Here is a 228314-nt window from a genome sequence, read left to right on the forward strand (position 1 = left end):
TTTATTTTCAAAGGAAAACCTAAATAAGGATCGCTGGAATTTTACACCTGTTGGTTTGCAATAATCCTAGTTTAATCAAGATAGCATAAGTACTGTATATACTCGAGTATAAGCCTAGTTTTTCAGCCCACTTTTTGGGCTGAAAAAAGCCGCCTCGGCTTATACTCGAGTCAGTGAAAAATTTGCCTGAAATGGAGGAGAAAAAGGGGCGGGGCCATGCCGCTGGGTGACACTCGTGAATGGCCCAGTGCCCCTGTGAGTTTCCCCTCCCTCTGTGTCAGTTTGCCGCGCAGCGCGCACCGCACCATCCCCCCTCCTCACGTTCTAATGTAATGCAGGGCTGTCTTACGATTCCCCTTCCTCCCCCTCCTGCCGCTCTGCAACGATGTCCCACCTCCTCCTTGTTATGGCAAGCAGCCACATAGCGATGTCCCACCTCCTCTGGTACAGTGATCCAATGATAGGAATCACTGTGCCGTGTGTCATAGGAGGCGGGACATCGCTCCCGCGGCTGCACGGGACATCATCATCACAGCGGGACATCAGCATCATGAGGTGAGTGAAGTATTTCATTGAATACACCGCTAGTTTACTGTTTTTCTTTGAAATAAATATTCAAAAACATTATTGGTATCTATTTTTATTTTTGAAATTTACCGGTAGCTGCTGCATTTCCCACCCTAGGCTTATACTCGAGTCAATAACTTTTCCAGTTTTTTGTGGTAAAATTAGGTGCCTCGGCTTATATTCGGGTCGGCCTATACTCGAGTATATACGGTATGCTTTTGAAGCTAATTTATGGAGACTCTTTTTAGTTCCCCTTTATATATATAAAGGGGAGGAAGGATCCCATATTTGGGGATACCAGGGGTTGTAACTCTAAATACATACCTATCTCCCTGGCTCAGCTGATAAGGAGTAGAACCCTGTGGTTTAGTGGTTGACACATCTGCCTAAGATGCAATACAGCACAGGTTCTAATCCCAGTAAGGGTATGGCTAGCTGATGAGAGCTAAATAGCTTGAAATAGATCTATAGATCTATACTAGTCTCCCTTTATTTATTTATCAGCACAAATACAACACAAATGTAACAAAGGCAACAGTAAAAATATTGGGTTTCTGTCGTGATGGTCTCTTGTGACGAGCCGATAGAGAGAGAATGGAAGCAATAAACTTCCTCCCATATTTGGGGATACCAGGGGTTGTAACTCTAAATACATACATACATACATACATACATACATATATGTATATTATGTATATGTATGTATGTATATATAACACATAAATCTGGAATCAATTTAAAGATGATCAATTTAAAAATGATCAATTTAAAGATGATCAATTTAAAGATGATCAATTTAAAGATGATCAATTTAAAGATGATCAATTTAAAGATGATTGTTGTTTTTTTTGCTTACTCTTACTATAATATCAGCTTACTCGCCAATTAAGAACCTCTTCCTTACTTCTTCCGAAGCCTGCTGTGATCCAACTCCTCCTAGGCTACCTTTAAAAGTTCAAGGTCCAATAACGCTAAAACTGCAGTGGTTGGATCAGAATTGAAGACTGTCCCAATTCTGATTTTGGTGAGGGTTGTAATGACCATTTAATCAAAGTTATGGGTTTGAAACATTGATCAATGGAAATATTTGTCTTCTTCCCCCTTCCTGTCCAACAGTAGATGGCTGGCCTGAAGATATTGGATAACCCCACCTTAACAAGGTGTGTGTGTGTATTTGCCTCTCTACCCCCTGATGTTCTTCTTCCAGATTTGCTGGACTTCAACCCCATAACCCCCAGCCTCCAAAGCATATTACATAGGGATTATGCAGGTAAAATTCAACAGAAACGGGAAGCACCCACTTAAGGATGGGAGGAAAGACGATATAAGCCGTCAGAACAATTTTGGAAATCACAAATATCTTAAGTCACGCCTAATAAGATTTGAATGTAGAATGATATTTACTCATTAGGTCACCTGGTAGTAGCTCTCTCCTTTCCTTTGTGATGGGCGTAGTGCAGACCCCACTGAAGTCAAGAGAATTATCGAGCATGGCGTTTATTCGTCGAAAAATGTCAGCATTGCTGCATGTGGTAAGCGCTGGAACGTCGGAATTATTCCAGCAATCCTTAGTGATCCTTGCAACACCTTCCTTCTATGGAGGAAAAGAAAAATAAGATTTAAGCCACAAACTTTTAAAGCTTGCTTGAAAGCACCTGAAGTACAAAGGGTTGCATCCAACTTGAATCAATTTAAGATTTTTAAATTGGTACAAATGGCTGCAAAACAAGAATAAAATTAATTAAGCCAAAAAACAATATATATATATATATATATATATATATATATATATATATATATATAAATATATATATAGAACTTTGTATAAAGGTGTGTAAATATAAAAGCGAAGTATTATATACATGTACAGGTATGATGACATAACAATGTTGATGTAATGACTGTAAGGTGTTGTAGAAGGGAAAAAATAATAAAAAAAAAAATCTGCCAATAAAAGAAAAAGATTTTTAACAGTGTTGTATGCCACTCAAAGTCAATTGTGAGATGGGAAGCTATATAAAATTAGATATAAAGTTCTGTTCTGAGGCTACAATTAGATGAATTAAAATTAATTAATGTCCTAGGGCTAACATTATGCTATCCTAGGTCTAAAAATTCTTTCTCCAAAGTCATTCCTATAGAACCCAATCACACCTTCCTTCCTTCCTTTTGTTCCGTAAACTTCTAATTTCTCTTTTTTTTTTCAGGATCTCATCAACTCCATCCAATCACAAACTTCCTTGGTCTTTGATTCATGAATGCTCACATCCATGGCTACATCATATAATCCGCCCAACATGTGCTGCAAAATCACTCACGTTCTCAGTTAAAACTACAGCACCATCTGCTGCTCGCTGTTAAGGTTTTATGGTACTAGTAAAATTGCAGTGAAATTAAGTTAACGGTACGCTTACTACCAATATAATAAATGTTAGTTTATTGTAATGTATATGTACTGGATGTTATGCCTTAAGCCAGTGTTTCTCAACCTTGGCTACTTGAAGATGTCTGGACTTCAACTCCCAGAATTCCCCAGCCAGTGAATACTGGCTGGAGAATTCTGGGAGTTGAAGTCCAGACATCTTCAAGTGGCCAAGGTTGAGAAACACTGCCTTAAGCCACAAAGTCCTATGACTAATAACATGGAAACTTTTGCAATAAATAAATTAGCAACCTGCAACCAGCTCCACAACCAACAAGTCTCCAACCTCACAAGTGCTCCTTATACATTTATTAATAATTCCATTAAGCAACTGAGGGGACCCCCTCCATTCACTAAGCTGTCCATTTAATCTCACAGGTTTAAGGTCCACCATGTAACACTTTCAACGCATTAAGCAGGCAACCTTGCAATTCCAATATTCATGCAGCTTATTCCATAATTCCTGATTACTTTCATGTGCATTATCTAAATCAATTAATGTACAGTGAACTTTCTTCCTATTCACTGATTTCTCAATGGCCTGCTGGACAGTAAAAATTTGCACCACCCTTCCCAAATTCTGCGGACTGTTGTCTATTGTAGTTTTCAGTTTGTGTTCTTTTCAGCAGAATTATGGCAAATAGTGTCCCAGACACACTTAATAAATCCATTCTCTAGTTGGCGCATTCCCTATTGCTCCCTTCCCTGACATTATCTTCACGCAGAAGTTGCATTAAGCAACAAACTTAATTATCTGCTATGCTCTTAGCTAGTTTTAGCCTAGTAGTTAAAGCATTAGGTCAGAAACTGGGAGAGTGGGAGTTCTAGTCCTGCCTCTTAGGCACAAGGCCAACTGGTGACCTTGGGCCAGCCCCTCTCTCTCAGCCCTAGGAAGGAGGCAATAGCAAACTTTGCCAAGAAAACTGCAGGGACCTACCTGTTCAGACAGTTGCCAGTGACCACACTAAATCAAAACCACCCAAAATAATAACTTAGCTAGCACTGCCAGGTCTTTATTATCAGCAGTAATTAAGAATTACACATTGACTTCTAATCATCCTATAACAGTGTAGCTCAACCTCGGCAACTTTTAAAATGTGTGGATTTCAACTCCCAGAATTCCCCAGCCAGCCATGCTGGTTGTGCTTTTGAAGTCCAAGAATCTTAACTTTGCCAAGATTGAAAAATACCGTCTGGAATAACTGCAAATGTTACCACTTGGAGTAGAAACTGAATTAACACTATCAGTGCAGTGTTTTCCTATCCATGCCCAAATTATCTTGGCATCCACTGCTCAAACCAGCAAGGTTGCGTTCTCTCCATCCCCACTTTAACAAGAGAGTGTACAAAGACTGATGCTAGATTGGAAAAAAAAAATCTGAATTGGTGCAGCTGTTTAGTATACTGCATTTCAAGGTTTTGGAGTATGGAAATCTTACAACTGAGTTATTATTTTCTGTCTTTGGGAAGCTAGATTACATAGCAAGAGGAAAGAGCAGGAAGTTATTACAGCAATGGAAAAGGAAATACTTTCCCTTTTATAAGAAGACACCAATTACACTCCATGCAACTGCTGAATCATCACTAATGTCTCTGCTACTAATAACATAATGATGAGGAGGAAAAAAAATGTGGCCAAGCCGTTTAGTCTTATGTAGTAGACCAGTGTTTCTCAACCTTGGCAACTTGAAGCCGTCTGGACTTCAACTCCCAGAATTCCCCAGCCAGCGAATGCTGGCTGGGGAATTCTGGGAGTTGAAGTCCAGACGTCTTCAAGTTGCCAAGGTTGAGAAACACTTAACTAGACAGTTGAGATTTTGGAATCCAAAAATCCTCTCCAATTCTGGATTTTTATTTTTTATAACGACAAAAGGCTTTATGCTACACTCATAGAACAAGTTTGCTCTCCGACACATACATACATACAGGCAATCCCCATTTAGTTTACAACAGGGATCGGCCCTTTTTGTTGCTAAGTGAAGCAGTCACTAAGTGGAACCACGGCTTGGTTCCAATCCAATTTCAGCTTCCTTTCGCTGTGCAGATCTGCAAAGGTGATAAATGCCAGGATTGATCAGGGAAATATTTTTTTTCCATCCTTGTAATTGCAAATGGTTACTAAAAGGGGCAGTCAGTGAATGAGGATTACTTGCATATATGAAATCTGACTCTGTAATAAATTTATAGCCCTTACTCACTAATAAGAATGTCAAAGCTGCATATGGTATTTCCCTGAAAGTCCCCTATGTACTGATCTGTTTTAAAAATGGATCCCCCCTCCCTCTAGTTTTCTTTTAAAGCTGTAAGTAGGGGCTCACGGAATTTCTCACGCTGCTATTAAAATTTACTCAAGCAGGGAAAGTAAAATAGATGGCAAAATCTGAGAGAGGCTTGAGGTTTCACCAAAACAAATGTTAACATTGCTGCAGATATGCATTTTCCCATATGGCTCAGTTGCAACCTATCACGAGGCACACAAATCCGACGCCAGATTCTGCTCCTCCGACATCCACACTTAAAAAGCAGCAGCTGTCCTCATAATCCGGCAACTCCCTCAGCTCTCCTTGTCTTCAGGATCTCGTAATGGCCCTTTCAAGGATATTTTGGGAGTAAGGATTGTTCCTGGGACAGCTCCCACTTTTAAGGCTATCTCAACCTCACATAGGCAAGGGAGGGTAAAACGCAAGAGGCCATTTGAAAGGAAAACTGTTCATCTTTCATGCTCTTTATTTTTTTTAAAATTAAATTACAAAAGGCCCAGATTAACGGAGAGGGAATTAAATTGCAAGAATAAAGTGTGAGGCAAGGCAGCTTGCACTGCTGGCAAAAATCAGCCTTGGCTTCACATCTGGAACCAATGATAGCTCATTTGGAGTCAATGGTAGTTAAAGTTGGGAGCTGACATGTTGGTTCTCCTGGACGCAGCAGAGAGAGAAAAACTCCCAACTCAATTGTTAATATTGTTTGGTTAGCAGTGGGGAGGAATACGTTCACGCCATTTTAGAAAAGAAAAAAAACCTCTTAAAGCAGGAGGGTCCAACTTTGGCAACTTTTTAAGACTTGTGGACTTCAATTCCCAGAATTCCCCAGTCAGCCATGCTCCCCCACATGAAGGAATTCTGGGAAGTGAAGTCCACAAGCCTTAAAGTTACCCTCCTGCTTTAAGAGGTTTTTTTTTTTTCAAAATGGTGTGAACGTATCCCTCCCCACTGCTAACCAAGCAACATTAACAATCGACTTGGAAGTTTTCTCTCTGCCACCTTGTCAGCTGCCATCTTCATCTACCATTGGTTCCAAATGAACTTTCATTGGTTCTGGGAGTTGAGCTTCACAAGGCTTAAAAATTGCCAAGGTCAGACCCACTTGCTGTAAAAGCAAAGGACACATACCCACTTACCCGCTCCAAGCTTTCTGCTACTCAACACAACCAACGCTTTAAACCAGAGGTCTTCAAAACTTGGCAACTTTGAAGACTGGTGGACTTCAACTCCCAGAATTCTCCAGCCAGCATAACATGGCTGGCTGGAGAATTCTGGGAGTTGAAATCCACCAGTCTTTAAAGTGGCCAAGTTTGGGGACCCCCCATGTTCAACCTATGTTTTAAAATGGAGGCTATTCCCTCTAGCCCAAGATTAGCACCCAGAAATTCCAGCTGGGAGCTTTAAACCAGAGGAGGAGGTCTTCAAAACTTGGCAACTTTTAAGACTTGTGGACTTCAACTCCCAGAATTCTCCAGCCAGCCTAACATGGCTGGCTGGGGAATTCTGGGAGTTGAAGTCCACCAGTCTTTAAAGTGGCCAAGTTTGGGGACCCCCATGTTCAACCTATGTTTTAAAATGGAGGCTATTCCCTCTAGCCCAAGATTAGCACCCAGAAATTCCAGCTGGGAGCTTTAAACCAGAGGAGGAGGTCTTCAAAACTTGGCAACTTTTAAGACTTGTGGACTTCAACTCCCAGAATTCTCCAGCCAGCCTAACATGGCTGGCTGGGGAATTCTGGGAGTTGAAGTCCACCAGTCTTTAAAGTGGCCAAGTTTGGGGACCCCCATGTTCAACCTATGTTTTAAAATGGAGGCTATTCCCTCTAGCCCAAGGTTAACACCCAGAAATTCCAGCTGGGAGTCCTTGGGGAGGGGGAGGCACCCCACAAGGGCAGCTTTGGAAGGCCTCTGGCACCCCCCAAAATAACTTGGGAGGAAGACAAATGGTGGACTCCCAAGGGAAGTTCTAGAACAGGCCCTCTTCTTTTGCTGAGGCTAAAGCAAAGGAAAAAAACAAAACCCCAAACTCAAATGTGTCCTTCAAGAAATAGAAAGAAAATGGCAGGGAAAATATTATGGGTAAAGTGGGGAGGAAAGCAGCCGCCATGTGGAAACCCAGATATATTGGGGGAGGGACAGAACCATATAGGAACATATATATTTTAAGCATATATAGGAACATATATATTTTAAGCATATATAGGAACATATATATTTTAAGCATATATAGGAACATATATATTTTAAGCATATATAGGAACATATATATTTTAAGCATATATAGGAACATATATATTTTAAGCATATATAGGAACACATATATTTTAAGCATATATAGGAACATATATATTTTAAGCATGTGGCTCCCCATGAATGCATTTTAACAAACTAATGGGCGCACAGAAAGCCCAGCATCCCCGAAGGGGAAACCAAACCCTGCTTGAAGCGAACACGGGTCCCTTCGTTCAAACCATTAAAAACAACAACAACCGGGTTTAGTCAATGAGGCAACCGTTTAACAGGAGTTGGAAAGGGACCCTTAGAGGTCTTCTAGTCCAACCCCAGACCAGGAGCTTCCAAGCGCAGGCGCGGAAAACGGGCAGCCGAAAGGCGAGCCGGGGCGCGTTCCTGACACGTGTCGCGGGAGGGAAACAACCAACCCGTGAAGGGCCTTTGCAAGGAGCTTCCTCTCATGCAATGGAATAGAATGCACTAGAATTACAGAGTTGGAAAGGGAGCCTTGGAGGTCGTCTAGTCCAACCCCTTGCTTAGGCAGGGAGGCCCCAGACCAGGGGCTTCCAAGGGCAGGCGGGGAAAACGGGCAGCAGAAAGGAGAGCCGGGGCGCGTTACTGACACGTGTCGGGGGAGGGAAGGAAACAGCCAACCAACCAACCCGTGAAGGGCCTTTGCAAGGAGCTTCCTCTCATGCAATAGAATTACGGAGTTGGAAAGGGACCCTTCAGAGGTCTTCTAGTCCAACCCCCCTGCTCAGGCAGGAAACCCTCCACCACTTCAGACAAACTTCTTCTTAAAAACCTTCTCTTGCTCCACCGCCGACTCTTTCCCGGGCAAACGCTTCCGTGCAAACAGCAAGAAAGGGTGGGGGGGGAGGGAGAGGGAAGGAGAGAAGACGCGTGTCTGCTAAGAGACGTGAGAAACCACCCCGCAAAGGAAGCGGGGAGGGGGGGGAAGAAGCTTCTTCAGCCTGCAAGCGAGCCTCGGGCAGAGGCACCAGCCTTCCCACGTGCGCCCTGGCCGTGCCCTGGCCTCGACTCACCGGGGGCGGGAAAGCCATGTTCGAGTCAACGCTGCGGAAAAATCCCGCACGAGGGCCGGGCGCGGGAGACTTATAGCCTGGGGAGGGGCGGGCGGAGCTCCAGGTGCAAAAGGCACCACGCCCGCGCGCGACCCAACGAGGAGCCTCCGGCTGCGGCGCGCGCGCAGGGCTTTTGCAAACGCTCCCTGGGGCGGTTTCCTTCTCTTTGCAACCCACCCAGCTGCCTCCCCTCCCCGGGCCCCAGGAGAGAGAGGGAGAGGGTGGGCTTCGCAGCACGTGCACGCGGGGGAGGGGAAGGGGCGGCTTGGAACCCCGAACGCGTGTCTTGCAGCGAGCAAAAGGGGAGAGACAGTTGCGGGCTTGCAAAACGGGGAGCGGGAGGGATCGACCCCGACGTTTTCATATATATATGAAAAAAAATTGTTTGCTTGCTTTTTAAAAGTTTGCTGGGCAAATATATATATATATATATATATATATATATATATATATATATATATACTTAAAGTCCCTTTATTTATTTATCAGCATAAATATAACAAATATATATATATATGTGTGTGTGTGTGTGTGTGTGTGTGTGTGTGTGTGTGTTTTTATTTGTGCTGATAAATAAATAAAGGAAGACTAGTATAGATCTATTTCAAGCTATTTAGCTCTCATCAGCTAGCCATATCTTTACTGGGATTCGAACCTGTGCTCTATTGCCTCCCAGGCATATGTTTTTTTTTATATATGTTTTTTTTTTATTTGTGCTGATAAATAAATAAAGGGAGACTAATGGCTAAGATCTCTGCCTAGTATGCCTAGTGTGCAATATAGCCCAGGTTCAAATCCCAGTAAGGGTATGGCTAGCTGATGAGAGCTAAATAGCTTGAAATAGATCTATACTAGTCTCCCTTTATTTATTTATCAGCACAAATTTAAAAAAAAAACACAAATATAACAAAGGCAACAGTAAAAATATTGGGTTTCTGTCGTGATGGACTCTTGTGACGAGCCGAAGGACAGATGATGGAAGCAGTTAGCTTCCTCCCATAATTGGGGCTTACCAGGGGTTGTAAAAAATCTAATTATATATATATATATACACATATATATATATACATACATACATACATACATACATACATACATACATACATACACATATACATATACATATACATATACATATACATATATATATATATTTTGCCCAGCAAACTTTTAAAAAGCATGCAAACAATTTTTTTAAAAAAAAGTCGGGAAGTTTAAGACTTGCCTCCAGAAGTTGTGAATGCTCCAACACTGGACATATTTCAGAAGAGGCTGGATCACCATCTGTCTGAAGTGGTGGAGGGTTTCCTGCCTGAGCAGGGGGTTGGACTAGAAGACCTCCGAGGCCCCTTCCAAGTCTGCTCTTTCATTCTAAAAGTATACATGTATCCATTAAGGTCTGGTCCCGGGTTTTCAACCGTCGGGGGGTTAAAAAAAGAAGTAACCCTGCAAAAGTTTACTTTGGGAAGCGACGATTTGCACAGGAAGGAGATGTGTTTTTGCGTTTTAAACAAAATGCTGGCGATTTAGGGACTTAAAAAATAAAATAACGGTTTTTTGGTGTCTGTTTTATAAAGAGTTTCTGGAAGAAACAGGAGGAAGGTACGGTCTATTTTAAAAGTCGTGGTTTGATGAAATCCTGGTTTGATGAATAAACCATGGGTAGGAATGTGCTATCTTGGGACATGGTGGCTCAGTGGCTAAGGTTGATCAGAATGGTTGGCAGTTCGGCAGTTCGAATCCCTGGCGCCACATAACAGAGTGAACTCCCGTTACTTTTCCCAGCTTCTCCCAACCTAAGTTCGAAAGCTCATAAGAAACGCAAGTAGACAAATAGGAACCACCTTTGGTGGGAAGGTAACAGCGTTTCCATGCGCCTTCGGTGTTGAGTCATGCCGGCTACATGACCACGGAGACGCCTTCGGAAAGTGCTGGGTCTTCGGCTTTGAAACGGAGATGAGCACTGCTCCCTAGAGTTGAGAACGACTGGCACATATGTGCAAGGGGAACCTTCACCTTTATGAATGTACTGCTGCCCATGTACAGGTAAAGATACCCAAATAAATCCCACGGTCGTTTAGTGCAATGCACCAAGCAAAAATTGCAGGCCAGGGGTGATTAGGAGGGGTATCTTATCATAGCCCACCTCCCAACCTGTTATCTGACATTTACTTGCTAGATAACTGCAAGGCGTTTAACCTCAGCCAAATACTAATTGAAGGAAAATTGCATTGATAGGCAGATGCTGAACTAACAATTACTATGGTTGTGGATTTTTACCGGTTTTACTACCAGTTCACTTGTGTGTGCTTGCGTGACGCTTCTGCACATGCACAGAAGTGTCCACGTGGGTGGACAGAGCCTCCCGCCGTCACCGCCACTACAAATTGTACCTCTGAACTACAAAGGTAAAGATGTCCCTCACACATGTGCTAGTCGTTCCTGACTCTAGGGGGCGGTGCTCATCTCCGTTTCTAAGCCGAAGAGCCAGCGCTGTCTGAAGACGTCTCTGTGGTCATGTGGCCGGCATGATTCAACACGGAAGGCGCACGGAGCGCTGTTACCTCCCCACCAAAGGTGATTCCTATTTTTCTACTTGCATTTTTACATGCTTTCAAACTGCCAGGTTGGCAGAAGCTGGGACAAGTAACGGGAGCTCACTCCGTTACAAGGCGCCAGGGATTCGAACCGCCGAACTGCCGACTTTTCTGATCGATAAGTTCAGTGTCTTAGTCCCTGAGCCACTGCATCCCACATTACTAGATAATGACAATAATACATAACCACTACTAGATAATGGCAAATTAAACTGGGAAATGGGAAACTTTAGTAAACAAAGGGTTTACTCTCGAGTTACAGGGAGTAAGTCTGATCTTGGAAATGTGGCATTATTAGAACAACTCTGGTAACCCAACACCTGAAGCAGGAGGAGTTGCAGAATTTCAATTAATTTCTTCCATTTTTACTTTCCTTGAGGTGAACTCAAAAGCTTTAGACTGCCCGGCTTTTAGCAGGTTTTGGCATTTGCGATCTGCAGGCCTTTTTGAGGCTGGAAATCAAGTTGCCTTGGTGAGCCTGGAGTGCCCAGTGGTTACAGCTCATTTGTTAAATAAAATAGAATGGCTAGAGGCAATAACGGGTGTCAAAATAGAATGGAAACCTGAAGTTTTTTATTAGGAATAATGACTGCGAAATACCAAAAAAATAAATCCAGTATTTAATATTACATATAATTACGGCAGCGAGGATTGCCTTTGCCCAGAAATGAAAAAACAAATTAATTCCAAGGGAAGATGAAATGATAAGAAAGGTTATGGACTGTGCTGAAATGGACAAATTAACTAAAGAAATGCAGGGGAAAGAAGAAACAGAATACAGATATGGGATAAATGGTGTAGGTGGATGGAGGAAAGAAACAAGAATCAATGAAGGAAGATAACAAAGCCCAAAAATAGTAGTTAAGGAGAATTAACACATATATATGTATCCAAGTGGTTTAAACGTACTAGAGGTAATTGGCCAATATAGCAGACACAGGAGTAAGATAAGAGGGTTAAGAATGGTGAAATGCAAATTAAATATAATAGAAGGGGAAATAATATAAGGTGAGCAATATCGATTGGCAATTGCTGTGAGAAAGAACGGGAAGCTCCTGTTCGTATTGTATTGTGCAAATGTGGTGTACGTCTTAAGTTTTGTGTGTATTTTACATGTTTGTCAATACAAAATTAATTTTAAAAAACGAATTAAGCCTCAAGGATGAAGGCGAATAAATGTGTCCCAGGATCCAATATATTTGAAGGCAAGATCCAATCTGGGTCGGTCACCGGGACAAGAGGTTTAATCTTCTTGGGTTTTTGGACTTGCACTGTGGGGGGGAGGGGGAGGATATCTCTGTACTGGAATGGATAATTATTGAAGCCTTGGAAACAGGTCGCCTGTCAGTCAACAGGAGTGCTGATTTATAACCAGCTTATCAGGCGCTGTAGGAGTCAAGGACTTGGCAGCTCAAGGAAACAACAGCCACAAACCCTGAATCTGGTCTGAAGATTTGTCTAGCTGCCCTTCATTCCCCAAATTTGCTCATTTCTTTTCCTCCAGAATTCCCAGGGAGGGGAAAAAAACTTCTCAAAGTCTACAAATTAAATCCCTGTAGTTTTAGCACTTGGGAGTTGTTATAGCTCTATCAATACTGTCACCACGATGTAGAAAAGATGTGGAGACTCTAGAAAGAGTGCAGAGAAGAGCAACAAAGAGGATTAAGGGACTGGAGGCTACAACATAAGAAGAACGGTTGCAGGAACTGGGTATGTCTAGTTTAATGAAAAGAAGGACCAGGGGAGACATGATAGCAGTCTTCCAATATCTCAGGGGCTGCCACAAAGAAGAGGGAGTCAAGCTATTCTCCAAAGCACCTGAAGGCAGGACAAGAAGCAATGGGTGGAAACTAATCAAGGAGAGAAGCAACTTAGAACTAAGGAGGAATTTCCTGACAGTGAGAACAATTAATCAGTGGAACAGAAGTTGCCTCCAGAAGTTGTGAATGCTCCAACACTGGAAGGCTTTAAGAAGATGTTGGATAGCCATTTGTCTGAAACGGTATAGGGTTTCCTGCCTAGGCAGGGGGTTGGACTAGAAGACCTCCAAGGTCCCTTCCAGCTCTGCTATTGCATTGATATGTACTCTTCTCATGTTAAATAAACAGTGCATACTTCCCCCCACCACCACCCCTACAGAAGTTAGAAAAATGAATCACGGAGTAAAAAGAAGGTGTCTTAAATCCTGTCCTCCTAAGTAATTTTATTTTTTGCTACTACCCCAAAGAGCCAGTAAACAGAAGCCAAATCCAAGAAGCCGTTTTATTGAAGAGTCTCTGCTCGTAATAAATAGAGCTGTAGAACAGAAGAATGGAGAGGGGAGGGAGGGCAATACACCACAAAGGGAGTGGAGTCACAGGAATCTCCCCTGTGTTCTAAATACAGACACACACACACACACACAGGCACACAGCTTCACTCTCCTTCCAAGCATTGCTTTCCACGTGGACCACAACCGCAACCAACAAGAAACATTGGAGCGCAGGCCTCAGCCAACAGAAGCATTGGCTAAGATGATGGATGTTGAACTCCCATCTCCATCACTCTTGGGTCAAGGAATGGATGATGTCTTTCACCAGCATGGTACCAATCAGCATCTTCTCACTGTTGATGGTAAGCTGTGCCGAGTTGTCCGGCTTCTTCTCCAGCGTGATCAAGATGAGACATTCTCCGCTCACTGTTTTAGCAGCAAACCTGGCCAGGAGAAAACACCGAAGGAAAAAAATGGCAACGGAAAAAAAAAAAAGAATAGTAGTTGCAAATAAGGGAATAACGTTCCTAACCAGTAACTTTCTGGATGTATTGAATGTGAATGTCCCATAATCTCCAAGGTAGAAACCAGCAAGATTAAAAAGGCAGAAGATGGTTGGAGGAAGGAAATCGGCAGTTTCCAAGCGAGGTCAGAATACTCAGGGGTCGCCAACCTTTCGGACCCAGGGATCACTAAATTCATAATTTTAAATCCCGCGGACTACTAATATGATCTGCCTAATGACCAGTCATAACTCAGTATCACTCAGTCCTCGCCAGCCTGCCCAGGCTCCTTAAGGCACCAACAGAAAGTAGCTGTTAGAGCTAAGAAGCCACCACGAGAAAGTTGGCAAAACAGCTCAGTTCAAATTGGATCTGAATGAGAAGGAGGCTCAGCAGAAGCACCTCACTGAGGACTAGGAGCATAGGCTTTCCAAGCAGAGGGAAGACCTGTGGAGTGTAAGGCCAGGTAGAGGCGCCTGGAGGCTCAGCAGGTTGAGATGGTCAGCCAGTTCCAGGCCATGATGGAGTCCCACTGGAACGAGGACCTCCGGCTCTTCGCCACCAGCAACTCTTCCCTCCAGCCTTCACCCAAAGCCCCACACCAGGAGGCCAAAGCAGACCCCAAGTTGGAATTTCTGCCCCCCCTCTGACCTGCACAAAAAGACCCCCAAAAGGGAGACACGCTGCAGCAACACAAACATTCATTGCATTGCAAGGTGGCGCAGTGGTTAGGGTGCAGTACTGCAGGCCAATTCAGCTGACTGTTATCTGCAGTTCAGCGGTTCAAATCTCACCGGCTCAAGGTTGACTCAGCCGTCCATCCTTTCGAGGTGGGTGAAATTAGGACCCAGACTGTGGGGGGCGATATGCTGACTCTGTAAACTGCTTAGAGAGGGCTGAAAGCCCTATGAAGCGGTATATAAGTCTAACTGCTATTGCTATTGCTATGTATCCAATCCAGGGTCCGTAATTTGAGGACCCCTGATTTAATGCAATATAACAAATACAAATAATTTTTCTGCAGACCACCAAAATTTTCTCGCGGGCCACCAATTGGTGACCGCTGCTCTAACTCAGTATTTCTCAGCCTTGGCTGGGCTGGGGAATTCTGGGAGTTGAAGTCCACGCGTGATTGAGAAACACTGAGCATTCATTGGCCTAAAATCATCCAGTTGGTTTTCATGCCTAAGACAGGACTAGAAATTTTCCTAGCCCTAATTGGCCCAGTCACCCAGCTGGCTTCTATGCCCAAAGTGGCACTAGAATTTTACAAGAGCCGAGGTGGCGCAGTGGTTAGGGTGCAGTACTGCAGGCCACTTCAGCTGACTGTTATCTGCAGTTCAGCGGTTCAAATCTCACCGGCTCAGGGCTGACTCAGCTTTTCATCCTTCCGAGGTGGGTGAAATGAGGACCCAGACTGTGGGGGCGATATGCTGACTCTGTAAACCGCTTAGAGAGGGCTGAAAGCCCTATGAAGCGGTATATAAGACTAACTGCTATTGCTATTGCTAGAATTCAGTCTCCTGGTGGATTGGCTAAAAGTCACCCAACTCTTCTGTCATGCTTGAGGTGGGATTAGAACTCGCAGTCCCTTGCTTTCTACCCTTGTGCCTTAAAGACTGGACCAAACTGGCTCTGTTCGGCTCAACATCTTTAGCAAAATAGCGAGATGTCCAGACGTCCTTCCAAAGGGAGGATCTGCAATGGATCCAAGGAATCTCTCTTTTCAAGAGAGGATCCCGTAAAGACGGCCAGGACTAGGGGAAAAAAAAACAGTAACCATTTCTTCACCTGAACTCTTTGTCCGAACCGCAGGGCACCCGGCTGACATTGGCAGCCGCTGTCACCTTTTGGACAATCACGTGGTCACTCTGGCAGGAGTCTGGGAGAGTCAGCTTCTCTGTGATTTCACTCATCCCGGTTAGCTTCCCTGGAGGTTAGGAAAAGACAAAAACAATTCAGGCATTTCTTTCAGCATCATCGTAACTCGAACTGCCACTAAGTGAAGCTGTGGACTTACCTGTACTGGGCCCTGTGAAATGACCCTCCCACCCCCCCTTCGTGGACTAATGTGTTTCAAAATGGATGCCGTCTTGGGCAGGGATGGGTAGCTAGACCATTTTTACCATCTGCGGACTTCAACTCCCAGAATTCCTGATTTGGCATGGCTGGCTCAGGAATTCTGGGAGTTGAAGTCAGTGGTGGGATTCAGTCAGTTCGCACCTATTCGGGAGAACCGGTTGGTAACTTTCTAAGTAGTTCAGAGAACCGGTTGTTGGAAGAAATCTCCTTTTGTTTTTTCCCGCTTTACAGGGCTAATCCTGTAAGGAAGGCAGGGGGGAAACATTCTGGTGTTGTTTCTAGCCTCATCTTTATTGCCCTGCTTACAGAAACTGCCTCTCCGGTTAATCCTTAATACATTGTCACAGCTAAGGTGAAGCGCCCCTCAACCCCGCCTACCCAGATGGTCATTAGGGAAGAGAACTGGTTGTTAAATTATTTGCATCCCACCACTGGTTGAAGTCCATAGGTTGTAAAGTTGCCATTAGATTGTGTCTAGGTCAAACTAGGACTTGGAGATCTGGGTTGAAATCCATCCTTAGGTACGGAAAAGTCACTTTGGGTCAATCACTGTCCTTCAACCCAACCTTTCTCACAAGGGTGTCATATGATTGGAAGAAGTCAACCACCTGTCTTACGTTTCAGAAGGAAAGACAGGTGTAAGCCAAGCACGCCAACAATTCTACCTTACTCCTTGCTATGTTATGTACAGAATCCAACTTGGTGCTTCCCTGCGGTTTGGCTAAATGAAAAATACCGATTAAAGCTCTCCAAATTCCGTCCACCAGCCAATGCCATCTGGCTACTACCCGGGGGAGGGCCTTCTCTGTAGCAGCTCCGGCCCTTTGGAATGAACTCCCCGCGGAGATCCGGACCCTCACCTCTCTCCAGGCCTTCCGGAAAGCCGTCAAAACCTGGCTGTGCCGGCAGGCCTGGGGTTGATGAGTTCCCCTCCCCTCTCGACTGGTATGGCTGTGTGATTTTCGTGTATTTTAATTATGTGTACTGTTGTTTATGTTCCCTTTCCCCTTTGAGTTGTTCGCCGCCCTGAGTCCCTCCTGGAGAAGGGCGGCATACAAATAAACCAAAACTGAAACTGAAACTGAAACAAAGTGAGGTGGGAGCAAGTCAAAAATCGTGGGTGAACATGCAAACTCTTGTGGGATATGTTGCACTCACATTTTGAACACTTAAGCAAAGACCCTCAAAAGTCAGCAATCTTTTTAAGATCAAGCACCATTCCAGAATTAGTGTTTTTTTTTTTAATTAGCCATGGGAACGGGCAATTTAGTAAGTTAATTACTGGAGCCAGCTTTGCAAGAACTAGAGGACTCCCCTGTGATTTGGGTCTGAAGAGTTCTCGTGTCAACAAGCGCTTCGTTGGGGGCATGCAGAAGGTTCTGGTGCTCAACAGCAGCCCAAGGAAATGCCAAGGAGCCTGTGCCAAACACAGGGGGCAGGAAGAGTGACCAGGATGGAAGCAAGAGCAAGGGGCTCAAAACCCCCTCTGACCAAGACATCTGCCTGATGTTGTTTGTGGTGAGAAGCAGGGTACGAAAGACATGCAGAGGTAGGTGGAGAGAAGCTAAGGGACAACAATGCTGGAAGCCTTAGACTGGATTTACACAGTCCACTAGGCCAGGGGTTTCCAAACCCATTTGCGCTCTACATGGGGCTGCCCTTGAAGAGTGTTCGAAGACTTCAGTTAGTCCAGAACGCAGCCGCGCGAGCAATTGTGGGTGCACCTAGGTACACCCACGTTACACCTATCCTCCGCGAGCTGCACTGGCTGCCTATTGGTCTCCGGACACGCTTCAAGGTGCTAGTCGTTACTTTTAAAGCCCTACATGGTATTGGATCTGGGTACGTGAGAGACCGCCTCCTGCCAGTTACCTCCCAAAGACCTATTAGATCCCACAGATTAGGCCTCCTCCGGATTCCATCAACTAGCCCATGTCGACTGTCGGCCACCCGGAGAAGGGCCTTCTCTGTGGCTGCTCCGGTCCTCTGGAACGATCTCCCCGTGGAGATCCGGACCCTTACTACCCTCCTGGCCTTCCGCAAAGCAGTTAAGACCTGGCTGTTCCGGCAGGCCTGGGGCTGCTAAACTATCCAGCCCCATTCGAGGTTACGGCTGTTGTAGAATTTTAAATTGTTGTTTTAGTTTATTTTTTGTATCCCTTCCCTTTTTATTGTGAGCCGCCCTGAGTCTCTCGGGAATAGGGCGGCATACAAACTTAATCAAATCAAATCAATCAAATCAATCAAATCAAGATGTGTGGACTTCCAACTCCCAGCATGGGAAATTCCAGGCATTGAAGTCCCCAGGTCTTAAAATTACCAAGGTTGAACGCCCCTGCACTAGGCCGTGTTACCTGATTAAACCAGAACTGGCTGGATTCAGACAACACATTAAATCCACCCCCAGCCCCAAACAAGCAAGCATATTATGGCCTGGTATCCTCGGTGTGCAGTCCCACAATCAAATTTTGGGCGCTTGGGAAAACAACCACACTTACAGTTGTTTTCTGCATCCCACAGCCATGGGAGTGGGTTTTACGACAGTTTTGCCCCAAACCCTGAAGTTACTTCCAGGGTTTGGCAAAACTGCAACCCATGATGAACCGTTGGTTTGCTAACGACCGCATCTAGGTCATGGTTGTCCCAAGGGTGCTTTTTCAAAAGGGAGACGGACTTTGTTTTTCCTAGAAGATGTTTCGCTTCTCATCCAAGAAGCTTCTTTAGTTCTTGGGAAAACGATAGCATCCCCTCTGATGGAATGGGGATTTTTTTTTAAAAAAAATGGTGTTAGAATGTGTGGAGATGGATAGGCTAACAGTGGAAATAAAAGAAGGAGGAGAAACGGAATACTATTTCATTTGGGACACATGGTAGAATTGGTTGGCGAATAGAAGTAAAGCTCAAGAAGGTTAAAGTAAATTAAGAGGTGACAAAAATGTTTATACACACACACACACACACACACATTACATATATGTTGTATTTGTGCTGATAAATAAATAAAGGGAGACTAGTATAGATCTATTTCAAGCTATTTAGCTCTCATCAGCTAGCCATACCCTTACTGGGATTTGAACCTGGGCTATATTACATATTAGGCAGACATCTTAGCCATTAGGCCGCAGGCTCTTATCCGTTATCATCCAAGCCAGGGTGAAAGGTATCTATTAGATTTTACAACCCCCGGTATGCCCAAATATGGGAGGAAAATCACTACTTCCATTCTCGTCCTTCGGCTCGTCACAATACACACACACACACACACACACACACACACACACACACGTATGTTATTCAGAAGTGGGTTGCCAATTTTTTCACTACTGGTTTGGGCATGCTCCTGCGCATGCTCAACGCTTTTGCGCATGTGCAGAAGTGTCTGGGCGGGTGGGTGGAGCCTCCTGCCACCGCTACTACCGGTTCGGCCAATCCGGGCTGAACCAGCAGCAACCCACCTCTGATGTTATTATAATAATGGTATACTGTATAAAATAGATACACAAGTAACAGAAAAGGAAAAATAATGTAAGTAACTTGTATGTACATATTAGATATACCAATACCGGAGCGTCGTAAAGATTGAAATTTCATTACAAAATGAAGACAATTGTTCAATTAAAACAACTGATGAAGCTTCTTGGATGACAAGCGAAACGTCTTCAAGGAAAAAGAAAGTCCCGTTGCCTTTTGAAAAAAAGCACCTCTGGGACTCATGAATGCAGTGTTCGTTTAACAACCGCACAGCGCCTTTACGACCGCTGCAAAAAGAAAAAGATTGTGAAATTGTGAAATGTGACCATCATGTCTTATGACTGTGATGGGCAGGCTCCATGACGGTGATAAGTCGAGGACTCCTTGTATTGATCTTGAATTAGGAGGCCAGGGGAAGCGGAGGATAGGGTTCCGGTCTACAGGAAGAGGCAAGAAGGGTGTCCAAGGCAGAAGCCATCCTAGCATTAGGAAGAGGGAAAGGGTGGGATCAGCCGGTTTGGAAAGCAGTGTCTGTGCTTAGGGCCAGCCAGACAGGAAGGGAGGCAGGAGAACGGCAGAGCCATTCGGACAGCAAGAAGAAAGAAAAGAAAGAAAGAAAGAAAGAGAAGGAAGGAAGGAAGGAAGGAAAGAAAGAAAGAAAGAAAGGAGGAAGGAAGAGTGGAAGGAAGGAAGGAAGGAAGGAAGGAAGGAAGGAAGGAAAGAAAGAAAGAAGACAGAAAGAAAAAGAGAGAAAGAAAAAGAAAGAAAAAGAAAGAGTGAAAGAGAGAGAAAAAAAGAAAGAGAAAAAGAGAGAAAGAAAAAGAGAGAGAAAGAAAAAGAAAGGGAGAAAGAGAGAAAGAAAGAGACAGAAAGAAAAAGAAAGAGAAAGAGACAGAAAGAAAGAGACAGAAAGAGAAAGAAAAAGAAAGAGAGAAAGAAAGAAAGAAAAAGAAAGAAAGAGAGAGGGAAGAGAGAGAGAAAGAAAAAGAAAGAGAAAGAAAAACAGAGAAAGAAAGAAAAGAAAGAAAAAGTAAGATGGAAGGAAGTAAGGAAAGAAAGAAAAAGAAAAGAAAGAAAAAAAAGAGAGAAAAGAGAGAAAGAAAAGAAAGGAAAGAAAGGAAAGAAAGAAAAGAAAAATTAAGATGGAAGGAAAGAAGGAAAGAAAAAGAAAAGAAAGAGAAAAAAGAAAAAGAGAGAAAGAAAGAAAGAAAAAGAAAGATAGAAAAGGAAAAGAGAAGAGAAATCATTTGGGGAAGTGCGGCTGGCACTGTGACCGAAGGAGCAGAAGAGGTGTAGCATCTGAGGCTGGCACTTACCCACGACCGTCCTTAACAGATGCTCTACGGAAAAAAAAATACGGGAGAACGCACGAGGCAGCGGAAGAGAACAGAGCACAACAATTAGCACCAGCAGAGTCCAGGGATGCTGTCCCTACAGCCAAGCAGGGCAGGAGGAGAACACGAGGGGACTGGAAGGATATCCCCCTTTGGGGGCAGGAGACTCCTCTCCCACGTCTCTACTGACCAAGGAAGGGCGATGCCCACAGTAAATTCACAAGCTTAGGAGAAAAAGAAGGTGGCACAGGCAAGCGGAGGACAGACGGACAGGCCTCAACAAAGAAAGGCAATCGATCTATTGGGGAGAGGGGTTTGCAGAATACGGTTTTAAAACATCGGAAAGGCGCATAAAAAGCAGGCGGAGTTTGGAAGTGGCCAGCATCTTGATGTCTTTGACTACAACCTCTAAAGACCTCTACCCCAGCTACATGGTTCTTCAGAGGTATATTGTCCCTGAGATTGTCTCCCAAGGACGTCCGTGCAACTTTGGAAGTAGTGGGAGATGGTCAGCCCCATTTCAAGATGGCTGGGGTCTGCCTGGCCCATGGTCCTGGGTTGGCTGCCCACTGGAGGAGTTCATACGAGGCTGGAGGAAACCATGAAGAAGTCAACATGGATCTCCTTTAGCAGAGGTCTGTGCATTTGTTTATGAAATGAAATACCTGGCCCTTCCCCGGTTTCTCCTACCCCCAAACTCACTCACCTTGCTCCTTCTTGAATTCGTTTTCGCTCATGAACACTGGAGCCATAAGCTCCCCAACGGGTGATTGGATGGACAGGTAGAACTGGCGGGTGTGTGTGCTGGAGACAGAAAAACACAGCAGCCAAACTGAGCCAAACATTTGCAGGGTCTTAAGAGAAATTGAATTAGTTGCCAAATCAACACTAAAACTCTGCAATTCGTCTCTTACGCCAGCTGTTTTTCCCTTCCTATTCTCGTAGGCCCTTTCGTCCCTCTGCTGCGGCTCCCTGCCGCAGGTTGGCTCCACAATTGATAGGGCTTTCAGTTAGGACAGGTGGAGGAAAAAGGATGCCACGCTAGGAGGAGACTCTATGGTGGGGGACCTGGACTTCTGGTCAGCAGAGGAAAAAGGACGCCATGCTAGGAAGAGACTCTATGGTGGGGGAACCGGATTTCCAGTCGGCTCCAGAATTGAATGCGGGGCTTCGGTTTAGGACCTTTGGGACTCTTTGAGTGTTTAAGGTTGCCAACCTTGGTTTAGGGTTAAATAGGGCTTTCAGTTAGGAAAGGTAGAGAAAAAGGATGCCACGCTGAGAGGAGACTCTATGGTGGGGGGAATCGGACTTCTGGTCAACAGAGGAAAAAGGATGCCATGCTAAGAGGAGACTCTATGGTGGGGGGAACCGGACTTCTGGTCAGCAGAGGAAAAAGGACACCACGCTAGGAGGAGACTCTATGGTGGGGGAACCGGACTTCTGGTCAGCAGAGGAAAAAGGACACCACGCTAGGAGGAGACTCTATGGTGGGGGAACCGGACTTCTGGTCAGCAGAGGAAAAAGGACACCATGCTAGGAGGAGACTCTATGGTGGGGGAACCGGACTTCTGGTCAGCAGAGGAAAAAGGACACCATGCTAGGAGGAGACTCTATGGTGGGGGAACCGGACTTCTGGTCAGCAGAGGAAAAAGGACGCCACGCTAGGAGGAGGGAGACTCTATGGTGGGGGAACGAGACTTCCGGTCGGTTCCAGAATTGAATGGCGGGGGTGGGGCTTCTGGTTAGGACCTTTATGGCTCTTTGAGTGTTTTAAGGTTGCCAATCCCTGGGCTAGACAAATCCTCGTGGATGCCTTCAATGGACCAACCACTGACCTTCAATGGACTCTACAGACTTGCAGTCTGATGATTTGGTTGCTATCTCCAGAATGAGAATAAATCGATGGAGGGCAGCCCTGGAAAACAGTCACCTTTCCCCTCCCCTTACAAACTTCCAGTTGGCATCTACCCGAAACAGAAAGTAGGACTAGATAAGTTCTTGATCTCTTGCAGCAGGACTCATCCTTGGGTTCTTCAATCCCGTTCTGTCCGTTGTGTAGGAAGTTGGGGAAAAGCACAACGAACCACAGCAAGTACTCACCACAATTGGAAACTGGCCACCTGGGTAGAGTCACAGAAGTCTATGCCCATCACCACGTTGACCGTTTCCCCAGGAGCCAGAGACTCTGCGAGCGGAGGGGAAAAAAGGGAGGGAAGGATGTTAGGAGAGCCACTGTCTACACCTCCACTAGACCAGGACAACAAAGAGATTTCCTCCACTCTCAAACAGCCTGCAGCGAAACATGTCAAGTGGCCAGGAGCGATCCTAACTACATTGGGTAGTTGCATTTTTGGACCACAAATTAAACACATCACTAGCACTGATGGTGTTACCTAGTTGGGTGTAATGAAACCTCTACAAGGAAAGAAGGAAGCGCAGAGAACACCAAGGAGCCCTTAAGCACATTGACTATAATGCTGCATTCTCCAATGTGGGGTTTTCCATGTAGACTGAATTATGATTCCACCCGAAGCAGAAATGCTGGGAGCCGTGCTTTCCACGCACCAGGGAGCAAGAGATTATGGAAGAGTCCCTTTCACTAGCTGGGGCCAAATGATCACTCTCGATCGAACAGAATATGTGTAGCTCAGATTGAATGGTGGGATCCGTGGTGCATTCAGAGCTTGGTTATTTTCTTCCATTACCAAAGGATGATGTCATCTACCCTGTTTCCCCCCAAAATAAGACCTCCCCGATAATAAGCCCAATCGGTCTTTTGAGCACTTGTGCTAAAATAAGCCCTCCCCTGAAAATAAGCCCCCCTAAAAATATTTAAACATATGTGCAGCCAGTCCCCATCATTTCCTGGGGGGGGAAGGGGGAAACATGCCCCAGGTGCCCCCACATGTACCTGCCATCCACGCGGAACAGCCTCACGGAGGCCGATCCTGAAAACCTTAACTACCGGGCTCCTTCTCTTAGTGGCGGCCGCAAAGAAAAAACTGCAATGCTCGGGCTGGCAAGAGTGGGCCAGAAACAGAGACAGAACTTCGGTCTGTCTCTGGGTTGGCTGATCTGTGGACTGCGGCCCGAGGTTAAGGGGCCTCCTACACCTCAAAAATAATAAGACCTCCCTGAAAATAAGGCCAAGCGCTTAATTTTTCGGGGGAGGGAGTCAAAAGAAAATAAGACCCTGTCTTATTTTTGGGGAAACGCAGTAATTCCATCATGAAATTGTCTGCAAGAAAACCATCAAGCTCCAGAGAGTTCTCCTCCTTCTCTTCCTCCGCTCCTTTTCCCGTCTCCTCCACTCTGCCAACCCCACTCCCTATAGCACTGATGATGCTACCTAGTTGAGTCATACAATGCCTGCAAGAAAACAACCCCGTGTCGATTCGCTGAGCTTTCCTGACCTGCTCCCGAGTTGCCATAGGCAGGGGGATGGGAAATTGCACCCCGCAGCTGTACCGAGGAATTCACACCTCCGTCAAAACAAAGACACAGCTTAGCCAGTCGAAGTCAAGGCCATCTCCAGGGAGACCCTTCCATGGCTGGAGGGAGTGACTTCTACGACCAGCGAAATTGCTGTGTTGAGGAATGGGACTGGTGACACACTCTGGGGAGGGAAGGGGGACACAGGGCCAGAGACTAAGGTGCAAACTGAGCTGGCTTCATCTAGATAGTGCCGACATGGCGCTCCTAATAGACAACTGGATTTTTCTTGATAACGGCTTGAGAGTCTTAATTTTATTAGGGCTTTGGTCGGAATCCTGACACCATGCTCAGAGAGCACTAAGGATGCCATAGTCCTCCTCCTCCTCCTCCACTCTGCAAACCCTCCTCCATTCTAGCACTGATGATGTCACCTAGAAAGGGTCAAGAAAACAATGAAGCTCAGACAGCACCAAGGGCCCCACATCTCAACCCTAAGTTACAAATATTCTCTTCTATCGGTGATCGGTATCTTCTGGGCTCACCTGAAGATGCCTCCTTCCCAACACTCCTCACCACTCACCATCCCAGAAAGCGTTATGCCCCTGTGCTCCCCGTACCGATCTCCTTGAACTCCTGGATGCGCATGCCGGAGAGAAGTTTGGGCTCAGCCACACGGATGTTTTTCATTTCAGTTGCCATGTTATTGTAGATCTGGATCTGCACCGCTACCATGCGGGGGTCAGGAGCAAAAGGTTGCCGGCTGAAATAGTACTCCACTGAGAGGCCTTCCCCGGTCATGCGGTGCAGCAGCTCGTATTTCTTCACTGCCCCAAAGACAGGACTGATCATCTACAGATGGGAGAGCAGAAGAAGGACAAAACCACAAGGCGGCGCAATCAAATGGGTGCCAGGCCTGGAAGCCATTCTTTTGCAATTGGGACTCCAGGACTCCTGCCACATTCAATGCCACATGTGGGGAAATGGGAGGTGGGATTATATGGAGTATGGGAGCTATAGGCAGTCACAACATTCCTTTCTTAGAGAGTCAAGGGCATCTTGCCCTGCGCCTGGAGGGGTGTGACTGGGAGGCATCTCCAGTTTTGGACGGTGCCCTGTTTGGGCCGTGGGATGGACACATGGGTGCTAGGCAGGGATTTGGACTTTCATTTGGGTGGGGAAAACCTGGAAGCTTTCAGATTCGGGTTTTTCCAGATGTGCCAATATGACATCTCTAATCAAATGGAACTTTGAGGAACTTTAAGCCTTGGAGTCTTCTATCGTTGGGGGGGGGTATTACTTGGAACCCTGAACACAAAATTAAAAATATCTCTCTTTAGAAATTATTACATTTCTAAGGATAAAAAGAACAGTCTCCATGCCCGGTTGGTTTGGGAAGAAGTCTATCTCCTTTTAGAGATGTACTTATACCTAGTTACAAATCAGGAGCTAGAAGCCAAGCCACCAGAATGGCCGTCAGTATCTCAGTAGGGTTTCAAACAGACGTTCTTCCCAGTCTTATTTGCTATGGATTGAACCTGGGATGAGCAAGGTCTTAATGCTGAGACCTCTCTCTCTTCCTTGGCCCATTTCAAGTCATAGACTCCACACCCAAGAATCAATTTTCCTACAAGCACAGCCAGAAAAACGCATCGTACCTTTAACACCCAGGCATAGAATTTATCCTAACTTGGGTTGTCTTAACGGCTGCCTTGCAGCCCTGTCAACAAAAGAAGAGCAATGCATAGTTATTAGTACAGGGGTTTGCAACCCTGTGGCTCTTCTATACCTCTGCTGAGGCTCCCTGTCGCTTAAAATGTGTGTCACAGCCGTCAATGTGTGACATCTGCCGGCACATGATTTATTGAGGTTTTTCAAACCATCTTTTTTTTTTTTGGAGTTCAAAATAGCAATATAGCAAGAGCAGTTAGACTTATATACCGCTTCATAGGGCTTTCAGCCCTCTCTAAGCGGTTTACAGAGTCAGCATATCGCCCCCACAATCTGGGTCCTCATTTTACCCACCTCGGAAGGATGGAAGGCTGAGTCAACCTTGAGCCGGTGAGATTTGAACCGCCGAACTGCAACTAGCAGTCAGCTGAAGTGGCTGCAGTACTGCACTCTAACCACTGCGCCACCTCGGCTCTTCTTTTTGCTGCGTGCAGAAAATAAAAACTTGCTTTCTCTGTAGCAGTTCATTGATTTCATAAATGCAACACGCTATAGTTTTTTTTATACGTAGTATAAAAGTTTTAAAAAAAACAATATATGCAGTGCTATCTTCATTTTAGATGTCAAAAGGGTTTTGTAGCTCCCGGTGTTTTCTTTTCTGTGGGAGATGGGTCCAAATGGCTCTTGGAGTGTTTAAGGTTGCCAACCCCTGGATACATTGGGGTAAATCTTGTGAAGTTCAAATTCTAAGGTCCAATCTCAACTCAATCCAGCTCAACTCTCGTCCCCGTTTTAAAAGCGTCTTCTATCTCACAAGTATATTGAGGGGGCTGTAAATGGATGAAGGCTACATTTGCTGCTTTGAGTTTAATAGCCTTTAATTTCTACCTTTCCAAACCAGAATCACGGAGGTCACTCACTGCTGTGGTTAGAGAAGTGTCATTCAAGGTAAGTCCTTCCAGGTCGGTCACGAGGCTAGTGGAGAGAACTGGGCTGCTGGTGATCGGCTGCAAAGATGGGGGCGTGACTGTGGGTTGAAGAAACAGAAAACCAAGAATCAGTATTGCATCCCACAAGGCTGATTCAAAGTTGAGGGAGAAAATAATGGAAATTAGACAAGACATCGCTGAGAATGAAAACGGCTTAGAATAGTCACTCAATGCAAGCTAGATAGACTTCAGCACCATGGACAGATCTCATAATTTAGATAGCGATGGACAGTCATTGCTAAATTGCTACTGAGGTATTGATGTGCCTCCAAGGCATGTTGAGTAGATAACAGTCAGCCATGGATATGGCATGTTGTTGGTACATATGAAGGCGTAGGGGATAGGACTGCGTAATTAAATGCTTCTCCATCCTGAGTGGTTTATCCACTAAGATAAAGGTCTCCAAACTTGACAACGTTAAGACTTATGGATTTCAACTCCCAGAATTCCTCGCCGAGGAATTTGGGGAGTTGAAGTCCACTTGTCTTAAAGTTGCCAAGTTTGGAGACCCCTGTACTAAACTTAGGAGCCCCTGGAGGAGGAAGTCTCCCATCATTCATGGAAACAAGACAAGTTTCCTTCAAGGGAAGGAACACAACGAGGGGGAAAAAATAGGTACAGAAGAACAAGAAAAAAAGGCACATTTATGGCTCTTGGACATATTGTGAAACAACAACCTGGAACCTCATTTAAAGTAGTCTTCTCCAAGCTCACACTTTCTGCCAAAATATTCATGACTGGGAGAGACATGGGAACAAGGTCAGCCAATGAATAGGCATAGCAACTAAGTCAGCCAATGGAAGCTTAAACAGATCTGAGTCTGTGCAGAGAATTGAAACAGAAACTTAAGCAGGCTGCTGCTCTGAGAAGTAAACTAGCAGTCTGTCTGGGCCTGGGTGCTGAAATGAAACTAACTGCTTGTGTTTGCCTGTAACTCTCCTGCCTCGTGTTTACTTGGAGGAACCACCTGTTGGTATTGTACATTTATTCATCTATTCTTATGTATATAAAGAAGTTAATGAATCCAGCTGAATCAGTTATCTGTGTGTGCTTTCTGGATTTGAATTTATGCAACAAACACTGATACTTTCCAAATGTACGGACTTCAAATCCTTAGAAGTTTCCAGCCCACACAGCCATTGTTAAAGATTTGAGAAGTTTAAATCCATACATCTACCAAGCGCCCAGACTAGGGGAAGCTTGATTAAAAAGTAATTAAAAGGTACCCCAGGGGAATAGTCCTAGAGAAGGATGAAGAGGAAGAGGGAAAGGTTAAGGAGGAGGCTCAGAAGGAGGGTTGGGTGAGGGATGCTTACAGTCATCCAGATCAAGCAGAGAGATTTCCTTTGATCCTTTCTTGGGTGTTTTCGGAGGTGGTTTCCTGCTGGAAAGCTGAAAGAGAAAAGATGAAAGGAAACGGAAGTCAGAGATGGAACTATGACTCCAGGCAGGCCTGATGGGGTTGGGGATTATAGAGGCTCCAAACAGCAAATGAAGTTAGATTACACTGGAGACGTGCTTAATCAGAGAGTTAAATAATATGTTTTTAAATGGCTACGATGGGACTAGAACTCACAGTCACTTGGTGATTGGCTCAAGGCTCCTCCATCTGATTTTCATGCCTAAGGTGGGGCTAGAACTCACAGTCTCCTGGTGATTCGCTCAAGGCCCCCCATCTGACTTTGATGCCTAAGGTGGGACTAGAACTCACAGTCTCCTGGTGATTAGCTAAAAGTCATCCAGCTGGCTTTCATCCCTAAGGTGGGACTAGAACTCACAGTCACTTGGTGATTGGCTCAAGGCCCCACATCTGACTTTCATCCCTAAGGCGGGGCTAGAACTCACAGTCTCCTGGTGATTGGCTAAAAGTCATCCAGCTGGCTTTCATGCCTAAGGTGGGACTAGAACTTACAGTCTCCTGGTGATTGGCCCAAGGCCACCTGTCTGACTGTCATGCCTAAGGTGGGACTAGAACTCACAGTCTCCTGGTGATTGGCTAAAAGTCATCCAGCTGGCTTTCATGCCTAAGGTTGGACTAGAGCTCACAATCTCCTGGTGATTGGCCCAAGGCCCCCTATCAGACTTTCATCCCTAAGGTGGGACTAGAACTCACAGTCTCCTGGTGATTGGCTAAAAGTCATCCAGCTGGCTTTTATGCCTAAGGCAGGACTAGAACTCACTCTCTTCTGGTTTTCAGCTTAATGTCTTCCCCACCAGACCAAACTGCTCTTGCATGAACCTGGTGCCCACGTTTTTCATCCATGCCCCACCCCTCTCGCCCCTTACCACCTTCTTCTTCTTGGGCTCCTCCGCATGAGGTTTCTCCGGTTCGGACTCGGATTCTGATTCGGATGAGCTACTTTCAGACAAGCTGTCCTCTTCAGATGAGGAGGAGGTCGAGTCTTCCTTTGCTCCCTGGGGGGACAGTTTCTTCTTGCTCCTTTCCTTTCCTCCCCCTCTTCCTCCTTCCTCTTCCTCCTCCTCCTCACTAGCATTTAGAGGGAAGAAATGAGAGTACTGAAACGTGGGTCGTCTCCTTATTTCTTGTTGAGAAGATGGTCGAGCCGAGGTGGCGCAGTGGTTAAATGCAGCACTGCAGGCTACTTCAGCTGACTGCAGTTCTGCAGTTCAGCTGTTCAAATCTCACCGGCTCAGGGTTGACTCAGCCTTCCATCCTTCCGAGGTGGGTAAAATGAGGACCCGGATTGTTGTTGGGGGCAATATGCTGACTCTGTAAACCGCTTAGAGAGGGCTGAAAGCCCTATGAAGCGGTATATAAGTCTAACTGCTATTGCTATTGCTACATCTTTTCCAAGTCCCCCTTACCCTGTCATTGGCTCCGAACTCCATTTAGAATAGAGCTTGGAGGGACCTTGGAGGTCTTCTAGTCCAGCCCCCTGCTCAAGCAGGAGAACCTATGTTAGTTCAGATAAGTGGCTGTCTAGTTTCTTCTTAGAAACCTCCAGTGATGGAATGCCCACAATTCCTGAAGCCTAGCTATTATACAATGCAATAGCAGAGTTGGAAGGGACCTTGGAGGTCTTCTAGTCCAGCCCCCTGCCTAGGCAGGATACCGCATACCGTTTCAGACAAATGGCTATCCAAGATCTTCTTAAAGACTTCCAGTGTTGGAGCATTCACAACTTCTGGAGGCAACTTCTGTTCCACTGTTTTGTTTATTGTTGTGCACCATCCAGAGTCCCTTTTGCGGGGAAGATGGGCAACTATATAAATTTGATTAATAAATAAATTTGCAGGCAGAAAATGGGCTTAATATGTGAAATCTACAAAGAGCTCTTTTTTTTAAACTGGTATTTCTGCAAAGCTGCAAAAGTTGTGCAGTTATTGAAGTCTTAAATCTAACTAGATTTCCCCGCAGCCAAGATACGACAATGCAAAACACAATTACAACAGAATGCATTAGCCTTGCCTGTGTTCCTACACAATAAACACTGCCCTGTTTTTGACATTTGATCTTAACCAAAGGCCGAGCGTTATGTATTGATCGGACAGCACGAAGAGGGCAGCAATTTGGTTTGAGAAAAAGATATAGACTGATGCCACAGAAATAAAAGATATTCCCCTCGGGGTCCTTTCAAATTATTATCACAAGCCAAGTCTAAACAACCAGATCATTTTCATGCTCAGGGTACGGTGCTCTGCTTAGCTATAAAGCCAAGTTGTATTTAATTTACCCCCAAATCAAAGATACCTAAAATAAAAACCAAAGGTTATATTTAGTTCATTCAAATCTGAAAGGTGCATTAAACGCTCTAATTGGAATGCTGAAATAACAGGTGAGCAGATTATTTACTTATAATTTAGGTATTTTTTTTGTTTTATGGCCAGATTTGGGCACCACTTTGAGTAGCTTACAAGCATGAAAAATATTACCAGTAATCCCCGACTTACAAGTTTCTTTAGTGACCAAAGTTACAACAGCACTGAAAAACGTGACTAGGTTTTTTTTCCCGTGATGGCTTTTCCAACATTCCCATGAAAGACTTGTATGACAATGCAAAACACAATTAACAACAGAATGCATTAGCCTTTCCTGTGTTCCTACACAATAAACACTGCCCTGTTTTTTGACATTTGATCTTAACAGCACTGGTTGGAACGGGATCCGGGACCCACCAAGTGCCGTTGCCATTCTTCTGGTTTTCGGCACACGCATGCATGCCAGCCAGCTGGTCTTTGTGAGTGCCAGAGCACCAGAAAACAGCCTGAAAATGCCCCAAAAAACAGGCCGTTTTTCGGGCCATTTTCAGGTCAAAAAACACCCTGGAAAATGGCCTGGAAAATGTTGAATGTTGAATGTTTATTTTATTTATATGCCACCCTTTTCCCCCGAAGGGGACTCAGGGCAGCTCACAACTCAAACCAGGGAAGGGGTGATACAGACAAAATTAAAAACGACACAAAACAATGCTTAATTTAAAACACACGACAGTCATACCATTCGAGACCGGGGCAACAGCTCTTTACACCCAGGCCTGTCAGAACAGCCAGGTTTTAAGGGCTTTGCGGAAGGCCTGGAGGGTGGTGAGGGTTCGACTCTCCACAGGGAGTTCGTTCCAGAGGGTCGGAGCAGCCACAGAGAAGGCTCTTCTCCGGGTAGTCGCCAGTCGACACTGGCCGGCGGATGGAATTCGGAGGAGGCCTAGTCTGTGGGATCTGATCGGTCTATTGGAGGTAACTATCAAAACTGGCCAAAAAACAGGGATGCGTGGACCGACCAGATGGTCTTTGGGTTTTCGGTGCTCCGGCACAAGCGAAGACCAGCTGATTGGCGCACCTGCGCATGCTGGAAACCCAGCGCTCCAGCATTCATGTATGCATGGTCCGGTTTGGGCACAATGCCAGCCTCGCCCAGTGACTCTACCTGCCCGCGCTCTCCAGCCGACCTTTCCGGGAAGCTTCCCCCTTCTTCTTCTTTTTCTTCTTCTCCTCCTCCTGCTCCTCCTCCTCCTCTTCCGACTGGTCTTCACTCTCTTCCTCCTCCTCTTCTTCACTGCCGGATCCCGATCCACTCTCACTTCCGCTTTCGGATCCACTCATGGTCTCGGGCTCTGCAAGAGATGACCTAATTAATTTACAAGCCTCGAGGCAAAGTTTAAAAAAACCCCATTCATTTATTAGGATCAACATCTTGGCATGTTCTTCTGTGGAGCCGAAACTGATTTCCACTTAATGGCATCTGAACTTTACCCGTGTCCGCTCCCTTCTGCCTGTGTCATAAATCACATTCACCAACAAGGTGAAGGTTATGGACATGAGCATTCATGTGCCAGCTGCAAGAATATGACACCAGACTCTGGCCAAAAGTATGCAGGGAATTCTCCTCCCTTCTCTATGCCAACTTGATAGCAGTCATGGAAACGCTTTACAAGTTGACACTGTGGTCATAAGTCAAGTTTATAAGTTTAATAACATTTATAAGTTTATAAGTTTAATAGCATTTATATGCCGCCCAATCCCGTAGGACTCCGGGCGGCTTACAGTAAATCAAGAAAATAAATCAAGAAAAAAATAAAATAGAAGAAAAGAAAAGATAGATTTAAAAAACACACCATGCACTCCGTTCTAAAAGGGGCTGGACCGTATTTTGGGGTCAACAGCCCCAGGCCTGCCAGAACAGCCAGGTTTTAATGGCTTTCCGGAAGGCCGAGAGGGTGGGAAGGGTCCGGATCTCTGCGGGTAGATCATTCCACAGGGCCGGGGCAGAGAAAGACCTCCCCCGAGTAGTCGCCAACCGGCATTGCCCGGTCGACGGTACCCGAAGGAGGCCCAGCCTGTGAGATCTTATGGGTCATTGGGAGGTATATGGCAGGAGGCGGTCCCGCAGATATCCAGGTACTAAGCCATGTAGGGCTTTAAAGGTAACGGACTAGTTATACTTCAAAAAGTTGCTAAGTGAACAGTCGTGCTCAACTGAAGCCCTCCTCCGCCATTCTCACCACTGTCAGCAGATTCCGTGGCTCCCGATTCTCCCTCTGAATCCGAATAGAAGGGCTTCTCCACCTTCTCCTTCCTCTTCTCGCGGCTGGTGCACTTGGTCCATTCCGGGACCTGGATGGAGCCATGATGTAGGAAACATCATTGCAAAGGCGGAACTGAGTACGTCAAAAAAACCTACTATAACAAAGGAGCAAAGGAAACGAGATTCGAAGACCAGACCGAGACTGGGCTCGGTTTCACGCAGTGGTTTCCCTGCACGGATATTACCTTGGTGCGAAACAACCAAACGCCTCCACATGCGGGAGAGGAACATTCAGTGGCATCTCTTCGGTTGCAGCTGGTAGTGAATGTACACTGTATGCCCACGAGAGGGGAGAGGCATGCACCCTTATCAGGGGGGGGGAGGGGGGGTTCTAGAAGATGTTGATGGGATGCAGCCCTCAAGAGGGTCAGCTAAGGTGAGAATCTGAATAATGAAGGCAGAGAAGATTGCGTATTTCTGCAGTTCGGCATGACGGCCATGCACTAATAGCTGCGCAGCGGGAGCTCCGAACAGCCACGATTCGGTGAGATTTCAATTTTTAGTGGCCTGTGGGTACGGTAAGACACGGCATGCAAGGGACCAAATTTCCACAACAAAACTTGCAAAAACTCAAGTAAACAAACGTGATTCAATCCATCCTGCCTTTAATGAAGATCTGGAGGCCTCCTCCCTCCGCCCCGTCCTTTAAAATGAGATTTCATTGCACCTGAAAAGCAGGCCTGTTCAGAGTCCAGTTTAAATTATGCCCCCAGGAGGAAAACCCTAGGAAGTTCTCCTGATCCTGCTGGATAGAAATCTCCACAATGGCCATATTGGCAGGGCTGTTGCGTGACCCATCAAAACCACGCTCGACTAAACCGTGCCCGACTAAACCACGTTGCTGACGTCATCAACAGGGCGACAACAGCCAGCGCGGAGAAAGAAGGGCGCTTTAAATAGCGCTTTGAAAGCAAGCCGATTCAACTTAAGGTAAGGGTTAGGGTTAGGGTTAGGGTTAGGGTTAGGTTTAGGGTTAGGTTTAGGGTTAGGATTAGGGTTAGGTTAAGGGTTAGGGTTAGGGTTAGGTTAAGGGTTAGGATTAGGTTAGGGTTAGGTTAGGGATTAGGTTTAGCGTTAGGTTAGGGTTAGGTTTAGGGTTAGGTTTAGGGTTAGGTTTAGGGGGGTTAGGTTTAGGTTTAGGGGTTAATTTTAGGTTTAGGGTTTACAGCGTGCTTCTGTCTCTGCGCTGTTGTCGCCCTGTTGATGACATCAGCGACGCGGTTTAGTTGGGCGCGGTTTAGTCAAGTGTGGTTTTGTCGGTGAACCGGGCTGTTGGATGCTGTAGTTCTGGAGGGTTATAGGTTCCTCACCCTTCCTACATTTTTATTGCGCCCGGCATCCCTTCCAAAACCCCAAATCTCCTCCCATCATCTCCTAGCCTAGTCCTTTTAACTCAAGGGCTCGCCAAACTTGGCAACTTTAAAACTTGTGGACTTCAACTCCCAGAATTCCACGCAGGCTGGAGAATTCTGGGAGTTGAAGTCCGCAAGTCTTAAAATGGTCAAGTTTGGAAACTCCTGTTTTAACTGTCCGGGATAGATTTTTTTTTTTTTGGACCTGCAGCCACTGTTGAAAGATTTTCTTGGGCTGATGTGTCATAATTTAGATCAAATATGTCCAATCTTGGCGACTTTAAGATTTTGTGGACTTCAGCTCCCAGAATTCTGACACTCAACTGAAGAAGCTTCTTGGATGAGAAGCAAGGGGAAAAAACAAAGCGAAGGAGCAGTTCAGTTGCCTTTTGAAAAAGCACCTTTGTGATAATCATAACCTGGATGACTGAGAATTTCTATCGATATCCCTTTCTGATCTGCTATGAGAAGGGAAATGTGGAACGCCTTCCCTAAGAGAGGTCCTATATAGCTTTTCATAATCATATTCTCAAAATAAACCAGAGGTGGATTCCTACCAGTTCACACCTATTCAGTAGAACCGGTTCGTCAAATCTACCGAACCGGTTAGAAGAGGTTCCGCCAGTGGACCCGGAAAGCAGGCCACACTTAAAGAAGAGGTTCCAAAATTTTTTGAAACCCACCACTGGCAAGGATCTTGTAACTTGACAGCTTTAAGACTTGCATGCTTCAATGCCAGAGTTCCTGAGCCAACGTGACTGAAGGAGGAATTCTGGGAGTTGAAGTCCACAAGTCTTAAAGTTGTCAACTTTGAACACCCTTGGGATTTTTTTTCTAAAGGGTTAGGGGTGCAAGGGTCTTGTAACTTGACAGCTTTAAGACTTGCATGCTTCAATGCCAGAGTTCCTGAGCCAACGTGACTGGAGGAGGAATTCTGGGAATTGAAGTCCACAAGTCTTAAAGTTGTCAACTTTGAACACCCTTGGGATTTTTTTTCTAAAGGGTTAGGGGTGCAAGGGTCTTGTAACTTGACAGCTTTAAGACTTGCCTGCTTCAAATGCCAGAGTTTCTGAATAGCTACTTGGACCGACCTAAGTACTAATTCATAATTTCATATCCGCTCACATGGGCGGCAAGCCACTCCCATCTGGTCACATGGGTGGCAAGCCACTCCCACAAAGGAGGCCACACCCACAGAGTAGGTTCCAACAATTTTGGAAACCCACCACCCCTGAAATAAACCCACGAGCCCTTTTTTCAGTCCATCAAAAATTATTTTCAATCTTTAGGATTGAAAGTCCTAACTAGCACACAGTCAAGAGATGCACAGCACAAGGGAGAGAAGCTGGAAGAGGAGGAGGAAGAGGAGGAGGAGAATGGAAAAAGCATAAACTGCACACACAAGATCCACCTCTTTGGGTCCACCCAGTAGCCCAATGTAGCTTCCTCTAGGATCAATGGAGTCTTCCTAAAAAAATAAGCACGGGGTGTAGGAACCAACCTTTCATTAAAAAAACAACAACAGAATAATACATACCACTGGATAATGCAAGCACAAGTGATCTGCAGAAGGTATGGTGGCCTCATCTGCCACAACAAGAAATGGCTCTTGTACAAGCCAAAGACTGGATCATTGACATGTTGACACTCAATAATTTCAGACTATCAAGGAGTAGAACCAGCTTCAAGAGTCCCCCACATCCCATCCTCAATAAAGAGAAGGCTGGTCCTACCTCCACGTTGCGCACAGAAGGATCCGGAGCTTCACTTGGCCAATCGGGAAGCTCCTGGTAGCCCACCGCTTTGGCATTGAGGAGGTGTGAAAGAGAGCCCAGCTGGAAGTGGTCACGATCTGGAAGGAAGGAAGCAACCGGCAAAGTCCTCTCCATTGTGAAGGCCATGCCACCAACTCCTTACCCTCAAAACAATGCTGTATAGCACTGCACACCAGAACAACTAGAACACAAGAACAGTTTTTTCTTCCTGAACGCCATCACTCTGCTAAACAAATAATTCCCCCAACACTGTCAAACTATTTACCAAGTCTGCATTACTACTACTATTAATCTTCTCGTTGTTCCTATCACCCATCTCCTCCCATTTATGACTGTAACTGTGTTGCTTGTATCCTTACAATTTATATTGTTTGTTTCCTAGTATGATTTGATTGCTTATTTGTATCCTATGACTATCATTAAGTGTTGTACCTTATGATTCATGACGAATGTATCTTTTCTTTTATGTACACTATGCACTATGCACCATAGACAAATTCCTTGTGTGTCCAATCATACTTGGCCAATAAAGAATTCTCTTCTCTTCTCTCTTCTATTCTCTCTTCTTCTCTTCCCTCTTCTCTTTTCACTTCTCTTCTCTCTTCTCTTCTACTCTCTAGTCTTCTCTCTTCTCTTTTCACTTCTCTCTTCTACTCTCTATTCTTCTCTTCCCTCTTCTCTTTTCACTTCTCTTCTCTCTATTCTTCTCTTCTCTCTTCTCTTTTCACTTCTCTCTTCTCTTCTACTCTCTATTCTTCTCTTCTCTCTTCTCTTTTCATTTCTCTCTTCTCTTCTACTCTCTATTCTTCTCTTCTCTCTTCTTCTCGTCTCTTCTACTCTCTATTCTTCTCTTCCCTCTTCTCTTTTCACCTCTCTTCTACTCTATTCTTCTCTTCTCTTCTCTCTTCTCTTCTACTCTCTATTCTTCTCTTTCCTCTTCTCTTTTCACTTCTCTTCTCTCTTCTCTTCTACTCTCTCTTCTTCTCTTCTCTCTTCTCTTCTACTCTCTATTCTTCTCTCTTCTTCTCCTCTTCTCTATTCTTCTCTTCCCTCTTCTCTTTTCATTTCTCTCTTCTCTTCTACTCTCTATTCTTCTCTTCTCTCTTCTCTTTTCACTTCCCTCTTCTCTTCTACTCTCTCTTCTTCTCTTCTCTCTTCTTCTCGTCTCTTCTACTCTCTATTCTTCTCTTCCCTCTTCTCTTTTCACCTCTCTTCTCTTCTACTCTATTCTTCTCTTCTCTTCTCTCTTCTCTTCTACTCTCTATTCTTCTCTTTCCTCTTCTCTTTTCACTTCTCTTCTCTCTTCTCTTCTACTCTCTCTTCTTCTCTTCCCTCTTCTCTTTTCACCTCTCTTCTCTTCTACTCTATTCTTCTCTTCTCTTCTCTCTTCTCTTCTACTCTCTATTCTTCTCTTTCCTCTTCTCTTTTCACTTCTCTTCTCTCTTCTCTTCTACTCTATTCTTCTCTTCTCTTCTCTCTTCTCTTCTACTCTCTATTCTTCTCTTTCCTCTTCTCTTTTCACTTCTCTCTTCTCTTCTACTCTCTAGTCTTCTCTCTTCTTCTCTTCTCTCTTCTCTCTTCTACTCTCTATTCTTCTTTTCTCTCTTCTCTATTTGTCTCTTCTCTTCCCTATTCCCTATTCCCTATTCTTCTCTCTTCTCTTGTCTTCTCTTCTATTCTATGGTCCTCCAACCGTTCCCGTACCTTTGCTCCGTTGCCAAGCCTTACCTTTGAAAGAGGACTCCAAAATGGGAGCAGGCTTTTGTGCCAGGAAAAGCTTCTTGGCGTACTTGCTGAGGGCACCGCTCTTCTCCGTGGGTACGATGAGCTGGCGGATGAAACGGGCACGATCCCGAATGTCATAGTTCTGGTCGTACTTGGCCAAATTCAGCACGTACTGGGTCAGCAGCTTACTCTGCAGGTGCCATAGCAACGTGGCAGAGAAGAAAAAAGATGGAAGCGATGGGTCAGTCTCAAATTACTAGCTGGGCACTTTGGGGGCAATTCCTGGCAAGGTCTTACACCAAAGGCTTGATATCTAGAGGTTTCAATTACGTGCATAAATATAATAAATAAAGTTAAATGTTACGTCATAAATAAAAAATTAAAATGATGAAATGTAATAAAGTTAGATCATCTTCCAACTGTAAAACATATTAATTTAGTCTCTGCCGTGAATATACACATCGCTCTGAATATTGCAAGGGGATTATTTTAGATCATTGGAATCTGGAATTGATTGGCTTCTTCCAGCTCTTAATAGCTGAACTCTCCATCTGAAATTTTGACTTTATTTTAAAAAATATATGCCTCCCCCTTGCAAGGATCTCTGGCTTTGTTCAGATAAAACTGTTTCTATTTCCTCCCCCCTTTCTTTCCATCTGCTAAAACATGAAGATGTTCACCATTAAGGGTGGAAATGGATTTAAGTCGCAGCTGGACTTTCAAATTGAGTGAATCAACTCTTTATTTATTAGATTAAATATATGGTAGCCGGCCTATCCAATGGTTTCTGGACTTCGTTTTTTTCCCCCAAACCTTTCTGGATACCAGGGATACCATCTGAAATTTGAACCCTCGATTGGAAAGTTGTTGCATATTAAGAGGGCCCTTTTTGAAATGTTTAACTATCATCCTAAGATGTGCAATAGTTCCAGTATAAAACATGTCTACCTATGTTTTGTTTTACTTTGGAAGTTAAGAGGCATTTGATATGTATCTCCTTGACCAGTCTATGACAAAATGAGGACCCGGATTGTTGTTGGGGGCAATATGCTGACTCTGTAAACCGCTTAGAGAGGGCTGAAAGCCCTATGAAGCGGTATATAAGTCTAACTGCTATTGCTATTGCTAAAACCTTTAGGTACCAACCTACACTACACTGGTCATTTTTAGAAATGGCCTTTGTCAGGATAATGATTTAAAATCTGACCAGCTGCTGTGATGATGTAATGCTGGGAATGAGTAAGCAAGGTTTTTGGGCTGATATCACTTTAAGAGCCTGTAATAAAAAGAGGCCCTGTTGGCACGTATCTATCTCTCTGTATGTGCTTCCCTGCTGTAATTGCTGTTGTCTAAGGTTTGACTAAAATCCATGTATGTATATAGTCTTTGTCTCATCTAGTCACACTGTGCACACTCTGACAATCTTACCTGCTTAGAGTTGGTCAGATAAAGTTTGGCTGCAAGATTGATGACCTGCAGCTTCACAATGTCCTCCTCGCTGGTGAAGGACTTGGCCATTTTGCGCAGAACGTCTGGGGCAATCTTGGGCACATGTTCACAGTATTCACCTATCAGCCATAAGATACTGGCCCGGGCCATGGGAACCTATACACAAAAGAAAGTGACATTTGGGCTTTCCTCATCCTCTCATGGTCCACCGCATGCTACCCAAGTAGAGGCTCTTCCTCAGCTCTTGTTCAAACCTGGATGTTATCGGTCAGCTTGGCCATATGCTTGATGATCTCACTGTGTTGAGATGGCTGCATCTGTAGAAGCTTCTTAATGACAACCACCGACTCGGCCACCACCAGTTCTAAGTAGGATGATGGAGAAAATAGAAAGGTAAGACATAAACCAGACCAGCTCAACTCTTAAGAGAAAAATGAGATAAAAGTCTCAGGAGATCTGAAAAAAGACATCACAGGCAACTTCACAACAGTTGCTCTGAAGAACATAGCAATGGGCCACATACTGGCCTCCCTTTCTTAACCCTTAAATTAATCAGCGGAACAGCTTGCCTCCAGAAGTTGTGAATGCCCCAACACTGGAAGTCTTTAAGAAGATGTTGGATAGCCATTTGTCGGAAACGGTATAGGGTTTCCTGCCTAGGCAGGGGGTTGGACTAGAAGACCTCCAAGGTCCCTTCCAACTCTGCTATTATATTATATTGTGTGTATACATGTATGGATATAAAGGGAAAAATTGAGGTATAACGGATGTACGTATACCAATGCAGAAATGTTGCAAAGATGACAGTTGTGTTACAAAACTGGGTGGTGGTGGTGGTAAACCTGTTAAATAAAAATTACTTTAAAAAAAAATTGCCTGCATCACTGTTCTATCCATTTTTTGACCTGGTTCCATCATCTTTGGAGCATTATCCAACAAACATGTCGTTTCTAAGCACATGACCTCACCATCTCGGTTGGAGAGCAGCTGAACAAGTCCGTTGAGACAGGTGTCCCGGACTCGGCCGATGTTAGTGGCGCAACGGCCAATGGCCTGAATTGTGGCTGCCACAAAGTCTTTATCCATGCTGCGGATGTAAGTCTGGAGGAAGAGAAGAAACCAACATTTGAAAGCAAAATGTATCAAAACAAAGAGAAATAATGGCTTCGGATAGAAAAGTTCATTATCATGTACATTATACCCCGAGGTGGGGGGGGGGGGAAACACCCTGGGCTAAATTATTTTCTATATATTACCTGAAATTCCCGCAAAATGGTAGAAATGTTGGTTTCATTAGCCAGGTTGGTCAAAACTTCCAGCTGGCAGGATAGGGGGAAAAAGCAGAAGAGGTAATGTTTGAATGTCTTTTAATATCAAGGCTTCCTTGAGCAGGCAGAAAAGCAAGGATGATAGTTTGAAAAGAAAAGAAAATGAACTGTTTGGAAACCGATATATTTTGGGGGTTTGGGGTCTCCAAACTAATATATAGTACCTTGAGGATCTTAATCTGGGTGGGATCAGTTGATCGGATGTAGAAGCTTTTGAGGTAGGGCTCAAACATTCCCTGGTAGAGCGAGGCGGGGGGTGGGGAGGAAAAGGAGGAAGAGAGAGAAACAGATTCAGTTTTATAAATTCTGTAAGATTCTCTGGTTTTCTAGGAATCAAAGAAAGATTCTCTTCGGGGATTTATAATTGCTCCCTCTCTGACCAATGGAATAAGTAGGGCGTGGGAGCCCTCCAACAAAACCTGGACCCACATTATGTCAACAATTCCCAGTTAGACAAGGAAAGAGGGACTCACCCTACGCTTGATGGACATGGTGGCCACGTTCTGAAGCACTACATATTGAACCTCACTGCAAGACAGACAGACGGACAGTCGTTAATCAGGTTGGACTGTCCTGAGATCCCCTATCATCAAAAATGGGATTATTCTTAGTTTGTACAAGAATGTTAGTGAATATCTGCTTTCCTCAATCAATCGTTCTCCAGAAGTGATGGAATTACAATCCCCATTTCTAGCCAGCAGACAGGACTTGGGATACCTGTGTACTACAGTACGACTTTGAGAAAAAAGCTTGTTAAACTGATGGATGTGACCGGGGAGGGGGGAGTGGGCTGCTATGGGTTTGCCCGGGTTTAGGACAGGGGTGGGTTCCTGCCAGATCCAACCTCTTCTATAGAAGAGGTTCCACAAATCTACAGTGCCGTTTAGAACCGGTTCCAGATCCCTCCCCCCGCCCATCCGCACATCATCAAGGTGAAGAGCGAGAGGAGGAATTCTGGGAGTTGAAGTCCACACGTCTTAAAGCTGTCAAGTTTGAACACCACTGGGGTTTTTTTTCTAAAGGGTTAGGGGTGAAAGGGTTAGCTTTAAGACTTGCCTGCTTCGAATTCCAGAGTTTCTGAGCCAACATTTGGGTTGCTAAGCAAGAGCGTTGTTACGTGAGTTTCACACATTTTACAAGTTGGCCACGCCCACCCAGTCACATGACTGCCAAACCACTCCCACTCGGTCTCATGGCTGGCAAGCCACTCCCACAAAGCAGGCCACACCTACAGAAGAGGTTCTAAAAAATTTTGAAACCCACCACTGGTTTGGGAGAACCCATAGCTAACATTATGGCCGATTCGCAGAAGCTCCAAATCCTACCCCTGGCTGGCCCTGCCCATCCCACACCGCCGCCCCCTTCCAGGAGTCTCCATGCGGCCCGTTTTGGGTGCGAGGGAAGTGCAGAGGCTCCGGGAGGGGGCAAAACGGACCTCCTGGTATTTTCTCTCTTTCTAAGGGACCGTCCATTGTGACAAAATAAGATGCAGTCCAGAGTTGCTGGAAACCGGCAGAAATGCCCTGATTTGGTCACTTTGCTGAAAGGACACACCAGAAAAAGGGAAGCGAGATTCTGGGGTTGTAGAAAGTGGGAAGGAAACATCTGCAGACCTGTGGCTTCTGAGGAGACGGACCAGGGCCTTAGCAATGACCCCAACTTCAGCCTTGGGAGCAAGGTGGAAGTAGAGCTGAGCAACTGACATCACCACCTGGAAAACAGAGGTGGTCATTGTTGTTGTGGCCCACCAACGCTAACCGATTAGCAAACAAATTGTCTCCTGCAAACTCCACTCCCCTTTTGCTCCTCTTTTATTTATTCTGGGAGGGGCCATTCACCGTCCACCTGTGGCCTTACTCCCAAGTCGCCCTCTGTACTTTAGCTGTTCCCTTCATCTGCAACTCTGCACATGCGCACACTGGGAACAGGCTCCAGCTGTTCCTCTGCCTCACTGATGTCTGACTCTGAAGGCAGCTGATAACTGGCATACGGTCCTGGCCCCCTCTCTGCCTCCAACACAGAGCCCTCATCAGAGCCTTCCCCAGACTCCAGGACTGGCCCATCTTCCTCCCCAACCTCCTCCCTGTCTGAATTTGCTGCCAGCTCTGCTGGTTGCTGGTGGGCCACAATAGCAATAGCAGTTCGACTTATATACCGCTTCATAGGGCTTTCAGCCCTCTCTAAGCGGTTTACAGAGTCAGCATATCGCCCCCACAGTCTGGGTCCTCATTTCACCCACCTCGGAAGGATGGAAAGCTGAGTCAACCTTTGAGCCGGTGAGATTTGAACCGCCGAACTGCAGTTAGCAGTCAGCTGAAGTGGCCTGCAGTACTGCACTCTAACCACTGCACCACCTTGGCTCAACACTTAAGAGAGGGCTGTAAAGCACTGTGAAGCGGTCTATAAGTCTAAGTGCTGTTGCTATTTTCACTTGGGTCCAGCTAGCTCCACCCATTTCCTATTGGCCCTGCCCCCTTTTCTGAGGGCAGCCACAAAATGGCATGTCCCATCAATTTCAATTGGCATGACTATGGCAAACACCCTTCCGTAGGGTCTACCTCCCTTTCTCCTTTTCTTTTTCACCCATTTTGATGACCCCTCCCCCAAGACAGGGGAGGGGGCTTCTTAATTTTCAAGGCGAGCTTCCCCCCCCCCCCAACCCCAAGAAAAGGGCTCACAGCAGCATTGCGGCTTTGCAACAGGGGTTTGGTGTTGCGCAGTAGTAGCCGATGGTCGGGGTCCATCACGTAAAGCTTGCGCTTGGCCAAGGGTGTTGATTTGGCCTTGTCGTCTTTGGCATCTTCTTCTTCGGACCCGTAGAAGGTTTTCTCGGCGCTCTCTTCTAGGAGAGATTCCTGTACCTCAGAAAAACAACAAAAGGTATTTGAGGTTGAGTGTGGTGGGGTCCTTTCTCCCCCCAATCTGCAAGCAACTTCTAAAACTGCTCTACCCTGTTTCCCTGAAAATAAGACCTCCCCGGATAATAAGCCCCATCGAGCTTTTGAGCGCATGCGCTAAAATAAGCCCTCCCCTAAAATATTGCAACACAGCAGCAGCCATGAGGTGACCACGCTCACCACCTCCTGCACCTTAAAAATAATAAGACCTCCCTGAAAATAAGGCCAAGCGCTTATTTTGTGGGTCAAATTTTCAGGGAAACGCAGTACATCACTCCTTTAGCTGGGCTCACTGAGCCATCAACCTGATCGTCCGATTTAGTCCCCATTGTTATGTGAAATCAAATGGCTTATTATGTATAATATGCTGTATGTCAGGTTTCCAAATAACATCCAAAATTAAATCAGAATTCAAGGCTATGTATTGCTCAAAGTTCCAATTTATTAGGAGAGCCATGTTGGCACATCTGGGAAAACCTGAATCTGAAGGCTTCCCCGGTTTTCCCCACCCAATTGAAAGTTCAAAATCTTGCCCCCACACACCCACAAGTCCATCACATGGTCCAATCTTCCACTGCCACGCTGGCAGCTTCCACCCATCCAGTTCTGGTCAGGTGCAAAGACAAAGAATGACCTTGGCTTTCTAGAAAGAATTTTGTTATGGCTACCTGTTCTGACCCCCCTCCCTTCTCTGTTCAGGAACGAAAGCCAAACAGACATACGAAAGAATGTTTTAATCAGTCCCGGCTCTTGCTGGCTGTAAGCCCAAAAGAAACAAAGATAAGCTCTCTGGCAGCAAGTAAACAAGCTTCTCACAGCAAACCACTTATCCAAGTTGGTTTCTCTGAATCATGAACGTGAACGAGAACGTTGACTCCTGCAACCAGGGCGTGGCACAAACAGTCTCTTTTATACTCAGGAGAGGATCTTAATCAGCATCAGCTAAGCACAATCATCTCCTACAATTACGCAAGTGTTCCTTCCGTTGAGTAGCCCTTCGCCTGCATGCATCCTGAAACAACTCCCAAATGTTTTCTGAAACATTCCCTTTGATCCAATGCTCTGCCGCCACCTGGTGGCCAACCAGTCTCTCCTCACCCTGCTCAGAGTCGACATCCTGTCCAGGGTCCTCCACCTCCTCCAAGGCCAACTTATAAGTCCCCTCGCTATCGGAGTCTGGCGGCAGCTCCAACGGCACCTGCCAGGCCACAACAGCTACCTATCATCTAACTCCGTACAATCCTCCCCTCCCAATTTCCCCCAATAGAAAATACGTAGTAGAATCATAGTATAAAGTGTGGCAGGCCAAAGTCCCAAAAGAAAAGATGGTGACAGGCCTGGGACTATATACTCCAAGAACAAATCAATCACATGTTGGTTCAGTAGGGATGGCCTGACTCACCAAGTCTACAAAGACAACTGTGCTTCTTGCAATCACAAGCTATTCGGCTCTGTTCTATTCAAGTCGAAGATGCATTGTGAATTGGGACATCCTGTTCTAAGAACATAACAAGGCCTTGGGGACAGGGGGGACAGGTTTGCGCAAAAGCAGGTAAGCTGCCCTTGAAATGTGGACGGTCCAAGTTCTCACAGCTAATAACTCTGACCCCGGTCACCCTGAGAATATTACGGATGTTGGATGTTTTAACTGAGAAAGATTCAGGGAATGTAAACAACCGGTTTGTTGAGATCTCCTTTTCTCCAATGCACCATTAAGTCTCTGAAAAAGAGATTCGGAACATTTCCGTTCTAATGTCCCTCTGAGGTATATCGATTCCAAGTCGAAAATACGTGGGATTCTTGTCCCTGACAGGATTTCTGTCAGGCCCCAAGAACCAAGAAAGACTTGGGAAGTGACTTCTGAGAAATGTCCTTTATTGTTCTCCTCACCTACAGACAGAAATCGCGCCAGACCAAAGCAATTGTTGGCGTTCACTGTACATATACGCTGAGAATGGCTTCTTGACTCTTTTTTTTCCTTCCCAACCAGACTTCGCCATCTCTTACTCTTCTGGAATGCGGCTCCTCCCTTCAGGGAATCCAGACTACATTCCACCACACTAACCCTTCCCATCTCAATTGCATCGTGTCAGAAGCACTGACGTGTTTCCAGGTTGAAAGGATTAGCTGGCGACATCACCGTTGCCTGTGGGGAGGGGGTCCTTTCATATCCCCAGCCGGGGTGAAATTCAGCAGATTCTGACAGGTTCTGGAGAACCAGGAGTGGAAATTTTGAGCAGTTCGGAGAACCGGCAAATACCACCTCTGGCGGATCCCAGAGTGGAGTGGGAATGGGGATTTTGCAGCATCCTTCCCCTGCCACGCCCACCAAGTCACGCCCATAGAACCAGTAGTAAAAAAAAGTTGAATTTCACCATTGTCCCCTGGAGGAGCTGGAACAAAGGATGGGAACTCACCCCGCCCCATGGCAGCACTTGGGTCTCGAACATGGGCTTTCTAACCTCCAACCCACCTCAATACATCTTGCTAAAAAGAAGCTTCTGATAATCGTGCTTGGATAAAGCAGAGGTCACCAACCAGTGGTCCATGGAGAAAATGTTGGTGGTCCACAGAAAAATTATTTGCATTTTTTACATTGCACTAAATGCTATTTATCCTTTTTAAAAATTCACATTAGTGGTCTGCAGGATTCAAAATGATGAATTTAGTGGTCCCTGAGATCGGAAAGGTTGGTGACTCCTGGGATAAAGCACCACATCCTATTCAGGGAGCTAGTAACTAAAGGATCTGATAAGGCAGGGGTGTCAAACTCAAGGCCAGGGGTGGCCGGATCCGGCCCATGGGGCCGCCTGCAAAGAGCGAAGGACCGGCCCACGGTGCCTCTTCGCGGCCCTCCTGAGCTCTGTTTTCGGCCACGAAGGCCTCCTACAACCCTCTGCCAGAGAAAAGAGAGTCCAGGCAGGCCACGCACCCCGAGCTCCGCCTTTGCTGGCAGAGAGCTGGGGGCTATCGTGGCCAAAAACGGAGCCTCAACGAGTGACATCGAGCTGGCCACGCCCAACCCAGCCATGCCGACCTCCAGGCCCCCAAGACAACCCTGATGCGGCCCTCAATGAAATCGAGTTTGACACCCCTGTGATAGAGGGACCCCTATGCCACCCGCTCCTTGACTCACGTTCAGGTTGGGGCTGAGGAACTGGGTGCGGGCATAGCGGGTCAACATGTTAATGATGACCACCTGGCCCCATTCCTCCACGTCGATCAGCAGGTTGCACAACTTGCGGTAATTCTTGTGAATCAGGTCGATGCGTTCAGGGCAGACTTCCTCGAATGCCATCACCACGCTGCCAGCCACCAACTGGACAAGAAGACAGAGAACACAATTCACACATTAAGAGCCTGTGTAGGTTCAGAGCAGAGAAACAAGGGTCTTTTGTAGATGTTTTCAACAATTGTGAGAAGGCTCTTCCTTGGTCCTGTTAAAGGAGACAAAGGGACTATAAGTCTCTTTTTAAAACAGGGGTTTTTTTTTGTCTTCCCCATCAGTTCATCCTTCTTTAAATTCTTGTAGCAGCCTGAACACAAAAACAAAGCATGAGATTTTATGATTATCCAGCGCCTGATAATAGAACTTAGACTTATATATCACTTCGCAGGGCTTTCCAGCCCTCTCTAAGCGGTTTACAGAGTCAGCATGTTTGCCCCCCAACAATCTGGGTCCTTCTTTTACCCACCTCAGAAGGATGGGAGGCTGAATCAACCTTCAACCTGGTGAGATTCGAACTGCGAAATTGCAGGCAGCCAGCCGGAAGCAGAAGTAGCCTGCAGTACTGCTCTCTAACCACAGCGTCACCATGGCTCATCTATCTATCTATCTATCTATCTATCTATCTATCTATCCCTATCTATCTATCCTTATCTATCTATCTATCATCTATCTATCTATCTACCTACCTACCTACATCTATCTATCTATCTATCTATCTATCTATCTATCTATCGATCTATCTATCTATCTATCTATCTATATCTATCATCTTATCTATCTATCTTATCTATCTATCTATCTATCTATCATCTATCTATCTATCTATCTAATCTATCAATCTATCTATTTATCTATCTATCATCTATCCACCTACCTACCTACCTACCTACCTACCTACCTACCTACCTACCTACCTACCTACATCTATCTATCTATCTATCTATCTATCTATCTATCTATCTATCTATCTATCTATCTATCATCTATCTATCTATCTATCTATCTATCTATCTATCGCAATAGCATCTTTTTTTTGCAATAGCCCTTGGACTTATATACTGCTTCACAGTCCTTTCCAGCCCTCTCTAAACGGTTTACAGAGTCAGCCTATTGTCCCCCAACAATCTGGGTCCTCATTTTACCCACCTCGGAAGGATGGAAGGCTGAGTCAACCCTGAGCCAGTGGGACTGAAACTGCCAAACTGCCGGCAGTCAGCAGAAGTAGCCTGCAGCCCTGCATTCTAACTAACTGTGCCACCGCAGCGCATAATCCAAACAGTATCACTTGGGGCAACCTGTCAATCTACAACAGTCGTGCTCAACTTTATGAATGTTAAAAGTGCATGGACTTCAACTCCCAGAATGCCTTCCTCAGCATGCTGTGGAATTCTGGGAGTTGAAGACCATGCTTAATCTTAAAGTCCACCAGGGTTGAGAAATGCTATCTCAAGATGCCATTGGTATAGCGTTTTGCAAATCCATTTTTTCTTTCTTTCTCAATGTTCTTCTCTTATCTCCACCCGCTCCCGAGACAGTCTTACTCACCGTGGTCTTATCGGCCAGCAGCTTCTCAATGACCTCAATTAACTGGTCTTTCTGGTCTGAATCAAGGCTGCAAGGAACAGACAAAGCCATTGGGTGCATAAACCTTTCCCTAAAAGCTGAGTCAACATACTGTGTCCTACCACGATATGAATTATTTCACGTTGAGAGGCATTTAAACATAATTCACTGTTTGAAATTCCCACGCCCGCCTCATCCCTGCATTCACACAGAAACATATATCTGTATATTTGCTCTCTCTGTGTGTGTGTTTAAGGCACAAAAACCCACAGTAGGACCACATCAGGAGTGAAATCCAGCAGGTTCTAACAGGTTCTGGAGCACTGGTAGCGGAAATTTTGAGTAGTTCAGAGAACCGGCAAGCACCATCTCTGACTAGTCCCCGAGTGGGGTAGGAATGAAGATTTTGCAGTATCTTTCCCCTGCCCCGCCACCCACCAAGCCAGGCCCACAGAACTGGTAGTAAAAAAAAATTTGAATTTCACCACTGGACCACATTACACCCTCAAAAGCTTTGGCAGTTACCCCCCAATTCCTTACCACAAAACACATTATCTTTAAACACCCTAGAGAAATCGTATTGACTGTCTTCAATGAACATGAATGTATTTATTCAACCCATATTTATTTAGCTTTTAACCTGCCTTCTCATGTATTTGCCCTCGCTCTGTTATGCTGTGGGACGCCACCTCCCTTCATACTTTTGAAAGAACAAACGTGGCCCTCATCCAGAAATTTTGCACACCCCTGTGCAAACAGGCAGGCATAAGGATGTGAGCCAAGCACACCGAAATACAGTATTTAACACCTAGGCTCTTGGCTAGGCTCTTGATCATTTGCTTTAGCACTTATATCTACCTGATTAGATTTAGATTTTTTTTAAACCTTGCATTTATGATGTTTATAAAAAACCCAAGGCAGCAAATATATAGCAATAGCAATAGCAGTTAGACTTATATACCGCTTCATAGGGCTTTCAGCCCTCTCTAAGCGGTTTACAGAGTCAGCATATCGCCCCCAACAACAATCCGGGTCCTCATTTCACCCACCTCGGAAGGATGGAAGGCTGAGTCAACCCTGAGCCGGTGAGATTTGAACAGCCGAACTGCAGAACTGCAGTCAGCTGAAGTAGCCTGCAGTGCTGCATTTAACCACTGCGCCACCTCGGCTCTCTAATACTCTCTTCTCCTATTTTCTCCACAACAATAACCTTGTGAGGTGGATTGGATTGAGAAAGAGAGGGACTGGACCAGAGTTACCCGGCCAGCTTTCAATACCTAAGGTAGGACTAGAACTCACCATTTCCTGGTGATTGGCCCAAAATCAACCCCCTGGATTTTGTGCTTCAAGTGAGACTAGAATTCACAGCCTCCTGGTGATTGACCCAAAGTCAACCAACTGGCTTTCAGGCCTAAAGCGGGATTAGAATTTACCATCACCTAGGGACTGGCCCAAAATTAACCTTCTGGGTTTTATGCCTAAAGTGAAACTAGAATTCACAGCCTCCTGGTGATTGACCCAAAGTCAACCAACTGGCTTTCAGACCTAAGGCGGGACTAGAACGCACCATCTCCTGGCGATTGGCCCAAAATCAACCTGCTGGATGTTATGCCTAAAGTGGGACTAGAATTGCCAGTCTCCTGATGATTGGCCCAATCAATCCATTGGCTTTCAGGCCTAAGGAGATACTAGAACTCACCATCTCCTGGTTTCTAGTCTGATGCCTTTGCCTCTAGACCAAGGAACCTCAAAAGACCTTGGCATTTGCACCCTGGCTGCTGCCCAAATCTCTCAACAGGAACCAGTTGCAATGGGCCCAGCCAAACCGTGGTTCTGAAGAGATCCCCCTTACCTGTACAGCTTAGGAATGGCGTGAGCTGCGGTTTTGCGCACATACGGAGACATGTCCGAGGCTGCCTCCTTGATGGCCAACATCATGATGGGGACAATGATGGGGACACGGATGCTGGAGAGGACCCGTAGGGCGCTGGCTCGAATCAGCTGATTGGGATCCTGGAATTTCCAAGAAGAAATTGGGAAGAGACTTTCCAGGCAACGGTTCTCCCCAGCTGGAAGATTTCAAGCTAACCCCACTTTCATAAGGACACGGGTAAACCTGTTGGAAGTCGGAGGAAATCACCTCCAGTGCTCAATGCATTCGGACATCCCATTCCACCCCCTCCCCATTACAATTAGTCCTTGACTTACAACCAGGGGTGGTATACACTTCCCTTCCCTACCGGTTCGCAAATGTGCGTGCATGCACATTTGAGATCCTTCCGCGCATGCACTTTTTGGTGAAAAAAAGGGGCTTAAATGGGATTCCATAGAGCCGGGCGCTGGTGGGTGGAGTCACTCACAATTTCCGCTACCAATTCAGGTGATCCAATCCAAACCGGTAGAATACCACCTGTGGACCAGTTCTTAGTGATAGTTCGAAATTACAACAGGTATCCCAAGAGCTACTTACAACCAGGTTTCCCAACATCGGGGGCTCCCCCATAGTTATGTGACCATATTTTGAGTGCTGAGCAACCGGCTCTCATTTACAATCATTTACAGAGTTGTGTGACCCCTATTTATGATGGTTTTGCTGGCCCCTAGTGAATAATGGGCTTGCTTAATGACGGACTGCTGCGTTTGCCACAAATAAAAGGTCACAAAATCGGGTCTGGTCGGATCCCTTTATGACCATCATGACTGTAGTGGCGATTACAGTCATAATTCGAAGACCTTCTGTATAGGCAAATGCACTACAAGAGGGATTGTCCGATGAGCATCTCAATGACCAACCTTGAGTCCTCGCTGGAAAGTTGAGATCGATAATAAGGCCAAATCTTGCTGTTCTTCTGCATATCGGACAAGGTAGACGTAGACCAGCTTCTTCACCTGGCAGGAAAATAGCAGAAAGATCAGGCAGGAACCAAGAACTTCTGTTCTTTTTCAGCTATCAACCCTTTTCCTTGGTGAAGAGTAGAACACGCCATAGAATAGAGTAGAGTAGAATTCTTGATTGGCCAAGTGTGAGTAGAGCAGGGCAGAGTTGACTAGAGTAGGGAGTAGAGTAGAATAGAATAGGGAATTGGGAGTAGAGTAGAGTTGACTAGAGTAGGGAATAGAGTAGAATAGAATAGGGAATTGGGAGTAGAGTAGAGTTGACTAGAGTAGGGAGTAGAGTAGAATAGAATAGAGAATTGGAAGTAGAGTAGAGTTGACTAGAGTAGGGAGTAGAGTAGAATAGAATAGGGAATTGGGAGTAGAGTAGAGTTGAATAGAGTAGGGAATAGAATTGAATAGAGTAGGGAATAGAGTAGAATAGAGTAGAATAGAATAGAACAGAACAGAACAGAATAGGCAAGAGTCCTCAAACTTTTTAAACAAGGAGCCAAATCACAGCCCCTCAGACAATTGGGGTGGGGGCAGACCAGCTGCGTGGGCGTGGCTAGGTGGTCATATGGCTGGTTGGGCATGGCCAATTTAGCAGTCCAAATAATACACACAAATTAAACTTTAATTTGTTATGCTCCTGGAAGTGGAAAGCAGGTTAGTGAAGGGATGTGGCTGTCTTAGAGTGTGTATGAGGGTCTCTCTCTCTCTCTCTCTCTGTGTCTCTCTCTCCATCTCTCTCTCTCTCTCTCTCTCTCTCTCTCTCTCTCTTTCTCTCTGTCTTTTTTTCTCTTCTCTGTCTCTCTCTCCCTTCCTCTCTCTCCCTCACTCTCTCTTGGCTGGGGAGGCAAGGCCTCCGCACTTCCCATTTTTGGCCTCCAGAAGGTAGGCAAAGGCCAGCAGGTAGGTGGGGCAATGTGGGTGGGGCAGCCTCATGGTCCCACACGGGCCAGATTAATTATTTTGGCGGGCCGTACCCACCCTGTGGGCCGTGGTTTGAGGATCCCTGTTCTAAGAAGTTCTCCACCTTGCTGAAACATATCAAAAAATTAGAAGCATCTTCAGCAGAGAAACCCCCGCAGCTGCCTCTCCTTGGCTAAGTGTGTATGTTGCACTAGCCACAAGCCACAGTTGCCTAACCACACGCCACAGAGTCACAGAATATCATCTGTTCCAAACAAACTTCTGCTTTTTCGGTTTAGGGCAGTGTTTCTCAACCTTGGCAAATTGAAGATGTCTGGACTTCAACTCCCAGCATTCGCTGGCTGGGGAATTCTGGGAGTTGAAGTCCGGACATCTTCAAGTTGCCAAGGTTGAGAAACACTGGTTTAGGGCAATGTGTAGACACAGGTAATGCATGCACAAGATGACTTACCTCGATGTTTTTGCAAGCCACATTTTTGACCACAGCTGGGAAGAGGTCTGATGCGTTCTTGCCTCGAGCGATCATCTGGGGGGCAGGACAAACAGCCACGGGATTAGTGAGAGGAGAATGCGGTGTAGGAAACTTCCATCATCAAATGTTGTGGTCCCTTTGGACTCTTCCCGAGATAGCATCCTACCTCTCTCAATACTTTAAATCTATGTTTCTCAACCTTGGCAATTTTAAGATGAGTGGACTTCAACTCCCAGAATTCCCCAGCCAGCCAGGGGTTCTGGGAGATGAAGTCCACTCATCTTACAGTGGTTAAGGTTGAGAAATACTGCTTTAGATATAAGGTTTTGAGATGTCACACTCTCATAAACATGTTTGGCCTCAAGATCCTGTTCATAAAACCTCGATGGATTGTATTTTTTTTCCCCAAGAATCAATCCCAAAAAGTTGACATTAAGTGGAGAGGAGAAGAGAGAAAGGATAACCTTCATGCAAGTCCAGAGGGGAAGGGATGCTGGATCTTGATCTCCTTAAACAGAAGGATGTTCTGACCGAGGCTTCCCAACAGCATGAAGCAAACTCTTTGTCCTGACAAAAAACCCTTTTATTGATTTCCTGTGAATTCTGCTCATTCCCGTCCAGTCTTTCAAGGGAGGATTTACAGTCACAGACCTTATCAAGCTTGGAAAGCTGCCAGGCCGAGCTCTGCAAAACTTGGCAAGGAGTCTTGGAGAGTCACGAACCAATTAAGCGAACTAATTGTCTCCTGCAAACTCCACTCCCCTTTCGCTCCTCTTTTCTTTCCTCTGGGAGGGGCCATTCATTGTCCACCTGTGGTCTTACTCCCAAGTCAACCCCTGTTCTTTAGCTGTTCCCTTCGTCTGGCAACTCTGCACATGCGCACACTGGGAACAGGCTTCAGCTGTTCGTCTGCCTCACTGATGTCTGACTCTGAAGGCAGTTGATAACTGGCATACGGCTCTGGCCCCTCTCTGCCTCCAACACAGAGCCCTCATCAGAGCCTTCCCCAGACTCCAGGACTGGCCCATGTTCCTCCCCAACCTCCTCACTGTCCGAAAGTGCTGCCAGCTCCACTGGCCCCTGGCAGGCCACAACAAAGGAGAGCGCTGGGTCTTGGCCATCATCTCACAATCAAAGGGTCTGTTAAACAGACGTGACAGCACTGAAGAGATACTCACCGCCACAATCCTCTTCATCGCTTCCAGTTTTAAGGAATCCTTGTTGCTGTCCAGCATCTCTTTGAGATCATCATGTCTAGAAAGAAACACAGAGAGGGTTGCAGGAACTCGAAACAATGGGAGTCCCAGTGTATTTGACGCGGATTCTGATGAACTTGTTAGGGGACTGAATTCTCACCACCTCGGTTGAGCTGGGAACTATGTCCAACTCAGTGGAGGAAGGCAGAGAAAAGAAAGGCAGATGGAAGGGGAGGAGGAGGAGCAATTAAGTTCCCAATTCTAAACTAAAGAAAACCTGGGGGAAAGGAAACCAACATTTTTCAACCTCCATCAATTTAAGCATGCTGGTTGGGGCAATTCTGGGAATTGAAGGCACAGCTTAAAGTTGGAAAGGTTGAGGAACACTGGCCAAAAGTGACTGGCCAACTGCTGTACAACTTCCAAAGATGAAAGATATTTTTTCACCTGATGAAAAAAGAAAGATACTCACAACATGCCAACATATATAGGCTTAATGAACATAACAAAGGATAACTCTATGAATATTCTGTCCAAAACAGAATTCAACTCTCTTCTTCCCAACAGAAAAGACAAATCTAATCAACTGGGCATATAAGCCATCATGGGGTTAGCTCAGATTTTAGCTGAGGGTTACATGGATCCAACTAATCATGGTTTAATCAACAAATCCTTGCTGAGTTCATTCATGAACACAACAATGGCCAGGATTCAATCATGAAGACCCATGCTTTGGTCAATAGGCCAGAATGCTGAGCTACAATACAAGCTTTGACTCATAAAACAGGATGTCTGGATTCATGTACTTTCCTCAATCCCTACTCACCCAGATAGTGGCTTTCTGCCTTGTGTGAACCCAACAATTGTTTCTTCAATCTGTGCTTGCTACGAGACTCCAAAACATGGCAGAGAGAAGATGGAGAAATACAGGTAAACTTTGACTTATGATCGGTTGCATAATGGCAATTTAGACTCTCCCACAGTGGGACGCGGTGACTCAGTGGCTAAGACGCTGAGCTTGTCAATCAGAAAGGTTCACACTTCGGCGGTTTGAATCCCTAGCGCCACATAACGGAGTGAGCTCCCGTGACTTGTCCCAGTTTCTACCAACCTAGCAGTTCGAAAGCACGTAAAAAATGCAAGTAGAAAAATAGGAGCCACCTTTGGTGGGAAGGTAACAGCGTTCCATGCGCCTTCAGAGTTTAGTCATGCCGGATACATGACCACGGAGACGTCTTCGGACAGCGCTGGCTCTTCAGCTTTGAAACAGAGATGAGCACCGTCCCTTAGAGTCGGGAACGACTAGCTCATATGTGTGAGGGGAACCTTTACCTAGACCCCCCCAAAAGGTACTTATGATCCACATTCAAACCTGGCCCATGGTCAGGTGAACATATTCCAGCCCAGATTGATAGTCATTTGCAGCATTTTGCATCCACATGACCACAATTTACAATGTACTTTGCCAGAAATTGTGGTTTACTTCCAGTTTCCCCAGCAAAAAAAAACCCCACCCCGAGGTGGCACAGTGGTTAGGGTGCAGTACTGCAGGCCACTTCAGCTGACTGTTATCTGCAGTTCGGCGGTTCAAATCTCACCGGCTCAAGGTTGACTCAGCCTTCCATCCTTCCGAGGTGGGTGAAATGAGGACCCAGACTGTGGGGGCGATATGCTGACTCTGTAAACCGCTTAGAGAGGGCTGAAAGCCCTATGAAGCAGTATATAAGTCTAACTGCTAACTAACTAACAGCGAACCATAGGTTCCCTTAATGATCACAGTGTTCACTACATGGCCGCTGCAAAACAGGTCATAAAATTGGGTGCGATCACATGTGACATGCTTAATGGCCATCACGACTCAGGACCAAAATATCAGGCTTCATTATGGTCATAAGTCAAGGGCTACCTGTAGAAGGTAGCTTATCGGTCATGCCACCTGGAGAGGAATCTGATCTCGGGGGCTTGTTTATACCCAAGCAATCCAATCCCCACCGAAGGCTGTGAAATATTTATCACACGGTGAACTCATCCGGAACAACAGGAAAGTGAGAAGGCGGAAACAGTGGGGGGGGGAAAAAGTAGCACAAAGAAAATGGCTTGTTTCACTGTGACTGAGCAAGCTGCGGGAACCTGGCTTGTTCCACAGCTCAGCAGAACTGGCAAACAAGAGCTTGATCCAACAAGTCACACTTAAAACCATGTTGGTCACACCTGGCTCCAAGCTGAAAGTAAAACCCGAGCCTCTCAAGGAATCCTTTGCGCGTCTGAATGCACTCGAGAGACATTGGGATGAAGCTGCTGCCCAGAGACCCCACTATAAGATGGTGTAAAGCAGTAGAAAGAGGGGTAATTCAACAGTAAAGGCGAGGGTGCGTGTATGAAATAATACTATGGAACTGTAATTTAGAAGAGACTGTCCGGGGTCTGGAAATGCAGACAACCAATTATACGCCAATGTTCTTTTCCTTGATACGATTAATCAACAGAATAATTGGACACAATTGCCCTCACATGAAACGCACCCAAAATATCTGCAACATTGACAACACTCCCTGGAGTGACTAAGTCCTAGCCCTTATTTTATAAGCCACAATGGCTCAGCTCACCCGGTGTGTTATGACAGAAAGAGACCATGATTAAACAAGCCATGAGTGATCGCAGGGGAGAACCCAACTGATGAAGGAAGTAAAATAGGCCATCCTCTGAACTGATTTTGGGAGGCGGGGACTTCAGAATAGAACAGAATAGAATAGAATAGAATAGAATAGGGAGTAGAGTACAGTAAATAGAATAGAATAAGGAATAGCACAGAATAGAGTAGAATAAAGAGTAGAGTAGAATAGAATACAATAAGGAGTAGAGTAGAATAGAATAAAGAGTAGAGTAGAATAGAATAGAATACCATAAGGAGTAGAGTAGAGTAGACTTAGAACAAGGAATAACATAGAAAAGTAGAGTAGAGTAGAATAAGGAGTAGAGTAGAATAGAATAAAGAGTAGAATAGAATAGAATACAATAAGGAATAGAGTAGACTAGAACAAGGAATAGCATAGAAGAGTAGAGTAGAGTAGAATAAGGAGTAGAGTAGAGTAGAATAGAATAGAATACAATAAGGAGTAGAGTAGACAAGAACAAGGAATAACATAGAAGAGTAGAGTAGAGTAGAATAAAGAGTAGAGTAGAGTAGATTTTTAGATTTAGATTTTATTGGAAATTTATATGCCGCCCTTTTCCCTGAGGGGACTCAGGGCGGCTTACAACAGTGAAGGGAAGGGAGTGCAAGACAAGACTTAAAAAGAAAGGAATCGTGATTAAAAGAAAATTGATCATAAAAACACAACATTCACTCAACATTCGGGCGGGGTGAGAGTAATCCTATCCCCAGGCCTGACGGGATAGCCAGTTCTTAAGGGCTGTGCGGAAGGCCTGGACTGTGGTGAGGGTACGGATCTCCACGGGGAGGTTGTTCCATAATGTCGGAGCAGCAACCGAGAAGGCTCTCCTCCGCGTAGTCGCCAGTCGGCACTGACTGGCGGATGGAATTCGGAGGAGGCCTACTCTGTGCGATCTGATGGGACGCAGGGAGGTGATTGGCAGGAGGCGGTCTCTCAAATAGTCAGATCCACTACCATGGAGCGCTTTATAGGTGGTAAGTAAGACCTTGAAGTGCACCCGACGATCAACAGGTAGCCAGCGCAGCTCACGGAGGATTGGTGTTATATGGGCGAACCGTGGTGCGCCCATGATCACTCGCGCGGCCGCATTCTGGACTAGCTGAAGTCGCCGGATGCTCTTCAAGGGCAGCCCCATGTAGAGCACATTGCAGTATTCCAGCCTAGAGATCACAAGGGCTCGAGTGACTGTTGTGAGAGCCTCCCGGTTCAGGTAGGGCCGCAACTGGCGCACCAGGCGAACCTGGGCAAATGCCCCCCTGGTCACAGCCGACAAGTGGTGGTCAAAACTCAGCTGTGGATCCAGGAGGACTCCCAAGTTGCGGACCCTATCTGAGGGGGATAAGTTTTGCCCCCCCCAGCCTGATTGGTGGAACGTTAGCCAAATTTTTGGGAGGAAAGCACAACAGCCACTCGGTCTTTTCCGGGTTGAGTACCAGTTTGTTAGCTCTCATCCAGTCTTTAACAGCCTCAAGGCCCCGGTTCATCACGTCCACCGCTTCATTGAGTTGGCACGGGGCGGACAGATACAACTGAGTATCGTCCGCATACTGGTGGTATTTTATCCCGTGCCTTCGAATGATCTCGCCCAGCGGTTTCATGTATATGTTAAATAGCAGGGGGGACAGAACCGAACCCTGCGGCACCCCATAGGTTAGGGGCCTCGGGGACGATCTCTCCCTCCCCACCAACACCGACTGCGACCTGTCCGAGAGGTAGGAGGAGAACCACTGTAAAACAGTGCCGCCCACCCCCACCTCCCGCAGTCGTCGCAGAAGGATACCATGGTCGATGGTATCGAAAGCCGCTGAGAGGTCGAGGAGAACCAGGATGGACGCATAGCCTCCATCTCTGGCTCTCCAGAGATCATCGGTCAATGCGACCAAAGCGGTTTCAGTGCTGTAACCGGGCCTGAAGCCAGACTGGAAGGGGTCAAGGTAGTTAGCTTCCTCCAAGGTACGCTGAAGCTGTAAGGCCACCACCTTCTCAACAACCTTCCCCAGAAAGGGGAGGTTGGAGACTGGACGATAGTTGTTAAGAACTGCTGGATCCAAGGACGGTTTCTTCAGGAGGGGCCTCACCACCGCCGCCTTAAGCGCGGTGGGGAGGTATCCCTCCCGAAGAGAGGCGGTAACAACCGCCTGGATCCAGCCTCGTGTCACCTCTCTGCTGTTGGCAGTCAGCCAAGAGGGACACGGGTCCAGTATGCAGGTGGAGGAACTCACAGCTCGCATAGCCTTGTCCACATCCCCGGAGGCAACATCCTGAAACTCAACCCAGAGATGGTCTACCAAGTTATTCCCCTGTGTCCCGGCTGGATCTGCAGGGGTGGAGTCCAGTTCCGATCGAAACCGAGCAATTTTGTCCGCCAAGAACTGACTATATTCCTCAGCCTTACCCTGCAGGGGGTTCCCCGTCTCCCTCCTAGAATAGAATAGAATACAATAAGGAGTAGAGTAGACTAGAACAAGGAATAGCATAGAAGAGTAGAGTAGAATAAGGAGTAGAGTAGAGTAGAATAGAATAGAATACAATAAGGAGTAGAGTAGACTAGAACAAGGAATAACATAGAAGAGTAGAGTAGAATAAGGAGTAGAGTAGAATAGAATAGAATACAATAAGGAGTAGAGTAGACTAGAACAAGGAATAGCATAGAATAGAGTAGAGTAGAACAGAACAGAACAGCTTTATTGTGTGTGATTGGACACACAAGGAATTTGTCTTTGGTGCATAAACTCTAAGTGTACATAAAAAGACAAGATACATCCGTATACATTCAGTAAGGAATTGCAGCAATACTTTGCATTATCCAGTCTAGGGATTCCCTCTACGAATGTGTGATTTCCATCTAATCAAATTATCCTGCTTCTCTTGGGTCCTACATTAAAATACCAACCCAGGCGGGCACATTTTGCGTTTCTCGCCTCTCCCCTCGTGCAGAAGGGGTTAAGCTGAAGAAACACACTTCCAAATTCACCCCAAACCTTCTCGCGCCTTTGGTGTTGATCACATCAACGGTTCTTTTCCCACTAACTGCATTATAATCAGTTGTCAAGATTTCAGCAATGCAACCCTGAGCTGTGATCTCACTGAGTCAGGGGGGGGAGGAGAACTCAGCTTTGGGGGACCAACGCAGCTGCTAGGTCTTCCCCTGGGTTGAGAGTGTTGTGTGAACCCAACCTCCCCACTGCCTTGGCATGACACTCCTTAACCCTTTCCTTCCCCAAAGGACCTGAATCTCCCCCAAAGGGCAACTTTCACAAAAGACCCTAGCTGGGGTGGGGATGGGGGAGGGGGCGCAGCTGAACTGAAGTTCCCCGTTGTGAAGCTACCTGTTGCACACCCAACCGCCTTAACAGAGAGCACCAGTATCACTTCTCACAAGTTAAAGCCTGACACGAGAGTGGCTGGGCAGACCAGGATCTACTTGGTCTTGAGAATGCAACCCAGACCTCAGCCGGCTGACCTTCCCCTTGATGGGCAGGATGGGGGTGGGGGTGGGGGGTATCCCCTGAGCCAAGCCCCTCCTTCCTTGCCTCCCCCCCTCCTCCCCGCCCTACCGGAGCGGCTGCGCCACGCTGCCCTCCAAACTGCGCTCCTGCTGCTGGGCGGCGGGGGCGGCCTCCGGGTCGGGCCCCTTCAGCAGCCTCAGCTCGTCGCCTTCCAACGTGCGGTACCAGCTCTGCGGCGCTCCGTCGGGCACCAGCACGGGGCTCTTGGCCTCCTCGGTGCCCGCCGGCGGCGCCTTGACCAAGTGGGCTGCGCCGACGGGCAGTTGCTGCAACAGCTTTTGCATGGTCCCGGGGAGGAGGTGATGGAGGAGGAGGAAGAGGAGGCTGCTGGGGTCCCCGGAGCGGCTCTCCCCAGCCAGACGCCCGCAAAGCCCCGGCTCAGCCGCCCAGCCACGTTAGCAGCTCCGCTGCCTGGCTGGCTGGCTGGCCCCGGCGCGGGAGGGGCTTCGGGGAGCCGCCAGCCACTCTCCGCCCCTCCCACCCGCCTGCCTGCCTGCCTACCGGCTGCTCGGCTGAAACCAGACACCGCCGTCTCCAGCAGCAGCCGCCGCGAAGGCGTTGGGCGCAGCGCCACCTGGCGGCCACAAGGAGCAGCTGCCCCGGTCTGCGAACCCCAGTTGGGTTCTGTGAAGGGGCGCTGGGTTTGGGGGTGGATGGCGGACCGGGAGGAGGAATTCCTGGCATGCCGGGAGGGGGGAAGAGAAGAGACGGCCGGTGGCTCCCGTAGGAGGCTTCCCGGTGCCGCTGGAAATAATTCGGAATGCCCTAGTAAGATCACACCTGGAATACTACATCCAGCTTTGGCCACCAAAGATGTTGAGACTCTAGAAAGAGTGCAGAGAAGAGCAAGCAGGATGATTAGGGGACTGAAGGCTAAAACATGTGAAGACCGGTTGCAGGAACTGGGCCTGGCTAGTCTAGGGAAGAGAAGGACCAGGGGAGACAGGATAGCAGTCTTCCAATATTTGAGGGGCTGCCACAGAGAGGAGGAAGGGGATCAAGCTATTTCCCAAAGCCCCCAAAGGCCATACAAGGAATAATTGATGGAAACTGACCAAGGAGAGATTCAACCTAGAAATAAGGAGGAACTTTCTGACAGTGAGAACAATCAACCCATGGAACAGAAGTTGCCTTCGGAAGTTGTAGCAGCTTCAACACTGAAGGCTTTCAAGAAGAGATTGGATTGCCATTTGTCAGAAATGGTGTAGGGTCACCTGCTTGAGTGGGGGGTTGGACTAGATGACCCACAAGGTTCCTTCCAACTCTGTTAATCTATTTCCTCCACACACATCCCTCCCCTTGTTAACTTCTTACAACCACACTGTGTCTATGGAGATTCTCAGTCATCCAGGTGATGGTTCGTCCAAAGGTGCTTTTTTTCCAAGAGGCAACTGGACTTTCTGGTTTTTCTTTGAAGACAAGAAGCTTCTTCGGTTCTCTACAGACTGTGCAGTTATAGAGATTCTGAACTTAATAACGGCAGCAAGACTGTTGGTGGCGCAGTACTGGAAGAAGGAAGAATTGCCTACTATTCAAGAATGGACGTTAAAAGTAGTAAACTTAGCAGAAATGGCCAAAATCTCAGCATATTTGAAGGACTATTCAGATGAGAAATACAAGCTGGAATGGAGAAGATGGATTGACTACATTCAAAATAAATATTGGACTAAGAAATTTCAATTAGTTTATGAATGAACAAGGAATGTTATAATCTATTTAAATGTAGTTTAATAAAAGGGGAGTTAAAGTACAAGAGGGAGATAGGATGCTATAGTTCAGTGTTTCTCAACCTTGGCCACTTGAAGATGTCTGGACTTCAACTCCCAGAATTCCCCAGCCAGCAAATGCTGGCTGGGGAATTCTGGGAGTTGAAGTCCAGACATCTTCAAGTGACCAAGGTTGAGAAACACTGCTATAGTTAGTTAGCCTATGCTAGTGTTATGATTGTTAAATGTTTATACCCTGTATTTTGCTCTGGGAAGTTGGGGGGGGAGCGTTGGGGAGGGGAAGGGGAAATATTTGTAAATTTTATTAAAATTCTTCAATAAAAAAGAAGAAGAAGCTTCTTCGGTTCTGAGCTCAGAACCGAAGAAGCTTCTTGGATAAGAAGGGAAACGTCTTCAAAGAAAAACAAGGAAGTATAAATCCTTCCATTCCTCCACCATCCAGCCAGAGCCGAAGAAGCTTCTTGGATGAGAAGCAAAACCTCTTTCAAAGAAAAGTCCAGTTGCCTCTTGAAAAAGCACCTTCGGGACAACCACCCTGTGAGGTAGGCTAGGAGGAGTGATCCAAAGCCACCCCAAATTAACACCTGAGTTTACTGGCCATGAACCTGACAACTTAGGTACATAGTGTGTCCCAAGACATTTTTGTGCAGGTACACAAAACCAAGTAAGAAGCTCTGAGCACACACACACACACACACCCATTGAATATTAATTGCAGATCGATTCAGGGCCAGCAAGCCGTTTTTGACTGCTAGCAGCTAAATAGATAGATCCCTACCCCCAAATGTGTTACTTTTGTAAGGTAAAGATTGTGCTGGCTGGGGATTATGGGTGGTAACTCCCTGGCAAAGCATTTGAGAGGGTCAAAAAGGGCGGAGAGATGAAAATAGCAATAGCAGATTTTTATATACCGCTTCATAGGGCTTTCAGCCCTCTCTAAGTGGTTTACAGAGTCAGCATATTGCCCCCAACAACAATCTGGGTCCTCATTTTACCCACCTCGGAAGGATGGAAGGCTGAGTCAACCCTGAGCCGGTGAGATTTGAACCGCTGAACTGCTGATCTAGCAGTCAGCCTGCAGTGCTGCATTTAACCACTGCGCCACCTTAAGTATCAAGTATCAAGATGGGAGCTACAACTGTACAATCCTTTTTAATGGGCATTATTGTTGCACAACTGCAGCTGCCAGATGGAGTCTTTTAGCTCTGGATGCAATTCTTAAAAAATGCACACCCAATGTAAAACCACCCCACCCCCAGAAAAAAACCCATTGAGTTAATTGGGACTTCTAAGAAGAGCCGAGGTGGCACAGTGGTTAGGGTGCAGTACTGCAGGCCACTTCAGCTGACTGTTATCTGCAGTTCAGCGGTTCAAATCTCACCGGCTCAAGGTTGACTCAGCCTTCCATCCTTCCAAGGTGGGTGAAATGAGAACGCAGACTGTGGGGGCGATATGCTGACTCTGTAAACCGCTTAGAGAGGGCTGAAAGCCTTATGAAGTGGTATATAAGTCTAACTGCTATTGCTATTGCTACTTCTGATGTAGGTTGGGGTGCAGAGCCATGGGGGATGACCTCTAATGGGAATTTTGAGATCCCTTAAGTCCAGGGGAGGAGACAGTACAAGCAGACCTCGATTAAAGACTATAATTGGGGCCAGAATTCCCTTTGTTAAGCAAAGCAGATGTTAAATAACCCATGCCCGATTTTACAATCTTTTTTTGTCATGGTTGTTAAGTGAATCGGGCTTCCCTCCCATTGACTTGGCTCATCAGAAGATTGCAAATGGTGATCACGTGACCCCCAGAACACTGCAATCATCATTAACTACATAGAGTAGAGTAGAGTAGAGTAGAGTAGAGTAGAATAGGGAATAAAGTAGAGTAGAATAGAATAGGGAATAGAGTAGAGTAGAGTATAATACAATAGGGAATAGAGTAGAGTAGAGTAGAGTAGAGTAGAATAGAATAGAATAGGGAGTAGAGTAGAGTAAAATAGAATAGGGAGTAGAATAGCACAGAACAGAACAGAACAGCTTTATTGGCCAAGTGTGATTGGAAACACAAGGAATTCTCATAGCCTGAATTTTGATCATGTGGCTGTGGGGATGCTACAACAGCCATAAATGGGAGGACCGGTTGTAAGTCATTTTTTCCAGTGCTGTTGTAACTTTGAATGGTCACTAAACAGATAGTTGGGAGTCTTGTATCCTAAAGCTGTTGAACCTGAGAAACGCGGTTAAAGCCCTTCCCAATAAAGTTTTAATTTTACTCTTCCTATGAAGCCAATTTCCTCATCTGGTCTGACATGTAAAGAGGATGTTTGTTATTTGGTAGCAACTCCAAGTAGAAGGCCTCAATTTATTCCCCATCATCTCTCCCGCACTTCTAGGCACTTCTTTTATCTTCCCCGCTAATCTAATCTTTCAGGGGTCCACGCTGCATCTGGCAGCTTGAGCGAAGGGGCTGTATTGGCTGAACAACGAAGCAAAGTCCTTATCTACACAACTCTATAATCCATAATGTGGTTTGATTTTCTGTGAGTTTTCCTCCTGAAGTTAACCAACTCTAATCAAGAAACCATAATCAAGCCAGCCACAGCCAAAGGCCTGTAATACGAAGAGCCGAGGTGGCGCAGTGGTTAAATGCAGCACTGCAGGCTACTTCAGCTGACTGCAGTTCTGCAGTTCGGCTGTTCAAATCTCACCGGCTCAGGGTTGACTCAGCCTTCCATCTTTCCGAGGTGGGTGAAATGAGGACCCGGATTGTTGTTGGGGGCAATATGCTGACTCTGTAAACCGCTTAGAGAGCGCTGAAAGCCCTAGGAAGCGGTATATAAGTCTAACTGCTAACTGTAATACTATTTTTTGCCCACAGGCTGGAACTTCTATTTCTTTTTCTACACTGCCTTTTGTTGTCTTGCTTTTAAAGCTACCTCAAGCTTCCTTTAAAAGGCAGGACTTTCTGTTTTTTTTTCCTTGCATCAAAACAGCAAGAAATTGCTCAGCTGACTTGATTTTTAGCCTGCAGCAAATAATAATAATACTACATATAAAAGGTTCAGCACCATGGACAGATCCGGAGTTTTGTGAGGCTTCCTGGTGCCCCGAAATGGGAGTTATAGGGAGAGAAAAAATGAGATTGGAGGAATGGTTTTCAACTAAAAAACCCAAAACTAGAAAGGGGCTGCAGATGCCCCCTCCCTGAAAGAGGGGATCAGAAGTTCATCCCAATAATGAATTCCTTCCCTCTTGCAAGCAAGAGAAGGAAGCGGAGAGAAAGGGAAGATTTGTGCATTCATCCAAGGAGGGTGTGAGCTGTCCAATGTACCACACAGAATTGGGGAAAACTATATTTATAATCTTGCTCCTAAGGGAGGAGTGTTTCTCAACCTGGACCCTGGATTTTAATCTGCCAGTGCTTCCCCTAAAACAAACACACACACACACACACACACACTCACACACACACACACACACACACACACACCAGCATGTATCGTTTCGTGACGCAGGTGATCAGGAGCAGAAAAGCCAACACATTTAGCAAATGCCCAATTGGGCAAAACTCACCTTGACACAAATTACAGAATTATTGAGCGGCTGAGTTTTTCCGCTGATCAACACAGCCAGGCACTATGCCGTTAACGGGCCCAGCCAAGCAGGCACCCATGCAAATCGACAATGCAATGATTACATGCTGTGTGTCTCGACAGTGTAACAAGAACTTTCCTACTTTTAACACATGCTACCCGGAGAAAAAAAACCCCACAAGGTTTGAACTGGCAGAAGAATTCAGTATCCTTAGAAACCCCCCCAAATTTCATGTAAAAGTGCTCACAGGTTTCTTGTCCTTCTGGGCCCAAAAACAAATCAAAACATTGCAACGCGCATAGGTTATTGCTAACCAACTCATGGGGAAAACGTTGCTTCTCATTCAGGAGAACCCCAGCAAAGGAAAAAAACATCAGAAAGCACAAAATGGGGAAAGCTCATTTCTGCATGGAACTTTTAAGGAGCTGCTTTCAACAGGCAGTGATAATATGATCTATTTTTTTTTTTCCTCATATCCATCCATCCATCCATCCATCCATCCATCCATTTCCTTCATTCTGGAAGAAAAATTCAAAAGCATTTTTAAGGACAGTAAAAATAGCCCGCCTTGATCCAAATATCATCCCAATTATTAGGCTGAATTGGGTACCAAGGGAGAACCAATTGGCTTCTATATCCAGGGGCACACAGCCTGTTCATGTGTAAAGAGCCGAGGTGGCGCAGTGGTTAGGGTGCAGTACTGCAGGCCACTTCAGCTGACTGCTAACTGCAGTTCGGCAATTCAAATCTCACCGGCTCAGGGTTGACTCAGCCTTCCATCCTTCTGAGGTGGGTGAAATGAGGACCCGGATTGTTGGGGGCAATATGCTGACTCTGTAAACTGCTTAGAGAGGGCTGAAAGCCCTATGAAGTGGTATATAAGTCTAACTGCTATTGCTATTTCTATTGCTATTGCTACTGGAAAAAGGGCCTGCCCTTGGAGACTGTCCCTGCTGTCACAGCCATACTTCCATCTTCCTGTTCATTCTGCTATGTTTTCCCTGTCCTGCCAAGCCTTAGCGCTCTTCATGGTATGGCAAATCACCCAGATGTGGCATATAGGGTGAGTCCCCACATGGGACTAGGGCACGGTTCACTGAACAAGCCAACACACACTGAATTCTTACAACATGCTAAGCCGTAAAACATACTTTAAATCTTGATGCATCTTCATACACTACCTGAGGTTAAAACAACACTGATTTACACAATCTGCCCAGTCAGCTTAAAGATGATATATTTGTGATCGCCCCCCCCCAAACAATGGAATCAAAGTCTGATTTTTTTTTATTCCAGGATACTTTGAACCAAAGAGCTGAAAAAAGTAGTGTTATTTTATCGGTGCTAAAACTGTTTCGAGCGATACCGCCCGTACCGAAAGGCTGTTCTCCCATCGGTATCCTATGCAGAAAATATCTCTCAAATTCTACTCACAAAAAAATGAGTAACGGACCAGTGCAGAAACTAATGCCGACTCGATTTTATAAATACAAAGCTGTGATGCAGAACCAGAATAAAAATTATGCTTCTCCAAAGGAAATCCAAATATCGCTCATAAGTTCTTGTGGGATGGCCTTAACCATTGCATCCAACAGAGAACTGCAGTTCTCCTTCTCGTCCGCAAAGCTCAGACCTCCCTCAACCTGGTGCCTTGCAAAGGCAGTAGGACTACACCACCCAGAATCCCCAACAGCAGAGAAACAGTACAAACCAATGGCAAGATGGGAATTTTAGCCTCAAACCCAGGGTTAGCCAAATATCTCATTCAGAAATGTTAGGATGATTTTTCTTATTCTTCCCCATCCATCCGTCAGGATGACTGGGGATATTATTGGGGGTGGGGGGGTGGGGGGGGGAGAAGCACTCCAGGAATCGACTTCAACAATTTGCAGAAAAGGGAAATAAAAATGCAACAAAAGCAAGCCAGACCTTGGTGGCTCCCATACAGAAGGGGATGGGAATTGCAAGTTCCTGTCCAGGGAGAAGGGGGAAAAATGGCCCAGATGGAACATGAAAAAGAAAAGTAAAGATGTTTTTCAGGTGAAAGGAGGGGAGGAGAAAAAGTAGATAGATAGATAGATAGATAGATAGATAGATAGATAGATAGATAGATAGATAGATAAGATAGATAGATAGATAGATATGGATGGATGGATGGATGGAAGGAAGGAAGGAAGGAAGGAAGGTGGGTGGGTGGATGGATGGATGGATGGACGGTGGGTGGGTGGGTGGGTGGGTGGGTGGATGGATGGATAGATAGATAGATAAATAGATAGATGATAGGTAGGAAGGTAGGTAGGTAGATAGATAGAAAGATAGATAGATATGGATGGATGGAAGGAAGGAAGGTAGGTAGGTAGGTAGGTAGGTAGGTAGGTAGGTAGGTAGGTAGGTAGGTAGGTAGGTAGGTAGAAAGAAGGATGGATGGATGGATGGATGGATGGATGGATGGATGGATGGAGGGTGGGTGGGTGGGTGGATGGATGGATAGATGATAGGTAGATAGGTAGATAGATAGATGATATAGATAGATAGATAGATAGATAGATAGATAGATAGATAGATAGATAGATAGATAGATGATAGATAGATAGATAGATAGATAGATAGATAGATAGATAGATAGATAGATAGATGGATGGATGGATGATAGGTAGATAGGTAGGTAGGTAGGTAGGTAGGTAGGTAGGAAGGAAGGCAGTCAGGCAGATTTATTAAACTTCTGGACTGCCCAGAATCTCTGTCTACCCAGGATAAAAATCAGATCAAATATATATTAATCTTTCAATAAGTCAACATCCTTTGACTCGACAAGGCAGGTCACACAGAGCCAGCTCCGAAGCTTCGGGACCGGTGTCTCCTCCCCCCTGACTCCTTTCCAAAATGCTTTTCTTGACTTCCCAGCCTTTTCTTGACTTCCTGGTGGTCTTCCATCCCAGCCCTAACAAGCTCCGACCATTCTCCTCGGCCAAGGACGTCCCATCCAGGAAGGGCGTAACCACACACAAAAAAAGACCACCCCCACCCCTCTCCGCCGTTCCCCGCCCGGGATTTTTTTTTTTAGCCGGAGGGGAGGGGGGCGGGAGGCAGCCCCCCTTTCCTGGCTGTCGTCCCACTTTCCTGACCCAGATCGGCTGGGGGGGGGGACGACGACTCCTGGCGTCATTCCCCAAATGGAGGGGAGGGGGGGTTCTAAGAAGCAGCCAAAAAATCTGGGCCATCCTTTGCAAAGCAAGGACCCCCTAGCCGGATTTGGGGGGGGGGGGCAGAGGAAAGCAAACCCACCCACCCACCCTCCCCTCCCACCGCTGCTCCGAGGCAAGGGGAGGCCTGGGTTTGCAACGCTGCGCCCCCTCCCCGAGCTCAGAGCTGCGCTCCCTCCTCCCTCCTCCCAAGGAGAGCCGCACCTTTTGTAATCCGACGAGAAGATCCCCCCGCTGGCCGGATCGTGCCCGTACTCCGGCTCCCCCAGGCTGGACGAGCCGCCCTTCTCCTCGTTGTAGGCTTGGCCGGAGGACATGGCTGCGGGCGAGCGGGCGGAGGAGGGACGGCTGGCCTGGCCTGGCTTCCAACGGGGGACGCGGCGCGCCCCGGCAGCAGGAGCAGCGGCGGCGGCTCTGGATGCGGCTGATGTCAGCGGCGCGGGGGAGCGGCTGCTGCAGCCGGGTTGGGAAGCGCCTCCCCGCCCCTTAAAGGGGCAGAGCGGCTGGAAGGGCTGCCCCCCGCAATCCAACCGGTGAAGCGCTGCCCCTCTTCGGAGCTTTGGTTTGCAAAGAGGACAGGGCTCAGCCTTGGGGCATGTAAACGGGGTTGGAAGGCTGGGAGCGGGGTGGTGGTGGTGGGCATGGTGGGTTATTTGGCAAGCCAGGATGGGCATCTTGGTGGCTCAGTGGTTAGAATGGAGTATTCTTTGCTTCCTTCCTTCCATCCATCCTTCCTTCCTTCCTTCCCTCCTTCCCAGGGGTTAGAATAGAGTATTCCTTCCTTCCTTGCTTCCATCTTTCCTTCCATCCTTCCTTCCTTCCCTCCTTCCCAGGGGTTAGAATAGAGTATTCCTTCCTTGCTTCCATCCCTCCTTCCTTCCTTCCTTCCTTCCTTCCTTCCTTCCTTCCTTCCCAGGGTTAGAATGGAATATTCCTTCCTTGCTTCCATCCTTTCTTTCTTTCTTCCTTCCTTCCTTCCTTCCTTCCCAGGGGTTAGAATGGAGTATTCCTTCCTTGCTTCCATCCTTCCATCCTTCCTTCCCTCCTTCCAAGGGGTTAGAATAGAGTATTCCTTCCTTGCTTCCTTCCTTCCATCCTTCCTTCCTTCCTTCCTTCCTTCCTTCCCTTCTTCCTAGGGGTTAGAATAGAGTATTCCTTCCTTCCTTGCTTCCATCTTTCCTTCCATCCTTCCTTCCTTCCCTCCTTCCCAGGGGTTAGAATAGAGTATTCCTTCCTTGCTTCCATCCTTCCTTCCTTCCTTCCTTCCTTCCCAGGGTTAGAATGGAGTATTCCTTCCTTGCTTCCTTGCTTCCATCCTTCCTTCCTTCCTTCCTTCCTTCCATCTTTCCTTCCCAGGAGTTAGAATGGAGTATTCCTTCCTTGCTTCCATCCATCCTTCCATCCTCCCTTCCTAGGGGTTAGAATGGAGTATTCCTTCCATCCTTCTTTCCTTCCATTCTTTCTTCCTTCCTTCCATCCATCCATCCTTCCTTCTATTCTTCCTCCCTCCCTCCCTCCCTCCCTCCCTCCCTCCCTTCCTTCCCTCCCAGGGGTTAGAATGCAGTATTGCAGGTTAACCACTGGCTGCCAGCAGTTCGATCCTGATGGGCTCAAGGTTGATTCAGCCTTCCGAGGTTGGTAAAATGAGGATCCAGATTGTTGGAGGCAAGAGGCTGAGACTCTGTAAACTGCTTAGAGGGGACTGTACAGCACTGTGAAGCGGTATATAAGTCTAAGAGCTATTGCTATTTCTATCTTCCAGGCATAAAGCGATCGGCCGGGGCGCTCTGCAGAGCTCTTTGGGGACGACAGGCGAGAGCTGAGCTGGTCCTCGTTTTGGAGGAAAAGGAGAAGGTTGCATGCCAGGCGTGCAGGATAATCTAAGGGGTTTTCATGGAAAATTGCCCTCCTTTCTCAAACATTTGCTTTGATTGATGGATCCCTTCAACGGAAAGTCCCGTCATTCACTCCAACTCCAGAAATGCAGAACTGGTTTTGCGATTCCCCTAAATGGCCTTTCAGATACAAACCCCGCTTTCTCTTACTCATAGAAGGAAGGGAACGTGGGCTGATTTCCAGGACACCATTAAAAGTAGATTCTGAGTAGAACGGACAATCAGCTGTTGGTGTTCACTTGGGAAGTTGGCAAGAGCCGAGGTGTCGCAGTGGTTAGAGTGCTGTACTACAGCCACTTCCGCTGACTGTTATCTGCAGTTCGGCTGTTCAAATCTCACTGGCTCAAGGTTGACTCAGCCTTCCATCCTTCCGAGGTGGGTGAAATGAGGACCCAGACTGTGGGGGCGATATGCTGACTCTGTAAACTGCTTAGAGAGGGCTGAAAGCCCTATGAAGCGGTATATAAGTCTAGCTGCTATTGCTATTGCTAAGTTGGCCTGCACTCAATGAGACAACCACCTTGGCCTTTTAAAATGTGTTTTGGGGTGTCCATTGCTTAAAAAAAAAAAAAAAAGTTACGTTGTCCAAGGCCAATTCAGCCATGCTTGCTGACGGCTGTTTCTATGATTTTATTGCTGATTTCAAGCTGCTCCTTTTGTTGTTTTGATGGATGCAATCTTTAGCCTTCACAATCTGAAACACAAATACTTCAACATCAGCATTAATTATTGTACTGGACATGGCATGACATGATTGAATGTACTTTTGAGCTAGCAACCAAACCAAAATAATAAGGAGAGCTCAGGCTGCATTTTCTTGCTAAGTTGATCCCAATGTACCGTACATTTTGCTCTCAGAAATTGGTGATTAGAAAGCATATGCAATGCAAATCCAATAGCTGTGGAAATTCCAAATTGAAACAGCAGAGGGAGCCATACACCATTACTGGTATTCTTACCAAGACCTTTTGGCTAATCCTTCCATGCCAATAAACCAGTGTTTCTCAACCTTGGCAACTTGAAGATGTCCGGACTTCAACTCCCAGAATTCCCCAGCCAGCGAATGCTGGCTGGGGAATTCTGGGAGTTGAAGTCCGGACATCTTCAAGTTGCCAAGGTTGAGAAACACTGATCTAACATAACTAAATACCTCGATTTCATTGTACAACATATATTCAATTGTGATGAATATTTTTTCCCAATAAACCTAATTCCCTTACAGAGCAATTTTTATTGTCCTGCGCATGCGCGCACGCAAAGCCCAGGCACGGCCATGAGTGAACCGGCAATAGCGACTGCCGGAACCCATCCCTGAGCATGACCAAGCATGAGAAATCAAGAGACCTCACCAACATTGGATGGGTTGAAGTTGTCCTACCTGCATGTCACAGTCTCCTGGTAGAAATTGTTTGCTTTCTCACAACTACAGCAGACCACGGGTGTCCTACTAGGCTCAGCTGGGGAGTTGAAAGATAGTGGCAGAAAGGATGGCCTTTACTTTCAGAAAGTTGGTCACGCCTGGGATTGCAGGGAATGAGATCCACACCTTGCTTGAAGGCATCACAAGAGCTTTGTCTTTGGCTGCCAATGATCTCAGAAGGCCAGCAGACAGTCCCCACCATCATCCTTTTTTGGGGGGGCTACCAACCATGGAAAGGAGGATGCCCCACTGAAAATGACTTGAAAGCCAAACTTTGTTGCAGAGCATGGAAACAGGAGCCAGGCTCTACGTTATTCAGGTGGAGGTCATTGAGGGCGTATGTGAAGATGTTGTGACTACTATGAGACTTGATTCTCCCCTCCCCCCAAGATATCATTGGCAATCTTCAACCAGGGTTGGACGGTGAGCTTGAGCAGACCCTGATGCAACCATGCTTGGGGGGAATTGATTATTTATTCTACTAAAAGGGCACATGGAGGAGAGAAAGAGAGAGAGACAGACAGACACAGAGACACACAGGGAGAGAGAGAGAGAGAAAGACAGAGAGCGACTGAGAGAAACAGAGAGAGACACAGAGAGAGACAGATACAGAGACACAAAGAGAGACACAGAGAGAAAGACAGAGAAAGAGAGAGACTGAGAGAAACAGAAAGAGAGAGGCACACACACAGAGAGACAGATACAGAGAGAAAGACAGAGACAGAGAGAGACAGAGAGAAAGACAGAGAAAAAGAGAGAGACTGAGAGAAACAGAGAGACACACTGAGAGACAGACACAGAGATACAGAGAGAAAGACAGAGACAGAGAGAGACACAGAGAGAAAGACAGAGAAAGAGAAAGAGAGAAAAAGAGAGAGAGTCTGAGAGAGACACAGAGAGACACAGAGAGACAGACACAGAGACACAGAAAGAGAGAGACAGAGAGAGACAGAGAGAAAGACAGAGACAGGGAGAGAGACTGAGAGAAACAGAGAGAGACACAGAGAGAGAGACACACAGAGACACAGAAAGACAGAGGCACACACAGAGAGAAAGACAGAGACACAGAGAGAGACTGAGAGAAACAGAGAAAGACAGAGAGAGAGAGAGAGAAAGACAGAGAGAGAGAAAGACAGAGAGAGAGACTGAGAGAAACAGAGAGACACAGAGAGAGAGACACAGAGACACAGAAAGACAGAGGCACACAGAGAGAGAAAGACAGAGACACAGAGAGAGACTGAGAGAAACAGAGAGAGACACACAGAGAGACAGAGACAGAGAGACACACAGAGACAGAGAGAGAGAGAAAGAGACAGAGAAACAGAGAGAGATACACACAGAGAGAGATACACACAGAGAGAGAGAAAGACAGAGAGAGAGACTGAGAGAAACAGAGAGACACAGAGAGAGAGACACAGAGACACAGAAAGAGAGACAGACACAGAGAGAGACTGAGAGAAACAGAGAAAGACACAGAAAGAGAGACGGAGACAGAGAGAGAGACACAGAGAGACAGAGAGATATGCTATGTGCAGTCCAGGCTTTTGACTTTCCCATTGCTCTGCTTGCATTCCCCCCCCCCACTTGCCAGATGACTTCGCTTTAAGTCTCTCTGCTTAATGGGGTTAACTACATGATTTTGGAGGGGCAAAGAATGGCCTTATTCTTTAAATACTTCAATGACAATTGGATTGGCTTCGGGCAGTGATTATTGGCCTAATGACAGATGGTGGGCCAAGATAATCCACCGTCTCTCTCCCCCCTCCCCAAATCCCCACTGGACTGAGTGGACACAAAACTAAGGTGCAAATGCAGCATCCGAGTCAGCCTTCTTCTCAAGGGAGGACTCGGGCATGCGCTGCTGCTTAACAGTTTTCACATATAGTATATATCTAGGTTTCACTGCCTCATTCCTCTCTTTAAAGGTAAAGTTTCTCTTACACATGCGTGCTAATCATTTCCGCCTCTAGGGGGCAGTGCTCATCTTCGTTTCAAAGCCGAAGAGCCAGCGCTGTCCGAAGACGTCTCCGTGGTCATGACTAAAAGCTGAAGGTGCACAGAACGCTGTTCCCTTCCCACCAAAGGTGGTCCCTATTTTTCTACTTGCATTTGTTACCTGCTTTCGAACTGCTTGGGTTGGCAGAAGCTGGGACAAGTCACAGGAGCTCACTCCGTTACGCAGCGCTAGGGATTCGAACCCCTGAACTGCCAACCTTTCTGATCTTAGTGTCTTAGCCACCTGAGCCACCACGTCCACTTATTCAGTCAAGAGTCGTCCCTAAAATCTCTCTCTCTCTCTCTCTCTCTCTCTTTGAAGAGTATTCGGCGACTTCAGCTTGTCCAGAATGCAGCCGCGCGAGCGATCGTGGGTGCGCCTCGATTCACCCACGTAACACCTATCCTCCGCGAGCTGCACTGGCTGCCTGTTGATCTCCGGGTACGCTTCAAGGTGCTAGTCGTCACCTACAAAGCCCTTCATGGTATTGGATCTGGGTACTTGAGAGACCACCTACTGCCAATTACCTCCACTAGACCAATAAGATCCCACAGACTAGGCCTCCTCCGAATTCCATCAGCTGGCCAGTGTCGACTGGCGACTACCCGGAGGAGAGCCTTCTCTGTGGCTGCTCCGACCCTCTGGAACGAACTCCCCGTGGAGATTCGAACCCTCACCACCCTCCAGGCCTTCCGCAAAGCCCTTAAAACCTGGCTGTTCCGACAGGCCTGGGGCTAAAGACTTGCAGCCCCACTTCGAATGGTATGATTGTTGTGCTTTTTAATTGTGTATGGTTTTTATGTTTTGTAACGTGTCTGTTTTTCCCCTCCCTTGAGTTGTGAGCCGCCCTGAGTCCCTTTCAGGGAAAAGGGCGGCATACAAATAAAGCAAAATGAAATGAACCACTTTTTAAAAAAAGGAAGTTTAATGATCAGAAAAAAACACGCTTCTCGGGTTGGAAGGTGGATGGGAGGCCGCAATTGCATTATACAGGTGATCGTTTTTTCATCTCAATCAAGAGCCACAGATCTCCTGGAATTAAGCTGGAGCATTAAATAGAGAAGCCCTTCCTTCTTCATCTCCAATGTGCTGACACCAGCATTTAATTCGGAGCTGATGCCCGTCCTTCTCCTTTCCACTCTGGCGTCTTTTCTCGGTGTCAGTGACAGTTACGTAACAGGTTATGACAGTAACCCTCCACCTGACAGCCCAGCACATTTTGAGATTTGGCAGCTTTGGCTTTTGGAAATAAACACTAATGCCGTTTGCAAGCAGGTGGAGCTCAGGGCTGCGAGAGATTAAGCATCGGAATTCCTTGGCTTTGAGTTGCCTTGGCCAACGCTCTTGAGTTGGCAGCTCGCCGCATTTGAATGCATCTGATAAAGGGAGCTACGGCTCACAAAACTTGAATAAAATGCGCCAAATCAAAAATGGTGCCACCAGACTCCTGAAGAGTTTTGATAATATGTAAGGGAAAAAAAATAGGGACGCAATGGCTCAGCGGCTAAGACGCTGAGCTTGTCGATCAGAATGGTCGGCAGTTCAGCGGTTCGAATTCCTAGCGCCGCATAACGGAGTGAGCTCCCGTGACTTGTCCCAGCTTCTGCCAACCTAGCAGTTCGAAAGCATGTAAAAATAGGAACCACCTTTGGTAGGAAGGTAATAGTGTTCCATGCACCTTCGGCATTGTGTCATGCCAACCACATGACCACAGAGACGTCTTCGGATAGCGCTGGCTCTTCGGCTTTGAAATTGAGATGAGCACCGCCCCCTAGAGTCAGGAAGGTGTAGCACATATGTACGAGGGGAACCTTTACCTTTAAGGAAAAAAGTTCAGTGAATCTCACCCCTTCCTTCCAGTCCGACTGCATCTTTTGTAAATTGCTAGCGAATCACTAAACTTTCAAGAGGAACAGATGATTGAAACACTGTTCCTTGATATAGAATGATGAAGTTATGAATACAAAACTGAATGAATAAATAATCTCCACTATTTGCAAGTATCTACAAATACAATCTCAAGAACTTCCCGTTGTTTGAGGGTCATCTCATACTACATGAGGTCTTGTGAACCTTGGGCCTTCCCATTTTAGATCGCAGAGAGAGAATGTTGGCTTTTAATGTGGTGCGGAAGCCAAGTCCTATGAGAGACAGTTGCAATAGTGAGATATATTCCGTTCTGAGGGAGATGGGTGGTTCAGAAATGTGGGAAAGAAGAAAGAAAGAAAGAAAGAAAGAAAGAAGTGAAAGAAGAGAAAGAAAGAGAAAAAAGAAAAGGACAGGAAGAAAGAAAGAAAGGAAGGAAGGAAGGAAGGAAGGAAGAAGGAAAAAAGAAAGGAATGAAGGACAAAGACAGGAAAGAAAGACAAAGGAAGGAAGGGAAAAAAAAGAAAGGAAGGTTGGCTAAAAAGTTGACTTTTCCAGCAAGCCAGCCTGGCCTGAATAGAATAAAATATAGGATTAATTTGGTTGTTAATTTTAATTTAATTTTAAATTTTTATTGTAAATATCAATTGCAGTTTTTTGGGGGATACTTTATTTAATGTCCCTTTTAATTTTTGTAATATATGTGTTTTCTTTTATGTTGTACGCCGCCCTGAGTCCTTGGGAGAAGGGCGGCATATAAATCCAATAAACCTGAAAACCTGAAGGAAGGAAAGATGGAAAGAAAGAGAAAGAGAAAATCCAGCTATTCAGTTTGGAGGACAAGAACATCAAGGAAAGACAAAATGACCATTTGGAAAACCTCACCCAGAAGGTGGACTAGAAAGAGCAGAGTGCCCAGTCCTAAAATTGTATTCCATCCAAGTTCAAACTGACGGCCTCCCTCTCATTACCTTGGATAACATCCAAAGAAAGGTGATCAGATGTCAGGGCTTAGTCAAATGGGGCCATCAAAAGTACCGTAAACCAAGAACGGAGAGGTAAAACCCGGGACAGGGAATTAGATCCAAGGAAAGCAAAGATGAGTCTCCCCCAGTGAGATCCCAGCCCAAACGTGACCTCCTCCACAGGTCAACCTGAGGGGACAAGCAGTCAGGGGGTCAAAGCAGGTTGATGGGTCACAGCAGGAGAAACGGCCTTCCTTGGAAATGTTTAGCCTTGCGGGTCATGATTTCTTTGCTCCGTTGACTCAGATGGAAACTTGGAATCTGCATCAGACAAGCAGAGGAACAACAAAAAAAGGAGGAAGAGGAGGAGGAGGAGAGGAAGAGGAAGAAGAGGAGGAGGAGGAGAAGAGAAAGAAGAAGAAGAGGAAGAGGAGAAAAAGAAGAGAATGAAGAAGAGGAGGAGGAGAGGAAGAAGAAGAAGAGGAGGAGAAAAGAAGAGGAAGAGAAGAAAAAGAAGAAGAGGAAGAAAAAGAAGAGGAGGAGGAGGAGGAGAGGAAGAGGAAGAAGAGGAAGAGAAAGAAGAAGAAAAAGAAGAGGAAGAAGAAGAGGAGGAGGAAGAGAAAAGGAGAAGAAGAAGAGGAAGAAGAAAAAGGGGGAGGAGGAGGAAGAGGAGGAGAAGGAGAGGAAGAGGAAGAAGAGGAAGAGGAGAAAAGAAGAAGAGAATGAAGAGGAGGAGGAGAAGAGGAAGAAGAAGAGGAGAAAAAGAAGAAGAAGAGAAGAAGAAGAAGAAGAAGAAGAAGAGAGGATGAGGAGGAGGAGGAAAGAAAGAAAGACAGAATCTGAAGGAGGCTTCTTGTTTCTAAAGATTTATTTTAAAAAAAAGCTCTGGGATGTACAACAGTGTTAATTTGGGGGGGGAGGGAGGGAGCTACAGTAGCCGGGTACATCTGGCCGTCTTCCTGGTCAGAAAGAGACAGAGAGATCAGGGCTGTAGATTAAGGACCTTAGTCCTAATGTCTGATCAAGCATCCATCAGCACCATCTGTCTCTGGTCAGCACTGACTCACTCAGAGCTGCTCTCTCAATCCTAAATCTAATTGTGTGTGTATGTGTGTGTGTTTTTGTTTAACTAGCAGATTCTTTGCAGCCTGCTTGCCTGTCTTCCTCCCCTCACCCACCCACCCCCTTCGCCTGTCCAGGGTAAAAGGGATTAGCTGAGGGATTGGTTTTGCACCCATCGAAATCTGCTCAAACCTAACTTGCTTTAAAAGGAGGCTGCTTGGAGAATTGGGACCTCCACCCACCCACCTACCCATTTTGCCACCTCCATTCTTTGCAAAGCTTTGAGAAAGCAGCTGGCTATAAAAAGGAACCCTTTCTAAAATGAAAAATGAAATAAAATGTTTCGTGATGCCTTGACTGTTGCCTTGGGATTCGCGAAAAGCAGAGTGGCAGATCCGTTCACAACAACCAAAATAGTCAAATAACAGAAGGCGTGTCAGCCTCGCTGGAAATCAGAGAGTTTGCTACAAAGCCTGAATGAATCAAACTATATGTGGTAGGTTCTGTCTCCCCCACTGTGCATAGGGGAAGACGGCTGACGTCCTTCTCTTCCTTTTCAGTGCTGGGGCTGTGAATAGCCCTGCTTATGTTGTTAAAATAGCAGGAAGGGAAGGCAATGGCCAGCTTGGAAGGACTCAGAGCTTTGTTAAAATTCAATAAATCTTCACAGGAATGAAGATTTGAATGAACCTAAATGAAGCAGTATCGCATAATGGCCCAATGATGAGTAAACTAGAATGATGATTTCCTTGCAGAGGGAAGGATGAAATGGAATCTCCTTGAATTGGGGCATAATGGGATGAATTCTGGCCATAAGCATCTCGGCGACATTTGCTCGCCACGATGTAGAAAAGATATTGAGACTCTGAAAGAAGTGCAGAGAAGAGCAACAAAGATGATTAGGGGACTGGAGGCTAAAACATATGAAGAACGGTTGCAGGAACTGGGTAGGTCTAGTTTGATGAAAAGAAGGACCAGGGGAGACATAATATTTTGTCTCTTTGTCAGCACATTCCTACTGCCACTCTTAAACATCCTTGTTAAGGCCACACTTGGAATACTGCATCCAGTTTTGGTCGCCACGATGTAAAAAAGATGTGGAGACTCTAGAAAGAGTGCAGAGAAGAGCAACAAAGATGAGGCTAAAACATATGAAGCACAATTGCAGGAACTGGGTATGTCTAGTTTAATGAAAAGAAGGACTAGGGGAGACATGATGGAAGTCTTCCAATATCTCAGGGGCTGCCACAAAGAAGAGGGAGTCAAGCTATTCTCCAAAGCACCTGAGGGCAGGACAAGAAGCAATGGGTGGAAACTAATCAAGGAGAGAAGCAACTTAGAACTGAGGACGAATTTACTGACAGTGAGAACAATTAATCAGTGGAACAATTTGTCTCCAGAAGTTGCGAATGCCCCAACACTGGAAGTCTTTAAGAAGATGTTGGATAGTCATTTGTCTGAAATGGTATAGGGTTTCCTGCCTAGGCAGGGGGTTGGACTAGAAGACCTCCAAGGTCCCTCCCAACTCTGCTACTGTATTGTATTGTATTGCAACTTTTTCCTATGTATATAAATGGGGTAAGGCAGATAATAAGTTCCAGAAAATATCTCCCTCCTAGTTTGAGGATCCCTCCTGCCAGTTGCCTTCCAAATGTGTGAGCTACCATCCTTATCAGCTCCAGCCAAGATGGCATCACTCAGATATTCAGAGAAAAACAGGTTGGCTGTTTGTGGGCTGCAATTCTTGACATACAAGCATAATTGGAACCCTAAACGATGGGGTTGTTAAAAGAGCCGAGGTGGCGCAGTGGTTAGGGTGCAGTACTGCAGGCCACTTCAGCTGACTGCTATCTGCAGTTCAAATCTCACCGGCTCAGGGTTGACTCAGCCTTCCATCCTTCCGAGGTGGGTAAAATGAGGACCCGGATTGTTGTTGGGGGCAATAAATGCTGACTCTGTAAACCGCTTAGAGAGGGCTGAAAGCCCTATGAAGCGGTATATAAGTCTAACTGCTATTGCTATTGCTAAGACATTGTGTGAATCGGTCTGGTTTAACAACCAGGGTTACCACGGTTCTTCAGGCTTCCCCAATTGTCTTGGCTTGTCGGAAGTCATCTGGGAACGCCACAAATCCCGTTTGTGTGACTGCGAGGACATTGCAAAGCCGATTGACCAGGTGCCCGAACTGTGACAAATATGACCACAGGGATGATATGACGGTCATAACTTTGATGGAGCACAAGTCACTTTTTCCGAAGCTTTCATAACTTCTAACCGTTGTTAAACAAATGGCCGTAAGTCGGGGACTACCTGCATTCAGCCTCAGCCCATCCTTTTTTGCCATGTCATCTGAGATTGCAGAACCTTGGCATAGAGCGGGGAGACGAGGAATGGTGTGGGTTACATCCCCCCAAGGAGATATAGCTGGCGGGACCCAGAAGAAGGACCTTCTCCATGGTGGCTCCATCTCTCTGGAATATCCATCCCTCCGGAAATTAGACTGGCCCCCACTCTAACACTTTTTTGGAAGGCCTTGAAGATGTCGTTCTGCCAGTGGGCCTGGGGAACCCAGAGTGGGATGGAGCCCATTAAATGGCTGGGGTGGAAGCAGTGGTAGGATTCAAATTATTTAACAACCGGTTCTCTGCCCTAATGACCAGCTGGGTGGGTGTGGCTCGGTGGTCAAGTGACTGGGTGGGCGTGGTCAACTCAACGTCACTCAGGTCAATGGGCGCTTCACAGCTGTTACAATGTGATAAGGGTTAACCGGAGAGGTAGTTTCTGTAAGCAGGGCAATCAAGATGAGGTTAGAAGCAACACCAGAATGTTTCCTTCCTGCCTTTCTTACAGGATTAGCCCTGTAAAGTGGGGAAAAAGCAAAATGAGATTTCTTTCAACAACCGGTTCTCCCAACTGCTTAGAAAGTTAACAACTGGTTCTCCCGGATTGGTGCGAACCGGCTGAATCCCACCACTGTGTGTGTGTGTGGGGGGGGGAGTGTTTCTTATTTTCCTTCTTATTTCTTTTATATTGTTCTTTTATGTCTTTTGTAAGCCGCCTTGAGTCGCCATGTGCGAGCAGGCGGCAATATGAAATCTCTAAATAAATAAATACGAGCCGTATATCCTGACTTCTGTGTCGCAATTGCTTCTGCCTCACCTTTCCCTTCATCAATAATACAGAACCTGCTCGCTGAGGTGGTACGTTCTTCTTGCTGGAAAAAAAAAAAACCTGCCTTCCTTATGAAATATTCAGTTGGGATCAGCAGCTGTGCTTGTAGGTGGAGTGGATTTTTTCAAACCCTTCTCTCCTGGGGAGGAACCAGAGACAAGGACAACGTGGTAGAATCAGAGCAGAAGAAGATCTAACGTCTTGGGAACTTGAGCGGCCCTCACCCTGCCTATTTGGCGAGCCAATAAATTAATCTTCCAAAAAGGAATCTCCAAGGACACAAGTTAGTGGCAGTTGTGTGAAGCCGGAGGGCGTAGAAATGGTTGCGGCCAGAGTCCCTGTCAAGATGGGGGGTGTGTGTCTTATCATTCTGCTGTCCTCCTGAGCTCGCTGACAGAAATCTTCAGAAATCTTTCTCGTTGTTTGATTATGAAGCTCATGGTCCCACCTTCGAAAACTAAAGATTAAGAGGATGACGGACAGGCAACTGCTTACACAGCATTAATGACTAATCTTTCCTGCTACATTACCGGAGACCCGAAGAGGAAGGACTCGCACATTGAGCATAGCACACACCAAGCACACATGAAGCATCCACACAAGGTTGTGATGGTCTGGAGAGCGATCCGTTAAGAGGTTTGGAGCAGACTTGAGTGAGTCTACACCGAAGGCCGTTCTTCTAGTAATTTATCCCAGCCTCGTCTGAGGAAAAACCCAGAGAGTTTCCTGCATTTGGGCCTCCAATTCAAAACCGAAGAAGTCAGAACTCCACTCGTGAGCCCAATTCCCTTGTCCCACGGATCATCAGCCACTGTTATGACTGCCTCCCCAGTGAAGTCGTTGGTGAACAGAGGGATGGAGGCCAACCAGTTGGGTAAGTGATGGTGTCACAATTCTTCAGACCACGTTTTTCCCCCCTTTCATTTGGGGCCAAAAGCAGCTCACCCAAGCGCAGGAATTGGCAGGCAGTTCTGCCAATCCTTCTGGGAAGTTCAGCGATATCCTTAAGCGTGGTGGCAAAGTTACTTCCCGTGGCCTCAAATCGTCTTTCTTCCCTGTTGCTCAGATAGCGATAGGCAATCTGTGGAGCAGAGACCATGCTGGGGGTTCCCGTGCAATATTTTTATTTATCCATTTCTTTATTTCGTCAGGCATGTATTAACAGATATATGTTTAAAAACATGATTATGAATACATGAAATGGATACGAATAAATTGGGTTGTTAGGACAGGGACGGTAGGCACGTTGGTGGGCTTATGCACGCCCCCATTACGGACCTCTTAGGAATGGGGTGAGGTCCACGCTAGACAGTTTGAGGTTGAAGCTGTGGGGGGGGGGTTTGAGGATGCAACAACAGAGTCAGGTAGAGCATTCCAGGCGTTGACCACTCGGCTGCTGAAGTCGCATTTTCTACATTTGAGTTTCGAGCGGTTTTCCTTGAGTTTGTATCGATTATTTGCCCGTGTATTATTGTGGTTGGAGTTGAAGAAACCGTTGACGGTTTTTTATTTATTTATTTATTTATTTATTTATTTATTTATTTATTTATTATTTGACATAGTGTCTTGTTGTTCAACTGGGTTATTATTCATCAACTCGTTTGGGGATTTAATTAGGAGTTGGTCAAGTTCAGACGATGGCTCTGTTATTGTAGATGCTGAACGTTGTAGGGTGCCATTTCTTCTTTAGTTGCTAAGAGAGTATCAGAGCACCTGGGAGAATCTTCAGGCCAGTACAATTAAGATGGGGATGGATGGATTTCCAAAATTGTGCATAAGTTATTCTTGTGGCCACAATTATATGTAGGCTCAAATGCCATATTGAATTGCTCATGTTTTCTGGTTTAATGCTTAGTAGAAGGTTCTCGGGTCTCCATTCCATGCTTGCCCCGGTAAATTTTGGAAATCCACTACCATACCGTCGGAAGATGCTATAATTAAAAAGATCTATGAATGTGCAGAAATGGACAGAATGACGGGTTGGCTGAGGGACAAAGGAGAAACGGAACATTACCTTAGCTGGAACTTATGGTATATGTGCGGGACAAGGAGAACAGCAGGGACTTAAAACGGGGAAAGTTAAAAGTGAACATGGGTATTGTAATAGATCCCTGAATTTTGTAATGAGAAGATGTGGCTTAGAGACCTAACAATGAGGAAGGGGAAAAAAAGTTGGGCTCTGAATGACTGTCACTGCGGGGGGGGAGGGGAGGGTGGGTTGTATGTTTAAAATTGTATTTGTATTTGTACGTTTTACTCTTTAAAAAATGTATAACTAATAAAGATTTTAAAAAAAGATGGGGATGGATGGACCACCTACTTTGAAATGTGGGGAAGGAAATGGCTGAACCATGAAAAGTTCTCCCCCGTCTTCGCTGGATGGATAGAAGATAGGAATTTGCTTTTTTTTGTCTACATCTGTCCATTATTACAAACTGAACCTGGAAAATAAGTCATTAACTATAAAACAAATCAAGGTAAAAAAATAATAAGAGCAGCAGGACAAGCATAAGCTCCTGCAATGTAGAGAGGAACTATCAACTGAAGGTTCCGTCTACATTTTCTGCTGAAAATCTGTTGGCTTCGTCTCCTTTGTTGGGTGCTGCATTTGTCCGGCTGTTAACTGTCCTCTTCTCCCTTCTGTGTAGAGCTTAGTCTGGCACCTGGCAAAGCAGGGAGCCCCGTATTGCTCTGCAAAGTATGCGGTGACACCAGCAGCGGGAAGCATTACGGCATCTACGCTTGCAACGGCTGCAGCGGTTTCTTCAAACGCAGCGTCCGACGGAAGCTGGTTTACAGGTAAATGGACACAGTTGTTGGGAGTAGAGGGAGGGTAAACGATCTATAATCGTGCACTCTTCACCGGGGGGGTCAAGGTGTGAGAAGGTGAAGGGGGCTTCGGGAGACGCTGCCTGGCAGAGGGAAAGACTGCGATCGGCTTCTGTCCATTGTCATTTTTTTTTAATTCTGAAGAACCACAAGGGTCCAGATGTGGTGTCGCTAAACCCAACCACCGCACTACATTGTGTCCTGTTCAGACTCATCTTCAGGCTGCGGGGGGAAAGACATTTAGGATATAAAGCACGGCAATCAGCCTGCAATGTTTTGACATTTAGGGGAGAAGAGAAGGAAAGGAAGTCCAGTTCTTCTCATTGGGAGCAACGGATACAGCAGTTGTAGGGAAGTCTGTTGTAGGGCTTTCCCAATGCGAGTCCCTCTGGTACAGATGGGTCATTGTTCAGGTGAAGAGCCAATAAGGGATGGAGGGTCCATCCTTGGTCAATTTAATTTTGTTTCTAGTTTTAGGGGAAGCCCCAAAAGAAATCCTTTCTGGGCTTTGGAGAATTGGAGCATACAATTCAGTGCTAAATGGACCACTAGTCCTGAGGGTTTCATCATTTGTCCTACATCAGTTTACCTCCTGTTTGTACTACTCTAGTATTGCATGGAGAAAGGGCGTTCACTCAGTGCAATGTGCCGAATTTGGGGGACGAGGTGAAGGGACCTCCTGAGTTTTGCGTTCTTGTCTCTGACCCCACTTCTAGGAGCCTGTGAGTTGTGACCACCAGTTGTGTGATACATCTTAATCTCCTCTGCCCCTCTAAGGTATAGGTACAGGTTCCCCTCGCACATATGTGCTAGCCCTTCCTGACTCTAGGGGGCGGTGCTCATCTCCGTTTCAAAACCGAAGGGCCAGCGCTGTCCAAAGACATCTCCGTGGTCATGTGGCCAGCATGACTAAACACCAAAGGCGCACGGAACGCTGTTACCTTCCCACCAAAGGTGGTCCCTGTTTTTCCACTCTCATTTTTTACGTTCTTTCGAACTGCTAGGTTGGCAGAAGCTGGGACAAGTAACGGGAGCTCACCCTGTTACGCGGCACTAGGGATTCGAACCGCCGACCTTTCTGATCGACAAGCTCAGCGTCTTAACCACTGAGTCCCTTCTCCTGCCCCTCTAGTCATGCAATTTTTTTAGTTTTCAGGTGTCAATGGGACATTTCCTGCCCTAATCTCAAATCCAAGGCACCAATTTACCTCTCAGCGCTGAAACGTCAATGCTTGGTGTGCCTCTTGGCTTCCAGAGGACCAATTTCAACATTAAAGAAGTCGATGTAGACGAAGTGATTCTAGAAACATTTCGTTGCTCTGTGGCAGCAACTTTCAGGGAACTCACAGGATTGCTGTGGCTCTGGATCTAGATTTTCTTTCAGTTTTTACTTTTCTTGGAACATACATTTGTTTTCCATAGCACATGATTGATTGATTGATTGATTGATTACATTTATATGCCGCCCTTTTCCCCGAAGGGGACTCAGGGCAGCTCACAATTCAATCAGGGAAGGAGGTACAGACAGGGGGATAAAAAAGACGAGACATAACAATACAAAATTTAAAAACACACAACAACCATACCATTCGAGAAGGGGGGCAAAAACTCTTTAGCCCCAGGCCTGTTGGAACAGCCAGGTTTTAAGGGCTTTGCGGAAGGCCTGGAGGGTGGTGAGGGTTCGAATCTCCACGGGGAGCTCGTTCCAGAGGGTCGGAGCAGCCACAGAGAAGGCTCTCCTCCGGGTAGTCGCCAGTTGGCATTGGCCGGCGGATGGAATTCGGAGGAGGCCTAATCTGTGGGATCTGATCGGTCTATTGGAGGTAATTGGCATGACATGACCCCCACCGCCCCCCAAAATCTTGAATTCTGGCAGGTGCATCTAATAGAATCTTATCTTGTCCTCTTGACAGGTGCCAGGTTGGCAGTGCAATGTGCCCCGTGGACAAAGCGCACCGAAACCAGTGCCAAGCTTGTCGCTTGAAGAAATGTCTCCAGGCGGGAATGAACAAAGATGGTAAACCTGGATCTGGGGGAAAGGGCTGATTCTCGGTTGATCTTTCACCTGGAAGTCTTTTGCAAGCAGATCTTACAGGCAAACTTTCCCCACCTGGTGCCTTGAAGATGTGTGAATTCATTAATGATATATTTATATCCCACTTTGTTTTGTACAAGGGACTAAGAGGCTGAGCTTGTCCATCAGAAAGGTCGGCAGTTCAGCGGTTCGAATCCCTAGCACCGTGTAACGAAGTGAGCTCCCGTTCCTTGTCCCAGCTTCTGCCAACCTAGGGTTTGAAAGCATGTAAAAAATGCAAGTAGAAAAATAGGAACCACCTTTGGTGCAAAGGTAACAGTGTTCCGTGCGCCTTCGGCGTTTAGCCATGCCGGCCACGTGACCATGGAGACGTCTTCGGACAGCGCTGGTTCTTCGGCTTTGAAACGGAGATGAGCAGCACCCCCTAGAGTCGGGAACGACTAGCACATATGTGCGAGGGGAACCTTTACCTTTACCTTATTTTGTATGGAATGCCCCTTCTTCCTGTTTTTCCCACCATGCCAATCTTGTGAGGTGGCTTGAGCTGAGAGTGACCAGCCAAAGGTCCTCCATCTGGCTTCCGTGTCTAAGGAAGGTCCAGAATTCGGAGTCTCTCTGGAGCTCCAAGAACCAGTGATGGGTTCAAATTAGGAGGGGGAAGACGCAGGTCCTAGTCCCTCCCCAACCATGAGAATTCTCTGGGGGGACTTTGGACCTGGAATGCTTTCTCTTTCAGCCCAACAGTCAAGATGGAATAGCGGTGAAATAGCCAGATTAGAGGTTGGAAATCCACCATAGACCTTGGGCCACCTGTGGTTTTGGAAACCAGGAGCACAAGGGCTTGAAACTACTGGGGACCCAATCATCTCAATCGCTTCTGTTAGCTGAACACACTCAAGGGGAGGAAATGAAACCTTCTCTGCCCACTTTGGTGCTTATCCTGACCTTCCTCTGCTTCCAGCGGTTCAGAACGAACGCCAGCCGCGCAGCACGGCTCACGTCCACCTGGACTCCACGGACCTGCATTCGGAACAGCAGCCGGAACATGTGGCCGCCACCCAGGGGGCTCCGACACCACCTCACCCTTCCCTGCAGAGCCACAGGGTTCCCCCCGGCTGCTCTGCAAGTGGGGTTTTGCGGAGCCAAGCGTTAATTCCCCCCAACAACCACCGTTTCATGGCCAGCCTGATGACGGCAGAGACCTGTGCCAAGCTGGAGCCAGAGGATGGTAGGTGGCTGGTGCTTGAGTGAGGGACAAGGGAGAAGGTCTGCCTGAAGGGACTCTTAACAAGGCGGTGGGTGGGGGGATGAAGCTACTCCGCAGAATTGAAGATCTGGTAGCAACAGCGCCCCCTGCTGGTGCAGTCCTAGCTCTCCGGGAGAAGCTTAAGATTTAGGATGAATTCAGAGACCTGCCCTGGCTCTAGTCTATGGCATCCCATTTAGGCCCTTTTTTTTTGTTGTTGCCAAAAGTGCATGTACGGAAAGCTGAGTGCATGCACTCACATTTGCAAACTGTAGGGAAGGTAAGTGAATACCAACCCTGGTACTGCCTCTAAATATCACAGTATGTGGTATTTCCTTCCCCCAAATAGAAGTCCAGGTGGGATAGCAAAAGAGATGTTGGCACAGCCGATACAATAGTCCCAACAGGAAATGGCACATCAAGAGATACTTGGGGCTTAAATAGTGACAGTTCTGCTTCAACCTCTTCTGAATCGCGCCTACTTGCCAACCCTACTATCTGCCCAGTGGTGGGTTCCAGATCCTGTTGCAACTGGTACGGTGCAATGGGGCCCGGTGTCTCCCACATGCACAGCACACATATGTGTCCTTACCTCTGTGACGCCTCCGTGATGCTCCAGCTGCTCAGTGGAGCATCACGCAGGCACCTTACATGCACGCAGTGCACGGAAGCGCCGAAGAGCTCAAATACAGGTAAGGCACTTGGGCGGGCGGGCGGGCCCTCCGGAGTACGGTACCAGAACGGTACCCAGTGCTCTCGACAGGCACCGGTATGCCTGTACTGGGGCGTACCGCCTGCAACTCACCACTGTAACTGCTAAAGACAATACTGATGGGCCGTTTGTCTTCGCAGCAGAGGAAAACATCGACGTGACCACTAATGAACCGGAACATGGGGGGACGGAAGCTCCCCGGTCCCCGCATCCAGCTGCCGGTCCTGAAAGTGTGTATGAAATCTCTGCCCGACTCCTCTTCATGGCTGTGAAATGGGCAAAAAACCTTCCTGTGTTCTCAAACTTACCTTTTCGAGATCAGGTAAGAGCCCCCTGAGGAATCAATAGCTTTAGCCAGGATGAGTTGAGTGGCAGTTGAGCCAGCGAGAAAGCAAGTCTCCAAGAAAGGCAGGTTACTGAGACGGAATTAACACAATGGTCTTTATACTTGCAAATTTGTCTATATACTGGTTGAAGGGTAAACGATCTGTCATCGTGCACTCTTCACTGGGGGGGTCAAGGTGTGAGAAGGCGAAGGGGCTTCGGGAGACGCTGCCTGGCAGAGAGAAAGACTGTGATTGGTTTCTGTTCATTTTTATTTTTAATTCTGAAGAATCACAAGGGTCCAGATGTGGTGTTGCTAAACTCAACCACCGCACTACATTGTGTCCTGTTCAGACTCATCTTCAGACTGCGGGGGAAAGAAATTTAGGATATAATGCACGCCTATCAGCCTGCAACCTTTTGATATTTAGGGGAGAAGAAAAGGAAGTCCAGTTCTTCTCATTGAGAGCAACTGATATAGCCGTTGGGATTCCTGATAAATCTTTATTTGCAAGGGGAAGTCTTTATACTTGCAAATTTTCTATATACCGGTTGAATTCGGAGCTTGGGATGCTTAAATAGAACGGCACGTTTAAAAGAGATTCACTGGAAACAGATCAAGAGAAACCATCACGGGGAATATTAAAGGAATCTTGCAGCTGTGACTGGCATGTGTGATGGAACGCAGTGTGGAGATGGGTGGAACGTGGTAGGAAGCAGATTCCGGGGTGGGGGCGGGGGGATAATGCATTTAGAAGAGGCAACTCAGCTCAGATATTTTCTGTGAGAGAAAGGAGGTAGAGACAGCTCCTCCTCAATAGTTCCCAGAGTATACCGTAGATGTAGGTAGCAGAGGCTTCAAACTGGCAAGATTTTGTCTACAGGCGTGAAACGGGAAAGAACTCAGTTGAAAGTCTCTGTTTTGGGCCCGACACACGTATGGCAGTGGTGGAATTCAATTTTTTTTACTACCGGTTCTGTGGGTGTGGCTTGGTGGGCGTGGTGTTGCTTTGTGGGTGTGGCTTGATTGGCATGGCAGGAGAAGGATACTGCAAAATCTCCATTTCCACCCCACTCTGGGGCCCGCCAGAGGTGGCATTTGTCGGTTCTCCGAACTACTCAAAATTTCCGCTACCGGTTCTCCAAACTACTCAAAATTTCCACTACCGGTTCTCCAAACTACTCAAAATTTCCATTACCAGTTCTCCAGAACCTGCTGGATTTCACCCCTGATGCAATGGTCAGGGGAGATTGGAGTTATGGGTTTGGTGAAAACTGCTCACAGTTGGGACTATTGTTTTATGAATGAAATACCAACAGGAGGATTATAGAAGGGGAAAAAAATCTGGATGTTTTAGCTGAAATACCTACAAGGTTTATTCAGGAACAGAAATGACTGCAGCACACCTGTCCCAAAGATTTTTAAGGACTCAACTCCCGTGTCCTGTTGCTTGCAGGTGATTTTACTGGAAGAAGCTTGGAGTGAATTGTTCCTGCTTTGTGCTATCCAGTGGTCCTTGCCGCTGGAAACCTGCCCCCTCCTCTCTTTGTCAGAGCTGACCTCCACCTTCCACCCCAAGGTGGTGTCTGGAGGAACGGACATCTGTGCGATGCAAGAAATAATTGCACGCTTCAAAACCCTGGCGGTGGATCCCACTGAATTTGCCTGCATGAAGGCCATTGTTCTCTTTAAACCAGGTGAGCGGAGTGGTGGCGATGGGGGAGGGGGGGAGAAGCACATCTGGATTATAGGCAAAGTTAAAGAAATGTTAAGGGAACCAAAATGCCAATCTTCATGGAGAACTACACAATTTTACAGTCTAGACCAGTGTTTCTCAACCTTGGCAACTTGAAGATGTCCGGACTTCAACTCCCAGAATTCCCCAGCCAACGCTGGCTGGGGAATTCTGGGAGTTGAAGTCCGGACATCTTCCAAGTTGCCAAGGTTGAGAAACACTGGTCTAGACTTTACACCGATTAGAACGATGATTAGCCTTTCTTTCTTTCGTTTTGCTTATCTCGTGATTTTGTCTAGATTACATTTCTTGCTCTGCTTAATCTCTTATTTGAAAATTCAATCGATGTTGCATATAACACACACACACACTGTATGTGTGAGCACATTTGTGCATGACTTTGTGTATTCTGAAATTTAGAGAATAGAACCTATACTAATTAGTAACGATTTTATATAACTATCTCAGACCTGGAGAATGTAAGACTTTGCACCAAGGATAAAGATCTGTTTGTCAAAGTAGCACTACTTGAATTTCAAGTTTTTCTTTCTTTTTTTCTTTTAAGAAACAAGAGGACTGAAGGATCCAGACCAGGTAGAAAATTTGCAGGATCAGTCACAGGTGATGCTGGGACAACACACTCATATACATTATCCTAGTCAGCCAGTCAGGTACCTAGAGATACGAGTTATTTTCTGTGCTCTCTCCATTTTTGTCCCAAAATCTATTTTAATTTTGTTTTTTTTTGTGTGCCTTCAACCCAGTTTTTGACCACTGGTGATAGCCTCGAGTAGTCCCTGCAGTTATCTTGACAAGACTTTCCAGAAATGGTTTCACATTGCCTCCTATAAGATTGCAAAAAGAGTGACTGGACGAAAAGTTGGCTTTGTGCCTAAAGCAGCACTAGAACTCCCAGTCTCCTGGTTGCTAATGCCTTAATCATTACATCACAATAAGTTCTCTTAATATTATTATGTCCTCTCAGAATTTTGTTTAAAAAAGCAAAAACCTCCTTTTTATATACTGTATTTTTCGGAGTATAAAACACACCGGAGTATAAGACGCACCAAGGTTTTGAAGAGGCAAATTAAAAAAAAAAAAGTTTTTGCACTCTGCAAAACTCCCCAAAACGGCCCCGTTTTTTGGTTTTTTTTTTTTTTTGCAAAAAAAGGGGGCATGGATAGCCTTTAGGCGGTTTGTAGAGTGCTCCTGGGGAGGGGGGGCAAAAACAAGCAAAAAACAGCCTGTTTTTCACAAAAACGGGCTCATTTTTTGTCAAAAAAAAAAGAGAGCATGGATAACAGCCTGTTATTTGCTCATTTCTGCCCTCCCCAGCCCCCAGGAACACTCTGAAAGCCTCCTAAAGACTATGCATGGCCATTTTGGTGAAGGGGCAGGGTTTCAGGAGGCAAAAATGCTGTATTCAGTATATAAGATGCACCCAGATTTTCACCCTCTTTTTTGAGGGGGAAAAAGGTGCGTCTTATACTCCGAAAAATACGGTATATTCTTTCAGCAAAAGTAAGATGATAGAAATTTTTGAGAGATTCTGAGCAGAGGCTTTATTATTCAGAGCTTCAGCGGCATCCTGGTTAAATTTGGGGTATCGGATTACAAATTTTCAGTTTTGACTTTTGGGTATTCTCCTGACTCTTTGGTACAATTCTAGTTTTGCACGATTGGTGAAATAGCTACGTCTTTCTGTGTCACTACCTAGGTTTGGAAAATTACTACTGTTGCTGCCTTCGCTGAAATTTATTACTTCGGAACGAATCGAGGTTCTCTTTTTCCGCAGAACCATTGGGAACACCCCTATGGAGAAGCTGCTGTGTGACATGTTCAAAAATTAAACAGGCAAAGTTTTGGGGGAGTGGTTGAAATTCCTAAGCGGGTTCCTCTGTTTGAAAGCCTGGATCCCGAAATGCAAGCAGGAGGAGAGACAGGGTAAGCCGTCCAGATGTTTTGGGATTTGGGCTGGAAGCCTTTAAGTGATAACAGACAGTGCTAGTATCCGGAACAGAGCTGGAAGGGACCTTGGAGGTCTTCTAGTCCAAGTCGTTCAACTGTAAAAGGCATCCGACAGCATAAGAACTGCTTCCGATTCACTAGTGCGAGAGACAACAGTACGGGAATGATACCGTTGAACTGTAGCGTTGAACTATTGAATTGACTCCGGAACCCGTCAGTTACTCGACATTCGATTAAAGCAATAGTATGGTTACATTCAGATAGTCTTTGACGTACAACCTTTCATTCAGTGACCGTTTGAACATACCACTACACTGAAAAAAGTGACTTATGACTGTCCTTCACACTTTTGGTTGTTGCCACATCCCCATTGTCACGTCATCAAAATTCAGCCGCTTGGGCAACTGACTCGTATTTATAACGGTTGCAGCGTCCTGGGGTCATGGGATCACCTTTTGCGACCTTCTGACAAGCAAAGTCAACGGGGAAGCCAGATTCCCTGAACAGCCGTGTTACTCACTTAGCAAGTGCTGTGATTCAATTGCCAACTGTGGCAAGAAAGAGTGTAGAGTGGGGGGCGAAACTCACTTCACAACAGTCTCGCTTAGCAACAGAAATGTTGGGCTCAATTGTGGCCGTAAGTCGAGGACTACCAAGCTCAAGTTTTCTGTCAGAAAACAGCGGAAGTGCCTCTTGGTAAGAAAATCATGTTCCATGTTCCTGACTGAGGCATTTTGTTAGCTTGGATATGGAACGCAAGAGTAGTTAATCTTTATTTTATTCAACTATGCCCATAGGCCACCTTTCCATATCATATTCTGGCAATAAAAACTGGACAGGTAAAAATGAGCTAAAAATAAAACTCCCGTCTAGCTTGAGAGAAACAGATCTGATCCTCTTCTTAGGCTGATGGCTATCGGCAGAGAAGACTTCGTTAGCCATCTTGTATAAATGTTAATAAACGAGTAGCTTGTATTATTGCTTGGGATTGGAACTCCTGTAAAACAGGGGTCTCCAACCTTGGCAACTTTAAGACTCCCAGAATTCCTCAGCCAGCTTTGCTCTGGAAGTTGAAGTCCACAAGTCTTAAAAGTTGCCAAGGTTGGAGACCCCTGCCTTAGAACACACAATTTTGTTTGCTGACCAAGTTTATGTTTAGGCTTCGAGCTGCCCTGTTCCGTTTCCATGACGTTCGGGAGATAACACGGTCATCTTCCCACTAAGCTTCTTGTGTAGCTCATGCATCAAAATTTCTCTTCGGTAAGAGTGGAGTTTTAATGGGCCTGGAGGCTCTTTTCTCCCATCTGGAAGAAGCATGTTGGCTTATGGGCTTTGTTGCCTATTTTCCATGGACCACAATCAGCAGCGGTGAAATCAACCACACGAAAGAGTCTTTGGCTGGATGGGAAAGCGGAACGATGCTCTCTCCATTACACTGTATAGAGTGGATTTAGGTTTCCAGATCAAATCCAGACAACCCACACTAATATTCAGCGTTTGAGGAAGAAATTGGTCCCTTGGAATGCACTCTTTCGAATCTGTATCCACTTCTTAATGAAAAGCAGCAAGGGTATTCATTGATAGTGTAGCAGGCATTTCACAGGACTTCAGAAACCAACCAAATTTTCTAAGCAATTATTGGTGCCTGGAGACCAGAGAAGCAGCAGAAACACTGAAATAGCATTCTTCTAGGAACATGTCTAGGGATGCATAGCTCAGGGGCTAAGACACCGAGCTTGATGATCAGAAGGCCAGCAGTTCGAGTCCCTAGCGCTGCATAACGGAGTGAGCTCCCGTTACTTGTCCCAGCTTCTGCAAACCTAGCAGTTTGAAAGAACATAAAAATGCAAGTAGAAAAATAGGAACCACCTTTGGTGGGAAGGTAACAGCGTTCTGTGTGCCTTCGGCATTTAATCATGCTGGCCACATGACCACGGAGACGACGTTGGACAGCGCTGGCTGTTCGGCTTAGAAACAGAAATGAGCACCACCCCCTTAGAGTCGGAAACGACTAGCACATAGGTGAGAGGGCAAACTTCACCTTAGGAACATAGCAATAAAATATATTTGCTGGGCGTCTACAAACATCAACAGTTAGGAAACACATCTGCCACTATCACTTTATTTTCCATTCTTTTGTTCTTTAATAAGCTGGGGGGGGGATGGGCGGGTGGGTTATTTGTTCATAAAGTTGCTTTTGTACAGCCATAGAATAGTATTGCATTTATGAAATATTACACAAATTGCACTTCAAATATGACGGCCTTGTTTCGGGGGGGGGAGTAACAAAATAACATTAACAAGGGGAGAAAACAAACCTTTTGGATGCGAAATGAAACAAGTGTGCTGGCTGACCCCAGTTAACTGCACGTCATGAGCAAAATAAAAGCATTTATAGAATTCTTCTCTCACAGGTAAAATTTATAGAATGTGACACAGGACAGTATATCCTTTTACAATACAATAGTCTGCTTTTAAAATGTACACTCAGTATACTTATAAATTACTTTTAGAAATTTCTGTTAAAAATAATTATATGCAGCCAATGTCCTTCCGAGGGGGGGGGGAGTACATTCACTTTAATATCGTGGGGGGGGGGACAGAGCTGGGTCCACAAACTTTACAGGTGATTTCGGGGGTGGAGATGCTAAAGAAAAGATGGAGAACTGGAAGACAGCAAGCAGGTAGAAACCCAAGCAGGGATTTCTTGCTGCCTGAAATTCAGAAAAAAAAGTCAAACTAAAGTCTCTCTCTTGGGTATCGATTGCTCCCCCTCCAAAGCTCCCGGACCAATCCTAAGGACAGAGCTTGACACTGGAAGAAAAGGGGGAAATTAGCTCCCCTGGATCGGAGGAGGCAAAGACCGGAATTTCTCAGCACAAAAATCAACTGACATTTGGAGGGCGAGAGTGGAAGGAGGAAGAATCTGGGCAGGGAAAGGTCTTGGTGCACATACTTGGAGGAAGAGTAAGGCTTGCATGGTAAATGTGATATATGTGGGAAGGAATTGGAACAGTGGTGGGTTCCGGACGCCAACGCAGCCAGTACGCTGTGCATGGGGCCGGGCGTCCTAGATGGGCACGCGCGCTGTGCACACATGCGCATACCACTGCCCTGCAACACCCAGCTGCTCGGCGGAGGTCACACAGGCGCTGCACGCTGTGCGTGCATGTGCAATGGACTGGTCGCGTTATAAACAGCCATGGAACGCGGGCGGGCAGGTGGGCCAAACGAGTCATCATACCAGTACGGTAGCCGCTGCTCCTGGCTACTATCGGTACGGCCGCCCGGAATCCACCCCTGGATTGGAGTGTGTGTGTGAGGGGGGGGGGGGGAGAGGAAGTGCTTTTTTTGGTAAAGAGGCAGCTTTAGGATCCATTCGCTTAACAATCTCCTGCTTAAAAAAATCTTGACCTTTCCTTTTCTAGTTTATTAGGAGTCCTTGGAATTACGCTATGCCCTGCACAGAATTTATAAGAAAAAACCAACTTTCAGGTATCAGAGCACTGCTTCTCAAGCTCCGGATGTTTTAAGATGTGTCGACTTGGGAGTTCTTGGAATTGAAGTCCACACATCTTAAAACTTCCAGAGGTTGAGAAACATTGAACTAGACTAGAGGCTTACTGGGTGCCTCACGGCAGGTTCTAAGACTCCAAGGAAAAATAAGAAAAATGATAATCTTCACCAGGTCTGCAAAAGCATCTTCGTGATTCTTCTGGAATGGAGACACTGGAACGAAGACGGACGCTCAGTTTTACACTTGCTAACAATTTCAAGAGGTTGCTGTCAAATGCCTCTCGTATGCGAAATCCCCCAAAACCCTCAAAATGGAACTCGATCGATTGGACATTCTCTCTGCACAAACTGCCCATCGGGAAAATGTACTCCGCTCAGGAAAACCAAACAAACTCAAAACAACTAAACCTCAAGAGCAAACGAGGGACCCAACATCAAGATTTGAAGGGGAAAGTTTTGCCTTTCTTAAGTAGGAAAAACACAAGGAGATTCTTCAGCCATCAGCTGAACAAAACAGGGTCAACCTAACAAACGCCATCTTCAGTCATCGAAAAGAATCGTTTTGAAATCTCGAATAAGGCCTCTTTATAGTAACACAAACTGTTTATAAACATGGGGATTTCTTAATGGGAGTGACATTGCCGTTAAGTCAGAGTGCCAATTCCAACTTATTCAACTTGGATCTTTAAAACAACGTTTGACGAGTCACAACGCTGCCTGCCTTTATTCTTTGATTAGGTCGAGAGCTTTATGTGGTGCCAGATTAAAATAACTTGTCCATTTTTGAGAGACGCAACTGTGATTCAGCAGACCTAAAAGGCTCCGAGATAAATGGGTAGCTTCCTTCTACTTTTAAAAATGGGGTGGTGGGTTTTAAACCATTCACAGCTGCAACGCTCAAAGTCAATCAAACCTCTTAGGTAGGAAATGAGAAACGTATCAGGATCGGCTTGTCCTTCAAATAATACAGCTGCGCGTGGTTTGTAAAGAGAAGCAATGATCTCAAGTCTCTGCAGACGATCACAAAAACGCTGTCCTTTTTGACAAGGGCGAAAAAAGCGTTGGGCTTTGCAGTCTAACTTGTCTGCTGTACAATCAAAACAAATCAGCGATGGGTTTAACTGAAAAACAGGGCTTCCCAAAGACCATTAAATAGACCCCTCAAGGAGGGGGCTCTTCTTCTATATTTGTAACAGCAATTTTTTTTTCACAACATACAGGTGGAATGATCTATTGTCATACCGGTGGAAACCATGGCGGCCGTTTTATTGTTCCACACCGAAAAGATCCCAGAATTGCTTCTAGTAACTCATGCCTCCTGCTCCTGCTGCTCCTCCTTATACTTTTCTGGCTTAAATGTCCCACATTAATAAAGTCCCACATTGTGGAAAAAGAAAACAAACATAAAAAGTTATATTTACATTGAACTTCAGTAACCATAATACTAACAAAGAGCTTCAAGTAGTCTCTCACTTTAAAAAATAAAATAAAATAAAAAATTGCGCCACGGTTTAATACTGATGTGTAGCAAAGAAAGCGACGTTAAATCATTTTGTTAAACTGACTGATTTCAACAGCAGCTTTCCTTATGCTTTTGTTTTGCTTGAGTGCCGTTTTCACAGCTGGTCAAGAAACTTAAAAGAGCCTGCTCAGCTCCCAGCATGGAATTGGGCCAGAGACACAGTCAGAAAAGTAAACGCTTCTGTTCCCTAATACTTTCTTTTAGTCTTAAAAAGACTCTGATTTTCTGCCCCAAAGGGACAGGACCTATGTTGTGATTATGGCTACTGGAAATTCGGCACAAATATTTGGCTTTGACCTACCTGGAATCAAACTGGCATTGGTTATTCTGACACCATCAACCCAAAAGTTTAAACCAAGAAAACTAGATTAGATAAATAACTCTTGTTCACAACGGAGGTGCACCTGATGTATCTAAGAAGTGCTTGAGTGAAAATGAGCATTTCCCACCACATCTGACAATGCCATGGAGTGCATTATAAACAGCCCCAAACAAAGGCCTCAGTCTCCTCTTCTTGCCACCGTTTCTTCTAGGAAGTCCATTGCTCCTCAATCCCAGTGCAAAAACCTAACCCCAAAGTCAAGAGCTTTGACACTCAAGGACCAAGAACACCTCTTGAACTCCGGCTGCCCTCCTGATGTTCTCAGCTGGCCGGCACGGATTCCCCGGCCCATTAAAAAGGGGGAAGGCCAAACCTGGTTCACCAGCCATCATTCCCTCCAGCTCTGCTGGTTTCACTGCAAATTCCCAGCCTGACTCGTGGAGAAATCGCGGAGTTCCAAAGGGCTAAAGGTCAGCTAATGCCACAGCTGAAATTTTCCTCCGCTGCTCGTTCTAGATGGAAGGAGGAGGATCCCCCGCTTCTCCACTGGCAATGCGATGCTAGGATTCCAAGCAACGAATAGGGAGGAGATGCTGACTTGGGGGACAGCAGTTGTCCTACAATGGAGTGGCAGCAGATGGCACTGAAGTGGAGGGAAGGTGCGATGGAGGAGGAGATGCTTGCCGCGGCAGCCAAATCATACCATGAACTCGTTATTTCCTAGCAGCACCAGTTGCTGGGGGCTCATGTAATCAGCAGCCTCGGGGTGACGCTTCCGTCCCATCCCGGCAGACCCCTCCGGGAGTTCTTTGGCTTTAGGGGAGGAGATTTTCACATTCTTCAGCTTCTGCTTGCCTTTCTCCGGATTGAATGTCCCGCGGGTGGTGAACTGTGGCCGGTCGTCCAGGACCTTGGTGTGACTTGGCGATCGCTCCGGTGCCCCGGCGTCCCCAGAGGGAGCCGCTCGATAAAAAGGCGATTTGGAATAGATTTGGAATCGTTTCCTTGTCACGTGAGGCAGGCAGGATGAGGAGGAAGAAGGTGAGAGGGATGGAGATGAAACCAAGGAATCCACCGAGTCCACAGACTCCTGCTGCTTGCGCAGTTGCCTTCGGGACCGAGAGGGACCAACCACGTCTGCCTTGCCGGGTCTTGCCGGGTTGAAGGTTAAAGTTCTGCCTGGTAGGGAAGAGATACAAGGGATAGGATAGAATAGAATAGAATAGAATAGCACAGTTGGAAGGGACCTTGGAGGTCTTCTAGTCCAACCTCCTGCCTAGGCAGGAAACCTTACACACTTCAGACAAATGGTTATCCAACATTTTCTTAAAAACTTCCAGTGTTGGAGCATTCTCAACTTCTGGAGGGAAGCTGTTCCACTGATCAATCGTTCTAACTGTCAGGAAATTTGTCCTTAGTTCTAAGTTGTTTCACTCCTTGATTAGTTTCCACCCATTGCTCCTTCTCCTGCCTTCTGGTGCCTTGGAGCATAGCTTGACTCCCTCTTCTTTGGGGCAGCCCCTGAGATATCGGGAAACTGCTATCATGTCTCCCCTAGTCCTTCTTTTCATTAAACTAGACCTACCCAGTTCCTGCAATCGTTCTTCATATGTTTTAGCCTCATCTTTGTTGCTCTTCTCTGCACTCTTTCTAGAGTCTCCACATCTTTTTTACATCCTGGCGACCAAAAGTGGATGCAGTATCCCAAGTGTGGCCTTAACAAGGATGTTTAAGAGTGGCAGTAAGAATGTGCTGACAAAGAGACAAAATTTCCTGGTATAAGTCCAAAGAAACTCTTCTGGTTCCCATCAAACATTGTGGCTTATTTGTAGACTGTCTAGAGCAGTGTTTCTCAACCTTGGCAACTTGAAGTTGTCTGGACTTCAACTCCCAGAATTCCCCAGCCAGCGAATGCTGGCTGGGGAATTCTGGGAGTTGAAGTCCAGACAACTTCAAGTTGCCAAGGTTGAGAAACACTGGTCTAGAGGGAACATTTTCAGTAAGTGTTTTCAGAATATAGCTTGTTTTCTTCAAATCTTCCTCAGATTTGATCAAACAAGTGTAAAGTTTTAACGGAATACTATGATACCTATACTACTGAATGATAAACTTCATGTACTAATGATGACTCCTTTAGGGCACCTTCTCCAACAAATTTTACTTACCTGATTTGTCAGAAATAGCTCCTTCGGAATCAAAATTCAAGTTTTCAGAACTGTCGGCAGTGCCAATCGAAGCCTCAGACTCTAAGGTTTCATCATCAGAGGCTCTGGGCTCCAGTGCCAGCATCTCAAAAGTTAGTTCTTCCCTGCAGGGAGAAATAAACACAAAATAAACAGAAAGAACTGGATAGAGAAAAAAAAAAAAAACAGCGGCAGAAGCTAGGAAATAAAGGACGATTAAGGTCCTGAGTTTGGTTGTATTCTTGAAGACGTTTCATTGCCCCAACTAGGTAATATCATCAAGCTATAACAGCACTGATGATGTCACCTAGTTTGGGTAATGAGATGTCCGCAAGAAAACAAGCAAGCTCAGAGAGCACCAAGGACCCCTCATTTCAACACTGAATATTCTCCTTGCTGGAATTAAGATAATGCCCGCAATATTCAATCTGCACCCAACTTTATTGATAAGGGCCAAGCATTTCCTGAAATATAGCAGATGTGGACACGCCCATCTGATTGGCCCAGCTACTTAGGCTTCATTGATCCCGTTACTTAAGACTCACTTCTCCTTCTGCAGGCTCTCTATTTGCTCTGCCAGCACCTTCTCTTCCTGCTGCATGGCTACTTGCTGCTGTTCGGTGACCTCCATCTCCATGGCCTCCTCGCTGCTCAGGGCCTCTTCGGGAGCATCCCCCATAGAGGGCAACCGGACTCCCGCTGGGGATGTAGGGCTTGAATAGGTGCCTCGGCGTAGACGCCCTTTGCCCTATGCATAAAGTAAAGCTAATGAGGAATGCGGTCTTCTATCAGCTTTGAGATTAGAAGAACTCATCCCCAGTCGATGTATGAGACAACCAGCAAGCAAACAATTCCTTCAGAGACAGAATAGGACAGGAAGCAAGTGTAAATCCAAGGGACTATTTTTGGAAGTCATCAAAAAAGATCTTTGATCTATAAGCCAGAAGTTATTTCTATGGATTTACTTTATAATAGAGTATTTCAGGTTGCCAGCATCAAAAAGTGGTGCAAGGAAGGAAACTGGATTAAAGTATTTTTTTTAAAAAAAAACTTGTTTATACCATTTTATAGATCACTCCCTTTTAGGACATTGGAAATGTTGAAATGTACTGAATGCTATTTTAATTAAAGAATCCCTCTAGGCGGGGGGAAGCGGGGGGAGAGAACAAAGGAAGCCACCAGAAAAATACAGATAATCCTGATGCTTGTATTTTCCAATGAAACACTGTGTGAATAGCAATAGCAATAGCAGTTAGACTTATATACCGCTTCATAGGGCTTTCAGCCCTCTCTAAGCGGTTTACAGAGTCAGCATATTGCCCCCAACAACAATCCGGGTCCTCATTTTACCCACCTCGGAAGGATGGAAGGCTGAGTCAACCCTGAGCCGGTGAGATTTGAACAGCCGAACTGCAGAACTGCAGTCAGCTGAAGTAGCCTGCAGTGCTGCATTTAACCACTGCGCCACCTCGGCTCTTTTTAATAATAAACTAACAGAAGTGGATCACTGTGAATATAAGGAGGAGAATTTATTTTTCTGGACACAGAGCCAAGAAATAAGCCCATTTGTTTCATCCAGATTCTCAAAGACCAATGATTCATATATCTGTCCTGGGGTATTTTGCAAAACAAATAAATAAAAACTTTTAGCTCCTTCATACTTTCAGCAGCATGTTGTTCTTATGTAAATCAGGGGTCTCCAAACATGGCAACTTTATGACTTGGGGACCTTAACTCCCCAAATTCCCCAGACAGCATGGAATTCCTCAGACTTCCAACCTCCTTTGGGAATAGAAGTCCACAAGTTGTAAAGCTGACAAGATTGGAGACCTCTGATGTAAATGCGTGCAAGAATTGTTAAATCAATTTTGAGATTTCCCTTTCTGGATGAATAATAATATATTTTGGGATGGATGGTTTTGTTTTTTTAAATCACAACTAAAATAATATTCAGATTTTCCTCTGAGAAGTTGAGGCTCTGATTAGATATTAGCAAAGTTGCTTTATGTTAATCTTAGGCAGGGCTTCTATGCTGTCTGACTCTAAAAAGGAATCTTCCTTCTACGCTTTGTTTTGAAAATGGAAGCAAAGGCAGTGCCAGAGGATGGTGTGTTTGCTGAAAATTGGAAATGTTAGAAGGGAAAAAAAAACATATACTGAATTCCTGTTTTGCTTCAAAGGATTGTCTGTGGTCTTAATATATGAAATTGATCTAGGCCAGAGGAAAGAATGAAGAGAAAGATAAAAGAATTTGGGAAAATAAAAGATACAGAAAACAGCTCAATACAACAGTTCAAGAATTCAAGGGAACAAATTCATGCCAAATTTCCATTAGCTTTTCAATTTCTATTTAGACCCTGCCTCATTCTCTTCTTTACTATAAAAAGTAAAGGTTCCCCTCCCACATATGTGCTAGTTGTTCCTGACTCTAGGGGGTGGTGTTCATCTCCGTTTCAAAACTGAAGAGCCAGTGCTGTCTGAAGACGTCTCCGTGGTCATGTGGCCAGGATGACTAAATGCCGAAGGCGCACGGAAACCTTCCTACCAAAGGTGGCTCCTATTTTTCTACTTGGGAAGCTGAGTCAAGTAACAGGAGCTCACTCCATTACGCAGTGCTAGGGATTCGAACTGCTGACCTTTCTGATTGACAAGCTCAGCGTCTTAGCCACTGAGCCACCACATCCCTACTTTACTATAGGCACTTCTTCCAACATTCCTACTTCTTTACTATAGTGTGTGTGTGTGGGGGAGACGACGACACAACACAGCAAATATTCTTTTCTAAAGACATTTCCTGTGCCAAACATTGCAGAAACCCATGTCCAAATGGACTCTCTTCTATCTTATATGGCTTCTTGTCTTCCTCCTAATCTGTCTAGAATGAAAATGGCCTTATATGCATTCCCCTTTGATGCCCTTTTGTTTTCGTGAGACATGGACGGCACCTGAAGAGTTGGAAATAAACACACACACACACACACACACACACACACACGAACACACATATCACACACAGTTATGAAATATGGGCCATGGCCATGGAGCATGCAGAAGCACTGGGATGGATGGCGAGTTACGTATGGCGTCAGATCAGTGCGTTGCAATTCGGATACATACCGGGATCGAACTGCGGGTTATGCTCATAAATCTAACGGCAATTAGTACAGGCTTCTGGATTAGAGAGGACAGGAAAAGGAAAGGAGCAGGTTAGAGAGCACACGCCATCAGCTGACTCTGGGAGTGGCTGAGCATGGCGGCGGAAGCTGGCCCTTTGCTGCAGCTGCTAGGAAGCGCAAAGGAACCGCAAGCCATTCTCTGCTGCAAGAGAGGTGGAGAAGCATTGGCTGCGGCCACGGGTGGAACTCCCCCAAGAGAGGGTTACCCAGTAGGCCTCACAGCCTCAAGTTGCTTTCAGCAATGCTTCCCTTGGCCTCCAAGCCAAAACCACCATGGATCCGGCCGGCCTGAGAGGAGGCAAACTGAAGCCGTCTCTGAGCAGAGCAACTGCTTTTCAAGTCAGCAGCCTAGCTAAGAAGCATGCAAATTGCTCTTCGTCTGATAAAAAAGTTCATAAGCAGGGAAGAGGCAGTGATTTATTACAAAGAGCTCAGCAGGGGCCGGGAGGAGGGCAGCAGTACTGTCTCCCCAGAGTCTCCCCCTGGCACGTGCAGGTGGGAGAGAGGAGAATGGAAGCCTTGTCTTAAAGCAGATGCAAATAGTGTGAGAGTTAGGGGAACAGGGACTAATCATCATAGGAAAGCCAATTATGTAAAAGCTGGAGGGGTTTGAGTTCACTAAAGGGTGTCTGGGAATTTAAGAGAACCTTCAAGAACCACGAGTTACCTGTATAAAGTAACAACAGAGTGATACCTGTAGCTTTGAAGAGCCAGATATTAGTGCTTAAACCAGAGGTCCCCAAACTTGGCAACGTTAAGACTTGAGGACTTACAACTCCCAGAATTCTCCAGCCAGCTTTGCTCTGCTGGCTGGAGAATTCTGGGAGCTGTAAGTCCACAAGTTTGGGGACTTCTGGCTTAAACCAAACGTTAACTTTTGCATTAGACTAAACCATATTATTAAAGAATTTGAAATGTGCAAGGAGTTAGAAAGATGGAAAGAAAAGGTTAGAGGGGGGAGAAAAGAGACAGAAAGAAAGACAGATATCGTTCAATTATTAATATCCACACCCAAGTAAGTTAACTCTCACACAGGAAATTCTCAGCTCCAGAATCTGGGCTGTTAAAACTAGTATGTATCAGGTGATCATAGGTGATCTTCACCCCAATATTTCTCTGAACAAGGACACTTGTTTCAATTAATCGAAATAGAAAATGGGGAAGATCAGGTGATGGGGCATTGTCTCTACTTCTTTGGGACCTGGGACTAGGTCAGCCTGTCATGCAGCCAGTCAGTCAGTCCTGCCCCTTACCATGGACCTGCGGATCAAGGACAGCCGGCTCTTGGCTTTGTTCTCTGCAAACTCCAGGCTGCTGATATCCTTCAGACGGGCTCGGTATTTGTTCATCTGTTCTACAACAATCAACTCTATGCAACTGGAAAGAGAAAAATCGTCAAGTTAGGGCTTGAGGGCCAGAATCTAAGCGATTGCCGTATAAAATCTAGACACAGAGATCTTTCTTGCTGTGAATATTCTAACTGGAAAAAAAATTGGGAGAATCAATCTATGCATGCAACTTCTTCTTCTGAATTTTTCATTTTTGTAAAATGTTCCTCTCCAAATTACGTGAGTGACATCAGTAGAGTTGAACCGGTCATGGCTGGTAGCAAGTCTTTTTCTTTTTTTTAATTACCTGATGGTTTTGCTGACATCCTGAGCGCTCTGCAGAGGGTCAGTGGTGTCTGGACAACGGAGGATACAGGGAGCAAAGACGATGGCCAGAGCATTAGCCGACATTCGATTCGTTTCTTCTTGTAGAGCAATCCTAAACAGCATCAAAACAGGATGGGAATGAAACTTAACTATAGGTGATCATAGCAACCCTCACTTGTTACGAGGTGGGACAAACCCATAGAGTGGAACCTAAGAATTGACACAGAGGTCAAAGAAAAGAGACAGGGTGAGTGTCAACAGGCAGAGTGAGACAATGGCCGATGCTGGGGAGAAGCAACAATGAGTTTTAACTGTTCCTTCTGTCCCTCCCAGCCATTCTTTTCTCTTGGACGATAGATCTCTGTGTGGCCTACTTTCTGTCCCATATTTCTAAAATTAGAAACCAAACCACAGTGCCAGTCGCTAGCCTAATGTTTCTCAACCTTGGAAGATGTGTAGATTTTCACTCCTAGAATTCCCCGACCACTATTATTTATCTATCTTTTTTACTACCCAGTCATATCAACTCACTAAAAGAGAACTGCGGTGGCCCACGTGAAATTAACACACTGAAAGAGCTATCTGCCCTCCAAATTGATTGTGGGGTTAAAAAGGCCTTTTGCTTCGATGTGTGGGCCTTGAGAAAAGCTTTTTTGTCACCCAGAATAACATGTAGAGATGGCTTTCCTGGGGGGGATTATATATTAAGCATGCTTGAAAGCCAGATGAAGATAGGCAGAGCTTAACTTTCCAAAGCTCTCTGCAAATAAGCCTGCCTTGGCACACAACTCTGAAAACAGAACTGCCTCTCAAGATTGCAGGTCTCACCAAAAGTTGAACGTGGGAATATGCCTGCAGATAAAGCTGACATTCACACGGAAATCTCTTTATAACCTTATCTTCGCGATTGATACCTGACAAGGTGAAAGATCAGACGTTCCAAGGTATTAAGGTGAGTTCGGGAAAGTTGATCAATGACTGAATAAACACCACGGATGGCCTCTTTCCTCTCTTGCAAACCTGCAGAAAACAAATTTCACTCATGAATCAAAGGTGAATATACATATGTGTCCCAGGATAATATCGCAAGAGCCAATCTGGGTCGGTCACTGAGATCAGAGGTTTGAACTTCCGCTCCCAGGGACTGATGCAGATTGGATCCTCCAACAATTTCATTCAATTTGTCAGGACTGTGGCCTACTCTGTCTCAGGAATTGAGTATGTTTACAGCAAGCGAAGCTTGTAAAATATGATATACACATCTAAACACACATATCTTGCAAGTCCGCTACTGCTCAGGATTTAAGGAATGCTCCAAATAGGGAGCTTCTGAGGAGGCAGATTCTGAAAATACCTTTGAAATTCAAATGGTGTTCTTAAAGGAGAATGCACTGGGAAATCCTACTGCAACTCAAGGCAGAAGATGATTTCCATATAACTGAGGGGTTTGAAATATTTAGGTGAAAAATGAAGATATAATGCCTGAAATGCAGAGAAAGAAGGCGGAGTACAGAAGTGGAATTATTGATTTAGTTTGGGGTCTCATCAAGGAGATACATTGCATTGCAGTGGGATGCCTCAGTACACCATCCAAAGCAGATCCCTAGGAAAAACATCATTACGGTTTTAGGTTTCAGCGTGATAAAGAATTTTCACAGGTATTTTGTGTAGAAATATTTTCCGGGATAAGGAAAAGCAAGCTGAAGAAATATTGAAGTAGTGGAGAACATGACTTTCTAAGTAGAAACAGACTTGTTTTTTTTTTCTCTCTTAGCTTCCCTTGTAATGTTTCCTGAAGTCCTATTTCATTCTAGGTCTGACAGCAACTCCTTCTTACCCATGGCTCGCAAAAATTCTTCATAGAGTTCAAATGTCATGAGAGGGTTAGGCAAATCCCTCAGCCATTGCTTGAACACACTGGCAATGACATGGATGCTGTAGTCATCGAGATTCACTCGTTCGATATCTGGTCAGCGGAAAGAATGAAAGCAAGAAAATTAAAAGCAAAGGAGGAGTAGCAAAAGGAGACTTCACCATTTACTCTGATACGGTGCCAACGTGAGAATTAAATTATGGCCAAAGTATGGCTCGTGTTGTGAGGATGCTGGCTTGACAAGCAGCAGTCCTGCATTCGAGATCTGAGTGCTGCCACAGTACGAGTGAGCTCCCGTCCTTTGCTTCAGCTCCTGCCAGGGACCTGAAAGGAGCCCCTAACTGAATGTACTCAGGGCAATGGTGGCTAATCCTTTCAACCCGGAAGCGCCTTGGTGCCTCCAACACAAGTCTGATGTGATGCAATGGCCTAGATTCCTTAAGGTAAAAGGTTCCCCTCGTACATATGGGCGGTGCTCATCTCTGTGTCAAAGACAAAGAGCCAGCGCTGTCCGAAGACGTCTCTGTGGTCATGTGGCTGGCATGACTAAATGCCAAAGGTGCAAGGAACGCTGTTCCCTTCCCACCAAAGGTGGTTCCTATTTTTCTACTTGCATTTTATTATGCTTTCGAACTGCTAGGTTGGCAGAAGCTGGGACAAGTCACGGGAGCTCTCTCCGTTATGCGGCACTAGGGATTCAAACCGCTGACCTTCCTGATGGAGAAGCTCAGTGTCTTAGCCACTGAGCCACCACGTCCCTAGGTTCCTTAACCAGTAGTATAACTGACTGCAAAGAACAAACAGAGTCAAAATTTCTGAACTTAAGATATAGGTTTATCCTAGCTTTGATACCTAAGGAAGGAGTAGAACTCGTAGCTTCCCAGGTCTTACCCAGTCCATCATTTTAATACTACAATGAATATATTCTCAAACATAAATCAAACATGAACCACAGGTACATATCAGCTTTAGCCTAACATAGAATTAACTAGAAGTACTGTATGAGTTCTGCTTCAGCACTGTCTAAATCAAATTGAATACTGTTGATCACCAAAATATTACATTTTCTGGCCATCATCTGCCCTAAAGTTTTAGCATCTCTAAAATAAACACAGACACCGGGGGGGAGGGGGGACCCCTCACAATAATGCAAGTTTCCCTTCTCGAAGCCTCCTCACCTGTGTCAAGGCCCTGCCGTAACTCTTTGATCTTATTTGTTGATCCAGATTTCCGGTAAATGCCCTCCGTATACAAAGCATGCATTTCTATGTAGCTGGTGAGCTTCTCAAACACTATTGGCACAATCCGTTCTTCGCTGGTCAGGCGAGAGAGTTCGACTCCAAACTGGCGTGAAGAAAGCTCTGGGTCATACTATAAGGACAGGGATAATGCAATCAGCGTTACAAGCGCATCACAGCCACACTGTGCAAATTCCCACGGTATCCGGCTGGCTCTAAAGCTGCTAAAATGCCGGAACCAGAACAGTCCTGCTTTAAGATTACAAGCTATGCGAAACATAAAAGCAAATATTTAGAGTAATGGAAACATCTCAACATGCTTCACCTTTCCCCAAGTCCTCTCTGTCTTTTGCACTGGATTAGCACTTTAGTCATAGTCTCAATTCAGAGCAGCGGAGGGGCAGGCAAAGGGGCAGCAGAAAACAAGCCTTTAACGCCACTGTCTCCCCCAGAGTTTTCTGACTCCCTTGTTTTCTGCTTTTACAGAATGTGTCGCAGTAGAAATATGAACGAAGAGTCAGCAGCTAGACAAGGTGTTTCTCAACCTTGACAATTTTAAAGATGTGTGGACTTTAGCTCCCAGAATTCCCCCGTTATGTGTGGCATACGGAAATGAGAAAAAAACACGGTACCTTTTTGGAGCATTTTGTCGTGGTCTTCTGGCAGCACTTTCGGTGGCAAGCGTATTTGCACACTGGAATTAAGAAAAATGAATTTAGTACTGCACATAATGAAATGCAGTGAAATTTTATTGCATTATAACATTGCAAGAGCTGACAAGGAGACTCTTAACTGGATTTTTTTTTTTAATTGAAAGTTTTAAAGAGTTTTACAAATATATACCTTCCTTCCCCTCCCCCCGACCCCAGATCCCCTCTCCCCCAACCTCCCAGAGCAAATACAGGGTATAAACATTTAACAATCATATACTAAAATAAACTAACTAACTTTAGCATCATCCCTCGCTTGTACTTTAACTCCCCTTTTGTAAAGCTAACTTTAGATAAGTTGTAACATTCCTTGTTCAGTCATTCATAAGCTAACTGAAATTTCTTAGTCCCATATTTATTTTGAATGTAATCAATCCATCTTCTCCATTCCAGTTTGTATTTCTCATCTGAATGGTCCTTGAGGTACGCTGATATTTTAGCCATCTCTGCTAAATTTATTACTTTTAACGTCCATTCTTGAATGGTAGGCAATTCTTCCTTCTTCCAGTACTGCGCCACCAACAGTCTTGCTGCCGTTGTTAAGTTCAGAATCAAAGTAGTCTCTATAACTGTACAGTCTGTAATTATACCTAACAAGAATAACTGAGGAGTAAACTTTATCCTCTTTTTAAGAATATTTTGCATAATCCACCATATTTTTATCCAAAATGCTTTGACCTTTTTACAAGTCCACCATATATGATAATACGTAGCATCAGCACAATCACATCTCCAGCATTTAGGTTGTAAGTTCGGATACATACAAGCTAATTTTTTAGGATCTAAATGCCATCTATGAAGCATCTTGTAGAAATTCTCTCCCAGATTTTGGGCTTGCGTAAATTTTACATTTCTTACCCATATCTCTTAACTGGATTTTGCTGCATAATTAGGCTGTGGAACGTAGCAGGCTAAATGCTTCTCCTCCATTCAGATTCGGTACTTCGCATAATACAACTTTCCTTTGGTTCCTTAGTTATAATTATGGTAAAAAAAATAAAACTACAGTGCAATACTTACTACCGGCCTTTCTCTATTTGGCAAGGCATTTGAATGAAAACTAAAAAAGCTAACAACCTCCCAAGGAAAGGAAATGTAAGCAAGGACAGGAAGAAAAAGAGTGCAGGAGGATTAACAGTTTATACCTACATTTGCAAACAGCAGCTCTGTCCATGATCCATATCAAGGAGGAACAGAATTCACAGTAGGTAGGGATGCTATATTGAGTAGCCTTAAAAATGTGGCCATTATGTTCTTCGACCTAGCAATGTCCAAAAAAAAAAAGCAATTTGACCTTTAACAGCAGTTGAAAATAGATCTGAGTATTTACTGTACTGCACAAAAAAATTTCATAAACCAGTAACTGTTATTTTTTTTTTAAAAAAACCTGGCTGGAATGCTGGAAGAGTATTCTTGCCAATGTTGACTATTTCTCAGAAGGTTTAATAATGTCATCCATTAGTTCATTCATTGAATTTCTACTTCACCTTTTCTCTCAACAATGAAAGTCTCTTACAGTGATTTTCAGATAACGAAAAATATAACACATCCTTCTTAATCAGACTTGTGATTAATTCCATCCTGTTTTATCCTGTCTCAAAAACTGTGAAACCTTCAAGAAGCTGATTACTGAATGCCAACATTGACATACCTGGACTTGCTGCAAACATTTAAACATAAATAATTATATAATTTGTAATATAATTTGCTTCATATTAAAGGGGGAAGTATTTCAGCTTACTATGTCTGTTTCCTTCTTTCGTCTCTTCTTCCTTTCTGTTTTTGTCACCTAAGACAACAAGAGACAATACCAAACAGTTCAGTGTTTTTTTCAATACTTTGCTTCCATTTGCAAATTTAAATCAGTTTTCTTATATAATCTTTGTTTACAAAGCAAATCAAGGAGCTATTAAATTCAGACAGACTGTTCTTATTTACTGCTTCTTCTCCTGACCAAGATATTCCTATAACACTCAATATTTTATTATGTGGGCAGCACTGAGAACTGAAAGAGTTAACAAGTGTCAAGTAGAATCAGAATTCTGCTGTCATGGCTTCTGGCAGAAACAGGGGTATTTGGAAGGAGATGTTAATCTATTTTGTGTAAGTAGCAGAATGACCTACAACTGTCCCTTCCACGGCTTAATACTAACCACTATATCTCTGCACATTTTTCCATGCTGCTGGCTCTTTCCAACATACTTTAAGAACAGAAGCCTTAAAATATGCACGTACATATACAATTATGGTTTGTTCTGTTTTTCTTCACTGTGGGCCTTCTTGTAACAGAATGGTACATACACATTCTGGTTACTTCAGATTATTCATTTTCAATAGCACATTATATTTTGTGATCATAAAACGTTTTGCAGGATCCAATCTGGTTTGGTCACCCAGACCAGACTAATCTGACCCACCCGGATTGGATCCTGCAACATTATCCTGCATTTGCCTTCAGTCATGATGAAACTTTTTATACATTATTGCAAGCAAGCCTTTCAAAGTCTATTCGTCAATATCAAGAGGCAAAGAAATTATGTGGTGTTAGCAGCATAAAGAACTTTCTGAAAGAGTGCTAATGACCAGGTGAGCTGCAAGGAATATAAATCCTTCCATCTCCCACCGTTCAGTTAAAAGTGAAGAAGCTTCTTGGATGAGAAGTGAAATGTTTTCAAGGAAAAACAAAGTTCAGTTGCTTTTTGAAAAAGCACTTTTGGAACAAGATAGCTGTTCTAACTGAGGCTTCCCAAGAGCATGAAGCAAACTCCTTGTCCTGACAAAAAACCCTTTTATTAATTTACTGTGAATTTTGCTCATTCACATCCAGGAAAGGGAGGCTTTATAGTCACAGACCTTATCTGGCTTGGAGAGCTGCCAGGCCGATATCTGCAAAACTTGGCAAGGAGTCTCGGAGAGTCACAAACCAATTAAGCGAACTAATTGTCTCCTGCAAATTCCCCTCCCCTTTCGCTCCTCTTTTATTTCCTCTGGGAGGGGCCATTGATCGTCCACCTGTGGCCTTACTCCCAAGTCGACCCCTGTTCTTTAGCTGCCCCCTTTGTCTGGCCACTCTGCGCATGCGCACACTGGGAACAGGCTCCAGCTGTTCATCTGCCTGACTGATGTCTGACTCTGAAGGCGGCTGATAACTGGCATATGGCTCTGGCCCTCTCTGCCTCTGACACAGAGCCCTCATCCAAGCCTTCCTCAGACTCCAGGACTGGCCCATGTTCCTCCCCAGCTGCCCCAGAATCTGCTCCTAGCTGTGCTGGCTGCTGGCGGGCCACAACAGTAACTGATTCTTTACAGGGCACCCAGAACATGGTCCTCCTGTCAAAGGGATGCAATATGAGGTTGTGGTTGTGTTGTGTTACCTTTGCAGCAGAATAATCCAAAGGCATATACTCCATCATGTATTCATCCAGAAACACCTTAAATGTATTGACCCAGACCCGTACGGGGGATTCACTCCAGTTCCTCTGTTCAAGTTTCATGGTTTTCTCTAGAATCTGCTCAAACAGTGCATAGAGATCCTTGTAGCGGATGCTCTTCCCATCACCCATCTATTAAAACAGGGAGAAATGAATGTGAATGTCTGAATGTTCCACAAAGAGGACAGAAATGTTTTAAAATGTTCATCCACTAAAATAAACAAACATTAACAGCCGAAGAAAAAACAGAAGCACAGTCCTGAAATCAAATAATAGAAAAGGCAGGCAATAACAGCCAATTGCCTAGAACTCAGCAACACAAGGGGGACACGGTGGCTCAGTGGCTAAGATGCTGACCTTGTCGATCAGAAAGGTTGGCAGTTTGGCAGTTCGAATCCCCAGCACAGCGTAATGGAGTGAGCTCCCATTACTGGTCCCAGCTTCTGCCAACCTAGCAGTTTGACAGCATGTAAAAAATGCAAGTAGAAAAATAGGGACCACCTCTGGTGGGAAGGTAACAGCGTTCTGTGCACCTTCAGCATTTAGTCATGCCAGCCATATGATCATGGAGATGTCTTCGGACAGCGCTAGCTCTTCGGCTTTGAAACGCAGATGAGCACCGCTCCCTAGAACCGGGAATGACTAGAACATATGTGCGAGGGGAACCTTTACCTTTACAGCAACACAAACATGGGTCTGTGCTTCTTTGCATGACAACTGAATGGGCAGGAAAGGTATTGTGTCACAATTCTGGATTCAAAATATTACCTCAGAGCAGTATTTCCCAACTTTGGAAGCTTTAAGATATGTGGACTTCAATTCCCAGAATTGTTGAAGTCCAATCATTTAAAATCTTCTCAAGATAGAAAAACATTGCCCCAGGCATTGCTTTATTGAAGTTTGAGGAAACTGCTACTATAAAAACATACTGCATAAACTCTACTTGCAAAGCTCTGAGTGTCATTTGAGACACTCCCTCTCTTTATAGTCATAATCTCACTTCCTATGATATCTTACTAATTTCATTAAACAAATGACTCATTTGCTTTCATTCCATTTACTATAATTTGGATGATGATACCATTTTTTTTTTCTTGATACTGCATGAAGAAGCATCTCCCTGAAATGTGCACATTTGACTTTTTCTGGCCCTCGCATTCTTCCTCCTCCTTTATTTACAAAAGCAGAAAAGTTCTTTTCGTTATATGATACACTATGATGAAGTTAACGAGAAGAAGCAGGAATATCAGTAATAAATCTGGTTCTGTCTTCTATGAAACACCATCTATTGTAATTGTAAATAATTATCTCCCCAAACATCAAGAGCGGCTTTTGTAGAGTTTGGCTGCACCAGGAACTTCTATCATTAGTACTTAATTTTAAAACATAAATAGTTATTCAACTTACTGCCAAAGCAGAAGAGTAGAAACTGAAGATATTTTGCCGGAATTCTTTCAAAGCTTTTTTAAATACCACGTCCACAAGAGTGTCCTTCTTACAGTCTTCACTGTCCAAATCATTCATCTAAAAAAATAATAATGAAATGAAGACTATTTTCAAAACTTACCATGCGACGGATTCAATGATGCAGAGCAAGCACACAATTTCCAGGGCAGCAGTCAGATGGCCATATGAAGGCTAGTCTGTTTTATTTAATGGCCAAACTTTGACTGTCCTCGATCCAGATGTAAAGAAAGCTCTCTCCCAAAGAAGTTACAGAAGTAACTTGCTTTATTCTCCCATCAGGAAGAACACCAAAATCCTTCAAGATGTTTCCATCAAAACAATACATTCTAGACTTATTCAGAAGCAAGGAGACCACTAGACTATGAGCCATGGTGGCGCAGTGGTTAGAATGCAGTACTGCAGTTCAGCAGTTCGATCCTGACCGGCTCAAGGTTGACTCAGCCTTCCATCCTTCCAAGGTGGGTAAAATGAGGAGCCAAATTGTTGCGCGGCAATAGACTAACTCTGTAAACTGCTTAGAGAGGGCTGTAAAGCACTGTAAAGTTGTATATAAGTCTAAGGGCTATTGCTGTTGCTAACTGCTATTCAAGAATGAGAAGGGAAAACCTGCCCTCCTTATGGCTGGTATTTCATTCCATTTTAGCCTGATTTTTCTACTGCATTCACTTTCCCTTTTCTTACATGTGTTTTGTTGGTTTTCACATTGAAGAGGCGAGAGCTACCGTATTTTTCAGAGTATAAGACGCACCAAGGTTTTGAAGAGGCAAATTAAAAAAATAGTTTTTGCACTCTGCAAACCTCCCAAAAACGGCCAGTTTTTCGCTAAAACTGGCTCATTTTTTTTAAAAAGGGCATGAATAGCCTTTAGGAGGCTTATAGAGTGCTCCTGGGGACTGGGAGGGGGGCAAAATTGAGCAAAAAATGGGCCATTTTTTACTCATTTCTGCATGGCCATTTTGGTGAAGGTGGTGGGGTTTCAGGAGGCAAAAATACTGTATTCAATGTATAAGATGCATCCAGATTTTCAGCCTCTTTTTTTTTTGAGGGAAAAAGGTGCGTCTTAGACTCCGAAAAATACGGTATTTCTCTTTTGATTAAGCTTTGCTGCTTCAGATACAAAGGCTGCTTGACAAACATATATGGCAAAATATATGCTTGACGAAAATTTATGGCAGATAAAAGTCCATCCAGATTTTTCCATTATGGTCATAAAATCAGCGGCAGGATGCTATTTGGCTTTTGGATGCTATTTGGAACCCTGACAATCCGCTTACAAAGGCTTCATACTAAAAGCCAATATTGATTCTTAGCAGGTAAAGCTGTCGATTTAGGTATGCAGCATTGGCGTATATACAAGTTACCTTTTTCAAGAGGAACTCGTCCATGCTTTTCAAGTCACTGACACTTGTTATGATCTGAAGGGCGTCGTTCTGCCATTGTGCAGGTTCCATCGTTACGTTGCTAATTTTCAGGCTGCGTTTTCGCTTGACCTTTGGAGACGGCTCTTTGTTTTCCTTACATTCCCTTCGATAGATGCCCGACAGTTCGGGACTCCTTGGAGGGCTCAGCTCTGCATGTGCAAAGAAATACAAGTTTTGCTTGGAATTCCTCCGAGGGGAACAAGCAGAACTATCTTCCTAAATCAGGAAACGGGAAAAATCGGAAACACTGAAGATGCGACACATTATTTCTTTAGCACGATGGCCTGAGATTTCCACCTTCACTGTAGGGAAATCCTAGAGAATGTGGGATTCAAGGCAAATTAGATAATTCAAAGGAGAATTCTGCGGGTGTCTGGAACAAAGACTTCTGACAACCAGTGAGGAGCAATTCACGAACCTTTTGGATTTCTGATGACGTGTAAAAGAACCAGAAGATTATTCATACACCGGACATGACTGTCAAGACAAACCATTGACCAAGCACTAAGCTCTTCCTTGATAAAAGTATTTTATGTATTCACAATGTCTCGTGCACAAAGCAGGAGTTGAATTTTGAGATTATTTTCCCATTCAATGATTCTGTTACATCTAAAATAAGTCACAAAGCTGATTTGCCGAGCCAATCTTCCTACTTCTGAAACCCTGAATTACCACTTATTTTTGGGGGTCTTTGCAATCTACAAAAGAAACACATTTAAATCTTTATCAGCTGTCTGGCTGACATTTTTATTAAACCATCTTGGCAAGTTTAAAATGGGTGGACTTCAACTCCCAGAATTCCACCTATCTTAAAACTTGTCGAGGTGAAGAAACATTGTATTAAACCACCTGTTTACCTTCTTCAAGCTGTAGACCTGGAATCGTGTCTCTTCCTGGGGCATCTTGGTCAGGATACAGTTCCAGCAGCTCTGACTGGGTCGCAAGCTTCTCCCTGTTTATCTTCTTCTCTCCCTGCCTTCCTTTCCCCCAAAATCTCATCTTGGCTCTTTGAGGTCTAATAAACGACAAATGGGAAGAAAAGTTTACTCAAGCCATGTTGATTATTTTATCCAGGTGCAGAGGTGCACATACCGGCCAGCCACTCAAGCAGCCCAGGGGTGATTAGCCCACAACTTGGTAGTGGGCCGCGGACCACAGGTTGGGGGACCCCTGGTCTAGACTGAACAAAGATAGCTTTGCTTATCCTTCAATCCTCACAATTTCTCTCTTTCAAGCATTATAACTGAAATAGCTTTATCTGCATTGTGGGATGGTATTGAAGGGTAAATGGTTTAGTGAATTTCTAAAAATTGCTAAGAAAAAGAAGCACTGCATCATGTTTAATTCATGCTTTTTTTTTTCCTTGCCGGAAAATTTATACCTTCTGTCCACGGCTACGATCTTCTGGGCAACTGGCAGCTGTCCAATCTCTCCTTGAGACATTGTTTTGTGAAGCTTTGCTTGGCCATCGTTGGATGCAGAACGTTGTAGCATCTGCAATGATTTCAAACGTAACAGATGATGGAATCATTGGATATTCTAAGGAGGCGCAATCGAGCTCTACAGCACTTTCAATATTTAAGCTGTTTTTTTTAAAAAGCCCCACTCCCTGTGGCAAAGATGCCTTTCATTTGATTGACTTCTCTTCTCCTTGTTTGGATTAAAGCCATAGACTAGAAGATGCAGCACAACGTTCTGTTACTATTAGTTCAGAAAATCAATACCGAGAACAATAGGTAAAGATTCCTCTCACACGTGTATGCTAGTTATTCCCAACTCTAGGAACGGTGTTCATCTCCGTTTCAAAACTGAAGAGCCAGCGCTGTCCGAAGACGTCTCTGTGGTCATATGGCCGGCATGACTAAATGCCGAAGGCACACAGAATGCTGTTACCTTCCCACCAAAGGTGGTTCCTGTTTTTCTACTTGCATTTTTTACATGCTTTCGAACTGCTAAGTTGGCAGAAGCTGGGACAAGTAATGGGAGCTCACTCTGCTGATTTGAACCGCTGAACTGCTGACCTTTCTGATTGACAAGCTCAGCGTCTTAGCCACTGAGCCACCGCATCCCTAACTAGCAATACATTAATATAGAATCTTAAAGCAAAAGTAATTGGCTTTTGCATAAAAGTGTGCGATTTCTGAAGGCAGTTGTGGAAGGTACTCCTAAGAAATCTGGCTCCTGGATTTCTGGAAAAAAGAAGAAGTCTGTTTGAAGTACCTTTTGATGCTTTAAAAATAATATTCTCTTTGATGTATTCATGGAAACTGCCAGCTGGTGAATGTTGTCTCCACTTAAAATTTCTCATACATTTAATAGTTCATCTTTTGGGGGTGGGGGGGAGAAGATCTTTTAATTATTATAAACAATATGGAAACTGATATACATGAGTCACTGGTGAAACATCTGAAGACCCAGTTAGGAACAGATCATCATAGAGAAAAATCTATCCATGATGGTTGTTAAGACTCAACACAGACTTGATGGCACATAATCAATAATGCAAAATTTAGATGAGCAGTAAACTTTCAGAAAAATGACAGCTCAAAAGGAAATCAAGACGTGTGAGGGGTCAATGTATTCCAGCGCTCCAGAATCAATTACTTTTTCGTTTTTGATTACAATAAATACTTTACAGTGATAATACTGAGGATGGTGATTCACTTAAATACGTTTTTCAGATAAAATGTTGTGCTGAATCTGCTAGAACAGGACTGTGAATTACTGCCCTCCAGATATAATTTCATCTCAGCAGGGAATGCTGACAGGTCAAATGAATGGCAGGATGTGGCACATATCCATTGGAAAAGCAGTATTAGTTAATGCAAAGGAAATGGCTTCTAATAAAAGTTTTTTCAGGGTTTTACAACTGTCCAATTTTGAAAAATACAATTCACCGAAAAGGCTGGGGAAACACTGATAAATGAAGGGAACAAGGCATCCGCTAGAAACTGGTTCCAGGTACCCATCTGGGAAACCACTCCTACATCTTTAGCTGCTATGCATCGATTTTTTTTCTCAATTCCAACAAGAAAGAGTAAGCCCTTATAGCCGGTTTTATTTTCCTGGCTCACTTGCAAAAATGGGAAAAAGAAATACGATCCATTTCCACCCTTTAACAAAATGATGAATTAAAAAAAAAAACATCTCCAACTGCAATCAACAGGCATGATAGCATAATCTCCTAATTATTTTGCAGGCTGAAGGAGATAATTTGGGAGCTATACTTCCATAAAGATTTTTTTTTTAAAAGATATGCACCCTCTGTCTCTTAAACAAGCGGCTTTAAGACCTGCTTCAGTTGCATTACTGGGGACAAAAAGCAAAATCCAGACAAGTTTTGGCTCTACCAGAATGCTAAAAAATTCAAAATATTTCAGGTTCCTTTTAAAATAAACCCATGTTGTGTCTCTTATCTCTGTGATATTCAGTCATAGGCATGCTTAAATTGGGATAGTGGCAGTCCTCCTAACCTTCCCTCCAGGCCTCGTCCACGCCAATTGGTCAGCTAGCCAAAAGCAGTATAGCTGACATTCAATAACGAAAAAGAACGATCAATGCCAAACATATTGTAATGTACTCAAAGACAATGAGCAATGTGCAAAAAAATAATGGGAAAAACAGGGACTCGGGAGGCTTTTGTTCACCCACAACTGGTGTGGAGGCGATAACCTATTTCTTCCTCTTCGTGACATTAATCAACGCTTTCCTAGCAAAAGAGAGCTCCTTAAATGGCACACCTCTTGTACTGAAAGCTCAGAATAAACAACCTTCGTTTCATGTGCTGAAAATATGCACCAATGTGACCTGATTAAAAGCAGCCTCGGCAAATACGAGCCATTAATTTTCTGAGCAGTAATGAGGTGCAGGACGAGTTATCACGTCTAACAAGGCAGTTGATCAGTCTTTTCCGAACAACTAGGACAGACAGGCAAAATAAAAATACAAAATCTAACAACAACAAAAAAACTTCCAAGAAACGCAGAGGACAATTTTAAACACATTTGAGCAACATTACATATATCCGAGCCATATGTACATTTGAGCAATATTCCATATCCAAGCAATATTCCATATGACATTTAGACATCTGTAATTCACCGTTCGCATGGAAGAGCGGTCATGAAATTCAGCATAAACTTAAAAAGCAAGAGATTGAGTGTGCATGCAGATGTAAAGTAGTTGTGCTAAACCACTAGTGGAAAAAGCTGATGGGGCCCCAAGAGAAGCATGGAAGGAGAAAGGATGCAAGATAAGTGAAGATCTAGGAACTATTTGCATGCAGATGGCATCTGTTAAAATGGTAGCAGGAGAATCAAAAGAGTGTTTTGAAAAAGGGACAGGAATGAGGTTCCTTCTGAGGAAAGAGTTCTCCAAGCAAAGAGTGAATGAACCCAGCACCCTTGACGTCTCAACCACGATTCCCAGTCTGAAACTAGTCAATGTTGGCGGAAGCAGCACTGTAACTTCCAAGAACACAGCCCATCCCCTCGGATTGTGCAATCTGAAGCAACTGGGCTTCACTTTCCCTACCATTTCTGCTCGAAAGGATTTTATAATCTTCCCAAGGAGGATGAATTAAACGGGAACGTGATCTTGTATGCTCTTCAACCTCTCAATGGGAGTAACAGATCTCTTCAGCAAGCAGGAAAGTTCATTCAGATGAAAAATGCTTTTTAAAGCATTTTATTCACGATGTCCCCCTACTGTAAATCCCATCTAACCTTTAAATTTTCTGCAAGCCATATTTCTAGCTCCCCTCCTGAAGGTTGCATTTCATCCCAAAGTAGAGTCTAGGATGGTTCTATCTTCTACTTTAAACAGGATAGAAGGTTGGAAACTGGCAAGCTTAGAAATAGAAGAACACAGGTAGCCCTTGACTTACAAGCACAATTGAGCCCACAATTTCTGTTGCGGAGGGAGACAGTTGTTGAGTGAATTTTTTCCCCATTTTACAACCTCCCTTCTCACATTTGTTAAGTGAATCACTACAGTTGTTAAGTTAGTAACACGGTGGAGGAATGAATTTGGCTACCCCATTGGCTTTGCTCATCAGAAAGCCTCAAAAAGGGATCATGTGAGTCGGTTGCCAAGCATCTGAATTTGCATCACGTGACTATGGGGTGTGAAAAATGGTCCTAAGTCACTTTTTTCCACTGCCCTTGTAACTTTGAGCAGTCGCTAAATGGACTGTTGTAAGCCAAGGACTACCCGTACGCTGCCTACTCCATCTTTACTTGCTGAAAACTCAGTGTGTCGGTGGATGATGGGAGGATGACTGCAGGGACCTACTGAAGAAACCATGGCTAAAGGATATTCCTAGATCTTGACACCGAGAGGGGTCAGCGTTGGGCAACTGTGTTCTTAGAGGTTACTATCCAACAATATCCCTTACAGGATGGGAGAAACAGCAGGAGAAGGTGTCAGTTCTGCTGAGGGTTAGCCAAGAAATGCCCCATTCCCCACTACGACTGCTTGTGGAATATATTACCATTTCAGAGTCACTATGACAGGGCTGCCCGAGCCTGACTGCGCAACCGGGCTCAAGGTGAGGTGGATGCTCAAAGGAGAGAAGGAACTCAAGATTGTCATCACAATCCTCTTCCTCTGTATCCCCCTCCCAATCAGCAAAAGCACCTCTAGTCAAGAAATTGGAGCGTGTCCGTGCCATGCGGGCTTTCTTTCTATGGACGGGCCGAGCAACCTGCTTGACACCAAATGATAAAACAGATGATATGAAATGAACGAACGAACCAAACCAAACAAAAACAAACACAACCCCCCCCCCCCGCCACCACCACACAAGTCAAAAGATAAGGAACATGGAACCATAAGGGTATTTAAAAAAAAAAAAATTCCGAGGGCATCATTTGTTTAAACAACGTGATAAATTGGACCTCAACCAACAATGAAGGACAGCAGAAATAAAGGGGGCGGGAGGGAGAGAAACGCATAGGGGAAAAGTAGAAATGATGCCCTTATTGCCCTTTAATATCGCCCGTTGCCCGTTAATATCGTGATGATGAGCTTCACTTCAGACAGAACAGGGACCTGGTTCTCAGTGAAATGTGGCTGAGTTGCACATCAAAATGCAAGGGGAGATTCACCCTGGCACAAAATCCAGATAATCTGATGCCAGAGAGAAAATATGGGACTCAATTCTCCCTTGTTTTCTTGTTGGAACACTCAATTATGGGAACTTCTGTGTCAAGCCTGCAATTATATTCCTTTTAGAATTTTGGCCTGCCACACTTTCTCTTATTTCATTATGCTGTTTCATTAGTATAGTTGATGGGAGGGGGGAATAGACAGGAGTAGGATTGTGGAATGTATTGTTATCATTCTTTTCTAGAAGACCAAGGTCATCTTTTGTCTCTGCAGTTTTACACCTGACCGGAAGCAGCTGGGTGGAGACGCCAGCGTGGAAGAAGATTGGACCATGTGATGGATTGTGGGTGTGGGGACAAGATTATGAACTTTTAACTGGGTGGAATTCTGATGTAATTTCCAGAATTGGGATTAACACAGATGTGCTAAGATGTCTGCTTTATTAAATTGGAACTTTAAGGATCGTTTTGCCTTGGACTCTGATTTAATTCTACATGATACTTGGAACGCTGACACCCTGCTTGCAATCTGAAGTGTGCAGCTGAGAAACAGGTTTGATACCACATAAAAACTAAGTCAGCAATGCCAAAAAAAAAATGTACTGTGGTATATAGCACTCTTTAATCTTGCATCTGCTTTCCAGCTGATATTCCTTCCTACAGATCACTGCATGCCAGCGGTATTGATGGTTTGAGGAGACAGCTGGGAGAAACAGGTGATTTACCGCTGGAAAAAAAATTGGTTTCTTACCTCTCCTCTATCTGTTCTGGGAAGTTTCAGTGGCTTTTTCTGTTCTTCCTTTGGAAGAGGCGGAGGTGCTGAAGATCCTTTATCCAAGCTAAAAAAACAAAACGATTGCAAAACTTACTTGTAGTAGACGATACATAGGCATAAGTTGTTAGCATGGGAAAGCAGTGATCAATGTCCTATAAAGCTTATTGTATGGGGTTTCCCCTAGAACAGCAAATACGGTGCCTTATAATTATACTTCTATTTGGTTCAATCATCTAGAACCGTGATGAGGAACCTATGGCCAGTTGTCGCCCCAGCCCAGCTCCACTGTGCATGTATATGTGCCTCCCGCCAGCCAGCTGGCCTTTGGATCTTTGCCGCGCATGGGTGGGGCGCCTGTGGGGGATGTGCATGTGCGCTTACATTGCATTTTGGGGCCTCGCGCTGGGCGAGACCCACTCCCATGCCCAGTTTTGGCCCTGGAAATCCTCCTGCACCAACCTGGAAGCCAAAAATGGGCAAGGGGGGATAGGGGCATGTGCAGAGGAGTGCGGGGGTCATACATGAATGCACAGGGGTGGGGGATGCGGGGGGTCACACACACTTGGCACGCGATGACAAAAAGGTTAGCCATCACTCATCTAGAGAATGGGTGGTCAAAGTTTTGAGCTTAAAGGAATATTAAAGGAATATCTGTGGTTTTGCTTGTAAGATTTGAGTAAAGTAGGGGTCTCTATTTTGTAAACAAGTCTGTTAACTTGAAAATACAGGAAAATATGAACCTTAGGAGTGACATAAATATGAGGGGCCCTTGGTGCTCTTGGAGGTTGGTTGTATTTTTGCAGAATTTTCATTACACAAACTAGGAACACCAAGGCACTGATGATATTACCTAGACTGGTAATGAAATGTCTGCAAGAAACCAACCAACCTCAGAGAGTACAAAGGACCCTTCATTTTTATCCTGAGCTACAAATACTCTCCTCTATCACTGACAAATATAGAAGAGATTTCATGTGTGTGGAAGGAGGGAGGGAGATTTACATTCATGCCTGCTATGAAGCCTTGACACTCTGAGACTCTCCCTCCCTCTTTCTCTCTCCCTCTTATTGCTTTTCTTTTAAGGTTGCTAGTTTCAAGGAAGATCCAAGGAGCAGTTTTAGGGAAATGTAACATACAAGCATGCTGTATCGTACTCACGTATTGCCCAAATGAGCATCCTTTGGTGTAAAGAAAAGGGAACCCATTCTAGTTTCCTTAGAAGAGCTTTCCTTGCCTTGGCTAGGGATTCGAGGCAGTCTGAACCGTTTTTCCCTCGCAGGTAGATTGCTGACACTTTCCCGAGACTCGGCACCCATTTGCAAATTCAACCAATCTGTTCCAACAGACTTCAGGATGACTGGAGCCTGGCCGTCCTTTTTCTCTGGGGTTTTTTCTTTCAGGACTGGCTGGCGAATAGGAGGACTTCCTTTTTTGGGGCCAGTAGGAGATTTAAGGACCACCGATGAGGTGGCTCCTGCATTCGTTGCAAGCCTTAGTTCTCCTTCCTTGACTTGAGGATGGGCGATGAGTAGAGGCGGGCCTCTGTCCATTTTCTTTGGTGAGGTGAGAGGGGTCCCATGGCAGAAGTCCCGAATCCTATTCTGTTCACTCTCTTGTCTCTGAAGCTCTTCAAAAACTTTATGCTGCTTCTCCAAAATTTCGGTCTGCTGCCGTATTTGCTCCATCATCTCTTTTTCGTTCTGCATCTGTTTTCGTTTCCGGCGTTCTTCTTTCTCCACATTTAACTTCTCCAACTTTTCGATAACCGTCTCCAAGAGATGCATTTCTGTAGCTGTAGCAGCTGGGAGTTCTCCACTGCCGGACATTTGACCATCGTGGTGTAAGGATGTGCTCTGTGTGATCCTTTCCAGTTGAGGATGTTTTTTGGTGTCTGGGAAATAAAAATTGCTCCCCATTTCCATTTGTTTGTTTTTTAGATTATTGTCCCTCACTGAATGGTCAACTTTCAACTTGTCCTGTGGTGGAAGATAAAATGTAGGCAAACTACTAGAAATTAATGATTCCCTTGGATGCTTGTTGGAGACGATGTCGTACGAGTCACAAATCGACGTCCGCTCTTTAACAGCAAGGCAGTCAAGTAATTCAGAACTTGAGATTGACCTCTTTCTCTCGGTCATAGTTTTATTTACAGTAGCAGCAGCAAATTTGGAGATGTCTTCATCATCACCATCATCGTCATCAAATCTCGGACTACCGTGTAGTGATTCTCTGGGATGTACGTTGTGATCCGGAGACGAGAGGAGGTCCCGGCTTAGGTTCTCTAGACTTCTGCGAGAGCTTTTGTTCTCCGGAGTTCTTCGAGGAGAGGGCATCCCTTCAGAAGCGAAGTCAGGGGACAACTGGTGCTCCTCGGATGGCGAGGTTCCGCTGGTGGATCGGACCTTCAGCAACTCCAAGCTAAAAATGGCTTGTTCCAGTTCGCGCATACGCCGGCTCTCTCGCTTTGCACGAACTCCTTTTTTGGGGTTGAGGTCTTCCAGGGACTTTGGTCTTTCTCTGACAAGAACTTCCTCTTCCATGCTCATTCCGCTCTGGCTGTTGGCCCTCTCGTGATGCTTGTGAAAGGAATTTGATGGGTCTATTCTATTGTCTGTAGCCGATGTGTAGCCTTCGACAGCTTTCACTCTGTTTTCCATTGAATTCTCTTCCCATTCAGAAGGGTCTGAATCCTTAACACCTAGTATTAATTTATCATCTTTACTTGTTAGTCTATTCTTTAGTGATGCTCCACTCAACCGCTGCTCTCTTAATGTGGTAAACCTGTTTAAAAGGAGAATAGATGGAGAAAGAGCTCAGTTATGACCACAAATTTGTCAGTCTTCCTTTCATTTTGACCTTTTCCCATTAACTTCCCGTTCTGTTTCCTCTAATAAACAGGTAAAGGTAAAGGTTCCCCTTGCACATATGTGCTAGTTGTTCCCAACTCTAGGGGATATCTCCGTTTCAAAGCCAAAGAGCCAGCGCTGTCCAAAGACTTCTCCGTGGTCATGTGGCCGGCATGTCTGAACACCACAGGCACACAGAGCGCTGTTACCTTCCCACCAAAGAGGGTTCCTATTTTTCTACTTGCATTTTTTACGTGCTTTCAAATTGCTAGGTTGGCAGAAGCTGGGACAAGTAACAGGAGCTCACTTCGTTACATGGTGCTAGGGATTCGAACCGCCAAACTGCCGACCTTTCTGATCGACAAGCTCAGTGTCTTAGCCACTGAGCCACTGCGTCCCTTTTCTCTAATAAATAGGAAGCATTAAATATGCATAAAAATACATGGATATTTTTAGTACATCCCACAGTTCTCCTGATGATGGAACATGCTTGTTCTCATATATCAAGAAAAGGTTATATCTTTTTTCCCCCCTGCTCCAGTGCAGTTTATATAAAGGCAACAACTGATATGATTGCAATTATTTTTAAACCAGGATTTACTGCAATGGGTGAAGCTTTACATACAGCTTAGTACTATCCATTAACCCAGTTCTTCCTCGGCTTAAGTGCTTTCCAATGAGCAACTCCTAGGATTCTCTAATCAGGATGGCCATTGTATCAAGGTTGGGGGAGACTATATGGAGCACAATCCTCATTCACACAATGATAATGACTATGGTGGTTGAACTAGATTGGGGAAGGCTGATTATGTTGCTTGACTGGGGAAGTTGCAGTCCACACATGTTGAATGCAACCGATCATGGAAAGCCTGTCTATTATGCTAGTAGCTTATAACTTCATGTCCCCTTTAGAACTGTTAATGAATCCTTAATTAATAATGTTAAGAGAAGGGATGGTAATTCCCAGGTGCAAAGTGTATGTTTAACTGTTTGACGTTACTGTTTGCGACCCTACCTGGATCGGGAGGCCCTTCAGACAGTCACTCATGCCCTTGTGACCTCAAGACTGGATTATTGTAATGCGCTCTACATGGGGCTGCCCTTGAAGTGTGTTCGAAGACTCCAATTAGTCCAGAATGCAGCCGCGCAAGCGATTGTGGGTGCACCAAGGTACACCCACGTTACACCTATCCTCCGCGAGCTGCACTGGCTACCTATTAATCTCCGAATCCGCTTCAAGGTGCTGGTCGCTACCTATAAAGCCCTACATGGCATCAGACCTGGGTACCTGAGAGACCGCCTCCTGCCGATTACCTCTCTCAGACCAATTAGATCGCACAGGTTGGGTCTCCTCCGGATTCCATCTGCCAGCCAATATCGGCTGGCGACTCCCCGGGGGAGAGCCTTCTCTGTTGCAGCTCCGGCCCTCTGAAACGAGCTCCCTGTTGAGATCCGGATCCTTACTACCCTCCCGGCCTTCCGCAGAGCCACCAAGTCCTGGCTGTTCCAGCAGGCTGGGGGGAGCTGAGAAGCATCTACCTCCACAGAAATTGTGAATGTTGGTTTTGTTTTTAATAGGTTGTCTTTGTCTTGTTCCCCCATTTCCCTTGTCTTTTGTGAGCCGCCCGGAGTCCTTCGGGAGTGGGCGGCATACAAGACAAATAAATAATAATAATAATAATAATAATAATAATAATAATAATAATAATAATAGTAGTATGATCTCTCCTCAAATCTTTATTTACAGGGGCTATGTTCATAATATACCAGCAATTATATACCTGTGTGTGATCTGGGCTTATTGCCATGTGTGAATCTAGCCATTTTGATGGATCAGCCATAATATATAGCTTGCCCTACTGTAGTCCAACTAAGGAAATAGCCGTTTCTTTTACACACCACAGGGAACAAATGATATGCATATGAATCCAGATAAAAGGTTTATCATGTTGTAAACCAAATCACTAGAGGGCACTGAACCAATAATTGTTAAGTTTTGAAGCTAGGTAAAAGCTATTTTTATGCAGCAGCATCAGAACAAGATCATAAAGAATTAAATTTGTCTGTTCTTTTTAAATATCTCTTTTATCACCCAGCCGGTCCCAATAATTCCCAAGGTCTTCTTCCATTTGGACAGGTGTCTCCTGCCCAAAACATGGCATGCATTACCTCTGCCGTGCTTTGTAGCCTCTATAGGCTGCTTGCAACAAAATGATTTTGTTTCTCTTGGCCCTGTAGAGAGTCCTCGTGCGGTAGCTCCGCCAGTGCGCCTGGATAGAGGTTGCCGCGGCATGCCGACGTCTTAGGCAGTCCCGCCAAGAGCTCTGGATGATGAAGCCTGCAATCCGCATCTGATGGAATCTTCGCCGGGCCATGTAACCTCGCCAGTATGCCTGAAGGACCACAACAGCTCGCTCTAAAAAGGCTGAATGGTTCAGGGACTCTGCCTCTGTTTCAGCTTCCTTCCTTCTCTGGTAATGACGCCAACAACGCTGCCCAGGGAATTTAAAAGGGAAATAAAAGGGGGGGGGGAAATACTTTATTAACACAATAATGAGCTTTTAGCCAAAGTCGTTAGCTGGAATAGTTCTTGTTAAGACTTTTCTAACACTTAAGTACTAATTTCTAATATTAAAGGTAAAGGTTCCCCTCGGACATATGTGCTAGTCGTTCCTGACTCTAGGGGGCGATGCTCATCTCCATTTCAATGCCGAAAAGCCAGCGCTGTCCGAAGACGTCTCCGTGGTCATGTGGCTGGCATGACTAAATGCTGAAGGCGCACAGAACACTGTTCCCTTCCCACCAAAGGTGGTTCCTATTTTTCTACTTGCATTTTTACGTGCTTTCAAACTGCTAGGTTGGCAGAAGCTGGGACAAGTCACGAGAGTTCACTCCGTTACGCAGCGGTAGGGATTCGAACCGCCGAACTGCTGACCTTTTGATCAACAAGCTCAGCGTCTTAGCCACTCAGCCACCGTGTCCCCTAATTTCTAATATTACGACAATCCAATTAATTACAAAAATTTTATGCTTACTGACATTTTAAAGCATGTGTTTTAACGCAGACAGAAGGACATACCAATCCATACAAGAATGTTATTCTGGCAGGGAGGATGAAGAAAGATATTCCATTAAAGAAGAGTTAGTAATTTTCTTGCACGTGGTATGAATACACTGAATAAAGCCCTCCATTTCTAAAGAAGGCTGGTTTAAGGTTTGATGCGTTGTGTGAATCCAGAAAAAAAGATAAATTCAGTAATTAGCTTAACTGTGTTGTTTAAAGGTGAGTTATCTATGTTGAGAGTAAGGTAAACATCCCCAGGGTTTAAGTTTAAGAGCCGCATGTAGTTGGCCCCCACCTGTATGATGACAGCAGCCTGCCTCATGCTCAGGAACTGCCTCCTGTACAGCATCGTCTGGAACCAGCTCTGCAATAAGATAATCCTTTGCAAGACCTCCTCATGCAGCAGTCTTTGTAAAAGCTGTCGTCCCTGTTCCTTCATGAACACCTGGTGGACAATTGAACAATCACAATGTCATTCCCTTTGCAAATTAGCAACCTGACACACTTATGTGCAGTCAGCCCTGGAACCATTTCCCCCTAGCACCTTCAGGGCTGCCCCAAGCGGAGATGAGTCGAGCTGTGGGAACGGGAGGGGGGGAGATAGAGATAGCTGGGGAGGGGGAGAAGACTGTAGCCAAAATAAAATTCTTTCCTCTGAGAACCAAGGACTTTCCCACCAGGGGTGAGGAGGTGGGATCTGAGGCCAAGTGACCCTTGGACTGTGACCTGATTGGACCATGGGATGGACTGCATGGGCAGGGGGAGGAAAACTTTGCTTTTAACTAGGGGGAAACCCGAGGGAGGGGGGTGTTAGAGTCTGGTTTCCCCAAATGTGCCAACATGACAGGCTTAATAAATCTATATTTTGAGGAACATGCCTGCCTTGGAGTTTTGATTCCCGTTGGGTGTGTTACTTGGAGCCCTGACATATGCTTCCTCCACCCCCACCCCCCAGTAAAATATCTGCAACTGTGCATGTGTCAGAAGACCCAGCCTGATTCTTCCAGTCTCTTTTTACAGAGAGATTAATTTGGTTCTAATCATCCCTCAGATACAATGATAAAAAGATGGGATCTTTGAAATCCAAGCTGAAATCCGAGTTACTTCAGTCCACAGGATTTTTTTCAAGGACGCACGAGGAAAGAACATCCCAAACATCCCCCTTTGAAAAGTGTCTAGAAACAGTAGCTGGACCTTACCATGGTTCGCCCGACTTGGAAACTATCTGAGTCGGTCTGTGTCTTTTTGAAGAAGCCTTCGATATTCTGCTTAGATGGGACAGTGCCTCGTGGGAGAAGTACATGGAAGTGGTCTACAAAATCCTGGCAATTTAGACACAACATCACCACATTGTTACATTTATAAACTCTTCATATGTCAAACATAAAAGGAAATCAAGTTAGCAAACTGCATTTAAACTTTTCAATACACAAACGTTTATATCACTTGAATCTTGAAGAAATACAAATAGGCGGAGGCAGAGCACAAGAAATACTGCCACACACAGCACTGTAAATTTGGAAGTAGGTTTGGATTTACAAATAGCTCCAGCATATATTTCTTTAGGTCTTTTAAAAATAAAATAAACAAAACTAATTAAAAACTGCTTTCAGATTCTTTATACTAGCACCATAAACTTTTGGAGAATCAAGAAAGAATAATCTCACCTGGAAAGAATATTTACAGCTATATCCGGACTGTCGAATGCGCACTGTCTCAAGCATTCCTGTGTACCGCAGCTGTCTAAGCACCAAGTTATCATTGAACCTCAAGGGGAGCTGGAAAAGCAAAATATACAATTTGAGCCAACTCGCCTACAGAACCAGCTATGCATGAGAACTCGTTTCAAGGTTTGCGTGTTTTTAAATGGAGCCAAGACACTTTCGCAAAGTAGCAAATCGTCCCACTTTCTAACAGTGTTGTACGGTTTTTGTCCAATTACTTGGACAAGGAGCTGAATCAGTCTCAAAACAGAATAGGCAACCATCTATGAGCGTGGCTTAATGTCCATCTTGACGTGAACATCTATGTAGATGTTAATCCTGTGCCATGTTTAGCAACAAAAAGGCCACAGGAAGTTAATAGCATTGCTTATGAAATCAGGAATATTGTATCATGATATGCCTAATAGTCATCCTTTTTGTAAAATAAAATTACAGTAAGTTTGGAGCCTAACATTCTGTTCCAGAATGTTACAGATTTGTCACAACCAGATGACATCACATCTATGAACTCTGCACTCGCAGTTCTAGCCAAGAGCCAAACTGGAAGGGAAAATAAAATCATGGAACGTTCCACATTAATGTTGCTTCCATAATGTGTTTTCATCCAGTAGATAATAAGGGAATGTTTTACACCCACCGGGATTATTCAGTCTGCAAATGGATTCACTAAAGGCATGTCAAAATTTAGGATTTAAAAGTTACTTTTTTTTTTTCTACATTACCATCTGTGCTGGCTTAAAGCCCTAGTGTTTAATATTTCATTCTGATATTTGCTATTTCAACCTGCCTTTGCGTTATGACTGCTTTTAAGGAGTGCGTCTTATTCCGCTTTCTGTCATCTTTAGCTATGGGACGTATTGCAAGTTGAATGTATTTCAGCAGCCAAAAAAAATCACTGGGCAGTGGGGAAAGGTTTACCTTCTCAGCATTGGAGCGAATGCATTTGACAAAATAGGGCTCTGCCTGGCCAAGAGTCTCCATCAGCTTGGTCAGTGAAGCCTGCGGAAGAAAACACAGCATTGGCTTTCGCAATCGTGATCCGGGCTTTGGGAGAATAGAAGCAGATACCCCCAATAAAACAATCTAGCAGCTGCTGTGCTCAAACAGGGCAGAAGAGAGGCAGGGTTCAATGGAGGCGCTGAAATTTGTTTGTGCTTAACTATGGGATTTAGTTAGTATAGAGAGAGAGGTGGCTTGGTACCATTATCTAGGCCAGTGGTAGTCAACCTGGTCCCTACTGCCCAGTAGTGGGCATTCCTGCTTTCATGGTGGACGGTAGGGGTTTGCTATAACTCTGCTTTATAAATTATATAAAGTAAAGTTACTTCCCTACTTTACAAATCACCATGACTGTGGAACCGGTGGGCCGTTAGAAAATTTTACTACTAACAGAGATACAAAAGTGGGCGGTAGGTATAAAAAGGTTGACTACCCCTAATCTAGGCCAGCATGTTAAGATTCCTCCTCCTCTTCCCACTGAACCAGCCCAAAATAACTTTGATTTTCTCTGAAAGTGGAGCCACCCAGGACTAAATATCTAAAAGCAGGGTTTTTCAAACTTAAAGCATTCCATGACAAGTGGTGAGGTCCATAGGAAAAAAAAAGGTGTTTTTTCCTTCTAAAGAGCTATTTTAAAAAAATCTCTAGGGGATTGGCCTCTTGCTCAGCTGTTTCTGAGAATTTCTTTTCTTAACCAACAGGATTCATAGCCTGAAAACGTTTGACTGACATGCTTATTCCCCCCCACCCCTCTTAAGTTTACACTTCTTCAACCAAAACAACTGCAAGGGAGGAACCTGGAACTGGGCACTGATGCTTGGAGGTTTCTTCTTCTTGTGAAGGTGGAGAAGAGACTTTGTGATACGGTCGTGCAGAGTCAGGCTTGTCAAGTGCTTGAGGGATTTCACCTCCAGCAAGTGCTGAGAAAGAAGAGAAGCAGAAAAAAATGGAAGAAACTTAAAGAAGATCATCAATCAATCCAAGAAACAGCCTTCAGAAAGGCATACATCGAAATATAGGGCTACAAACAAACACCCCACATTTTTGCCCTGGATCCCAAAGAGGTTTAACCAGCATAAGAATTTTCATATTATTTATTATGGGTATTTATTATGTACATGGGTATGTCTAATTTGATGAAAAGAAGGTCTAGGAGAGACATCTTCCAATATCTGAGGGGCTGCCCCAAAGAAGAGGGAGTCAAGCTATTCTCCAAAGCACCTGAAGGCAGGACAAGAAGCAATGGGTGGAAACTAATCAAGGAGAGAAGCAACTTAGAACTAAGGAGGAATTTCCTGACAGTAAGAACAATTAATCAGAGAAAAATTATCTCCAAAAGTTGTAAATGCTCCAACACTGGAAGACTTTAAGAAGAGATTGGCCAACTATTTGTCTGAAATAGTATAGGGTTTCTTGCCTGAGCAGAGGATTGAAGTAGAAGACCTCCAAGGTCCATTCCAACTCTGCTATTCTATTCTATTCTATTCTATTCTACATTGATAAATATGTTGCCATAATCTCTGCCACAATCAACAAATTGCTTATGCATGCAGAATTATATGCAGGGCTTGCAATCTTTTACACCATATGAGGAAAGACTCTCATGCCTGAAGTAACCCTTAGTTAGATTCATTAGCAGGGCTTTCAGCCAAGGAACAGAATTCTCTCACCTTTGGTAGGCTGGCCTTGACTTTGAAGTTCTTGTTTCGCCTAGGGAAGATAAAATAAAAGCAGGTTTACATTGTTCATCTGTAAATATTTCATGACCAAAAGGATTGATTTGGACATAACATCACTCATGAGCTCTGGGTTCATGTGACTCCATATATATATATTTAAATATATTCATATATATATATATATATATATATATATATATATATATATATATGTGTGTGTGTGTGTGTGTGTGTGTGTGTGTGTGTGTGTGTGTGTGTGTGTGTATGTATATATTTGATATTTAAATATATTCATATATATATGTATGTGTATATATATATATATATGTGTATATATATGTACGTACGTATGTATGTATGTATGTATGTATGTATGTATGTATGTATGTATGTATGTATTTAGTATCACAACCCCTGGTATGCCCAAACTTTGAGACCAAGTACATGCACTTTGGATACAAAAATGTTAACATTATCAAGTTTTTCAAACCACCCACCATCATGGAACAGGTTATATTATAATCCTGGGCACAACACACACACACACACAACAAAACTTCTAAAAAGTTACCCATTTATTTTAGTTGCATCTTTTAAGGAAATTACACCATATAAAAGTTTTTAGATGATGAACGTTATGACGTGACAATGAGAAACTTTAGAAGACAGATTTTGTTCCTTTCAATTTAAATCCCAAGAGATCAAGCTTACATTAAAGGATTTTTTCTATGTACCGGACTTATTGGGGGCAGATTCTGAAGAGGAATGTAATGGATACGATATGAAGTAGCTCATAAGCAGCTTCCCTGTTCATTTGATAGCATCTCATGGAAGTTCAATCCATAACATTAATATCCAGTGCACGGCTGAGCAACCAGCAGCCTTGAAGAGGTTATTGGACTGCAACTTGGCTCACCCTCTATCTGTTCTGGTTAGGGCTTATAAAAGATAACATCTGGAGAGCCACTTCTGGTCCACAGTTTCTCTAGCATTCCAAGTGTATATATTAACATCTTTTGCAGAGCTCAGGGACTCTTACTGCTTTATATTTTTTAAAAAAATCTGTTTTCAGATGCACCATAGCGTCAATGTTTTTAGCAATATCAACTATCAACTGATAATTCTATGCCCCTGAGATACAGGTTAGTCCTGTACTCACGGCAGTTCATTTAGTGACTGTTCGAAGTTACAACGGCACTGAAATAAGTGACATGACTGATTTTCATACAACCGTTGCAGCATCCCCAGGATCATTTGATCAAAATTTAGGTGCCTGGCAACCGACTCATATTTATGACAGTTGCACTATCCTGGGATCCCCTTTTGCGACCTTCTGACGAACAACACGGAAGCCAGATTCACTTAACACACAAATGCAGTGATTCCCTTAACGACTGTGGCAAGAAAAGTCGCAAAATGGGAAAAACTCACTGAACAGCATAAATTTGGGGCTCAACGGTGGCCGTAAGTCGAGGACTACCTGTACCGAGGACCAGCTTTTTTTTTAAAAAAAAAACCCTCACTTGTCCCACATCTATGGTTCTCCAAGCCACCTCTGGAATAAAGACAAAGAATCACTAACATGAGAATGCCGTGAGCACGCTCCAAAAGCTTGCTGCTAGTCGAATTCACAAATATCCCGTCTTTGTCAAGGAAACTGCTGGGGCTGGAGAGCCGGCTCTGTCGGAGGCCCATCTTGCTATTCCACACGCCGTAGGCATCGCTGCAATGCAAGGAAATCGTACGCTTTTATTTTTTTTACTTTTCGCGGAGAACGGGAAAGAAAAAATGTCAGTTGCTGGAAAGGAGAAATGCAGCAAGCAGCACAGTCCCGGCATCGTAGCAGAGATGTCAAACTTCTTTGGCTGCCTGATGGATCCACTTACCGCTGGCTTTTCTCGTTAATCGTGTTAACTCCCTGCAGGTCAGAAAGGGGCGTTCTCGGCCGTTTCCGAGCAATACCTGTAGCAGCACATCAATAAAAAAGAAATGTAACGTTGCATTTTGCGTGGAAGGAAATTCAACGGATCACATTTGAAAAGGACTGTTGCAATGTAGGCTAAAAATGGAACATGCTGGGAACAGGGAGACAATAGGATTTTATTATGGTGTGAGGTGAAGTGATATATTTGACAGGCTTCTAAAAATAAAGGAAACCATTTTCTACTCGGTTGCCATAAAAAAAGAGAGAGACTAGTAATTCTATATACGAGCCATATTTTAACTGGAAGGTGCAGATCCCATTTTTTCAGGGGCAAAAACCAAGGGGATTTTGTCAGTCAAGTCGCCTGGCATTAAAATCATTGGCTGTCATAATTAAGATACCAGTTTCTATGGAGATTTCTCAGTCATCCAGGTGATGATTGTCTCAAAGGTGCTTTTTCAAAAGGCAATTGGACTTTCTTGGTTTTTGCTTGAAGACGGTTCGCTTCTCATCCGAGAAGTTTCTTCAGTTCTGATTGAATGGTGGAGGAGGGAAGGATTTATATTCCTTGCAGTCAGCTGGTCCTTGATGCAGTCATCACTTGTTTGCAGATTGACTGCAAGGAAAATAAAGTCTTCCATTCTCCATCGTTCACTCAGAACTGAAGAAGCAAAACGTCTTCAAGTAAAAACCAAGAAAGTCCAGTTTCCTTTTGAAAAAGCATATTTGGGATAAGAAATACAAGTTAGAATGTATTTTTAAAAAGCTCTTAACCATGATCAGAATATCTGAAAATTGTTTCACTTTCCCAAGTGCCTATATTTGTTAATCATCTGGGAAATTCAGACTATGTGACTGTAATAACTTTTTGCAAAATGAAGCCTCTGATTGCTGCAAACAACAGCAATTTTTCTGGTGCCTTTTAAAAAAAACATGCTATGATTCATAGCTGCTGCATAGATTTAGCAACCAGAATCTAACAAGGACACTTTGCTATTTTTGGTCCCTTTATTCCTGCCTGAAGCACAATCTCTATGGAGATTTGCTTGATCAATAACCGATAAAAGACTGCACTTATTCCAGTATAAATGCCTTTGTCCTTGGCTTAAAAATATTGCACTCCATGCTTTAGAATGGCTTATGCTTTTTTTTATATAATCTGAGACCGCACACTACCAATATGAATGTTTTTGGTAGTTGTTCTGACCACAAAACCACAAGCTATTCTAATTCCACCTCCAACGTGAATTCACGTCGTGGTTTTAATAAAGCCTTCTTTTAAACTGTGGTCTTAGTTTAGTTCACAGGGTGAACAGCACTTCACGTTCTTTTTAAAGTAATAATTTTTATTGGAAATTTCAAAACAGAAAGATAAAAAGCTAATACAAAGTATGACAAATATAAAAAAAGAAAAGGTAAAAGTAAAAAATAGAGAGAGAAAAAGGTAGAAGAGAAAAAGGAAGAATAGATGGATGGGTGGGTGGGTAGGTAGATAGATATTATATATAAATATAAAAAGAAAATTTAAAAATCCATAAGGATGTTTGGAGAATTCAGAGGGCTAATATATATAGCCTCTGTCTGTAACTCTAAAGCATTGTTTCTCAACCTTGGCTACTTGAAGATGTCTGGACTTCAATTCCCAGAATTCCCCAGCCAGCAAATGCTGGCTGGGGAATTCTGGGAGTTGAAGTCCAGACATCTTCAAGTTGCCAAGGTTGAGAAACACTGCTCTAAAGTAACTGTGTGTTTTCATTGGATCATATAGTAGCTGTAGAGAATAGCTGTGCGATTTTGGGAAAATACAAGAATACTGTAAAGATTTCTAGACAATTATTGTAACAGTGGCACTTATCTACTCTTCTATGAATTACATACTTAGAAACCCCTCCCCTCTTACCCATCTACAATAACAATTACTATTATTTTCAGGGTGTGTTGTTATAAGCGTTTCCTGACATTAAAAAGTAGATTATAGTTTTGAGAATTAGTGAATTTCATATAGCTTTTTATTTTTTTGCCCTCAAAATAAATTAGCCAAGCTAATGTGTAAAATGGGACAGGACTTACAACTATCAACTGAAATAGATTCTTCCCCCGCCCCCCCAGCCAAATATTACTGCTTATTTTTGACTACAAAGATCTGGAGAGCAAAATAAATCACTGAGACAGAGCTGTAACTGTTTTCTCAAGCTTTTCATTAGTAACAATTCCAACTGAAAAGTTACAAATCTGTCTGCGATCATCAAAAATGTGTTATTACATGAAGTGAGTCAACCAACTAAAACATTAGCTGTAAATACTACTGTATTATTGTATTCATCTAAGTAAACCAACATGATAATATTGCAATTCCTAGTTTTCTTAGGAAGTACTCACTTTCACCTTTTAAAATTAATACTTGATTTCATTTTTCTTTTGCAGCCATTAAACCGACACGTATAATCTAATGCAACAGTCCCAAACCTTTATAGCTCGGTGGAGGGGAAGGAGGGAGGAAGGGGATAATTCCACATATGAGGTTGGCAAGCTTGCACATGCATGTAACTCCATTTGTGCAAGCAGTGCGCACACGCGCCCACTGCTCGCACAAGTGGGGATGTGTGTGTGCATATGCTCGCCCGCCATAGACTGCAGTCCAGAGGTTGGGTACCCCTGAGCCAATGCATGAATAATACAGTTCATGCACACTTTAATGAAGGATATTATTAATAGGCTGTAAGAAAATTCAAAATCATGATTTGCTTCTCCTTTTCTCTCTCTCTCTCTCCCTCTTTGCTTATCACTTCTTTTCTTTAGGTAGGTGACATGATTAGAAGTTAGATAGGAAAGGAAGGAAAAGTTTTTTTAATAACGGGTGACATGATTAAAAGCTATAATAAGTGATAGAAATAAGAGGGGAATATTAGTGTAAAAATTTTAAATAATTAAATGGAAGTGATAATAAGAGAAAACGTGGAACAATTGAACAATGATAGATTGTAACCTGATATAAACACGTATTATTAGAAATACATAAGTTGACTAAATGTAACAATTGTAATTAACATTATTAGTTTTATTTGTATTAGAATGTATGACACCCAGGTGCAACAATGTTCACACATTGATTTGATACATTTATAAAAAATAAATAAAAATTTTTTTTTAAAAAAGAAATTTCGGAATCAGGAGTTAAGGGGACACATTCTTTTATCAATCCGTGTCTATTAGCAGGGAGCCAGAAGGGATTAAGATGGACGAAACAAAAAAAGATCTCTGCAAATATTTTTGCTGGGTCTATTGTCCTGAAATCAGTGATCAGTGATACAAACCAAGTCTGCAGAAGACATGAGGTTATTCCAAAGTAATAAAAGCCTAAGCAAATCATAGGTGTAACTCAGAAGAACAAAGAGTAGCAACGCCTCGGATTAGATCAGTCGTAATTTGTTACATTTATGCGTTTACCCACATGGAAAGCCAATTTTCTGTAATCTAGGAAGTAAATAAATTGTAAACCTCAAAGCTTGGCAGAAAACAGGTAATTTTACTTAACAGAGAAATGCAATGGTTACATTCATAGCTTTGTAGTATCAGAATTTGTCTGGTGACTGGAGCCAACGATTTTAGAAAACTTGCGTATTGCATCAAAATCACTAAACCTCAATGCAAGTACAAAAAACAGAGGGTCAGCCAGCCAATATTTTATATGCAAAAGCAATAGAATTCTGGTAGCCTGACCTTGAAAAAGGCTGCTGTGGAATCAGCAGAAGTAAAAAGCAATGAAAGAAGTATCTGAACTGGCACCTTCTCTTCCCTCCAAGTCTGCAGAACTAAAAACTTTACTGCACAGGCTGAGAACTGTGGTCAAAAGGATGGGGAATAGGGTGGAGGGACATCAGGCTGGGGAAGACCCAGACTAAGGGCTAAGGTGGAGATTGAGCCATGGTGGCGCAGTGGTTAAGAGTGCAGTACTGCAGGCTACTTCTGCTGACTGCCGGCTACCTGCAATTTGGCAGTTCAAATCTCATCAGGCTCAAGGTTGACTCAGCCTTCCATCCTTCCGGGGTGGGTAAAATGAGGACCCAGATTGTTTGGGGGCAAGAGGCTGACTCTGTAAACTGCTTAGAGAAGGCTGTAAAGCACTGTGAAGCGATATGTAAGTCTAAGCGCTATTGCTATTCCTTCTGGCCCAGGGAAAAAAAAAACTTAATTAATGAGGTGACATTGTGATTTTCTTTCAAGATTTTGAACAATGTGAAAAGTGATACAGTTTTCCATCTTGAACCCTAGAATTCAATGCTTAATTAGGAATAGACCTGGAGGATAAACAAGTACCTTTTCAGATTAAATTCTGCACAACTTGCTAGATTTTGTTATCATACCATAAGACAATAGTTACCAATGCTGATGCTTGGTTTACTTTCATGAATAATTTGATCAATAGCTATTTACCATAATGGCAATTGGGTCTTTACATTTTATTTTCTTTAGTATTAAATACACACACACAAAAAACCCATAACGAGGCTGTTGGCTTCAAGCTGGATTAGATGGGACTTTTATAGCAGACCAATTCTTATGCAGTTTTATTCAGACCTGGTTTTGAATTAGAAACACAGCCAGAAAAGGTTATATAAAACCCCCCAAATTACTCTCCCAAATCACACCCTCTGTTCCCCTTTCAAAAGCAAAGAAATCCTCCTACGCCAAGACTTACCATCTACATCATCTTCACATAGAGCACCCATCTTTGTGGGAGATGGCACTCCAGGAAATATTCAAGATATACATGAGAGAGGCATTTCCTTTATTCATATATAAACAGCAATATGTCATTTGCTCCAAACCTTTATACTCAAAGAAGGGAAGCAATAACAGACTTTCTGGGACAATTTGTTGAATTGTTGACCCCACAAAAAAATTCTGCATTTGTTCCTACACAAATAGTCAGGCAGACTTTGGATATAAAATCTAGCCGCCTCTTTCTGAAGAGCAGCGATGAAGCATGTGGTCATTCAAATGAAGTCATCTCGCCATGGCGTATGCAAAGCTGTTTAATGAGTAAGTTAGCATCATGGGTACCCTTCGGTAGGCTCTCAATGTAGCTGTTATACTGAAACACCATGCGCTACTCTTTATGGCAGAGGGGGTTATGTTTCATGCTGCTGGACTCCTTCTCCCACAACAGGAATCCAGCCATTAGTAACAAAGGCAAGGGTGGGGGGCTGGTTTTCATGCAGGACTAGTTCATTATGTAACAAACAGAAGTGAGGAGAAGGAAATGGAGACCAAGGGCATCTTTGCCATTCTCTAGAATGAAAGGAGTTCTCTGACAGCTTACCGGTTTCACGTAAGCTGCATTAAAGCAGTTAAAATCCTAGGTAAATAGTATTGTATAAAAGGGGACCAAAAAAGGGAATGAAAATATGGTCAGATTCTGCTAAAAGAAACGCTGGGAAACCAATCATTACTTTGAACAAATGGTTCAAATGCTGCAGATGGGTTTGCGATTGGGCAACGGTTCAGGGCATCGACAGCTAATTTCTAACGTTCACCTTGCCTAGAAAATCCTTGAATCTAAACCTATCTTCCAAATGCTCTCTGGTTGATCGTTTCACACTGTTTAAGGTCTGCTGTGTTAGGTCGTTCTGAGCATGGCTGCCCACCCTGGCTAACACAGCCTGCTCCTGGTTTCCATTTCCTGCTGCGTGTGAGTGTCATGTCAGAGAGATGGTGGTATATGGCGCCTTACTGTACTTCTCCTCCTTGCATCTCTGTAGGATCTCTAAGCTCCTCTGATGAACTGGGTGATGGAGAAAGCTAAAACTATCCACATTTTTCAAAACAGCATCATCATGCCCTTCGGGAAGCAAAACAAAAACATGGAGAAAAGAGAAAGATTACATAAGCAGAGAACCAAGGAAGAGTCAAGAACAAGCGTGGACAATGCCTGACTGACACAGAGGGTTTCCAAACTCACGGCCCCATTCTGCCCGCTCACTGTTTCAAGGAGTTCTGGTGGATGGACAAAGTGTGTTATTTATTGAAGAAATGTAAAGTAAACCCTAGAGAAGGGGTGTCCAACCTGGGCAACTTTAGTGCCTGTGGACTTCAACTCCCAGAATTCCCCAGCCAGCATATAATTCTGGGAGTTGAAGTTCACAAGTCTTAAAGTTGTCAAGGTTGGTAACCCCTGCCCTAGAATCTTTCATGTATAATTTAAGTACAGAAAAGGTAGCTAGAATGGCTTAGGCAGTTTTCATTAACTACAAACAACACTGAAAGTGCTGCAGATTATAATGTGCATTTTGTTAAAGCTTAATATCCCTACTGTTTTAATCAAATATGTGTCTATCATATATCCTGATGCTTAATAGGGGTTGATTAGCTCAGATATAAATCCATCCATTTCTGGTGATCAAAACCAATTCTGCATTTCCGCAGTGCTCCTTAACGCATGGAACTTTTAGTCACCACTTCCAATTCCAGATTAATCTGCTCATTCTTGACTTGCAAGAATCATATTCAATGAGCTTAGCATTCTATACTGGAAAGGTCACATTTTGCAACGGAGATATAAACTGTGAGGCCAATTTAAGCTGTGTGGCTTATCTGCAAGAAATCCTTCAGGTAGGACTCAAAAGGAGAGCCAACGCAGGCTGGGAAAAGTAAACCAAACGGTAGCCAGGGAAACAAAAGACTGAACTTCCTCCAGTACAGCTAATATAAGACTGGCTTTTCAAATTGAAGTATATAATTCGCACGCATCTAAGGAGCAAAGCAGAAAGGGTTCCAACAGTGCAGGTGCTGTGCCTGTTATGAACTTTGGAGGCGTTGATATTGGCTATCTTGAACTCTACCAAGCAAGATGTGGGTTGCCTTGAGTCTGTCTTGACAACCCCCTAGCTTTCTTGACAACGTTTTTGGAATTGGTTTGCCATTGCTACCCTCTTCTAGGGGCTGAGACAGAGAGACTAGCACTGGCCCAAAGTCATCCAGCTAGTTTTGTGTCTAAGGCAGGACTAGTACTCAAGAGATCCCTGGTTTCTAGCCATGTATTTTCAATCACTAAACCAAACTGGCTCTTTCTGACATAATTATTGTACATTTGTCCTGTATGTTTGAGAGATTATGTATTTCAAGATATCCTTCTTTAATTATTTTTTTTAAAATTTTATTAGTAAATACCTAACCTTTGATGTCTATAATGATTTTGATATTATGGGAATGTCTTGAAACGCAGTCAAATGTAAAGCAAAACAGTGGATGTTGTATTGTCTTTTACCAGTTATTGGTTGTTGTATTTTTCCCTTCTTTAATTAATACCAATTGGAAATGGCAACTGATGGCACAAATTCCAATAGTTTTCTTTTTCTTGGTTAAATCACTGGCCAGATTCACACTTTAAGTAACAAACTATAAAGGGTAGAATACATAACACAATAAAGCCAGAAACAGCCATTTATGGTGTAGCGTGGACATACATTCAGCTGTTGTGTCTTTGTAATGGAATAGAGCTGTACTGGCAGAAACACTGGAGCAGCACAAAAACAGCCCAGAAGAGAAAGACAAACCAAATACCAAAGACAATAGTTGGCAACATGATATTGACAAAACGCTGAAGACAAAAGATTTAAAAAGAATATGATTCTAGATCAGAGACATCCCAGGAGTGCTAATCATGTCCAAACCTGTGATTTTTAAAAAAAAATATTATAATGATAAATCTTGAAAGTTGGTGATTATGGAATTGATCATCTGATATTCATCTTGTAAATTTGACTCTCTTATTAGAGAAATTATCATTAGATTTTCATGGATTGTTTCTTACTGAAAGTTTGAATAGAAAAGAATGTGGAAAAAATTACCTTTAGCTATCAAGGCACAACCTGCCAATATAATATACAATATTATTTACAAACTCAGTGGATTAAGCACATTGCTGACAATAACATATGGCTGATTCTATAATCTCAGATTTTACCATAAATGCACATATAGAAAAAGGCTACTATGAGAACACAAGTACTTCAGAAGCAGCATTGCAAATGAATATTAATATTTCAACCCAAATCTGTTTTCACAACTGCACATTGAACAGCAACAAGAATAACACGAAAACCAGACATGGGCATGAGATACTTCCTATCTGTGGTCTGAATTACCTTAGGTAGATTTTAGAGGAGAATTCAAAAAAGTCTTGAGGCAATCTTTTAACCTTGAGACAATGTACCGTATTTTTCAGACTATCGGATGCACCTTAGTTTTTGGGGAGGAAAATAAGGAAAAAAATCTGCCTCTGCCTACTAGCATCCATGGTATTCATCTGACTAGCATCCTGTCAGTGTGTGAGAGAGTTGAGGGCTGTTTGGAAACAAACAGTATTTGCTGTATGAACAAGGAAGGAGACAGCAAGGAGCCTGGGCATGGCTTGTTCTGTACTAAAGCTGTATGCTGTGCTGATATCTGAATGTAAAACTGAAAGTGAAACTTCTCTCCTGTGCTGAACTACCACATTGGAAAACCTGCTTCTGGTATTGTATATTAATGTGTTATATTATGTATAAAGAGAAGCTATTGAATCCTGCTGAATCAGTTACTTGTGTGTGCTTTCTGAATGTGGTTGCTGCTGCAAACTCTGACACTTCCTTGCAGCAAATAGCGAACTGCCCGGTCAGCTTCAGCATATTATTGCAGCCAGATTCAGCATGAGCAGCTCATTAGCGGGTGGATCGGCCTCCCGGAATACCCCCAGTCAGCTGTTCCAGGCTGCAGGGATTGCCACAGAACATCGCTCCTCCGTGTCTCACGTTTTTGGCTACATTCGGTGTATAAGACACACCCAAATTTTCATCCTCTTTATTTGTGGGGCGAAGTGCATCTTATACTCTGAAAAATATGGTATATCAATTCACACAATCTAAAACCAGATATGCACCTTTTGTGAAAGAGGGGGAAGAGGAGAAATGTACAGTAAAAACAGCATATAGATTGTTCATATTGAAGGGCCAGAGGCAAGAACTGAAATCAAGTTATCTCAACTGTGCTCAGACCCCCTCAGATGAACTTGATAAACAGATTCAATTTTATTTATTCACGTAACTTCTATCAGTAACCAGACTTGGACTATAAAATACAAGTAATTCTCGACTAATAGATACCAATTGCCAAGCGCCCGAATTTTGATCACCTGACCATGGGGATGCTGGAATGTTCCTGCGAAAACCAGTCATAAGTCACTTTTTTTCAGAGGCATTGTAACTTTAAACAAATGTCACTAAACAAATGGTTGTAAGCCAAGGACTGCCTGAAATTTCTTTAAATACTAGATGGGAGTGAGATACTATCAAGTATTATGCACCTATGTTAACATTTCTGTACATGGGCAATGATGTGTGTGTGTGTGAGTGTGTGTGTGTGTATAGCTGTATACAAAACCATATATTTCAAGAGCTGCTGGTTCGGGGTGGGGGAACCCTGCAGAAGGGCTATTTTTAATGGAGAAGATGCATACACATTGTTATGAATTCCTTTACATTTCCATACACATTTATAGAATATCCACTTACAAATCCGATTCCAAAAAGATGGATTCTAGAAGGAAGAGAATTTTCAGGCAAGTAACAGGCAAGGAAAGCATTAGGAAAAAAAAAAGAATTCTTTGCCTCTTCTGTATTAATAACTACCTCCTTTCTAAAATTATTTTTCTTTCCTAAAGCCACTTTCAACAGTATATATTTTGGCATTAAATTTTATATATAAAGATAAAAAAGAAGCTTTTAGCATAAGAAAACCACAGGAGAGGAGCACAACTGCCAAGTTCTTCTGTGATCGAGACAATAATTACTAAGCGACAATTCACATTTTAAAGAGCACATCCAGTATTTTTTCCTTATGAAACACAGTATCTATTCACTGGAACTCTGAATCTAACCAGGCCTATTTCCCTGTATTGCGTCATTAGATAAAATCAGAACAAACTTTATTGTAACCAGTGACCAGTGCCAAAAAGAAAAATAAAACATGAGAAAAGAAAAAAAAAGTCTACCATGAAACTTATATCCTTTTTTTGCTACTTTACATCCCTTCGTTTGGTGCATGTGGCAATAAGGGGAAAAATGAAATGGAGGAAATCAATAACTTTTGTGGCATACAATATTTAGCAAGGAATTTGCCTTGCTAAACCTGCAGATGGCTTGATTGATTCCGTATGGCTTCAAAGCAAAACCTTGCAACTTATGCTGAAATACCTGCATTCATTAGCAACAGATGAAGGCAGCATCCTCTGAACTCGTGTCAAAAATAAGAATTTGGAATTAATTGGCTGGGGAATCGTTAGTATCTTCCACTAATGAGAGGCCAGGATGGGAGACCTGGGCCAACTCTTGAAAGTCCCGAGAATCAGGTTTTGTTTCTCATATGACCTTTTTCTTACCACAATTCTTGTTAAGAGAACACAGCTATAAAACATGAATGCCATTACTTGTAAGGAAGAAACTCAATGATGCTACTTGGACCCACACCAAGAAATTTGGGTCAGTTGCAGTTTCACAACCACAAAAAAGCTACATTTCCTGTACATATTTAGAGAGAGAAAGTGCACATGGATATTTATCCAGATGAGAAAGTAGAGCTAAGCCCTTATTCTTGATTTTTGAGCTCACAGACCCCTCTGCCACAAAGCTTTCCTGGAACAATGGTTTCTTAAACATGACTGGCAAACAACACATGCTTGCAAGAACTGAAATTTATGAAAAAGAACACCAGATGTTCATGCAAGAACGTATTTACTCTGTTTCTAAACTAACAGCTGCTAGACTTTATGACATACATTTATAAGCATACTTGCAAAATTTGTATTCTATGAAGTTTATGGAAATGCCAAAGATTTATTTGAAACATTCTCTTTTGTGTAAATGTTTACATATTCTAACCGTATAACGCAAAGAGATTTCTGTGCATCCTGTGTGATCCTCTCCAAATGCCAATTTTTAAAACAAATACATTTATTTCAAACTAGATGTCAGCTTTGAAAAGAAAGAAAAAACAATTTGCCTACATAGGATAAAATACCATTTGAACCTTAAGGAAACCATCCTAAATTACTGACAAAGTTAATTCCTCATCTTTCTCACCCGCATTCATCTAATCAAAATATTTTGTCTATTTGGGGCTACAAATTGGCTTTTTAAAAAGTACAAATCGAGTTTTCTAGAAAGCTTGAGAAAGGGTGTAGCTATACTCAAGCTCACAGTAGCCAGCAAACCTTCTAGGAAATAGTAAACAAACAATGGGTACAAACAAAACAAACAATTGGCTGTTCTAATAGTAATAAATAAACAATAAATTCAAGCCAACTAACACCCTAATGGATTAAATCTAACACATCACTTATTCAAGAGCTTAAAACGTCCTCTGCACATTGTACTGCCAACAAACAGAAAAATGACACTCAAAAATCACCCTGAATATTTACGATCTTAAATTTTTATACTTTTATAACCCGTTTATTTTTTATTTTTCTTATGCCAAAATCTTTGGAATCTTTTAAACATATATTTTAAAGATTCTTTTGGCTACTTCTTAAAGAGGCAGACTGGAAAACAGAAGCTGTTAAAAAAAATGCAGCATCTAAAAAGGATCCAAGGAGGATAGCCTCTTTTGAGGCCAGAGTACAATATTTATTTATTAAATTTATACGCGTCCCATCTTGTTTGACACGTACCAGTTTTCTTCTCAATGTAGTTCTGCCCAGCAGCTCTAAAGGCAACCACAGCTCTGAAGAACGCTCTCAGGACCGCCCAGCGAAACACCGAAACGGGATCAATCCCTATCATTCCACAGATAAAGGCACTCTTGCTGCTCCTAAGGAGAGCAACAATGTCAGGTCGCATATGATCCGTATTTTTCTCCCGGAAGTCCTGATGAGAAAGAAGAAGAGAAGCAGAGCTTAATTGGTCTTTCCTTAACTATTTTATATAGTATTTTCAGAACATTAAAAAAAAAAACTTGTTAGTCTATCGTACTATCTTGGAATGTTCCACAAGTCTCCCATCGGAATTGTTCAAATAGTAAACTGGTCTGATCTTGCCTGATTTTTTTTTAACACTTAGAATTGGAAGAGATAATTCAGGTCACTGAATTAAATTGTCTACTTTATCCTGAAATCTGCTTTAAAGCTTTACAACAGATACCTCTTCATCCTCTGCTTGAACATACCCAGTGAAGAGTGGCCCCAAACTGCAAAAGGGGCAGCATGTAAATTTAATAAATAAATAAATAAATAACAGAAACGAAGGAGAGCATCACTTTTCTTAAATGGTGACTCTCGAGATCTAAACTCATTCAAGATCAGTAGTATTCTCTCTGTATATCACTATCAAACTCCTGTGTCTTCAACCAACTCTTAGAATTGTTTACTGAGGATAATTAGCGCAGTGGTCAAATGCAAGCTTTGCGGGGGGGGGAAGGTTCAGATTCTGCCATCTCTGGACTGGAAGAAGGATGTATGCTCTTGCTACTGCAGATAGGTTCAACGAAGACCCTAGATTTTCTAGCCGTATCTTCCCATGCTCCCATTCTAATATGGAGCAGTCTCGTTCAAATCTATAAAAATAAGGACATGCAATCAAATATAGTGTGAAACAGGAAATAAAGTAGAACAGTGTTTCTCAACCTTGGATCACTTTTAAGATGTGTGTATTTCAACTCTCAGCTGGAGGATTCTGGGAGCTGAAGTCCTCATTTTTGGCTTAAAGTGACCAAGGTTGAGAAATACTGAAGTAGGGGAAAGACAAGGGATATTGAATAAAGTGTATTTTATACATTTCATGTATTAGCCAAGGGAATTAATATATATATTTTAAAAATAAATTATTGAATTTATTGAAGTTACAGACCTTCACACCATATTTAACTTTCCCGGCATAGTGTTTTATGATAAAAGCAGGTTCCATTACAGCAGGAAATTCTATGTAGAGATTCCCTTCATGCTGACGCTTAAACTTGTCTAGTAACGTCTGATTGTTTGCTTGTGGGAAACTAAAATAAAAGAGGAACATTAATGTTTTTTGATGATATATAATCAAAATTGTAACTGTCATAAAAAGGGTGTTCTTCTGAAAGTTCAAAGTTCAGATACTCTATTCTGGTCTTAAATTACGTAATTAGCGTTTTGGAAAAATGTTACTTACAACACTACGCTAAACAATATTTTTTTAATAGAGAGTAACATGTCTTCATGAATAAAACTAATTTTATTCCCAAATCTAACTAGGAAATATAATTTTTCCATGAGAAAAAAACAAGAAAATGATTCCAAAATAACATCACTTCAGCCACTGCACAGTGGTCTTCTAATACTTGGAGTCAACTTTGTAGACATTTGTATAAATTGAACACAATTTTATTATAAAGAAAAAAAAATCCCTGAAGCCCCTCACTTCTAGCAAGTGAAAAAAATAATTCATTTAGTCAAACTTTTTTTCCAACTTATTGATTTTTAACTATGTATGTATTTTTCCGGGGGGGGGGGGGGCGCTCATTTGCCAGTAGTCCTCCCCAGTGTTTCTCAATCTTGGCAATTTTAAGATGTGTGGATTTCATTTCCCAGAATTCTCCAGTTGATGTCTTAAAGTAGCCCAGGGTGAGAAACACTAGTCTATACCCATAACCTCATAAATGTCCCACTCCAACCAGCCGTGATATTCAGAGGTCTTTATAAACGTGACATGGGGGAGGGGAGAGAGAGAATCTACATTAGTTTCATCTCTGGTTCTATCAAGGAAAAAGAGTCAAATCCAATAGGCAAATGATGTTTAAGTTTCACAAAGGGGAGGTGAATTGTTACTTATTTAATTACTGAATTTATGTTGTTTATGGCATTTATTTATTTATTATCTCCAGCACAAACATAGCAAAGCCAATCCTTGGATGCTATGTATTTTGAGTCAACGTAGGAAATGGCAAGTCTATTTCACCTTGGCAATTATATGTAGTTGAAAAAAATCCAGCTCAACAAGTTATATAACCTAGTTCTAGAAGCAAACCGGTACCCAGAGGTGAAACAATTCACATTAAAATGTGTTTGTCGTAGCTCTGAACTGTCCTATACAGAGAAACAAATGGTCCTGCTCTCACCCCATAGAATTAGTCTGATCACATGACTCTGCCTGCCTTACCACCTTTCAGAAGGTTTCTTATTTTATTTTCTCCTTTTATATTGTTACTCACTTCCAACATCTGACAACTAAAAAGCTGGGAGGGAGCAGACTCACTTGCTTTCTTCATCCAGTAGATGGAGCAAACCCGTGGGCTTTTTACTGATGAGGTTTATACAGCCAGAGTTGTCGATATAGTCTATGTTATGCCAGCTGATGCCTTCTAGTCTGTATTCCTCCTGGTGTTTGGGGAAAAACAAATGAAGTCTAAAATCCAAGCAACTGTAAACAAACTAGTGACAGACCTTTTAACAGACACACACACACACCCGATCACATAAATTCAGATCTGGTATTGGAAGCCCTCCTCGTCTATTCATGTATCTCCCTATGTACCCTTTCATTGTCTGACCCATATTTCTATATCACAGCAGACGATAGGTTAATTGCTGCTACATCGTGATTTAGTCAATAGACTAAATTGGCCATGTGTCCAGTTTGGCAACTTTTAAGACCAGTGAACTTCAACTGCTGGCTGGGGAATTCTGGGAGTTTAAGTCTATGAGACTTAAAGTTGGTGACGTTGGACATTAATCCCTCTCTCATTGGGTAGCTCATCAGGTGGAAAAGTTGCCATCGGGAAACTCTTGGCTACTCCAAATGAAAGCCTTTTGGATTTCAAGTTGCCCACCCATATTCCATGCAGGGAAAAATCGGGCCACATGCTTTTAAGACTGAGCAGGCTTCATATTTGAAGGCCATTCAATGATATTACTGTGGCATCTGCTATTGACTGTGACGCCAAGCAGAAGATGTGGAAAATACTTTCTTGGCCCGGTTATAGGAATTTCTGGGAGGAGAGACATAAAAATAATGTATTCCTATGTCAAGGTAGCCAGGAAATAGATATCTTGGAATGTATTTTAATGCAGTTGGGCTATTATAATATAACCCTGAAAGCCTATCACAGATCCACTTACTTCAAGCTTATATCTAACACAATCAAGATAGATCTGTTTTAAATCTTTTTCTCACTGTTTCTTTTTTTTTCCCCCAGGACTCAAAGATCCTTTCTGTATTGGCTTGGCGTTCTCCTCCTCCTTCTCTGAGTCAACCCGACATTCCTTCATATAATGGAAGACATTTAATTATGCGGGCATCTTTTGGAAAACTAACTTGCCCAAGAATGCAAGGTCCCACATGTCCCTTAGTGGTCTTGCTGACTGTTTCATTTTCCAAAGGGCTGAAGAAACAAAAGATAAAGGATCTCCTAAGTCTGATCTTAACTGAGATGAGCTATTGAAAAAGGAAAACGCACTAGGAACGTTGAGATCAAGTGACTGTATCATCTTGAGGTTCAAGTTGTTACAGTAAAAGGAAGGGGAATATAGTTACTTTACATTATGGGAACAATCATTTTCCCAAGCTTACTTGCTCCAGTTTAAAGATATGTTGGTTAAAATAGTGCTGTAAACGTTCATTTGCAAAATTAATGCAAAATTGTTCAAAACTATTGCTTTCATAATCTTCAAAACCAAAAATATCAAGTACTCCAATGGACAAAGTCTGCAAGACAAAAAGAAAGGGAAAGAAAACAGATACACTGCATTTAATACTTGAACTTGATTGATTGATTGATTGATTACATTTATATGCTGCCCTTTTCCCCGAAGGGGACTCAGGGCGGCTCACAATTCAATCAGGGAAGGAGGTACAGACAGGGGGATAAAAAAGACGAGACATAACAATACAAAATTTAAAAACACACAACAACCATACCATTCGAGAAGGGGGGCAAAAACTCTTTAGCCCCAGGCCTGTCGGAATAGCCAGGTTTTAAGGGCTTTGCGGAAGGCCTGGAGGGTGGTGAGGGTTCGAATCTCCACGGGGAGCTCGTTCCAGAGGGTCGGAGCAGCCACAGAGAAGGCTCTCCTCCGGGTAGTCGCCAGTCGGCATTGGCCGACCCCGACTTCCTGGGTCATCTAGCAATAAGATTGCTATGGCATTCGCAACCATTAAGTCAGTGCCTCCATTCGTTGGAAAGGGTCAAAGACTCCAACCCAAACCTTCCATCGATCACACAGTAGCCCTATGCCATTCTTTCAACCTCACCGCTGTAGACAATGTACTTTAACTGATCGGGAAAGAAAGGACAGTCCTGAATAAAATATATCACTAATTACCAGACTCTCTCTTTCCCCATACTATTTCTGGCATTATGCCTTTTAACCTACTTCTCAGAGAAACTGCAATTACCAGGAAGCACACTTTACCAGATAGACGGTTAATAGCTAATGGATGGAGGCCTTACTAATCACAGGAGCTATTTTCACCCAGAGTAAAATTTAAATAAAGTGATAAATGCCATAGACATTTTCCAAGAGAAGCTAATTTAGGACTTGTACTGAGCATAAAAATCGTACCCCCGAAATAAACACTTGGCCTTATTTTCGGGGAGGTCTTATTATTTTTGAGGTGCAGGAGGCAGTGAGCATGGTCACCTCATGTCTGCTGCTGTGGTGCAATATTTTTGGAGAGGGCTTATTTTCAGGGGGGGTTATTTTAGTGCATGTGCTAAAAAGCCCAATTGGGCTTATTATCCAGGGAGGTCTTATTTTCGGGAAAACAGGGCAATAGAGTAAAAAATATATACTGGTAAGGTTTGTGCCACAGATTTTATTAAAGCTTTTAAAAAGAGAAAAGCAACTGGGTGGGAGGACGGGGAAAAAAACTAAATGTTTTGCTATGCAATAAAAGCTTCTATAACAAGAAAATTAAACCAGCACATGCTATATAGAATTTACTCTGCAAAGCAGCAGGGTTTCTATGGCATGTAAGTTCATCAGCATTATATATGCAAGTTTTATATTAAGTCTGAACAATGACCTGTCCTAAACTTGAGCTGTACATTATAGTTATCTGCTTGGGGCGCATTAAGTGCATAACCCCAACTGGATTGGTATAGGCAGAAAAACTCCACATTAAACATTGAACGGTAAAAGAACGCTGTGAGCTTACGGTCTTATGACATCTGAGAATAATTACTGTAATCTTTCAAATAAAACTGGAGAAAATGGAGGAAGTAATCCCATGTCAAGAATACACTGCAATAATTCAAACCACACTCAGCAAACAGTAATCACCGAGGCACGAAGTAATTCTACATTATTTAGCCCAGGAAGATACTGGTGGCTGTAGATCAGAACAGCTTCCGTATATAAGACAGTAGTTTCCTTCTCTCAGCGACATCAATGCATCTAATGCTATAAAAGTTGTGTGTGTATACAAAAGCCAATATGTGAAATTCTTCTAGAACAGGGGTGTCAAATTCAAGGCCCGGGGGACAGATCCGGCTTGCAGGGTGCTTAGATCTGGTCCATGGGGCAGCCCTGGAAATAGCGAAGGACCAGCCCGTGGTGCTTCTGCCAGCAAAAACGGAGTTTGGCAGCCCATTTCCGCTGGCAGAGCACTCGGGCCTCCATAGGTGCCCCTGACCTGAGCAATGTCAAGCAATGTTCCCTCTAATTTTTTTTCAGTGTGAGCGGAAAAGTATAGTGTGTGAGCTGCACAGTTTCATGCCTGAGCACCTAAGAGAGCCACAGTTTGAACTGCTGTCGCGTCTGCTGGACATTTGCGCAACCTTCCAAGCGTCAAGCGCCAATTGCGAGCGAGGTTTCAGCCCGATGAATGCCAGACATGAAAAGTGCCACTCAAACACTATACTTTTCCCCTCACCCTGAAAAAAAAAGGCTCTCTGCTCAGCTTTTAGATTGTTAGACTGGCTAGAGAGAGACATGGCACCAACAGGGTCCTGGGTCCTGGCATTTTGCAGGCAACCTGTCCTCTCACATTCCTTTGGAATGCAACCCATCACATGTGAATTAGATTTTGCCAATTATCCTATTAAAAAATAACACTATTATTCTAAAATATGACTAACTCAATATTAAAAACTGTAAATATGTAATGCTGATAAATAATAGCAGTAATTGTTATTTAGTATGATTAAAATCAGTATTGATATATCAATATAATATCTATCAAAATTGACAATATACACTAAAATAACAATACAAATATATAATGTGGAATATAAATGTAATAAATATAATATATAAATGCAACATAAAAAACTCTCCCCCTTTAAAGTAGTAAGATCAATTAAATAGTCTAGCAAGTTTGGACAATATGCTATATGTTATGTTACTTAACAATATATATACCTCAGAATCAGATACAACATCCACATCATTTCCAACTGAGTCAATAAAATCATATGCCATGCCAAAACTATTTTAAATAAAGATATGAAATTAATCAAGTCTTGCATTTATTTTTCAAAATGAATGTACAATTTTTTTATTATTTAAGTTTTGTACCCTATCTTTTCTAACTAACGTTAACTTTAAAAAGATGTTACATCAGACTACAATACAAGTAATTAAATGAAGACTAAAATAAGTGTTTTGGCATATTGAGCTTTTTATATTTCTTTCTTATATTGCTTCCTTAGTTGAGAACTTGCTCCTCAGCTTACTTACGCATTAACTGTTTGTTGCTTTTATGGTTTATTCATTCACTGCTCCATCTTCAGTTTTTTTCACAGGGGGCAGGGCTTCCTTCCTCCCTTCCCTCCCTCCCTCCACTCCTTTGGCCACCAATTTTGATCCAATTCTCTCTCTCTCTCTCTCTCTCTCTCTCTCTCTCTCTCACACACACACACACACACACACAAATGTTCTTTGGGGGGGTTTGAATTACTCCGCCTCACTGCGCAAAGTCGGCTCAGCATGTGTTCGGCCCCCACTTACGCCGAATCAAATCCGCGGCCAGCGGGACCAGGGGGTTGCATTTCAAAGCCGCCAGTCCTCTTGCTTCTTCTCCTTCACCAGCAAAGCTCCCGCTGGCATCCCCGCCCATGGCAGCGGCGCCTCTCCCTCCACGCGGAGCACCTGAGCTGGCCCCCGCGTTATCCCTCCCCCTTCCTCCTCTGCCGTGCTTTTGAGGCCGCGGGAGCTAGGAGGAAAGGCCGCGGGAGCTAGGAGGCCGCGGGAGCTAGGAGGAAAGCGGCGGAGGTGGAGGTGGCGGCAGGGATAACCCAGAGCCCAGCTGACTCCGCTCGGAGCACCTCAGCTCAGCTGGGCTCTGGGTTATCCCTGCCGCCGCCTCCACCTCCGCCGCTTTCCTACTAGCTCCCACGGCCTCAAAAGCACGGCATAGGAGGAAGGGGGAGGGATAACGCGGGGGCCAGCTCAGGTGCTCCGCGTGGAGGGAGAGGCACCACTGCGGGAGCTTTGCTGGTGAAGGAGAAGAAGCAAGAGGACTGGCGGCTCATCAAAACAAGTCTGGGGAGGTCCTTTGCAGGCGGCCAGTTCTAGGCGCCTGCAAAGAACTTCCCCACGTTTGCTTTACAGAAAACTCTGCGCGGCAGATAGAATCTGCTGCGCGGGCTTTTCTTGCGAGGTGCGCGGCCGCGCAGGCGCGCACCTTAGAGGGAACAGTGATGTCAAGCTGGCCACACCCACCATGGCCATGCGCGAGGTCAAACACAACCTTGATGTGGCCCTCAATGAACTTGAGTTTGACACCACTGTTCTAGAATATATAGTGTATTATCAGACAGTTGTCCCAAGTGGACAGTGAGGAGAGATGTCATCCAGCTTTCTCTCACATGGGGTATTCATGAAAACAATGCCTAATAAGGATCCTCTATGACAAGGGTGGGGAACGATGGCTCTTTTATAACTTGTATTTGTATTTGTATTTAATAAATTTATAGGCCGCCCAATCCCGAAGGACTCCGGGCGGCTTACAGAAAGTGGCACCATTTTTGGCTCAGGAATTCTGGGAGCTGAAATCCACAAGTCATAAATGGGCCATTGTTCCCCATTTCTGATTTATGGAGACATTTTGCTTCCTGTATCAACAGTTAGCTCTATTTCTGTGAGATTTTGCCCTGGAGTGGATGCAATTCAATTGTTAAGTGAGTAATTTTTAACTTGTAAGCTGCTTCTTTTTAAGAAGCAGCAGCTTGCATATTATAAACAATTTGCAATTTAGTCTCTGGTTTACTTGCAACATTAACTTTCAGCTGTCAGGTCATTTAACTTCTCCAAAAGGTATGTGGGCTTACATGTGATTGTTTCTGTTTTATATTTTAAGGGAAAATGCTTAAAGGGACCTTTGGTTCTCTAATAATGCTGCTTCTCTGAGATAATATGCTCTACCAGCCTCAAACCTAAGTCAGTTGAGTCAACGATTGATAGAACATTCTTGAAAAAGACATACCTTGGTGCTTTCTTCTAAGTCCTTGGTATTCAAAAGTGCATGGTTAATTCTAAAAACGATCCAATCAAACAGCGCACTGTACAATGATTTGGCCATGGAATTTCGTACTGTTATAGCCTAGGAAATCAAAAGAAATAACTGGAAATCAAGCCAAATACTAATTATATTGTAATACTAATTATATTAACATCTCTTTCCGGCTCTCCTGGATTATTATCAATATGCATTTGCACAGATAGCAATAGCAATAGTATATAGACTTATTTACCGCTTCACAGGGCTTTACAGACCTATCTAAGCGGTTTACAAGAGTCAGCCTATTGCCCCGAACCATCTGGATCCTCGTTTTACCCACCTTGGAAGGATGGAAGGCTGAGTCAACCTTGAGCCTGGTGAGATTTGATCTGCCAAACTGCAGGCAGCCGGTGATCAGCAGAAGCAGCCTGCAGTACTGCACTCTAACCACTGTGCCACTGCAGCTCTTAATTTTACTGCTTCAAAATTTTCAAGGCGGTGGATGCTGAGGTCTGCACTTCAGCTTCGCTGTTCTATGACTAGGCATGTATATTGCTGCAAGCTCATACAGTTTCACTTTATGCTTGAATTATATTATAAAATTATGTCAACACGATATCTCTGAAGTGGAACAAACATATTCAGAATGGGAGGAAGATAGAAGGTAGGTGGATATTATTAGCAAATTTTAGTTTCAATGTTACAGAAGAAAAGGTGAAATCTTGTGCCTTCTCTTTCCTCATTGTTTCCCGTTTTCTGGAGGGAAGAGCTCAAGTGCCTCTCATTTTAACACTAGCAGATTTCAGAACTGAGTTCTCATTGTGATTAAAGACAATATGGATGTTGCTTCTGATGGATGCTGCCTAAGCTGTTATATAGAACACAACCTTTAAATCTTCAGTGTATCTAAAACAAAGTGATTCCAAGCAGCTAAAAATACAGTACAATGTGATCAGTTCAGGTTTTTGCACCAATAGAGAAATCTTTCAAATGTCCATGAAGGCCCAGTTCATTGGAGTGTGCATTATAACGGTCAGTGTGCTCACCAAAAGCAGCTATGGAATGGCGGCAAAAGTAGCTTCTTGAACGGCAATAAGCTAAGCAAATCACACAGAAAGCCTTTAGTGCGTATAGTAATACGTACTATAAAAATCCACACCAAGGTTGGCCTTCGTTTCTCTGCGTCTGCTTTGCTATAAACATCCTTCCACTTAAAAAAAATAATCCAAATGTGTCAAAAATCACTTAGTCGCTATCTTAGCTATTGCCTGCATTTCCTTTGCGGAGTCTCACGTTTTGAATTCTTGAAGTTAGAACAATCTGTTCTCCATCAATCATACTTCAACCCACGCAACTATATTGACAGGCAAGGAAATAAAAACAGGAACAAAACCTTTGCAAATCTAGAGAACCATTTTCTATAATTTGGCTCTGCCGGTTATTGGAATGTGGTGCTTTCTATCCATTTTATTTTCTTGTAACTGACAGAAATGTCATGTTTTCCTGTAGCTTGCAGAAAACATGGAGGCAGCTAAAACCAACCTTAACTTAACAGAGTAGTTTAGCTATACTGTTGAATTAGCACTTAAACATATACACTTTTCCCCCCGCAAAAAAGGAACAGATGGGTGTCATATTATCTTCTCTTCCCTCCAGTTTCTTCTTCTCAGAAACTTCTTCTGTTTCTTACACTGATGTCATTTCTTACATGTGCTGCTAAAGTAAGTGGCCAAGACCACTATACATGCAAAAACCACTCCAGAGTGACTCATACAAGAACTGTGACCATTTTTCAACCTCAACTATGTCTTAATACAGTTCTGTATATTATTAATACAGCCGTTTGCAAAACCATTTGCTTCTGTACAGAAAGGAAAATCTTTTAATCTTAGAAGACAGAGTCTGCATAGTATTTTACATTTTAGCTGATTCAAGTTTCCCCCTCGGGTCATATTTCAAGGAGAGCATTGTATCATAGCGCCTTTTGTTAACAACCAGATCTTCATTCCAGAAGTCCATCTTTGGTCAAGAACAGCCCATCTATGCAACTGTTCATGAAGTCGCCATCTGCTAGGAAAAGTACGTATTCTTATCTACCACATTTACTGGTTTGATAAATTCCGGCATGACGGCATGGGCCTGACTTCCTTTCCAGCAGAGAGTTGGAGGTCTTGCGGGACGGCTGGGGTGCTTATGATGTCCACCTGGAGAAGGGCAAAACGGTCACCGGACCTTTGGGAAAACCCTTTTGGCTGTCTTACTGGCCCCAACGCTCCGACACAGACATGGGATGGACTCATAAGTATTTCTACCGGGGAGCCATGCATCTGGCTCTGTACACGCACCCGCGTGAGGAAGACAAGGCGCCTCACGTCAAGCAAGTGGTGCGTGAAACGATCCAGTAAGCGAAGAAGATAATTGCAATAGTCATGGATCAGTTCACTGACAGGGACTTCTTCTGAGATATAGTCTATATGATCTTAGATGAAGAGGGCTCCATATTCTTCCTGGAGATGTGCAAATGCATGGACCTAAATGATTTCCATATCAGGGATATACGTGTACTTAGTCAACTGAACGAATGTAACACATACAGTGCAGCCACAGGTAGAATGTGCCTCCCTAAATAGTATTGACAAAGCAAAATCTTTCACTTCTGGGCCTGTTGGTTGTGGCTGGGAGAAGATACACATCATTTATCCCTGAGACAGAAAAGGTAGGACATATTTTATACATTCTAAAGCAATGACTTATGCCATCACAGGGGCAGCTTAGAGGGACTATTCCCTATTGTACCAACCAATCGATATCAGAAAAATGTCTTCCTGGAAGCTTGCCTGGAACATCTCAGGGTAAGAGATGTTAACCGGTGTAGATCCAGATGCATGACTTATCCAATAAAGAGTTAAAATTCATACACAGAATCTGAACTAACTAAAAGGCCTGCAATATTGTTAGGTTCCCTGATAGTGTTATTTATTTACTAAAAGGTCTATGCCACTCAATTTCCATAAGTTCTGAGCAATTCACAAAAGCTCAGCATTAAGCATCGTACACCAAGCTCAAGGAATCCATGTCCCACCAGATGTTGCTGAGCTACAGTTCCAGCAATATCAAGCAGAACATGTGTTTCATGACCATGAAAAAAGACACAAGCAGGAGGGAGTGATTAAAGCAGGGGAAATAAAGGATTGCTTTGTTGTTTGCTTCTTGTTCAACCGTTCACTCCATCCGGTTCAATCAAAGGTTTATTTGCCTATTTTTACTACATCTTCCAGCTCATTTGCATTACAGTATTAAGTTATGTGCCAGAATGTCACATGATGGTTTAATTAACATGACTGTACTGTTTTATTTCTGATAATGAGATGTTATCGAAAGAAGCTGACTTTACGCGATGACTGACATGACTCATCAATACACCAGAGGAAAATTAGCACGTTGAACTTAAGGCATGTTCAATGGATGGACATTCTTGAACACTGCGAAATCAAATAATATACGGCTTAATCGCATGCTTTAAATATTCAGGTTTAATGAGGTCGAGGGCTTGGCTATCTAATGGGCTCTTTATCAATCTTTTCCCGCAAGGATTTGCAGGTATTTCTAAAAATAAAATAAAATAAATGATCTCATGTAATTTTCCACGTTTCAGACGACTGCTACACATACCTCTGCCAGTTTGTATGGTAATACAAGCTTTTCTCCGACAGTCACTGTTTTTCTTGTAATCAGCGCTTCAAGCAACATTTCTTCTTTCACCTAAAAAAAAGGTCATGATTTTAGAATCATAGTACGGTCCAAGCTTTGAAAACAAGCAGAGTAAACTTTCTAAAAGGAATCTGAGGTAGATTTTCACCACCACAGATCCATAGAAGGCCTTTACAAAAAAAAAAAAGGGGGGGGGTTCTATAGCTACTGATGAATGCTACTCTTTGTGTTAAAAGGAGCTTTTTAAAAAATCAATGGTGCTAAGGACCTTCATGAATTTTAAAATGACACATCATCTTAAGTGAGACTGGAGCGGGGCTGTCAAAATGCCGGCTCGCGGGCTGGATGCATCACATGCTGGCCACGCGTGATTTAGTGAAGGGGGCAAAAAGGCCTGATATGTCACGTGTTGCTGCCATGACGCCGTGAGTTTGACACCCCTGGGCTAGAGGAAAAAACTATCGTTGTTCTGACCTAAGCTTCCCGAGAAAGCATAAATCACAATCTTAGTCCCAAAAACCCTCTTTAAACAGCTGTGACTTATGGTCATTCACAGCACGCAAGTCTTCCCCAACAGTCTATGAAGATTCCGACAGATGTCTGCTCGAGTTGCCACAGTCTTCCAGGGGAATGTTGATAAATACCCACCTTATCTCTCTGGTGATGCTATCAGAGACCTAATTGCCATATGCAGAGCAAGGCCAAACTTAGCACAGAGTCTAACAGAACTTCTCAGAGCCTGAACCAACCAGATGAACTAATTGCTTCCTGCAAATTGCTTCCTGCAAAGGAAGCAAATTGCTTCCTGCTCTTTTATGTCTTATGGGAGGGGCCAAGCCTCTCATCTCCAAGCCTTACTCCCAAGTCGCCCCTTTTTTCTTCATTGTTCTTGTTTTCTGGGAGCTCGACGCATGCGCACACTGGGAACAGGCTCCCGCTGTTCTCCTTCCTCGCTGATGTCAGACTCAGGAGGCTCTGGAGGCAGCACATAACTACCAGATGGCCTTGGCTCCCTCTCTGCCTCCGACAGAGAGCCCTCATCAGAGTCTTCCCCAGACTCCAGGACTGGCCCATGTTCCTTCCCAACCTCCTCGCTGTCCAACTCTACTGCCAGTTCCGCAGTCTGCCGGCGGACCACAACAATTGTGTACTTTCTACATGGTCTTACATAGAACCATGTCTAACAATCTCCTCTTCTTGTGAGGGACTGATGGTGGCATAGAGCTAACTTGTGGAGAGCAGAAAAAAATGGTAGTGTCACAAGCAAGGCAACAGCAATTCTAGAGACAGCACTGAGGCTACACTGGAGGGATCAGAAACGCTAAGTGAATCTACTGGTACCCACCAGAGAATATTTGCAAAGACACAAAGTTTTGGGTCGGTGGGACACCTTGAAACAGAAAAGGCAGTCGTCTCTTGCTTTGAAACTACTGGCACGTACAACAAATACCCCTAAGATCTGTGGCAGAAAATATTGAGCAGACCGTATATTTGGAGAGGTTAAAACTCCTTTGTGAGTTATGATTCACTGAAAGGATATCATTCCAGTTGGACAGAGATTCACATTCCTCCAACACAGTATCTGTAAAAAGGCAGCATTTATTCAACATTGCTTTCCTACAACACTCTCTCTCTCTGGCTAGTAAAATAAAATGCAAAATAGCATCTCAAGGAATCCTTGGCCTGCCTCTCATTATTGCAGTTTTGTTCCAGTTTCAAGCTGGCTCAGATTAGAAGATTTTGTGAACCTCTGACCTTGAGTTCTTTTTCAAAAAGGCAACTATGAACACACAGTACTTTAAATGATTGCATATTTTACAGCAAAGAGATTTTTAGCTAGCTCAAACCATGAATACCTTAATAAGCCATCTGTGGTAAAGGGCTTTGGTGACAAAGGAGATGCTATAAAATACGTTCAAGTTCAACCAATTAACTGGCTTCTGATGCCAGATGAAGGGGAAAGATTTTGTCTTTTAAACAAGCACTTTAAAGAACACTGAAATAGACAGCCATCACATGAGATATATTTTGCAAACTTCAGTTTATTAAAAGTTGTTTCAATAATATCAGTGGAAAGTCCTAATAAGTAAATGTGGATACATTGGAGGTATTATTTTATGGAGGACCATTTAACCTCACTTATCTTACTCCAGAAACTAATATACTACCAATATGGAATCCAATAACTTTCACATTTATCTTTATATATTATGTGGAAGTAGAAGAAAATGTAAAAGGGGGGGAAAAGTGGAAGGCTTATGTCCAAAAGTGATATCTTACCTCAAGTAACTCTGAGACAATAGGCAAGACTTCTGGATTACAGATATCTATGGAATCGTCTCGGTAGGTTTTTTTCTTATAACAGATGTTACCCAAGTGTAGTATTGCTGACAGAAGGGAAAATATCCTAAGAGCGCAAAGCAAGAACAATAAATGAAAGAAATTAAATTAAGTTCACGTAAATCAAGTGTTATTACATGTTAATGAAGTTGGTGTTTTTGTATCTTCAACTTAAAGCCACCTTGTGGTATATGTATGGTTCCCTAAATCACACATAAATCAATTCTCATAAATTGTATAAATACATAGGTAAGGCAGATTTTCCTGCTTTTCCATAATTTGTTATATGGGAATAATTAGAAAATGCCATCCATGATTCATAGGGTTAAAATGGTTAATATTTAATATTTTCCACTAACAGACACAATGTTGGGCACAGTAACTATTAAAAGGTCAATTCACAATCACCTTCTAAAGAGAAATAACTTACTGCCTGCGGGTCTTGGGAAGAAAGCCCACCATCTCCATAGCTAGCTGCAAACGTTCAAAATCATGCTTCAAGTCTTCACCTTCAACAGAGAAGCAATCCTATCGAGTCCAATACAAGGAATAATTATTAGCGTGGGAAAAACAGGCATCCGAAAGTTACAAAAATATTAACAATACGACATAAAGTTCAATCTGTACAACACTGGGATGGTGAACAGATTTGGAATCAGAATAATCATCAAACTGTACTGAAGTCCATTCTCCATACCACACTTCACAATGTCGTGTAACATGAGAAACAAATTTAGTTATAAATAAGTGGTGGAGGAATTGCCCCAGCTGAATGAAAGATTCCTAAGATAACTTTAAGAAAAACACATGCTGGGACATGACCACTTCTGAAAGGAGGAATAGGTCTAAAAGAAGAAAAACTCAGGCTTCTTCCTAGAGACCTTCCATCTTTGTAAGAATAACTGTGTTCACTTTGTCTACATGGAACAGTAAACATAGTTCGTACCTAGGCTTTGTGCTCTGCAGTTAAAAACCAACGGAGAAGACAAACGCTAGATATCCTTTGCCATTCAGCTGTCTTGTGAATTATGCAAGATTTTTTTTTCCCCTTGGGACTTATCAATCACTGTACAGCTTCAACCTATAGAGTTACAGGCTGCATACTTTACAGTATTTTTAATCATTCGAGAGTAGACATTATATTACATAACCTTCAATTCAACAGAGTGGGCTCGAACACCAACAAGTTATTTGAAGAATCTGTAAAATGTTTTTTAAGACAAAGCTGGACTATTTCAGAGTCCATGCGACACTCCACCTCCACCCTAGCACTGCATTCCGTTTTTCAAAAATAAAATAACATGTAAGTATCAGGGAGAATTTCTATTTCTATTATTTATACCTTTCTACTCAGGATTAATAGATATAGGAAGCTAACTGGGGCATGAGGTAAGAGAGCTTCGTTCTATTCCCTGCTGTTTCTCACGACAGCATTTTTAACTCTTCATGCTTAATTCATGTAGTGATGTTGCCGTATGAACACTGGGACGGGCTTTTTGTTTTGTTTTTGGGGTGCTGTGCAGTTTGGTAAGACTATTGCAGAAGGCTGTAAAAGGCTGAGTTTTTATTTAGAAAGAGGGTCTGAGCATAGGAGACCCTACTTTATCTGGCAAGGATGTAAATCAAATTGATACTTGAAGAGAAGAGGAACAAGAGCAAAAAGAAACCATGAAGGAAATACAAAGCGAAGTTGGAAGTTGTCCTAGATCAGTGATGGCGAATCTTTTTGGCATTGAGTGCCCAAACCGAAACGTGTGTGCATGTGTGCGTGCCGGAGCGCCGGAAACCCAAAGACCAGCTGGCCGGCACATGCATGCCTTTTTTGGCTGTTTTCACCTGAAAACCAGCCCGAAAATGGCCAAAAAACAGCTTGAAAAGAGCTCGGAAAATGGCCCCCAAACCACCCTGTTTTCTGGGCATTTGGGAGGCCATTTTCTGGTGCTCCAGCACCCACGAAGACCAGCTGCCAGAAACCAGAAGAACAACTGGCAACGGCATACGTGCCTACAGAGAGGGCTCTGTGTGCCACCTCTGGCAGGCGTGCCATTGGTTCACCATCACAGTCCTAGATCAATAGAGAAAAGATAAAATATAAGAGTTACAGTCTAGAATACAAGACTGTAGCTCTTGTATTAAAATACAAGAACTTTGTATTTTAATAGAAAAACTTAAAATAGGTCAAGGATAAAGAGAGCATTTACTACCACTGTGCCGATTAATACTTTAAGGGTAGCCATTTTAATTTCCTGGAATCTCAAGTTTGACAGACCCCCACCAAAAAAAGTTTTATAAAGCTTCAACAATATAGGACAGACCTATTCCGATATCCCTCTGCTTAACTGAGCAATGTTCACTATCAGGCAGGCTAGCAGAAAAAAAAAATGATTTGATATCTATAGTTTCCCGCAATAAATCCAACTCAGTTCCAGAGAGTTGAGCTAATTGAAATCTTTGCACTGAACCATTTGCTTCTGCTGATTTAAAAACAAGTATTTTACTGAGCCGTCTAGTTCTTGCAGTTTAAAAACAATAAAATGGAAATGGAAAAATATATTTTCTCAATAAAAATGAATTAAAACATTGTTTCATTACATCTTATTTGTAAACAAGTTAGAATTGTTGACATGCGATTAGAATAATCATGCTTTTGGAAATAAAATGGGAATTATATTAAAAGATCAGAGCAGTTAATTCAAATGGAATTAAAACGATTATTCTTCAGTTACTTAATCATTTTTTTTTCCTTTCACTTTACAAACTACACTTTGGTTACAACTTGGAGAGGCCCCTAAGAGTTGTTTCCAAGGCTGTTATTACTATTGTTCTAAAAAAATATTGAGTTATAATTCTGTGTTGACCATCATCCACAGTCACTATCATGAGATGGACAGTCATACAAATTGATTTCATACATACATAAAATCAAATGCAGTCCTGGACCGAAGGTTAAATCAATTTTACTGAATTCCACTGATGTATCTATAGCTGCATGTACCTAATAATTAGGGTTTTTTAAGCCACAATTAACTGAGGATAGTGCCAAAGTGGCCTGGTTTACTCATAAGAATTGGACATAATGGATGGATTCACACATCCTGCTAAACCAAGAACAAAACAAAACTTGCGTGAACCAGGTCACTGAAATCAGATAAGATTCAAGAAGTAACATGGATTTTAAAATGAATGTATTTCTATCTAGAGCAGGGCTGTCAAACTTGTGGGCTGGATGTGCCATGCGCTGGCGACGCCTGGTTTAGCCAAGGGGGGGGGGGAGAATCATGATATGTCACATGATACCGCCCGTGATGCCGCGAGTCTGACACCCTCCTCTGGAGAATATATTATATCAAATATTATCCTGCAAAAATTATTCTGGGCAAAGTTTATTTGTCTGCATTTTGGAAAACAGAAGCAAGAGAAAATGTTATACACAGTGCTAGTTGCACCATCCTGTGACATGATACTTTCCCATTTAAAAAAAAGATAACTACAGAAAAATGACCCCGAGAACTACTTAAGAGAAAAGTACTTAACAGTTGAGGCCATCAACTGTTAATAAAAAGCAACTGATTCTGCATTTGCTTTGCATCTTGGAGCAAAGCCGAAAGGCAAGGAAAGGCCTATCACCAGTAACCCAGAATGGATGGATGGATGGACTTGTACTGACCGGCTCAGAGTCATAGTAACAGTCATCCCAGCTGTGTTTAGGGGGTTTCTTTGTCATCTGAAAGCAAGGCAGATTGGGTAAGTAGCATTCCAAATCCCACACAACAATCTCTTTCTACTTGTCTTCTGTGTCTGTAGGCATTAAATGTCAGGCAAATTTCCCACTGCAGAAATGCATCACTACTTTCCTCCGTGTTCCTGTAACTGTTCACCTTGCTTTGAGAAAGTGTACCCCACACAATTTTATCACGTTACTGAAAAGCCTTTTCATTTTATAATTAAACTGGAGGATATTGTAGAATGTGTTGGCATTTCTACCTCATTTAAGAATGTTCCATCATATATATTTTGTTCATTGCCCAAACAATTACGTAAAGTAGACCGACTATCTTTCAACCTTTTTAATGTAGTGCTGGTGAAGAGGCAGACAAGTCTCTGCTTGGGGTGATGTACATATACTGCAAAATATGTAACTGAATAAATCACTCCAAAACCAAGAAGAGCCTTCTATGCACTCCACAAAACTACCAGCACTGGTCTGATTAATTTCCAACATTAAAACGATCTGTGATATTTAATAATTTTATAATCTAAATTAAAATTAAGATTCCCATCTCGTTAAAAGTAGTTTTATAAGCTTTTCAATAAAAGTTCTCAAATATTTCTTATTGTGACCAAACAGAAGTCATTTGGGTAAAACTGAAATCTAAAATTACAATTCAATTTGTAAAACTAATGATATAAAGGTTAGGTATTATCTGATTGCCAGATTCTCTGGCTATCCATCCCAGGAAGTTTTTAAAATAGGAAATCAAAGCAAAACTTAAAAATTCTACTTTTTAAAATTTCAAATATACCTGTATCACTCCTTCAGTGATAATTCAATCATTAAGCTATCTAGGACTCTATTTAAGATTTCTCCACTTGCTTCCTACTGAAGCAATGAATAACAAATGCAGAGAGGAATCATTAGTAGTGATCTCACATTATCTTATACTGAAAAACCTGCTGTGTTTTGTACCATTTGACTAGTGGAAGGAAAGTAATTTAGGATTCAATCTTAAAAGTATTTAATTATGTTACATAATTCTAATGGGATAGCATTTTAGCACCTTAACTGTTCTTCCATCTTTGGTTTTATTGCATTCAAAACCCCTGGGTACTCAAGAAAACAAATTATATAAATGTTGTGAAATGTTAGTACAAGATGCAGTATCCCCATAATTTCAATTATTTACAGGCAGTTAGGATTAATGGACATTTGTAAAAATATTAAAACATCATGCTACCAAACAAAAGAATTAGGAAAACATGCAAGTTGTTTAAGATGTGCAAACATGGGAAAATAAAATAATAAACATCTATTAGCTGTTAATATTAGAGTTGCTTGGAAAATTATACATTCTTTTGAAAATCTACGATCCAGTTATCTTTTATTTCATAACAGTTCTCTATCGTAATGATCAGTTGCTGATCATTTCTGAGCGGATGACATGAACAATAGTTTTAAAATACCATTGCGAGAATAGCCCATTGCTCTACAGTAAAACACAGGTATACAAAGCTGCTTCCATATTCCCACCTGATTAAGGTAGTGATATTCATCAGGCTGTTTAAGGTGAAAAGCAGATTTCTCTTCTTCGCTTGCTCCTGCCAGCAGGTAATAAAATACATGGTAGTTCCTGATAACAAGTAAAAATGTATTACAGTAAAAAAAATGGGTAACTAGATAGACAACAGTGGGAAATATACAAATTATTGGCATATCAGGAAGGAACTGGGAAAAAAGGTGGTGACTCAACAGCATGGAGTCCTTTGTATTACTGGAACTCATGGCTGCAAGTATAAAACCTAAACCTAGTACTACCTTATCTTGCTTTTTCTAAATCCAAGGTGATTATATATACAGGTAGTCCTCCATTTACAACAATTCATTTAGTGACTGAAAAAAATTACTTTGTCACTTAACAACTGCAGTGATTCACTGAACAATTGTAGCAAGAAAGGTTGTAAACTCGGTCAAAATTCACTTAACAAATGTCTCACTTATCAACAGAAATTTTGGGCTCAATTGTGGTCGTAAGTTGAGGGCTTCCTGTATACAAAAACAAAGTGGTAACAATAAACTACCAAAATAGGAAAAAGTGCTCCAAGATTATTTCCTGAAAGATGTCTTCACAGATATGTAAGCAGGGTCTTACTTCTTTCTAACTTGTTAAGTTTTGTACAAATATTCATAAATCTGATCTCTCTGTTTGCGGAGGCCGGTGTGTCATTTTTCAGTTTTCAATGTGGTGGAAGATCTATGCTGAAAATAATAATAAAGAAAAACACCACAACCTTCCATCTTATACAAATTGCTGAAGGGGGCACGGGGAGGAAATAACCCACTGTTCTCTTTCCTGTCTCCGTGTAAGAAGCAAGTACAATTTAAACTGGAGTGCAGTGTTAATAAACTACTGCAGCACGTTTCCCTCTAACTTCCTTGCACATTGAAGGGTGTGCAATCCATTATGAAGAACAATGTAATTTCTGAGCAAGAAACACAACTGTTTATGTGAGCTCCTGCTCTTGACCTGCAATCCTTGCTTAGAAAATTTTGGAATTCCTAGGTGCCCAGGAATTTCATGGGAACCTTTATTACTGACTACTAATTTCCAAGAAGTTAAAAACAGGATTATAACAACAAGCCCTCAAAGCTGGGACATGAATTAGTCAGCAATAAGTATGTCATTCCATATTTTGGATAAGAACCATCGCTTCCAAAATGTGAAAAGCAGGCACGCACAGTTTATAACCCAGTGAAATAATTATACTCTGATAATTCTAATAGTTGTTTTGATTTATCTTCCTTTATTTGTTCCAGTAGCTTATATATGTTATTTCGTTAGTTACTCACCTTTCATTATGTTCCTGATAGACTAGTCTGGACTTTTCTAGTAGATACTTTTCAACATAAGCTCTAGAAGAAAAAGAAATGGCAAAGTATTGTATGAGAAGAATACTGTACTTGGGGGGGGGGGGGGGGGAGGAGCCCTAATTCATACAAGGGATAAAACAATCCTGTAACTGAATCCATCTCTTTCACTTTCTTTCTTGGTAGCATTTTCCATTTCCCAAAAGAAATATAAGTACCCTAATTACTGCAAAATTTGGGTTTCCTTTGAATTGTGCTGCAAAATATGGTGACCTGATGAGTCACTATATCATGGTGATGTCGCCTGCCCATATTAGTATTACAGTATTGCATCCATCCTAGAGCTATTCTAATTCTTTAGCTTTTAGATTAGACTCTTAATTTTTTTTACAAAGATACACTTTCTAAATGGTACCCATGTATTAGAAGGATGGGACATTTTTAATATAAATACTCAGAAGACATATGGGACAAAACTGAATTTTATATATGTACAGTATATGTATATCTCTTTTATCCCAACTTGGCTGGACAACCTGTAGCACTATCCATTAAATGGATACCATCAAATGTATTTAGCAGATAAAAGAATATGAAAAGCAATTTGCTAAGGCACTGTAAAAGCAGAAGTGTTGTGAATGCCCCAAACATCCTTCAGTAACAGAGATCAAAATTTTAACAGATTTTTATTTATCTACATGTTGAATATCATAGCCCTATTCATTAATATTCTGTATCAAAGAAAAGGTCAGATGGATATAACTTCCTCAGAGCCAAAATCAGGTGCTATTCTTGGCACCTCAGATGAACAATTATGCCAAAATTGTTATAGAAAAATACATGTCTTAATGTTTTCTGACTGATACATCTGGGGGCCCAAAGTTGTTCACATTTATTAATCCTAAATGTGATTGCAGAAAAAAAATACAAGATGTAGCAACAAAAACAGGATTTTTATATCCTGCTTGCTCTTAAAACTTCAGGAAGATAACAGACGACATAAAATCTGTAACTATGACGGTATACTGCTCAGGTAAATTACTAGTTTTGTTTCCTTGTTTTTTGACAAGGAAAAACAATAGCTTTAAAGAAACTGAAGCAGAGAATAAAGGAAGATTATAGAGTTTTTACCAAGTCATTAATAGAATTGGAAGATTCTACCTAAACAGCTGAAAATACAGCACAATGATCAGCTAGGCCTTTCAAAACCTGGAAATTCTACAAACCCAAATGTTTCACAAAGTAATATCACAGAGTAAGTTCTACTTTTTCAGACGTTTTTCTGCTTTAATATACTTTTAAACTGTTATACCTCCAGAAGATTGTCATACAACCATCAATTTTTGTGCTGGTCCTTCATATAATTGAGCATAATATTTTCTTCTACTTTTGAAAATGGGCTAATTAATAATGTCTTAGTGGAATCAATCTAGAATAGCTTATTTTCTGATTTGAAGGCATAGTACCTTAAGGGTCCTTCCATTTGCATTCATAACATTGTAACGGTCTTGAAAAAAACATTTGTTTTGGATTCCAATAGCTATGAATGATCTGTACTATCCAAACTAGAGCCAAAGAAATCTAGAGAAAAATATCTAAGTGGAGAGGAGTTGCTCAACAATTTATTATATCAATTAATTAAAAATACATATTTCAGAATTTTTTCCATCTCCCCTGTGATTGAACCGAAAAGTTGTAATGAAAAGAATGTAGGAAGTTGCTTTCCTTAACAAAAGACACCTATATCAAGTCAATTATTTCTCCTACATGACAAGCCCACCTCTTTCCCAGACAAGCAGCTACAGCCCAGATTTACACAGGATGTTTTACATTCTAATCATGCATATAAAGCTACTAACAGCTGCAAACCATTCATGCCTAAAGCTCTTTAGTCACTGCTCATTGCCACTTACCCACGCACAGTGCCAGTCTCCTGATAATTTACTTGAATAAATTTGCCAAAGCGACTTGAATTGTTGTTGTGTGCTGTCTTGGCATTCCCAAAGGCCTGTCAAAATAAGAAGAAAAGTAAGTGTCACAAACCTACCAGAACAATTCACTGCAGAGGTAACTTGGAGATGACGGTCTGCCATTTACTACATGCCATTGGCTTGTGTCATCCTACCAGGAGCTGAGTTCAAATCAAGGGCACTGCCATTGGCTAAGGCCAGCAGGGCTGAATGGAAGTGACACCATTTCGTAGAGGCTAGAGAATAATCTGACCACACACACACACACACACACACACACAAAGCCTAGATCTCCATTCTGAAACTATGCCTCAATTGCTTTGAGATACAGGTAATCCTTGACTTACAATTGAGCCCCAAATTTTTGTTGTTAAGCGAGACAGTTGTTAAGTAAATTTGGACCCATTTATGACCTTTCTTGCCACAGTTGTCAAGTGAATCACTGGAGTAGTTACGCCATGAACACGGTTGTTAATTGAATCTGGCGTCCTCATTGGCTTTGCTTGAGAGAAGGTTGCACAGGGGGATCCCATGACCCTGGGACACTGAAACTGCCATAACTTTGAGTCAGTGGCCAAGTGTCTGAATTTTGATCACGTGACAGTGAGGATGGTCGCAAGTGTAAAAAACAGTCGTAAGTCACTTATGTGACTTCAGTGCCACTGTAATCTTGAACAGTCACTCAATGAGCTGTTGTTAGTCGAGGACTACCTGTACAAACCAGATCTAACGTGAGCTTCTGATGTATGTGATACCCATGGTGGGATATTTCCTTGACTGTTATGGTGGCCCATCCTCAGAAAAGACAAAACAAAGTCTTTAAGCACAGAAAGTCTGGACAGATTGTCCCAAGGGTGCTTTTGCAAGGGGCAACTGGACTTTCCTTGTTTTTTCTTTGAAGACGTTTCACTTCTCATCCAAGAAGCTTCTTCAGCTCTGACTCAGCTGTGAAGAGGTTTCTTGGATGAGAAGCGAAACGTCTTCAAAGAAAAAACAAGAAAAGTCCAGTTGCCTCCTGAAAAAGCACCTTTGGGACAACCATGACCTGGATGACGGAGAATCTCCATAGACTTCTGGGCAGATTCATCTCCAACCCAGCAGCTTGGAGAAGATGAGACTGTGCAGAAGGAGGGAAATAAACTGTATTCACAATCAAGGCCTCATAGCCAGTTGCTTAAAGGATCCTGCCTCTGGCAATTTGCAAGCCCTCTCTAACAAGGATGATCTGATGATGAATCACGCTCAAATTCAATACCAAACTGAATTTGGTATTCAATAAATACCTAATTTAATTGGGTTAAAAAAGAATATGCTTATTAATAGAAAGTATACGTTATCTTCTCTTTTCATTTCCCTATAAACATCTGCTTGGAAAAAAATAGCAAGTAGCAACAAGTCTGTCTTCAAAAATATGTGCGACAAGCTTGGAACATAACATAAAAGCGACTTTAGAGCATAAACACAGCTGTAGTCAACATTCCCTGCATTAAATCACTTAAATGGTTTGGATGTATATACTTCTTGGAATTTTACATACTGTTGACATTAATTTTATCATAACAGGCAAGGCATCTGAGGGAATGTTATATGTATTAATTCTTATAATTTAGACATTGAGAAAAAAAATCACCATGCATCATCTTTAAGATAGCTCAACACTAGATTTCTTTATAGTTTCTTGAACAGAAAGATTATGTTCTGTTTCTGCAAAACCAGATCCTAATAATGTCCCTGACTGTTAATCACGTGGAATCTACTTCAAAGGAATCTGGAAAAATCTAAGAATTTGTATGCTAAATTATCTTTGCCAGTAGGCAAGTTTGGAGAAAGCAGAAATATACAGATACTATTTTCTCAGTACCTTCAGTATCTCTTTTTACCAGGAAAGAAACATTTAGAATACTGTTTAGCTGAGTTGCAGCTCATCAGGCAATATATTTCTACTGTTGTATCAACTTTGCTGTGGGGATCAGGTCAATGCTGGCTAAGAAAATTACATGCACTATACATGTTTTCTACAATTATGAGAAAAAAATATAGCTTGAGCTGTAAGACGAACTTAATAGGAGATAGTTTTGGACAGGATTCTTCTAAATATTTGCAAAGACTAAAACCTCCCCCCCCCAAAAATTAGTCAATCCGCACATTATATTTGTTACTGTTGGTATTCTAGTTTTACACAATAAAACAATGTGTCTGATTATCTCTTTAAATTTAAATTTGAATGGCCGCTTTCTCCTTTTGTACAATTAATCTCTTACCATTTTTTTTTGTTTGAAGATTGCTGTTCACATACTCTTGGTGTTCTTTAAGGTTAAAAAAACCTATCTGTTCTAATGCCAAAGAAGAGATTTCAGCTATAGACCTGAATAATTACTATGGCTGAAATCTCTTCTTTGGCACCATAACGGATAGTTTTTTGACCTTAAAAACCTGGGCTGTTAGAATAAGGAAGTTTCAGTGACAGTTAATAGGTGGTTATTAGTCCAATTATATAAGAATGGCAGATTCACAGAAACCTGCTTAGAAAAAAAAGCAAATAGCAAAATAAATGTAAGCAGAATGGAAACAGTTTTCATTGCCTAGATTTGAGGGCACCTAGCAGGGGTGGGTTTCAACCGGTTCGCGGCAGTCCCCGCGAACCGGTTGGTCGGCGAACCCGGAAGTAAGTAACTTCCGGGAACGGCGAAGGGCGCACCCGCCCGCCCACGTTCCTTACCCGGTTTTGACGTTCTACGCTTCCACGCATGCGCAGGACGCATACAGCGCCTGCGCGATCCTCCAGGAGCAGCTGGAGCATTGCACAGACGCTAGTACGCATGCGTGCGCTGCACGCGTGCACGAGGACGCCGCCAGCCCCGTTCCAACTGAACCGGTTGGAACGGGGCGAGAAACCCACCCCTGGCACCTAGATAGGTAATAGCTGAATCATGGGGATTGAAGTATATGTGTCTTAAAGTCACCAAGGTTGGGAAACCCTGTTTTAAACCCTAAATTAGCTCTGTTCATAGTACTTCAGGGGTATCATCCTCTCCACATCCTTACTAGCTCCCAAAAATGCAGGATAGTTTACTGTTCTGTGATTGCTCAGATCAGAGGAAGATGGATTTCACCAGTAGCATGCTTCAAATAAGGGGATTATTTCAATTGAAGGAACTTCTCATGGCCCTGTCAACTTTCACCAGTGTGCACAGTCCATACATACCTATTTTTCAATTTATATTTATTTATTTGTTTTTAACCTTTGAGTCAGTGTTGATTCCTAGTAACTGTCTACATTACTATCTATAGTTTTCTTGGCAAGATTTCAGAAGAAGTTTCCTATTTCCTGCTTCCTAGGGCTGGGAGAGAATGATTGGCCCAAGGTTACCCAGTTGGCTTCGTGCCTAAGGCAGGACTAGAATTTACCTTCTCCCAGTTTCTTCCACATTTGAAAAATACATTTTTCAAATACATTTGCTAATATATATATATTTTTAGAAGGAAAGGTATCGCATTCAGGCAATGTACATCTTTTATTCTTCTACTTACCATAATTATTATCTATTTTTACAGTTATATATTTCTGCTAACTCAATTTTAGATACTCTTATTTCTCAAAACTGTCACAAACCCACAATTATAAATTGTGTTAAATTGCATTAATAAAGTATGAAGAATTATAACTAACTGAATCCAAATATTGAATTGTGCCCCACTGGCTACTGAGGAGTAGTTAAGAGTAGTTAAAGATGAAATACTCTTTTATTCACAGAATGAATCCTTTGTCTCTGTCGCTAATATGTGCAACCTCAAGTAATTTCACGTGCTGATCCTAAGGATTCAAGCTGGGATGGAATGAATCCTCTAAAAAGAGTGGGGTATTGTCTTCGGCAGACTGCAAGTAGCAGTTGTCACAGTGAATGCACAATGTTTCATGTCAGTATTAATGTTTCTTATTCACAGACATTTGGCTTAATCAGTCTGAATACGCACGGATATTGGAGAAAGTCCACTTTGTCTCCATAAATAGCTAGAATTGACAGAAACAGATGCCACCTATCAGACACCACATTTTTACCCCTATTTGAAGGCTCCAAGAATCCCTCAAAGACAAATGGAAAAGGCATGAAATATTGAATTGAGGGAACACGGTATGAGAAAATGTCTCAGGGGCTGCCACAAAGCAGAGGGAGTCGAACTATTCTCCAAAGCACCTGAAGGCAGGAAAGAAGCAATGGGTGGAAACTAATCAAGGAGAGAAGCAACTTAGCACTAAGGAGAAATTCCCTGACAGTGAAAACAATTAAACAGTGGAACAACTTATCTCCAGAAGTTGTGAATGCTCCAACACTGGAAGTTTTTAAGAAGAAGTTGGATATCCATTTGTCTGAAGTGGTGCAGGGTTTCCTACCTAAGCAGGGGGTTGGACTAGACAACCTTTAAGGTCCCTTCCAACTCTGTTAGTTTATGCTCTAAAAGCTGTGTAAGTATGTGGTGGCAAAAAAAACCAAAAGAATGGATCTATTCTGGTAGCCGCAGCGCGTGAGAGTGCGTGTCTTTTATGTAATAAAATGTTATGCGTCAGAAATAAGTGCTACCTTCCGAATCAAGTCAAGGAATCATGCAAATGTAAGCAAGGATGAGGGCCGTGGAACAGGGCTGTATAAGGAAGAAAGCTAGAGAGACCGAGAGTCTATGGCAAGATGGGAGATTGATGGATCTGGCTAGAAAACAGCTAATACAAACAGGATCTTGTTGATGGGGGAAGGGAGAGAGAACTGGAATGGAGGTAGAAAAAAGGGAAATTCACTCTCATTTATGCTGGTTGAGCAGGAAGGGGCTAACTAAGTGCAGATGTTGGAGTCAAATGAGCTTTTTTTAAAAAAGACCAATGCACCTTTAGAGGGCATATCTAAGATCCAAATCTACTTCTAATAATTTCTTGATGAATATCACTGTTATAGCTAACACGCCCCCTAACATGCTGAAACAATAATCAATGGACATATGTTCCCTATATGGGGAGCTGAGATACTTTCCTCTTAAGAACTGTAGAAGTTGGGTTTGGAAAGCAAACTAGTAGTCGGTTGGATGCAGTTTATATGTGGAAAATAGTATTGAGGCAGTTCAACAATAAATACTGGCTTCCCAGAGGTGCTCTACAAAGTAGACATGAAAATAATGTAATTATTAACTTTACTGGAATAAAATTCATATGTGGGAACAACGCGGAGGCCAAAAAACTACCCTTCAAGATGATTCTAAGCCTCTTGTAAGAAGTCATAAATATGTTTTTTTGGGATGTAAAGTTAATGATAAAAAGGTGTGGAATACTGGGCAAAGGCACTCTGTGTTGAGATTCAGGATTAGTTAACATCAAGGAGAACACCTATGGTTTTGCCCTCACTTGCATCTGGCAAAACTGGAAAAGTAAGTAACCTTGCCTGCCTTCAAACTGACAAATGGGAATGGAAGCTTTCCAATGTATGATGAAATCTGCATGAAAGCAATCAACGTTTTCCTCTTGACAATACTACTAAGGTTTTTAATTGTGCAGGTAACACCAAGAAAACAACTAAGCAAGAATCCATGCTTCAGCACTGCCCAACTTCTCAAAACCGGAGTATGGTTTACAACCATTTGTTTAGTGACCATTCAAAAGTTACAACAGCACAGAAAAAAGTGAATTGTGACTGTTTTTTCAGGCTTAGGACGGTTGCAGGACCCCTATGGTCACGTGATCAAAATCCAGACACTTAACTGCAGTGATTCACTGAACATCTGTGGCAAGGTCGGTCATAAAATGGGGCAAAAAGCACTTAGCTATCTCGCTTAGCACAGAAACGTCGGGCTCAATTCTAGTCGTAAATTGGAATATTCGACCCTTTGCCTAATCATCTTTTGCTTTACAGCTCCAGGATAGCTTGAAATACCTGGTGTCATGCAAGAGAAACACAAATAATCTCGGCCTTAAATGTGATATTCTTATCCACTGTCACTGTTAATCCTCCAATATAAACCTGCTTGATGAGGAACTAACGGTCCTGTTCCTTTAAAACTATTATTAGGCAACTATATCAGCATCTTCATCTAGTCTTGTATCAAGAAAAGTTCTCTCATGGAGTTTTGTAGAAACACATTTTCAATACTCAAAGCTCTCTACTTACTAAATTTAGCAGACAAGCTATTTATCTCTGTGATACGCATTCAGCTTTGCTTACCACGCAGTCCCTTTGTGTTTACTAAAAATAAAGGTCAACTATCGTTAGCGGCAACTTAGAAGACAGGAAGCATAAAATAATTATTCTCCACTTTAGATAAAACTATGTTGTATGTGTGGTTAAAACATCGCCGTCCTTGCAACAGTTACGATCGGTTAAATAAGCAGTGGTGTGTAAGGAAGTGAGATATTAAGTAAGAAAAACATTATTTGAACAGGCAAACAATTGAATACTCCTAGTGAACCTGAAATATGAACTAAGTTGGGAGAACGTTTAAAGATCGGTATTATTTTACTATGATTCTGGATTTCTTTCTAAAAGGACCACAATTTTTAACTGTAGTGGGACAATAACTGATATTTGGGAATATTTACGTATTAATTTATTTGTAAATTAAAAGATTTCACAAGGTTTCATAATCTTAAATCTATTCTCTTTGAAATTTGGCAAAAAATGGTCATTCCTTTCTGGATAAGTTCTGTGTGATGTCCACCCAAGCTTTCCCAATTTTGGCTATTAGAAATGAGGTTAGTAACAATGAAAGCCAGAGCTTTCCTTGGAAGAAAGTCTTAGAGGTTAATGAATATAGGATCTCAGCAATTTGTCCCATATCAAGCTTTTACTCTGATCATGTTTAATGCTAAAATCAGCAATTTTAGCAGATGACTCCAATATACTGTATATGCAGTGCCTTTGTCCTTGTGGCAGAAACTGAGTTGGCAGAACATGCTATTTTTATAAAGAAATACAATCTACTTATATTACTAGGAATATATTAAACTGAGATGGAGAATACACTGGTGTGTATCTCATGAGTGACCAATCACTGAAGTTTCTTCTATTGTGATCAGTTGGGAAGGTCAGTAAAGCCTAACACAATTCTAGGTATTCCCTCATAGTGCATTCATATATTATTAAGTCACTTTTTAAACTTTTAACAATGGATGATTGGCTACACTTAGTAGAGGTAAAAATTAACATAATTTTTACAGCTCATTGTAGAACAAGAGGACTTATATAAGCAAGTTTCTTCTGGTAGATGGATGGCTAAATCAGTTTGTTTCATATAAATGTGTTAAATGAGTATGAAGTGATACGTTTTCTATTTTATGTCAAATTACAGACAGTTTTAGATTTGTGCCCTAGTTCTTAATCAGAGTTGTTCGCAGTTTAAATAAGATGGAGCAGATCGCATTTAAAAGACACTTCAAAGAAATGGAAAAAAATCCACACATGAATGAAGACTATTTACTTCCTTTGAACTTGGGGGGGGGGGAGGGGGAGGGAAACGTTCTCTGCTAATCCACAAACACTAATAACAAACTAAAAGCCCATTTATAACAGTTCTGGTTTTTCATTCTTCAGATTTAAAAATCAAAATCAACAAAAAAATGGAGCATAATACCTAATACCTAATAATACAATATTTGGCACTGTTGTTCAAAAAGACTCAGACAAATCCTCTAATTTGAAATCTTTTTACAATAATGTTATATTTTGGGTGGAAAATATACAATATAATCTGTAATTTTTTTAAAGAAAAGATTTAAGAGAATTGACGGTGGATCTTGCTCTGAGTTCTTTGGTGCATTTAAAAAAAAAATAGTACATTCCAACCTAATGTTTTCCATATGTATTTCACTAGCAGAATCCTTACAATAGGAAGGAAATCTTTGCACATCTTTATCGATTGTTCCAAGATGAGAATAATGATTTGATTACTAGAAAACCCAACTGTTTTAGCACATCTTATGGAGAAGAAAAACTTTTATCATAAATTACAGGTAGTCCTTGACCTATGACCATAATTGAGCCCCACATTTCTGTCACTAAGTGAGACATTTGTTAAATGAGTTTTGCCCCTTTATAACCTTTCTTGCCACAGTTGCTAAGTGAATGACTGCAGTTGATAAATCACTGCAACCAGTTCTTAAGTGAATCCGGCTTCCCCATTGACTTTGCTGGTCAGGTGGTTACAAAAGGTGATCACATGACCGTGGGACATTGCAACGGTCATAAGTATGAACCAGTTGCCAAGCTTCTGAAATTTGTTCACATGATCAGAGGGAGGCTGCAAAGGATCGTAACTGTGAAAAACGGCCATAAATCCCTTTTTCCACTGCCCTTGTAACTTTGAACGGCCACTCAAGTTTGAGGACAACCTGTACAGAACGATTTTAAGATTACCTCCAGCACTGGTCCAGCTCCAAGAATGATTTGTTCTACTCCACTTGCGAATCCCTTTTGGCTAAGAGCGGTGAGGTGATGAATCAAGAAATTTGTGCTCTGGGTTTTGCCAGACCCGCTTTCTCCGGAAATGACTATACATTGGTTCTTCCGACGCAGTAGCATGGCATGATACGCGACGTCAGCCACTGCGTAGATGTGGGGCTCCAGCTTACCCAGCTGATGATTATCGTACATCTTGACATATTTAGGGTTATAAATGGGAAGGAATTTGAACGGGTTAATGACTATTAAAATGCTTCCAACGTAGGTGTAGATTTTTTCTTGCTTAAAGCGATTTCTAAGGTTTTCCAAGAGTGTCCTCTCGTTCAGATCTGGCAATGCGCACAAATCATCGTAATCCTTGTACTGCGGTTGGGGAAGGAAGCCACGTTCCATCATTCTGCGCCGTTCTTCGGTGACCTGCAACCAGGACTGGAGACTGGCGTAATGGATTGATCCATCCAGGTTTTTTTCTCTCAGAAGAAAACGATAGTCCTCTCCGCTCAAGCGGTTCTCCAGGGCCATCCGTGGCCAGAGCATCATGCGTTGGACAGGGCAGTCTGTGGGGTTGAGGATCCATTCCTCCCCACCAAACTCCTTCACTTCGGCCAAGACGTAGCATTTTGTTTTGTCCAGCTGCAGTTTGTTAATTAGAGAGTCTATCACCTCAGCAGCGGTAGATGTTTTCCGTGCAATAACAGGACAATAAATGGTCCCTTCGGCAATGTTCCCAGGGTAGATGTGTAGTGTGTGCTCTGTGTCTTCAAAGCGTCTTCTTCCTCCGGTATCATTTCCACTCATATTGGACTTCTTCCCATCAGTAACTGCAATCCATCTTTAATAAGGTGAGATAAGAGATCATGGCGACAGTGCTACAGTTTAAAAAAAAAGAAAGAAAATATTTTAAGGACACTGAGTATTTATAGAACGGACTGAGATTTCAATTATAAAATCCTCTTCTAGAACCAGATGTTTTTAAACAGTAGGGAGAGAAGTAGAAAGCATATGGAAAGTACGTAGAGGTAATTCTTTAGCAAACCATTTTAACGAGATGTGGGTGTGATTAACTTACTTTTTTATTTCACCCTCAATAATTAATATGTTGATCTTTTGTAGTCTATTAGGGACCAAATTCATAGTCACTGGCATCTAAATAAACGCTGTATAGGCTAAAACATTGTGCTAACAGAGAACATATTTCTTTCAAATACTGATCTGGTGATGAATGAAATGCAACATTATTCTAGTTTACTCATAACTTATTCTGAGGGAATTATATTCTTACGTTAATTGTGAATTATCTACATTATTCATGTAAATCTGATTTATTCTCATATACAATAATGGTGTTTCAGTAACTATCTTTGTAGGCTTATAAGTGTAAACAGGTCTTTAATCCATTGAATGAAAGGAACCATTTATTTATCTTTCTAAAGACAGTATGCTAGGGCAGTCCTCTAATACCCCATCATAGAATCATTACAACGCAAAGGAACATGATGCAGAGAATCACGAAGACAGGAAACTTGCCGTATTTTAGCCAGCCCTACCAAAGTTTGCCCTCACACCCTGGAAACACATCATACACACAGAGGGAAGGAAATTCAATCCGATTGAACTGGTGCCAGCTTGCCCTGCAGTTCTGCTCACGTGGCATGTTATCCTGCACTGGCAGAATGTATCGGTCAAAATGTATACAGCCATACAAATTATTTGCAAGCTACTGGCTTTAGGCTTCACCCTGTAAGAACATTTCAGGCAGCAGTTGTATCATGGCTAGTAATGGGACAGTGATTATTTTACCAAATATTGTGTATTACTGTAGATCAGTGATCCCCCAACTTTCTGGCACCAGGGATCAGTTAAGAAGAAAAAAATGTTTTTCATGTACTAGGGGGGTGGGATGGTTTCACTGCACAACCTAGATCCCCAGCATGCTCAGGTGAAGCTTCGCTTGATCACCTGCTGCTTGCACGGCCTAGTTTCTAACAGGCCACGGACCGGTACTGGTCCATGATCCAGAGGTTGGGGACCTCTGCATTAGATGATCAGCTTAGACAAAGATATTTGTATGGGGTCAGGCAGGAAAGCAAGCCGTTCCCCACCATAAATGTTGTAAGTGGCCAATGCTTGAATCATAAAAAAATTCAGCACAGATCAGAGACAAACCATTTTGGATACAATAAAAGTCTGTATTTTATTCGTTACCTCTAATAATATACTCACAACTGTAAAGCAGTGCATGAAGTAGAGAGGGACTTAACATCTTGTTTGTTCAGGTAATGCAAAAGAACACTAATGCTATTGATAAACTCTCACTGAACATAGCAGTGATTCTCTCTCTGCAGCAACCCTTCCTCCCCCCAACCCCCCCCCCCCCATTTAATGAAGCAGCATGTGAGCTAATTAAACAGACTTTCTCCCAAAAGGAATCCTTCTCAGGGATAACCTGGAAAGACCATTCAGATTGCAATGGATACTTTTCACTTTAGGTTATTTCTGAATTTCTTCTGCCAGTAACATGAAATATAGATCTTAGAAAGTCGATTAGTGCCCAAGTATTTAGTATGCATTCATCAGTAATTCAACTACTGGACATTAAGCTTTCAAGTATCAAGTAAGTAAGCATTTATGCATGAGCCTAAATTCATGTGAGGACTCACTGAAGTGGCTAATAAGTCAAAGCATTCTCTAGAGCAGGGGTCTCCATGGCTGGCTGGGGAATTCTGGGAGTTGAAGTCCACAAATCTTAATGTTGCCAAGGCTGAAAGACCCCTGGTCTAGAGCAAATTATGTGACCCTGTAAAGCAAAAACTAAGCTAGAAACGATTAGATAGAGAGGCACATTTGCAAGATGCCAAACAGGAAGTTTTTATAGGTAGTCCTACAGGAATAGCAATCCTCTGCTTCCCACACCACTAATAAATGCATACACAACACAAATGCTTAAATAGCATGCACGATATTACATTTATGCTCATGCATCAAATGACTATTTCACTTTTAACTGAATTAGGTATTTCAAGGCAATAGAATATATTACAATAATATGCTAAACCGAACCAACTTAACATAGGCGATTTAGAAGTAATTTTTCAGGTGCTCACATTGAGTTTTATCTCATAAAGTAACCTGCTACCAGTCTTTATCAGCTGATAATAAGGAACTGAATTTGGAATTTATCTGATTTATACTCAACGTCTACTCTGATAGTCTCCAGGCCAGCATATATGTGAGAATCAGAGCCTGATTCCCCCTAATTGGTGAATTCAACTGTTGTCATATTCAGTCCCTGACTGGCAAAGGAATTAAAGTATCTCCAGAAGAAATATATTGTAAAGAAGCTGAATGGCTTTAATTTTAACTGTATTTCTGTCTAAATACAGTTTAAGCCATTAAGCTTCTCACAAATCTTCATTAAATGCCTAAAAATTCCACACCAGAGTTCTAAAATAAATTGAATGTGAATTAGGCAACCTCTAACAAAAATATACATTTGTAACATTTCCCTCTGTAACAAAATAGTAAAAAGCAGTCACAAAAACGTAACAAAAACATATCCAATAAGGATATTATATAGGCCATTTAATACCTGTTCTGAATAAGCTGGAAACAGAGGGATAGGTCTTGGTAAAAAAAAAAAAGTCAACAAGACTATCTTAACTATAAAGAGTTTGACAGTGTCAACAAGCATTCTGATAAGATTTCGAAACACTTTACCAAAGGATCTATGCAAAATTAAGATTGGGAGAAGAGGTCATTTTATAGATTGGCAGTGGTCAGAGAACTGAAGAAATCGATGAAAATATATGCACAGTTCATGACTGAAAGAAAAAAAACCATGCATGTCTCTGAAGTACCTCCATGGGAACTGGTTCTTTGAAATGACCTATGAGGTGACTAAATTCAACAATATCATTATTTAAGTAGTTAAAAACAAAAAGGTGCTTTTACATACCAAATATTCCAAGAGAAACTTCATTAACATCTTGGCCTCAACAACTGGCCATAACTATATAAACCAGCAGCCCACCGTATAGATCTGGAATGTCTAATTAAATTTTATGGTGCAATGCTGTACAATGCAGAAAATTATACTGATAACAGCAGTCAGTAATAAGGAGGATCTGACTAGAAAATCTGCCTTGTATTGTTGCGACCAAACTTCTTTCTATGTGGAAAAGGAAACAAGCCACTGCTATTTTCAAACATATCCTTACGTTTTTCATAATTCTGTTTTTATTGCTGCCTACTGAAGTGCAATTCCAAACTTATCTAAAAGAAGAAATGGGCAGACTTTTGCTGCCTGAGAGATCACACCTAGCACAGGAAAAGGTAAGGGCAGGAGCCAATATCCTGATCATGCAAACTATCACCTCATGAACCAGATAGGAGGGAATTTGCAATTCCTTTTCCCAGTAATTTTGCCCTTCCCCCCCCTCCAAAATATGTTGACAATAATCCTTTATAATCATTGTTTAAAATGCAGGAACACATCAGCACCAAAGCAAGCTCTGAGGCTGCCCATTAAATGCTCTTTAGATTTCCCCAAACGGCTCAGATACAACTTGCCCTTTTCTGGAGGAAGGACAGAGGTGAAAAACTTCCGTAAGAATGCGTTATGAAAGGATTTGAAACATATACTGTAATTAAGGCAACTAGAATAGTTTGAGCAACGGCATGCAAAGGTCCTGAAACACCCACTTTTAAGATTACCGCCATTATCTCAATTCCAATAGAAATCTCTGATTTATTCCATACACTTTCCTCAACTTTAAAGAGCCTCCATTTCCTTCCCACCCCAAAATGGTGGATCAAGAAAATTGCTTACATTAGAATTATATCAAGTGAAACTAAGTCACATGTCCTGCCTTACTGGCAAGTCTGGATTTATTCCACTTCCTGAAATAAGCACAATATTTTTTTTTTTAGAAAAGGAAACCACAACTTCTCCTATATAATTAGCATTTTTCTGTCTTCTTCTGACATGTTCTTTAAGAAGCACCTATCAACTGGGAATTATTTCCAGGGTTACAAAAGGTAACAAAAGCAACTCCTTTGCTCAGGAGTTTCTTGCACAATTGCTCATGCAACTAGTTGCTGCAGAACTTCTTTAAGTTAAACCATCTCCACTAATTATATAATTTAAATAATAATAGGTGAAGCACCGAAATAATGCCATTCACATTTGCAGTGCGTTTCTCACATATCTCTACTCATCCCTGCTTCAAAGTTATGAGCCGCTCTACGAGGAAAATGGGCAGTTTCTAACAATAATTTCAAGGTATTTGTCAGACAAGAAGTAACCAAACTCCACATTATTTAAACATAACAGGCTGACTATGTAGCGAAAGATTATTTGCAATTCTAATGTTTGTTTGGAGCTCAGCTTTACTGTTTATTAAAGCAGCATTTGTATTTTTTCACCCATAAAAATGGAAACGGTGGTGTCTTAAGTGTGATTACATGAGTTTTGATAGCTGTAAAAGAAATGCACCATCATTGGAGGCTCCCACCTAAGATCGAATGACTGAGGTTTGGTGAGAATTCAGATGGAAATAATCTATTAAGGACCAAATGCATAATATAGTTCGCTCAGCAGCACATTCAATCCATGATGATTTGAATGTGTCCCATGGATTGACTGATAGTTGGATTTACCATGAAGTGCCTTTCTGGCTATCAGGAAAGGGTTAATCTGCTTTTTCTAATCAAGCAGATTTTAAGGTTGCTTTCTGTCCTATGTCCCTTTGACTTCAGCCTCACACAGTGACTTTACTTGGGAGTGGTTAAAATCCTTCTCCATCATGTGTTCGAAAAACCATCCATTTGTGTGTGTAATTCTGAAAGTCAGATGCTTCCTGTCACATGTTTGCTATGCTATCTAGCAAAGCAAAGTGTTTCTAAATTCAGGCATTTCCTCTCCCCCCACCCCAATGTTATTTCATTCAAATATTGTGCTGTCACTGTTTTTCTGGTTACATTTACAGAGGAACATCTTGAATGAGAGTACTTTGTGCACTAATGCACATTAATTACGAAACGGGAAATACAACAGTACACTTTTTGTAACTTGTGCTGCAGATCGCTCTAGGGTTGACTTAGCATAGGGGCGACGCTTTTCCAACACAGCTTATAACTTCGTCTCTTGAAAGAGTCAGTACTTGAGAACTATCATTCGGAGGACAGGAAAAAAATGTTTAAATGAAAGAAAATGAAATATATCCCAAATGAAAGCTGTTAGAACTGTTAGATGAATGTAATTAAAACTCTTCATTAGTGATCTTCTGAATGTACAAATAATCAAATTAAATCAATGGAAGTATACAAATGCCACTTGTCTCAGATCATGTTACTTTAGAAATTGTTTCCAAAAATACAAAATGCACACTCACATTATTTATAATCAGTTATATAATCTATAACAACTCACATTATCAGTTACACAATCTAAAACAACTCACATTATTTATAATCAGTTATACAATTTAAAACAACTCAATATGCTCTAGATTGAATTTGTCTTTAAGAACACTGTGGTCATATTTGTTCTCGGCTAGTTATTATTCACAAGCTTAACCTTTGCTAATTATACTTCTGGAACATATGAAAGCGTGATATTGTAGAATAGGTGGATATTACCATGCCAACAAAAATGGTGGTTCAATCTTAAAAAGAAAACTTGCACAAAATTAGCTCTGTTTTTCCTTGAGACAAATCAAGTGCATTATGTAAATGCCACCATGGTAAAAGATCAGATGCTCAGAAAATATAGCCTACTGTGTGTGGTTTTTTTTTTAATTACATTTACTCCATTTTGCTGGCTGAATTAAAAAATTCAGGCAAGCAGCATTTGACACAGCAGGCAACTGCCAGAGGGGAAAGCACTGAACAAGCCATCCATTGAATGGACAGCCTGTTCTGTCACAGTCCACTAGTAATGGGTCAGTCATAGGGCAGATGTTACCTCTCAGCCTCAATTGGACGCTTGACTACTTGGGTATTTGTCAGTGTCACTTGTGAACTCCGAAGGTCTTCTGATAAGATTGGCAGCCAAAAACTACAGTAAGGTATTTTCATGCTACAACTATAATAACCATGTGCGCAGCTCAGGTAATTAAACCAATGGTGGGATTCAATTTTTTTTTTGCTACCGGTTCTGTGGGTGTGGCATGGCGGGCATGGCAGGGGAAGGATACTGTAAAATCTCCATTCCCTCCCCACTCCAGGGGAAGGTTACTGCAAAATCCCCCATTTTCTCCTGATCAGCTGGGACCCGGGAGGCAGAGAATAGATGGGGCCGGGGCCGGTCAGAGGTGGTATTTACCGGTTCTCCGAACTACTCAACATTTCCGCTACTGGTTCTCCAGAACTGGTCAGAACCTGCTGAATACCACCTCTGAATTAGCCCAAAAGATGCCCATCAATAGCCACACTAAATGAAGCGGCGCGCGCGCACACACACACACACACACACACACACAAGTCACCACTAAGGTACTCTAATCTCAAATCAACTTCACCTTGAGGCCATCTGCTGAGGCCTTTAGTGTTCCCATCATACATGGATGGGGTGAAGACTCCAACTTTTTCCATCATACGAGATAAGGTGAAGACGCCAGCTTTTTTTTTCCTTTCTCAAGAAAGAAATGATCTCACTTGTGTCCAAGCTTGATAAAGAAAACAGAAGGGAGCAGCTGCTGTTGCTCCCTTTCTTCATGCTTCATATTTTAGCATGGATGTGTGAAATTTGTTTTTCTCCAAAGCCCAATGCAGAGGCGAGACAGAAGAGTTGGTAGCGAGGACAACAAGAGGCAAATATAATCTTCTGGAAAGACAAAACTGCAACCTGGAGTCAGCAGGAAAGCTTAATCTGCATCCTGCAGCCGAGTCCAGTTTACGGAATCTGACTTATATATGGAAGAACCATAATCGTCCCTTAATGTTCTGGAAAAAGCCTTCAGCAGTGAGATAATCAGCTTGTACATTTGTATCTTTGGGGAGGGGGAGGGAGGGAGGGGGGAAAAAGGAATAACAGCACAAATGGTGGAAAAAGCTTGCCAGACATAGAAGCATAGCAGGACCATATGGCTATGAAGAAAAATCTGAGCTGCAGACAGTGTGGGCGTTGTTGCTCAGAAGAGTTTGGTAACATAAAGTGGAAGTTTTCCCATAAGATAGGAGTGAGCATTAAGGAAATCGGTGCAAACAACAATCCCTAGTTATCCTGAGAGATACCCAAGAGTAGCACTACAGCAGCAAGGCCAAACAATAATGGCAAATGAGCCCTATAGCAAGAGAAAAAAGAAATCAGTATATTTTCTACTTTGCACATTTTTAAAAAATGGTCAAATTTGTTTTGTCCAAATTTTATAGGACTTTTTTTTTTTAATAAAGAGGCCTAACAGCTGAAATCCTGGTCTGAGAGAGAGTGGCTGGCCTAAAGTCATTCAGCTGGCTTACAATAATCTGAAATTTACTGTTTTAGATCATGGGTCAGCAACCTGCGGCTTTGGAGCTGCATGTGGCTCTTTCATCCCTCTGCTGCAGCTCCCTTCGCTGGTTGGCTCCACAATTGATAGGGCTTTTGGTTAGGACAGGTAGAGGAAAAAGAACGCCGCGCTAGGAGGAGACTCTATGGTGGGGGAACCGGGCTTCCAGTCAGCAGAGGAAAAAGGACGCCATGCTAGGAAGAGACTCTATGGTGGGGGAACCGGATTTCCAGTCGGCTCCAGAATTGAATGGGGGGCTTCTGTTTAGGACCTTTGGGACTCTTAGAGTGTTTAAGGTTGCCAACCCTGGTTTAGGGTTAAATGGATTAAATGCAGCAACAACATATACATCCATTCTATAAACAATTTATCTTATAATACCAATATTTGCAAATCAACCAATACAAAATAATTAAGTTACACAAGTTTCAATTCTTTAAATACAGGGAATTGTTCTACCAGGAGCAAAGAAAACTCTGAACTATCATATAAGAAGAAGAAACTGAAGCAACTCTAACAAATAGAAACACAACTTATCCATTCTTTGAGTTTCTGACATTTGGTGAACTCGGCTAACAATTCTTAAAACAGAGTAATAGATACTTGGAATTTACAAAAATAAATCTGATTTTACCGCTCACAAAAAAGTTGTGAGATAAAACAAAATAAAAAATTAGAGGTCCATGTTTTCATGAGAAAATTGAGCATAAACCTGCAAAACTGGTTAATAATTTTAAATAAACATGTTATCCTAAAAATGATATGATAATTAACTGTGCCCACAACAAGAAGGCACAGTTTTAGTTACTCACCAATGTACAAGTGATCACCCTCTAATTTTAACATCTCTAACCTACAATTGGAGAATTTGTTAATTCCTTTTGCCCAGCAACAATAACAAGAAGAAAATTAACTTGAAGGGGTAAATTGTCATGTTTAGTGATAAATCGTTAGCAAGATTCAGGTTCCAAATGTGTTCCCATCAAGGAGACCAGCTTCTGTAATTATGAAAAAAAAAAATTCCCACAAAATTAAGAGTTGTCTTCAAAGTGATTCATCTTAAATATGAGGATTATTTAAAAAAAAAACATGAAGCCCTATTGTTTAGGGTTTTACTTTGGGAAAATCTACCTAACACAAACCTACTATAGCTGAACCACAGCTACTTGTACTTCTGTTTGTCTTCCTCCTGATGCATTTAAAATACTTCCAGTTACAAGAAACTCATAGAAAAAAACGTAGAATTTTTAAATGCATTACACTAAAATTTGCAAAAAGGATGTAATCTATTCTGGAGTAGAAACTCAAAGTAAGTCAAAGATCAGTTAGCAACAAAATACATGCATTTATTAAATGCTACCCAGCTCGGTGCAGGCAGGCTTAAATGTCACATCTGTGGGATTGGCATCCAGAATAGCATTTCATCACATCCCTTTAAAAAAAAACGCTGAATATTTTTAATAGTGAAATATGCCAATTAGAAAAGATAAAGGCAACACAGGCAGGGTCAAAATGGTATGAACAAAAGACATGATCAGTAGCATTCATTAAAGAGTTCCTGGAAATTTGATTGTATCAGTTTCTGAGCAATAATATAATTCACACTGCAACCTTACACATATTCTACTTCCTTAGTGATTTTTGGCAACAATTTTTCTAACGAGCTTCTGGAAAACAGGAGATGGAGAAAAGAAGAAGCAGTGTTGCTGGGTTACTGAGGGTTAGAAAGTGTCTAGCATGCAATAACAGAGGCAGCAATGTGCATTCCTTCAATCAGCATGTTTATTCGCAATTCTACCTTCTGCTTTCTGCCAAATAACTCTGAAAGGGCCTTAGTTCTGACATAGTTTTTTGGATGCTTTAAAAAAATTATCTGTGGATGCCATCTTTTAAAATTTCCAAAAGAAATTATACACCGAAAATTGCTTATACCTACCTGTTAATTGGGGATAAATAATTGGGAGGAAATTCTTATATCAGCTTTACAAACTTCCTAATCTTGTTTTAAGCATGATGAGACCAGTTATATGTATTTGAGTTGAATCTATTTGATTTAGAATTCAAACAGGGCCATTAAAAAAAAAAAACCAACTTCGGATCTCAAACTTTCCCACACATTTTTACTTTCACAAAAGCATATAGATGGCTCTTTCTGCATGTGAATTAACAATGTCTTTGAATCAAGGATGAAGACAAAAAACTTTCTCCCTCCAGAAGGATCACTGCACATCTCAGTAACTTTAATGACTGGCCCTTCAAGGCCCAATCTCTCAATTCCTAGACATCGAAGAGAAAATGAACTATAATTAGGATTTCCAATAATATTTTTGGGAGTGAGGGGATAGGGAACATCTTCCCATAAATTAAACAGAGAATATTGTTTCAGGAGTGATCTCAGCTATAGATTAGGGGGTTATCATAGATACAAACAGCTATCCATGCTAACCACTGGAAAAACTCACATGATGTGGGAAGGAAGTAGGACAGTGGGTACCCACAAGGATTCCATGACAAACCCACTGGGGCAAAGCAGAAAAAATGGGAAGCGGCTATACTGATGACCATGTTAACCAAGCTGCTGAAAGCTTTCCCTTAGCTTGCTTTGTAAATGGAACAAGAGAAGGGAGTAAATTTTAAAACAAAAAACTACAGCCAAGAGCTCACTTCAGCTCCTCCCAACGTCTAGAAACCTTCTCAACCAGTCATCTGAGAAAGTACTTATGGTCTTTAAAAGCAAACAGTAAAGGCTGTTCCACATCTTTATTTTCCTAACCATTATTTTTAAAGTAGTCATTTCTATACTTATCTAATTCCTACCTCAAACTTCCAAAGATTAATAAGAACAATTTGCTCTAACTTAATGAGATATGTAAATACTCAGTTAGCTTCAGTAAAGTTATATTTGCCACAGTTTTCTTCTCCATTATTTTCCATGATACACATAAAAGCACACTAGTGTCAAACATTGGGCACAACAAAACTGACAAGGTCCCCAAGAGAAGGCATGACATTCATTCAATACAGACTGGACAAGGTAAAAACAGAGTTTAAGGAGTTACTAAGAAGAGATCAAACTGGCCAGTCCTAGAGGAGATCATCCCTGACTGCTCTTTAGAAGGCCAGATCCTGAAGAGGAAAATCAAATGCTTTGGCTACCTAATGAGAAGGAACGACTGACTGGAGAAGAGCCTAATGCTGGGAACGATTGAGGGCAAAAGAAGAAGGGGAAGACAGAGAATGAGGTGGCTGGATGGAGTCACCGAAGCAGTAGGCGTGAGCTTAAATGGACTCCAGAGGATGGTAGAGGACAGGAAGTCCTGGAGGAATGTTGCGATGGGTCGGACACGATTTTGCACCTAATAACAACAAGAAGAGAGAAAAACAGGGATGCTGCGGTAGTAGCCATGAAAACAAGCACACTAAAAAATGACTTTGAGAGAAATCTATCAAGTGAGATCATGAGGCACTTCCAATATAAAAAGCAATATTGGGGAAGGGAGTGTGTGACAAGTTACCATTTTCTGAAAACCATCAGTTGCAGTTTCATTTCAAAATCCTTCACTTGTGCAAATGGGAAGCATTCGTGTAAATGTTGCCCACGCACAATAAAACAATAAAATAATCTTATCATTACTCAGCTAAATTCATTCCAAGCCGTAAGTTAACAGAAACATTGCTGGATAGTCCAACTGACCCGGTCTTCTTTTTCTGGTATCTATAATTAGACCTAATTTATCCCGCACAAGCACCACCAGAAACATGCTCTTTTAGAGCCACACCCAAACAACTACTGCCAATTTCAGACATTTTTTCTACTTAAAAAAAACAAAACACGGAAGATTTGATTGCTTGACAAAGGCTGAAAAAAACAACCTAATAAACACATTATTTCCTACAACTGGAACACATGGCAGGTAACAAGGTTGACATTTTAAAAGATACATGTATAATCTGCATTGCAAGTAGTCCTCGACTTATGACAATTGAGCCCAAAATGTCTGTTCTTAATTGTTAAGTGAATTTTGCCTCATTTTACAACTTTTCTTGTCTCGGTTGTTAAGTGAATCACTGCAGTTGGTAAGTTAGTAACCCGGTTGTTAAGTGAACCTGGTTTCCCATTTAACTTTGCTCAGTAGAAGGTCGCAAAAGGGGATCACGTGATTTTGGGACACTGTAACCATCATAAATATGAATCAGTTGCCAAGTGTCTGAATTTTGATCACATGATTATGGGGATGCTTGAAAAGGTTGTGTGAAAAATGGTCATGTCTCTTTTTTTTAGTACCATTATAAATTCAAATGGCCACTAAGCGAACTGTTGTAAGTCGAGGACTACCTGTAGTTATAACAGTCTTCCGCTTCACTATAACACAGTAACTATGAGTCAGTTAGGGACGTGGTGGCTCAGTAGCTAAGACGCTGAACTTGTCAATCAGAAAGATCGGCAGTTCAGCGGTATGAATCCCTAGCACCGCGTAACGGAGTGAGCTCCCGTTACTTGTCCCAGCTTATCCAACCTAGCAGTTCGAAAGCATGTAAAAAAGCAAGTAGAAAAATAGGGACCACTTTTGGTGGGAAGGTAACAGCATTCCATGCGCCTTTAGTGTTTAGTCATTCCGGCCACATGATCATGGAGACGTCTTCGGACAGTGCTGGCTCTTAGGCTTTGAAATGGAGATGAGCACCGCAACCTAGAGTCGGGAACGACTAGCACATATGTCTTTACCTTTTGAATTAGCTAAAATGGCCACATTGGAAAAATGATACTTAAAAAGAACTATTTAAAACAATGTAACAAAAAGAAAACGTATTATTTATTGCTGGATATTTGGAAACTATATCACTCACAGTTGTATCCCTGGGGTACTTTTTAGGCCAAGGCCCACCTTTGGGGATTTGGGGTTGTGTGTCAAGAGATTGAGCTGGCAGGATAAACAATTGAGCTGGGTTACTTGGTCAGGTAAGCCAGGGCACAGAAATGGGTTCAGTCATATCTAATTTTGATATACCGTAACGAAAAACAAATTATTTTAACCTGATTATTTCCTGCAGATAAAATTATCCTTGTTATCGCATCAATCTTCTGGCAAGGGTTTGAGAGGTTAAGGCAATGCTTAAGGAAGTTAAGGTCAACATGATTCTGTAGCTTGATTAGGTACTTTTTGTTCTAAGCCATGGTTTGTTTCAACACGGTTCATTGAAAAATACCAGAATGGCTTTCTTCATACATAATGTAACACACAACTTTACAAACACAACAGCTGGGCTGGGGTATCATGCAAACAAAATTATTATGTAACATAATGTGTGAATCAAGAAAGCAATTATATAAAGTTTCTTCTAAAACTCTGCGGGGCAAAGAGTGCCTTTCTAGAATTTTAATAGTCAGCTCCTCATTTCTTCTCCAAATACAGGTCATGCACAGCTTGCCAGATAAAGTTCTTTTCTCAGCTCATTCAGATGGAAAAACTAATGTTAACAAGTTCAAATGATAAAAATAGATGTTCATTGAAAACTGGAGAGGAATATTGTTGGTAGGAGCAATTTACTTAAAATGGACCAATTTTTCTCCTTAGGGGTCTTTTTAAAAAAAGGCCAGACAGCTATTTAAGCTCCGCATTTCTTCATTGAATCTAGGTTGCATTAAGTTAGCCCAAATCTATTCATGTCCCATTTGTATTTTATGTAGTCCAAAAACTGATGCTGAGAAACTTTTGGGGCAGCTTAGTTCCTCACCCAAATTGATTATTGTAGTTTGAATTTGATAATTCTATAACTCACTGTATACTGTTCTTATGTAAAAATCAAAAACCCTGCTCGTTAAAAATATTGTTGCACCAAGTTCTTCCTTCAGATGGGAATAGGCGATAGGGCACTCAAATGCAAAATAAATTAGCTGATGAAAATAACAAAACAAATACTACAGTTCAAGTGATGCTGCATATTATAGTAGAAGTTTTCCAACAGTAATGGGGCTGCATTCTTCCATGATTATGTAATCTACTACTTCACACAAGTTCTATGGCACACATCCAATAAATACAAATGGCTGTGATACTGAAAAGGACAGTTTAAAATCCACCATATTTTGAATCACTCCTTAGGCCCTGTAACCACAACTGAGGTTATCTTGGGCATTGTTAATTGGGCACTGTTAATTAACTGTGCAGTTTGGCGATAGACACTTTAGATCAACACCGGTGATTCCACCCCCACCCCCCAATTATAGGAAGCTGCCTTCCTATAATTTTAAGTTTACCTGTTTGTGATCAGCAAGGATCATGATCTCTTTCCAAATAATATTTTCTTTCTGTAGCTCTGCATCTGAAAATGATTTCTGGTTTAGATACAGGCAAAAAAGTACACTGACATAAACTGATCATTTTTCTGATTTCTCAAATAAAGGTACATGAGTGAAAGCTGCCAGGAAACCAGTATCCTGGCTTACAGATATTCTTTGAAAAATCCATTGAGATGACCAATTATGTAGAACCTATTTTTCCAACTTAATTCTCCATGGGAACATTGCCAAGAACACTTGGTAATGTGGAAAACAGCACATCAAAACAAAAAGCTGCAGAAACTGAAAGAGATATATACCAAGAAGGACATTAGATTCAGTGTCTGCATACGACAGCAGCACAGAACTGCACACAAAAACAGGTGAGGTGCTCACTCAGGAAACAGAACAGTGATTGGTACATGCAGGCTGGGAAGCAGCATTAGCTGAAGTCGCAGGCAAGAAAAAGGAAAAAAAAAACCACCCATTGGAACACCCATTAGGAACCCTTTCACGCAAGTTTCTGACCCAGTCAGTGGATGGAAACAGTGGTGGCTACTCTGATCATTACCTTCACTGGAACCTGGATGAAGCAGGCATGTCCTTTCAGGTCGTAATAGACCTCTGGGCAGGGTTGAGTGCCATTGACTATGGTGACCTTCTGGTTTGTCAGTTGGAGCCACAGGTTATTGGGTTGGGGGAGACACATTTGCAAATGAAACCTGAGCAACTTAAGAGAAGCAGCTAATAAAGACTTCAGGATGCTGCTTCAATTCAGATATATCACTTGATATTGCCAAAGCACCGCTCTTCTCTTCTCACAGGAACCTTTGTTGATCATGATGTAGATCAACATTGTAGATAAAAGCTAATTTAGCAGTACTGTAAGATAAAATTGTAACTCCAACGGTCAGTGAAAGCAACTGAATTCAGGCAGCTATGCTGCACTTGAAACTCTTTTAATGGTATTGCTAGGGAAACAGCTATGGGTCCTACTTATGACTAGTCTTTACCAACGCAAGGGGAAGTGTCCCAACTGCTTCAACCTTCATGGAAGCAAACTGACCAAATGCATAAGGACAAACGGAACTTGGGGTCATAAGCCTCATGATGAAGGCCATCCCAGAGCATGAATTTTAGCAACTTCCCATTTCTGAATCTGCTGAGAAGTCCAACATTCATCATCCCATGATGAAAAAAGCAAGTCCAACTTCCAATTAGTTCTCGTCACATTTTAACTAAACAGCAGCTAACTAATGAGCAAAAGTGATTTCAGCTGAGAGGCATAATACTGTTTAAAAACAAACAAAATTAAACTAAGAAAACAAAGTTTCAAAGTCATTTTTTAAATCAATGGAATTTTTAAAAAAATAGAGCTGGCTCACTATGCAGTGTTTACAAAGTAAAGGCTTTTTCTTCCTTCTATTTTCTCCAAGAGCTACTAAAATATTGAAATATTTCTGTAAATCAGGACTACTTTAGAAATTATGTAAAGCATCTTCTTTTAGAGCCAAGTAAAAAACATTTCCATTTTTTTAAAAGTTTCATTTGTACTAATGATGCATTAAAAAAATAGACTATTTCTCTGGAGAATTCATTCATATAGGAAATACATTATGAATTTAAGTGGATCTTTTGATAAGCAGCATCAGCCACATAAGAAAGCAGGCAGCAGCTTCATTATGATTCCAAATTCTGTATCTTTATTACAACTGAAGATCAGAGGTTTAGCTACCTAAATGAATCAATGGCTTTTTGAGCGGTTTATTTCTGATGCTGAGATTTTTTTTTAATAAAAATGTTTTGCCTGATAAACATAAATAATAAAAGTTTAGAGAAAATATGTACTGGTAAAAATATTAATAAACATCAATAAGACGGAATTACTTTTTTTAAAAGCATCTTCAGATACCACAGGTAGCTACATCAGGCTGACCTCAAAAAAGCTAATTAGGGTGAAAGTACCTGAATGAGAGGCCAAGGGGAAATCGCAAAACTATAGGCTAATCTGAAAATTAAAAAAGAAAAAAACTGCAAGAGCAAAAAGTTTCCACAGTGTTGCCAAGAAACCTACATTGTTATCATTTTATGTAATCACCAGAAGTCAAACACAAATTGAGGCTGTCTTTTCCTTTTATCACAGCAATTTCAAAAGAGAGATTTAATGGAGGATATATGACTTTTGACTATGTTTCCTTAACAGAACTGATTTTTAAGTGACAGCAGCTTTCTAATACACTAATTTGTTGTATCTCTTGTATACTCACAAAATCTTCCAAATGTTCTATTATTTCATTTTGGATGCCAGCACTCAAAAAACATGCCTTATAAAAATTTAAGGCTGAATACATAAATTGGTGAAATGGTATACTAAACTCTCTCTAAATTATTACAGTATCTGATTTCAGAATATCTTTTAAAAGCTTCAATGGAACATTCCAAATTTAAGTTGCCTTCACCTATTAATAGCAATATTGTAGAACATACAGTAAATGAAATAAAATGACTATTAGTATATGAGATGCAGAAGATGGTTTTAAAGAAGTTGGTACCATTTTCCTGAAAATTTTAACGTATTCATTATAGTGAATTTGACACTTCAGTAGCATCAATAGTAGCTCATTATTTGTTTACTATTCAAATGGCTGAATTCATGCACATTTAAAATAAAAAACTAACACTCTGCCTGGGTCCAATAAACACAGAGCTACATACTAGCCAACTGTATTTTTCACAAATCTGCACAAATACCTAGTAAGAAAAAAAGAGGTTTTATTCATATAATCCTGCACCAAATGCCCAATTCACCTTTGTGGAATCCCTTCCAAGTTTTTCAAAATACTGCATTCATCCTCCACAGAATAGAGAAAAGGAAGAATGTCTTCCTAATACAACCCACACTGCTGTGCTCTTTGTCACTTCATTTGCATTATGATAAATCTGAACAGCCAAACTGTAAGGCTCCTTAAAAACGAAAAACAGATTCAAGGAAAATAATTCACTCAGTGCAAGAAAAGTAGAGCACAGAGACTGCCAGCATTAAAAAGCAGGGCAAGGGGGAGAAAAAAAGGGAAACTGTCGGCAAGTGAATTTTAAGCGGCTGTCAATCATATTTATTAATACTGCTAAAGATAAAAATATGGTTAAATCCCACAGCACTGGAAAACCCAGTTTAAAATGTATGTTAAAATACATTTTAACTAACTATTCCATGGGATACAGGGAGGAAGCAAGAAGATTATGTTCCGTTTCCCATCCTGAAGATTAAGGCAGATGGATTTAGAGACTGAATTCACAAAAAAGCCACTGCATTAGCCACAGCCACAGGAGTGCCCTCCAAGTATGCTTTCTTATAGCTCTCACCGTTCCCAGACAGCAGGACCCACAACCACAGCCATTAACCATCACAGTCACAGGAGTTTTGGTCCACAGCAACAGTTGAGAACGGATACGCGGTCCACATGGTATGCCATGTCTTTAAAAGCACCCTTGAAGAAAACCACCACGGGAGTATTTTTTTTTAATTGCAGTTAATGCAGGCGTTGTAACCACATTTCGCAGCAAATAGATCCGACAGCCTTTACCAGTTTGACTGGACTGCAGCATTCCTGCCATACTGGAAGGCCTGAGCCCGCTGTCCCAAATTCGGCTGCCAAATCAAAATTGGGGGGGGGGGAAGAAAGAAAGAAGGAAAGAAAGAAAGAAAGAAAGAAAGAAAGAAAGAAAGAAGCAGCAGCTTCCTTTTGTGGCTTATCTAGCAAATACAGCAGCACAGATAAACAAATATTGCCATTAGAAAGTTTTTACACAGGAAGAGCCTGTGAGGATGTGGAGCAAATCCATTTCTCCCTCTCTCTCTCCTGTGGTTCTTTTCTCCCCCCCCCTTAAAATACCTCTAAACCTCTTCTCCTACGAAAGGAGGGGGGGACTAGCACAGCTTGGGATTTTTTTTCTTCCATTGAGGGGGGGGGAATCACAATGCAGCTGCTGCAGCCCAGATTTCGACCTCTTGCACACCACGCAATGCAACAGCACCACCATCCTTCTTCCCTCTCTCCCTGTAACCCCCCCCCCCATTTTTTTGGCTTTTTATGCAGGGAGGGAGGGAGGGGGGGGGGAACCGGGTCCGACAAGAAACCCTCCAAAAATGGATGATCTCATGTAACATTGGCAGCGGAGGGGAGGGCGGACGGAGGGAGGGGGACCCAGGAAAGTGGGGGCTCAGGTGACCTTGCGAGGCAGGCAGGCGAAAGAAGGGGTGCAGGGAAGAAGTGGGGAGGGGGTGGGCGAGGTGGAGAGGGGGTGGGGGGGTCTCTTCCAGAAGCGACGGGGGGGAGGCAGGCTCCCCCCCCCAGCAGCGGATCCGGCAGTCTCGGACTCGGGAGCCGCCTCGAATGAATGAAGCCGGGAGGAGGCGCCGGGTCCCCCTTCCCTTATTGGGGTGGGTGTGGGGCGGGGGGCTCCGTGGGGTATATTTGTCCACACCCCCCGCCACTTCTTCACCCGCGCGCATCCCTCCCGTGTCCGGATCTCGGCGGCGGCGGCGGCCCCGTTTCCTCCCTCCCTCATCCCGGGGTAGGAAAGCCGCGGGCGGAGAGGCGTCGTTGGGGAGCCGCAGGTGCGGCGGAGGAGAGCGCCCTCCCGCTCGGTCTTTCGGGCGCCTCATCCCCGGGGCTGAGGGGAAGCCGGCGGAGGGCCGGGGCATCGGGCGAGGCTCACCTGCGGGGCCGCCGCATCGCTCCGCCGCGGTTATTTCTTTGCCTCTCCCTCCCTTCTCTCTTTCGCTCCTTGGCTCCGGGCCGGCGAGGGGCAGCACCGCCACCGCGACGGCCACCCGCCTCCTCCCCGCTTCGGTGGGGAGGAAACGCCGCCTCGCCTCGCCTCACAGCCGCCTCAGCCGCCGCCTCTGGCTGCCTCGCGCGCGCGCACGCGCACCGGGCTGGGCCACGCCCCTCTCTCTCTCTCTCTCTCTCTAGCTCGCTCGCTTCCCCCCCTCCCTCCGCCCTCCCCACCCAGCCTCGAGCTGACGTGACGCGCGCGCTCGCGCCACCAGCGGCCGCGAGAGGCGGAGGTCTCCTCCGGCTGCCGCGCCCCAAGCCAAGCCCCGCCCACGCCTCCTCCTCCTCCGCCTCCAGGGGGCGGAGCGAAGGAGGCGCAGAAGAAACAGGCGGGCCCCATCCGAAAAAGCGAGAGCGGCGCGCGCCTCACCGCCCCGGCCCGGCGATTCCCGTCGGTGCTTTACGCGAGTGGCGTAGCGCGGGATGGGAGGGGTGGAGGCCAAAGGGTGGAAAGCGGCGCCTTTTTTTTAAAGAGGGTTTTACGACGCTCGGCGACGTGCTTGGCGGCCGCCCCCGGCAACACCCCCCCCTGGCGAGCAGCGCGAGGCCCGGTGGCAGGTAAGGCGCCTCGTGAGGGGAAGATTCCTCTGAAGGGGGAACCGGGCGCGGCCTCCGGGCGGCTGGAATGAGCGGAAAGGCCGGCTGAGGGGGACGCTGAGCGTGGCCGCGGCCCGGTCTGAATACGGTCCCGTTGTTGGATAGCGCTCCCTAGGCGCCTGGAGGGTTGAACCCCCCCCTGCCTTTTCTCCGTGAGGGAAACCTCCTCTGCCCCGCCATTGATTCGCCCCCATCCGGTGTTAGGATTAGTCCTCGATTTACGACCACAGTAGAGGGGTTGGGGCGTTGTTAAGTGAGGCACTTGTTGTGAATTTTGCCCCACTTTCTTGACCCAGTTGGTAAGTGGAAAACCTCCAGCCTTCTAGATACAGGTAGTCCTCGACTTACGACCACAATCAAGGTGGGGGCGTTGTTAAGTGAGGCATTTGTTAAGTGAATTTTGCCCCACTTTCTTGACCCAGTTGGTAAGTGGAAAACCCCCCAGCCTTCTAGTTACAGGTAGTCCTCGACTTAAGGCCACAGCGGAGCACTTTCTGTTGTTAAGTGAGACATTAGTCAAGTGAGTTTTGCCCCACTTTCTTGACGCAGTTATTCAGTGAATCACTGCGGTTGCTAAGTGAGTAACCCGGTTGTTAAGGGAATCTGATTTGGGGGAAGGTCGCAAAAGGGGATTGTGTGACCTCGGGGATGTGGGGGTAGACAGCAGCGGTCATAAGTGTGAAGCAGTTGCCAACTGCCTGAATTTTGATCAGGTGGCCATGGGGATGCTGCAGTGGTCGTAACTGTGGAAAGTGGCCGTACGTCACATTTTTTCAGTGCGGTTGTAACTTTGAACAGTCGCTAAGCGAACTGTCGTAAGTAGAGGACTACCTAGACAGCTAAGTAAAACATGGTTAGATAATTTCACCTGCAGGGAAATTGCAACTATAAAGAACTGTCATTCTAATATATAATATTATATTATCTAATATATTATATTAGATATTATATAATAGTCAGATAGTTTATTCTACCTGGTGAGATGGCAGCATCTAGCTAACTTTGGCTTATCTTGGAAAAGCTAAACAAGGTTCATCTCAGTTAATACTTGGATGAGACACCACTAGGAAATGTAGGCTAAAAAGCAACTCGGAAAGCAACCGGAGAAACTACTGCCACATCTTTACCCAAAAAAGCGACATGGATGTGGCGATGAAGTCATCAGAGGTTGTGCACAAGATTTTTCTTCTTACTCTACAATTTTCAAGGCTATTTTGCCTCCCCCACCGCCACCACTGGAAAGTTACTTGGCCTAAAAAAGGTTCCTGCATGCCTATCCCTTCAAAATTGCAGGTTCTATTTTATTTTTTTTTGCTTTGTATAGTATACTTAAAAGTGCTTTGTTGTAGCTCCCAAGGAAATGAGTTGGTATCTGAAAACGATTTCCTTTAGATATAGAATTTATTTGGTGAGTCACTGCCGTGAGGTTTCAAATAACAGCTAATGGATAGAATGAGCAATACTTGGCTATTGGGAAGAAAAGAAACGCAGCCAGGAAATGAACAATTTCTTGCTGTGGGACAATGCTGAAAACCGCCATGTTGCTCTTACTGACAGTTGGAGGCTAAGCAAAGAGAAGGATGCAGCATCCATTGTGTAGCTATTAACCTGTGCAAGTCTGGATTGTTGACTCAGGTAATCATAGATGCTCCTGTTCCATTTTGAGATTCCTGTTAACGGTGATCAGCATTATGGGTCTTAAATCCATAAGATATTTGCCTCGGAAGAATAGGAAGCTCTGGATACATTTAAAAAAAAGTCAAACATCAGTTCATTATAACAAGGGGTCTTCATACTTGGCAACTTTAAAGACTTGTAGACTTCAACTCCCAGAATTCCTCAACCAGCAGAGTTGAAATCCACAAATCTTAAAGTTGCCAAGTTTGGAGACCTCTGTATTACAGAAGATCTACTATATAGATCCCTCATTGTTTTCAAAAGGCAGTTGTTTAGTTATTGCCTTTGAAGATCTTAACGATTACTAATACATACAAGTCATCAGTGAATTTCCTTTGTCTTTTAATTGTATGCAGGAAAACTTCCCATTCCTTCCTAATGAGTAAATAAATCAGCACATGCAGTGTCTTTCCTGTTGTAATGAATGGGTGTTCTCCAGTTTTCTCTGAGTCATGCCCAGGGGACAGTGCTCACTGTCAGTTGTCCACTTTCAAAAGGCTGAATCAGAGCCTAGTGATATACAGAAGTATTTACAAAAGCAGAACATCAAACAACTTCAAGGCTGCAGTCAGTTTTTTAATTCCTTGAGAAAGTTTTAGTGGCAGAGACCTTTAGATAAACAAAAATCCGATCAGGCTGAAAAATAGGCAGATATGTCCCTGAATTCAAGAGCCAGTTTGCTTTCCTTGAGGTAGGAAAATCTTTCAAAATCCAGTAAACATCTAATCAATCAGCCAGTCAACATCTAATCAATCAACATCTTATCAATTTGCCAATCCCATTTGGCAAATCAAACGTTAGTATGTTCTCTAGTTTTCACATTTCACCTTTTTCATTCAGGAGCTCAGATGCCGGAGCTCTCGGCAATTCTCAGGTGTAAATTTCTTTCTTCGTCTCTCTTCCTTTTAGGCTTTGGGTTTTCTTCAGCAGTCGTAGCCCTGCTTGCACAGAATGGACCCTGTGGTCCTGAGTTACATGGACAGTTTGCTGAGACAATCGGACGTTTCTTTACTAGACCCTCCATGCTGGCTTAACGACCACATCATTGGATTTGCCTTTGAGTATTTTGCCAATGGCCAGTTCCGAGACTTCTCTGACCAGGCCTGCTTTGTGGGCCCAGAAGTGGCTCAGTTCATCAAATGCACCACTGACCAGGAGGAACTGGCCGTGTTCCTTGAGCCCCTGGGCCTGCTGCGCAAGAAAATTGTGTTCCTGGCTATCAATGACAACTCCAACCAGGCAGCCGGTGGCACCCACTGGAGCTTGCTAGTGTATTTCCAAGACAAGGACAGCTTTGCCCACTATGACTCCCACAGCAGGTGTAACTCCGCGCATGCCAAACAAGTTGCAAGGAATTTGCAGTCCTTTCTTGGCAAGAGGGGCAAAGTTGCCTTTGTGGAGGAGAAGGCTCCAGTGCAGCAGAACAGCTATGACTGTGGGATGTATGTGATCTGCAACACGGAGGCCCTGTGCCAGGAATTCTTCCAAGGGCAGCAGGAACCGGTACTTCAGCTCTTGACTCCTTCGTACATCACAGGAAAGAGAGAAGAATGGAAAAAACTCATTGCTGGACTCTCCAAGAAGTGACATGACTTTACAGCAATTGGTCTTTTTTTTAAAAAAAAAAATCTTGTTCTCTGTGCCTGAGAGGAGCACTTGTGCACAAGACTTCTTTTTCCCTACAGAAAAAATGTACTTATCTTTGCACTTCTTCTGCACTGCATTATTCTGCAGTGCTAAGCCCTGGGAAATAGCGACGCCATCTTCCCTACAGTTTGGAGCAGCTGCCGCTTAGCCTAACCTCTGTATCCTCCCAAATCCCCACGATGCTCAAGTTGTGTGTGTGTGTGTGTGTGTGTGTGTGTGTGTGTGTGATCCAGTTTCAGTAATGTCAGTGGCAGAGACACAGCCTCTGTACAATTACAGCAGCTTTCAGTGTCTCTCTTTCAGAAGCATCCCTGAATGTCTGGGAATGGAGATCAGATTTTTATACGGCTGTAAAATTACTGTTACCGCTTGTATCCAAAGCTTCAGTCTTAGGGCTGGGAAGCAGAGGTCCCTAATTCCTGCTTTTTCTGAAAAGGAAGCGGGGTAAAGCTATTTATTGTGCGAAGTGTTTTGCCTGCCTCCAATAACTATATGCTTTACTGTAGTGTGAGGAAGCCAAATTATTGTACAGTATAGTTGCCTTGAAGGCAGGAGAGTCAGCTCCTCTTTATTTCTAGCTCCATCTCCGCCTCCTGTTTATTTAACATGGTAAGGATTTTTTGTAAAGGTGCTGTACTTCTGAATGAATGATATGATGAAACTATTAAAGGGAAAGGAATTTTCTCTTCAGTATCTAGACCAGGGCCATGGGGATATCCATCTATCCATATATCTCTACAGAAACTGAAATTTCTGCGTATCACTTTGAGCACTTTGACCTAGAGAGTGCCTTAATAGTGCACTGAATCTATTTCCCTAAATTGTATTCCGCTGGAGTGAAGTCCAGTAAGGCTTGGTTTTAATCAGTTACCCAACATTGCACCCTCGCATTTCTGGATATGTAATGGCAGGAGGACTTGAAGGTTTGGCGCAACGGAGAGCTGGAGTTGACTCACATTCCTTGAAAATTGCAGATGCAGACAACTGGCTGGTGTGCCAGTGGTTCTGTAGAAATTCAGCAACACGTTAGGAGAAAGGTTGTTATAGCCAATGAAGCAGTGGATCAGTACTCATCCATTTCTCAAGCCTCTTCCATGGTTGTGCGATGTAAATTTGCTTCCTTCTGCTGAACATTTGGCTGGGCTGAAAAAAAGTAACCTATTTTGTTTGGTAACGTGCCAATCCAGGTGGTATAACCTTACAGCCTATATTATCTGAGGTCGTTTCCCCCACCACCACCCCCGCATTAAATCTTGTTTTATTGATTCCTGATGGATGCTGCCTCAGCAACGATCCTTTTTCAAAACGCTGCACAAGGAGCATCTTCAACAGGATTTAAGTAACAAATTCAGTTGTTTTACCGTATGTTGAAACTGTTGGTCAGAAGCACTTGGTAATTTCCCTTATTTGCATAATTGCATTATGTTTGGGAAAAACCTTCGGTCAAAAATTAAAAAGAAAACCTCTGAAAAGCGATGCTCGGTGGCATTAAGTCTTATTTTGTTTCCATACAATTGTTGAATTGTGGAATCTACACCCAGCTGGAGAGGGAGACAGCCACTTAGTTCTGGAGATATTTTCTGTAAGATGAAGAAGCTTCTGCAGACCACGATGGATTGTTAAGAGTTCAGTTATAGCACATTAAAATCAAGGATGCCTTCAGAGGCTTTTTTGAGGCAGCTCCTTCATTGAGTCATGAATTCTAGGACAGCATCAGAGGCACCATGAAGCCCTCCCATGTGGCTGCTTCTCTCTTGCCCCCAAACAACAAAAGGGAAGTCTTTAATAGCTCCCCAGGAACTCTTTGGTAGCAATCTACTGTTAAAACCCAGGTCCTTTCATTTGGGTATTTTTAGCAGCAACCTTCACCTAAAAGGCAACTTGTCATAATTACTAGATTGTCAGCTTCCTTATGGTGCAGCAGCATGAAAATTCAAGTGTTATGCCATGGTGATAGAGGGGGGGTGGGGGTGGGAGAGAGAAAAAAAAGGATCTTGGCCCTCCTACGTCTGTAAACAGAGAATTCAGAATAAAAGAATGTGGGATTAAAGAAAGTAACCAAGGCCCTATGCAGATTCTTTAATTTCAGTTTCTGCACCTACTATTGAGTGCCTTCACATCCACCCAGGACAGGAATAGCAGAGAGACACTAGAAATGACCAATGAAGTCAATTTGGATCATTGTTGCATCACTGGAAGTGTTTTCGGCTCTCAGCTGGGTTGAGGGAAATGCACTCCTCTAAATGTCTGTGAGTGGTTGTCCCAAAGGGTGCTTTTTCAAAAGGCAACTGGACTTTCTTTTGCTTTTTTCTTCAAGACGTTTCATTTCTCATCCAAGTATCTTCTTCAGTCAGAACTGAAGAAGCTACTCGGATGAGAAGCAAAACATCTTCAAGGAAAAACAAAGGAAGTCCAGTTTGGTAGTCTTCTAAATGCCCTTTTGCATCATTTACATCAAAAGGCGTCTCCAACATTTCTGGGCCTCTTTATCTAGAATAGCGACTCTGCAACCTTTTGGGCACCAGGGGCTGGTTCTATGGAGAGAGGTTTTACCATGGATCAGAGGGGGTGTGGTTTCACATGCTACCTGCCTCCCACGGTTCTTTTCCTTGTTTGCACGGCCCAGTTTCTGGCATGCTGTGGCCCGGTGCCGGTTGGGGATTGGGGACCCCTGATCTAGAAGTCATTTAGTTCTAAGCAAGTGCCATAAAGACCTCCTTGCAGATTGTCCCTAGTGCAGTTATGGTCTTATTGCTTGAAAGGCTCAGTACGGGAGTCCAAATGCAGCAGCTTCCTTTAGGTGCGGAGAAAAGCAAACAACCTCTGATGCCAAGGGCGTCACCAGGTAGAGAAAGGCAAACACTCCATAAGATGCCATTCGAGGGATTCTAAGACTTTCCACCTGTTCCTCCCCCCCCCTTTACATTGACTTTCCTAAATGACCCACTGTTCTTCCCCGTGACCCGTCAAAAGGGAGAACGACAAAACCACGCCCGACCAAACCGCGTCGCTGACATCATCAACGCAGCGACAACAGCCAGCGCGGAGAAAGAAGGGCGCTTTAAATAGCGCTTTGAAAGAAAGCCGATTCAACTTAAGGTAAGGGTTAGGGTTAGGGTTAGAGTTAGGTTAGGGTTAGGTTAAGGGTTAGTTTTAGGGTTAGGTTAAGGGTTAGATTTAGGGTTAGGGGTTAAGTTTAGGTTTAGGGTTGACAGTGTGCTTCTGTCTCCGTGCTGTTGTCGCCCTGTTGATGACGTCAGCAACGCGGTTTAGTCGGGCGCGGTTTTGTCGTTCGCCCTTTTGTTGGTGAACTGTTCTCCCTGTCTCGGCAGGTGGAACATCAGGGATTCTCCCCCCCAAAATATGAAGGCCTGTAGCCTTTATGGGACTGAAGAGACCAAGAGTCTCTATTTGAAGGCGAGACAGACTCGGAGGAGCCATAGAAAGGGTAGAATAGCAATAACACTTAGGCATATACCGCTTCATAGTGCTTTAAAGCCCGCTGTAAGCAAGTTGCAAAGTCAGCCTATCTTCCCCAACAATCTGGGTCCTCATTTTACTAACCTGGGAAGGATGGAAGGTTGAGTCAACCTTGAGCCAGTCAGGATCGAACTCCTGGTTGTGGGCAGAGTCAGCCTGCAATGCTGCATTTTGACCACTGCGCCACTGGGGCTCTTGTGGTGGTGCTTGTGTGCAAAACTGAACTAGGGCGTGTTGACGAGTGACAAGTGACGACAACAGCACTCCTTAAGCTCCGACACCTGCACACACACACACAAAGCTATTTACCCTAAAAAGATAAAAGTCAGTGTGTGACCACAGTCCTCCCATTCTCATTGCTGTGTGTGTGTCTGACATTTATTACTAGATCACCTACGGCTTCTGGATTAAGCAGTTCGGCTTACCTTGGGTCAGCCCCTCTCTCAGTGCAGCCCACCCGATAAGAGTTACTGTGGTGAGGAAAACAGGCAGGAGTATTAGTTTTGCCACCTTGAGTTGTCTATAAAGAAGGCAGGATAAACGATAACCCCATTGCAAATAATCTTCCGCGGCACAAAAGGGAACGGCAGCAGATTCAGCTGTTCATTGTTGCCTGGAATGAATCACCTTGCTAGGAAGAACTTTACGGGGTGTTTTCTTAAGACCAAGCAAACACTGTTCCAGAGGATTATGAAAACCTGAAGGAAATACGGGCAGCCATCTGCAATAATGCAGGGGTGGCAATCGGCAGTTCCGGTTATAGAAATAGGGTTCCAGTTCCCTGCACCATCATCAGAACCAGAAGGAAGACTTCCCTTGGGGATTCTAGAACGCATGTAAAAGGAACGAGTTGCATAACAAGAACTAGATTGCCTCCGTATGCTGACGCCTTTTGCTCCACCGCTTAGAATATTTAAGAGTCCAGCTCGGGGTGGTCTTGGCTCAGGTGCTCACTGGATGACCCCTAACTCTGCAGTTGTATGCAAAGTTCACAGACAAAACCTCCACTAACACGAGGCCTTCGAAGATCCGTGGTTGAAAATCCCCTTCCTTAATTTTTTATTTTCTAAAAATGAAATGGGAAGATAAGCCATGTGCTTTAAAATCAGGTTTCAGCGTTACGGTTCTCTACAAATATTTTCCGAGATTTGGGGAGCCCAATCCACGGGGGAACAATCCAGTTTCTGAAGCTTTTGCAATCTGACATCTGTACAGATATCCTTCTGGTGGATACGTCTTAGGTCTACGGTGTATCCGAAGAGATTTTTCATCCAAGAAGCTGCGAAAATTGCCTTCATAACCTTTAGCCTGCTCCGTTTTGTTTTTTTTTTCTGAATGAATAGGTAAACGCCAATATGTAAACATTTATAATCCTCGTATCGCACTTTTGATAGCCTGGAATGTCCAAAGCATACTTGCGTTGCAAGAAAAGCCAGTTGCAAGCCAAACACCTACTCAGGGAAGGGTTCAACTTTGGAAAGAATCTCACATTTTACCTTGAGAATTCAGAAAAGGAAACAGAGGGAACTCCTTAACATTTCGGCAACATTTCAGATATGTATATTGTATCCTGTTTGTCCTTCGGAAAGATGTGGAGATTGCACACGGCCTCACATTCATTCTGGAAAGTGGGACCGGCCCTAACAAACTTCATAGCTTAAAAGAAAGTTGAAATCCAGACGCCACATAGTCCCGGGGCAGCTTTTTTGTTCTACAAATACATTACTGTTGATTTGGATGTGCCTATATGTACAAAGATCAAAATTGTGCAAATCACAGTATTCCCTGTGATACTCTACGGAATCAAAAGTTGGACTCTGAAGAAGCAAGACAGGAAGGGTATTGATGTGCAGAAATAGACAGGTGCATTGCAAGCTCCCTAGACACATCCACACCCTGCTAAAAACACATTAAAAACACATGGTATTGGACCTGGGTACTTGAGAGACCGCCTGCTGCCAATTACCTCCAATAGACCGATTAGATCCCACAGATTAGGCCTCCTCCGAATTCCATCTGCCGGCCAATGCCGGCTGGTGACTACCCGGAGGAGAGCCTTCTCTGTGGCTGCTCCAGCCCTCTGGAACGAGCTTCCCGTGGAGATTCGAACCCTCACCACCCTCCAGGCCTTCCACAAAGCCCTTAAAACCTGGCTGTTCCGACAGGCCTGGGGCTAATGAGCTTTTGTCCCCCCCTCGAATGGTATGGTTGTTGTGCGTTTTTAAATTGTAGTATTGTTTTGTTCGTGTTTTTTTCCTTATTTGTACCCCCCCCCCCTTGACTTGGGTTGTGAGCCGCCCTGAGTCCCCTTCGAGGAAAAGGGCGGCATAGAAATATAATAAATTCAATTCAGTTCAATTCAATTCAATATATAATGTCTCCTTTTGTTGAATACATGCTGAAGATCTCTCCCAAAAGATAGCAGAAGGAAAGGCTGCAAAAAATAGCAAACCAATTTAGACTAGAGTCTGGGTCGCTAGGAAATATATCCACGTGGGAAATCAGTGCACAAATCTGCAGGAAGACTAACAGAATGAAACAAACCAAAGAAAATAGCTGGTTTGTGATTCCGCTGATTGCTAGGCACTTAAAGCTACCAACCATCTTCTGGAATGGGTGATATGAAGTGTGCAGCATCCAATCACAATCCCGGCTGCTTGCAGGGAGAGCATCGTTTTAAAATGATGGGGTCCCTGACAGCTGCTTCTGTCAAATACTTCAGGCTGCAGAAGAAATAAAGAAGCTTGTTTAATTTAGGGTAACCAGGATGTCCCAATGGCAAGGACGTGCTTTCTGTAGGTTAGCAAAGGACTTTGGGGGCCCTCTGGTGTGCAGAAGTGGGAACTGCACTCTCTCTATTCCCAAGGTTAGATTAAAAAAAAAATTACATTCTCGTATTCAGTGCTAATTTTTAGACTGCTAATTCCCCATATTACCCTTCTTTTAAAAAACCTGATAGGGTGGCAAGTGAAACAGAAGGAGAAAAAATAGACTATTTTAAGGAATAATGGAAAAGTGTTCTAATCAGACAAGGTCCAAAAAACCGGAATCATTCTTGAAACATGAGTCATGCCTTATTTTAAAACAAGTGCCATATGCCACTTAATTGAAGGCTAGATAAGGGAGCAGCCCCATGAGATCTTGACTGATAGCAAAAAAAAGAAAGAAAGAAGAGGATCTGCTTAATTGATTTTGGAGGAAGCTAAGAATTGGAAGCAGAAAATCTTAGAAAAAGGCAGCAAGAGAATATCAAGATAATTAATTTTCCAAATCCACATGATTAACCCATGTTGGCTGAGGAATTCTGGGAGCTGAAGTCCACAGGTCTTAAAAGTTGGACACTCCTGATCTAAGACAAAGGATTATGGATAGTATTGACCTCCTACAATGCTTTTAGTGCATCACATGGTAAAGGTAAAAGATTCCCCTCGCACATTATGTGCTGGTTGTTCCTGACTCTAGGGGGCGGTGCTCATCTCCGTTTCAAAGCCGAAGAGCCAGCGCTGTCCGAAGACATCTCCGAGGTCATGTGGCTGGCACCACTCAACGCCAAAGGCGCAAGGAAAGGTGTTCCCTTCCCACCAAAGGTGGTTCCTATTTTTCTACTTGCATTTTTACCTGCTTTCAAACTGCTAGGTTGGCAGAAGCTGGGACTAGTAATGGGAGCTCACTCGGTTATGTGGTGCTCGGGATTTGAACCGTCGAACTGCTGACCTTTCTGATCAACAATCTCGGCGTCTTAGCCACTACTCTTAGCCCTACTCTTCTTTTACACAAGTGGAAAGATATACTCATTTTTGGGAAACAGAATAACAAGAGTTGGAAGGGAAGCTGGGACAAGTAACGGGAGCTCACTGTTTCGCGGCACTAGGGATTCGAACCGCTGGCCTTTTTGATCGACAAACTCAATTCTTTCTGGAATACCATGAAAAGACCTTCCGAGTTCTGAGCTCAATGGGTGCATGTGTTAACCCCGTGCCAAATGCAGCTGAGTGTGCAGAGTGGTTTTAGCCCATCATCCGGGGTGACAGATGTCCCCTAATCAGTCTGTCAGAAATTGTGGGGCCGTTCGGACAGAGGGGAGCCAGAGAAATCCCCAGCCGTTTAGTCAACAGGATAGCAAGAAGAAGAAAAAAAAGCTATTAAGGTTTGCTCACAAGTCCTCTAGCAAGAGCTAAGCCGATTAAATCTCCCTTAACAGGACAGGGAACATCAGAATGGCGCCTTTCCAATTTGCAACCATGGGCCAGATAAGGGCAGAGAAGAGATACATTTGCCCCACAATTTTAAAACAAGTCGATGCAATTGACATCGTTGTGGGCAAATGCCCAAGGTCAGAATCGAAGCTGCCCTTCCCAAATGTTGGGAACGCGGTTCCTAGCTCAGCGATAACATGCATAAAGGGGGAAACTACCGAGGAAAGCTAGGTATGGAAATAAGCACTGCAGAGACACCCCCCCCCTCAACCCTCCCCACCCCAAGGTATTTTTAGAACATGAAAGGTTCCGCTGGCGTTAGATGCGCCGCAAAGCTCCCGGGTTATTCTTGGAAATGGTGCCGGAGAACGGTGTTCTGCATCTAATGAGCTATCCAAATTTTTTTTTTTTAATAAAAAAAGGGAGATTATCTTTTTAATGTTTTAATCTTCCTATCAGGGCAGAAGTTCCAGCAGACACGAAAGAAGAGGCCTGAAAATTTATTCTCGGCGACAGACATCTGCCTGCCCCCCCCCCCACTCCCTTCCTCCTGGATCCCACAAAGCGAAATCGTGATGCTGGTGTTTTAAAAAAAGAGAGAGATTTCCATTTTCACCATTTTGAATCTGCACCAAATGGCCATTGGCAGTTGAGAAACTCGGACGTATGACCTAAATGGACACGTTGGGGGAGGCATTGGTATAGATTATGTAATTGACATAAAGCTGAGAGCTGAAGGCAGGGATTAGCAAATGCACAAAAAGCTTAACGGGTTTTCTCAGTTCCAGCTCTTTTAAAAGAAAAAGAAAATGCATCAGCTATTTCTTAACCCAGCCCCACTAAAAGCCAACAGAAGACTCAAATTCTACATTCCCTGCAAGGATGGACTCTTTCACACTGTGATTAAAAACAAAAACCACACATTGGCCAGTGTCAGAAATTCAGTGTTGTGGACACCAAAGGCACCCATACAAGCAGTGACAGATGTGCTAGTCGTTCCCGACTCTAGGGGGCGGTGCTCATCTCCGTTTCGAAGCCGAAGAGCCAGCGCTGTCCGAAGACGTCTCTGTGGTCATGTGGCTGGCATGATTCAATGCCAAAGGTGCATGGAACGCTGTTCCCTTCCCACCAAAGGTGATCCCTATTTTTCTACTTGTATTTCTTACGTGCTTTCGAACTGTTAGGTTGGCAGAAGCTGGGACAAGTCACAGGAGCTCACTCCGTTGTGCAGCGCTAGGGATTCGAACTTCCCACCCTTTCTGATCGACAAGCTCAGCGTCTTAGCCACCGCGTCCCTTGAAAGGATGATACCTTTACTTTAATTTAAACTTAAATATAACTCATACAATAGTTTCTCACATTTAAATATTTTTTTTTAATGCAAAATGGGAAGCACTCATTAGTAGCGAGGTAGCGAGGTGGCGCAGTGGTTAGAGTGCAGTACTGCAGGCCACTTCAACTGACTGCTATCTGCAATTCGGCGGTTCAAATCTCACCGGCTCAAGGTTGACTCAACCTTCCATCCTTCCGAGGTGGGTGAAATGAGGACCCAGACTGTGGGGGCGATATGCTGACTCTGTAAACCGCTTAGAGAGGGCTGAAAGCGCTATGAAGCGGTATATAAGTCTAACTGCTATTGCTATTGCTACCAACAATGGAGCCGTAGAGAAAAAATAAATTGGATTTTCATACTGACTGGGGGTGTCGTTATCAAATTTATCTAAGGTGTCAGGTTTTTAAAAAGTTTGCTTCTCGGCTTTATGCTTTTGGTAGCCATCCCAAACTAATGGCCTTTCAACCAAGACACAAAGCCACTTCATGTCATTCTGCAGTCCAGGATGTCAAAACTTTGCTAAGCTTTCGCCGGCCTTTAGTATTTCCTCTGCTGCTATAGTTCACAGTTCTCATAGAGAATAAGGCCCCCCTCGCAAAAGCGATTATCTGAAGCGATTATCCTGAATATTTTCTGAGAAGAAATAAAGACGACGACATTTGCATTAAGAACAATACTGTGCCTTTATAAACGTGCCTTTCTACTATATTCAAAGTGCCTCCCATAGTTATTTTCGGTAAAGAATAGACAAGACCTGTGTTGTTAAAAGAACAAAAGGCAACATAGCTCAAGAACAAAATTGGGTTTTGATCTGCTAGGAAATGCTAAATCTTGGTTTTGAGCACAAACATGCGGAAAGAAAAATATCGGGGAGAAAGAAAATGCGGCGAAGGGGCAACCTGTATTTCTTTCCCCATCCAGGTGCGCAAATACCTTCCGACCAACAGGCTCAGCAAAGCTTTTCTTGACGTCACCTTAGGTCAGTGTTTCTCAACCTTGGCAACTTGAAGATGTCCGGACTTCAACTCCCAGAATTCCCCAGCCAGCGAATGCTGGCTGGGGAATTCTGGGAGTTGAAGTCCGGACATCTTCAAGTTGCCAAGGTTGAGAAACACTGCCTTAGGTGAACATTTCCTCTGCTCGCTCGCCGGCCTTACCTGATGGGTCCTTTGCCGCGCCTGCTGGCTGTAGCTTTTTTTTTGGGGGGGGGGGGTCTTGCCAACCTTCTCACTGGCCAATGGAAAAGGGGTCCCCGTCTTAGCAGCGCTTCTCCCAAAATAACAGGACGGATAAATCCGTGCTGCAACCTTCCCAGCCCACAAGGTGGGAGGTTCTGCGTGAAAAACAAGTTGCATAAACACCTGAGACCTTTTATTGCTAGAGGAGAAACCAGCCAGCTGTCCGGCAGCCTGGTGGTCCCTTGGAAGAAGAGGAGGAGGAAGAAGCTGTGACGGGCTGCTTCTGTCCAGGGGTGCTGATGAAGTGGCCTCGTTTGGAAGCCCCCTAGTAGACACCGCAGAGCCTTTCCACCAATGCCCCACTTCTTTTGACCTTTTCTTTGGACCCAACTAGCTGCCAACAGGAATGTCATTTGCCTCCCATCAATAACCCCCAAAGGTCCTCCTCCAGGGTTGTGGGACAAACTGGGAGGACCACAGAAGGGTTTTCTGTACGCCAGGAGACCATCTACCTATTGGCGTTGAGAGCCGTCCATTTGTCTTCAACCCCTCCCTCCTCTCCATACTTTCTTAGGAGATGCTCACTTATGACCCAGGCGTCCCTTCAAAGGTGGCTTTGGTCTCCTGCTCCAACCCCACCATTTCTTTCCAGCAGGTCCTTTTCCTGATGGAACTTCTACCTTGGTCCAATTCCCCATTTGGCCACCAAGAGGCCTTCCAGGGCCCGACAACGAAGTTTTCTCCACCCTGTTGTTGGGTTGTAGCTAACTGGACATTGTAGAGATAAGGAAGATGACGCTGATGGAGATAGGCATCCATCCATCCCTCCATTCTTCCCTCCCCTCACCCATCCATGCATTCATCCTTCCCTTCACTCACCCATCCCCTCATCCCCTCATCCATCCATCCATCCTTCCTTCCCTTCACTCATCCATCCCCTCATCCATCCATCTATTCATCCCTCCATCCTCCCATCCACTCACCCATTCATTCACTCATCAATCATCACTTCATCCATCCCTCCACTCACCCATCCCCTCACACATCCATCTATTCATCCCTCCATCCTCCCCTTTACTCACCCATCTCCTCACTCACCCATCCATTCATCCCTCCATCCTCCCATCCACTCACCCATTCATTCACTCATCCATCCAATCATCACTTCATCCATCCCTCCACTCACCCATCCCCTCACCCATCCATCTATTCATCCCTCCATCCTCCCATCTACTCACCCATTCATTCACTCATCAATCCAATCATCCCTCCATCCCCCCTCCACTCATCCATCCCCTCACCCATCCATCTATTCATCCCTCCATCCTCCCATCTACTCACCCATTCATTCACTCATCCATCCAATCATCACTTCATCCATCCCTCCACTCACCCATCCCCTCACCCATCCATCTATTCATCCCTCCATCCTCCCATCTACTCACCCATTCATTCACTCATCAATCCAATCATCCCTCCATCCCCCCTCCACTCATCCATCCCCTCACCCATCCATCTATTCATCCCTCCATCCTCCCATCTACTCACCCATTCATTCACTCATCAATCCAATCATCCCTCCATCCCCCCTCCACTCATCCATCCCCTCACCCATCCATCTATTCATCCCTCCATCCTCCCATCTACTCACCCATTCATTCACTCATCAATCCAATCATCACTTCATCCACCCCTCCACTCACCCATTCCCTTACCCATCCCTCCATCCTTCCCTCCACTTACCCATCCATCCATCCAATCATCACTCCATCCATTCCTCCCTTCACCCACCCCCTCACCGGTCCGTCCGTCCATCCATCCATCCATCCATCCATCCATCCATCCATCCATCCATCCATCCATCCATACATACATACATACATACATCCATACATCCATCCATACATCCATATAAATAACATCTGGAAGTGACTCAGAAGGACACCTCCATAGTGCAATGAAGCATTAAAAAAGGGAGGGAGGGGATATAATCTGTACAGCCGATCTCAAAGTAACTGTAACCATCCTGTAGAGTTGATTTCACAATCTGGTCTACTTTGGGGGAGGGGGGGGGCTCCCCCTCCACCCTGCTTTTTTAGCCCACCAAACCCAATCTACAATTTCTATTAAACAGGAAGGGCATTTTGGGCTCCAACTCCAATCACCGAGACGGGTCTTTTAGGTTTCCTTTTCCCGAAAGGCTCGGCGTGTACAGTTGGCTCCAGTCCCATAAGGACGTTGGGCTTTCCTGGGCAGCCAAGGGGGCCCCCATCTCATCCACTCCAAGTTCACTTTGGCTCCCTGGAAGTTTTGCAGGGGTGCAAATCACTGCAGCATCATTGTTAGTGCAAGAAAGCTGTTCCTAAGGAGAAATGGGAATACTGGGATGTGAAAGGGCAGAGACGGGACAGCTCCCAAACTCCTACTCATCCTTAGTGAAATAGTATTTACCAGTCATCTTCGTAGACTGGTTGTGTTTTCATTGCAGGAGTAGTAACTATCCGGCCACCCGCCTTCCACGGGGAAAGAGGCCATGAGTGCTGGCAACGGACCCACTCTGGAGGAGGATCCACCCATGTCAAAGAGCCCCTTGGAGAGAACCTCCCGAGAGCCCTGAAGTTCTCAAGGTAAGAGCAGCCAAGTCCTTGTAAGTGCGAGGAAGGACCTTGTGGAGAAGTCCTCTAGTGCAACCTCCAATGTTGCTGGCACATGTTGAGAGTAAGTTCCATAACTTCGTCACCGCTCAGGAGGACATCTCTGGAATCGCGCCTGGGATGGCTACTTTTGGACCAGAGGACTAGCTAGGACCTTTTCGGGGATGGCCGTAAGCATCCCCAGCAGCCTGGTAGATGTTCTAGCAGAGTCAACGCAACGTGTTGAACACTCCAACAGGGTTCTTGGAGGCGAGGAAGCACCTACAGTGTTCCTCACTGCTGAGGTCCAACAAGGACGGAAAGCGAACTAGAGTCCCATTCGCTCCGTCTTCATAGCGGCCACGTTACCTGCTTCGACTCTTGAGTTCAGGTGAAGTCTGACCTTCTCCGATCTTCCTTGTGCTACGATCATCTGTCGAAAGAAAGACGCCCAAGAGGTTTAGACAGAAAACAAGGACTTCTTCACTGTAACGTCACTGACGTGCAACCTTTGGGACAGAATTCATGTCTGCGAGCATCATGATGGGTGGTCACTGAGTGTGCGCTGTCCAGGAACTGTCTGGTTTGGCACAGCAAGCAAACAAGACAGACACAGACTTCAACGGATAGTTAGGACTGCAGATGGGTCTCAAAAGATTGGGCAAACTTTTTGCTTTCAGCAATGAGGGAAGACAATAAAGCGGTGTGGAGATTGCAAGTTACCTACTCTTCTTTCAGGTAAAGGTAAAGGTTCCCCTCGCACATTATGTGCTGGTCGTTCCTGACTCTAGGGGGCGGTGCTCATCTCTGTTTCAAAGCCGAAAAGCCAGCGCTGTCCAAAGACGTCTCCGTGGTCATGTGGCCGGCATGACTCGACGCCGAAGGCCCATGGAACGCTGTTACCTTCCCACCAAAGGTGGTTCCTATTTTTTCTACTTGCATTTTTACATGCTTTCGAACTGCTAGGTTGGCAGAAGCTGGGAAAAGTAACGGGAGCTCACTCTGTTACGCAGCACTAGGGATTCGAACTGCTGAACTGCCGACCTTTCTGATCAACAATCTCACCGTCTTAGCCACTACTCTTAGCCCTACTCTTCTTTTACACAAGTGGGAAGACATACTCATTTTTGGGAAACAGAATAAGAGAGTTGGAAGGGACCTTGGAGGTCCTCTAGACCAACCCCCTACTCAAGCAGGAAACCCTACACCATTTCAGGCAAATTGTAGTCCAACATCTTCTTAAAATCTTCCATTGTTGGAAGCATTTACAATTTCTGGAGGCAAGTTGTCCACAGATTAATTGTTCTAATTGTCAGGAAATTCCTCCTTAGTCCTAGGTTACTTCTCTCCTTGATTAGTTTCCATCCGTTGCTTCTTTATGTGATTTTTTTTTTTTACTTTGAAACTATTAGTTTGATTTTTTTTAAAAAAACCTAGTTTATTTTTATTGTTTTCCACAAACTGGCAAGTTTATCATACGAAGACTGCGCTTTTAGTCTCACAAAGAATTAAAAGCCCAATGCATGTTTGCCATGTACACATATCCTGTTTGGTAGTCCACCTTTTGGAGATTAAAAATTGGATGTAAATCTTTTGATTTTCCTTTTTTACGGAAACCTCAGAATAATCTCTTACCTTTGAGATCCTCGGGAAAGGTAATCCTGGTTCAAGGAGGAGAGTTGCTGCTCCAGCCGGAAGATTCGGAAGGCCAGGTACGATGAGGACAACACCAAAAGGCAGATTCTGTGGATCAAGAACAACCCCACCCATTAAGAATTAAAGAGTAGTAGGAGAGAGGGTAAGAAAGAGGAGAAGGGAGGAGGAGAGGGGAAAGAAAGGGGAAGGAGGAAGGAGGAAAGAAGGAGGCAGAGAAGGGAGGTGTCAGCGTTCCAAGTATCATGTAGAATTAAATCGGAGTCCAAGGCAAAACGATCCTTAAAGTTCCAATTTAATAAAGCAGACATCTTAGCACATCTGTGTTAATCCCAATTCTGGAAATGACATCAGAATCCCACCTAGTTAAAAGTCCATGAACTTGTCCCCACACCCACAATCCATCACATGGTCCAATCTTCTTCTTCCACGCTGGCATCCACACCCAGCTGCTTCCGGTCAGGTGTCAAAGTACGGAGACAAAGGATGACCTTGGCTTCTAGACAAGAATGAAAACAATACATTCCACAATCCTACTCCTTTCTATTCCCCCCTCCCATCAACTATACTAATGAAACAGCATAATGTAATAAGAGAATGTGTGGCAGGCCAAAATGCTAAAAGGAATATAATTGCAGGCCTGACAGGAGGCTGAGAAGATGGAAAGAGTAAGGTTGTTGCAAAATAAGATGGAGGCATGGGGTGGCAAGAAAGTGATGGTTGTACGCTCTGGGAGTATGCTCTGCCGGCAGCCAACTCACAACCAAAGAGCGTAGGCCCAGAGCGGCCACTGCCGGAAGACTCGGCTTGGAAGCCGCCAAAAAAGCCATGCTGGGATGGCAGCGGAAGTACTCTGACTCTGCGGGGAGAGCTGGGCCAGGGCATTGTGAGGCTGGGAGGCGAGTGAGCGAGAACGGAACAGCCGCTCACACAACCCCCATCTCCAGCCATGCAGCGCGCCTTTCACTGGCATTTCGAAGGCGCCAAGCCGCAAGAGCCGGGGAGGCAGCGAACAGCTGCTCACGCGGCTTGGCGCTACCCCTAGGTCAGTGAATGGTGCTGTTCCCAGCTGGAAAGGGGGTTTGCTAGGTGGCTGTTTCCGAGTGTGGTTGCTTCATGGCTGCTGTGACAGAGCAATACAGCCGTTTGCCCCTGAGGCTGTGCCCGACGCTTTGGGACCCCACCCGCAAGAGAGCAGCCGCCCGGCAACAAGAGCCGAGGTGGCGCAGTGGTTAAATGCAGCACTGCAGCTACTTCAGCTGACTGCTATCTGCAGTTCGGCGGTTCAAATCTGACCGGCTCACGGTTGACTCAGCCTTCCATCCTTCCGAGGTGGGTGAAATGAGGACCCAGACTGTGGGGGCGATATGCTGACTCTGTAAACCGCTTAGAGAGGCTTGAAAGCCCTACGAAGCGGTATATAAGTCTAACTGCTATTGCTAACTGCTAACTCCAAAACAATAAGCCCTCCCCTGATAATAAGGCCCAAGCCATATTTTGTGGGTAAAAAGAAAACAAGACCCTGTCTTATTTTCGGGGAAACACGGTAGCAATTATAAGAATGTATATCTATGAATTAATTTGAAAGGGAAGAAATAAAAAAACTTTTTGCAAGGAAAAAAAAAAGAACACCCCCACCACAGAGACCCTCCCCCCCCCTTTTTAGATCTGAGTCAAGAGGGAATCGGAAAGCCGCAGGAAAAACTGGAAAACTCGTCCTTGGACTTACAACACTATGAAGATTTTCAGCAGCTGATAATCAGCTGGTCTCAGTTCTGCTTTGTAGCTTTGGTTCACTACTAACTCCTCCTCCTCCTCTTCCTCCTCCTCCTCTTCCTCCTCCTCTTCCTCCTCGGAGTTTACTGTGCTTTCTGGAACAGAAGCACAGAGGGAGAAATTCAAACAGAGCCCCAACTGGGAGTTAGAGATGCCAAAAATGACAATGTTCGTCAAAGGGTTTGTGGAAAGAGCTGTTCTGACCGAGGCTTCCCAAGAGCAGGAAGCAAATTCCTGGTCCCGACAAAAAACCCTTTTATTAATTGACTGTGAGTTCTGTTCATTCACATCCAGCAAAGTCTTTCAAGGGAGGATTTACAGTCACAGACCTTATCTGGCTTGGAGAGCTGCCAGGCCGATATCTGCAAAACCTGGCAAGGAGTCTCGGAGAGTCACAAACCAATTAAGCGATTAAGCAATTGTCTCCTGCAAACTCCACTCCCCTTTCGCTCCCCTTTTACTTCCTCTGGGAAATAAATGACCTTTCTTGCCACAGTTGTTATGTGAATCACTGCAGTTGTTAAATTAATATCACGGTTGTTAAGTGAATCTTTGACTAGGTCAAAGATCCACTTTGTCTTGTCGGCGTTCTGACCGAGGCTTCCCAAGAAGCAAACTCCTTGTCCTGACAAAAGCCCCTTTTATTCATTGACTTTGAGTTCTGCTCACTCACATCCAGCAAAGTCTTCCGAGGGAGGATTTATGGTCACAGACCTTATCTGTCTTGGAGAGATGCCAGGCTAATTTCTGCTAAAATTTGGCAAGGAGTCTCGGGGAGTCATGAAACAATTAAGCGAACTAATTGTCTCCTGCAAACTCCTCTCCCCTTTCATTTCCTCTGGGAGGGGCCATTCATCGTCCACCTGTGGCCTTACTCCCAAGTCGGCCCCTGTTCCGTAGCTGCTCCCTTCGTCTGGCAACTCTGCGCATGTGCACACTGGGAACAGGCTCCAGCTGTTCTTCTGCCTCACTGATATCTGACTCTGAAGGCAGCTGATAACTGTCAGACGGCCCTGGCCCCCTCTCTGCCTCCGACACAGAGCCCTCCTTAGAGCCTTCCCCAGACTCCAGGACTGGCCCAGGTTCCTCCCCAACCTCCTCACTGTCCGAATCTGCTGCCAGCTCTGCTGGAGGGCCGCAACAAGAGCTCAGTCCCAATTTGAATCTTGTAATTTCGCTTGCAACCAAACCAAAACTGCAAACGACGGTTTCAGTTGCAAGTCAACCCCTCCCGATGACCTTGGAGCACCAACACACCCTCTGGGCCGGCCCAGGAAGATGCTGTCCCTCCATGCCAGAAGGTCCTTCGGAATTCTCCTCACCTGATACCAGGGGCTCCTCCAAGGTGCAGGACGTCTCCTTAGCACTGAGATTGCTGATCGAAGTTCGGTGGATGCACTGGAAGCTGGCCTCCGGGAGGGTGAGCGAAAGGGACGCCGTGGACCTCCTTCTCCACTTCACCTCTGGGACAATGACCTCCTGTGGGAAAGCATGTCCACGGTTGGTGAAAGCAAGCGGCAATTGAATTTTTACTGGTTTTTTTTTTTTTTTAGTGAAACATTGAAGTTAGTGGCCCAGAAGGAGATCGGCGAAGTTATTTCTGACTCTCCTCTCAAAGGTGCTTTTCAAACGTGACCCGTCAAAACCACGTTCCACAAAAGCGCGGTCGACGAAATCGCGTATGTGACGTCATCACAACGCGACGAAAAAGATCGAAAAATTGAAATAAAAATTAAATTACAGCAAGCCGATTCACATAAAGGTAAGGGTTAGGTTAAGGGTTAGGGTTAGGTTTAGAGCGTTAGCGTTAAGTTTAGCGTTAGGTTAAGGGTTAGTGTTAGGTTTTTCGTTACGTTAAGGGTTAGGTTTAGGGTTAGGTTAAGGGTTAGGTTTAGGGGGGTTAGGGTAAGGTTTTCGCTTTATTTTTACATTTTTCTATCTTTTTCGTCGCGCTGTGATGACGTCACATACGCGCTTTCGTCGACCACGATTTTGTCGTCCGCGGTTTTGTGGTGGAACCCTTTTCAAAAGGCAACTGGACTTTCTCGTTTTTTTTTTCTTTGAAAATGTTTCGCTTCTCATCCAAGAAGCTTCTTCAGTTCTAGAATTGGAAGAAGCTTCTTAGTAATAGGATTTAGACCTACATACTGCTTCCCAGGGCTTCGCAGCACCCTCTAAGCGGTTTACAAAGTCAGCCTCTTGCCCCCAACAATCTGGGTCCTCATTCGACCAACCTCGGAAGGATGGAAGGCTGAGTCAACTTTGAGCCAATGAGAATCGAACAGACTGACAATGACAGTCGGCAGAAGTTGCCTGCAGTACTGCACTCTAACCACTGAGCCACTGTGGCTCAAGGCCACCACTTGGCTTGAGCCGGTCAGGATCAAACTGCTGGCAGTCGGCAGAGTTAACCTGCAATACTGCATTCTAACCATAAGTAAGGAAGGAAGGAAGGAAGGAAGGAAGGAAGGAAGGAAGGAAGGAAGGAAGGAAGGAAGGAAGGAGCGAGCAATAGCAATAGTACTTAAGACTTATATACCACTTTACAGCCCTCTCTAAGCAATTTACAAAGTCAGCCTATTGTCCCCAACAACTCTGCGTCCTCATTTGACTTCAGAAAGGATGGAAGGCTGAGTCAACCTTGAGCCGGTCAGGATCGAACTCCTGGCTGTGGGCAGAGTTAGCCTGCAATGCTGCATTCTAACCACTGCATCACCACAAGTGCTCATGGATGGGGAAGGGTGAAAGTGGCTGGGCGACTGACTGAACAGAAGTTTTCACACACGAGATCTGCTCTCAGCCTTTGGGTGACCGAAACACTGTTGTGAAGGAACGTGCCATTTAATCTTTGAGAAACGGGTCTTACCAAGGCTACAGCAACTGGCTCTTCGGTGAATTCTTTCAAGCTCAGACTTTTTTTGCTGGAGACCTGTAGAGAAAATAAACACCAAGAGTGAACCGAATATGCTTCACAAGCTGGAAGGAGGCTATGGCAATCCCTGCAGCCTGAAACAGCTGATCGTTGGGAGGCCGATCCAATTGACAATCAGCTGCTTGTTGTGCTAATCAGGCTGTACTGAAACTGAAACGGGCTTTTTGCTGTTTGCTGCAAGGAGGCAAATTGCTGGGAGGCAGAGCCAGGTATTTTTTTTTTCTTGTTTTCCTCCCCAAAAGCTAGGTGCGTCTTAATACTTTGGAGCGTCTTATACACCAAAAAAAATGGCATTTCATATATCAAAGGTCCTGGGGTTAATTCTCAGTCATTCCGCTGAAAAATGCAGACATGCTTCCGGTTAGCGGCTGGAACTGCCCTTCAATTGGATAATGTCTTATCTTATCTAAACTAATAGGGAAAACTAAACAGCAAAGAAAGCTAAAGAAATAGAAAAGAAAGAAAAAGAAAAGAAAGAAAAATAAAGGGGTGGCTTACAGCCATTATAAGAACATTTATGTTCTATCCTTCCTAAGGTTACTTCATAATTTCCTTCTTTCTATAATCTACCCTTTATAATCATTAAATCCATACATTCATTTTTTTTTCCAGCAAAAGGTCCTTCAGGGGTTTCCAGTCACATGTAGTTAAAATGTTTTTTTTTTTAACTATTACCATTTGGCAGACGGTACAGGACAATAAAAACCAGGACAAATAGGCTGAAAAACAGCTTCTATCCCAGGGCGGTAATTATATTGAATTCTACTGCATAGTGCAAGATTAATGCAATATCAGGGGTTTTCAATTCAATTGCATAAAATGTGAAGGATGTATATTTTATTTATTTATTTATTTATTTTTATTTTATTTTATTAAATATATTTATATGCCGCCCAATCCTGAAGGACTCTGGGCGGCTTACAAAAAATAATAATAAAAAAAAACACATAATGAGAAAAGAAACAGTTTAAAAACAGCAACACCCTCATACATTCATTCTAATCGGGGCTGGACCTCAACGGTGAGGTCAACAGCCTCAGGCCTGCCGGAACAGCCAAGTTTTTACAGCTTTCCTGAAGGCCGTGAGAGTGGGTATGGTCCGGATCTCTGGGGGTAGCTGATTCCAAAGAGTCGGAGCAGCCACAGAGAAGGCTCTCCTCCGGGGGCCCGCCAGCCGACACTGTCTGGTTGACGGCATCTGAAGGAGGCCCAATCTGTGGGATCTTACTGGCCGCTGGAAGGTATGTGGCAGCAGGCGGTCTCGAAGGTACTCTGGCGCTAAGCCATGTAGGGCTTTAAAGGTGATAACCAACATCTTGAATTGAGTCCGGAGACCAATTTCTTTATTTGTGTTTTATTTCTTATGGATAATGTACACTGAAGGTGGCATTTAATTTCGTGGTGCGAGGTGCAATTACCATAAAGTAAACTAACCAATGAATCTTTCTCCAAGCAAACAAGCAAGTTACATTTTGCTATCTCTGCTCGTGGTGTCATCTTCACCGTCCGTTCCTCCGCAGCAAATATTTCACCCATATTTCTGTCCATCTTTATGAGCAAAGCAACCTTGCAGGCAGCCTCCCCCTCTTCTGACATATGTCTGTGGGCCAGAGGGTGGGGTGGGGGGCTCCCCCTGGATGCCCATTAGTCTCCGGATCCGCTTCAAGGCGCTGGTCGTTACTTATAAAGCCCTTCATGGCATCGGACCTGGGTACCTGAGAGACCGCCTCCTGCCGATCACCTCCCATAGACCGATTCGATCACACAGGTTAGGTCTCCTCCGGATTCCATCTGCCAGCCAATGTCGGCTGGCGACTCCCCGGGGGAGAGCCTTCTCTGTTGCAGCGGCAGCCCTCTGGAACGATTTCCCCGTGGAGATCCGGACCCTTACTACCCTCCCGGCCTTCCGCAAAGCTGTTAAGTCCTGGCTGCTCCAGCAGGCCGGGGGGGCTCTCGAAATATCCAGCCCCCCGGAGATTGTGATTGTTGTATATTTTAATGTTGTTTGTGTATTATTCCCCCTCCCTTGTTTTATTGTAAGCCACCCGGAGTCCTTCGGGAGTGGGCGGCATACAAATCAATAAAACTATAAACTATAAACTATCACAGGCCTTAGAGAGGAGAAGGGAATATACCTGTAAGTGGGTACAGACACGTCGCAAGACATCGTATACGCTGTCTCTGGAAATGAGGGACACAAAGATGTACTGCAAATAAAAGAGAACAACATGGGATGTGTGAGAAGTAGGGAAAATCCAGGCGAAAACCAGCACCATGTCAGAATGCACCCAGAAAAAAAAGCATATTCGGATACATGTATGCAATGAAACAAGAGTTACTCATATTCAGGTAATGTCTGTTAGCAGAAAAATGGTCTAGATCTACAACTTCAACTCCCATAATCCCCCGCCACATGTGACTTATCAGGGGCAGAAAGAGTAGAAACTTTCATCTCAGCTTGGCGGAAAAACCAGAGCCCTGGATTTGGCCAGAGAAGGAACTATAATAGCAACAGCAACGGAAGTTAGTATATGCCGCTTCACGGTGCTTTAAAGCCCTCTCTAAGCGGTTTACAAAGTCGCCTTTTGCCCCCAACAATCTGGGTCCTCCTTTTACCCAACTCGGAAGGAGGAGTAAACCTTGAGCCGGTGAGGATCGAACTGCTGGCAGTGGGCAGAGTTAGCCTGCAATACTGCATTCTAACTACTACGTCACCATGGCTCTCCCTCCCTCCCTCCCTCCCTTTCTTCCTTCCATCCTTCAATTCTTCCATCCTTCCTTCAAGGACTCAAGGATGAGTCAACCTTGAGCCAGTCAGAATCGAACTACCGAACGTCTGGCAGCCGGCAGTCAGCAGAATCAGCTTGCAGTACTGCTCTTTAACCACTGCTCAATAATAGCCAGCAATTCTTACTTTTCGGCTGGCGTTGGTGGTGATCGCGAGTCCATTTGGCAACAACCGGGCTGTTTTGTGCTTTTTGATCAGTTGGACGGAGACCACGGGAATCACAACCTGAAACGAAAAAGGAAGTTGTAGAATGTCGACTTTGCGGAAATTCATTTTAGCTTCTAAACGGCTTCAGGGGTTGATTTAGGAAACGTACACTATATAGAGCAGATCATCCTACCCCTGCTGAACCCTGGGTAACTAACAAGTGTGATATCGCCCTCCAGTGACAAGCCTGGCGTTATGCGCTGTCCAGGTAATCCTCGACTTACGACGATTCACTTAGTGACCATTCAAAGTTACAACAGCCCTGGAAAAAAGTGACTCAGGGCTGTTTTTCACAGCTACGAACCGTAATCATGTGATCAAAATTCGGACAGTGAGGAGGTTGGGGAGGAACCTGGGCCAGTCCTGGAGTCTGGGGAAGGCTCTGATGAGGGCTCTGTGTCGGAGGCAGAGAGGGGGCTACAGCCGTCTGACAGTTATCAGCTGCCTTTGGAGTCAGACACCAGTGAGGCAGACAAACAGCTGGATCCTGTTCCTGATGTGCGCATGTGCAGAGTTGCCATGAGAAGGGAACAGCTAAAGAACAGGGGTCGACTTGGGAGGAAGGCCACAGGTGGACGATGAATGGCCCCTCCCAGAGGAAATAAAAGAGGAGCGAAAGGGGAGTTTGCAGGAGGCAATTAATTCGCTTAATTGGTTCCTGACTCTCCGAGACTCCTTCCCAACTTCTGCAGATATTGGCCTGGCAGCTCTCCAAGCCAGATAAGGTCTGTGACTTTAAATCCTCCCTCGAAAGACTTTGCTGGATGTGAATTAGCAGAATTCACAGTAAATTAATAAAAGGGTTTTTTGTCGGGACAAGGAGTTTGCTTCATGCTCTTGGGAAGCCTCGGTCAGAACACAAGGCAGAGAAGATGCCCAAATCGCCCCACCTTGGTGGCCTCCCCGGGACGCCTCTCCCGTTCCCTGTGCAGGCTTTACCTTGATATCCTTCCCAAAAAGGTTTGCGTAGAAACAGAGCCAGTTTGGAGAAATGTAGAGGCGGCCTTGGATAAGGATGTCCCGCTGGAGAGCACAGGAACAGACTGGAAATAAAAGAGACACGGAGGCTGTAACAAGGAATGCTTTTAACCCCCAAAGTGGTCATCAGTCAAAAGAGGGGATGGACAGATGTCAAAGAAGGCGCTGGGAGATGGATGACATCCTTGTAAGTGAGAAGGAAAAGCAGACAAGGGGATGGGATTTTAATCCCAGTGAGTCTCGACCGCTGCACCGTAGAGAGTATTTTAACTTACTGCACCCGTGTCTGGTTTGCCAATTGCACAGTGGCAGATAGGGCAGCGCCCCAGAGGGTCAACGTCATGGCCTAGAGGATCATGGGTTGCCCCTCTCCCCTCTTTGGAAGAGCTTTATAGCTCCTGCTGCCTGAAGAAAGTTCAAAACATTCTTAAAGATCCATCTCATCCTGGGTACTCCCCTTTTTTTTTTTTTGAACTATTACCATCTGGCAGACGGTACCGGATAAAAAACTGTTCCTAAGGACTGAAAAACTGCTTGTATCCCAGGGCAGTAACTGTTGTGGCCCAGCAGGAGCCATTGGAGCTGCCACCAGACTCCGACAGCGAGGGGCCCTATGAGTCGGCTCTGGAGGATGTGGAGGACCCTGGACAGGGTTTAGACTCCGAGCAGGGCGCAGAGAGGCTAGTTGGCCACTAGGAGGTGCCTGAGCCTTGGACCAGTGGGGAGGAGACAAGGGAGTGTGATCCGGACGTCATGCATTGGAGCAGTGGGGAGGAGACAAGGGAGTTGTTCCTGGATGCCCGGCAAACGAAGAGCTAATAGGCGTAAGGAACAGTTACGCAGTTACAGGAGATAATTGCACTCAGCTGGTGGTAATTAAGCTCCTCTCAAGACTATAAAAGGAATGATTGTGCACACGCCCGTTTTGCAGGAGTCAACATATTCACTAAAGTTGGAGAACTTTCGTGGCTAGCTTGGCAGGCTGGATTGCTGCCAAGGTTAGTCTGTGCTGGATTGCTGCCAAAGTCTTGTCTGTGCTGGCTTGCTGCCAAGGTCCTATCTCTGTGTTAATAAATCCTTGCAGTATCTTTGTCTCGGCGTGCTCTGGTGTAGGACGAGGGGGGTCAGAACAGTAACCATCTTGAACTCTACTATATAGTACAATATGACTGCAGTATCAGGGGTTTTCAAGTCCGTTATATCAAATGTGAAGGATGTTGGTGTTTTTATTTTATCTTAGTTATAGTTTTCTTATGTATGATGTACACTGAAGATGGCATTTAATTTCATTGTATGAGGTGCAATGACAATAAAGTAAACTGAACATTTGGAAGGAACAACTCTTGGGGAATGATTGGGATAGAGGCCTGTTAACACCCGTGAGCTATTTTGTTAGTATTTTGATGGTCCTTTTCTGTTTACCTTTAACCACGCTCTCTTCAGTCGGGATGTCCTTGAATAGCTTGTGATACTGAGAATTGTATTTATTGGGAGCCTAGAGAGGAAACAGAAAACAGATATCAAGAACATGCCAAAGAATGGCCAAAAGCAAATCTGGAGCATCTTAGCATCTGCATCACTTCCTTTTTCAAAAAAAGATCAAGAAGAACAGATCATGTTAAAACCACATCATAAAGAGAGAGAGAGAGAGAGAGAGGGAGGGAGGGAGGGAGGGAGGGAGGGAGAGAGAGAGAGAGAGAGAGAGGGAGAGAGAGAGAGAGAGAGAGAGAGAGAGATAAGACACTCTGGGCCTTATTGTTTGTTTAACCATTATTAATCAGCAAACCAGGAGTTGCTGAGTTCACACAACACACAAAGCCTTCTTCAACTTGGCAGCTTTAACCTGGGTCGACTTCAACTCCCAGAATTCCCCCGCCAGCAGAAGTTGAATCCATGCCAGAGGTGGGTTCCTACCAGTTCGCACCTATTCGGTAGAACCGGTTCGTCAAATCTACTGAACCGGTTAGAAGAGGTTCCACCAGTGGACCCGGAAAGCAGGCCACACCTACAGAAGAGGTGCCAAATTTTTTTTGAAACCCACCACTGGTCCTTGTATATGATTATTCTACACTATCATGCTCCTATTTATAAAACTCAGTGCCTCTGTGAAAGGTAAGGATGACTACTGCGTTTGTGGTGCAATCAGAACATTGCGTGTGTTGAAGTTGTTTTAACGCAAACCAAAGATGCCTTTTAAAAAACAAGTTTACATCCTATTCTTATGCATGCCAGTGCTGTGTGTGAGGTAATTTAAGGTGGTTCTGACAAGTGTCGTCGGCATCTTCATATCCGGTCACATGGGTGGCAAGCCACTCCCATCCGGTCACATGGGTGGCAAGCCACTCCCACAAAGGAGGCCACACCCACAGAGTAGGTTCGAACAATTTTTGAAACCCACCACTGATCCATGCATATTGACATCAGAGGTGGGTTGCTCCCAGTTTGGCCGAACCAGTCAGGCCTGGATCGCAGAATCAGCAGCGACCCAGGCCTGCCACACCCCTGAACCGGTTCCCTTGCCGCCACTGGGCTGCCACCATTTTGGTTTTTAATGACTGCCTATGCGCGGTTCACTGTAAATTGTTCTGCGCGTGCGTGGAGAACAATTTACATCAAACAGCACTTGCGCACGGGTTGCAAACCGCTAGTAAAACAGGCAGCGACCCACCCCCGATTGACGTCCTCTTCATCTATTCCAACATAGCTATCAAAGAAAGTGGCCCACAAGGTCCATCAAAATTATGCTCTCTCTCCCTGGCGTCAGGCCTGCAGCCTTCTTTTCTTTTGGATCTTTGGCCTGCCACACTTTCTATCATTCTACTATGCATTTTCTATGGTGGGAAAATGGGAGTGGGAGGATTGTACAGAGTTTAGATGCTAGGTAGCCATAACAACATTCTTTCTAGAAAGCCAAGGTCATCCTTTGTCTCTGTACCTGACCGGAACTGGATGGGTGGAAGCTGCCAGCGTGGCAGTGGGAGATTGGACCATGGGATGGACTTGGGGGTATGGGGGCAAGATCTTGAACTTTCAACAGATGTGCCAACATGGCTCTCTTAACAAATTGGAACTTCGAGCAATACTTTGCCTTGGACTCTGATTTACTTTTGGGTGCTATTTGGAACCATGACACCTGGCTTACCGTGACTTCTTGGGGACATTTCTTGAGTTCGTCATTCTTCACAGCGTTGTTCAGATTCAAGCTGCAACAGAGTTGGAGAGAAATATGACCCGTTGAACATCTTTGTGCCCATATAAATCACTGTTCGTCAATGAGACTCATGCAGATTGATACTCGTCAACAGAAAAGTTTTGGGGGAAAGGATTCATTCACGATGCTAGCTCCCAGATGGAGGAAGGGGAAAGTTTCCCTGAAGGCTGTCCTTCCAGAGAAGAAAAATGACACGTGAAGCCACCACACAAGATCAATCTCGTACCCTGTCCTCCATCTCCTCCCTTTGTCAGGTGGTCACTGCAATTGGATTGGGGAGGGTCAGTAAAAGGTAGGGTATTGAGTCATTATACAGAACATTGTTGTGGCCCGCCAGTAGCCAGCGGAGCTGGCAGCAGAGTCGGACAGTGAGGAGGTTGGGGAGGAACCTGGGCCAGTCCTGGACTCTGGGGAAGGCTCTGATGAGGGCTCTGTGTCGGAGGCAGAGAGGAGGCCAGGACCGTATGCCAGTCATCAGCTGCCTTCAGAGTCAGACATCAGTGAGGCAGAAGAACAGCTGGCGCTTGTTCCCAGTGTGTGCATGCACAGAATTGCCAGAGGAAGGGAGCAGCTAAAGAACAGGGGTCGACTTAGGAGTAAGGCCACAGGTGGATGATGAATGGCCCCTCCCAGAGGAAATAAAAGAGGAGCAAAAGGGGAGTGGAGTTTGCAGGAGACAATGAGTTCACTTAATTGGTTTGTGAGTCTCCGAGGCTCCTGGCCAAGTTTTGCAGACCCTTCGCTTCTCATCCAAGAAGCTTCTTCAGCTTCCCCACCATCCAGCCAGAGCTGAAGAAGCTCCTTGGATGAGAAGCGAAACATCTTCAAAGAGAGAAAAAAAAGTCCCAGAAAGTCCAGTTTGCCTCTTGAAAAAGGACCTTTGGGACAACTGTGACTTGGAGGACTGAGAATCTCCATAGGCAGCAAGGGGGGGGGGGAGAATCTGGATTCGCTTAATGACTCTGTGTTACACTTAAGAACTGCGGTGATTCACTTAACAACCAAGGCAACAAGGGTGCAACCACTCATTTAATAGCCACCTTGCTTAGCAACAGAAATTCTGGTCCCAATTGTGGCCAGAAGGGGTGGGCTACCTGTGTATTGTCTTTCAATACAATACAATACAATACAATACAATACAATACAATACAATACAATACAATACAATACAATAGCAGAGTTGGAAGGGACCTTGGAGGTCTTCTAGTCCAACCTCCTGCCTAGGCAGGAAACCCCATACCGTTTCAGACAAATGGCTATCCAACATCTTCTTAAAAACTTCCAGTGTTGGGGCATTCACAACTTCTGGAGGCAAGTTGTTCCACTAATTGTTCTCACAGTCAGGAAATTTCTCCTCAGTTCTAAGTTGCTTCTCTCCTTGATTAGTTTCCACCCATTGCTTCTTGTTCTACCCTCAGGTGCTTTGGAGAATAGCTTGACTCCCTCTTCTTTGTGGCAACCCTTGAGAAATTGGAAGACTGCTATCATGTCTCCCCTAGTCCTTCTTTCTATTAAACTTGATATCCCCAGTTCCTGCAACCGTTCTTCATATGTTTTGGCCTCCAGTCCCCTAATCATCTTCGTTGTTCTTCTCTGCACTCTTTCTAGAGTCTCCACATCTTTTCTACATCGTGGCCACCAA

The 228314-nt window shown here is 43.7% G+C and overlaps 5 protein-coding genes across 12 annotated transcripts in view; 2 read left to right on the forward strand and 3 right to left on the reverse strand.

The window, feature by feature from the left end:
* Positions 1-13425: 13425 nt before the first annotated feature.
* On the reverse strand, positions 13426-60323 carry AP3B2 (adaptor related protein complex 3 subunit beta 2). 3 transcript variants are annotated; one of them, XM_032232400.1, is made up of 28 exons: positions 59968-60323; positions 53718-53793; positions 52519-52593; positions 51051-51146; positions 50110-50270; positions 48240-48306; positions 46602-46784; positions 43247-43423; positions 42182-42279; positions 41042-41096; positions 40733-40804; positions 40497-40559; positions 40209-40341; positions 39495-39604; positions 39220-39396; positions 37795-37981; positions 36025-36143; positions 35694-35759; positions 32857-32968; positions 31782-31968; positions 29186-29384; positions 28213-28288; positions 26828-26934; positions 24857-25088; positions 22905-22989; positions 21511-21608; positions 15709-15847; positions 13426-13857 (listed from the first exon to the last, which is right to left on the reverse strand). In XM_032232400.1, the coding sequence occupies exons 1-28, from the start codon at positions 60201-60203 to the stop codon at positions 13704-13706; spliced, it is 3540 nt and encodes a 1179-aa protein (XP_032088291.1). In that variant the 5' UTR covers positions 60204-60323; the 3' UTR covers positions 13426-13703. The 3 variants fall into 3 exon arrangements, with proteins under 3 accessions (XP_032088291.1, XP_032088290.1, XP_032088289.1); XM_032232399.1 differs by lacking the exon at positions 35694-35759; XM_032232398.1 differs by lacking the exon at positions 35694-35759 and having other exon boundaries at positions 29183-29384.
* Positions 60324-81630: 21307 nt separating this feature from the next.
* NR2E3 (nuclear receptor subfamily 2 group E member 3) lies at positions 81631-91546 on the forward strand. Its single transcript, XM_032232416.1, has 8 exons — positions 81631-81688; positions 83463-83613; positions 85557-85660; positions 86640-86906; positions 87777-87958; positions 89418-89658; positions 90262-90367; positions 91414-91546. Exons 1-8 carry the CDS (start codon positions 81631-81633, stop codon positions 91544-91546), a joined length of 1242 nt encoding a protein of 413 aa, XP_032088307.1.
* A 3039-nt stretch (positions 91547-94585) lies between these two features.
* Positions 94586-196466, reverse strand: MYO9A (myosin IXA). 5 transcript variants are annotated; one of them, XM_032232910.1, is made up of 43 exons: positions 196268-196466; positions 176735-177648; positions 168288-168382; positions 166357-166419; positions 165040-165139; positions 163459-163515; positions 160222-160319; positions 159732-159858; positions 157413-157502; positions 153726-153842; positions 148869-149003; positions 147555-147676; positions 146178-146319; positions 145004-145199; positions 139031-139138; positions 133259-133334; positions 132955-133095; positions 131364-131403; positions 130491-130613; positions 129613-129693; positions 128638-128748; positions 128170-128292; positions 127266-127415; positions 126076-126398; positions 122219-123841; positions 121037-121124; positions 119670-119882; positions 115560-115672; positions 115036-115193; positions 114119-114327; positions 112698-112814; positions 111234-111422; positions 109601-109648; positions 109009-109120; positions 107782-107843; positions 107090-107282; positions 105876-106004; positions 104953-105058; positions 104019-104150; positions 103637-103760; positions 99753-99955; positions 99190-99332; positions 94586-98203 (listed from the first exon to the last, which is right to left on the reverse strand). In XM_032232910.1, exons 2-43 carry the CDS (start codon positions 177575-177577, stop codon positions 97722-97724), a joined length of 7905 nt encoding a protein of 2634 aa, XP_032088801.1. In that variant the 5' UTR covers positions 177578-177648; positions 196268-196466; the 3' UTR covers positions 94586-97721. The 5 variants fall into 5 exon arrangements, with proteins under 5 accessions (XP_032088801.1, XP_032088797.1, XP_032088800.1 ...); XM_032232906.1 differs by having other exon boundaries at positions 119670-119885; XM_032232909.1 differs by lacking the exon at positions 196268-196466 and adding an exon at positions 191528-191595 and having other exon boundaries at positions 119670-119885.
* A 319-nt stretch (positions 196467-196785) lies between these two features.
* Positions 196786-201835, forward strand: SENP8 (SUMO peptidase family member, NEDD8 specific). Its single transcript, XM_032232403.1, has 2 exons — positions 196786-196944; positions 199570-201835. The coding sequence occupies exon 2, from the start codon at positions 199612-199614 to the stop codon at positions 200245-200247; it is 636 nt and encodes a 211-aa protein (XP_032088294.1). The 5' UTR covers positions 196786-196944; positions 199570-199611; the 3' UTR covers positions 200248-201835.
* A 10537-nt stretch (positions 201836-212372) lies between these two features.
* The window catches only part of GRAMD2A (GRAM domain containing 2A), a 48710-nt gene continuing 32768 nt past the window's right edge, over positions 212373-228314 (reverse strand). For both annotated transcript variants that reach the window (XM_032233300.1, XM_032233301.1), the window contains exons 3-12: positions 226604-226664; positions 224884-224956; positions 223423-223526; positions 222403-222501; positions 221624-221695; positions 219423-219485; positions 217879-218035; positions 216510-216651; positions 214763-214870; positions 212373-213560 (exon numbers count right to left, since the gene is read on the reverse strand). In XM_032233300.1, the coding sequence (XP_032089191.1) occupies positions 213557-213560; positions 214763-214870; positions 216510-216651; positions 217879-218035; positions 219423-219485; positions 221624-221695; positions 222403-222501; positions 223423-223526; positions 224884-224956; positions 226604-226664 (883 nt within the window). In that variant the 3' untranslated portion in view covers positions 212373-213556. The remainder of the gene's footprint in view (positions 213561-214762; positions 214871-216509; positions 216652-217878; positions 218036-219422; positions 219486-221623; positions 221696-222402; positions 222502-223422; positions 223527-224883; positions 224957-226603; positions 226665-228314) is intronic.

The sequence above is a fragment of the Thamnophis elegans genome, chromosome 16 (assembly GCF_009769535.1).
Source record: "Thamnophis elegans isolate rThaEle1 chromosome 16, rThaEle1.pri, whole genome shotgun sequence".
In the NCBI taxonomy this organism is placed as follows: domain Eukaryota; kingdom Metazoa; phylum Chordata; class Lepidosauria; order Squamata; family Colubridae; genus Thamnophis; species Thamnophis elegans.

Bases quoted from the DNA above. Each gene is read 5' to 3' on its own strand.
- AP3B2 (XM_032232400.1), bottom strand. From the start codon at position 60,203: ATGCAAAAGCTGTTGCAGCAACTGCCCGTCGGCGCAGCCCACTTGGTC. The intron at 43,424-46,601 runs GTGAGTCAAGGA...TCTGAGGTACAG, and splicing joins TCCTCAGCCCCAACCTGAAC to GAATCTCTCCTAGAAGAGAG. The intron at 13,858-15,708 runs GTGAAGAAATGG...TCTCCTGGCCAG, and splicing joins GGTTCGGACAAAGAGTTCAG to GTTTGCTGCTAAAACAGTGA.
- NR2E3 (XM_032232416.1), top strand. From the start codon at position 81,631: ATGACTGCCTCCCCAGTGAAGTCGTTGGTGAACAGAGGGATGGAGGCC. The intron at 85,661-86,639 runs GTAAACCTGGAT...CTCTGCTTCCAG, and splicing joins GGCGGGAATGAACAAAGATG to CGGTTCAGAACGAACGCCAG. The intron at 86,907-87,776 runs GTAGGTGGCTGG...TTGTCTTCGCAG, and splicing joins CAAGCTGGAGCCAGAGGATG to CAGAGGAAAACATCGACGTG.
- MYO9A (XM_032232906.1), bottom strand. From the start codon at position 177,577: ATGAGTGGAAATGATACCGGAGGAAGAAGACGCTTTGAAGACACAGAG. The intron at 129,694-130,490 runs GTTCCTCCCTTG...TTTCTTCCGCAG, and splicing joins GCATCAGTGCCCAGTTCCAG to GCTTCACTGACCAAGCTGAT. The intron at 107,844-109,008 runs GTAGGTATAAAC...TCTTAATTCCAG, and splicing joins CAGAGCTGCTGTTTGCAAAT to TGTGCAAATACGCTTGCCAC.
- SENP8 (XM_032232403.1), top strand. From the start codon at position 199,612: ATGGACCCTGTGGTCCTGAGTTACATGGACAGTTTGCTGAGACAATCG.